General features: G+C 46.3%; 1 protein-coding gene and 1 non-coding gene across 2 annotated transcripts; one reads left to right on the top strand and one right to left on the bottom strand.

Moving 5' to 3' along the window:
- The first annotated feature begins 951 nt into the window (after window positions 1-951).
- Window positions 952-234317, top strand: Mthfd1l (methylenetetrahydrofolate dehydrogenase (NADP+ dependent) 1 like). The gene is made up of 28 exons (XM_045158475.1): window positions 952-1127; window positions 12839-12923; window positions 15221-15271; window positions 15354-15407; window positions 20433-20557; window positions 22150-22250; window positions 26067-26203; window positions 42483-42594; window positions 52458-52549; window positions 54739-54836; window positions 55753-55926; window positions 64966-65102; window positions 68768-68814; window positions 72111-72218; window positions 74590-74664; window positions 77177-77279; window positions 90573-90649; window positions 96597-96737; window positions 98452-98520; window positions 108269-108380; window positions 147534-147673; window positions 149130-149171; window positions 150559-150659; window positions 151169-151346; window positions 168615-168722; window positions 171648-171800; window positions 223984-224106; window positions 234017-234317. Exons 1-27 carry the CDS (start codon window positions 952-954, stop codon window positions 224071-224073), a joined length of 2886 nt encoding a protein of 961 aa, XP_045014410.1. The 3' UTR covers window positions 224074-224106; window positions 234017-234317.
- LOC123463895 lies at window positions 75320-75425 on the bottom strand. Its single transcript, XR_006639264.1, has one exon. It is a non-coding gene; the product is annotated as a small nucleolar RNA U13 (small nucleolar RNA).
- Window positions 234318-243793: the final 9476 nt, after the last annotated feature.

Below are 243793 nucleotides of genomic sequence, written 5' to 3'. Positions count from 1 at the left end.
GTTTGTTTTTTATTTTAGAGTGAGGTAGCGTCTCTCTCTAGCTCAGGCTGATCTGGAATTAGCTCTGTACTCTCAGGGTGGCCTCGAACTCATGGCGATCCTCCTACCTCTGCCTCCCAAGTGCTGGGATCAGAGGCGTGTGCGCCACCAAGACTCAATTTTTAAAGTGTGTGTTGGGCTTAAATGGGGCACACCCTCCCATAAGCCTCCCAGCGCAGCGTTAGCACACAGAAAAACTGTCTCCAGCTCGGGAGGGATTAAACTCGTACCTAGATGAGTACAAAGTTACACCAAAAAGTTACCATCTTGTTCCGATTCTATAATGGGGATTATTAACTGTAACGTTAGAATCGCAGGGTCACTTTATTTGGGCATCAGCAACCCAGTAAGGCTGTAAATTGGGCAAGGCCTGAAGAAACAGGAAGGGATAAAGAGATTAACGTGCCCGAGGCCACAAAGCCAGCTGGGCCAGTCCCAGACCCACCTCTTATACCCCGAGGCCACCTCTTGCATAATGAATACCTGTGGTCTCCGGTCTAAACTGGGAGTCACAGCCACTTGCAATGCCATTGGTAGACCGAGACAAACCACCGGGCTCAGCCGGGTGTCTACAGTCTCCGGACAGGGGTTGACTTCCCACCGCCCCCCTCCCCGCCCTGCCCCACCCCGATGCCCCGCCTCCTCTGACTTGAATGCTTCGGGTGCCAAGAGCCAGAAAGAAAGCCTACTGCCCTAGTCTTGTAGGTTCCCCGCAGGCCCCCGCCCTGCCCACGTCACGGGCCCTAGGTGCAGTGCCCTCTACGGGTCTGGGCTCCACCGAGGAGTTGGAGGAGGAGGAAGAGAGGTTGGTCATTCCAGCCTCTGGCCCGTTACCGGCCGGTGTGCATCTGGTCTGGCGCCGGCCCCCGGGAGGAAGTTGGCACCGCCGCCTCTCCGCGCCGCCGGAGCACCATGAGCGCCCGCCTGCCCGCCGCCGTGCGCCAGCTCTGCCGCCCGCGCGCGCTCTGTCGCTACGGCAGCTACCCGGGGCCACCGCGCGGCGGGCAGTGGCGGCTGCGGGCTGGCCAGGCCTTCGGCAGTCTCGGCCCGAACAGCCCGGAGCCTCCGGCGCGGGATTCCATCGTCAGGTAAGACTATCCGCGATCGCCCTGCGCGCCGCGTCCTTCCCCATCACCCCGGCCCAAGGGACCCTGGGGATGGGGTACCCGATTGCTATCTGCAGAGACCCTCCCCAATCCCTCCCCCCACCCGGGGAATCGGTCTTATTTTTATTTTATTTTAAATTTTTCTGTCGCACGGCTGGAACCGAAAGCCACGAGTGGCAACTTGCTGGAGGTCTGCGTGCAGGAGAGGGAGCGCGGCGCGCCTGGGGAGCGCGGGCATCCCCGGCCGGCGCGCGGGGCACGGACCGCACGCCCCGCTCCACGTGCGCCGCCGGCTCTGATGCAACCGCGCCGGGCGTGGCTGCGACGGGAAAGGGGCGGCGCGGCCCAGGGCGGGGACCCGGCCGGGAGGAGCCACCCTGTCCCTCCCCACTCGGCTAACGGGAAGCCCCAGGCCACTAAGGGATGCGCCCCCTGCCCCGGGAACCGGGAACGTGGAGCCCAGGCCCGGCAGAACGCCCCCAGCCTCGCCGCGGGAGCAGCTCTGTTTGAGTTCTTTTCCGAACCCCAGCGGTAAACGGTGCAGACCGGTGGCTGATGTCCCCTCCGCACACACCGGGCTGCCGGGTTCTCTGCCTTCGGCCGCAGCCTGGGAGACCTGGTTCAGGTCCCGCGTGGAGAAGTGACGCGCTCGGGACCCACCAGGAGGTGGCGGGAAAACCCTTCCTAGTCTCTTAACATCGAGTCCCAGGAGGCTGTTTGTCTGGGCACGCTGCCCCTCACCTACTGGTTTTTGTTTGGTTTTGGTTTTGGTTTTTCGAGGTAGGGTCTCACTGAAGCCCAGGCTGACCTGGAATTCACTATGGAGTCTCAGGGTGGCCTCGAACTCATGGCAATCCTCCTACCTCTACCTCCCGAGTGCTGGGATTAAAGGCGTGCGCCACCATGCCCGGCTCCTACTGTTTGTTTTTTTTTTTTTTGTTTGTTTTTGTTTTGTTGTTGTTTGTTTGAATTTTATTTAACACAGAAAGAGGGAGAGAGAATAGGCACGCCAGGGCCTCCAGCCACTCACTGCAAACGAACTCCAGACACGTGCGCCCCCTTGTGCAGCTGGCTAACGTGGGTCAGTTCCCACCACGTCTGCCTTTCAGTCTCGTTTCTTCTCTCCCCTCCACAGCGATGGTTTACCAAGCTCTTCATAAAGTGGCTATGGGCCTAAGGGACGTTCGATTTACTTTGGGTCATTCAATTAATTTTAACCATACATCCAGGTGTGCTTGTGCATGCCTTTAATCCCAGCACTCAGGAGGCAGAGCTAGGAGGATCGCTGTGAGTTCGAGGCCGGCCTAAGTCTACACAATGAATTCTACGTCAGCCTGGGCTACAGACAGACCTTACTTCAAAAAAACCAAAAGGAAAAAGAAAAAAAGATGTTTAACCATACAGCTGAATGTCAGTTTTAGTAGGTTAGGCCCTGAAGTCAGCATGGGGGGAGGGGCGGGTTCCAGCGACCCTCCCCTCACCACATCCTGTTTTATTTTCCAGATAGACTCACCATTACCTTTATTCATTTCCTGTTTGGCTTACCCTCTTGGCACAGACCTCTTAACTCAAGAGTCAGATCATGGGTTACATTTATGATGAATGAATGAATCCATATCACCTAAGGGCTTATTCTTTTTATTTATTTATTAGAGACAGAGAGAGAGAGTGAGAATGAGAATGGGCATGTCAGGGCCTCTCGCCGCTGCAAATGAACTCCAGCTGCATGTGCCACCATGTGCATCTGGCTTACATGGGACCTGGAGAATCGAACCTGAGTCCTTAAGCTTTGCAGGCAAATCCCTTAACCACTAAGCCATCTCTCCAGCCCACCTAAGGGCTTCCCTGCATGCATGTTTCATGCTTTAAATCCAGGGTGTTCTTAGACAATGACCAGTAAGAGGCTTCTAGATTCCACTGTACTGTGCGCCCCTAACTAATTCCCTCAGGAAAATGGGCACAGCAACAGTTTCTGCCTCAAGGAGCCATGGAAATAAGTAAATGAGAGAACATTAAAAAAAAAAAAAAGCCTAATCTGGGAACTGACACAGCCCTGAACAAATAATAGCTGTCATTATTATTGTATATTTTTACTAACTTATTTGTGTGTGGGGTAGAGTCATGTGGAGGCCAGAGGACAACTTAAACTTAATCTGTGTTCCACCTTCTTTGAGACAAGGTCTCTAGCCACTGCAAATGCAATGCCAGACTGCGGAATGGCAGACTGTTCTCCTGGCTCCGGATCTCATTGTCCTAGATGCGTTGGGATCTCAGGTGCACGCACCATTTTGCATCCTGCTTTATGTGGGTACCAGGGAATTGAACCTGGGCCAGCAGGCTTTGCAACCAAGTGCCTTTAGCTGCTGAGACATCTCCCCCAGCCCTAGCTATTATATTTTTGAAACAGGGTCTCAGGTACACCAGGCTGGTCTCAAACTTACTATGTAGCTCAGGTTGAATTTGAACTATTGGCCTCCACCTCCAAAGTGCTGGTATTGTATAGGCATGTGCCATTACACCATTAGGTTTAGCTAGTTTTTTTGTTTGTTTGTTTGTTTTGTTTTTACAATAGTCTGGACAGTGTCTACAAACTGTGCAGTGGGCCAGGTAAAATCATTTTAGTTCTAGTGGACCAAGAAGCAAAATATTGCATAGGTACTGTTATAACAAGAAAAAGTTATTTTTCACAATTTTTTTTCCCCTGAGGTAGGGTCTCACTCTAGCTCAGGCTGACCTGGAATTCACTATTATAGTCTCAGGGGTGGCTTTGAACTCATGGCGATCCTCCTACCTCTGCCTCTGGGATTAAAGGCATGTGCAACTACGACTGGCAATTTTTCACAATTTTTAAAAATAAAATTCAGGCTGGAGAGATGCTTAGCGGTTAAGACACTTGCCTGCAAAGCCAAAGGACCCAGGTTTGATTCCCCAGGACCCACTCCAGATGCACAAGATGACACGTGTGTGGAGTTGTTTTGCAGTGGCTGGAGGCCCTGGTGCACCCATTCACTCTCTCTCTCTCTCTGCCTCTTTCTCTCACCCAAATACATAAATGAAAATAATAAATAAATAAAATTTAACATGTCTTTATGGAATTTGAATTTCATAGCATGTGAACATGCTATGAAATACTGTTGATTTTTTCAGTTTAAAAATGTAAGGGCAAGGCCAGGTGTGGTGACACATGCCTTTAATCCCAGCACTTGGAAGGCAGAGGTAGGAGGATCGCCGAGAGTTCGAGGCCACCCCGAGACTACATAGTGAATTCCAGGTCAGCCTGGGCCAGAGTGAGACCCTACCTCAAAAAACCAAAAAAAAAAAAGAAAAAAAGTAAGGGCATTCTGAGCTCGTGGGCTGTTTCAGTTCTAAACTACAGGAAAGTGGGGTATACATGACTCCTGGCAACATGGAGTGGTGGTTAGGAGTCAGAAGCCCTCTGTTTGCCACATGAGGTCCCACTCAGGTACGAGAGCTTGGGCAGCCTCTGTGACTCAGTGTCTTCGCCTGTAAAATGGAAACACCGTGCCTGCTGGCTGGCTGTTGTGTGCCACCCTTGCAGTGGCATCTGGTAGCATCCACAAGGCATCTGCTTCAAAACCTAGGGTGTGGGTTTCATGGAAACCCACCGTCACCGTTACAGCCTGGGTGTTGAATGTTCCCTGAGATTTCATATGCTGAAGGTTTGGGGCTGAGGAGACGGCTCAGTGGCTGCAGGCACTTGCTTGCAGAGCCTGCCAGCACTGGGTTCAATTCCCCATATCCACCTGACGCCAAATGTGCAATGGGGCGCATGAGTCTGGAGTGTGTTTTCAGTCGCGAGAGGCCCTGGTGCGCCTATACTCTCGTTCTCTGTGTGCCTGTCTGTCTCTCTCCCTAAATAAGTAAATAGATAAATAAGTTTGGTCTGCAGGATGGTGGTGTTCCTGAAGGTACCCTGGGGCGTCCTGTGAAGGTCTTTGGGTCACTGGGGTCATGCTGCTTGAGTTTCATTGTCTGCTGTGCGCACACTCCCTTCTCTCCAGTTCTGCTCTGATGCGCACTCCCATGACAATGGGCTGCCTTTGCCACATGCCCAGAGCCAGATCTTGACAAGAACACCTCCGAGACTGCTAGCTAGAAGAAACCTTTTCTTTTTATAGGGTAATTATCTCAGATGCTTTGTAAGAGTAGTGGGATGGTGACTCATACACCTAGAGGCAAGAATGGCCTGAACTTTTAAAAAGAACACTGCATCCCTGACTTCCATTCTTATGACACACAGCGTGGTCATATGAAGGGAAAAAAAAACAACCCAGAAGTATTGACAGGCACTGAAAATAAAGAGACTGGGAGTTGTGGACATAGCTTAGAGGATCAGAGCACTTCCCATGCAAGTTTGAAGACCCGAGCAGGCCCAGGTTCAGTCCCCAGTACCTACATAAAAAATTGAGTGTGTGGGCTGGAGAGATGGTTTAGTAGTTAAGCCTAAGGACCTGTGAAGCCAAAGGACCCCAGTTCGAGGCTCGATTCCCAAGGACCCGCGTTAGCCAGATGCACAAAGGGGCGCACGCGTCTGGAGTTCGTTTGCAGTGGCTGGAGGACCTGGCGTGCCCATTCTCTCTGTCTCTCTCTCTCTGCCTCTTTCTCTATCACTCTCAAATAAATAAATAAATAAATAAAAATTGAGTGTGTACCTGACACTACCTACACAAGAGCATCATAATAGGAGGAAAAGATCATGACATCAAAATAAAAGAGAGACAGAGAGGGGGACGCCATATAATGGAGAATGGAGTTTCAGTGGGGAAAGTGGGGGGAGGGAGGGCGTTACCATGGAGGTTTCTATAGTCATGGAAGTTGTTAATAAAAAAAAAAAATTGGGGCTGGAGAGATGGCTTTGCGGTTAAGCGCTTGCCTGTGAAGCCTAAGGACCCTGGTTCGAGGCTCGATTCACCAGGACCCACGTTAGCCAGATGCACAAGGGGGTGCACGCGTCTGGAGTTTGTTTGCAGTGGCTGGAAGCCCTGGCGCGCCCATTCTCAATCTCACTCTCTCTATCTGCCTCTTTCTCTGTCACTCTCAAATAAGCAAATAAAAATGAACAAAAAAAATTAAAAAAAAATTGAGTGTGGACACAGACACCTGTAACCCCAGTTTTTTGGTTTGGTTTTTGTGTGTGGTTTATTATTATTTATTTATTTATTTATTTTTGTCTTTCAAGGTAGGGGTCTCACTCTAGCCCAGGCTGACCTGGAATTCACTATGGAGTCTCAGGGTGGCCTCGAAATCATGGTGATCCTCCTACCTCTGCCTCCCGAGTGCTGGGATTAAAGGCGTGCGCCCCCACACCCAGCTTGTTTGTTGTTTGTTTTTAAAGATGACATTTTATTTTATTTTATTTTTTATTTGACAGAGAAAGAGGGGAAGAGAGAGAGCGAGCACAAACGGGCGCGCCAGGGCCTCCAGCCACTGCAAACGAACTCCCCATGAGTACACCCCTTGTGCATCTGGCTAACGTGGGTCCTGGGGAATTGAACCTGGGTCCTTTGGCTTTGCAGGCAAACACCTTAACCACTAAGCCACCCTCCAAGCTGGGTTTTTTTTTCCGAGTAGGGTCTTGCTCTAGCCCAGGATGACCTGGAATGTACTATGTAGTCTCAGGGTGGCCTCGAACTCATGGCAACAAGAGAATCCCTCAAATCTCCCAGGCCAGCCTGTCTGGCAGAGTAACTATGAAGAGAGCCTACCAGAAGCCAAGGGAATGCAAGGGCCATCCTCCCCCCGCCCGCGCCCCCCCCCCCCCCCGGCTTTCCTTGACCTCCAGGTGCACACGCACCTGCGCTCACACATAAAAGAAGGCGGCCAGAGCCGTGTTCCTTTCTCGTCAGGTCACTAATCCACCTTCCTCGCCTTTATGGCTGTAAAGACAGGCCGCAGCTCTGTTTCCTCGCTACACGAACGCGCAGATGGTGCGCATCCAGGTGGTGACTGCCGAGGTGACCGGCCGGGCAGAGAGAATGAAGGTCTAGACTCAGTGCTGTGAAGCGTGCATTGAATGAGATGTGCCTCGGCGTAGGATGGTCGGTGGCAGCGCACGTGATGAGGTGTGAGCGGCCCCTGGGCTGGGCAGCAGAGGGGCCTTAGGAGCCTGGCGGAGGTTAGGGTATGTTGTGCCAGTGGCCCCTCACAGTTCCAGAGTTTAAAAAAAATTTTTTTTGGTTCAAGGCTCGATTCCCCCAGACCCACGTTAGCCAGATGCAGATGCAAGAGGGGGCGCACACGTCTGGAGTTCATTTGCAGTGTGGCTGGAGACCTTGGCACACCCATTGTCTGTCTCTCTCTCTCCTTTTTTTTTTTGGTTTTTGGAAGTTTGGTCTCATTCTAGCCCAGGCCTCCTGCTGCTACAAACAGAACTCCAGAAGCATGAACCACTTTGTGCTTCTGGCTTTCCATGGGTACTGGGAATTTGAACTAGGGCCGTCAAGTTTTGCAAAGAAGTGCTTTAATCACTGAGCCTTCCCCCCAGCCCTGTTGTTTTCCTTTTTTAAATATTTTTTGTTCATTTTTTATTTATTTGAGAGTGACAGACACAGAGAAAAAGACAGATAGAGGGAGAGAGAGAGAATGGGCACGCCAGGGCTTCCAGCCTCTGCAAACGAACTCCAGACGCGTGCGCCCCCTTGTGCATCTGGCTAACGTGGGACCTGGGGAACCGAGCCTCGAACCGGGGTCCGTAGGCTTCACAGGCAAGCGCTTAACCACTAAGCCATCTCTCCAGCCCTGTTTTCCTTTTTTAAAAAAATATTTTATTTATTTGAGAGGGAAAGAAGCAGAGGGGGAGAGAGAGAAAAAAAATGGGCACGCCAGGGCCTCCAGCCATTGTAAACGAACTCCAGATGCATGTGCCCCTTGTGCAGCTGGCTTACATGGGTCCTGGAGAGTCGAACCGGGCTTCTCTGGCTTTGCAGGCAAATGTCTTAACCGCTAAGCCATCTCTCCAGCCCCCTGTTGTTTTCCTTTGGATGGATATTTCTGAGTGACTTATGACAAGGCAACGGTAGTCTAAAGCATTCCACTATCTAAGATATGCTCCCCACAGTTCTGCTGGCTTAGAAGTCAATGCCAAGGTGCTGGCATCTTGCTGCCTCCCAACATGGCTGAAGGTAGAAGGGCAAGACGGATGTGGGTGCACACCCCTCCTTTCCATCATCGCGTTGACAGTATGAACCCATTTCACCTCTTATATATATGTTTCGCATGCGCATGTGTGCACATGTGTGTGTTCAGGGTGTACGTGTGTGCGCAGGTGTAAAACCCATGCATGTGCATGCTGAGATTGGGGTAGGACGCAGAGTGTTTGTCTCGCATCGCTAATCTGGTTGTTTCCTTGAACCTGGGTCTCCTTCACCCCTGAGTTACCATTGGTCAGCAAGTCCCGGCGATGTTTCCTGCCTCCAGCCCCCACAGACTGGGGGGTTACAGGTATGCTTTTTTTTTTTTTTTAATTTATTTATTTGAGAGCGACAGACACAGAGAGAAAGACAGATAGAGGGAGAGAGAGAGAGAGAATGGGCGCGTCAGGGCTTCCAGCCTCTGCAAACAAACTCCAGACGCGTGCGCCCCCTTGTGCATCTGGCTAACGTGGGACCTGGGGAACTGAGCCTCGAACCAGGGTCCTTAGGCTTCACAGGCAAGCGCTTAACCGCTAAGCCATCTCTCCAGCCCCAGGTATGCTTTTTTTAAACAAGGACTCTTGGCAGTCTCTAGCCCAGAGGCCCTCCTGCTCAAGTGGTAAGCATTCTCAACCACTGAGCCATCTCCCCAGCCCCCATTTCTGCTTATGCAGGTCCCATCTCTCCACACTGTTGCATCAGAGATCACCTCCAATGCACGGACGTTGAGGGGCACACACAAACCATAGCACATCCCAAAGTACAGTGGAATTACTCGATTATTCCGATCAGGGCTACTTTCCGCTCAGGCTCAGGCCTTGTCACCTCTGAGCCAGAGAAGGGGAAAGGAGGCTGGTGGCTGGTCATTTTACCTGCACACAGCCCTTGCTTTCCTTCTGCTCAAAAGGGAGTTGCGTGACCCCACCCAGCTCTAGGTAACTGAGTCTGGGAAATATTGGTGGTGGCGCACACCTTTAATCCCAGCACTTGGGAGACAGAGGTAGGAGGATCGCTGTGAGTTTGAGACGAGCTTGGGGCTAAAGAGTGAGTTCCAGGTCAGCCTGAGCTAGAGTGAGACCGTACCTGGAAAAAACAAACAAACAAACAAAAAAAAGAAAGCCCAGAATCCTCTTAGTAAAGAAGAGGAACTATGCATAGGAGGTTCCTGGCGGCGATAACTTTATTATTACCGTGTTGTTAGATCACATGTATCTATTGATTGCTTCATGCAGTGGGCATTGAACTGAAGACAGTTTCTCTGAACACCAGGGGCTGTCTTTGGAGGAGCCTTGTATGGAAACCATCACTATAGCTCTAGGAGGGGGCCTCTTTTGCCTTTGAAAGAGTGGAGAAGTTGAAATGGACCCTGTTACGTGCATGGTCCTGGCATTCAGGGTTACACTGATGTTGGCAGTTTTCAGTAACATCACCAGCTGCTTCCTCCCAGACTAGGTGCAGCCGGAGCTGAGGAGGTGGCCATGAGTATACGGGGCAGCTCTGCGCTAGCTGGCTGGCTGACCTCAGGCAGGGCGACGCCCAGGAGCTAGATGGTATTGGCAGTAGGCACATCCAGTGTAATGGTATCCCTGATGTTAGGATTAATGGGACCTCAAACTGTTATTAAATTATCTTTCATAACAGAATTCTGAGTTTTAGCTACATGCATAGCTACATAGTCCTCCCCACTGTTCCCAGCTGGAGTGGAGCTGGAAGACTATTTTTTTTTTCTCTGCCAAGGGCATGAACATTTCTCATTAGAAACATTTATGCTACTCTCTTAAAAAAATAAAATAAAAAGAAAAGAAAAGAAATGATGGGGCCTGGTGACTTTCTTTCATCAAGGTAGGGATGAGTCACCCCAAGGGATGAAACACTATGCCTGTGACAAGTTGTGGGTGTGGTTTTACAGTGCATAGCCCCTTTATCTAGCTAAATCTTTGAGTCTCCCACCCCAACAATTTTAAGTCTGAGGACTTTTTTTATTTATTTACTTTAGAGATCTAGAGAGAGGCGGTGGGGGAAGGGGGATAGAATGGGCACACCAGGGCATCCAGCTACTATAAACGACCTCCAGACACATGTGCCACCTTATGCATCTTGGCTTATGTGGGTCCTGGGGAATCGAACCTGGGTCCTTGGGCTTTGCAGGCAAGCACCTTAACTGCTAAGCCAATCTGTCCAGCCCAGGACTTTTTTTCTTAAGCCTTGTATTGACTGAAGTGTTGCTTTAATTGTATTGAGGGTGGGCTGTACAAGTTGACCTTGTCATGCTATTTATATTTGCTTTGGACACAGGGAACAATACATGTCTGGTGATAAGGAGAAGGTGAAGTGTCCCTGGCATTCACCTGTTTAATAGGAGAGGAAGTCAGGGCACTAGTCAGGGAGAGGCTCAAGTTTGCGGCCCTGCTGGCTGTCCCGTGGGTATCCCAGAATCTCCTGGACACTTGTTAAAGTTACACCCTGGCATTCTCAGACTCTGAGGCCCAGACATGCTTGGAGCCTACACTGCATGGCCTCCCCCCAGACCAAGCAAAGATATGAACTCCATCCACCAGGTGTGGTGGCGCACGCCTTTAATCCCAGATCTCGGGGGGCAGAGGTAGGAGGATCGCCGTGAGTTCGAGGCCACCCTGAGACTACATGCTGAATTCCAGGCCAGCCTGGACTAGAGTGAGACTCTACCTTGAAAAACCAGCTCTACCAGTCAGGGTGACATAGAGCATGGGGACCTTGTCACTCATCCCTGGACCACTGGATTTTAGTGCTTACCTGTAAGGCATACTTCCCCATGTGGTTTTATGTCTTCAACTCAACAATGCAATTGCTTCTGTTGGAATTAAGTGACTTTCATCTCTAGTGATCGAAATCAAAACGACGCAAGTTCTTGCCCATTGAGAACAGTCAGTCGCCTGGCTGTTGAGCGGCATGTTCTAAGCCTAAGGGTAGTGGATAGAAAGGCAGTCCCGATGTGAGTCTCGAGGCCTTTGCTCTCTCTGAACTTCCATCTCCATTCACTCGTTCACCTGCTGTGGCCTCAGCATCCTCTGAGCAGGCAGATATTTTATTCTCAGGCTTACTACTGATGGGTCTGGCATGAACTTCTCCATTGGTTTTTATTTGTTTGTTTTTATTTAGTTATTTTTTAGACAGGAAGAGAGAGAGAATGGGCACACCAAGGCCTCCAGCTACTGGAAACAAATTCCAGGTGTATGTGCCACCATATGCATCTGGCTTACATGGGTTCTGGGGAGTCAAACCTGGGTGCTTAGGCTTTGCAGGCAAACTCCTTAGCCACTAAGCCCCCTCCCTCCCTCCTGCATTCTTTGAAAGCTGCTGGTTACATGTGAGAACCTATTGGAGACTGAAAACAACTTTTAAAAAATATTTTTAAAAATATTTTTATAGCTGGGCGTGGTGGCACACGCCTTTAATCCCAGCACTCGGGAGGCAGAGGTAGGAGGATCACCGTGAGTTCAAGGCCACCCTGAGACTCCATAGTGAATTCCAGGTCAGTCTGGGCTAGACTGAGACCCTACCTCAAAAAAACCAAAAAAAAAAAAAAAAAATTATTTATTTATTTGAGACAGAAATAAGTAGAGAGAGAAAATGGGCGCAGCAGGGCTGTCAGCTGCTGCAAATGAACCCCAGACACATGAACCACTTTGTGCATCTGGCTTTCGTGAGTCCTGGGGAATCAAACCTGGGTCCTGAGGCTTCACAGGCAATCGCCTTAACTGCTAAGCCATCTGTCTAGCCCTGAAAACATTTTCTGAACATGGACTGGGGCTGGAACAGTAGCTCAGTGTGTGCCTAACTGGTGTGGGGCCGTGGGTTCAACACCCGGCCGACACTGCCAAGAAGTCTCCACACTGAAGTTGTGTACTGCCTTGGGTTAGCTTTTGGTTTCATTTGAGAGGAAAAAGCCAAAAATCAAACAGCTGACTGCTGTTTTCACTAGTATAGGACGTATATCGTGGTGACTGGCGGTGGGGAAGGTTGGTCTCCGCCTCTCACCATATCACACACACACACACACACACACACACACACACACACTTCCTTTCCCCATAAATAAATATCAACCAATTTCTTTAGTGAAAGGAGGAGAATGTGATGGAATGGAATAGAGGCCCAAACTTTTTATTACAGTAAGGTTGGAAAATAGAGGCGAAAATTTACCTCTAGGGAATGAACGTTAGCCTCTAGCTTGACATCTTACGCAGCGCTGGTATTAATGTCCCCTCCTGGCTTTCTTTTTGGTTTTCCGGTACAGGGTCTAACTCCGTGGCCCAGGTTGGCCTTGAACCGGTGACCCCCTTGCCTCCCCCTCCCTGGTGCTGGGCTCACAGGTGCTCCACGCGGCGCCTGCGTTAGCATCTGTTGGTGTCACTGTTCTGCCTCCCTCCGTGCTCTGTGCTCTGTGCTCAGATGTGACCCTCTGTGATCTAATTCGCGGGCAGTAAGGAGCTCTGTAAGGAAATGTGTGGGACTCAACCTGGCCCGTCATTCGCAAAGGAATAACTGTTTTGTTTCTTTCAGAGAAGTCATTCAGAGTTCCAAAGAAGTGCTGAGTTTATTACAAGAGAAGAACCCCACCTTTAAGCCGGTTCTTGCCATTATTCAGGTAACTTGAACATATGCAGCAGTTCTACTGTTGTTTTTTTCTGGGATTTTTTTTTAAATATTTTATTTATTTATTTGAGAGCGAGAGACACAGAGAGAAAGACAGATAGAGGGAGAGAGAGAGAATGGGTGTGCCAGGGCTTCCAGCCTCTGCAAACGAGCTCCAGACACGTGCGCCCCCTTGTGCATCTGGCTAACGTGGGACCTGGGGAACTGAGCCTTGAACCGGGGTCCTTAGGCTTCACAGGCAAGCGCTTAACCACTAAGCCATCTCTCCAGCCCTGGGATTTTTGTTGGTTTGTTTGCTTGTTTGTTTTTAGAGGGTCTCACTCTAGCTCAGGCTGACCTGGAATTCACTATGTAGTCTCAGGGTCTCAAACTCACGGCAATCCTCCTTCCTCGGCCTCCTGAGTGCTGCAATTAAAGGTGTGCGCCACCATGGCTGGCCGGTCTTATTATTATTTTTTTTTTTAAAGTTAATTTATTTAATTGCAAGGAGAGAGAGAGAACAATGAGAATGGGTACACCAGGCTCTCCGGCTGCTGCAATGAACTTCAGATGCATGTACCACTTTGTGCATCAGGCTTTACATGGGTACTGGGGATTTGAACCCAGATCCTTAGGCTTTGCAGGCAAGCGCCTTAACCACTGAGGCCTTGTCTCCAGCCCCTGGTGCTACTAGTTTAATTTAGAAAATATTCATATACATATAGGACCAGGTGCATTTCCTGTCAAGAGGAGTGGACTCAGTGGCAGGTGCTGTCCGTGTGGTTTCTGCTGTGGGGTTGCGGATTAGCTACTTCCCCAAGGTGTGGGGTCTCCCACAGGTCAGGAGGTGAGCACCCCATAAATCACATGGCACAGGGTAGATGGGAGCCCACGTGCACCTGCGAATGCTTATCGAATCTGACGTGCAGGTGACTGCAGGAGCACTCTTGTGTCTCCGCCAAGGGGACACACGGAGGCGCTTTTACCGTTTTCCTGCCGGCGTGTCAGATGTCATTGGCGCGTCTCCTTTGCAGGCCATGTACATTGTTTTTGGCTGTAGCCCCTGAGTCCTGAGCTGCCGTTGGCACTGCTTGCCATTGTTATTGGCATCCCTGTGTGATGGCAGGTGCAAGAAAATAAAAGAGTGAGCCAAGCCTCCGAGCCAACCCGGCCTAATAGTTGGCCTGATCTGTGTGCTGTTGGCGGGCCACGTACTGGAATCACAGTCTGCAGGGCCGACGGTGCAGTGGGTTGTGGGGTACAGCGTGCATGTGGCTGCTCCTCCTTGGGGAGCACACGCATCCCTTCACTGAGAAAGGCCAGTTAGAACAACTGGGGTGGGAGAAATGGCTCAGGTGCTTGGACTTCCTGGGAATCTGGTTATGTGAACTATTTAAATTCCATCTCTGGTGTTTCACATGGATAGGGATGCTGGCTATGGGATTATGATGATAATGTCTTAAGTGCATTATAATATACAGGGCACCTTTAAAAAAAACTATATTTATTTATTTGACAGAGAGAGAGAGAGAATGGGCACACCAGGGACTCCAGCCACTGCAAACGAAATCCAGACACGTGCGCCCCCTTGTGCATCTGGCTAATGTGGGTCCTGGGGAATCGAACCTGGATCCTTTGGCTTTGCAGGCAAATGCCTTAACTGCTAAGCCATCCTTCCAGCCCTAGTACACTACTTTTATTTATTTACCTATTTATTTATTTGCAAGCAGTGGGGTGTCGGGGGTGAGAGTGGGCATACCAGGACCTCCTGCCACTGCAAATTCCAGATGCACATGCCACTTCATACATCTGGCTTTACATGGGTAGTGGGGAATTGAACTCAGGTCGTTAGGCTTCGCAGGCAAGCATCTTAACTGCTGAGCCATCTCTTCAGCCCCAGTAAGTCATGTACTTTGGAAGTATAAGAAGTGACTACTGGCTGGGCGTGGTGGCGCACGCCTTTAATCCCAGCACTTGGGAGGCAGAGGAGGAGGATCGGCCGTGAGTTTGAGGCCACCCTGAGACTACATAGTGAATTCCAGGTCAGCCTGAGCTAGAGCGAGACCCTCCCTCAAAAAACAAAACAAAACAAAACAAAAAAAAACAAAGAATTGTGTACGGGCATCAACACCAGCTTCTAGTTCAGCTTTTACAAGCAGTGTCTTTTTCTGGATTTGCCTATGGCCATGTATTTACATCTTTCCATACTCGCTGCATTTGCAAACGTAGTCCCTGTGTGTTGTGTCTGGTACCTTGTCAAGATGCTTTCAGGCTGTGACATTCTTCTCCCTTTTGTTCCTCCCCGCTTAGGCAGGCAATGACAATTTGATGCAAGAAATAAATCAGAATTTGGCCGAGGAGGTAAGAACTGATTTTTCACAGTTCATTAGAATTCCCAACAGCATATTCTCTTGCAGTGACAGAACCTTGTGTTCCTTTCCAGGCTGGGCTGGACATCACTCACATCTGCCTTCCTCCTGACAGTGGAGAGGATGAGGTAATGCCAGCCAAGGACTTAACTTACCTGCTTGTCCTTCAGACCCGGTAGACATATGAGCATCTCCTAGGTTTGTCAAGAAGAGACACAAGCCTTTTCTTGTGGCTGAGTTTCCAAGGGACAGGGGCCTCTCTTTCCTGGATGTAGATGCCCCTTGACCTCTCTCTCTCTTTCTGTGGGTTTCTGCTGAAGACAGGCTACAACCTGGTAGTCGTGGCTGGTTATTCAGGCTGTTGAAGTGTCCCCAAGTGAAATTGTCAGGCGGTGGGTTTCTGGACACCACCTGTCCCTGGTCTTGTTCTGTTCTGATAGGTTCTGTGACCTTGGCCTTCCCAGAGTCACAGTAGCCCTGTTGATGTGGGATAGAAACAGGACAAGATGACTTTCAGGGTCCAGTGTATGAAGACATTCAGAGACTCCTTCAGGAGCACTTTGAGGGGTGCTGAGAGAAAAAAATCTCATGCTGTGCCATGTACCTGAGCTGTGTCTATAGCAGTCTTCCCCAGGGCCATCTCAGGTGTGGGAGAAGAAGCCCCTGTTAGGAGTGGTGGCAAGGCTGGGCCACACTGGGGTCCCAGGACCTGGGTCAGAATCTGGAGAAAAAGTTGTTTTTTACTTTCTTACTGTAGCCATTAGCCTCTCATTGCTGGAACCAAACACCCAACTGGAAGCAGCTTATCGGAGGAAAAGGTTTATTTCAGGCATATATTTTCTTTTTCTTTGTTTTTTTTTTTTTTAAGTATATTTGTATTATATATTTGAGAGAGAGAGAGGATGGGTGCGCCAGGGCCTCCAGCCACTGCAAACAAACTCCAGATGCGTGCGCCTCCTTGTGCATCTGGTTCACGTGCGTCCTGGGGAATCGAACCGGAATCCTTTGGCTCTGCAGGCAAACACTTCCCGCTAAGCCATCTCTCCAGCCCCAGGCTTATATTTTTGAGGCATCACACGGCAGAGCATAGGCATCACATCTTGCCACAGCACCTGGGGACAGCAAGAAAGAGCAGAGAAATGCTTGTCACCACACTTAGACGCAAATGACGTTCAGCAACCAGCACAACTACTTAGGAAATCATTCCAAAGTCACAGGAGGCCCAGCTCTTTCTTCCCAGCCCTCCACCATCTCTGTGGTGTGCCACTGAGTCCAAGATGGTGGAGTCGACCATCTAAAGCCAGTATCAAAAACCAAATACAGCCGGGCGTGGTGGCGCACGCCTTTAATCCCAGCACTCGGGAGGCAGAGGTAGGAGGATCTCTGAGGGTTCGAGGCCATCCTGAGACTACATAGTGAATTCCAGGTCAGCCTGAGCCAGAGTTAGACCCTACCTCAAAAAACCAAAAAAAAAAAAAAAAAAAAAACCAAATACAGGGGCTGGAGAGATGGCTTAGCGGACAAGGCGCTCACCTGCAAAGCCAAAGGACCCAGGTTCCATTCCCCAGTACCTACGTAAGTCAGATGTACAAGGTGGCACATGCTTCTGAAGTTCATTTGTAGTGGCTGAAGGCCCTGGCGTGCCCATTTTCTCCATATATTGTATGTATGAATGTATGTGTATATATATCTCCCTCCCTGTCTCTCTCTCAAAGAAAACAATAATGAAATAATTTTAGAAAAAACGAATTCAGGACTAGGGAGATGGCTCAGTGGTTAATGGCACTCGCTAGAAAAGCCTGCCGGCCTGAGTTTAATCCCAGTACCCACGTAAAGCCAGGTGCACAAAGTAGCACATGCATCTGGAGTTCATGTTAAGAGTGGCAAGAAGCCCTAGAGCCCATTCTCATTCTCTTGCTGCTCAGAAATAAATAAATAAATAAGTTTTTAAAATATATTTTATTTGTTTAGTTATTTATTTGAGAGGAAGAGAGAGAGAGAGAAAATGGGCGCTCCAGGGCCTCCAGCCACTGCAAATGAACTCCAGATGTGTGCGCCCCCTTGTGCATCTGGCTCACGTGGGACCTCGAGCATCGAACCTGGCTCCTTTGGCTTCGCAGGCAAACGCCTTAGCCGCTAAGCCATCCCTCCAGCCCATAATTTTTTTTTTTTTTTTTTGAGGTAGGGACTCACTGTGGCCCAGGCTGGCCTGGAATTCACTCTGCAGTCTCAATTGTCCGACCTCTGCCTCCCGAGTGCTGGCATTAGAGTCATGTACCACCATGCTCAGCAAAACAACAACAACAAAAATTTAAAAAAGTAAATTCAACCCAGTAAGGTACATTGTTCAAAAGAATGAGTGCTAGGTGCAGAGCACCTGTGTTCCGCACTACATGGTTCTTGACGTCACATCTGCACGGCCAGCAATGCTGTTCGTGCTTTGGGGCTGTTTGAACACAAGTGTGGGGTGCAACCGCAGCTGATCCAAGAACCGGGGTGTCTGTGAAGTGACTAAGGGGCGGGTCGCTCACACAAGCGTGGGCACGCTGGACCCAGGGATGACCCGTGTCCTGGAAAGGGAGGGATGGGAAGGCACTGGATGGTGTGCAGTTTCAATGAATTATTTATTTTTGGAACTTTCGCTCGTGTGTTTTGTGTGCTTCTGTATCATGGTGGATGAAGAGCAGCTGAAACGGTGGAAAACAAAACCGTGGACAGCCTGCAGTCCTCCGGGGTGGTGAGGAAGGGCTTTTCTTTTTCTTTTCTTTTATTTATGTATTTACTAATTTACTTATTTGAGACAGAGAGAGAGAGAATAAGGCAAAAAGAGAGAAGATGGGAGCACCAGGACCTGTGGCCACTGCAAATGAATTCCAGATGCACGCACCACCTTTTGCATCTGGCTTTACATGGGTCCTGGGAAATCGAACCAGGCACTTGAGCTTTGCAGTCAAGTACCTTTACTGCTGAGCCATGTCTCCAGCCTGAGGTTTTTCTTTTTTTTTCTTTTTTTTTTGGTTTTCTGAGGTAGGGTCTCACTCCAGCTCAGGCTGACCTGGAATCCACTCTGTAGTCTCAGGGTGGCCTTGAACTCATGGCGATCCTCTTCCCTGTGCCTCCCGAGTGCTGGGAAAGGCATGCACCACCACGCCAGGCTTCTTTCTTTCTTTTTAAAAAGAAAAGAGAAGAAAAGAAAACAATCATTAGGGCTGCGGAAATGGCTTAGCAGTTAAGGCATTTGCCTGCGAAGCCTAAAGACCCCAGTTTGATTCCCCAGGACCCGCATAAGACAGATGCACAAGGGGGCACATGCATCTGGAGTTCTTTTGCAGTGGCTGGAGGCCCTGGCGTACCCATTCTCCCCCCCCCCCCCGCCTCTTCCTGTCTCTCTCAAATAAATAAATAAAATATTTAAGATAAAAACATTTATTTATTTATTTGGGAGAGAGAATAAACTCCAGACTCATGCATCACTTTGTGCATCTTGCTTTTGTGGGTCCTGGGGAGTCAAACCTGGTTCTTTAGGCATCACAAGCAAATGCCGTAACTGCTAGCTCTCCAGCCTGGGGGTTTTCTTTTTCTTTTCTTTTCTTTTTTTTTTTTTTTTGGTTTTTCGAGTTAGGGTCTCACTCTAGCCCAGGCTGATCTGGAATTCACTATGGAGTCTCAGGGTGGCCTTGAACTCACAGCGATCCTCCTACCTCTGCCTCCCAAGTGCTGGGATTAAAGGCGTGCGCCACCACGCCCGGCTCTTTTCTTTTTTTGATATATATAATTTATTTATTTGAGATGGAGAAAGAAAGGCAGACAGAAAGAGAATGGACACGCCAGGGCCTCCAGCCAGTTCAAACAAACTCCAGACGCACGCCCCCCCCTTGTGCATCTGGCTTATGTGGAACCTGGGGAATCGACCCAGGGTCCTTGGGCTTCACATGGAAATTCCTTAACCACCAAGCCACTTCCCCAGCCCGGGGTTTTTCTTTTTGAGGAAGGAGTGCACCAGGCTGTGAGGAAGTAGAGGAAAGGGTGGTTTGATGGAGTAACCGAAGGAGAGTGTTGCAGTTGCTGAGCGGTGCTCAGCCTGAGGGAGGAAGGAAGGCGAAAACCTTGACCAGTGCTTGGTTTTTTTGTTTGTTTGTTTGTTGAGCTAAGGTCATGCTGTAACTGACCTGGAACTCACTATGTTGTCTGAAGGTGGCCTTGAACTTGTGATTCCCCCCACCTCTGCCAAGTGCTGGGAATGAAGGCGTGGGCCACCACACCCAGCCAGTGGTTGGTTTAAAAGCAGTTTATTCTGATTGGTCAGTGGAGCCAGCAGTTCAGCCAATCACTGATGAAATGGAGGGTGCTTCTGTAGCCTGTGTTGCTGTGGCTTCTGTAAACTGCGAAACTATGTAAGTCCTCAGGCTCTTGGCCCTACCCTGTGGGTGAGGGTCTTAACCTTCCTTCCTTACTTCCTCCCCAGCATCACGAGGCCCAGGTAAAGGTCACCATTGTCACTAGTGAGGAAAAGGAAAGCTCAGGATGTGGTGGTGTACATTCAGGGGCCATAAGGATGCTTACCAGAAGTCACACTTTCACCCAGCCCCATTCCATTGACAGCAAACGCACTTCCTGGCCACATTGCAAAGGGGAGGCTGGGAAATGGAGACTTCATGCCAGGGGGCTCTTAGATCATTTATTCTAATAGTTAAAAACTAAGTGTTTTCTTTTACTAAGGAACCCGGAAACTGGCTGTTGGACAAACAGTTTATGCCACAATGCCGTTTTAACATACAGCATATGAAGATGCCAGCATTAACAGAACAAGAAGGAATTTGTTGGCCACATGAAAGACACTCATTATATGCAGTTCAAGTTTTGTTTTTGGTTTTTCAAAGTAGGCTCTTACTGTAGCCCAGGCTGACCTGGAATTCACTATGGAATCTCAGAGTGGCCTCAAACTCACAGTGATCCTACCTCTGCCTCCTGAGTGCTGGGATTAGACGTGTGTCACTGCGTCTGGCTTTTTTTTGATGTTTCTGTGACAGGGTCTCACTGTGTACCCCAGACTAGCCTTGAACACACTAGGAAACCTAGGCTGACCTCAAACTCTGCATCCTAATTTAAAATTAGGTCTGAAGTTCACAAGACTATTATTTTTTTCTGTTTAGATAATACATCAGATCCTGAAGGTTAATGAAGATATCAGGGTACATGGCCTTGCCCTTCAGATCTCCGAGGACTCATTTAGCAGCAAAGTTCTCAATGCCTTGAAGCCAGAAAAAGATGTGGATGGGTAAGAAAATATAAGGGAAAATAATCAGCCTATATTGATGAAAGCCTTTCTCCTATGATATTTTTCCAATTTTAAAAAAATTATGTCAACCATACTCTTGTGATATTACATAAGACAGTCTTTATTTATTTATTATTCTTATTTATTTGAGAGAGAGAGAATAGAGAGAGAGAATGGGTGAGCCAGGGCGTCCAGCCATTATGAACGAACTCCAGCCGCACGCACCACCTTGTGCCATCCGGCTTATGTGGAACCTGGAAAATCGAACCTGAGTCCTTAGGCTTCACAGGCAAGCGCTTAACCGCTAAGCCTTTTCTCCAGCCCCGAAAACCTTTCTTGAGTGTCTTTGTTCTGGATAGAAACATTGGCTCCACAACTGGAGATTTGAATGGGGAGGGCACCCAAACCACTGGAAGTGTGTGTTCTTATGCTTTTCCCTTGGTCTCCCGAGGAGATAAGCACTCAGGTCATGCGGTGGTGGGGGGGTGGTGGTTACACCTGTGAATCTCATGTTTTCCTGAGTCACTGTAAATTGGTAGCATCAGTTCTGAAAGTGGACTATCTGGTGTTGTGGTACCAGGACATTGGAGTCCATTGAAGGTGCTTCCAGAGTGAAGTGTAGCCTGTATGCTGGCCTTAGGCTAAGCAGAGCCAGTACCTGTGGTAGGAATTACCACAATTTCCTTTTTTAAAATATATTTTATTTATTTATTTATTTTTGTTTTGTTTTTGAGGTAGGGTCTCACTGTCTAGCCCAGGCTGACCTGGAATTCACTATGTAGTCTCAGAGTGACCTCGAACGCTCAGTGATCTTCCTATCTCTGCCTCCCGAGTGCTGGGATTAAAGACATGCGCCACCACGCCCTGCTTATATGTATTCATTTATTACACACAGAGAGAGAGAGAGAGAGAGAGAGAGAGAGGGTGTGCACGCGTGCGCCAGGCCCTCTGGCCACTGCAAATGAACTCCAGATGCATGCCACACCTCATGCTTCTGGCTTACGTGGTTCCTGGGGAATTGAACCTGGGGGTTTAGGTTTTGCAGACAAGCACCTTAACCATGAAGCCATCTCTCCAGCCCCCCCCCTTTTTTTTTTCAAGATGGGGTCTGTAGCCCAGGCTGACCTACAATTCACCATGTAGTCTCAGGGTGGCCTTCAACTCACAGCAATCCTCTTACCTTCATCTTCCAAGTGCTAGGATCAAAGACCTGTGCCACCATGCCCGGCTAGCCCAAAATTTTTTTGGGTACTGTTCTAGGGACCTAACAGTTTTTTTTTTCTGCCCATTATTCTTGATGTATTTTATTTGTTTATTCATTCACATATTTATCTGTGTAATGTGTATGTATGTATGCATGTATATATGCAGGTATGCGTGTATGTATGTAGTTTAGTTAGTAGTTTTGTGAGACAGGGTCTTACTGTACAACCAAGGCTGACCTTGAACCCACAGTGAGCCTCCGCGCCTGGACGCTTAGTGTCTTATATCAAGCATCGATTGGATGCTATTTCGGATTAATGAATCTGAGTTTTCGCGGAGTGAGTTATGACTGGGTTTTCACTTAGCTGCCCCCTTGTTTTCTAATTCAGAGTGACAGATGTCAACCTAGGGCGACTGGTACGGGGCCATGCCCATGAATGTTTTGTTTCACCTGTCGCCAGAGCTGCTGTTGAACTTCTGGAAAAATCAGGTATGAGGCTCCTTCTAAAATGTTGTTTTTCTTTATTGCTATTTATTTATTATTTTTTACATAGAGTTTTCTTTGTGGATGATTCTTCCTTAAAAATATTTTTTAAGAATTTATTTTTTTATTTTTTTATTTTTATTAACATTTTCCATGATTATAAAACATATCCCACGGTAATTCCCTCCCTCCCCACCCCCACACTTTCCCATTTGAAATTCCATTCTCCATCATATTACCTCCCCATTACAATCATTGTAATTACATATATACAATATCAACCTATTAAGTATCCTCCTCCCTTCCTTTCTCCACCCTTTATGTCTCCTTTTCAACTTACTGGCCTCTGCTACTAAGTATTTTCATTCTCACGCAGAAGCCCAGTCATCTGTAGCTAGGATCCACATATGAGAGAGAACATGTGGCGCTTGGCTTTCTGGGCCTGGGTTACCTCACTTAGCATAATCCATTCCAGGTCCATCCATTTTTCTGCAAATTTCATAACTTCATTTTTCTTTACTGCTGAGTAGAACTCCATTGTATAAATGTGCCACATCTTCATTATCCACTCATCAGTTGAGGGACATCTAGGCTGGTTCCATTTCCCAGCTATTATAAATTGAGCAGCAATAAACATGGTTGAGCATGTACTTCTAAGGAAATGAGATGAGTCCTTTGGATATATGCCTAGGAGTGCTATAGCTGGGTCATATGGTAGATCAATCTTTAGCTGTCTCAGGAACCTCCACACTGTTTTCCACAATGGCTGGACCAGATTGCATTCCCACCAGCCGTGTAGAAGGGTTCCTTTTTTTCCACATCCCCGCCAACATTTATGATCATTTGTTTTCATGATGGTGGCCAATCTGACAGGAGTGAGATGGAATCTCAATGTAGTTTTAATCTGCATTTCCCTAATGACTAGTGACGTAGAACATTTTTTAGATGCTTATATGCCATTCGTATTTCTTCCTTTGAGAACTCTCTATTTAGCTCCATAGCCCATTTTTTGATTGGCTTGTTTGATTCTTTATTATTTAACTTTTTGAGTTCTTTGCATATCCTAGATATTAATCCTCTATCAGATATATAGCTGGCGAAGATTTTTTTCCCATTCTGTAGGTTGCCTCTTTGCTTTTTTCACTGTGTCCTTTGCAGTGCAAAATCTTTGTAATTTCATGAGGTCCCAGTGATTAATCTGTGGTTTTATTGCCTGAGCAATTGGGGTTGTAAAAATACATTTTTTTAAATTTAGTTGAGAGAGAGAGAGAAGCAGAGAGAATGAATGTGGGTGTGACAGGGTCTCCTACCACTGCCAACAATCTCCGTACACGTGTGCCACTTTGTGCATCTGGCTTTACATGGGTACTGGGGAATCAAACCCCAGTTCACCAGGCTTTGTAACCAAGTACCTTTAACCACTGAACCATTTCTCCAGCCCTCTTTCTAGAAGATTCTAATTGAAACACAAAAATCTTATTTAATGTTGATTTTATTTCTCTCATGTTTTTCTTTTGGGAGATACAAATGAATAACTAAAAGCACTTTCTACTGAGATTGGCTATATTACAATTTAAAAGAAACAAATAAAGGTGAATGTTGGCATGTTTTAAACATTCCATATCTATCATTACATAGGTCTTGATAACTCTTAAACAAACTTAGGATTCACATAAGGAAGTTGGTAGATGTGTAGAATGTAGACACCTAAATTGAAATATATTAGTGAGAGGTATCTTTTTCTTTTTTATTTTCTTTTTCTTTTTTATTTGAGAGAAAAAGAAGCAGATAGAAAATAGGCAGGCCAGGGCCTCCAGCCACTGCAGACAAACTCCAGATTCATGTGCCACCTTATGCATCTGGCTTACATGGGTCCTAGGGAATCGAACCTGGGTCCTTTGGCTTTTCAGGCTAGTGTGTTAACCACTAAGTCATCTCTCCAGCCGAGAAGCATCTTTGTCAGTGGCTGTTACTGCTTAAATTTCATCATTCTCCTCTCTTCTTTTTTTTTTTTTTTTTGGTTTTGTTTTTGGGTTTTGAGGTAGGGTGTCATTCTAGCCTAGGCTGACCTGGAATTCACTATGTAGTCTCAGGGTGGCCTTGAACTCATGGTGATCCTCCTAGCTCTGCCTCCTGAGTGCTGAGATTAAAGGTGTGCGCCACCACGCCCGGCTCTCCTCTCTTCTTTTTTGAAAAAGTTTTTTCAAGGTAACGTCTCACTTAACCCCAAGCTGACCTGGAACTCACTCTGTAGTCCTAGGCTGGCCTCAGATTCACAATGATCCTCCTACCCCTGCTTCCCAAATGTTGGGATTACAGATGTGTGCCATAGTGCCCAGCAGTGACAAATGTCAGGGGGCACCCAGGTTTGAACCTTTTTGATCTGCAGTCAAATGTTCCACCCTTGGGCTATATTCTGTCTCTCCCTTTGACTTTACTTTTTTTTTTTTGGTTCTTTGAGGTAGGGTCTCACTTAGCCCAGGCTTACCTGGAATTCACTCTGTAGTCTCAGGGTGGCCTTGAATTCATGGCGATCCTCCTATCTCTGCTTCCCGAGTGCCGGTATTAAAGACATGCGTCACCACGCCCGGCTCATTTCTACCCTAATTTGAACAGCAAAGATGCAGATGTCCCTTCCCTCTGCTACACATGCAACAATCAAATAAAAATTCCAAAAGCATATAGAAAGTTTTATTAAAATATTGAGACCCGGGAGATAGCCAAGTGGGTAACACACTTGCTGTGTAGGGGTGAGGACTAGAGTTCAGATCCCCCAAACCCATGTACGTGCCGGGTGGGCACTTTTATACCTGTGATCCCAGTGCTCAGGGGAGGAGACAGGCAGATCCCCAGGGCAAGCTGGCTGGCTAGACTAGCCAAATCGGTCAGCTCTGGGATCACTGGAAGAACCTGTCTTAATAAGGTAGAGAACGCGGGGCTGGAGAGATGGTTTAGTGGTTAAGTGCTTGCCTATGAAGCCTAAGAACCCCGGTTCAAGGCTCGATTCCCTAAGACTCACATTAGCCACATGCACAAGGTGGCGCATGCGTCTGGAGCTTTTTTGCAGTGGCTGGAGGCCCTGGCGCGCCCGTTCTTTCTCTCTCTCTCTGTCTGCCTCTTTCTCTGTCTGTCTGTGGCTCTCAGATAAATAAAAATAAACAAAAAATAAAATAAGGTAGAGAACAATTGAGGAAAGATACCTGACTTGAACCTGTGGTCCCTACATATGTGTGCACACACTTCACCCATACACATGCAAAAAAAAAAAAAAAAAACAGAACTTCAAGATGTACCCTCCTGTCAGTAACTAGTAAGTTAAAATCTCAGGTACCCCAGTGATCATCTATCACGTAGATTATCCTGATTTTGGACGACTTTACAAAAATATTCTCAAATGGAAAATTATAGGTAGTAAAGTGGAGTTCAACACAGTAGAAAGTCAGCAGTAAGAATCACAGACAGGGGTTAAGGTGCTTGCGTGCAAAGCCAAAATACCTAGGTTCTATTCCCCAGTATCCAAATGAAGCTGGATGGACAAGGTGGCACAAGCATCTGGAGTTCGTTTGCAACGGCTAGATGCCCTGGCGTGCCCATTCTCTCTCTGTCTCTGCTTGAAAATAAGTAAATAAATATTTTTTTTAATTATTTTTTTAAAAAAGTCACTGACAACGGAGAATTTTGGTTAATTTCCACTGCCACTTCTCCCCCAGTCAACCTGCTGAGAAGGCCAAGTTTTAGCGGATGCTCTTCCTTCCCTTGAAGGAACCTGGGCCAAAACGCTGACAGTTTGGTTCTAATGCTCAATGTCTGGTTGGTTGCTAGGGGTGAACTTGGATGGGAAGAAGACCTTGGTGTTAGGGGCTCATGGATCCTTGGAAGCAGCCTTACAATGCCTGTTCCAGAGGAAAGGGTCCCTGACCATGAGCTCCCAGTGGAAAACACCTCAGCTCCAAGGCAAGGTAAGTTTCATATGCCAAATGTACTTAAAAAAAAAAAACGCATTTATTTATTTGCATGTGCCTACACACATGAAGGCATGTTTAAGAATGTACAGAGGGGCTGGAGAGATGGCTTGGTGGTTAAGTGCTTGCCTGTGAAGCCTAAGGACTCCGGTTCGAGGCTCGATTCCCCAGGTCCCACGTTAGCCAGATGCACAAGGGGGCGCACGCGTCTGGAGTTTGTTTGCAGAGGCTGGAAGCTCTGGCGCGCCCATTCTCTCTCTCTCCCTCTATCTGTCCTTCTCTCTGTGTCTGTCGCTCTCAAATAAATAAATAAATTTAAAACAACTTAAAAAAAATTTAAAAAAAAAAGAATGTACAGAGGCTTGGGGGAATAGCTCACTGATAGAGTACTTGCCTACTGTATACAAGGCTCTACCTAGTTTTTAAATCCCCAGTTCTGGGGAGAAAACAAATAGGAAAAAGAAAGAAAAGAGAAGGAAGGGGAAGGAGAGGAGCACGTTTACAATGGGAGACATGAACGGTGCCCTGCATGTCCAACCTTTTGAGGGAATGGATAAATCAGTATAGTTTTATGGAGAGCGAATAGATGTTTCCACATGATATCTTAAAAATATTTTATTTTTATTTATTTGAGAGAACCAGAAGAGGGGAGAGGGAGAGAGAGACTGGACACATCAGGGCCTTCATCCACTGTAAATGAACTCCAGACTTAGGCTGCTCCACCTTGTGCGTCTGGCTTACATGGGTCTTAGGGAATTGAGCCTGGATCTTTTGGCTTCGCTTGCAAGCACCTTAAGCACTGAGCCAGCTCTCCAGCCCAAGAATGACATTTTTTATAACTAAAATAGACCTATAAATACCAACATGGAAGAATTTTTTTTTCTTTTTTTCTTTTTTTGATTTTACGAGGTGGGTTCTTACTCCAGTCCAGGCTGACCTGGGATTCACTGTGTAGTCTCAGGGTGGACTTGAACTCAAAGTGGTCCTCCTACCTCTGCCTCCTGAGTGCTGGATTCCAAGGCAGGCGTGACCGCATGTGGTTTGTGCCCTGCTGGAGGTTAATCGCAGGTCTCACACGTGCTAAGCAGGCACTTTCCCAACTAATTCCGACCCCAGCCCCAGCCTAGGGCTTTTGGTTTCACGAGCAAATATTGAGTGAAAAACCAAGTTACAAAAGAGTATATTTGGGGCTTGGAGAGATTGCCAAAGGACCCACGATCGACTCTCCAGGACCCACAGAAGCCAGATGCACAAGGGGGCGCATGCATCTGGAGTTTGTTAGCCATGGTTGGAGGCCCTGGCACACCCATTCTTTCTCTCCCACCCCCTGCCTATTTCTCTCTCTCGAAAAAAAAGAAAAAATATGTTTTTTAAAATGAATGTATTTCATTCAACAGCTATATTTAAATCTAAAAGCAATACAGTGGTTTGATTTTAGGGTTATGTGCATGTAGAGTAAAACAAAGAAATTATGGGAACTGGGAGACCAGAAAACAATATACTGGTATACTGGGATAAGATGTGCTGAATAAAGGAGACCCAAGGACCTTCGGAATTTTTTTTTTTCAAAATTTTACTAACAACTTCCATGATTATAAAAAATAACCTGTGGTAATATCCTCCCTACCCCACTTTCCCCTTTGAAACTCCATTCTCCATCATATCCCCTCCCCATCTCAATCAGTCTTTTATTTGGATGTCATGATCTTTTCCTCCTCTTATGATGGTCTTGTGTAGGCAGTGTCAGGCTCTGTGAGGTCATGGATATCCAGGCCATTTTGTGTCTGGGGGCTATTTTTTTAATAGTAAAATAATTTTAATTTAATTTAACTTATTTGCAAGGTGAGAGAGAGAGAGAATGGGTGCACCAGGGACTCTATCTAGCCACTGCAAACAGATGCATGCACCACTTTGTGTATCTGGCTTTACGTGGGTTCTGGGGAATTGAACCTGGGTTGTTAGGGATTGTAAGGCAAATCATCTTAACCACTGACCCATCTCTCTAACTCCTGTAAAATTATTATTATTATTATTTTATTATCATTGTGTTTCTCCATCAAAGGCTCAAACTAGAGTACTGGAGAGATGAGTGGAGCCCCAGCCAGCCTGGGATTTCGTATAACTTTGGACACGATTTGGGAGGAGTGGGAAGGACGTGACATACCTTCATCCTGGAAGGGAGGAGAGCAGGCAAGATGCTTTCCTTCCCATCCTTTGCAGTCCTTCTCTTGATCACCACCTCAGTCTCTGTCCCCAATTCTGCTTTCTTCTGGAGTCATCCTTGGGTACCATTCACTGATAAGGACCTTTGATGAGGCCTTTATTTTGCACTCCGCAGTAGTGGTCACCATAGTGCGTCTTAAATTGGTTGTGTGGAGGCCAGAAGAGGCCATCCCTGGACAGCACTGAGCTGACTGCCTGGCTTGTATTTGGGGCTTGGAGAATAAGAACACTCGATCTTATAATTCACTGTGGTCTTTCCCTCTCCTCACTTACTGGATTGTACCATGTAAATATTTAGTGTGTTGCCTATTTCTTATTTTTAAAAATATATTTATTTGAGAGAAAGGGGCAGAGAGAGAGAGAATGGGTACACCAGGACCTGCAGCCACTGCAAGCGAACTCCAGATGCGTGTGCCCCCTTGTGCATCTGGTTTACCTGAGTCCTGGGAATCCTTTAGCTTTGCAGGCAAACACCTTAACTGCTAAGCCATCTCTTTTTTTTTTATTATTATTTAATTATTTGAGAGTGACAGAAAGAGAGCGAAAGAGGCAGATAGATAGAGAATGGGCATGCCAGGGCCTCTAGCTACTGAAAAGGAACTCTAGACCTGTGCACCCTTTGTGCATCTGGCTAACGTGGGTCTTGGGGAATCGAGCCTGGAATCGTGGTCCTTAGGCTTCACAGGCAAGCGCTTAACCGCTAAGCCATCTCTCCAGCCCTAAGCCATCTCTTCAGCCCGTGTTGCCGTGTGTGTGTGTGTGTGTGTGTGTGTGTGTGTGTGTGTGTTTGCACATGTGGAGGTCAGGACAAGCTGTGATACTGGCTCCTGGTTTTCACTTTGCTTGAGACAGGATCTCTTGTTTTTGCCACTGTGACTAGCTGTGGCCCTTGAGCTTTGGAATTCTCTGGACTCTGCTTCGCATGGTTGTAGAGTGGTGAAATCACAGGCCCATGTGTACTGCCTAGCTTTCCACGGGCTCTGGAGATCTGAACTCTGGTTCCAGACTTCATAGCACGTGCTTTAGCCACTGAGCCATCTCCCTAGCCCTGTGTCTCACTCTAGCCCAGGCGGGCCTGGAATTCACTCCGTAGTCTAAGGCTGGCCTTGTTCACAGCGATCCCCTGACCTCTGCCTCCTGCGTGCTGGGGTTAAGGGCGTGCGCCACCATGTCTGGTGTGTGTTGCACTTTTTACTAAGACTTAAATTAATGGTAATAGCCAGTGTGCTGCACTTAACAGTTTTAGTAGGAGTTAACTACTTACAGTTAAGAAAGGAAGTTATTTGAGAAATCTAGGGGAAAGTCCTTAAGGAGCTAAGCCCTGCATGATGGTTCTCCTCTGTAATCCCAGAACTCAGGATTCCCAGTCAGAAAGGTGTCAAACTCAAGGCCAGCCTGACCTGAGTCATGAGTTCAAAGTTGACCTGGGCCACATAAAATGTTTGAGTTTGGAGGATTCATTTACGTACTTAATTTTTGTTGTTTGTTTTTCTCAGGTAGGGTCTTATTCTAGTTCAATCTTGTGGGTTCCTGGGTTCTTGCTCCATCATTTCCCCGGAGGCGCCCAGGCAATTGGGGTGGGTGAGCACATGAGGAGAGAAAGAATCACTCCCAGGAGATAGTGAAGAGCTCTCTCAGTTTATTGTCAGGAAAATGGGCTTATAAGCATCTGAGGGTGGGGGAGTGGGGGAAGGTCCTAAGGGAATTGGATGTACCAGGTTCATTCCTGATGCGTAATTAGCACATGGGAACATTCACTCCACACTTAGGCAATAGGGGGAGGGCAGTCAGATGATCTAGGGTCTGGGGATGGGCTGTGTAAAGGTACTGGTTGATAAGGAGTTTCCTAATCAACTGGCCACAGGTCACAGGGCTATGGGGAAAGCCTAAGTTCAGGTGTGCGGGGCGTGGAGGAGAGGAATGGCCTCCTGTGGCCCCGGGGTCCTTGGCCATGCATGGAAGTTCAGGCCCCTCTCCTGAAGGCTCCAGCTTGTGCCTGGCAGTGCCCCACACAGGCTGACCTGGAGCTCAGCCTTGAGTCAGTCCCAGGCTGACCTTGAACTCAAAGAGATCCTCCTATTTCTGCATCCCAAGTGCTGGGATCAAAGTCATGCACTAATTGCCACAGCCAGTTGCAGAGCCCTCCATTTTAACAGTGAAAGTATTTCTTGTTTTAAAATATTTTATTTTTATTTATTTGTTTGAGAGAGGGGAAGAGAGAGAGAATGGGCATACCAGAGCTTCCAACCACTGCACATGAACTCCAGATGCATCTGGATTACCTGGGTACTGGGGAATTGAACCGCGGTCCTTTGGCTTTGCAGGCTAGTACCATAACTGCTGAGCCTTCTCTCCAGCCCCTATTTCTCCTTCTTTATTTTTTTTTTATGGTTTTTCGAGGTAGGGTCTCACTGTAGTCCAGGCTGACCTGGAATTCACTGTGTTGTCTCTGGGTGGCCTTGAACTCATGATGATCCTCCTACCTCTACCTCCCAAGTGCTGGGATTAAAGGTGTGCACCACCACGCCCGGCTTATTTCTTGTTTTAATATTTATTTATTTGCCAGCATAGAGAGATGGCATACCTGCAACTACACATAAACTCCAGAGGCACATGCCACCTTGCATCTGGCTTTTCATTGGCATTGGGGAATTGAACCCCCAGGCCAATAGGCTTTGTAAACAAGCACCTTTAACCACTAACATTTAACCCCCGTCCAAATATTCTTTTTTTAAATTTATTTTTATTTATTTATTAGAGAAACTGGGGGTGAGGGGAGAGGCAGAAAGAGAGAGAGTGAAAATGGGCGCACCAAGGCCTCTAGCCACTGTAAACAAACTCCAGATGCATGTACCACCTTGTTCATGTGGCTAACGTGGAACCTGGAGAATTGAACCTGGGTCCTTAGGCTTCACAGGCATGTGCCTTAACCACTAAGCCATCTCTCCAGCCCGAGCCTATTTTCTTCATGTGGGCAATGAGTTTCCAGATGTTTTATATTATTCTTGTACATTTCCACATCCAAAATACTTCATAAAGCTTTTTTAAAAAATATTTTATTTTTATTTACTTACTTGAGAGAGAGAGAAAGAGGCAGATGAGAGAGGGGGAGGAGGGGAGGATGGGCGTGCCAGAGCTTCCAGCCACTGCAAAGGAACTCCGAATGCATGTGCCACCCTGTGCATCTGGCTTACATGGGTCCTGGGGAAATTGAACCTGAGTTCTTAGGCTTTGCAGGCAAGCGCCTTAACCACTAAACCATCCCTCCAGCTTAAAACTTTTCATTTTAGAAAGTAGCCGCGAAGCTTACACGCCTCAAGCCAGGTGGCGTAAAATGACTGCTTGAAGGACGAGTCACCGTGGCCTCCCCTTCATTGGCATTGCTATCTCACGTCATCATTTCAGCTACTTATCTGACAATATGACGTGGGAAGATCCACAATAAGCAACGTGCAAGTTTTAGATCATGTGCCATCCTGAGTGGTGTGATGGAATCTTCCCCGGGAGCTGCATCATCTGTCGGTGTAGCGGGTCTACCCACCCATTAGTCATTTGGTAGCCTTCTTGGATGTCAGATACAGGGTGGCAGTGTCACCAAACACGTGCTCATCTGACCTCTGTTTTCCTTAGTGTTGGCGCCAAACCTAAGAGTGGCAATGCCTGCAATTTGAATATGCCAGGGAAGATATAAAAGACAACAAATTCAGTATCAATCCTTTGAGCCACCCGCCACGGCTCTTATATACAGAGATGTGAAAATGCCTGTTCATCACATTGTTATGAGAGAATTGTGGGGTGTGGGGTTGGGGGGTGAGTCCTCCAGGAAGGGCGGGTGTCTCCATGGAGTGGCAGTGGGATTCTTTCTTACTGCTATTAAGGCAGCTCAGGAGTTTGGGACTGCAGAGCACGTGCCTTTCTGCTGGTCACCACATGGTGACAGCCTACTCAAGAAAATTCAACCAAAACCGTTTGCACTTTTTCCTTTCTCTTTCTTCCTGTTTTTTTTTCTTTTGTACTACTGGGGATCAAACCCAAGACCTTGTGCCTGCCTAACTTGGCTAGTGCTGAGCTCCAGCCTCTATTTTTTCACTGTAAAGCTCGGGATTTTCAACTTGGAAACACGGTACAAGAGGAAAATACAGCTTTCCCTGCGCTGAACAGCTGGGGTGGAAAGAGAAAATGCCTTCATGGGCAGTTGAATGTTTTCACAGCTGTCATAGAGACGTTTGCTAGTTGTATCTGTATTTTTGAAAAACAAAGACATTTTTCAAAGTACTTTTTTATTATGGAAATAAATCACCTGGACTCTCCTTTTGGGTACGTCTCATCCTGACTCTGAGGAGAATGAAGAGGCAAGATTTTCTAGAGAACTGATACATTGGACATTTTCACACTTAGTAGAAAGTCCTTTTTAATAATCGATGCACATTTTCTTTCCAAGTCCTTCTTGCTTATAGTGACCCCCATTGGGAATCTTAGATCCTTAATTTTAGCCAGAAGGCAGATAAGTCATACCGTGGTGAGTCTTAGGAACCGTCAGCTTTCATTCTCATTATTGTTTTGTTATTGAGGATGAAACAAAATAGAAAGTAAGGTCTGGACTCTCCGTGCTTATCCCTTGTATTGCTATTAGCCCCTCTTATTTATTTATTTATTTATTTGAGAGTGACAGACACAGAGAGAAGAACAGATAGAGGGAGAGAGAGAGAATGGGCGCGCCAGGGCTTCCAGCCTCTGCAAACGAACTCCAGACGCGTGCGCCCCCTTGTGCATCTGGCTAACGTGGGACCTGGGGAACCGAGCCTCGAACCAGGGTCCTTAGGCGTCACAGGCAAGCGCTTAACCGCTAAGCCATCTCTCCAGCCCAGCCCCTCTCTCTTAATAGAGCGTGTTCCAAGCTGCCATCTTACCACACTTTGCCTTTCTGGTTCCAGTATTGTCAACACAATACCTTATCCTCTGTCCGTCTGCTTGATGTGATAGAATAGTCACTCTTCACAAGTGAATTTTTAAAATGATTTTATTTTTTTAGTTTTTTGAGGTAGGGTCTCACTCTGGTCCAGGCTGACCTGGAATTAACTGTGTGGTCTCGGTGGCCTCGAACTCAATGGCAATCCTCCTACCTCTGCCTCCCAAGTGCTGGGATTAAAGGTGCGTGCCATCATGCCCGGTCTTTCCAAGTGATTTTGTAAGAAATTTGGAAGGATGGCTCTTGCCATGTGTTCTTGGCAGCATTCTAGCCCTCCTTGGATCCATGGTAATAGGTGAGCCACATACTCCTGGATCAGTGGACCCTGCCTTGGGGAAAAGAGCAGCACAAAGATATCCCGGGCCTAGGCTAGTGCCCTGGGGAATCTACTAGAACAGGCTCTGGCTGTGTGGGCTCTTGGAAAGGTTCGCCATGGAAAACACTGAAATATACATGTAACAACCAACTGTTCAGTTGAGTTTAGTGAAGGGGTTAGGCTGTAGCTCGGTGGTGGGACACTTGCCTAGCATACACGCAAGTCTCTAGGACCCATATAAGCCAAATGCACAAGGTGGTGCATGTGTCTGGAGTTTGTTTGCAGTGGTGGAGGCCCTGGTGCTCACTCACCCTCTTCCTCTCCCTTTCCCTCTCCCTCCCTCCCTCCCTCTCTCTCTCATATAAATAAATAAAATAAAGTCTAATCTCTAAACCCAATGGGCCTCCCAACTCATCTGTGGCACATTGGCAAAATGCGGGCCCAAGCCATTGAACTTGACTTGAGATTGCTATTGTTTTACTCTGACTGCTTATAACCCCTGGGACATCCTTATAAGAGAAACAAGCTGAAAGAGACCAAATGCTGCCCCTTTCCCAAGACGTTGGCCCTTACCAGCCCTCCAGGCTGCCTCTTCATAAGAGATGTTGTGCATCCATGGAGACGGTAGGGGTGGCATCTGATCAGGGATGCTGACATACAGGAAAGCCTTGTCACCTCGATGCCTTTTACCACCTTGTGATGGGTGGAAAGGAGAGAATGGCCCCGGGCTCATCTGGGTACCACAGTCTTATGTCAAGTAGATAGCCTGGTATGCTCAACAGTGTGTGATTCTAATGGACTGGCATGATGTTGGCCCCTGAGCTTTCTTTGGCAGGTTTTTGGATATTTATGGCCTCACAGTGATTTTTTTTTTTTTTTTTTTTTTTTTTTTTTTTTTTTTAGAGAGAGGCAGACAGAGAGAGAAAGAGGCAGATGAGGGAGAGAATGGGCTTGCCAGGGCCTCTAGCCATTGTAAACCAACTCCAGACGCAGGCACCACCTCGTGCATCTGGCTTACATGGGTCCTGGGGAATCGATTCTGGGTTCTTTGGCTTCACAGACAAGCCACCTTAACTGCTAAACCATCACTCCAGCCCTGGATGTTTGTTGTATTTTGCCTGATAATTGCACAATTTGTTAACAACCAGATTGGGAGCAAATAAAACATTGGTAAAGACCAAAACACCAGGCTATTTTGCAGTGCTAAGAATGGGATTTGTGAGAGAATATATTGCAATGAATGGGTGTGGGATTAAGTGGGACCATGTAAATTACAGGATTGATTAGCCTTGGATGGCTCAGCATGAGTAGAGAAACTGCCATTTAGGACAAATGATGTATTTATCAGATATCAGATCTGTGAGGGCAAAATGTAATGAAAATGTCATCTAGCTCCATCTTCCCTCATAGTCCCCCTCCCCCTGTGAAATGCCCTCCTTATATCCTGCAGGCAAGACATCCTCATTTCTCTCCCAGTGGGCTGTATTGCAAATGTTCAAAGGTTGGTTTGAACACGGAATGTGTTTCCCAGGCATGACATTAGAACGCTCTCTAAAGATGCAGGATGAGAAACTTTAATGGGACTCTCCAGTGCATCGTCTTTATCAGTCTTTAACAAACAGACTGTGGGCGTAGAGCTCCCGTTGCCAGACTTTCGTGTGCGTGCTGTTCACAGTATATCCCTGGATGCTAGGCGTTCTCCCCCCCGCAGAGCCTGCGTCCTGACCCGTGCTGATAAGGGAGTCTGGACCTGAATCCAGGTGGCATGACTCCACCTGTACTGTGTCTGGATTTCTTCTCTGCTCAGGGGAGCAGCTGAGGCCCGCAGAGTTCCTTCCAGAAACTGGAATGCAGAAATCTGATGGGGAAAAGTGATGTCTGAATGTGGAAAGCCGCTTCTCCCACAGCTCCTTCCATAAGTGGGAGTGTGAGCTGAGCGTGAGCTCACGGTTCACATCACGAGGACACCTGCGGGCTCTTCTGCAGAGCGGGACTGGCTTAGGGAAGCATCGCCCCTGCCGTGCTCAGCACTGGGGTCTTCGCAGGATGGAAGAGCCCTGCATCCTCCCACCCTCTCTAGAAGGGATTTTTATTATTATTTATTATCATCATTATTGTTGTTTTGTTTTGTTTTTCAAGGCAGGTCTCTAGACCAGGCTGACCTGGAATTCACTCTGTATTCTCAGGGTGGCCTTGAACTCACAGCAATCCTCCTGACTCAGCCTCCCGAGTGCTGGAATTAAAGGCGTGAGCCACCATGCCCGGCTTCCTTTAATTTTTGAGATCAAGTCTCATGCTGCCCACGCTGATCTTAGAAATTGAAGATGCCCTTGAACTCCAGGTTTCCTGCGTCCATCTCCTAAGAGCTGGGATTGCCAACATGTGCCACAAGCCTGGTTTCATTTATTCTAGGCAAGTTCTCTACCAACTGAGCTACATCCCTAGCCAGAGTCTAACTCCTGAATGCATAAAACCCGTCGTGAAGGATTCGCTGTCTTTCCGAGTGTTTTGAACACCGGTGAATATACTAGTTACTCTCTTGTACGTTCAGCAGTAGAATGAAGTAGGAGCTGAAGTTGGGAACATTTAGAAAAACTATGGTCGTTTATTATCCTTTGTGGGGAAAATTTGGTAGATAAATGATGTCATCATAGTTCTCGGTTGTCCATTTGGCTTGCGGTCATATTGATTTACAGAATAACCCTGAGGAATCTTATAATTTTAAAAGCCAATAATCTGTTTTACTGATCATAAGTGAGAATGGGGTGGGGGGAAGAAATACACTCAATTCCTGAAAGGAAAAAAAAAACATTCTCCCGGGGTGAGATCACTGGGTGGGCAGAGAGAGGGGGGGGAAATACCTTTTGCTACGACTCTCATCCTCTTATCTTGCCAAAGTATGACGGCATCTGAATGAAACCATCTGATGGCCTGACATTCTAGAGTTTGTAATGTTCCTCTTTGGGAGTATTCTGGCTGTCGCAGGGAAGTGTGTGGATATCGATTCATAGATGTGGGGCAGTCGTTTTAGGGTGGTTGTTTGGTTAACTTGCAATAAAATAGGAGACATTCTTAAGTTTGAGATTTCTATGAATAAGGAGAGCACCCTGCTAATGAAAACCCACACCTGTTTGAAACCTCCCTGTGTGGGCACACGACTCAAGTTGGAAGTATGTACCAGATGTGGTTGCGGTGGCAATGTCACCCATCAATTCCCAAATACCAGAATAGAGTTTTGGTTTCCAGCTTGCGTGACCACTGGGGGTCATTTAAACCTGTTCACATATTTCTTTGCATTAGCCTGCCCTGTCGTGCCCTTTATGAACTGCAGAGCCACGACCTGTCTCCATCCTTTGCTCTTCTCTTAGCAATTAAAATCAGTATTCTGTAGCCGGGTGTGGTGGCGCACGCCTTTAATCCCAGCCCTCGGGAGGCAGAGGTAGGGGGATCGCCATGAGTTCGAGGCCATCCTGAGAATAGAGTGAATTCCTCAGCCTGGGCTAGAGTAAGACCTTACCTCAGGGGGAAAAAAATCAGTATTCTCTAAAGATGCACTTGAACTCTTTGGTTCTCTTGGAGAATCTTGCCCAAGCTGCTGGTTTTCCATTCCATTCTATAGAGAGGTAAAAACCTGATAGCTTCTCTTCTCCCGCTCCTGGCTCATCTTGGGCCTCAAGACCCGGACAGGACACTTCCTTGGAGATCTCAGTATCACATTTTCTCCTTTACTCCATCTATCTGCCCATTCAAATCTCCAGAGAACTTTCTAAAATACATGTATGGTTTGAGGTCACGCCTACAACAGGCTGTTCTGACCACCACTGTCTGATACTTAAATATCCACACATTTGGAAATTGTGATAGCAAAGAAAAGTGATGTTTTCTAAAGCAGAAAAGCACCCCCCACATACACACACGCACCAAAAATAGGATGTTACCAAGAGGTGTTTATGCAGTTTGTATTACACAGAATTTTCAAGGGTGTTTCTGTTTCCTAAGTGCTGTGCAGGATCTGTGAATATGGACTATGGAACCTCGTAGGGGCCATAAAGGCACTGAAGCTGGCTCACATAAACCAGTGTGTCCCAATTTTCTAGAAGTTAAAAACAAGGGGCCACATGAGTGCTGTGGGTCCTCGCCCTCCCCCAGCGCCCTGTTCTCTGTGATAGCTGGTTGGCTGGCACCCAGGGGCTGAGAATGCCACTTGTTGGTCCAGCTACTAAATACTACTAGATCTTATTTTCCAAGACAGGGAAGAAAGAAAAGAAGTTGAAATCAAACAGGTGCTGTTTTCTCCTCAAATATCTGGCTTACCTTACATTTCTCCCATCTTGAAAATCCCAACTTCTAATGTAAGAGCCAAAGGAAGGGTAGGACTCCTTACAACGTGCTCTCTCCAGACACAAAATGGCCTGGATGTCCATGACCTCACAGTGCCTGACACTACCTACACAAGACCATCGTAAGAGGAGGAAAAGATCATGACATCAAAATAAAAGACTGATTGAGATGGGGAGGGGATATGATGGAGAATGGAGTTTCAAAGGGGAAAGTGGGGGGAGGGAGGATATTACCATGAGATATTTTTTATAATCATGGAAGTAGTTAATAAAAATTTGGGCAAAAGCCGGGCGTGGTGGCGCACACCTTTAATCCCAGCACTCAGGAGGCAGAGGTAGGAGGATCACCATGAGTTCAAGGCCACCCTGAGACTACATGCTGAATTCCAGTTCAGCCTGGACCAGACTGAGACCCTACCTCGAAAAACCAAAAAAAAAGGGAAAAAAAAATCCCAACTTCTAAAATCTTGAGCAGTCTGGGGCTGGATTTTTATCTTCAAACCCTCTGTTACCTCAGGAAATGTGAGGTGAATAAGGACTTTCACTAAATAAATAAATACTTGAATTTCGGTTATCATTATTTTAAAAACATCTTTCCTTGGGGTTACTTATGATTCTTTTTTTTTTTTTTAATTCTTTATTTGCAAGCAGAGAGAGATAGAGAGAATGGGATTGATTTATTTGAGAGAGAAAGAGAGAACAGGCACGCAGGGCCTCCAGCCACTGCAAAAAAACTCCAGATGCATGTGCCACCTTGTGCATCTGGATTACATGGGTCCTGTAGAATTGAACCAGGGTCCTTTGGCTTTGTTGGCAAGTGCCTTAAGCACTAAGCCATTTCTCCAGCCCCTCATGCAACTTTTTAAAACTTTTTCCGGTTTGTATGTATGTATGCATGCATGTAGGTATGTATGATTGTACGTATGTGATGTCTGTATGTATGTAAGTCTCATACCTGAGACTCCTACAGATGCCCTTTCAAATCACATTTAATGTCTCTCTTCTAGCCAAAAGGCTGGGGCTGTTCTTTCTCTACTTGAAACCTCCGTAAATGTGATACATTTGCTAAATACAATTACTTTCCACATAACAACTCTCCTCCTTTTCTTCTTCACATTCCAACTCTTGCTCCCTCCCTGTAAGAGTCATTAACTTGTAGCAGAATAGTTCTCATGTTATCTGAACCCCACAGCACCCCACATGCTCCACATTTATGTATATGTATCTGTGTCCTAACTATTGTTTTAACATTTGGTCCTCTGCCTGAGGAGTGGGTGGTTCACTTTAAGCTACTCCAGTCTCCGTAGAGAAAGCAATATTTTGTTATGAGGTAAAGTTTCAAGCCAAGCTCTGGCCAGGGCCTTTCCCATGTGGAAAGAGGGAAGCAGGAACAGCCAGTGAGACGATAATTCTCCTTGAATCTGGGCTCATTAAAGTCCTCCCTCGTCCTTGGTGGGTTATTTATTGATTTAAGCATCTTGCAGTTTTTCTTTCCAGAAAGAATTAGCATCAACCGTGTGATCATTGCTAAGGGAAGAGGAGATTGTCTCTTCTCTGTGGGGTTAATTGTCCCCCAGTTGCTTATTAGTACAGCCCACTTTAAAGATGTGTGTAGGTACATAACTGAGGGGCCGGAATGAGATCCCCAAGATTTATAGGTAATGAAAAGAACAGGTTGTATCAAAGGCACCACGTGTCAGAACCTGAGTACTCTTAGGGGACACGTGAGAACCTGTGGTCCCTGACCTTTTCCAAAATGAACATTTCACCATTGCTCTGCTCGCAGGGACCTCCTTTTTATAGGTGTTTTAACACGTTTTGGTTTTGCTGCTCTTTCTTGCCCATGAGAATCTAACAGAATGGCCATTTCTTACCTGCTGGTCTTCAGCAAGCTTGAATCATTAGCATTTCTTGTGAGGATTGCTAGGGTGGGATTAATGACGTCATTTACATATGTAAATGAGAACTGGGTTTTGGAATCAGATGTTTCAAGTCCTGTTCCCACCACAGCACTTTTGTTTCCCTAAACATAACATCACCTAAAAGGTTAGATGCTTTTTAAATCTGTCTGTAGAGGGGGTGTGCAGCCTGTTTGGGTCAGAGTGTTGGGGAGGGGAGTGGTTAGGATTGGTACAGTTTGGCCATTTTATGACCCTATAGCATTAGAAGAGTGGTTATTTAGGCAGTTGTTTCCAGCAGGGGGTTGTATATTTTTTTTATTTTATTTATTTATTTATTTACTTATTTTAATTTTTAAATTTTTATTAACATTTTCCATGATTATAAAAAAAATCCCATGGTAATTCCCTCCCTCCTCACTATATTTTATTTTTTAAGATTTATTTATTTTTTGAGAGTGACAGGCAGAGAGAAAGAGGCAGATAGAAGCCGGGTGTGGTGGCACACGCCTTTAATCCCAGCACTCAGGAGGCAAAGGTAGGAGGATCACAGTGAGTTCGAGGCTACCCTGAGACTACATAGTGAATTCCAGGTCAGCCTGGGCTAGAGTGAGACCCTACCTTGAACCCCCACCCCCAAAAATAGGCAGATAGAGAGAGAAAGAATGGTCGTGCCAGGGCCTCCAGGCACCGCAGATGAACTCCAGATGCGTGCGCCCCCTTGTGCATCTGGCTTATGTGGGTCCTGTCGAGCCTTGAACCTGGGTCCTTAGGCTTCGTAGGCAAGCATTTAACCACTAAGCCATCTCTCCAGCCCTATATTTTATTTTTTAAATTGTGTGTGTGTGTGTGTGTGTTTGTGTGCATGTGTGGAGATCAGATGACAACCGCTGGGTTAGTCCCTCGCCTGCTTGTTTTGCTGTTTGCTGGGCTTTCTTTGAGCTTCTGTGAAATTCTCCTGCTTCTGTCTCCCATCTCCCCACCACTGTTAGCATGCTAGGACTGGAAAAGTCTATCAAGGCTCACTGCTTTTTTAAAAAAGTGTTTTATGTTTATTTATTTATTTGCAAGATAGATAGAGGCAAGCAGATAAAGAGAGATAATAGGCTACAAACAAACCCCAGACACATGGGCCGCCTTGTGCATCTGGCTTACATGGGTCCTGGGGAATCGAACCTGGGTCCTTTTGCTTTGCAGTTATGTAAGTGCCTTAAGCTCTAAGCCTCAGCTCTAACCCTCCAGCCCCAAGGCTTATTACTGCTTTTCATGTGGAGTCTGTGGATTGAACTTGGGTCCTCCAGCTTGAGCTGTGAGCGGTTCATCCTCAGAGCCATCTCAAACCCTCTTTTCTCTCAAACATCGTGAGTCTGCAGATTCAGCAAGGGGCCATTGCGATGGGATCTTCTTTATCATAAACTGAGGTACTATAAGTGATTTTTTTTTTCTTCTATGGCCTAATTCATCAGAGATCTCCTAAGTTAGCCTTCAAAGTTGGCTTTTTTATGCCTCGTACTGAAAACGTAGTCAAAAGCCTGTGACTGAGGAGGTCCTAGGCCCTAACAGAGAAGTTACAGACTTCAGAGATGGCTCAGTGGTTAAGGCACTTGGCAGCAAACTCTACGGACTGGTTTGAGAATGTTACGAGGGAAGCCAGTACTGTTGTTTGGGTTAATGGATATGTCCATGCCTTTAGATTAGTGATGTTCTCACCTTTATTTATAGTTATTTATTTGTGTGCATGCACCAGAATCTCGTGTGCAATTGTGGCTTTATGTAAGTGGCTGGGGATTTGAACTCAGGCCGGCAGGTTCTGCAGGCAAGGGCCTTTAATCACTGCACTGTCTCCTCAAGCCCTCACCTTCGTTTAGAGAAGCTTCTTTTTACAGTTGGAGAATGTACGAGCTGAGTATGGTGAGAAGCGTGGTGGCCTGCTGTCCTCCAGACATGATGTGAGATGGCCAGAGCCCGCGTGATCTCACAGCCCTGGTCATTAACTGCACAAGGCCTGCACAACATTGGGCCCATTAACATTCCATCATGAATGGCGGAGGAGGGGGGAAAAGATCAAAATTGAAGGGCTAGGGCTGCAGAGATGGCTTCGTAGTTAAGGCACTTGCTTGCAAAGCCTAAGGACCCAGGTTCGATTCTCCAGTACCTACGTAAGCCAGATACACAGGGTGGTGCATGCCACCTAGAGGCCCTGGCATGCACATCCTCTCTCCCTCATAAATAAATAAAATTAAAATGAAGACAAAAATAGAAGAGCTACTTGAAAAGAAGGGGTTCGGTGGGAGGGAGAGGGGGGACAAGAGAAAGTAATATACCTTGTTATCTTTTCTCTTCAGGATGTTTGTTGTGGATGCTCGTACTAACAAACTAATTTGTACATAGCTCTGCCCATGTCTGTCTTTTGGAAGTGAACCCTACATCTTTCATTACTGTCTGTTGCTTTTGAAGTCATCAGACATGGGGCGGTCATGAGACTTCATGCTATCAGTTCATGCGTGTGGTGTCCCCTTCCCCCTTCTAGCTCCAGGAGGCTGACGTTGTGATCTTAGGCTCTCCCAAGCCTGAAGAGATTCCCGCCACTTGGATCCAACAAGACACTGTCGTTCTGAATTGCTTCCATGACTTCCTTTCAGGTAAGTAAATGCCTCCATCTCCATGGGCAGCTGCTGGCTGAGGCGGTTGGATGTTGGGGGCAACGACCACGTTGCTCACTGCGTGGAGCACAGGAGTCCCACGCTGCTGATGGGCCTGCTTTTGTGCGGACCTGATACCGGGTTCCTGTTGTGGGCATGGGGAAGCCACAAGTCTCTGCAAAGGTGATTCCCTCTCCCGTCTCATGCTCAGACGTTCCCATCTGACCTACGGTGGTGTTTGATTGTCACGTTACCTGTGACCACAAGCAGCCATTCTAGATGTGGAGAGGCGTACTAGAAATGGTGGCTTCTCCCAGAACCCTTTCTTGCAGAGGAGTCTTAGCATTTCCTCTCACAGTGACTCCTTGAAGCACTTCCTTAGGGTTACCCCCGACAGGATGAAAATCACCATTAGAAACTGAAAGAGGGGTGGGAAGTGAAGCTTGATCGGGAGAGTGCTTGCCTAGAATGCATGAAGCCATGGGTTCAACCTGATAGTACTGTATAGCCAGGCTTGGCAGTGTGTGCCTATAATCCTGGCACTTGAGAAGGGGAGGCAGGAGGATCAGGAGTTCAAGGTCCTCCTTGGCTACCTAGGGAGTGCAAGACCAGCTGGGATACCTGATAACCTGCCTGAGAAAGATGGGAAGGAAGGGAGGGGAGGGAGGAGAGGAAAGGGACAAAGGAAGAAAAAGTAGGTTTTAGGACTTCTGTTCTCAGATGGTATTTCACTAAGAGATCCAGGAATTCCTTGGACCACACCAGACCCACCTGGAGGAAAAGCCCAAGCTGTGCCCACCATAGGGGGCCAGCAGCAGCCTCTCTCTGATTCACACAGTCATTTGGAGGCTAAGAATCCCCGGGCCACACCAGCCCACGGCACGCACGGAGTGAGGGACAGTAGCTAAGGGAGGCACAGACCTTCACTCTTCAGTATGGAGAAAAGACCAAGCTGGGCCTGACTGAGGCAGTGGAGGGGGAGCAGCCTTTTGTCCCCCAAGTTGGGTGAGGACGCCCCAAAGTTGCTGGAGCCCTCTGCTGGCTCTCATTCCAACCAGCTCCACCTGAGCTGCGAGATCTTGCATGCTTCAGATGCCCCATCAGCAGTAAGCCATACACGGGGAAACAGCGGTCCCCAGGACGAAGCAGGCCAGTCATTCTCGGAACCGAAGCTTGTTTCTTGGGCTGCAGAACTCTGGGAGACTCTCTGGAGCTGGATTCCCAGTTGCTCATCCTCCGCTTGGCCTTTAAGAGCACACAGAGCCATGAACAATAGGGGTGGGGTGGGGTCAGAGAGTGGAAAGATGGTGCACAACTTCTTTAAAATAAGTGCTTAAAAAATAAAAATAAAATAAATGCTTATATAGGGACTGGAGAGGTAGGTAGCTCGATGGTGGAGCAGGTGCCTGATGCGTGAAGCTGTGGGTTCTGTTCCTTGCACTGAAAACAACAAAAAAAACACACATAAAATATCATTTCTTATATACACATATACAACTTCTATTTTTCCCGAGGAAAAAATAATGTCTAGCTCATACAAGATGGATGTAGCAGGTTGGGCTGAAATCCCAGTTGGATTAGGAAAGTTAGTCATGACATCTTTTCTTTTTTCCTTTCCAGTGATTTTATTCCCCCCCCCCTTTTTTTAGAACTTATTACAGAAAGAGAAAAGGGGAGGGGAGGAGGATGGACATGCCAGGTCCCCTAGCCAATGCACATGAACTCCAGACACATGGGCCACCATGTGCATCTACTTACGTGGTTATTGGGAACTTAAACTTGGGTCCTAAGGCTCTGCGGGCAAGCACCTAAACTGCTAAGCCATCTCTCCAGTTCTCAATGATTTCATTGTTTGTACGGATATATACATGCTGGTTTGTGTTAGTGTGCATATTTGGAACAGTTTTGACACAATGTTGATTGGAGGGAGAATCTAATTTTTGGAAAAAAAAAATTTTTTTTCCTTGAGGTATGGTCTTGACTTGCTCTAGCCCAGGCTCACCTGGAATTCACTATGTAGTCTCAGGCTGTCCTTGAACTCAGGGTGATCCTTCTACTTCTTCACATTATATATTTTATGTACTGAAGCTTCAATATTTTTAGTGTTTCATTCTAGTAGTTTTGTTTTTGTAAAAGGCAAAAAATATTAGGCTTTGGGCTGGAGAGATGACTTAGCGGTTAAGATGCTTGCCTTCAAAGCCCAATGACCTGGGTTCAATTTCCCAGTGCCCATGGAAAGCAAGTTGCACAAAGTGGCACATGCATCTGGAATTCATTTGCAAGTGGCTGGAGGACTTGGCATGCCCATTCTATCTCTTCTTTCTACCTCTGCTTGCAAATAAATTAATAAAAAAATTTAAAAAATATTTTATTTTTAATTATTTCAGAGACAGAGAAACTGTTAGAGGATTGGTGTGCCTGGGCCTCTAGCCCTGTGAATGAACTCCAGACGCATGTGCCACCTTATGCATTTGGCTTACGTGGGTCCTGGGGAATTGAACCTATGTCCCTTGGCTTTGCAGGCCAGTGCCTTCACTGCTAAGCCATCTCTCCAGCCCCCAACCATATATATATATTTTAAAACACTAGGTTTCAATGTCCTACTTCTCCTGGGGAACATAAAGACCAAAGCATTATATACCGTAATTCTATAAATAGACTATAATAGTTTACTGTAAATTTACCTGGTTCCTTTATAGTAATTTTCTTGTTGAGTGAGCACTCGTGTGTGTGCATATTACACATGTGTGCTCGTGCATGTGGAGACCAGATGTCAGGAACAGGTGTCTTCCTCAATCACTCTCCACTTTATTTTTGAAACTGGGTCTCTCAGTGAACCTAGAGCCCACTGATTGGGCTAGACTAGCTGGGCAGTAAGTCTTAGGGAACCTCCTGGCTCTGCCTCCCCAGGGCCGGGATTACAGGCTTCAGCCATTCTGCGTGGCTTCTTAAATATATATATATATATATAGAGAGAGAGAGAGAGAGAGAGAGAAAGAGAGAGAGAATTGGTGCCTTAACCACTGAAATCGAACTCCAGACGCTTGCACCACCCAGTGCTCATGTGTAACCTTGTGCTTGCGTCATCTTTGTGCATCTGGCTTACGTGGAATCCTGAGAGAGATTGAACCTGGGTCCTTAGGCTTTGCAGGCAAGGTCCTTAACCTCTAAGCCATCTCTCCAGCCCTAACAAAATATATTTTTAAATATATATTTTCAGTGTTTATTTTCAAAAACAGCAAGACAGAAGAGAAAGAGAGAGAAAGAAAGGGCATGCCAGGGTCTCCAGCTGTTGCAAATGAACTCCAGATGCATGCACCACTTCGTGCACCTGGCTTTGTGCAATCAACCCGGGGGTCACTAGGCTTTGCAGGCAAGTATTTTAGCCACTGAGCCGTCTCTCCATCTGCCAACACCATTGCTTTTCTGTCGGTGCTTGGGATCCCAACTCAACTTGTGTGTTTTGCCATCTGAGCCATCTCCGCAGCACCTCTTTTGGATTTTTGAATGTCCAGTGCCCGTAATAGCACCTGACATCATAGTAAGCGCCCGGTAAATACTGAGTTGTTCATATATATATATATTGTTTGTCTGTTTGTTTGTTTGCAAGCAGTGAGGGAGAGAATGAATGGGTATACCAGGGAGTCCAGCCACTGCAAATGAGCTCCAGATGCATGCGCCACTTTGTGCATCTGGCTTTATGTAGGTACTAGGGATTTGAACCAGGGTTGTTAGGCTTTGCAGGCAAGTGTCTTAGCTGATAAGCCTTCTCTCCAGTTCACTTCTGAGTTTTGAATGAGCGAGTAAGCGCGGTCTCTTTGTAGTGGAGACGTTCATGAGAATTGTTCCCACTCACTGGGCCGACAGGGAGGGCAGCTACAGTTATGGACGACGGGCCCTGTGCTGCTGAGATGGGTGGCCATTTCTCAAGCGCGCTTCATGATAACATTACATTTAAAGAAACAGTCAAAGTTTTCGTTAGCAACTTTGAGTGGGCTGGAGAGATGGCTTAGCGGTTAGGCGCTTGCCTGTGAAGCCTGAGGACCCCGGTTCGAGGCTCGGTTCCCCAGGTCCCACGTTAGCCAGATGCACAAGGGGGTGCACGTGTCTGGAGTTCGTTTGCAGAGGCTGGAAGCCCTGGCGCGCCCATTCTCTCTCTCTCCCTCTATCTGTCTTTCTCTCTGTGTCTGTTGCTCTCAAATAAATAAATAAATAAATTTTAAAAAAAAAAGCTTAACCTTTGAGTCAGCTGGAGAGAGGTCTCTTTTTCTTTTCCTCGTTTTGCCACCTATAACAAATGAGTAGACTTTTTCAGCCGTTCTTAAAAAGAGAGGGAACTTTTGTTTAAATTAAAGGCCAGACGTTTTAATACACATGTGGCTGGGTGAAGGCATGGTTTCATAATGAAATTTTCATTCTCCCTGCCCCCCCCCCCCCCCCCCCCCCGGTCGCCCCAACCGGGAAAGTAGATAGGGTGATTTATGATGAGATAATTCTGCAAGGCATGTTATTGAATGCTGGATCCTTGGAGGGATTCCCCCCTCTCCCCAATTGGCTGAGGGTCTAGAAGTTGTACTTGGAAAACAGATATTCCTAACATGCCGGGTTGTTCATTGTACTATTCATGAACTGAATGTGGAGATTTTAGAAGCACAATCTACATTCTGTTATGGAGCTAGAAGATCAACTACTTCTGTGTTTATTAAAAATTATTTTAAGGGCTAGAGAGGTTGCTCAGCAGTTAAGGTGCTTGCCTGCAAAGCCTAGGGACCCGAGTTTGATTCCCCAGCAACGCGTCTGGTGTTCATTTACTAAGTAGCTGGAGGCCTTGGCACACTCATTCATTCTCATTCTCTCTCATCCTCTCTTTTCTGCCTTTTTCTCTCTCACACTCAAATAAACAAACATTTTGGGGGAGGGCTGGTTTGGTTTTTCAAGGTACGGTCTCACTGTAGCCCAGGATGACCTGGAATTCACTCTGTAGTCTTGGGGTAGTCTCGAACTCATGGGGACCTTCCTACCTTTGCCTCCCCAGTTCTTGGATTAAAGGTGTGCACCACCACACCCGGATAAATAAACCTTTTTAATATATATATATATATTTTTGTAAAGAAAAATAAAAACCAAAACCAGGCTGAAGTTGGCTTTAGCGGTTCAAGGCACTTGCTTACAAAAGCTGCTGCTGGGTACACAAAGTGCCTCTAGAGTTCAGGGGTCATGTGCAGTGTCGGGAGGCCCTGGCATTGCTCTCTCCTTTTTTCTCTCACTCTCAATCACTACCTCAAATAAATAAATAAAATATTTAAAAAATATATAAAAGAAGCCGGGCGTGGTGACGCACGCCTTTAATCCCAGCACTCGGGAGGCAGAGGTAGGAGGATTGCCGTGAGTTCGAGGCCACCCTGAGACTGCATAGTGAATTCCAGGGCAGCTTGAGCTAGAGTGAGACCCTACTGTGAAAAATCAAAAAATATATATGTATGTGTACATATATATATATGTATGTATGTATGTATGTATATGTATATATATATATATATATATATATATGTGTGTATGTATGTATGTATGTGTGTATGTATATGTATAAGAGAAACATTCTGTGTGGGGGAGATAGCTCAGATGGTAAAATGTCTCACAAATATGAGGCTCTGACTTTGATTCCCCCAGGGCTCGAGTGAAAATTCAGGGCCCAGTGGAGCATGCCTGTAGTTGGCTGGGGAGGTGGAGCTCCTAGGACCTGTGGGGTTGCTGTCTGCTTTATGCATCTGGCTTTACCCAGGCACTGGGGAATCAAATCCAGCCAACAAGTACCTTTAATCTACTGAGACATCATAACAGGCTTTGTATGTATGTTGGAAAATCATGCCCAGGGGAAAAAAAGGGCCATGAATTTCTGAAAATATAATAAAAACAGCTTGAGAGACAATGGGTATGCATAACATTTCACCATCTCAAATGTGTTTGTAACAAAATAAGGCTATTTGCCTCTGATGTGTTGAACTTTAAAAAAAAAAAATAATTAAAACTTTTTTGTTTGTTTGTTTGTTTTTGTTTTCTGAGGTAGGGTCTCACTCTGGTCCAGTCTGACCTGGAACTCGCTATGGAGTCTCAGGGTGGCCTTGAACTCATGGCGATCCTCCTACCTCTGCCTCTTGAGTGCTGGAATTAATGGCGTGCTCCACCACCACCCAGTGGATTTTAAGTTTTATCTGTACTAATTTTAAGGGGTTTTATTTTATTTTTCGAGATATGATCTCTGGTCCAGGCTGTCCTAGAATTCACTATGTAGTCTCAGACTAATCTTGAACTCATGGTGATCCTTCGTCCTCTGCCTCGCAAGTGTTGGGATTAAAGGCATGCACTACCACGCCTGGCAATTTTCAGTTTTTTTTATTTTTAATTTCCTGATTTTGAAACATCACATAAATATTTTGGGAGTGACTTCCCACCCTGGAAGGGCAGAAACATTTGAGCGTGGGCTGTGGGGTTTCGTAGTGTTGTGGTAGGAAGGGTGCCCTTGGCTAGATTGCCACTGCATGTAAGCTACACCTTGTAGGTAATCACAGAGAAGGCTACAGGACTGTCTCAACCCCTCCCACATCACGTATTGTTCTGGCAAACTTCCCAGGGTGGTCTAGGAAGGAGCTGTTCTGACTCCCAGGGACAGCAGGATAATACATTAGCCTTAAATTGCAGAAAGTTTGGTTATCGTTTTAGAAAGTTACAAATGAAATGCCGTCTCTTAAGGTGATTCATTGACTTGTCCCTGGAGGAACCCTGAGTTCAATGGGAGTGTTTGGTGGGAAGTGAAGCGACCCATCCGCGGTTTGGGACTGGACCCCCGTTCCGCTCTGGCCCCTGGACGGCTCTCAGGACCAGACTGCGGACAGCCTCCAGGTGGAGTCCCTCCTTCACGCTGCAGGGGGCTGAAATAATGATTTCCTTTCTCCAATCCCTTTGGCCTTGAAATGTACTAGGAACATGCTCCTGTCTCCTTGACTTCCCAATCTTAACTGCCTCAAATTCTTTAGAGCCAGAACTTTCCGCCGAATCTCAGAATTGTGTTGATTTCAATGCAGTGCTCATCCAAAATCTGCAAAATATCTCATTATATTTTTCCATAAAAAAATTATTTTCTACGCAAGACCTACATAATAGAAGAGGAGGAAAAAAAATGATGACATTAAAATAGGAGAGAAAGCCGGGTATGGTGGTTTGATTGTTTATTTTCAAACCGAAAGATAGAGATCGAGGGAGGGCATGGGTGCCCCAAGGCCTCCAGTCCCTGCAAACAAACTCCAGAAGCAAGTGCCACTTTGTGCATCTGGCCTTACATGGTAACTGGGAAATCAAACCCAGGTCATTAGGCTTTGCAATGAGACTGTGTTTCATTCCTCCATCGCTTAAAATCAGAAAAGAAGCAAAGTATTTTTCTTCCCCGTAGTAGCTGGATAGGATTTTAAGGTCGGGTCCCTGGTGGTTAAAAACAAAACAAAACAAATCTCTCTCATCCTCTGACTCTTGTGTTTTGCCTACATGTGATTTATAAAACTGAAGTGTTGCTAATCTTTAAACAATACCTGGGGGATATGATTGTCCAACACCCTTAATGCATTTGACAACAGAACATCAGAAAACACATACTGCTAAGTGTTTTGTGCTATTTCTTGCAAAGAACTGTCAGCGAAGTGGGTAATTTACGAGTAGAGTGGGCCAAAGAAAGAAGAAAATAGTTTCTTAATTCAAAAAAGTTGCTATTATAAACTTTTCTTTCCTCCAAGGGAGGATGTAGGCTAAAAGTGCTTTGCATGTGTGCATATCTTTAATAAATTTTATAATCGATAACTAAATGGAATGTCATTCCTTCTTTTTTGGTTTTTCTCACTCTAGCCCAGGCTGACCTGGAATTTACTCTGTAGTCTCTGGGTGGGTTTGAATTTAGGGCGATCCTCCTTCCTCTGCCTCCCGAGTGCTGGGATTAAGGGTGTGCACCACCACGCCTGGCTCAAATTCCTTTTTGTATGTGTGTGGGTGGTGTGCATACATGTGTATATACATGCTTGCATATGTGGACATACATGTGTCAGGGGGTGTGTATGTGCATGTGGAGAGAGGCCAGAGGTCATAAGCTACTATTGTGTCTATATTTCTTCATGCTTTTATATATATACATTTTTTCATTTTTCTTGTGATTTTATCTTGTTTTACTTATTTTTTCTTTTCAAATTTTTCATTAACAACTTCCATTCCACAATTAGAAAAGTATCCCATGGTAACACCCTCCCTGCCCCAACTTTCCCCTTTGAAACTTCATTCTCCATCATATCCCCTCCCCCCCTCAATAAGTCTCTCTTTTATTTTTTAATATATATAATTTTTTATTAACAATAATAATACCCCATTGTAATACCCTCCCTCCCCCCACTTACCCCTTTGAAACTCCACTCTCCATCATATCTCCTCCCCATCTCAATCAGTCTCTCTTTTATTTTGATGGCATGATCTTTTCCGCCTCTTATGATGGTCTTGTGTAGGTAGTGTCAGGCACTGTGAGGTCATTTTTATCCAGGCCATTTGTGTCTGGAGGAGCACGTTATGAAGAGTCCTACCCTTTCTTTGGCTCTTACATTCTTACTGCCACCTCTTCCGCATTAGACCCTGAGCCTTGGAAGGTGTGATAGAGATATTACAGTACTGAGCATTGCTGTCACTTCTTCCCAGCACCATGATGCCTTCTGAGTCATCCCAAGGTCACTGCCATCTGAAAAGAGAAGATTCTCTACCAAAAGTGAGAGTAGCATTAATATAAGCATATGAACATTAAGAGAAGTGCTTACCAGGCAGTTTGATAAGCATAGTATATGCATTTAGCCAGACACCCCTAGGGCTCATGACTACCCCTGTTTTACGTTTTCAGTATCAGGGATGTGTTTCCCTCCCATGGAGTGAGCCTCTAGTCTAATTAAGAGGGCAATTGGTTTCCACCATGACAGATATGCCACTATTGCACCCGTTGGGTCATTTGGCCTGGCTGGCCCGTGCCTTTATATTTTATTATTTTATTTTTATTTATTCATTTATTTTGTTTGTTTGTTTGTTTGAGGTTGGGTCTCACTCTACCTCAGGCTGACCTGGAATTCACTATGTAGTCTCAGGGTGGCCTTGAACTCACGGCAACCCTCCTACCTCTGCCTCCCAAGTGCTGGGATTAAAGGCGTGCGCCACCACGCCCAGCTTTATTTTGGATTTTTGAAGTAGGGTCTTGCTCTAGCCCAGATTGACCTGGATTTCACTATGCATTCTCAGGGTGGCCTCAAATTCACGGTGATCCTTCTTCCTCTGCCTTCCCAGTGCTGGGATAAAAGGCGTGCGCCACCACGCCCGGTTTAGTTAAACCTTTCTGATATGTAAAAAAAAGGGCCAATTGAGAGCCCCAGTGTTGTGCCCACAGAGATCCACCCACAGCTGTGTCTTTGGGTGAAGAATGGCACTACCATTCAGGCTTGCCTGGCATTCCCTATGCAGTGATTAGTTATACAAGACTATATACTAGGGCTGGAGAGATGGCTTAGCGGTTAAGCGCTTGCCTGTGAAGCCTAAGGACCCCGGTTCGAGGCTCGGTTCCCCAGGTCCCACGTTAGCCAGATGCACAAGGGGGCGCACGCGTCTGGAGTTCGTTTGCAGAGGCTGGAAGCCCTGGCGCGCCCATTCTCTCTCTCTCCCTCTATCTGTCTTTCTCTCTGTGTCTGTCGCTCTCAAATAAATAAATAAATAAAATTATTAAAAAAAAAAAAAGACTATATACTACAAGTGTTTTGTTTTGTTTTGTTTTGTTGCTCACATTGTTTCTGTCCCCTCAGGGAAGCTCCGGGGTGGTTCTCCCGGCGTCCACGTGAACAGTCTCATCTCCGAAGATGACGTCAGACTCCTTGCTGCGGCTCTTCGGATCCAGGTCTGTTTGGCACAACTATTAGACAATTGTTATTTTTCAATTTCCTGTTTCCTGATTACCAGGTATAATGTTATGCCCTCCACGTATGTAGTAGCAAGCCCGTTTGAAAACTGAGTCCAGGAGGACTTCCCTAAAGAAACTGAGTTACTTGACTGTGATCACATAGCATATGTGAGGTAGGGTCCCTAATCAGCCTGTGTGTACCACATTCCCATACCCCACCCCACTTCAGGTAGGGGTTTAAAGCAGTAAGCGTGTATTGTCTCATCGTCTCTGATCAGAGATCTGGGAGCAGGTTACCTACCTGGTTGTGGCTGGGGACTTTGCAAGCAGTTGAAATGAAAACAGTCGTCAGGCTCTGGTTATCCCAAGGCCAGGGTGGAGGCCTTGCTTCTGAGATGCCGTGTCTGCGTGGTTATTGGCTACTTTGAGGTTGTTCTTGGTCCTCATTCTGTCGCCTCTGCATAGGGCTTCTCACAGTGTAGCATCTTGACTTCCCCCAGAATGAGTGTCCCAAGGGACAGAGCCAAGAGAGAGCCACAGGGAAGGTTATGATACGTAAGGATGTAGTCTCTGAAACCACACATCGCCACTTCCTGCTCGATAGAAGCAAGTCATGGAGCTTCATTCAAAGGAAGAGAGGCACGCTCGCCTCTTAAACACGGGCTAATAAACAGGGCCTCCAGCTACTGCAAATGAATTCCAGATGCATGCACTACCTTGTGCACCTGTCTTACGTAGGTCCTGGGGATTTGAACCTGGGTCCTTTGGCTTCTCAGGCCAGTGCCTTAACTTGTGGAAGCATCTTTTAAAGCCATTATCATCCATGTAACTTGAAGTTCAAGGTCCCCAGTTCTTCCCTGATAAGCTGAGTGTTACAAAGGCAGCACCTCTGCGGGTGATACCTGCTGAGGGCTTGGGGAGGGTTAAGGGGTGGCTGGGGCAATGGAGAGACCTGAATGTGGTTAGTTTGTTTCTTTTATTTATTTTGGGGGGGGAGGTCACACCAGGGCCTCCAGTCACTGCAAACGAATTCCAGATACATGTGCCACCTCGTGCATCTGGCTGACGTGGGTGCTGGGGAATTGAACTTGAGTCCCTAGGCTTTGCAAGCAAGCACCTTATTTATTGGTTGCTTAACATATAGGAAAACACTTAAAATTTTTCTTTTAAAAGCATTACAATGCATTTCAACTATGGCCAAATTTTACATTTTTAAAAAAAATTTAGTTTAGGTTTTTCGCAGCAAGGTCTCATGTAGCCCAGACTGGCTTCAAACTTTCTATGAACCAAGTATGACCTTGAACTCCTATCTCTTCACCTCCTGAGTGCTGGGATTACAGACATGGCCACCAAATCTGGCTCTACTATTCATTTTAAGTCTATTTGTTATTTATTTATACACATATGTCACAGCTGAGTAATTGAGTTTGCATGTTTGTTTCTACCAACTTTAGAAAGGTACTATTTGAAATGGCATTGCCCAGTTTGGAAGCTGAACCTCCAACCTAATAATGTTGTCTTATGAAGTCTTATATCTTCTTTATTTTTCTTCTCTAAATGAGGTGAATCCATTTAGTATCATTTTCATTATACTCCTTATATAAGTGTTGAGATTAAAGATGTGTGCCACCTTGCCTGGTCCCAAGTTGTTCTTGTTTTTTTCTTCCTGAGGTAGGGTCTCACTCTATCTCAGGCTGACCTGGAATTCACTGTGTAGTCTCAGGGTGGCCTTGAACTCATGGTGTGGCGATCCTCCTATACCTGCCCTTCGGATTGATGGGATTAAAGGCATGCGTCACCACACCTGGCTTCTTTTTTTTTACAGTGAAAGAGGCAGAGAGGGAGGTAGCAAATGGGCACGCCAGGGCATCCAACCACTGCAAAGGAACTCCAGATGCATGTACCCGCTTGCGCATATGGCTTATGTGGGTCCTGGAGAATCGAACCAGGATCCTTTCGCCTTGCAGGCACGCGCCTTAACCGCTAAGCCATCTCTCCAACCCAAATTGTTCTTTTTAAGCAAAGACCAATGACGTGTGAATGAAATCATTGACAGTCTTCTCTTGGGTGATTGTGCCACTTTGATTCTTTATTTGCGTCGCGACCCCGTGAACAGCAGCCCTGTCGTGGGCACGCGTCCCTTGTGGTGCTCATGTGTGCTGTCTGTTTTCCCCCCGCCCCTGAAGAACATGGTGAGCAGCGGCCGGAGGTGGCTTCGAGAACAGCAACACCGCCGATGGAGGCTCCACTGCCTGCAGCTGCAGCCTCTGTCCCCGGTCCCCAGGTACACCGTGCTCTGTTTATCGCCCCGCGGCTGAGTGGGTGGCCTTCTGGACCCTGCAAAGATCACTGTGCTCCGGGGACAATGGAGGGATTGCTGGCCACTCTGGAGTGACCCTCAAGGCTTTTGGAATAAGTGTGCCTGCCTTCCTCACTCTCAGATGGTCAGTGGGACAGATGGACAGCTTGGCCTCGAATTAGAGATATACCCCAGTATGTGGCCTCGGGCGACACTCTCTGGGGGGTCCCGTGGTGCCCGTCACCGGTGGCGGGAGTGCCCTGTGCTCACTGTGCAGCCGTATATCATTAAGTCAGGTGTCCGGCCACACTTAAAAGGTCTGACATTTCCTCAGTCTGGGGTTGAGCTTCAGGCGCGACATCCTTTTACCCAGCACCCAGCGTTACGTAATTAATGAAATATTTTGAGATTGGCTTTTGGACTGGAAATAGAAAAGAGAGGGAAACCATGGATGGAGATAAAACAAAATAGCATTTCCACATTTTTGAATAGCCAAGAGACACATTGGCTATCCTAGCAGAAGAGTGTTGTGTAATGACCCTTCTGAATTCCTGCTTCCATACAGAGCCTTGGGCACTATGATGGATTGACCTTTGCAGGAGGGCCTCATTCACTTTGTAATGCACAGTGCCCTCTCCGTGTGACACACGGGTTATCCTTGTGTCCTGACATAATTCTAACATCTTGCTGAATGTTGCAGAGTCCCATCTCCTAAGAGGGGGGGATGTTAGTTTCTCATGTATTTTAATTGTTAACAGTTGTGCTCAGTACTGCCTGGGAGAAAGGACCACAGAGCAATTGCGCTGATTTACCCGTTGGCATGGTGTCTGGCTGTTGTTCCCATCTAGCAGCGACCACCTAAGCCGAAGAGATTGCCTCTTCTGCATTTCTTTCCCTCCAGTGATATTGAGATCTCCAGAGGACAGACTCCAAAAGCGGTGGATGTCCTTGCCAAGGAGATAGGATTGCTTGCAGATGAAATTGAGATCTATGGCAAAAGCAAAGCCAAAGTCTGTTTGTCCCTGCTGCAGAGGCTACAGGACCAGAAAAATGGAAAATACGTCTTAGTGGCTGGGTAAGAAGTCTGCCCTTGAAATCCACTCTGAGGAGCAGACATGTTTGGAAAACTCTCTTCTGTGTTCTCTGTCTTCCTGGCCCTTCACTGCATCCTCGTCTCAAATCTGACATTTTGTTCATTTCACTAGGTGTGACTTTACCGCTCGATAAGTTTTTCCTCCAAGTAAATTTTTTATTTATTTATTTGAGACCAACAAAGAGAGAAAGAAAGGCAGAGAGAGAGAGAATGGGTGTACCAGGGCCTGCAGCAACTGCAGACGAACTCCAGATGCGTGCGCCCCCTTGTACATCTGGATAACGTGGGTCCTGGGGAATGGAGCCTCGAACCGGTGTCCTTAGGAGTCATAGGCAAGCACTTAACCACTAAGCCATCTTTCCAGCCTGTAAATTAATTTTTAAAGAAAACAAATGCATTCACTCCCTGAACAGATGATAGAAAACTAGGGATTCGAACAGTTTATTCCTTATGCCCAGGGAGCTTCAAGGAACCTTCTGCATTCTCTTGGAGTTTCATAGCATTGACTGTTGCTAGACTATACCAGCCAAGGCTTGAGGCTCAAAAACCATTTTTTTAAAATTTTATTTATTTATTTGAGAGAGTGAGAGAAGGAAAGAGATAGAGAGAGAGAGAGAGAGAGAGAGAGAGAGAGAGAGAGAGAGAATGGGCACACCAGGGCCTCCAGCCACTGCAAATGAACTCCAGACGCATGTGCCACCTTGTGCATGTGGCTTACGTGGGTCCTGGTGAATCAAACCGAGGTCCTTTGGCTTTGCAGGCAAACACCTTAACTGCTAAGCTGTCTCTCCAGGCCTCAAAAACCTTTTTTTTTTTTTTTTTTAGGTATGGTTTCACTCTAGCCCAGGCAGACCTGGAATTCACTATGTAGTCTCAGGGCGGCCTTGAACGCACAGCAATCCTACTACCTCTGCTTCCTGAGTGGTGGGATTAAAGGCATGTACACCACACTGACTTCAAAAACCATTTTTGAGCCTCTAGAGATGCTTCTTCTATCTGGACCTGACTCATAGCTATTTTTGTTAAAACTATTCATATGAATATTGGTTATAAAACTAATGCCATCTTACCAAAGGAACATTCCAGAAGTGATAGTAAACAAATAGTCAACCACTCCAGCTGACACACATCCCGTGTTAGTCTCTTTAGGGTGATCCTGACACGAAAAAACTCTTCCATAAATGTAGTTCCTAACCACATGGGCCAAGGGGAACTCTTCCCCTCACAGTCATGTGACCCCATGTTGTGCATCATGTACTGTAAGTGAATGGGAAGTCATTGTTTTCATGACCACAGGAAAATGCCTGGGATGGGGTGTGTCTGTGCGTGCATGCATGAGTGTATGCGTGTGTAGGCCAGAGGTCAACATCAGGTACCTTCTTCAGTTGCTCCCCACCTTTGGGAGGCCAGCATAAGGTAGGGTCTCGCTGTAGCCCAGGCTGACCTGCACTTCTGTATGTAGTCTCAGGGTGGCCTCGAACTCAGTGATCATCCTACCTCTGCCTCTTGAGTGCTAGGATTAAAGGTGTGTGCCACCACACCCAGCTCAGCCTTTTTTTTTTTTTGGTTTATTTTTATTTATTTATTTGAGAACAACAGACAAGAGAAAAAGGCAGAGAGAGAGAGAGAGAGAGAATGGGCGCACCAGGGCCCCCAGCCACTGCAGATGAATTCCAGATGCGTACGCCCCCTTGTGCATCTGGCTAACATGGGTCTTGGGGAATTGAGCCTCGAACTGGGGTCCTTAGGCTTCACAGGCAAGCGCTTAACCATTAAACCATCTCTCCAGCCCTATTTTTTTTTTTTATTTTATATATTTGCACAGTGAGAAAAAGAGAGAAGAGAGACAAAGAATGGTTATGCCAGGGCCTCCAGCCCCTGCAGACAAACTCCAGACGCATGTGCCACCTTGTGCATCTGGCTTACGTGGGCCCTAGGGAATCAAATCTGGGTCCTTTGGCTTCGCAGGCAAATGCCTTAACTGTTAAGCCATCTCTCCAGCCCTCAGCCGTATTTTTTGAGCTCAGTGAATGTGGAGCTCACCAGCCAGCAGGAGGATGTCCGTCCAGCATGCTGCCGTTGTTCAGTGAGGGAAGAGCACGGTTCTCATGCTCAAGTGAACTGAGGCCAGGGCACTTCCTGTTCTTGGGCATGCAAGTTTGTGTCCAGCAAGCTCCTTGGGAAAATTTAGTATCTACCAGGGGATTGGTTCCAGGTCCCTGTGGACACCAAAATCTGCTGAAATCCAAGCCCCTTAATGTAAAATAGAATGGCATTTATGTATAACGTGCACATATCCTCATATGTTTTAGGTCACCACTGGATTATTTATAATACTAAATACAATATAAGCTGTGCGAATATCATTCATTATATAGTACTGCTTAGAGAGTAATTACAGAATCTATAATGTTCATTAATACATATTCTTTTTTTTTTTCCTTTTTGGCAAATAATTTGGCATAGAAACTCAGTAGCACGTGACTTAAACCTTCCCTTTCAGTCTCATAGCATCTGGACGCATAAGTTCCTTTATAACCCCCTAATATCCCCGTAACTAAGTTAGGGGAGAGTTGCCTCTACCTGGAGGCACCTGCTGGACCCCATCCCTGCAAGGAGACATCTACCTGGAAGGGAAGTTCAAGGTCATTCCTGGCCCCTGGGCTTAAGTTTCAAACATCTGTCTTGTCAGGGTTACTTTTTATGGTGCAAGTTTGCTAAACACATTCTTAGACAGAGATCTTTTAAAAGTGTCTTACAGCCAGGAGAGGTAGGGTACATAAATAATTTTTTTAAAAAAAGAAATAAACTGACCCCCTCAAAAAACACAGTACATGATATATTTTGAAGTGTCTACACTACTTCCAATAATTAAATAGTTGAGGTCAATTTAAACCAATCTGAAATGCAAACTAAATTTGGCATAAAAAAAAAATCACCTCCCTGTGTTTACTTTTGCTCTGATCAAAAGCTAGCAGGAAATATTTTCAGATATCTCATGCCCTGTTGCAACTTCACCAGAAATATAAATGACCCCTTCATTAAAAATATCTTTTAATTTTTATTTATATATTATTTATTTGAGAGCGAGTGAAAGAGGCAGAGAGAGAAAGAATGGGTGCCCCAGAGCCTCTGCTGCTGCAAATGAACTCCAGGCACCTCATTGCGCATGTGGCTTACGTGGGTCCTGGGGAATTGAACCTGGGTCCTTTGGCTTCACAGACAAGTACCTTAACTGCTAAGCCATCTCTCTAGCCCATGAAAATATTTTTTTTTATTCTGAAAATAATGTTGGCTCATTGTATAAACTCTCACAGTCATGAGGTAGAAAGGAGAGAACGAATGTTAAGTTTATCTACTTCCTACATGATTTCTGTATGCATTTTTTAAAAACACGTTAAAGTCATGCTGTAAATACTACTTTGTGTCCAGCCTTTTTCTCGGAATTCTACTTGTTAACATAAATCTTCCTATGCTTTTTCCCAAGAAATGTTTCAGTAAACTTAAAATCACAATACATCCATTCCCGTATATTTTGAATTGCATGCTAATATAATTTAGGTATATCAACAATGGAATTAAAATATTAAAGAGTGGAATTAAAAAAAAACCTATATTGTTAATAACCCAAATGCAGAACAGATTAATTCTTTTCTTTAAAGAGCTCTTCATGCTGTGGGAGTCTTTGTTCAGTCAGGGTCGTCTGTATTTCATCAGCTTCACATCGCATGGCATTTACACCTACACAGCACATGATTGGCTTTGCCTGACAAAATGAAAAGTACTGGGAATTGCTCAGGGAAATGGGCCAAAAGAATCTTCAGGGCTCTTGAGTTTTACATATTTTCCCAGTTACACTAATGAAAAGGAATTTTGAGTGGCGACTTGACACGCAGCTGTAGGAAATCTGAATGTGCGCTCTGTCTCTATTGGGCCAGCACCGACTTCCATGTAGAAGATTCTAGAATTTTTGAGTTGCTTGCACACAGCAAGTTTGTCCCCCCACCACCACCAAATCCCAGGCTATTTTTTTTTAATTTTTTATTTATTTGAGAGCGACAGACACAGAGAGAAAGACAGAGGGAGAGAGAGAGAATGGGCGTGTCAGGGCTTCCAGCCTCTGCAAACGAACTCCAGACGCGTGCGCCCCCTTGTGCATCTGGCTAACGTGGGACCTGGGGAACCGAGCCTCGAACCGGGGTCCTTAGGCTTCACAGGCAAGCGCTTAACAGCTAAGCCATCTCTCCAGCCCCCATGCTGTTTTTTGAGAAGACTAAATTTCACAGTGAAGAAAAATGAGGATCATTCATGTCAACTCTTTTCTTTTTTCTGCAAAATGCCAAATACCTGATGTGACTTTTTTTTTTAACATGTTGCAGCCTATTCTTTTTTGGTGCAATATAAAAATAACCTTATGGACCTCTCTAAGCTTTTGCTTTCTACCTTAAGTAACTATGTAAACATTTGTGAGTTTTTCTTTTGTTTTTGTTTCTGTTTCTGCAAGGTGGGGCCTAGCTGTATCTCAGGCTGATTTGGAATTCCCTGTGTTGTCTCAGGGTGGCCTCGAACTCTCGGCGATCCTCCTACCTCTGCCTCCCAAGTGCTGGGATTAAAGGCGTGCGCCACCACGTGTAGTGTTTTTCTTTTATTCATACAGACAGACTAGAACAACAGTCTTTAGAAGAAATCAGTACCAACAGAGTCTTTGAACTATTTACCTTTGCCAGCTGTAATGGGAAACACAACCCAATGGACTTCAGTTTATTGTCAGATAGTAAAGAGCTTTTCAGAACCTTCCAAATCATAAAGCTGCGTACGGTATTCGAGCACGGTGTGCCGGAGTTCATGGTCCGGCCATGCACGTCTGAGCCAATAACACTGCACTTAGAGAATGATTCAAAGTTGTCTTTGCAAAAGAAATTTCTTTGACCTTTGTGTAAATGACAAGCTTCTTTCAGATTGAGTCCAAATTGTCATAGATTACGCTGATGGGATTATTTATTTATTTATTTATTTATTTATTGCTTTCCGTATTTTGATAGTAAATAATCTTTTTTTTGTTTGTTTGTGTTTTGTTTTTCGAGGTAGGGTTTCACTCTTGTCCAGGCTGACCTGGAATTAACTATGTAGTATCAGGGTGGCCTTGAACTCACAGTGTTCCTCCTACCTCTGCCTCCCGAGTGCTGTGATTAAAGAAAGGCATGCGCCTCCACGCCCGGCGTGTAAATAATATCTACCTGAGACAAAAACATTGCATTGGCAGACGTTTTTTATTCATCTGTATCATGGGCAGATGACAAACTCAGGAAGAATGAGTTCTACCCTTCATTCAGCAAGCTCATGGACATGTCAAACCCTTATTATGTCATCTGAAGACTTATAAAAATCATGTATTAAATGCCGTGGGGTCGATATCCGGAAGAAAACACACGTAAGTGTGTCTGGAGACTTTGAGGACCCTAAGCAGAAATGACAGTTCCCTCTTCATAGAACTAGAAAACGAAATTAGATTAACTCAGTGCCTGTCCTTTTGGAAATCAGCTCAATTTGGAATCTGAGCTAAGGATATGGGGAAAGAATTAAACCAAATTTTGATATCAAATGCAGGAATGGGGTGAAATAAAAAATTTTTATTGTAGCTCTCCTTTTATGGCTCCCAGTAAATACTTCCTACTCTCTTGATTTTTCTGAATTGTGTTCCTTGGCAGCAAGCTGAGTGGTCCTGTGTTTCCAATTAAGAGCTGGCTGGCTGGAGGGAAGCTTGGAGGTCATCACTGGGCGTGTCTGTCTTTGGCTGTCTCCTTCAGCTCTTCCAGCATTTCTTTGGGAGAGAAAATGGGATCCTTTTGTGTCGCACAGTTAACGTAAAGCGCTGAGCTGTGCAAACAATAGATTGTATATTTTTATAGGCCTTTATGAGATCTTGATGTTAGTGAGCTTTTAACTGCTTTTTATTTGTGCTATTTCTACAGAAGTAGAAAGCTGGGCCTTCAAGATGACCCTGTGTCATGCTGTGGTTTGGAAAGATAGCGAAAGAACTGATAAGCCGTCTTCATGTGACTCGCGAGTTTGAGGCTGAATTAGGTGGCGTTACAACTGGCTCACCAGCAGCTCCTAATATAGTGGTCACCAGCAACCTCCTTGTCACTGAACTCACTGGCCTGTCCTTTTTTGTTTGTTTGTTTTTGTTTTTGTTTTTTCGAGGTTGGGTCTCACTCTAGCTCAGGCTGACCTGGAATTCACTGTGGAGTCTCAGGGTGGCCTTGAACTCACGGCGATCCTCCTACCTCTGCCTCCCGAGTGCTGGGATTAAAGGCGTGCGCCACCACGCCCGGCACCACTGGCCTTTCTTGATCCTCGCGCATGCAAAACCCTTCTCTGAACCTGTCCTGCCTTCCTCCCCTTCTGAGAGGCTTGTATCATGCAGGGCTGCCTTCTCCAGGTTCGCTCCCGTTAGATTGTTTCTTCTTAGATTCCTTGTGTCTCGCAGTAGTCAGGGTTCTCAAGAGAAACAGAGCTGACAGAATGAACATATATATTATAAAATGAATTTATTATATTGGCTTAGATGAGATGAGCTGGGCAGTCCCAACACTGCCCATGCATGGACTGGAAAGTCGTAGCTACTAAGTCCACGAGACTTGATGCCTCCATAGTCCCAATCTGGTGCTGAAGGCCTGGAAGATTCCTGGAGAGCTGCTGGTCTTTCTCCCACAATGGGAGGCTGAAGAACATGGGCTCTGATGTCTGCGAAGCAACAGGGCAGATGGCCTCACCAGCAGGGAGCTGAGGGCGGCCAGGCAAAGGGGCTGCTGCTTCCTGGGAACTCGGTGCCAGAAGGACTGTGGGGTGGGTCTTCACCCCTCAGCTGCTCCTTCCTGGAAGTGCCCTGCAGACCTGCCGGAGAGCTGTGCCTCTGCACTTGATGATTCCTCATCCAGTCAAGTTCACGATAGAAATTAGGCATCACAGGTCTCGTCTGACTGTGACTTAAAGAAGTTGCTTAAAGGGTCTGTTCTTCCTTTCTTACCCTGATCTTTCTCTTTGAACTTGACCCATGCTTTCAGTTGTTGACTGCAGGACCGAGGAGATGACTCAGTGGTTACAGCTGCTTGCTTGCAAAGCCTGTAGCCCGGGTTTGATTCCCAAGCACCCCTGTAAAGCCAGATTTGCCAGGTAGTGGGGGCATGCATCTGAAGTTCATTTGCAGTGGTAAGAGACCCTGGCATACCAATGCTTGTTCTCTCTCTCTCTCTCTGCCTGTCTGTCTCTCTTTCACACACACACAGTTAATTAAATTAACCGCACTGGCTATAACCTTCATGCATAGGAATAACCCGGTGATGTCAGAGGAAAGCATAAAGCACAGTGTCTTGCCTTTTTCCTACTCTCCGTCTTTTGAGGTGACGTTGCACCCATATTTCAGGTCTCAGAAGCTTCCCTGATAGTCCACGTGCACATGCAGCCCTCCTTGCCTGTGCCCTCTTCATGTGGTGTGACTATGCTGTTTCCCCATGGTGGTAATTAGTGCGTGTCGTAATTGCTGAGTTGCCTGTACCCCATATCTCTCCTCACCTACACACCCTGGAGGGTGGGGGCAGAGATGGCATCTGATGTGGTCATCACTGAGTCCCAGGGTCTAGTGCACTGCTGAGCCATGGTGTCCCTGAATAAACATGTGCTGCAGGAGTGACTCAGGGTATCACAGGGTGTTTGGGGTACCTGGGGCGGAGAGGTCGCTGAAGGCATTTCTTCCTCTTTCTAGTTACCTGACCACATCTTGTAGGTCAGAAAACTTAATTGTGGCTGAGTATCCCAGATGCCCTGACTCATACCCAATTCATAGAAGATCACGTTGTAAGCACAGAAGAGAGGATTTTTAAAAATGGTAATAATGGCCGGGCGTGGTGGCGCACGCCTTCAATGCCGGCACTCGGGAGGCAGAGGTAGGAGGATCGCTGTGAGTTCGAGGCCGCCTTGAGACTATAGAGTGAATTCCAGGTCAGCCTGGGCTAGAGTGAGACCTTACCTCAACGATAAAAGAAATTAATAATGGTTAATACTAGGCTTCAGAACAGTGTTGTGAAACCGTACTGGAGAATATAATGTAACCTAATGTTAGGAATGTGCAGATGGGATCTGGGCTTTCTCTTGGAGCATGTGAAGAGCCGTGGTATGGGAAGGAAATAGGCTTGAGCGTGTGGGGCTCCGAGACATAGGAAGTAACAAGGATTCTATGTCCTTTAGAACAAAAAGCTTACTAACTACAAAAGCTGCCTACTGGGCTAGGGAGATGGTTCAGCTGGTAAAGTGCTTGCCTACCGAGATTGAGGGCCTGAGCTTATCCCCAGTGCCCATGGAAAGATGCCAAGCATGGTGGCACATGACTTGTCCCCTCAGCACTGGGCAGCAGACTAGAGGAGGAGCCCTGAGGCTTGCTGGCTAGCTAGTCTTGCCTTACTGTTGAGCTCTAGGTCTATGAGGGACCCTGTTTCAAAGGAGGTTGGTGACGTGACTGAGGAATGATATCCGAGGTTGTTCCCTGGCTTCCACATGCGTGTGTGCACACACATACACGCGTGCTCCCACACATTCGTGAACACACATGTACACACGCATACAGAGGAGAAAGATACGCTGCCTGGAAATGAGTGGTCACCTTAGAGGCAATGAGCTCCTGTCCACTAACATGAGAGATTAGTCCTGGGTAGGAACGTCTAGAAGGATGTAGATTTGTAGAGACTTTAGGATTCTTCCCAATCCTAAGAGTCTGGCCCTGCCACCGCCCAGTGACTTTTCTCCTTTGATCTCTTTGTCCCTTTCCTGTCTGTTGTGTTAGCTTCAGAGTGACCTGTGTGGTGTACGTGGTCCAAGAAACTGCACTGTCACGTGGGTTTGAGGGTGCTGTGACCAGCACTGATATCCTCTGAGCTGATTTTTGAACCATGGGTTGGGTTGCATATACTGCATTGGAAATACAATTAACTCACTTCTCTTCTGCTCCCCGCACCACGCCATCAGGATCACACCCACGCCCCTTGGAGAAGGGAAAAGCACCGTCACCGTTGGGCTGGTGCAGGCACTGACCGCCCACCTGAAGGTCAACTCCTTTGCCTGTCTGAGGCAGCCTTCCCAAGGACCCACTTTTGGAGTGAAAGGTACATTCCGGTGGGGGGGGGGGCAATTTTTTTTTTAACTGTGGAAAGAAAAGTTTCAAGTGCAAATCTCCCACAGTGATGGAATTGAAAACTTTGCTCAAGAGTCAGCACGTCTCATACTCAGGACATGCCACTCACCCCAGGATGGATGAACCTCTTGGGCACAGAGACATGCAGAGAGAGCAGAGGAAGCCAGTCTCTTGGCTTTGTTGCTCTAGCTTCCTGCCTCCAGCAGTGTCTTAAGTATCACTCCTGCCTCCGGAGCCAAACAATGTTGAAATCTTGCCCATCTTATCAGCCTTTAGCCATCCCAGGAACAGTGAGAGGTCATTTCCCATAAACACTTGAGGATCTTTAGGTTGGGCCCCAAATCTCAGCTCATGAGCGTTGCTGTGGGAGGCCCGAGGAGCTCCAGAGGCAACTGGCTGTGTGCAAAGATGTGAGGAAATGCCTCTGGCTCGGCTTGGGCTGATGTCTGGCACCTTCCCATTCATTACCTAGTTCATTTATTTATCATGAAGTCACTCCTTAGCTCTGTGCAATGGCTCTTGTGGCTGCAATTACTGCTTGTTCTTGGCAGTTCGTGGTTTTAAACTGTATTGTGTTTATATTACTGTTAACAAATATTAATAAATCCTAACCCATTAAGTACTGATATCTTATGAAGGGTCATATATTATGTAGCAGGATGAATATTAGACTTGGAACGAAAAGGCCTGGGTTTTACTTACTTATTTGTTTTTTCAAGGTAGGGTCTCACTCTAGCCAAGGCTTACCTGGAACTCACTCTATAACTCCTATCTGGTCTTGAACTCACAGCAATCCTCCTTAGCTCTGCCTCTCAGCTGCTGGGATTAAAGGCGTGAGCCGCTACACCTGACCAGACCTAGGTTTTTCTTTTTCTTTTTTTTAAGTGCCTGGTGCCTGGGAGGTATTTATTAATTTATTTATTCATTTTGAGTTTTTGATTTACTTATTTGAGAGAGAGAGAGAGATAAAGAGGATGGCCACTCCAGGACCTCCAGACACTGCAAACTCCAAATGTACGTACTACCTTGTGCATCTGGCTTTCTTCAGTCCCAGAGAATTGAACAAGGATCCTTTGGCTTTGCAGGCAAGTGCCCTAACTGCTAAGTGCTGCCTTCAGCCAAGGCCTAGTTTTTATTCACAGTTGTGTCTCTTTCCCAACTGTGTGACCTGTTGCCCAGTCATCACATCTTTGAGCCATGTCTGTTAAAAGATAAAAAAAAGTGGGCTGGACAGATGGCTTAGTAGTTAAGGCGCTTGCCTGCAAAGCCAAAGGACCTAGGTTTGACTCCCCAGGATCCACATAAACCAGATGCACAAGGGGGCACGTGCATTTGGAGTTTGTTTGCAGTGGCTGGAGGCCCTGGTGCGCCCATTCTCTCTTCTCTCTCTGCTTGCCTATTTCTGTATTTCTCTCTTTCCCTCTCAAATAAATAAATAAATATAAAGTATTTTTTAAAAACATAAAAAATGGCTTATGGTACTGGGCCCACTGTTGTGAGATTCAAATGAGGTACAGGCAGGAACAGGGTAAATTATAAAATAATTTTCTTCAATAACTTATATTTGAGGGTAAACAACATGCCTGTCCTTTTCTTAGTCCAGTCTAAAATATATTGTCTGAAATTTGCAATTTGTATCATTGAGGTGTTCATATGTGGATTTTTTTTGGGGGGGGGGGCTGCTGGGAATCAAACCCAGAACCGTAGGCATATGCTCGGCAGCTTCTCTACCACTGAGTTGCCTACATCCAGCCTTGTAGGTAGTTGATTATTTTGTTTTTTGGTTTGGGTTAGATGTTTTAGTTTTGTTTCAAGGTAGGGTCTTCGCCCTAGCCCATGCTGACCTGGAATTCACTATGGAGTCTCAGGGTGGCCTTGGACTCATGGTGATCCTCCTACCTCTGCCTCCACAGCACTGGAATTAAAGGTGTGCACCACCATGCCTGGCATGGGTTAGTATATTTGAGGCAGAATCTCACTACTTAGCTTTGGCTGTCCTAGAACTTTTGACAGTCCTCCTGTTTCTCCCTCTCTGAGTATGCCAACCATGCCAGCATGTGTTTTTTTTTCTGTTTTCACTTTTTTAATATATATTCCCATGTATGATTTAGATGGAACATGACCACATACACACTAAAATAAGTTAAATGTTCTCATATTCTGAGGTATGTTTGGGTTTTTTTTTTTGTTTTTTGTTTTTTTTGAGGTAGGGTCTCACTCTAAACCTGAGGTAGGTTTTATAGTAATTGGATTTGCTACATTGTTGTTATCTTTGTTTGGGGCTTGCTTGCTTCTTGTTTCTGTAATACTGGGAACTGGACCTGGGACTCGTTCATGCTAGACAAATACACTACCATGGCATGACATTCTATTTATTTATTTATTTATTTATTTATTTATTTAATTTATTTATTTCAGAGACACCGAGAAAGAGGCAGAGAGAAAGAGAGAATGGGCACACCAGGGCTTCTAGCCACTGCAAACAAACTCCAGATGCATGTGCCCCCTTGTGCATCTGGCCTACTTGGGTCCTGGGGAATCAAACCAGGGTCCTTAGGCTTCGCAGTCAAAAGCCTTAACCACTAAGCCATTTCCCCAGCCCTGCACTACATTCTTAACCCTGTCTTTACTTAGTGTTTTTAAAAATATTTTACTTTTCTTTACATATTTGAGAGAGAGAAATGGGCAGGGAGAGAGAATGGGCTTACCAGGGCCTCCAGCTGCTGCAAACAAACTCCAGATGTGTGTGCCCCCTTGTGCATCTGGCTTTCTTGGGTCCTAGGGAATTGAACCTGGGTCCTTGGGCTTTGCGGGCAAGCATCTTAACCACCAAGCCATTTCTCCAGCCCTTTACTTACTATTTTGAGATAAGAATCTTGCTGTGTTGCTCTCATGAACCTTACACTCATTATGTAAACCAGGCAAGCTTTGCTCTCATGGATCATTTTTTTAAAATATTTATTTTTATATTTTATTTATTTGAGAGAGCGAGAGGCAGACATAGAGGGAGAGAGAATGGGTACACCAGGGCCTCCACCCACTACAAACAAATTCCACACACACACGCGCCACCTTGTGCATCTGGCTTACGTGGGTCCCAGGGAATCAAACCAGTTTTAGCAGTTAAGTGCCTTAACGGCTAAGCCGTCTCTCCAGCCCTGAACCTGTGATGTTGTTGCCTCAACCTTCCAAGTACCTAGGATTACAGGCCTGCAACAGCAGGCACAGCTCTTGACCTCGGTTTATTATTATTATTTATTGATTTACGGGGGGAGAGAGATAGTGGATAGAAATGCCAGGGCCACTTTGCCAGTGCAAACAAACTCCCGATTCATGAACCAGATGTCGTGATGTGGTTACTGAGGAACTGTGATGGGGCCAGCAGTCTTGGCAAGCAAGTGCCTTTAGCCACTAAGCCACCTCATGCCCTTTTGTTTTCTAAACAAAGTAGTTCTAAACTCTCCTAGACATGCTGCAAAACTTCTGTGTGCTTTGCTTCTGTTTGGCACGGATGTAGCAGTTAATCCCTCTTTGTTTCACCCTCATAAGAACCTTCCCGTGGTGTGGGGGAAGCTGTGTCCCTAGGCCTTGTAGCTGACTTGGTGACTCACTTACCGTTCTGCCTCTGTCCTGTAGGAGGCGCTGCAGGTGGCGGATATGCCCAGGTCATCCCCATGGAGGAGGTAAGGTCAAGAGGTGCACGTCATGGGTATCTGTGTCCCTCTTGACATCTTTGCCTGTGTTCCCATTAACAGGAAGGGAGGGAGGGAGGGAAGAAGGAACAAAGGAAGGAAGGGAAAATATGTGTTTAACCATTAATAGTTATCAAAAGAATACAAGTTAAGACAAAGCATCTTTTTTTTTTTGCTACTATTCTTTTTGGTCTGACAGTAAATTTATGATATAACAGAGGTATATTTTATGCAAATGTGAATTCATCTCTTTCAAAAAGCAATGTGTAGATTGGAGACATAGTAATACTTGTAAATGTGAGGCTTTGAATTTAATCCCCAGATCTCACATTTAAAAAGCCAGGCATGGTGTTGTGTGTTTGTAATCCCAGCACTAGAGAGGTGTAGACAGACTGATTGCTGGTCAGCCAGTCTACCTACATGTTGGGTTCTAGGCCAGTGAAAAATTATCTGTCCAAAACAAGGGGGGTGGGCTGGAGAGATGGCTTAGCGGTTAAGTGCTTGCCTGTGAAGCCTAAGGATGCCGGTTCAAGGCTCGGTTCCCCAGGTCCCACATTAGCCAGATGCACAAGGGGGCGCATGCGTCTGGAGTTCGTTTGCAGAGGCTGGAAGCCCTGGCGCGCGCATTCTCTCTCTCTCCCTCTATCTGTCTTTCTCTCTGTGTCTGTCGCTCTCAAATAAATAAATACATAAATAAATTTTTTAAAAAAACAAGGGGGGGTGTCTGGGAGGCTTAGCGGTTAAGCATTTGCCTGTGAAGCCTAAGGATCCCGGTTCGAGGCTCAATTCCCCAGGTCCCACGTTAGCCAGATGCACAAGGGGGCGCACACGTCTGGAGTTCGTTTGCAGACGCTGGAAGCCCTGGCGCGCCCATTCTCTCTATATATATATCTGCCTTTCTCTCTGTGTCTATCGTTCTAAAATGAATAAATAAATAAATGAATTTTTTAAAAAGGGATGGCATCTGAAGAATAATACACGAGATTGTCCTCTGACACACACACACGTGTACAAACGTGCTGCCTGCTTGTGCACATGAGCACCTGAATGGGCAAAGGGAAATTTGGTTGTTTTCTAGATCATATTTTTAATTTTATTTTTTTGTTGACTATTTCCATAATTATAGACAATAAACCATGGTAATCCCCCCCAACTTTCCCCTTTGCAACTCCACTCTCCATCATACCCCCTCTCCCTCTCAATCATTGTTTTCTTTATTTTAATGTCATCATCTTTTCCTCCTATTATGGTGGTCTTGTGTAGGTAGTGTCAGGCACTGTGAGATCATGGATATCCAGGCCATTTTATGTCTGGAAGAGTGCATTGTAAGGAATCCTACCCTTCCTTTGGCTCTTAAATTCTTTCTACTACCTCTTCAGTAATGGACCCTAAGCCTTGGAAGATGTGATAGAGATGTTTCAGTGCTAAGCACTCCTGTGCCGCCTTTTTAAAAAATTTATCATGTTTTTGCACAAGGTGGTGCATGCATCTAGAGTTTGTTTGCAGTGGCTGGAGGCCCTGGTGCACCCATTCTCACTCTCTTTCCCTCTCTTAAATAAATAAATAAAAATAAAATATGACATCAAAATAAAAGAGAGACTGAGAGGGAGAGAGGATATGATGCAGAGTGGAGTTTCAAAGGGGAAAGTGGGGGAGGGGAGGAATTACACAGGATATTGCTTACAATTATGGGAATTGTCAATAAAAAATTTTGACACATGTGCTACCTCGTACATCTGGCTTACATCAGTACTGGGGAATCAACCTGGGTCCTCAGGGTTTTCAGGCTAACTGCTAAGCCATCTCTCCAGTCCTCTGTCACTTCTCAGCACCATGGTGCCTTCTGAGTCATCCCAAGGTCACCGCCATCTGAAAAGCTTCTTTAACCCAAAGTGAAAGTAGTGTTAATACATATGTGTGAACATTTAAGAGAAGTGCTTACTGGGCAGTTTGGTGAGCATAGTACATACATTTAGCCAGAAACCAGCCAATGTTACACCCCTAGGGCTCATGACTACCCCTGTTGTAGGTTTTCTGTATCAGGGGTATATTCCCTCCCATGGAGTGGGCCTCCAGTCCATGTCAAATTAGAGGCTGCTTGGTTTCCCCCATAACACACGTGCCACTATTGCACCCGTTGGCTCATTTGGCCTGGCTGGCAAAATATAAGGCTTGCAGTGTTCACTGTGGTTTATCTCCACTGGTAGTTTCTCTCTCTCCCATGGAACTGCATGCCATGTAGTATTTTCACGATCTCTTAGCTCCTAGAAATTTATTGCCTAGCAGCAATTTTAGATTTTGAAATGTTTACCTATGCATGATGGGATGTCATGGGGACAGGTTCCCAGTCTAAACCACACTTAGCCTGAGCATTAGTTTATAATATTTTCAATTATTTCATTTATGAAACAAAGTTTTTTTTCTTGATTTTAGAGCTCTTTGACATTCAGGGTTTGGGATGAAAGACGTTCAACCTGTAGGAAAGTTTTATTTATTTATTTATTTATTTGTTTGTTTGTTTGTTTACTTCTATATTTAAGAGAGGGAGGCAGATAGAGACAGTCAGACAGAGAGAGAGGAAGAGAATGGGTACACCAGGGCCTCTAGGTGCTGCAAACAAACTCGAGATGCATGTGCCACCTTGTACTTCTGGCTAACGTGGGTTCTGGGGAATTGAACCTAGGTCCTTTGGCTTTGCAGGCAAGAGCCTTAACCTCTAAGCCATCCCTCCAGCCCTAACTTTTTTGATGTTGTTGTTAAGCTTCCAAGTTATGGGTATGTTGATTATACAAATAGTAATCATGTCTGACTATGAAGTTAGGTTTCAGTAATATTTTATATTGTTTCTTTTTCTTTTTTGGGGTGTGGGGGCTTTGATGTGTGGTCTCACTCTAGTCCATGCTGACCTGAAATTCATTATGTGGTCTCAGGATGGCTTTTAACTCACGGTGATCCTACTACCTCTGCCTCTGCGGGGATTAAAGGCGTGTGCCACTGTACCCAGCTAAAGTCTTGTTATTTAAATAATGAAGCAATGAATATAAGGACGCCGGTCATTAAGGCCATCAGAATGTTTTGTCCTTTAACCTGAGGATGGAGGAAATGTATTCTGAGAGGGACTGTCTATGCATCAGAGTTCATCGTTGTCAAGTGGAAGACTTTGTCTTTTCTCTGGGTCCCCTTGTATACTCAGCTCATTCTAAAGACATAATTATCATGTTGTTTTGTCAATTCAGGCAGTCCTTGAAAGCTGTTTGAAATAGAAAGATGTTGTGTCTCATTTATAGTTTAATCTTCACTTGACCGGGGACATCCACGCCATTACTGCGGCCAACAACTTGCTGGCCGCGGCCATCGATACGCGGATTTTTCACGAAAACACCCAGACAGACAAGGTGAGGAGATGCCTTGTTACCCATGCTGGGGTCTTATCCATGGATTTGGGTTTTTAAATGAATTGTTGAATTTCATTAGGGGAGAAACCATCATTCATGAGTTCATTGAGGAAATTGCTATCTAGAAAAAAGGCGGGGGTAGTTCCACATACACCCGTGGGAGATGGGAAACAGAAGCCCCTTCAAATATCTGACCATGCAGATTAAGACGTAGTGAAGGTACAGCGTGCTCCCCCCAGACACAAAGTGGCCCAGATATCCACGACGTCACAGTGCCTGACACCACCTACACAAGACCATCATAAAAAGAGGAAAAGATGATGACATCAAAATAAAAGAGACTGATTTAGAGGGGGAGGGGATATGATGGAGAATGGAGTTTCAAAGGGGAAAGTGGGGGGAGGGAGGGTATTACCATAGGAGATTTTTTATAAATATGGAAGTTGTTAATAAATAATTTTTTAAAAAAAAGTAGTAGTCAAGGACTCAGAGATCAAAGATAAATCTCACATACAATCAAAGTGAGAGGGTACCCCCAAAGCATGACACAGGTAGAAGGCAGGAAGAAAAATACCCAAGCTAAGGTAAATAGTTCCCCCCATTCCCATCCAGTCTAGGAACAAGGGACAAACTTACGTGGATGTTCAGGCCAGGTCACAGGGCAAAAAGAAGAGACGAGAGAGCACCGGCGAGACCAGGAAGGAGAAGCCAGCTATCCGGGGATTGTTCAGTCCTCGAGATTATGACTTTGGAAACTGTAAGCTCTCTGAAACTTGATACCAAATTTGGTGGCATTTATCCATATGCTTAATGAGAAGAGCCACCCGGAGGTCCTGTTCTCACATGAGTGTTTTTGTCTGTTTGTTTGTTTTGGGCTTTTTTCGAGGTAGGGTCTCGCTGTAGCTCAGGCTGACCTAGAATTCACTATGCAGTCTCAGGGTGGCCTTGAACTCACGGTGATCCTCCTACCTCTGCCTCCTGAGTGCTGGGATTAAAGACGTGCACCACCACGCCCAGCTTTCACATGGGTTTTTGATCACTGCCGAGTTGTTGGGAGAATGACACTTTTAGTTATGACAGATATACCTAAAAGATCGGACAGGTAGGTATCTCCTCCCAGGGCAGATGATTGATCCCAGAACCTTGCATTGCTAGGTAAGCACTCTAACATTGAGCTACAGCCCCAGCAGGACAGGTGTGTTTGATGTTGTTGTTGGTTTGGTTTTTGGAAGTAATGTCTCCCTCTGGCTCAGGCTGACCTAGAATTCACTATGTAGTCTCAGGGAGGCCTCGAACTCACAGCGATCCTCCTACCTCTGCCTCCTGAGTGCTGGGATTAAAGGTGTGTGCCACCACGCCTGGCAGATATGTTTTTCTCCCTTTTGGTTTTTTTGAGGTAGGGTCTCACCTTAGCTCAGGCTGACCTGACGCTCATTCTGTAGTCCCAGGCTGGCCTCAAACTCATAGGGATCCTCCTGCCATTGCCTCCTGAGTGCTGGGACTAACGGCATGAGCCACCGTGCCTGGCTTGGATCGGTGTGTTTGTAAGTGACACGCAGTGATCTTTGACATGCTGTGAAAGAGCTCAGCGTCGTGCTGGCTTCACAGGCATGTTACCCAAGAACCGCCTCACACGGGAACGCTCGAGAGCAACAGTCCCCGTTCCTCGCGGGCGTGGGACGTAGATGCGAGGGGCACTTTCACGCACGTGTGCCGTAAGCTACCTGCCTTTGCAATTACAGAAACCTCATGAGTCTTTATTGCGGAATTTAAGCCAAGTGTTAATTTTTTTTGTTTTTGTTTTTCGAGGTAGGGTCTCACTCTAACCCAGGCTGACCTGGAATTCACTATGGAGTCTCAGGGTGGCCTCGAACTCTCGGCGATCCTCCTACCTCTGCCACCCTAGTGCCGGGATTAAAGGTGTGCGCCACCACGCCCGGCAACAAGTGTTAATTTTTAAACCTTTATTTATTGGCAAGCAAAGAGAAAGAGAAAGAAGAGAGACAAAGAGCGAGGAGATGGGCACGCTAGGGTCTCTAGCTGCTGCAAATGAACTCTTGATGGATGGGACACTTTGTTCATCTGGCTTTATGTGGGTACTGAGGTATCAAACCCAGGTCATTAGGCTTTGCAGGCAGGTTCCTTAACCACTGAGTCATCTCTCCGGCCTTAAGATGTTACTTTGATAAGTTGTACAGCTGTGGATGAAGAAAACTAACTTGTGCACATTTTTTGCAGTGTTTACTATTTCAGCTTTACTTACTTTTATCAAAAAGACAACATTTAAGACAAAACCGTTTATCTTAGCCCCCAAATATATACTAGAGTCTGTGAATTGTCCAAGTACATGTTTTGCGTTTCATTTTCTTAGGCTCTTTATAATCGACTGGTTCCCTCAGTGAATGGTGTCAGAAAGTTTTCAGAAATTCAACTTTCTCGGCTGAAAGTAAGTTTCCAGTCACTGGTTCTGTTTCGTTGTTAATGAGTGTGTGGGTGGTGCAGTGTGTGGTGTGTGTACATGCCTGTGGAGGCCCGAGGAGAACTTGGGGTGCCTCATCACTCAACAGCGTACTTCCTTGAAATGGGGTCTCTCCCTCAACCTAAAGCTGCCATTGATCAATGAGAACCAGCTATTCTCTGCTCTCTGCCCCTGTGTACTGGGGTTGTTTTTTGTTTTTTTTGTTTGTTTGTTTGTTTGTTTTTTGTTGTTGTTGTTGTTTTGGTTTTTCGAGGTAGGGTCTCACTCTGGCTCAGGCTGACCTGGAATTCACTATGTAGTCTCAGGGTGGCCTCGAACTCACAGCAATCCTCCTAACTCTGCCTCCCGAGTGCTGGGTTTAAAGGCATGCGCCACCACGCCTGGCCGATTTTTGTTTTTCGAGGTGGGGTCTTGCCATATATATATATATATATATATATATATATATATATATATATATATATATATATATATATATATATATATAGTCCAGGCTGACCTGGCGCTCACTCTGTAGTCTCCAGGTGGCCTCAAACTCACAGTGATCCTCCTACCTTGGCCTCCCAAGAGCTGGGATTAAAGGTGTGCACCACCGTGCCCGGTCTTAGCTTTTTTTTCCCCATGTCAGATGGGTAATGTGCCAGTGTCATAGCAAGGTTTCTGGGAGGCACATGCCACTCCAATGCGTGGATACCCAGTCCCCATATATGTGAACCAACAAAAAGGATCCTAGCTTTTTTTTTTTTTTTTTTTAATATACATGGGTTGTGGGAAGTGGAAAGCAATGGTTTCCAGGTCACGCGGCCTCATGCTTAAGCAGCAAGCGCTCCTAACCACTGAGGTTCCCAGGCCTACAGCGGTGGTTTAGAAAATCTCCGAGAAACACTAAAATTGCCAGAGCCAAGATTTGTTCATATTAGTTCCATTTCTAAAATACAGTAAAGTAGTCTATCGATCTCAGTTTTTGTTTCAGGGTGATACAGCACTTTTCCTTCAGAAATCCATCTTAATTCCTACCCATGTGTGTTCTGGTACTATTGCTGTTTCTGTCCTCCTAATCACTAAAAAATAACCTTTCCTGATGAAATTTATAAATATATGTATATATTATATATAATATATATAATATATAAATATATAAAATTTATGACTAGGGCTTTTTTTGTTTTGCTTATTTTTATTTATTTATTTGAAAGTGACAGACAGTGAGAGAAAGAGGGAGTGAGAGAAAGAGAGAGAGAGAGACAGAGGGAGAGAGATTGGCCTCCAGCCTCTGCAAATGAACTCCATATGTGTGCGCCCCCTTGTGCATCTGGCTTAAAGCATCGAATCAGGGTCCTTAGGCTTCACAGTCAAGCACTTAACTGTTAAGCCATCTCTCCAACCCTATAATGACTAGTTTGTATTACATTTTTTTCTTGGTATTTCGAGATAAGGTCTCACTCTAACTGAGGCTGACCTGGAATTCACTTTGTATTCCCAGGGTGGCCTCTAACTCACAGCAATCCTCCTCCCTCTGCCTCTGCTGGGATTATAGGCGTGCAATACCACGTCCGGTTTAAATGGTTTTAAAATATCACCTTGCTTGTTCCTGTGCCCAGTTCAGTTTGTTGAGAACAATGAGTAATTCCATCCTGACATGCAAAACTGCTATTTCCTGGACCTGTTTGTTGTTGTTTTGAAACAGGATCTTTCTGTGTAGCCCAGGCTGACTTTGAACTTGAGATCCTCCTGCCTCAGCCTTCTAAATGCTAGGATTACATGTGTGAGTTACCAGAATGGGCTAAAAAAATTTTTTTTTGCTAAACCGGGCGTGGTGGAGGACCACTGTGAGTTGGAGGCCACCTTGAGATTACACAGTAAATCAAAAGTCCGTCTGGAATAGAGGAAGATGCTACCTTGAGAAAACACGCAAAAAATAATTTTGTTTTCAGGATTCTTTTCTTCATAGAATTAACTGCGCTTGAAATTTTGTGGCTTGTTTGTTTTTGTTATAAGGTCTTGTGTAGTGCTAATTAGCCTCAAACTTACCTTTTTTGTTTTTTTGAGGTAGGGTTTCATTTTAGCCCAGGCTAACCTGGAATTCACTATGTAGTCTTTGGGTGGCCTCAGACTCATGGTGATTCTCCTACCTCTGCCTCCCCAGTGCCATCACACCCAGTTTAAAATTTTCAATTCATTTTTCTTGGTAGATTACAAATTTATTTCCTTGCAACTTAAGCATAGGCTTTATTTGCATTGTTGGTATTTATACTTGAAAAGAACTAATGAGGAAAAACAGCAGTTATATAGACCACTGTTAGAGCTCTTCTGAGTGTGGTGTGGACCGGCCACACGAAGCAAGGTCAGTCCTCACTGGAGGTTGCCAGCCTGATCCCCGTGTGCAAATTGTCACTTTAAGAGCCTATTACAGATTTCCGTTGTGTTACCTTTTCTTGCTATCCCTTCTCATTCTTTCTGCGTTTTCATTAATTCTTAGAAACTTGGAATAGACAAGACCGACCCGAGCGCACTGACCGAAGAGGAAGTGACGAGGTTCGCCCGTCTCAACATCGACCCCGCCACCATCACCTGGCAGAGAGGTAGGTGCTGGCAGACCTCAGTGTGTAGACCTGCCTGGGGGAAGGTGTTTCAGACAAAGCTCTTAGATTTATTATTTTTTTAAATATTTTTATTGGGCTGGAGAGATGGCTTAGCGGTTAAGCGCTTGCCTGTGAAGCCTAAGGACCCCGGTTCGAGGCTCGGTTCCCCAGGTCCCACGTTAGCCAGATGCACAAGGGGGTGCACGCGTCTGGAGTTCGTTTGCAGAGGCTGGAAGCCCTGGCGCGCCCATTCTCTCTCTCTCCCTCTATCTGTCTTTCTCTCTGTGTCTGTTGATCTCAAATAAATAAATTTAAAAAAATATATTAAAAATAAATATTTTTATTTATTTATTTGAGAAAGAAAGAGGCAGAGAGAGAGAATGGGCACGCCAGTGCTTCCATCCACTGCAAACGAACTCCAGATGTGTGCACCCCCTTGTGCATCTGGCTAACGTGGGTCCTGGAGAATCAAACCAGGATCCTTTGGTTTTGCAGGCAAACACCTTAACTGCTAAGCCATCTTTCCAGCCCTCTTGGATTTATTTCACATAAGTAAAGGATTTTTTTGAGGTAGGGTCTAACTCGGGCTCCAGCTGACCTGCAAGTCACTATGTAGCCTTAGGGTGGCCTCGTTCTTATGGCAATCCTCCTACCTCTACCTCCCAAGTGCTGGGATTAAAGGCATGCGCCACCACGCCCGGCTTTCACATAAGTAAAGTTTTATGTCTTCCCAGCCTGGGCTTCATAATTCCACCATCTAAAGTTGTTTTCCCAGCCCTCCCGCCTTTCCTCCTGTTTTAATCCACTGTTCTGTCTTCAGCTCAATCACACATGCTCCCTCCTCTTGGGAATGTCTAAGGGGTTGAAGCTCAGTGGTGGAGTGTTTGCCGTGTGTGTGTGTCTCTGTGTGTGTGTGTGTGTGTGTGTGTGTGTGTGTGTGCGCGCGCTCTATTCCCAGCAACACACACACACACACACACACACACACACACACTCTGCAATCGAAACAAATGTGGAAGCTAGGGAGCTGGCTCAGTGGCTAAAGCAATTGCTATACAAGTCTGAGTGCCTGAGTTTGGATCTCCTGGTGACACACAGAAGCCAGAAGCCATGGTAGTCCCAGTGTGCCTATGGCAAGAAGGGAGGTGAAGACAGAATCTTCTGGAAGCTCACAGACAGGGAAGTAAATGATAATGAGATAAAACCAAGGCAAAGGGGAGAAGTGACCTGAAGGTTGCACTCTGACCTCCCCATGCATGTCCTCATTCACACACACACACCACACTTGATTAATTAATTAATTTTCTCTTCCTGGATTCTTGTCTTTGCATTAAAAATAAATAAAGGGGGCTGGAGAGGTGGCTTAGCGGTTAAGCGCTTGCCTGTGAAGCCTAAGGTCCCCGGTTCGAGGCTCGATTCTCCAGGACCCACATTAGCCAGATGCACGAGGGGCGCATGCGTCTGGAGTTCGTCTGCAGTGGCTGGAGGCCCTGGTGCGCCCATTCTCTCTATATATGTATCTGCCTCTTTCTCTCTCTGTCACTCTCAAATAAATAAGTTTAAATAAAAAAAAAATAAATAAAGGGCTAAAGAGATGGCTCAGCCGTTAAGGTACTTGCCTGCAAAGTCTAATGACCTGGCTTCAGTTCCCCCGTACCCATGTAAAGCCAGATGCGCAAAGTGGCGCATGTATCTGGAGCTCGTTTCGAGGAGCTGGAGGCCCTGCTGCACCCATTCTCTGTCTCTCTCTGCATGCAAACAAATAAATAATATATATTTTCTTAAGTGAGGTAAGGTGGGGGAATAGCTTAGTAAAGTGCTTTATTTTGTTTGTTTGTTTGCTTGTTTGTTTTTCAAGGTAGGGTTTCACTCTGGTCCAGGCTAACCGGAATTCACTATGTAGTCTCAGGGTGGCCTTGAACTCACAGCGATCCTCCTACCTCTGCCTCCAAAATGCTGGGATTAAAGGCATGCACACCCGCCTTAAAGTGCTTTTTTTTTTTTTTTTTTTTTTTTGCGCATGCATGTGTATCTGAATTTGACTGCCAGACCTCCTAGGAAGGATCCTCCTACCTCTGCCTCCCCAGTGCTGGGATTAAAGGCGTGCGCCCCCATGCCCAGCTCTCCTAGGAGATTTTTTTGTTTTGTTTTAAATTTTTATTTTTTTAATTTTTTTTCTGTTTTCTTTCTTTTTTCTTTTCTCTTTCAATCTTTTTTTTTAATTTTTATTAACATTTTCCATGATTATAAAATATATCCCATGGTAATCCCCTCCCTCCCCACCCCCACACTCTCCCCTTTGAAATTCCATTCTCCATCATATTACCTCCCCATTACAATCATTGTACTTACATATATACAATATCAGCCTATTAAGTATCCTAGGAGATTCTTGACAACAACAAGACAATCGAAGTGATCACAGGTGCCAGGCAGGGTGGCGCACACCTTTAATCCCAGCATTTGGGAGACAGAGATAGGAGGAGTGCCATGACTTCAAGACAACCCTGAGACCACATAGTGAATTCCCGCAGCCTGAGCTAGAGTGAGACCCTACCTTGGGGAAAAAAGAAGAAAAAACAAAGACCTTCATAGGCCAGGTATTCCTGGTCCTTCTTGTATTGTCCTTCTCAGAGCTGTCCCCATTCTCCCCATTTCCTCCCTCTTTTGGAACGTATTTATCTGAAGCCTAATAGTTATCTTTGGTACTTTTTCCTATTTCCATTTCTTTTTTTAATTTTTATTTATTCATTTGAGAGAGAGAAAGAGAGATACAGAAATAGGCAGGTAGAGCGAGAGAGAGAATGGGTGTGCCAGGCCCTTCAGCCACTACAAATGAACTCCAGATGCATGTGCCCCCTTGTGCATGTGCCTTAAGTGGATCCTGGGGAATCGAATGTTGGTCCTTTGGCTTTGCAGGCAAACGCCTTAACCGCTAAGCCATCTCTTCAGCCCCCTGTATCCATTTCCTTCTCCTAGTTCAGTAGGTTCCTACTCCAGTGATACTGGCCTGTCATTTCCTCCCATCACTTTCTTTGTGGCTTGCCCATCCTGGGTGATAAATCACCATTAAACATCCGGGCATTTGACACTGCAGGAGCCTGGTTTCTGACTCTTCTGTACCCGGGACCTTGCTTGTCCTGCTGGCACCCCTTGCCTGGCCATCTCCATCTAGGAGTCTGCCTCCCAGATCCAGCCCGGCCCCGCTCTTGTGTGAGCTGACCTTCCCGGAACTCACTCAGCCAGGCCACTAAGAATTCAGTGTCTTCCCACAAACGGCGCAGGCGCAGCGCTAGCTCTGCCGGGCATGAGCCGCACCACGTGGTCACCCACGTACTCCGTTCCCCTCGTCTTTACACAGAACCTGTCGTCCCAAGTGCCTGGGACCCGCACTGTTTCAGATGTCACAAGTCTGGAGATTTTGGAAGCTTTACATGTACATAGTGAGATCCTTTGAGAATGTTGAGCAGATTTCAGTACAGAGTTCAGACTGCGGGGATGGCTTGGTGGTTAAGGCGTTTTGCCTGCAAAGCCAAAGGACCCAGGTTCGATTCCCCAGGACCCACGTTAGCCAGATGCACAAGGGGGCCCACGCATCTGGAGTTCGTTTGCAGTGGCTGGAGGCCCTGGCGCGCCCATTGTGTCCCTCTCTCTCTCTCTCTCTCTCTCTCTCTCTCTCTCTCTCTCTGTCAAATAAATAAATAAAATATTTAAATACAGAGTTCATTAATACGTTATTTACATGTTATACACATAGCCTGAAAGACATTTTGTAGAATATTTTAAATAATTTTGTGTAGGAGGACAGTTTCAGGCTGTGGGATTTCCCACTTACAGTATCATATCAACACTCAAAAAGTTTCAGATTTTGGACACTGAACTTGTAATTCAGCCTGCCTCGTGGGAGACGCCACTGCCACATAGCACACTTTGCAAACTCAGAAGTGCCCCCCACATGATCCTCCCGTGCACTGGGGTGACAGATATAATGTGCGGTTTTTCTGTGATCTCCGTCTGTTAGACTAGGTTAAAATCTCCCTGGACACTCGTAAGCATTTATTTCACATTGAAAAATAAGTTATAACATTACAGAGCTTGTGTGAAAATTTGTCCAAAAGCATAAGAAACATCTCACCAAGTGAATCACACTGCTGTTCATGGTTTGTGGTGCATCTGGTTTTTGTCTATAGCTCCATTATAATTTAGCTGTATGGATCTCTGTGTCCTACCAGATTCAATTATTCATCACTTATTTGCAAGTGGAGAGAGAGAAAGAGAATGAGAGAACACACCAGGGCCTCTTGCCTGAGGAGTCGAACTCCTTTGTGTATCGGGCTTACATGGGTACTGGGGATTGAACCCAGGCCATCAAGCCAGCAAGCACCTTTAACCTCTGAGCCATCTCTTCAGCCCCCAAATCATTTATAAGTATTTTCTATTCTGTTAGTTCTATATTGTAATGGTCATTTTATTTATTTATTTTATATGATGCTAGAAACTGAACCTATGGTCTTGGGCATGCAAAGTGCATTTTGTCTCACTGAGCTCTATCCTCAGCCCCTGTGTGTCTCCAGAATTTTCCTTTGTAGATGAGCCACAGCTTATACCTTCCCCTTTAAAAAAGAACCTTAAAAAAATTATTTGTTTGTAAGCACAGAGATGAGAGAGAATATGTGTGCTGTTGCCTCTAGCCACTGAAAATGGACTTCAGACGCATGTGCCACTTGGTGCATATATTATGTGGATGCTGGGGAATCCAACCCAGGTTGTTAGGCTTTGAAGGCAAGTGCCTTACACCACTGAACCATCTTCCTAACCCCATACCTCTAAAATTGACCTTCAATATTTTGAATAACTGACATGAATATTTTCAGCAACTTTTCCAGGGAGCCTGCTTGTTTTTGTTTTGTTTTTTTTTTCTTCAGGATTTTTTATAACTAGAAAGATTCATTATTAAAATGCCATTGTATCCAGCATGTGCAGTCAGCCTTTTCGAGGCATTTCTGAGTTTGTGTTGTTACTTTTAAAACTTGTTTTGAGGTTTACTGGTCCAAAAAAACAAATACAGTGGAAATGAGTTTATTTTAAAACATACATATGGCTATACTGAGAGAGAAATTTTCAGACCCAATGGCATTCTTTTTTTTTTCCAATTTTTTTTTAAATTTTTTATTCATTTATTTGAGAGCGACAGACACAGAGAGAAAGACAGATAGAGGGAGAGAGAGAGAATGGGCGTGCCAGGGCTTCCAGCCTCTGCAAACGAACTCCAGATGCGTGCGCCCCCTTGTGCATCTGGCTAACGTGGGACCTGGGGAACCGAGCCTCGAACCGGGGTCCTTAGGCTTCACAGGCAAGCGCTTAACCGCTAAGCCATCTCTCCAGCCCTTTTTCCAATTTTTATTAACAACTTCCATAATTATGAAAAATATCCCATGGTAATACCCTCCGTCCCCCCACTTTCCCCTTTGAAATTCCATTCTCTGTCATATCCCCTCCCCATCTCAAACAGTCTCTCTTTTATTTATTTATTTTTTAAATATATTTTAAAATCTTTATTTTAGAGAGAGACAGAGACAGAACTGGCATGACAGGACCTCGGCCATTGCAATCAGACTCCAGATGCTTGGGCCACCTAGTGGTCATGTGCAACCTTGAGCTTGCCTCACCTTTGGAAAGTAGAGCTTGGGTCTTTAGGCTTTGTAGGCAAACACCTTAACCACTAAGCAATCTCTCCAGCCCTTATCCAAACTTTGTTTCTAAATAGTACATGTTATTCACCATGGAAAACCATTGAGATACTTCAGCAATGAAGTTGGCTTTAGTGGCCCATTATCCATGGGGGACATCATAGTGAAAAATTATGTCCATCTTATGTATTTTCCTAAAGCTGAGATGACAGTGCTGACTGAGGTGATAATGGTATTAGAAACATTCTAACACCATAAAGGGAGTCAGGAGCTAGCTCACTCATTGTGTCTCACCATAGGATGCCCTCAGCTGTATCATGCTATGGCAAGAAGATATTTCTTTTTTTTTTCTTAATTTTTTTTTAAATTTTTATTTATTTGAGAGCGACAGACACAGAGAGAAAGACAGATAGAGGGAGAGAGAGAGAGAATGGGCCCGCCAGGGCTTCCAGCCTCTGCAAACGAACTCCAGACGCGTGCGCCCCCTTGTGCATCTGGCTAACGTGGGACCTGGGGAACCGAGCCTCGAACCGGGGTCCCTAGGCTTCACAGGCAAGCGCTTAACCGCTATGCCATCTCTCCAGCCCTAATTTTTTATTTATTTATTTGAGAGCGACAGACACAGAGAGAAAGACAGGTAGAGGGAGAGAGAGAGAATGGGCGTGCCAGGGCTTCCAGCCTCTGCAAACGAACTCCAGACGCGTGCGCCCCCTTGTGCATCTGGCTAACGTGGGACCTGGGGAACCGAGCCTCGAACCGGGGTCCCTAGGCTTCACAGGCAAGCGCTTAACCGCTATGCCATCTCTCCAGCCCTAATTTTTTATTTATTTATTTGAGAGCGACAGACACAGAGAGACAGACAGATAGAGGGAGAGAGAGAGAATGGGCGCGCCAGGGCTTCCAGCCTCTGCAAACGAACTCCAGACGCGTGCGCCCCCTTGTGCATCTGGCTAACGTGGGACCTGGGGAACCGAGCCTCGAACCGGGGTCCCTAGGCTTCACAGGCAAGCGCTTAACCGCTATGCCATCTCTCCAGCCCTAATTTTTTATTTATTTATTTGAGAGCGACAGACACAGAGAGAAAGACAGATAGAGGGAGAGAGAGAGAGAATGGGCCCGCCAGGGCTTCCAGCCTCTGCAAACGAACTCCAGACGCGTGCGCCCCCTTGTGCATCTGGCTAACGTGGGACCTGGGGAACCGAGCCTCGAACCGGGGTCCCTAGGCTTCACAGGCAAGCGCTTAACCGCTATGCCATCTCTCCAGCCCTAATTTTTTATTTATTTATTTGAGAGCGACAGACACAGAGAGAAAGACAGGTAGAGGGAGAGAGAGAGAATGGGCGTGCCAGGGCTTCCAGCCTCTGCAAACGAACTCCAGACGCGTGCGCCCCCTTGTGCATCTGGCTAACGTGGGACCTGGGGAACCGAGCCTCGAACCGGGGTCCCTAGGCTTCACAGGCAAGCGCTTAACCGCTATGCCATCTCTCCAGCCCTAATTTTTTATTTATTTATTTGAGAGCGACAGACACAGAGAGACAGACAGATAGAGGGAGAGAGAGAGAATGGGCGCGCCAGGGCTTCCAGCCTCTGCAAACGAACTCCAGACGCGTGCGCCCCCTTGTGCATCTGGCTAACGTGGGACCTGGGGAACCGAGCCTCAAACCAGGGTCCTTAGGCTTCACAGGCAAGTGCTTAACCGCTAAGCCATCTCTCCAGCCCAAGAAGATATTTCTAAATGTTTGGATTTCCTGATCTCCAAGGCTGTGAAACAAATCATTGTATTATAGAATTTTGGTGAGAGGACCCATTTCCTAGTTCAAAACAAACAATGAATAAATGGCAGTCATTATTACCATTAAGTATTTCTTATAAGAATTTATTCTTTTTTTCAGGGAAACAATTTAATTGCTGGCTAGGAAACAGGCTAGTTTTTTTTTTTTTTTCAAGTTTGCCTCATAATTTAAGATTTTCAGGACTTTTGGCCTTTCCGACCTTAACTTTGTAATATGGCCATGAAACAGCAATGCTTAAAGCATAAATTACTGGCAAAAATTAGAATAATGCCTGACTCATCCTTTCAAGGCCACAGTGAGGTAGCCAAACAAGGGGATGTGTCTTTTTCATGATGCCAAAGTTGGCTGGATACCAGAGACACTACTCTCTTTTATTTTGATGTCATCATCTTTTCCTCCTTTTATGATGGTCTTATGCAGGTAGTGTCAGGCACTGTGAGGTCATGGATATCCAGGCCATTTTGTGTTTGGAGGGAGCACGTTGTAAGGAGTCCTACCCTTCCTTTGGTTCTTACATTCTTTCTTCCACCTCTTCTGCATTAGACACTGAGCCCAACAGCATTCTTTTTTTTTTTTTTTTTTTTTTTTTAATTTGAGAGTGACAGACACAGAGAGAAAGACAGAGAGAGGGAGAGAGAGAGAATGGGCACGCCAGGGCTTCCAGCCTCTGCAAACGAACTCCAGACGTGTGCGCCCCCTTGTGCATCTGGCTAACGTGGGACCTGGGGAACTGAGCCTCGAACCGGGGTCCTTAGGCTTCACAGGCAAGCGCTTAACCGCTAAGCCATCTCTCCAGCCCCCAACAGCATTCTTAACCCACATGCTCTTGGGCTCCTGCCTCAGAGACGATGGCCTTGTCACCTCATGCCAAGGCTCTGCATGCGATTGGATTCTTCCTGAGAAAATGGGAAGGACTGGGGCCTGCTGTGGTTCCAGGTCAGTATTAGTGGAACTGACAACTTCAAAAGATTGCCCCAGGATAACCGTAGGATCACATGACCATTGAGGATGCTAAAATAAAAAATGACCAGGACCCACATCCCACATTATCCAGATGCACAAGGGGCGCACGTGTCTGGAGTTCGTTTGCAGTGGCTGGAAGCCCTGGCGCGCCCATTCTCTCTCTCTCTCTCTCTCTCTCTCTCTCTGGCTTTCTCGCTCTGTCTGTCATGCTCAAATAAATAAATAAATGAACGAAAATGAAGAAAACTTTATTGTTCATGACAAGCCATGGGTTAATAGGAGAGTGAGCACACTGTAGATGAACTAAGGAGGTCACTGGTGGGCTTTCTGGATTAGTCCGAGAACGAGTATAATTTTGTAATGAGCTTAGATTAGAGCTTCTAATAATAGACTGTTCTGTAAACGCTTAACACAGGCAGGAGATAAAGAACACACCCAGCCGTGGCTTGTTCCGCAGAAGCTCATAGACTTGTCTTCAGCCTCACACTGTCATCTCCCAGCCATAGACTATGGACACACCAGCCCTAGCCCTCCTTAGTGGGGTGGCATTAAGCTTCTGGTTCCCAGCCATGCCCCAGTGACACCGGGGAATCAGCAGCATGTCTTTTGTGGAAGTCAAATGGCGGGACTGCCCTGGTGCAGCACTGGTACCCTCCTTGGGGCTCTTGGCTGGTACTGGTTACAGAAAGAGTTGGACACATGTTAGATGTCTCCTCTGGGCACAGCATTGTTGCCTAGTGGGACTGTTGGCATTTACTTCTCTCTTTTTTATTTTTATTTTTATTTATTTATTTGAGAGTGACAGAGAGAGAAAGAGGCGGATAGATAGAGAATGGGCACGCCAGGGCCTCCAGCCACTGCAAACGAACTCCAGACGCATGCGCCCCCTTGTGCATCTGGCTAACTTGGGTCCTGGGGAACCGAGCCTCAAACCGGGGTCCTTAGGCTTCACAGGCAAGCGCTTAACCACTGAGCCATCTCTCCAGCCCATGGCATTTACTTCTTTTTGCTGAGACAGAACACCCAACCAGAAGCAGTGTTAAGAAGGAAAAGTTTATTTTGGTTTACCATTTCAAGAAGTTGAAACATGGCATGAATAGGCAGCAAATGGGGCCTCACATCTTGTCACATCAGCTGGGAGGAAGCAGCAAGAGTGAGCTGAGGGGCTGGAGATATGGCTCAGCAGTTAAGGTGCTTGCCTGCAAAGCCAAAGGGCCCAGGTTCGATTCCCTGGGACTCATGTAATACCAGATGCACAAGGTGGACATCTCACTCTAGCTCAGGCTAACTAGGAACTCACTGTGTAGTCTCAGGGTGGTCCCGAAGTCACAGAGATGCTCCTACCTCTGCCTCCTGAGTGCTGGGATTAAAGGCATGTGTCATCACGCCCAGAGTGTCTTTGGCATGCTTGGGGTTCCTGGCCACGCCCGTTTCTCATGGGTTAGAATTGAGCCTGCACATCTCTTCCCGTGGGTATCACTGATGCTGAGTTCACCCAGCTCTTTCCCTATAGCTCAGGATCCTGGCTCATTACAAGGCATTCTACCCAGGCTGGAGAGATTTCCCAGTGGTTAAAGCATTTGCCTGCTATGCCTAACAACCCAGGTTTGATTATCCACTACCCATATAAAGCCAGATGCACAATGTAGTGTATGATTTGAAGTTTATTTGCAGTGGCTAGAAGCCCTGGCACACCCATATATTCTCTCCCTCTCTCTCTCATTGCAAATAAGTAAATCTCACTTGCAAATAAATAGTTTTGTTTTGTTGGTTTTTCAAGTTAGGGTCTCACTCTAGCCCAGGCTGACCTGGAATTCACTCTTGTTTCAGGGTGGCCTCGAACTTACAGAGATCCTTCTACCTCTGCCTCCCGAGTGCTGGGATTAAAGGCGTGAGCCACCACACCCAGCTTGAAACCTTTTTTTGTTTTTCCTGGCTAAATAAAAAGCAGCTGAACAGCTCATTGTTAACTATAAATTTGATAAGGAGATCACTTTAGTCTAGTCATAAAGTCTGTTTCTATTACACAGCAGAAAAGAAGGTGTTGTTTACTTTCTGTTGCATCTTGGGAGTAAAGGAGTATCAGGTAGTGATACTGAGAAACAATCTCTTCATCTTCCAGATGCTCTGTGTGTGTGCATGTGCGTGTGTGTGTGCGTAGATGTGTGTGTGTGCGCATGGAGGTCAGAGGAAACTTTGGATGTTGATCTGCAGCGTCCATCTTGTTTGAGGCTGAGTCTCTTGTTTATCTTTTTATTCTCTCTTAGAAATTATATTTATTTATTTAGAAGCAGAGAGAGAGAGAAAGAGAGCATGGGCCACCAAGGCCTCTCGCTACAGCAAATGTGCCACTTTGTGCATGTGGCTTGTGTGTGGGAGCAACAGAGAGAAGGAGGCAGAGAGAGAGAGAGAGAGGGAGAGAGAGAGAATGGGCACACCAGGGCCTCCAGCCATTGCAAACGAACTCCAGACGCGTGCGCCCCCTTGTGCATCTGGCTAACGTGGGACCTGGGGAACCGAGCCTCGAACCGGGGTCCTTAGGCTTCACAGGCGAGCGCTTAACTGCTAAGCCATCTCTCCAGTCCCCCCACCCCCGCTCTTTTCCTGTTGAACGTCACGAGGGAGGTTGACCCGTGTTGGTGAGTGTGCTCGTGTGTCTGAGGGTGGAGCTGTGTGAGGGAAGGGCAGGGAGAGGTCCGTGCTGGGTTGGCGGGGAGCTGAGCATTCTCCGTCCCACAGATGCTCGTGGCCCCCCGGGACCCCTTTCAGTTGTCATTTTCATTGGTGGCACATTATGCGTTGGGTCAGTTAGATCTCACTTGTCACTGTGAGCAGCTTGTGATTGGAAGTGACACCGTTGAGTGAAGTCTCTGTCCTTCTGGCTTTGTTTCCTGGCATTGTAAATTTCCTTTTCTTTCCTCAGCCAAAACTACTTTTCACCCGCAAAATCTCAACCAATGCAACTCAGACAGGCAAAAATTGGTGCCTGCTCTAATCAGCAGATCTCCCGTACTATACTTCCTATTTTGTTTATTTTGGGAAAAAGATATACATAACCTGATAAGTCATCATGTTAGCCGTCTATCAATGTACGACTGAGGAGATTAAATACGTCCACAGTGCCAGCGCCATTGTCCTTACATATATCCCAAACCTCGTCATCCCCAACTGAAAGTACCCAAGAAATAACTTCTCATGTCTGTAATCCCCACAGTCAGGAGAGCGGATCGCTGTGAGTTTCAGGCCAGAAGGAATGCTAGGTGAGGCCCTACCTTGGCCAAAACAAAAGTAATAATAAAAAAAATATGGCGCTGGAGAGATGGCTTAGCGGTTAAGCACTTGCCTGTGAAGCCTAAGGATCCTGGTTCGAGACTTGTTTCCCCAGGACCCACGTTAGCCAGATGCACAAGGGGGCGCACGTGTCTGGAGTTCATTTGCAGTGGCTGGAGGCCCTGGCATGCCCATTCTCTCTCTCTCTCTCACTCTCAAATAAATAAATAAAAATTAAAAAAAAATGTTAACTTTTCCCTGGCCTCTGGCAACTATTATTCTGTTTTTCTGTCTCTGTGGAATTTTTGCCTATTTAAGGTACCTCCTTCAGGTGGGCTCATACAGTATTTGCTTTTCTATGTCTGTCTTTAACATATTTCCAAGGTTCACGTATGTTTCAGCATAAGCAAAATGTCCGTTTTCTGGCCAGGTAATACTGCCTTTGTGTATAATTGCCACATTTATTTTTGTTCATTTGTCTGTTGATGGATATTTTGTTTTCTTCCACTTTTTTTTGCCTTTGTGAGTAGAGTTGCTGTGAACATGTGTATGTATACCCGTGTAACTCTCTGCTGTTAAATATTTATGTATTTGAAAGCAAACAGAGACATAGAGAGAGAGAGAGACAGAGAATGGGTGCCCCAGGGCCTCCAGCCACTGCAAACAAACTCCAGGTGCATGCACCACTTTCTGCCTCTGGCTATACGTGGATCCTGGGGTTCAAACTGTAGTGGTTGGGCTTTAACTGCAGAGCCATGTCTTCAGCCCTCAATCCTTTTTTTAAAAAGAATTATGTTATTTATTTATTTGTAAGCAGAGAGTGGAGAGAGAGAATGGTCACTCTAAGATCTCCAGCCTGTACCTATGAACTTAGGATGCATGGGTCACTTTGTGCATCAGCTCCACGTGGGTATTGTGAAATGAAACCCAGGTTGTTAGGCGTTGAAGGCAAGTTCCTTATCCACTAAGCCATCTCTCCAGCCCTGCTTTCAATTCTTTTGGTTAATACATGGGAGCGGGATTGCTGGGTCCTATAGCGGTTATGTTTAATTGTTTGGAAAGTTGGACTGACTTCATGTGACTTAGTGGTCAGTGGAAAATGTTTTCAGAAATACCCTTCCTTGCTGCCTAGTTAACAAGTGCACCCTGCCAAGCCCATCACCTGATACACTTGTCACATCACATTTTTTTAGCTTGTTAGGGCACTTCTCACTGGCAGGTATTTTCATGTTTATTGGATTCTTAACAGGAAGCTAGAAAACAACTTATCTGTTCTTTTTGGCCCCCAATTGAAAATATTTATTTGAGAGAGAGAGAGAGCAAGAGGCAGATGGAGAGAATGGGTGCACCAGGGCCTCTAGCCTCTGCAAATGAACTCCAGATGCATGCACCATCTTGCGCATCTGGCTTTTACGTGGGTTCTGGGGAATCGAACTTGTGTCCTTAAGCTTCACGGGCAAGCCCCTTAACTGCTAAGCCATCTCTCCAGCCCTTTCACTCCTCCATCCCGCTAGCATTCCCCTAGAGGGCCAGGCCGTATTTGTTGATTGAATATATCATCATCCATTCTCTTTCAGTATTGGACACCAACGACCGATTTCTGCGAAAAATAACCATTGGGCAGGGAAGTGCGGAGAAAGGATGTTCCCGGCAGGTAGGCGGCACGTTCTCCCAGGAAGTGGCTCTGTCTTTTGTCACCTTGCTTCCCCCATCCGCTTTTCTCTTCTCGTCACCCTGCTCCAGTGGCGATGGCTTCCGCTGGGTCTCCCGTCCCCCGGGTTGGAAGCAGCAGGGCCCAGTGTCCTCTTACTGACCCCTCACTGCATGTGTTCACCTGTGTTTCTAGAAAGAACCGTTTAGGGTGTTCTCTCAATATAATTCTTGTATATTTTATTTTTATGTAAAAGGTCCTTAATACAACATCTGCATAATAATAGAAAAATGAAAACCTTAGGTTCCTTCCTCCAATTTCATAAAGCACAATGCAAACACCTAGTTATTAGGTTGAATATTGTGAGGGGATTTTTCATGGAATAATGGCTTATTATCCAAAAAAAAAAACAGAGAATGAGGTCTGCCTTCCTTTTAATGTTTTGCTGATGTGAGAGACACATAGGGAATATAAGTTCATTCCATAGATTTTTGTTTTTTTTTTTAAGCCAGGCACAACAGCCCTCTAATTTTTTTTTTATAATAAACTATTTTTAGACAGTTTTAAATTTGTAGACTTTATATTAAATTTTTATTAGTGGAACTGAGTCATTCCTCATACAAAATCAACCTTGGGCTTTCGAAATATCTGAAGGTAAAAGGTGAATTTGGGGGCCTGGAGAGATGGCTTAGCGGTTAAGGCACTTGCAAAGCAAAAGGACCCAAGTTCGATTCTGCCGTCCCCACTTAAGCCAGATGCACAAGGCGGCAACAGTGGCACATGCATCTGGAGTTCGTTTGCAGTGCCTGGAGGCTCTGCTGTGCCCATTCTCCCCGTCACCAACCTCTCTCTCAAATAAATAAAAAGACAATAATGTTTTAAAAAGTCTCCCTTCCTGCCCAAACCCTGGAATTTACACAAACAGCTCTCATACAGCCCAAATCATACTCAAAAATACAGTTACTGGTGGAACTTTTCAGGGGTGGGGGGTCACTGATTGGTGGCAAAAAGAATGGCCCAGAATATGGTAGGCGTGTTGGAAGGGCTTTGAGATGCAGAGACAAGAAGACTCCTAGCTCTCAGACAGGACACACCAGCCACCTCTTGGGGCCAGTTTTTCCGGATGACTCTGAGAAGCTGGTGGGTGGGGATGTTCCTGTAGCACGTGGCTGTGTTATAGCCTATATGCATGTATATTTCTGCCAGGGGCCTAAGACCGGGAACATTGTCACCACCTGTGGTGGTTTGATTTAGGTGTCCCTGATAAATGTAAGTGTTCTGATTGCCAGGTTCTCAGCTGGTGACCATTTGGGAATTAGTGCCTCCTGGAGGTGATGTATTGTTGGGGGCAGGCTTATGGGTGTTAGAGCCAGCGTCCCCTGGCCAGTGTTTGGCACACTGTCTTGCCGCCATTGTCCATCTGATGTTGGCCAGGAGGTGATGTTCACCCTCTGGTCATGCCATCATTTTCCCCCTTGCCATCATGGAGCTTCCCCTTGAGTCTGTAAGGCAAAGTAAACCCTTTCCTCCTGCAAGCTACTCTTGGTTGGGTGATTCCTACCAGCAACGCGAGGCTGACTGCAGGACCACCCGACCCAAAGAAAGCTATTCATATCAAAGTCACAAATCACGCTCCTTGTATGACAGGTGTCATTCAAATATCATCTCGTCCAGAGTCCATGTGCATGTTGCGTGCTTGCATCACTACATCTGGCTACACGGGACCTGGAGATTTGAACATGAGTTCTTAGGCTTCACAGGCAATCGCCTTAACCACGAAGCCATCTCTCCAGCCCGATAAAATATATTTTTTAAAGTTGTAGGGGGCTGGAGAGATGGCTTAGCTGTTAAGGTCCTTGCTTGTGAAGCCTAAGGACTAAGATTCAATTCCCCAGTACCCACGTAAGCCAGGTGAATAGATGTTACATGTGTCTGGAGTTTCTTTCCATGTCTGGAGGCCCTGGTGTGCCCATTCGCCCATTCTCTCTGTCTCGTATAAATAAAGAAAATGTTAAAAAAAAAAATTTTAGCATGCGTGTTATAAACACTGCAGAAGAATCAAAGGGAAATCTATTCCAAGAAGTGATGGGAAGGGAATTTCTACCTAAGAAAACAGTTCCCATGTTCAAGGACAAGCACAGGAGAGGAAAAATTCTCACGCCCAGATACATCGGGCTGAAATTTCAGAACATGAAGGAATAAAGAAAAAATTCTTCAGTGCTGCCAAAGAGAGAACTTGATTACTCACAGAGGACCATGGATTCTCAACACCACTACATACCAGGTGGCCTTGGGGAAATTCATTCAGGGCTCTCAAGGAGAATTATGTCTGAACCTGGAATCCTTCACAGAAAGGAAAAAAACGAGTAAAAAGAGAAAAAGAGCACAAGCATAATGTACATTAGACCTGAAAATAAGAAAATAGAAAAGAAGTTGCCTAGAGTTAGTTAAACATTAGTAGTTACTTTTGATATGAACTGCAGCTGACAAAATGCAGAAACTGGGCATGATAATTTTGATATGCTTAAAAATACATCTTGAGGGCTGGAGAGATGGCTTAGCAGTTAAGGCATTTGTCTGCAAAGCCTAAGGAGCCAGGTTCAATTCCCCAGAACCCATGTAACCAGATACACATGGTGGCCCATGTATCTGGAGTTCATTTGCAGTGGCTGGGGCCCCTGGCACACCCATTGTCTCTGTCTCTTCTCCCCCCTCTCTCTCTCCTTGCAAATAACTAAATAAAAATATTAAAATATACATACATACATGTGTGTGTGTGTATGTGTGTGTAATGGGCCAGGTATGCTATACTGGTACACTTCTTTAATCCAGTTTAAGTTTCTTAGCAGACATGCAAGGCGTCCATCAAATTAGCCTGTGCTGACTAGGCTGTGGTGAACATATGTGCTTGTTTGGGTTGTCTGATAATATCTTTGGTTCACATTTCCACAGGTATAATTGCAGAATCCATAGAGTATACAGCTTTCACATGTCTACATGGCTTTCCACAAAAGTTAAATCGACTTACACACTTGACTGCATTGCACATTATCCCTTGTTTAAATTTGTTATTCTCTGATAAACAGTGAAAATCTCATTTGTCCCACTATATGATTTTGAACTACAGCAGTTCTGCTATGCATATGTTCAGTTAATAAAGTGAAAAATAATAATCCTTAAGTCACCTTTGTACAGTCAGGTTTGCATTGCTGGCAGAAAACCCCTGGCCAAGAGCAGCTTGTTGGGGGAGAAAAAAGGTTTATTTTGGCTTACAGACTCGATGGAAAGCTCCATGATGGCAGGGGAAACCCATGTCATGAGCAGAGGATGGACATCAACCTTCTGGCCGATATCAGATGGACGGCAGCAAACACTGGCAAGAGGAAGCTGGCTATATCACCCATAAGCCTGCCCTAACAATGCACCGCCTCCAGGAGGCATTAATTTTCAAATCTCCATCAGCTGTGAACATAGCATTTAGAATACCTAAGTTTATGGGGGATACCCAAATCAAACCACCACACACTTCAATTTCTTTTCTTTCTTCCTTTTTTTTTATTTTTTATTTTTGTTTATTTTTATTTATTTATTTGAAAGTGACAGAGAGAAAGAGGTAGAGAGAGAGAGAGAAAGATAGAATGGGCGCGTCAGGGCCTCCAGCCACTGCAAACGAACTCCAGACGTGTGCGCCCCCTTGTGCATCTGGCTAACGTGGGTCCTGGGGAATTGAGCCTCGAACCGGGATCCTCAAGTTTCACAGGCAAGCACTTAGACGCTAAGCCATCTCTCCAGCCCATCTTTCTTCCTTTTTTAAAGAAATACAGCTCATCAAGCTAAAAAGTGCTTGTTTCACATAGGGTCTTACTATGTGATTCAAGCTGGCCTGGAACTTGCTAAGGTAACCCCAAACTCATAATCTTCCTGCCTCAGTCTTCCCAATGCTGGGCTTACTGGCATGCACCATAATGTCAGCCTCACGAAATATTGAAACTGAAACAAATGAAGAACTTGTGTATATGCATTATCGGTTAATTTTGCAAAAAATATACCCAGGTTCGTGTTGTAGAATAGAAACTCCTCATTTTCTCTCACCGTTTTGCACGTATGTGTCTGTGTGCTGTATGCACATGCACGTACCACTTGTGTGCAGCTCTGTGCACACTAAGACTAAGGCCAGAGGTGTTCATCAGCAGGTTTTCCTTCTTTTTATTTTGTAAGCTTTTAAAAAGTATTTTAAATATTTTATTTATTTATTTATTTGAGGGTGGGGACAGAGAGAATGGGCCTGGCAAGCCACCCTGTGCATCTGGCTTTACATGGGGCACTAGGGAATCGAACCCGGGTTCTTTGGCTTTGCAGGCAAGCATGTTTTCTTGGGAAAGAGTTTCTCACTGAACCCAGAGCTGCCATTTTCACTCGGACTAGCTGACCAGCAAGCCCCAGCAATTCCATCTCTACTCCCCGGAGGACTGGAGTTTTAGGCGTGCTGGGGAATTGAACTGAGAACAAGCCAGGCTCTCGGGCTTGTGCAGACAGTGCCCCTGCCCACCGAGCCACCAGTCCAGCCCCTGTTCTTCCTCGCTGTTACATCCCTGTTTGTAATGTAATCGTGTTGTAGAATTCCAGACTTCATACCATGAAAAATCACTGAGTGATTCTAAGAACGTAATCGTCGGCTATAGGTGTGATGGACTTGCAGGCAGTATTTTTCCAGGGAATCAATGACTTAAGGCAATCTTGGCCAGGAAGGAGCCAGAAAGCTTTTTTTGTTTCCTTCATTCCCTCGTTTGTCAGCCACGGATGTGGGTCATAAAACGTCTCATAAGGTGATTCCACCGGGGCACAACCATTTTCTCTCTGTGTGACCTCGAACTTGTGTGGCTCACACTGTCCTTGGGACAGAGAGCATGAAGCCGGAGCTTAACCAAGTGACTGTATCCAGAGAAAATTTCCCAGTAGCTGAAATAGGAGCCTGAGGAAGTGCATAGTGCCCTGCGTCGCTCTGGACTTTGTGCAGCTGGGAGCGGGCGCCAACAGAGCGTCGTAGTCAGTTCTGGGGACTTCGTGCGGAAAGTCGCGGTCGCCGGGAGTCTTAAGATCGGATATAACCACACCATCACGGACAACCGCTCATTGACTGCACAGCCCCCTTTAGCTGCCATGCTGCTCCTGAACTGACATCTAAGCCAGAGACCAGCAAGACCCTCTCTGTCCACTCTTCCTCATCTGTGCTGGACAGACACACTTAGAATACAGACACAGGGCCGGGCTGTAGCTTGCTGGTAGAATATTTGCCTAGCATAGGTAAGGCCCTGGGCTTAGTCCCAAGCATAGCAAAAGTCGGGGGGAGTGGGGGAGAGAAGAAAGAACTGTAGCTTCCTCCGCAGAACATCTGCTGGGAGCAGAGGCAGCCAGTGGACTGTGTCCTGGTTTGGTTGATATGCACCCATGGGCTACCACGCACAATCCTCCCTGCTGGGGATCCGGAGAGAATCTTCCTTTGTGATCGCTGTCTTCCTGACATGGCATTCTGGGGCCAGAGAAGTTCAGTTAGTAGATAAGTCATGATAGTAATTTTTTATTTTCCTTGCGGTGCTGCTGCGGATTAAAACCCAGGGCGCTCTGCCCCTGCGTCACACCCCAGCCTGAGTTAGTGACTAATTACCAATCTGAGACGGGCTATGTAATAAGTAGCAACGACACGGTGCTACGGGCATGTTTAATGGGCCTCGCCCAGATGGCTACTTGCAGCTCGGCAGGGCACCCTAGGGAAGCCACCCTAGATGGTACTCAGCATAAGACCCCCGAAACGCTCTGTACCCCGAGTGACCCGCCGGCCCTGTGGAGGGCCACCAGCCAGTGGCTACTTGATTGCTATGATCCAGCTCACTGCAGAGATGGCTTTCCTACAGCAAAGCAGCCTATCATTGTTTCTGCTTTGCCGGCTCAGGCGCAGTTTGACATCACGGTGGCCAGCGAGATCATGGCCGTGCTGGCCCTCACCGACAGCCTCGGCGACATGAAGGAACGCCTGGGAAGGATGGTGGTGGCCAGTGACAAAGACGGGCAGCCTGTGACGGCCGAGGACTTGGTGAGTTATTGCTCAGAGGCCCCAAAGAGCTTGCTGTCAGCCAGGAGAAGGGAGATTTGCTTCCTTATATGCTGGTACTTAATGGAAATTGCAAGAATTTCTACGCACCCATCATTTTCCTCATAAGCCTGCTTGCCTTTACAGCTTCCAGGCCTTGTATGTTTGCTAGGCAAGAACTCTACCAAAACACGTGAAGTTTGTGTCAGAAGCATTTTACTGTTCTTACGTATCCTGATCCCTGCTTTGGCCTGGCCTGGGCGCGGCAGGCATGGGATAGGCCAGGCCTCTGAATTTGCTGGCTTTATAAGAAGGGGTATTCTGCACCTGGCTGAACTCAAGGACAGATCACCTCTCCAAAAACAGAAGGAAGTGGTGCTAGTATTTGAAAGGAGAAGCTGGCACATTTCCATGCCAGTCTGCTTCCCTGGCACCGTGACCTGTTAATGTACTACCTTAGGTTTGGGTTTCATGCCATGCACAATGGCACACACTTAGGAGTTGAAACAGGAGGATCGTGAATTCGAAGCCAGCCAGGCTTACATGAGTTCAAGACCAGCCTGGGTCACATACTAAATAAAAGGAAAACTTCGACGGTCAGCCTGTGCTTTCAGTTCCTGTGTTGAACAGAGTGGTTTTTTATGTGCAACGTTCATGGGGGTCAAGGGTCACTGTTGCTTTTTTTTTATTTTTTTTTATTTTGGTTTTTCGAAGTAGGGTCTCAATCTGGCTCAGGCTGACCTGGAATTCACTATGTAGTCTCAGGGTGGCCTCGCACTTTTGGCGGATCCTCCTACCTCTGCCTCCAGAGTGCTGGGATTAAAGGCGTGCGCCACCATGGCCGGCCAGCGTTGCTTTTTTGAGTTCATAATCTTTTCCCTTTGGGGTGGGGGGAGGCAGGTTGTGCTATTGATGTAACTATCAGGGCACACACTTTATCTGAGGTATACTGAGCTACACCCCAAACTCCGTCTATTAATTGCAACCCTTACTGTGCCATAGTTATTTCACCTGCTTTTGGGGTCTCCAAGGACGTCAGTATGACATGGGCGTCTATTGGATAGCCATGACTCTAGATTTAACTTCCTTTCCAACATATTGAGACACAGGAACGAACTTAAAGATTCAATCTGAAGAGGTGGGTCAGCCGGTAGAAGAGCTTGCTATGCACGCATGAGCACCTGATAGGGCCTGATGTACGCTGGGTTCCCAAGAACCCATGTAAACAGCTGGGCATGTCATAGATGCCTACAACCCAGTCCTCTGGGGAGTGGAGACCAGAGAACTGCTGGGGTCATAGGTCAGCCAGTCTGACTGAAAATGGTAATTCCAAGTTCAGTGGGAGACTCCACTTTTTATTTATTTATTTTTTTTCCGAGGTAGGGTCTCGCTCTAGCCCAGGCTGACCTGGAATTCACTATGGAGTCCCAGGGTGGCCTCGAACTCACAGCGATCCTCCTACCTCTGCCTCCCGAGTGCTGGGATTAAAGGCGTGCGCCACCATGTCCGGCGAGACTCCACTTTTATGGAAGAACACACTTTACATTTTAAGTGAGCTGACAGCCACTCTAGCCTGGTGGGGGAGGGTAGAGAGAGGCAACAGTCCATGGGACAAGCAGGCTGGGGATCTAAGATGCAGGCTGTGGGGAAAAGACCCAATCAGCCATAGTCCCGCCTGCCCTTGCCACTGTCCTAAATGTGCTCTTCCCTCCTGCAGGGGGTGACAGGCGCTTTGACAGTCTTGATGAAAGATGCCATCAAGCCGAATCTCATGCAGACCCTGGAAGTAAGTAATTTTCTTTTTAAAGCAATTGTGTATGACCTTGTATGTATTTACCTTAATTGGATTAATTAATTGTGGGTCACCGAGGAATGTGAATATTTCCCACCAATATAAGGCCAGCAGAGAGAATGGGAATAACTTAGTCATCTTAAAAAAAAAAAAAAGTTAAAAATGAATTTGTAGATTCTTGGATAGTTACCTTCATTGACCAGAGCAGAAACTTATATTATCAATATCTGTCTAATATTTCAATAGATTGTAAAGCCACCATTATACAGTGTTTCATATTTTGCTTTTCTTGGTATTTTTCTATGAGCAAGAGAGAGAGAGAGAAAGAGAGAAAATTGGTGCTCCAGAGCCTCCAGCCACTGTAATTGAACTCCAAATGTGTGCACCATCTTATGCACATGTGTGGCCTTACATGCTTGTATCACCTTGTGTGTCTGGCTTATGTGGGACCTGGAGAGTCAAACATGAGTATTTAACCATCTCAGGCAAGTGCCTTAAGCCAGACCATCTCTCCAGCCCTATTTTGCTTTTTAAATATAATCTATCATGTTTGTTAAATTTGGAATCTTACAGCCAGGCATGATGGCACATGCCTTTAATCTCAGCACTCAAGCGACAGAGGTAGAGGATCACTATGAGTTCAAGGCCATCCTGAGACTACAGAGTGAATTCCAGGTCAGCCTGGTCGAGAGTGACACTCTACCTCGAAAACAAAGAAAGAAAAAACAATACCTACAGTTAGGCATGGTGTCACACGCCTTTAATCCCAGCACTCTGGAGGCAGAGGTAGGAGGATCATTGTGAGTTCGAGGCTAGCCTGGGATTACATAGTGAATTCCAGTCTGTCTGGGCTAGCACAAGACCCTACCTTAAAAAGAAAAAAAAAAGGAATTTTGTTTGTTTTTTCTAGGTAAAATACAATAAAAGCTAAGAATTTTTTTCTAGGAAAGTATGCTATACTTTTATGATGATAATGTTTCATTCTCTTGTATACAAACATTGAACTTATTTTTTTGTTTTCTTTAAGTCGAAATTTTCTCATTAATATGCTTATATTTTAATGTAGTTTTTGAGTCACTAGGCATACTTATTTGAGTAATTGTCTCATTCCCTACTCTTAAGCTAATGAGATTTCAGGATTTGGACCAATCATGTAGGCAGTATCTGGCTTGGGCACTGCAAATGAACTCTAGATGCATGTGCCACCATGTACGTCTGGCTTAGGTGGGTTTTGGGGAATTGAACTTAGGTCCTTAAGCTTTGCAGGCAAGTGCTTTAACTGCTAAGCCATTTCTCCAGCCCAAGACTATCAGTTCTTTATTCTGGCTGCTCTTTGGAAGCTTATAGAAATTTCAGGGTATTCATTGATGCCAGCCTCACCACAGACCAAGGGAAGCAGCCATCTGAGGGTGGGGAAAAGACCTACGTATCTTAGGCAAGTGTCACACTGAGGCAGGTTAAGAGTCTATAGAAGGCAACATTAAAAAGAAATAGCTGAGGCCAGGCGTGGTGGCGCACGCCTTTAATCCCAGCATTCGGGAGGCAGAGGTTGGAGGATCGCCACGAGTTTGAGGCCACCCTGAGACTCCATAGTGAATTCTAGGTCAGCCTGGGCTAGAGTGAGACCCTACCTCGAAAAAAAAGAAAGAAAGAAAGAGCTCAGAGTGTTCCCATGAGTGAGCCACATGCAGTGTTAATGAGTCACTGACAGGCTGGAACATGCTGTCCAATGCAGTTGCCATAGGATTTATGTGCTTATTTTAGTCTAAATCAGGATTAATAAAGTTAAAAATGTACTTCCTGGGTTCAATTCCCTAGTTCTCTTTCTCTTCTTGCAAATAAATAAATAAAAATATTTTTTTTATTTATTTGAGAGCAACAGACACAGAGAGAAAGACAGATAGAGGGAGAGAGAGAGAATGGGCACACCAGGGCTTCCAGCCTCTGCAAACGAACTCCAGACGCGTGCACCCCCTTGTGCATCTGGCTAACATGGCATCTGAGGAACCGAGCCTCGAACTGGGGTCCTTAGGCTTCACAGGCAAGCGCTTAACCACTAAGCCATCTCTCCAGCCCTGAAAATATTTTTAATGCAGTTCTTCATTCATTTTTGCCATGTTTCTGTTTGTGCATTTAAGATAAGAAATATATATATATATATATATATATATATATATATGGCCACATTTTCAGTGCTCGGCAATCACAAAGGGCTGATGGCTGTAGTACTGGACAGTGTGGAGAGTATTTCCAACACTGAGGAAAGCTCTTTTGACAATGCTCTGTTGGAGCTTGGGTGAGCAACCGACTAATTGAAGTATTAATCTTACAAAGTTTCTGGAAAGCCCATTATGGAAACTATTCATCATGAGATGCTAAGAGCGTTCCCAAGCATTCTGCATTTCAAGTAAAGTACTGAGCTCAAGATAAATATTTTTATACCTTTGAATTCATCATAGACATTTTTAGACAATGTATTAACTCACAGGATCATAGTTTATAACAAACATCCATCATTGATGTGTGCGTCTGAGTTTGAATGTCTAATGATGTTTTAATCATTTTTCCACTCCAAGTCCATACTGGGAGTTTCAGAACCATCACTCTAATCTTGGTTTTGTTATTCATCTGCTGGGTGGCCTTGGAGAATTCCCTGGCCTCCCTGGGCTTTGGGGTTCTCCAGTCTACAAGAGGTTAACCTCTTTTTTGCTCTCACATTATCTGCTTCTGTCTAGTTTCCAGATAAAATTACACTTATACTCAGTTATAAAATACGTAGAAAGGAGATTAATAGAGGCTCAAGGTGCATGGAGTGGAGAGAAGTTGACCAAACAGTACAAGTTCTAGTTAGATAGGAAAAATAAGTGTGCAAGGCTTGTGGCCCGTAATTAACAGTAGCATGTCGTAGGGTTAAGGAAATAGCTCGGTCGGTATGATGTTCATCCTCCAGAACTCATGCAGGTTTACCAGTCATGGTGGCGCATGCTTATACTTCCAACTGTGGGTAAGCGGATATAGGAGGATCTGTGGGGCTTCCTATCTAGCCAGTCTAGCCCTAACTGGTGAGCGTCATGCCACTGAGCGACTCTTATCTCCAGAAGAGGTGAACAGAGGCTGGGAAAGATGGCTCATTGGATAAAGTGTTGGCCACGCAAGCGTGTGTACCTGAATCTGAATCCTCCATACCCTACATAAAAGCTGGAAGCTGTGTCAGTTTACATGGGAGACAAGAGAATTTCCCAGCAGCTAGCCTCGCAGATGGAATAGTGAAGGATGAGGGTACTTGAAGTGGAAAGAGGAGCATGCCCAAAAGTTGTCCTCAAATGTTCACACGCACACACGTACACAAAGCTGGACAGCACTTTTTTAAAAAATATTTTTTATTTTTATTTATTTATTTGAGAGAGAGAGAATGGGCGCACCAAGGCCTCCAGTGGCTGCAAATGAACTCCAGACACGTGTGCCCCCTTGTGCATCTGGCTAACGTGGGTCCTGGGGAACCAAGCCTCGAACCGGGGTCCTTAGGCCACCACAAACAGACTCCAGACTCACGCACTACCATGTGCATCTGGCTTACGTGGAACCTGGAGAATCGAACCTTGGTTCTTCAGCTTTGTAGGCACGTGCCTGAGTTGCTAAGCCATCTCTGCAGCCCCTAAATAATGTCATATGTTTCAAAATGGTCTAAAGAATAGTTTTTAATTTTTATTTTATTTCGAGGTAAGGTCTCAGTCTAGCTCAGACTGATTCCAGTGCACTATGTAGTGGCAGGGTGGCCTTGAACTCACAGTGATCCTCCTACTTCTGCCTCCTGAGTGCTAAGATTAAAGGCATGCACCACCACGCCCAGCTTTTAAAGAATAGTTTTTTTTTTTTTTTAGAATGGTAAAATAATTTAATTCAACTGTTTTAATGGTCAATTAAAATCAAGGGTCCAAATATATTTTTTCAATATATTAATTTCTTTAAAGTCACGTTCTGGCAAGGTGCTGTTGAAAAATTAATATTAGCTTTGTCCACAGTTGTTAAATTATCAAAAGTTACCTAAGAGGTAATGTTGACATTGTAGCTTTTTTTTTTCAACACCAAAATACATTTTATTTGAGATTACTAAAGCCAACCTAGAATACATCAATCAAATCTAACACATAACCTGCCCTGACATGGAGGGTGAGATCAGTAATGCCAGTGCAGACCTAAGTACCTGGCTTTGTGTAAGCAGGCCCTTGCTACCTTTTGAGATGGCTTCCAATCTCCTCTATGCTGAGTGGCCACCTCCATCCCTCTGTTGCACTGTGCACTCAAGCTGATTGGGTTGCTGGATCTGGTGTTCTGATTGGCTGTGGTGGATGCAGTGTGGCTGGGCGGGGGTGGGGGGATGAGTTCTCAGGTGGTTCGTTTTTGTTTTTGTTATTGGGTTTTCACTCTAGTCCAGGCTGACCTGGAACTCACTATGTAGTCTGACGGTGGCCTCAAACTCATGGCAATCCACCTACCTCTGCCTCCAAAGTACTGGGATTAAAGACATACGCCACCACGCCCGGTGCAAATAAATATTTTAAAAGTATTCTTGCTGGGCGTGGTGGCACACGCCTTTAATCCCAGCACTTGGAAGGCAGAGGTAGGAGGATTGCTGTGAGTTCGAGGCCTCCCTGAGACTATATAGTGAGTTCCAGGTCAGCCTGAGCTAGAGTGAGACCCTACCTCAATAAAAAAGAAAAAATTATTTGCTTATTTATTTATTTGCAAGCAGAGACCGAGAGAGAATGAATTAATAAATAAGTATGAAAATTGGTGCACCAGGGTCTCCAGCCACTGCACACGAACTCCAGATACATGTGCCACTTCATGTATCTGGCTTTTAACATGGGTACTAGAGAACTGAATCCAGGTCACCTGAACTATTGAGCCACCTCTCCAGCCCAAGCCTAGTCTTTATATGTTCTCACTGCTAGACAGAAGGATACATATATGAGGCGGTAGATATCCTACTTGGCTTGACAATGCCAATTAGTGTTCCATTTCTATAACAACTACATGAGATAACCAACTTATAAAGACAAGAGGTTCATCTTGTCTCACTGTTTGGGAGTTTTCCATGCATGTCCAGTCGGCCTTGTTGTTTTGGGGTCTGTGGTGAGGCAGCCCACCATGGCCACACAGCACGTCTAGCTAGGACAAGAAGAGAAAAAGAGACCCGGGTCCCCCAGTCATCTTCAAGGAGATAGCCCGCCACCCTCTTGTGACCTTAAAACGTCCCACTAAGCCCTACCTCCCAAAGGTTTTACCACCTTCAATGGGGTCAAACTGGGGACAAAGCCTTTACCATACAGGCCTATAAGGGACATCCCAGACCCAAACTACAACAGAATCACTCCATGACACATTTGTATATCAGAAATAGCACCTTGTGCACCTTAAGATATATATGCCAAATAAAAAGTTAAATTAAGCCGAGCTAGATCATAGCCCTACCTTGAAACACCAAAAAAAAGTAATAAATAAATAGATAAATAAAATAAAGTGAAAGATTTAAACTACAAAGTGCTTTTTAAAAATATTTTTATAGCCGGGCCTTTAATCCCAGCCCTCGGGAAGCAGAGGTGGGAGGATTGCCGTGAGTTCGAGGCCAGCCTGAGACTCCATAGTGAATTCTACGTCAGCCTGGGCTAGAGTGAGACTCTACCTCAAAAAAAACAAAAAAAAAATTTTTTTTAATTTTTATTTGAGAGAGAGAGAAAGCTAGATATATAGAGAAAGAGATTGGGCATGCCAGGGCCTGTAGCTGCTGCAGACGTATTCCAGACACGTGTGCCACCTTGTGCATCTGGCTTATGTGGGAATCGAGCCTGGGTCCTTTAGCTTTGCAAGCAAGCACCTTAGGCCATCTCTCCAGCCCACACAGTGCTTTTATTAGGAATAGGGTGGTGAGTCAGAGGGTAAAGCACTTGTCACGTAAGCATGAGGACCTTGGTTCAGATCCCCAGCACCCCGATAAAAACTGTACACTGTAGTGGGCAGCTGTAATCCCAGTGAACCTACAGTGTGGGTGGGTGGGGGGAGAAGGGTGAAAAGCAGAGATAAGAACCTACAAGAAGTTCACCAGGCAGACAGCCTGACAAAGGCAGGGAACAAGAGACCCTGGCTCAAATGAGGCGGGAGACACCCTTGTACTGACATGCACAGGCACACACATCAGCTACCCTCAGCCGAATGAAAGTGCTTTTGCTGATAGAGCACTCGTATAGCCTAGATCATAAGACTCTTCTCTCCTTTCTAACTAAAAGGTTGCTCAACCAGCAAAGTCGAATGGTTATCTCTGGAATCAGGATGCCTTGCTATGTTAGCTACACACTGTCACCTGTGTACCCTGGAGACCAGGGCCCTGTGCCTCTCTGACAGATTGGCAGCATTGAGGGTTGCAGTCTGTAGGGGAAGAAAGCCAGTTTCCATCCACGGATGGAGCTTGTGACCTTGTCCTCAACCCATCTAGCCTGACCCAACGGTAGCATGCTCACAACAGCAGGGATGAAGGTCAGTGGAGACGAGAAGTTTTGTTTTTTTATTTTTATTTTTTTATTTGAGAGAGAATTTGGTGCACCAGGGCCTCTAATCTCTGCAAACGAACTCCAGACATGTGCCACATGGTGCATTTGGCTTACATGGGTACTGGGGAATCGAACCTGTGTCCTTTGGCTTTGCAGGCAAGAGCCTTAACTGCTAAGCCATGCACCCTCCTCCCCCGCCCCCCAGCTGGTGAATCTTTGTACAAATGTTTTCCTCGGAGCACTAGAAAAGTTTAGATAGAGGGCTTTGGGGGAGAAAAATAAATAGCAAACTCATGTGGTCGTTTTGAGAAAGCGCTTTTATTCTCAGAGGCGAGTTTTCTTTCACTAGTTTTCTTCCTGCTTGTGTTTGGCATTCTCATCTTTGAACCATGGTCAGCTAAGAGCCCATCATGGTTCATGGGAATTTTCCATGATTCCCAGCCCCCCACGTCGCTTCCTGTCTTCCCTGTGTCAGCGAAGGGCAGCTTGTATTTTCACAGGTGGGGCCAAGTCTCCTTTCACACAGACCTGGACGGCCTTGGCGAGGCTTGTGATAAAACCTGAACGATTTAATGCAAGAGGGTAAATCCTTTGTTGATGGGGCTAAAGTCATCAATAAAGGAAAAAGGACAGGGGTAGAAGCAGTATTAAAATGACTTTATTAAATAAAGTTGTATTTGTTAATGCAGTGTAGAATTTGGAAGTCTAAAATTCTTAATGATCCACTTATATTGGTTTCTTATATTATACACTTGACAAGATTTTTGTTCGAAAAAATCTAGTACAGGTGATCCAGGTGTGGTGGTTAATGTCTGTGATCTCAGCTCTCTGAGTTGATGAGAGCAGAGTAGCTTGGTTCAGGGTCATGCTCAGCTGCATAGCAAGTTCAAGGCCAGCTAAACTGCACCCTGTCTCAAGAAAAGTAAGCTTGTTTCTGTTATTAAAAAAAAAAGAATTATTCTAACATTTTACTGTCAGTAAAATTGTTATTTACTTATTTTTTAGCCTTTAACATGTAACATGTTAAACAGAACTTTTTTCAAAAACAGAACTTTTAAAAACTAGAAAATAACTTATTTTTTTTATTTTTGGTTTTTTGTTTGTTTATTTGTTTTTATTTGTTGATTTGAGAGCGACAGACAGAGAGAGAAAGAGGCAGATAGAGAGAGAGAGAGAATGGGTGCACCAGGGCCTCCAGCCACTGCACACGAACTCCAGATGCGTGTGCCCCCTTGTGCATCTGGCTAACGTGGGTCCTGGGGAATCGAGCCTCGAACCGGGGTCCTTAGGCTTCACAGGCAAGAGCTTAACCGCTAAGCCATCTCTCCAGCCCGAAAATGACTTCTTATGAAACAAAAATAGCCTAAACTTAATCTTTCCATCATTGGCCTGCCTGCTTTTTATAATGTATTAATTATATTGATTTTGTAGTCGTTTTGGTTTTTTTGAAGTAGGATCTTGCTGTAGGTCAGGCTGCCCTGGAATTCACTATGTAGTCTCATGCTGGCATCGAACTCACAGCAATCCTCCTACCTGTGCCTTCCAACTGCTGGGATTAAAGGTGTGCGTTACCATTCTCTATACTGATTTTTACGCTTTCTTTAGATTCTTGTTCTGTTTTTATTTATTTATTTGTTTGTTTGTTTGTTTGTTTGTTTTTGGTTTTTCAAGGTAGGGTCTCACTCTAGCCCAGGCTGACCTGGAATTCACTATGGAGTCTCAGGGTGGCCTCGAACTCACAGCGATCCTCCTACCTCTGCCTCCCGAGTCCTGGGATTAAAGGCATGCGCCACCATGCCCGGCTTATTATTTTTTTTTTAAGCAGGCTCTCATGTGGTCCATTCTGACCTTAAACTCCTGGTCCTTCTGCCTTTTACTCCTGAGTGCCAGGACTATATGTGTGCTTAATTTTTCTTGAATTAATTCTAAATAGAAAAAAAAAATTTAACTCTCAAGATCTAATTCCATTCTTTAAAAATATAGATAATAAAATAGAAGAGGAAAAAATATAAAGCAGAGCCATGTGAGGCAACATAGAGCAGCTTATCAGAGTTACGATAAAAGAGGACTGTATTCTTAGAGCTTCTGTCTCCAGTTCAGCATCAAATGTAGAATAATTCTGTCCAAGAGGACTTAAGAGTTGAGGGCTGGAGGGATGGCTTAGCGGTTGAGGCGTTGGCCTGCAAAGCCAAAGGACCCAGGTTCGATTCCCCGGACCCACGTTAGCCAGGTGCACAAGGGGGTACAATCATCTGGAGGTCATTTGCAGTGGCTGGAGGCCCTGGCATGCCAATTCTCTCTCACTCTGTCTTTCCTTCTTTCTCTGCCAAATAAATAAATAATAATTTTTTTTAAAAGTTGAGTCTTCTGAGTGAATCAGGGTTTTTTTGGGTGGTGGGGAGCCATGTTTGTTTTGTTTTGTTTGGTTTTGGTATTTTGAGACAGGGTCTAATATAGCATAGGCTGGTCTTGATCTCCCTATATACTAAGGATGACCTTGAACTCCTGAGCCTCCCGCTTCTCTGTATCACTTGCTAAGATTGAGCCAGCCATATGTGGCTCAATGTATTTTAACTCTTTTTGAGAGACAGTCTGTATTCAGTACACAGTATAGACACAGAGTGACTTCAGTAAGTCTTTAAAATGCCCGGCAGTCTATCCCTACCCCAAATGCCGAGTTGACCTGGGTTTCCATTTCTCCTTTGTCTTTATTTTTTAAATTTTTTTTAAATTATTTATTTATTTTTTTATTTGAGAGCGACAGACACAGAGAGAAAGACAGATAGAGGCAGAGAGAGAGAATGGGCGCGCCAGGGCTTCCAGCCTCTGCAAACGAACTCCAGACGCGTGCGCCCCCTCGTGCATCTGGCTAACGTGGGACCTGGGGAACCGAGCCTCGAACCGGGGTCCTTAGGCTTCACAGGCAAGCGCTTAACCACTAAGCCATCTCTCCAGCCCAATATTTTTTTTTTTCATTTGATAGAAGAAAAGCAGATACAGAGAATGGTTGTGCCTTCAGCTACTGCAAACAGACTCTGGATGCATGTGCCACTTTGTGGTATCTGACTTTTGTGTGTACTGGGGAATTGAACTTGGGTCGTTAGGCTCTGTAGGCAAGTGCGCTAACTGCTGAGCAACCACTCCAACCCCCTCCTTGGTCTCTGAGGTTTGGATCTGTTCTTGTGCTTTTACAGGGCACGCCTGTGTTTGTGCATGCTGGCCCCTTTGCTAACATCGCGCATGGCAATTCTTCGGTCTTAGCTGATAAAATTGCCTTGAAGCTTGTTGGTGAAGAAGGATTTGTGGGTAAGTAATTTCTTTTAACTGTAGTGGCTATAGAATGGATGTGAAATCGAAAAGATAATGACTGGGATAGAGTACCAATGTGAAATAGATTGCTGTGGCCTATTGTTCATGGATGATCTTTGTACTGAAAAAGCCTTCAAGTCTTGTCTGCTCTAGTAAAATCCTGCTGTGGTTGAGCAAGAAATTTTGATGATGTCAATATAAGCTGTTAACACTTGTCAAGTGAATGACCTTGGACACATTTCAATTAATATCGAGCCTTCATTATCTCTTCTGTAAAATGGTGCTAACAGTATTCTATTAATATTTTATTATGAAAGCTAAATGAGTTTAGTCATCCAGGAAATATTTATTCAGAATGCAAAACCTATTACTCAGAGGCTGGGCTAACAAAAGAGACCTTGCGATTAGCAAAACAGACCTAATTCCTGCCCTTTTGTATTGTTTTGTAAATTGGTGTAAGTAGTTTAGAACTGTGAGCTATTGTAGCAGTGACCTTTTTTTTTTTTAATAACTTATTTCTTTATTTACTTCATCAACCTGTATGAAAATCAGAAATCCGCCGGGCGTGGTGGCGCATGCCTTTAATCCCAGCACTCGGGAGGCAGAGGTAGGAGGATTGCCATGAGTTCAAGGCCATCCTGAGATGACAGAGTTAATTCCAGGTCAGCCTGGACCAGAGTGAGACTCTACCTCGAAAAAAGAAAAAAAAAAAAACAAACAAACAAAAAACAGAAATGCATTTTGTTTTTTCCTAGCAAAACTTCCACTAGACAGAAGAACCTAGCCATGCACTTTTGCTATTGTGTGTCCTCACCAGGTTCATTCAGGGTTCTTGAACTGTTTTAAGAGTTGAGGATTTATGTAATCCCATTCCTCAGAGGTCTGTATAATAGAGCAGTCGGCTCCAGTCTGCTGCTGGAGTGGCCAGACGCGCTGTCTGAGTGGATGCGCTCTGTTGAGCACGCATAATTGTAGAGCTAATGGACAAGGAGGCTGGGGAAGGAAGGACAGGCATTGAAACGATGGTTCCAGTGCATCCGCCCTGCAAGTAAAAGAGCTTCTTTAATAAAGCACTTTGCTTAATGCTGACAGAGCTCTCTGCCTCCGTATCCACCCTTCCTTTGTCAAGCACGTTTTTATAGACTGTGCCTCGCCGTGACAAAACGCCATCTTTAAGCGCACACGCTGATGATGGATGAAATCCGTACTCGTTCTCCTGTGGCTTAGTCAAGCCAGCCGCCTCTGGGCTTGTCCCTTCTAGATGGTTCCATTTGAAAGAAGAGTTTGGACCACATGAGGAGCTGGCATGGATGGGTGGCAGGAGCCCCGGGTTAGGAGCCGTGGGATCGAAGGCCTCCCTGGTAGTGTGTCCCGAAGAGGGTACTGTCCTGGGACTTGGTTTTGCCTTTGGATAAAAGGAAACCCCCATTAAGCCATCTCTCCAGCTCCAGTTTAGTTTTTGAGACAAGGCATCTCACTGAACCTGAGGTTCACCGACTCAGCTAGAAATAGCACGCCCTAGGGGGCTCCAGCTGCATTTTCCCAGTGTTGGGGTTCCGTGTGCGCCGCCATGCCTGGCTTCCATGCGGGTGCCAGAGCTCACTCTCTGGTCCTCATGTTGACCCAGCAAGCACTTTACCAACTGAGCCTAAAGTGCGCCCCACCCCCGAAAGTAGGGCTTTTAGGAGTTTTCCTCATCTGTTTGAAATGAGGGTTCAATGACACCATGCGGGCCAAGTTTTGACACAGCACCTGCCAGTCCTTAGCCGTTCCTCATCACTAGTTCCTAATGTTGACGTGGGCCTAATGGAGGCCCAGTTCCCTTGATTTATTTTGGAGGGATCAGGATTTTGTTTTTAAAAGACAGTTCACATAAAACTTGCTATCTTGGGGATGGAGAGATGGCTTAGTGCTTGGCTCTGAAGCTTAAGCCAGATGCACAAGGGGGCACATGCATCTGGAGTTCGTTTGCAGTGTATTTTTAAAAAATTCCCCTCTTGGGCTGTGGACATGGCTTAGTGGTTAAGGTGCTTGCCTGCAAAGCCAAAGGGCCCTGGTTTGATTCCCCAGGACCCACGTAAGCCAGATGCACAAAGTGGCAATTGCATCTGGAGTTCGTTTGCAGTGGCTGGACACCTGGCGTGCCCATTCCCTCTTTCTATCTGCCTCTTCTCTCTAATAAATAAGTAATTAAAATATTTTAAAAAATTGTTTAATTCCCATCTTGATCCCCTGCTTGCAAGGGTGCCAGTGGAGTGAGTAGACCAGAGATCCAGGTTCCTTCCTCACCCCCCAGCGCCCTGGCCCCTGCAGGCACGCTGCTAAAGCAGGCCTCGTGCTCCGCCTTCCTGACTGACCTGCCCTTGGGCCCCCAACTCCTGGATCCCCTACTTTGGAGGATACTTGCACAGCGGTGGGGGCAGTGAGACCCTCCCCTCGCATCTCAGTCAAGGCCACAGCGAACCACAGATGGTGTGGGGAGATGAGCGCTGCTTCCATGGTGAGCCTGACAGTCAGCACCTGGGCGAAGGAGACAGACCCCAAGGACACTCAGCACCCACCAAAGCAGAGATCCAGAGGCTCCTAAGAGCCCATCACTGAAGTAGACTTACAACTCACCCACCACGGCTCAGGGAATTTTGCAGACGAGGGGGCACAAAGATCGTAACTGTCACAGGTTGGGACATCATGCCCAGAGGCCCTGCCTCTGCCCCATCGCTGACGGCTGCTCCCACACGCATAGCCCACAACCCCGTGGGGAATTCCAGCCAGCCCACCGAGGAGGGTCCCCCACAGAATAAGGGCAGGGAAGAAGGAGAAGATGGTAACAACACATGATGTGTCCATACAAAATACGTTCTTAACGATAAAAAGGAAAAGAAAGAGAAAAGATTGCCATCTTAACCTTTTCTTCAGGGAGGGGCACATGTGTGTCGTGGTGTGTGGTACGTGTGCCTATCTGTGTGCAGATGGACGTGCCCCGTGAGCACACGTGTGGAGGCCAGAGGTGTCATTCTCGGTCACTCTTCCCCATGGTTTCTGGAGAAATGCAGAGCTGTCACTTTGACTGACCATCAAGCCTGAGCGACCCTCTCGTCTCCACTCCCTGACCCCAACAGAACTTCACTTAGGCATTGCCACACCCAGCATAGTTTATTTATTTACTTAAGAGAGAGGGCAAATGAACTCCAGACACCTGAGCACCTTGTGTATCTGGCTTTACATGGGTCCTGGGGAATCGAACCCGGGTCCTTAGGCTTCGTAGGCAAGTGTCTTTAACCACTGAGCCATCTCTGCAGCCCTAACTTTTTTTTTTTTTCATATAGATGAGCTCAGGGACTAGCCCTCAAGCTTTTACAGCAACTGCTCTCACCCACTCGACCATCTCCCCAGCCCCTTTCCCCATTGTTCAGTAGGCAGCTCCCCCGTGAAGTGCATTTATTCAGACACTGGCAGTCCATCCCCAGGGCTCTGCATCTCGCCAAAACCAGATTCCAGGCCCATCAAACATTCTGCATTCATCTGGCGTCCTGCTTGCTTTCTCTGCATTTGGTATCTCCTAAGTACCCAGTCCTTCCATGTCTCCCTTCTTTCACTCAGCAACACGTCCTCGAGGTTCGTCCTTGCTGTAGCCTTTCTGAGACTTCCCTGCATACAGGGAGAATAATACGCCACTGTGTTATTTTCCCCACTGGCCACCTGTGCGTCCACCAATGGGCATTTTAGTCGCTTCGGCCTCTTGGCTGTTGTAAATAATGTTGTCATGAAACTGGGTGTATAGTATCTCTTTTTCTATAGTTTTCAATGTCTAAGAAAATCATACTTGGGCTGGAGGGATGGCTTAGTGGTTAAGGCGTTTGCCTGCAAAGCCAAAGCCAAAGAACCCAGGTTCGATTCCCCAGGACCCACGTTAGCCAGGTGCACAAGGGGGCGCATGCGTCTGGAGTTTGTTTGCTGTGGCTGGAGGCCCTGGCGCGCCCATTCTCTCCCTCCCTCTCTCTCCCTCTTTCTCTGTCAAATAAATTTAAAAAGTTTGAAAATCATGCTCTGTCATGTGTAAGTATGTGACTTACATAAATGCACAGAGAACGTCACCGTCTAGCCTGTTAGTGCTGACCTCCCCTGAAGGTGGTGTGTCCACGCCACACTCCACTGGCGTGTGGGCAGCAATGCCTGCGGGTTGAATAGTGGGAAAGTGAGGTGTTGTACCACACGCTGCCTGGTGAAGCCTGCTGGGGGCTGGTTCATCCCCTAGACTTCAGTGAAGTTCATGGTCGCTCCTTCACATACCTTTTTTTTTTTTTTTTTTTAATTTTATTCTTAGAGTCACAAGAATAGTGTTACCTTCTTAAGCAATGTGCGTCCAGGCTTACAGAAAAAAACATCCCAAGCTCTGGGTCTGGGGGGATGGCTCTGTGGTGAAGAGTGCTTGCCACGTAAGAATGGGGCCTGAGATGGTATGTAGTTCGATTCCCAAGCACTCATATAAACAGCTGGACATTGGGCTAAAGAGAAGGTTCCGCAGTTAAGGCACTTGCCCGCAGTGCCTAAGGACCCGTGTTCAAGTCTTCAGGACCCACTAAAGCCAGATGCACAAGGGGGTGCATGCCACTCTCTCAGTTTTCAGACAAAGCCCTGTCTTTCCAGGAGAGTGTGGGCTTACACGTGTGCATTGTGAGAGCCAGGGTTCCTTACAGCCAAGGGTTCTTAGGGTCTGATTGGATAGACATAGGGGTCGACTGCCCCCTCCGGCATGTAAGTACCGGCTTGTACACACAGGAGTGTAGCCTTGTCTATCTCTCTCTCTCTCATAAATAAATAAATAGAAATAAATTTTTTTTAATTTTTTGGTCATTTTTTATTTATTTATTTGAGAGCGACAGACACAGAGAGAAAGACAGATAGAGGGAAAGAGAGAGAGAATGGGCGCGCCAGGGCTTCCAGCCTCTGCAAACGAACTCCAGACGCGTGCGCCCCCTTGTGCATCTGGCTAACGTGGGACCTGGGGAACCGAGCCTCGAACCGGGGTCCTTAGGCTTCACAGGCAAGCACTTAATCGCTAAGCCATCTCTCCAGCCCAGAAATAATTTTTTTAATGATAATTTGTGGCCTAGGAATGTGGTCCAATGGTAGAGGGCTTTCCCACAGTGTGCAAGGTCCCAGGTTCTATCCCCAGCACCAGAAAAGGAGAGAAAACAAAAGTGTGTTTGGTACAAACATACAAGGTTTAAAGGCAGTTAAGTTGAGAAGTTGCGTTGAGAAGCTAGGGAATCCCAGACTAATATCAAATGCTGTGCGTGTGTTACAGGTTCTCCTGTCGCCCGGGTTGGCCTTAATCTGTAGGCAAAGACGAATTCCTGATCCTTCTGCCTCTGCCTCCCAAGTGCTGGGATTACAGGCTCGCATCACCACACCTGACCTGGAGGCACCTTTGTGTGTGTGTGTAAATCACCGTGTGGTACAAGAACAAAACCAGTGGACGCTCACAAGTGTCACAGTGGACTTGGGGAGTGAATGCCATGGGCAGCGGACCTGGAGAGGCCATGGGCGTCTCTCAGATGCAGTTTTCTGCTCACGGCTTTCGCTGAGGGGCACTGAGTCCAATTTCTAGTTCTGTCTAGATATACAAGGAAGGAATCGCGTAGTCTCCTCAGGATTCCAGGATAATGGAATCAACAGTCCATTTAGCCTGACAACAAGAGTGGTGATTATTTAATTAACTGCATGAATTTGTCAAACTACAGCAAAAATGCTTTGGGGGAATTTGGGGGGAAGTGTTGTGGTCACTGTAATGGTACTTCTCATGAGTCACTGGTCCCCAGGGGACTGCTCCATCCACTGCTGTAAAAACAAACCTTTCCTATGCAAGAAAGAAAAGAGAGAGAAGGAAGAAAAATAATATGACCCCAGCTTTTAAATATGATGGTCTTGCTTATTTATAAAAATTTCAAAATAAAGCCAGCCATGGTAGCTCACACCTTTAATCCCAGAATTTAGGAGACTGAGGTAGGCAGATCACCATAAATTGGAGGTCAGCCTGGTGGTTTATCAACCCCATCTCAAAAAAAAGGAAAGAGGAAGAGGAGGGGAGGGAGCGGCGGAAGGAAGGAATTTCCAAATTATACACAATTCATTTTTTTTTCCCTCTCAATCACTTAATTGTTTTTATCTCAGTTTTCAGACAAAGCCCTGTCTTTCCAGGAGAGTGTGGGCTTATACGTGTGCATTGTGAGAGCCAGGGTTCCTTACAGCCAAGGGTTCTTAGGGTCTGATTGGATAGACATAGGGCTCGACTGCCCTCTCCGGCATGTAAGTACCGGCTTATACACACAGGAGTGTAGCCTTGTCTATCTATCTATCACTGTCCTCTGAGCCTACCGGAAGTTGTCTTTATTCCCCGTCCCACGATCTGTGCTCCGGGGACCTTTGCTGTCATGCCTGTTTGGTCCCCATCGCCACCTTCCACTTGCTGGACCGTAGCTCCTCCGCAGCTGCATAGGGACCCAGGCTGTGTAGCCCAGAGCAGTTCCCACACAGGGACAAAGGATGTCCTGAGAGACGCCCATTCTCTATGCCATTCCTGACCACCAGGGCTGTGCTTAGGCCGTCACATACGTTCCCACTCGAGTAATCCTGAGTCCTGTGGAGTCAGTTTCTCCCATCATGCAAATGCTCACTGGAAGCTTAGTTTAGCAAGATTATGCCAACATCCACCATATATTCACCTCCCCCTCAGCAGCGAAGGATGTGAGCTTGGGCTGTCTGGCCAAATCCTTTGCATGCAACCATCCATTCTTCTACCTTCTATGATTTCCTCATCTCTCCTTTCCTAATTCCTAACCACTCTCATTAAAAATAATTAGTGGGCACTGGGCATCGTGGCGCACGCCTTAAATCCCAGCACTCGGGAGGCAGAGGTAGGAGGATCGCCGTGAGTTCGAGGCCACCCTGAGACTCCACAGTGAATTCCATGTCAGCCTGGGCTAGAGTGAGACCCTACCTTGAAAAACCAAAACAAAACAACAACAACAACAACAAAAATGGGCTGGAGAGATGGCTTAGTTAAGGCAACTTGCCTGCAATACCAAAAGACCTAGGTTCAATTCCCCAGGACCCATGTAAACCAGATGCACAAGGTGGCACATGTTTCTTGAGTTTGTTTACAGTGGCTGAAGGCCCTGGCATATTCTCTCTCTCTCTCTCTTGCAAATAAATAAATAAGAAAATTATAAAATATTTTTAGCATGAGTGACCTATCTAAAATAAACACGGCATTTCTGAAGAGCATCAATATAGTGGACGAGGTGTGGTGGGCTATGCTAGTAACCTAGCACTTGGGCGGCTGAGGCCATGGTGCCCACACTCCAGAGCGAGACCCAGTCTGAAGAAAATCAGCCTTCTTTCAAATAAATCAATGAATAAACCAACGTAATTGTGAGGTAATTATGCTGCGCTGGTATATCATACTATGTCCCTACAGTAGAGAGATATTTGTGATTTTTGTCTTTTCTCTCATCTGCATTATGGTTTTTTTTATTTTACTGGGAACCTTAATATACGAACACATTGCAGATTGTTTGACTGTTTTCTGCTGCTATAAAACAATACTACAAACTGGGTACATTTTAAAGAAAAGAGCTTTTCTTTGTTTTCACGTTCTAGCTCAGGGCTAAGGGCCCACATCGGGTGATGGGCAGAAAGAGAGAAAGAATGATTTCTGTCTCCTTGCTTCCTCTTCTTTTTCCTTCTTTCTTATACTTTTGGTTGGCTTGTAGGTTTCTGAGGGAGGATTGTCATTTGCTTTTGTTTTGCTTTTTGAGATGATGTCAACTCTATAGTCATTGTTGGCCTGGAAAACTTCGTAGACCAGGCTAGCCTTGAACTGGCAGCAATCCTCCTGTCGCTGCCTCTGGGTACTGGGACAATAGGTGTGAGTCACCATGTCTAGCTGATTGTTCCGTCTTGTGGAAATGCCACCAATATTCAATCACGGGGTCCCCACCTTGATGTCGTTATCTAATCCCGGCGCCTCTGAACACCATGGTCCTAACGGCCTCCTCCCACACCTCACTGTGCCCTCACGGTTAAATTCCAACATGAGTTTGTGGAAGACAAACCATATTCAACCAAATATTTTTTTTTTTTTAAATGCTTTTTCCTCAATAGATTGCATATGAAGGGCTTCAAACATCTTGCTTCTGCCTAGGCTTTTGGGGTGCCTATAAATCTTCCTGAACATCAGAGGACTCTGCTGGGCACCTCTACCCAGCTATTGGCTTTTCTCTCGTTCTCTTTTTGTTGCTATGAGTTTTTAAATGCTCCGTTCATTTTGGTAGAAGAAAATTAGCCCAAACTAAACATTCCTATAATTCCTTAAAAAAAAAAGAAAAAGAATTTGAATTTGAATTGAAGCACTCATCCAGCTTTCTAAGCTTCAAGATTCCTGGTCCTTACCCTGTTGACATGGGATAAAAACACTTGTCACAGGGACTGGATAGATGGCTTAGCAATTAAGGCACTTGGCATGCAAAGCCAAAGGACCTAAGTTCGATTCCCCTGGACCCACATAAGCCAAATGCACAAGATGGCGCATGTGTCTGGAGTTCGCCCATTCCCTCTCCCTCCCTCCCTCCCTCTCTCTCTCTCTCTCGCTGACTCTCTCAAATAAATAAATAATATAAAATACTAAACAAACAAAACACTTGTCTCAGGTTGGAGATAGCTCAGTGAGTAAAGGCGCTTGCCTGCAAAGCCTGGTGACCCTGGTTCAATTCCCCAGTACCCATGTAAACCCAGATACACAAATTGGCACGTGTGTCTGGAGGGTTCATTTGCAGCAGCAGGAGGCCCTGGGGTGCCCATACTCACTTTCTCTCTTTTTCTTTGTCTCTCTCTTAGTAAGTAAATAAAAATATTAAGAGAAATACCAAAAAATCCAAAAGGGTCTCAGGCTGGGGAAATGACTCTGGTCAAAGACGCTTGCACAGCCCTCCGACCCCGGTTCAGTTCCCCAGAACCCATGTAAAGTGGTGCCAGCATCTGCGATCCTAACGTGCCTACTGCCATGGGAGGTGGAGCCACGGGAGCCCCAGGCTCCTGAGCCTACTAGTCTGACTTGTTTGAAGTCATGGAGCTCATTTGCAGCAATAAGAGACCCTGTCTCTCAGAAGGTAGAGCCCAGAAACCCCAAAATTGTCCTCTGACTTCCATAGCTCATACAGACCCACAAATTTAAAAAGAAAAAAATAAAACTCAAAAAAAATTAGGGTGGGAGAGATGGTTCAGTGGTGAAGGCACCTGCAAAGCCTAAACAGCCTGGGTTCGATTTTCCTGTCCCTGCATAAAGCCAGATGCAGAAAGGGACTCAGGATGTGCCTGGAGTTCATTTGCAGCAGTTAGAGGGAGGCCCTGGTGCGCCCATTCCTTCTCTGTCTGACTTCTATCTCTCTCTGTTTGCAAATAAAATAACAAAATATTTTTTAGAAATGACAGTAGTCAGGCTAGAGGGATTGCTTAGCAGTTAAGGCGTTTGCCTGCAAAGCCAAAGGACCCAGGTTCAATTCCCCAGGACTCAGCCATATGCACAAGGGGCACACGTGTCTGAAGTTTATCTGAGAGTGGCTGGAGGCCCTGGCGCGCCCATTTTCTCCCCCCTCCCCGTCAAATGAATAAATAAATAAAAATTTTAAAAAAGAAATGACATTAGTCGCAGACAGGTCTTTATTTTGTTAGGATACTTTCTTTTCTTCTTGAGAAATCCTATCCACAATTAACTCGAGGATGAGTACAGCGCTGACTGGAGGTCATGTGCTCACGCAGCCAGCTGCTAATCCAGGGGGCATTTTTCAACCCTGAATTCAGAAAATTCTAACTCTGCAGGAAAATTGTTTCACGTTCTCCATGGGTGTGTGCTTCTCTTTGTAACTTGTTGCCAAATCTTATTTCTCCCACCTTCTCTGCGCTGGCCTCCACTACCTAGCAAGGAAGAGGAGCCCTCTCTTCTCTTTTAACAGTGGTCCTGAGCCCTTCAAATGATAATAATAGGGCTGGAGAGATGGCTTTGCAGTTGAGGCACTTGCCTGCAAAGCCTAAGGACCCAGGTTCGGTTCTCCAGGACCCACATAAGCCACCATGCACAAGGTAGTACATGTGTCTGGAATTTGTTTGCAGTGGCTAGAGGCTCAAAGAAGTGCTAAAATAATAATAATAACAATAGTAGGGCTGGAGAGATGGCTTAGTGGTTAAGCGCTTGCCTGTGAAGCCTAAGGACCCCGGTTCAAGGCTCGGTTCCCCAGGTCCCACGTTAGCCAAATGCACAAGGGGGCGCACGTGTCTGGAGTTCGTTTGCAGAGGCTGGAAGCCCTGGCGCGCCCATTCTCTCTCTGTCCCTCTATCTGTTTTTCTCTCTGTGTCTGTTGCTCACAAATAAATAAATAAAAATTAAAAAAAAATAACAATAGTGAAATTGATGCTGGTAATAAAGCTTATTGGTAGAGTGTTTGCCTAGCATGCTCAAGATCTTAGATTCTGTCTGTACCACTGCAGAATGAAGAGTGAATGCGTGAGTGATGAAATCTCACATTCCCACCACTCAGTCTCATCTACGACTTAACGTGTCGCTGCCATACGTGCTTTGGGATCTGTTTTGTGTTTGGATGTGAGACCAGCGGGGTGAAGCCCTGTGACCCCCCCTCTGCTGTGACTTGAATGAGCTTTGTCTCCAGGAGAAGCCATCCAGGTTGCCTTTCTAACTCCTCCATGCTGCCCTGCTAGGAGGTGGGCCTCTCGGGAGGTGTTGGGTCATGTGGCTGGAGCCCCAGGAATGGCTCAATGCCATCTCTTTGAACTGGAGCTCCCAAGCTGCCCAGGACTGAATGAGTTGCCCCAAGCTCACCCTTCATCACTGGCCTCTTTTGTGAGCACCTGCTGGCTGCTGGGCCCCCTGTGAACCCCACAGGAAGTGGAGCCCCTGCTGCTGCCGTGCCCTTTGCCCTCAACAACTGTGAGCCAAAAGAAGCCTTGCTTTTATTTGGGGTTTATTTTTTGTGTGTGGGTGTAGTGTGCGTGTGTCTGCGTGTATTGCGGGGGGGGGGGTTACCCATGTGCCAGTGCTTGCAAAGGTCAGAGGTTGATGTCAGATGGCTTTCTGGATCACTCTCCACTTTATTCACTGATGTAAGCTCTCTCCCATGAACCCATAGTTTGCCAATTTGACTAAGTCTAGTTAGTAGCCAGCTTGCCCGAGGGATCTCCTACCTCTGCCTCCCAAGTGCTGGGATTAAAGGCGTGCGCCACCGCAGCCGGCTTCACTTGGCCGGAGGGCTCTGGGTGGATGTAATCATAGGCCATACCTTGTGAATTGTGGCGGAAACTTCTTGAGACTGCAAGATAGGCCCACGTACAAGTATGCTGAACTCTTCTCCATCGAGGAGATCACCGTTTGTTTTCCCAGGGATGGTACCCTCTCCACAGACATCCATCTGGCCATCCTCCTGTGTCCCTGTCTTCTCATCTGTAAAGCTGCAATCTGAGTTTACATACACAAGGTTGTGATGGTGGCAGAATTGATGCCGTTAGGTACCAGGGCAATTGCTGGTGTGGACGGTGCTTGGCTTAGAGGAACAAGGGTTTGCTCTTCTCTGGTTGTGGTGGCACATGCCAATAGGAAATTGCTGAAGAGGCAGAGGCACAAGGGTCAGGAGTTCAAGGCCAGCCTAGGCTAAAAAAAAATTACTTTTCCGTCTTTGAAGACCTGCTCTGGGCAAGGCACTTGCTTAAAGATTTTTGGGTTTTGACTCGTTTGTTATAAAATCCCTTTGAAGAATTGGCCTCATCTTCCAGGTGAGGAAACTGCACATTACAATGAGTGAGTTTGCTTCAAGGTGACCAGCTAGGGCTGGAGAAGCAGAGACCTGAATCCAAATGTCGGCCCGAAAGTCTGCTTTTACTCCCTGTAAATGTTTGCTTTGGGGCTGGAGAGGTGGCTCAGAGATTAAAGGTACTTGCTTGCAAAGCCTGCCAGCCTGGATTTGAGTCTCGTTACCCACGTAAAGTCAGATGCTCCAAATGACATGTGTGTCTAGAGTTTGTTTGCAAAGCATCAAGTGGGCTTTCCTGCCTATACTTGCACACTCTCAAATAAATAAATATTATTTATTTGATTTAATTTATTGATAACTGCCATAATTATAGACAATATCTCATGGCAATTTCCTCCCTCTCCCCACTTTCCCCTTTGCAACTCCACTCTCCATCATACCCCTTCCCTCTCTCAATCAGTCTCTCTTTTATTTTAATGTCATCATCTTTTCCTCCTATTATGATGGTCTTGTGTAAGTAATGTCAGGCACTGCGAGGTCATGGATATCCAGGCCATTTTGTGTTGTAAGGAGTCCTACCCTTCTTTTGGCTCTTACATTCTTTCCACCACCACTTCCACAATGAGCCCTGATCCTTGGGAAGGTGTGATAAAGATTTCAGTGCTGAGCACTCCTCTGTCACTTTTTCTCAGCACCGTGGTGCCTTCTGAGTCATTCCAAGGTCCCCACCATCTGAAAAGAGAATGTTCTCTAACTAAAAGTCTGAGTAGCATTAAGATACAGGTATGAACATTAAGAGAAATGCATACTGGGCAATTTGGTGAGCATAGTATATACATTTAGCCAGGTACCAGCAGACGTTACACCCCTAAGGCTCAAGACTACCCTGTCATAGGTTTTCAGTATCAGGGGGTGTTCTCCTTCCCATGGAGTTGGCCTCCACTCCAATTAGAGAGCAGTTGGTTTCCCCCATAACAGACATGCCACTATTGTACCCATTGGCTTATTTGGCCTGGCTGGCTAGATTTAAGGCTTGCAGTGTCCACTGCTGATTACTTCCACTGGTGATGCCACTTCCATTGAACTGCATGCAGCATGGTTTTTTCCAGCTTTCTGTCAACTGATCTACACAGAGCAGGTTTTCAGCTCAGCTCCAGCAGGGTTTCTCAGTGGCCTTGCAGCCCAAATATGTTAGTCTTCAGCAGTAGGGTCTTACCATCTATTCCTGGTTGAAAACCAAGGGCCTGGGCAATGGCCTGTAATGTTTTGGGGACACCAGAGACCTCCCTGGCCAACAATTCAATGGAAGGTATCCCATCCCTGGCACTGAAAATCTAGTAACAATCTATGGCTCCTGAGTGTTCCATTGTCCAAAAAAGTAGGTTTACTTATGACTTACTTATATCCTCTTAGATTTTTATTAGCCCTCCCCCCCACCTTTCCCTTACTCAATCTCTTCCCCTGACCTCACTTAGGCCTTTGCACCCCCATTAATCTTATTAAGTCCCTCCCTTTCTATTCCCTTTATATCCCTTTTCTAGCTTACCGGCCTCTGCTCCTGAGTTTTATTCCAACTCACATAGATGTCCAATCATTTGTTGTTGGATACACTTATGAGAGAGAACATGCGACGCTTGGTTTTCTGGGCCTGGGTTACCTCACTAAGTATAATCCTTTCCAGATCCCTGCATTTTCCTGCAAATTTCATAGCCTCATTTTTCTTTACCACTGGGTAGAACTCTAATGTATAAATGTGCCATGTCTCCATTATCCACTCATCAGTTGAGGGACATCTAGGCTGGTTCTGTTTCCTAGCTATTGTGAATGGAGGGCCAGTAAGCATGGTTGAGCAAGTATCTCTAAGGTAGTGAGAAGAGTCCTTAGGATATATGCCTAGCAGTGCTATAGCTGGGTCATATGGTAGATCTATTTTTAACTCTCAGGAACCTCCACACTGATTTCCACCATGGCTGGACCAGATTGCATTCCTACCAACAGTGTAGAAGGGTTCCTCTTTTTCCTCATCCTCACCAGCATTTATGGTCATTTGTTTTCATAAGGGTAGTCATTCTGACTGGAGTGAGATGGAATCTCAATGTAGTTTTAATTTGCATTTCATTGATGGCTGGCTGATAAGTAATTTTTTTTTAATTGGAAGGGCTTCTCACCTGGTTTGTCTAAATTGCCATTGAGGTTTCTATTTTATTTTATTTTATTAATTTTACTTATTTATTTATATTTGGTTTTTCGAGGTAGGGTCTTACTCTAGCTCAGACTGGCCTGGAATTCACTATGGAGTCTGAGGGTGGCCTCGAACTCATGGCATTCCTACCTCTGCCTCCCAAGTGCTGGGATTAAAGGTATGTGCCACCACGCCTGGCGGTTTTTTTTTGTTGTTGTTGTTGTTTGTGTGTTTTTTGTTGTTTTTGCTTTTGTTTTGAGGTAGGGTTTCACTCTAGCCCAAACTGACCTGGAATTCACTGTGTAGTCTCAGAGTGGCCTTGAATTTAACAGCAATCCTTCTACCTCTGCCTCTTCTGGATTAAAAGTGTGCACCATCACATCTGTTTTTTTTTTTTTTTAATTATTTATTTATTTGAGAGCGACAGAGACAGAGAGAAAGACAGATAGAGGGAGAGAGAGAGAATGGGTGCGCCAGGGCTTCCAGCCTCTGCAAACGAACTCCAGACGCGTGCGCCCCCTTGTGCATCTGGCTAACGTGGGACCTGGGGAACCGAGCCTCGAACCGGGGTCCTTAGGCTTCACAGGCAAGCGCTTAACCGCTAAGCCATCTCTCCAGCCCTTTTTTTTTTTTTTTAATGGTCAACAGAAACATGTCGTACACTGGTTTGTTGTGCAAACATGAGGACCTGATTTTACATTCCCAGCATCCACATAAATGCCAGATGGGCGTGGCAACCTGCCACTTAGGAGATGGAGTGAAAGGATACTTAAAGCAAGCTGGCTGGTTCAATGGAGAAGCCCTGCCTGCTTCAGTAAACTTAGTGGAGAACAATCAAGGAAGATACCTATGTTAACCTCTGGCCAGCACATGCACACACAAATGCACAAATGTGTGAACATGCATGCACACAAGTATGTACCATGCACACGCACACACATACACACACCAAAGAGAAAAGAAAATAAGTTAAATTTGGAAAAGGAGAATGTTTTGAAGGCATTTCGAACTTCAAGGATGCCTAACCTGACCTTGACTGTTTCTTCATGTCCTATAAAATGCAAATTTATTTTCAGTGAGATATTCAGCCCATCCTGTTTGTGATTCATATATATTCTAGACAGTACTTAGAATGTGGTTATGCTTAGCATCATAAAATGTCAGGTTCAGATACAATTCTTGTCAAAACATTGTCACACCAAGATTAGTGCTGGGAGAGTTAACATAAAATGATTAAGATGTGATCCAGAGGTTAAAGTTGAGCTTTGAAATCCACCAGTGCATACGCTCATTAGGGAATTCTTTTAACATCCACTCTGCAGTGAGTTTTAAGACCACACTGTGTGACTGCCGTCACGCCTCATCTAGGCCAAGCACATTTAGCCGAAGCATGCTGAAAAGGAGCCAATTGCATTTTCCTATAGAAACTGTAGTTTTAAAGCCGGGCGTGGTGGCACACACCTTTAATCCCAGCACTGGGGAGGCAGAGGTAGGAGGATCACCGTGAGTTCGAGGCCACCCTGAGACTACATAGTCAATTCCAGGCCAGCCTGGATTAGAATGAGACCCTACCTCAAAATAATTATAATAAAAAGGTTGGAATTTTAGGGTTGGAGAGCTGGCTCACTGGTGAAAGGAGCTTGCTTGCAAAGCCTGATGGCCTTGGTTCAGTCCCCCAGGACCCACTTAGAGCCAGATGCATAAAGTGATGCATGTGTTTGGAGTTCCTATGCAGTGGCAGGAAGCCCTGGTGTGCCCATTCTCTATCAGTTTTTTTCTCTCTCTCAAATAAATAAATAAACAAGAATTTTGTGAGGTTATTTTTAAGGTTTTTTTAAATTTTTAAAAATTATTTATTTGAGCATGGCAGACAGAGAGAGGAAGAGGCAGAGAGAAAGAGTGTGAGAGAGAATGGGCACGCCAGGGCCTCCAGCCACTGCAAACAAACTCCAGATGTGTGCACCCCCTTGTGCATCTGGCTAACGTGGGTCCTGGGGAATCGAGCCTTGAACCACGGTCCTTATGCTTCATGGGCAAGTGCGTAACTGCTAAGCCATCTCTCCAGCCCTATTTTTAAGTTTTTAACAATGCTTGTATAATTGTAATACTGCAATGTTCTGATACAAAAAACATAGAACTTTCCTCAAGGAATACGAGAAAATTGGCCATTCTTTTTGGTTTGGTTTTTCGAGGTAGAGTCTCACTCTAGCCCAGGCTTTCCTGGAATTCAGTATGGATTCTCAGGGTGGCCTCGAACTCACAGCAATCCTCCTACGTCTGCCTCCTGAGTGCTGGGATTAAAGGCGTGCGCCACCATGCCTGGCGCAAAATTGGCCATTCTTAAAGGAGCATAATTTAGAGGCTGGAGAGATGGCTCAGTGGTTAAAGGTGCTTGTTTACAAATACACAAAGTGATGTTACGTCTGGAGCCTGTTTATAATAGAAGAGGCTCTGGTGTGATCATTCTCAATCTTCCCCCACCTCTCTGAAAAATAAATAAAAATAAAATATTTTTATTTGAAGGTAAGGTCTCACTGTAGCCCAGGCTGTATAGTCTCAGGCTGGCTTCCAACTCATGGTGATCCTCCTACCTCTGCCTCCCAAGTGCGGGGATTAAAGGCGTGCGCCACCATACCCAGCTGGATAAAAATGTCTTTTAAAGGAGCATAATTTAGTGCTTCTTTTCATAGACTTTGTTGCATCTTTGGGGGAGGAAATAAAGGGAGGACAGATTATTAGGGCTTCTTGCTATCTGTAACTATAAATGTCCTTGTCACCACTAATATGCTTCAATACAAGGACTGTTAACAAAAAGCTACATAAGAGTTAAAAGTACTGTGGACTGCTTAGCTAAGTCACTCTAAAGCAGAATTAAAAATGAAAATGATAGCTGGGCGAATTCCAGGTCAGCCTGGGCTAGAATGAGACCCTACCTCAAAAAATAAATAAATAACATAAAAATTATAGAGACAGATGAGCTATTTGAATTCCATACTGAAGGACAGACCTTTGTTAATAGAAGAATTTGAAATAAATTGGAAGTAAGAAGCAGAGTAAATCATCTAACCCTCGGGGCACACCTAATATCATTGGGGACATGGCAGGAAGGCCTATCAGCACCACCAATACACATCTTACTCTGGGAATCCTAGCCAATGGGATGAAATAGGAACGCTAAGTAATAAATATTGGAGAAAGATAAAATTACACACACACATATAAATGATAGGTTAGTAGTAAAATTCAGAAAGTCAAGAGAAACATTTTTTTAAGTAATAAAAGTTTTAACTTGCCAGTTGGATTTCGAATGAATTTGTAGACGTCAACAGTTTTGCTTTATATCAGCAATGGCTACTGTAGCACAGAAAATTCCATTATACCTATCTTCCAAACTCTAAAATGCTTAGGAATAAATTTTGCATGACATGAACATCTCAGAAGAAAATTTCAGAAGTGTATAATACTAAAGCTTTTTTGAAAGACAGACACGGGAAGACCTGAAGAGAGTTTTCTGTTCTTGGATGGGAATAATTGGCATTAAGCAGTAAGCATTCCCTTTGTCAGACTTACATAAATTACCGTGCTTTACTGTATTTGTTGCAAAAGCAGTGAAGGACTATGAGCCAGTTAAGGTAACAGGTAGCGTTTAGTTTAGAGTCCTTTTGCTTTGCTTGTGCATGCACATGTAATCTGGTGTGTGTGTGTGAGTTGTATATAGTTTGTGGCATGTGTGTATTGTGTGCATATGTATGTGTCCATGGTACACTGCGTGAATGTGCACCTGTAGCAGGATGCATCTAAAATTGCCTGCAATGGTTAGAGTGGAATGTCTGCTTCCCTCTTCATTGCCTCTCTGTCTGGTTTTGTTGTTGTTGTTTGTTTTTGTTTTTTAAGAATGGGTGTGCCAGGGCCTCCAGCCACTGCAAATGGAACTCCAAACACATGTGCCGCCTCATACATCTGGCTTACGTGGATACTGGGAATTGAACCTGTGTCCTTTTGACTTAAATCTAGGCCATCTCCTCAGCCCCCTCTGCCTGTTCTGCTTTTGAGCTGGAGTCTCTCATTGATCCAGGAGCTTGCTGCTTTTTCACGAGTCCCCATGATTCTCAGGTTCCTGTAGGGTGTGCCCGTGCCTAGCATGATTGGTCATTTTCACGCAGCATCTCCTGTCACAGTTGTCAGCACGATACGGGCAGAACATCTGCGAGCTGACTTCCTCATAGAATCAGCCAGATATCTCGCTGTCGCTGTCGGCAGCATGTGTTCTCTACAATACTAGGGTCTTACCTTTCCCTTCAGTTGGGTAATCAAATGCTTTGACAGAAGTCTGTCTTGTTTGGGGAACATCATAGCACTCTCCAATCAGTAGTTGAACATGGATTGTAACCCATTCCTGGTACTGGGATTTACCAGCTAGAGCCAAATGTTTTAGGGTTAGGCTTCATCCCATCCTCTCCAGGACCCGTCTTTCCTGACCCATCCCTCTATGCTTCAGTTAATTGGCATCTGGATTTATTCTAGTTCTTAGTGATTGTGAATTGAGCAGTTGTGAACATGGTTGAGCAAACATCTCTGCAGTGAAGAGTGGAGCCTTTAGGGTAGACACCCTGTAAAGGAAGGGCTGCGTCAGTTCATCTTTTTCAGGAATGTCCATGTAGATTTCCATCAGCAGCCTCAATGCCCCAACCAAAAGACACAGGTTTGCAGACTGGGTTAAAAAGCAGGATCCTGAGCCGGGCATGGTGGTGCACACCTTTAATCCCAGCATTTGGGAGGCAGAGGTAGAAGGGTCGCTGTGAGTTCAAGGCCAACCTGAGACTATATAGTGAATTCCAGATTAGCCTGGGCTAGAGTGAGACCCTACCTCGAAAAACAAAAAAATAAAAAAGTGGGATCCTTCTATTTGTTGCCTCCAAGAAACTCTCCACAAAAGACGTATACTGTCTTAGGGTAAATAGTTGGAAAATGGTGTTTTAAGCAACAAGTCTAGAAAACAAGCAGGTGTTGCTATTGTAATATTCTAATGTGTCAGGGTAGACTTCAAACCAACATTACTTAGGAAAGATTTTTTTTTAAAAATCACTTTATATTGATTTAAGGAACATTCAACAGGAGGACATTACAATTCTAAACATATATGCACCTAACATGGGGGCTCCCATTTTATCAAACAAACATTATTAGAATTAAGGTCACAGATAACACCAAACAGTTGTTTTGGGTGACTTCAGTATCCCACTCTCATCAATTAACAGGTCATTCTGCCAAAAAATAAACAGAGAAGCATCTGGATTAAATGAGGTCATAGAACAAATAGACCTAACATATCTAAAGAACATTCCATCCAAATACTGCAGAATACGCATTCTTTTAACATGGAACATTCTCTAAAATAGGCCATATTTTAGGACACAAAGCAAATCTTAACAAATACAGGAAAATTGAAATAAAACTTATCTGACCACAATGGGATTAAACTACAAATCAACAACAAGAAAAAAACTTTATTACAGACACAAAATCATGGACACTAAATATTATAGTAATGAATGATGTACTAGTCATTGAAGAAATCAAGAAGGAAACCAAAAACTTCATAGAATCAAATAAATGATAATACAACATACCAAAGCCTATGGGACACAATGACAGCAGTCCTAAGAGGGAAATGTATAGCTTTAAGTGCCTATATTAAAAAATTAGAAAGGTCACAAGTAAACAGCTTAATGTTTTACCTTAAGGCCTTGGAAAGAGAAGAACAAGGCAAACAAAAAATCAGTAGACGGGAAGAAATGATAAAGATTGGGCAGAGATTAATGAAATAAGAACCCCTCAAAAATGCAAAGAATCGATAAAACAAAGAGTTGGTTCTTGAGCGAAATTTTTTAAAAGTATGAAACATAGTCATGATATACTCCCTGGCCCTAAAGAGTTGTAATGTGGGGAGAGGGAGGGACCCAGGCTAGGATAAGTGCCCAGGAGACCTTCCACTACTGTAGCGGAATGTTACGGTCTGTTAGTTGTCCATGGGGGTGGGAGGAGCAAAGGGGGGAAATCAGGACTTTGAAGTTGTAGCCAGGATTGGCCACCGTGGTCAACACGTAGTAGAATGTGGTTAGTGTTTCACAGAGCCAAATGTGAATGGTGGCGTCTAAGTGGGCTGCAGACTTCACACTGCCTTCTTAACAGTACTGCTGAGCTTTGTGGATCGCTGTCCAGGCTCTTGTTCTTCCCTTGGGACGACAGGTAGTGATGTTGGCAGTGGAGGATCACCAATCCAGGCTTGCATGGGCAGCGGTAAGATGTTCTCTCTGTAATTGTAAACAGGAATGACCTAGGCTGTGAGGTTTCTCACTGGTTTCCCCATGGAGCCCGTTTTCCCAGACAATAAGAGTGGCTGATTCATCCCCTTGAAAAGTTGTGTTTGAATGAGTTCCTATATGTTTGGGTGTTTATGTACACAAGCATTCTGAATTTCAAACATCATCATATATACCTATATAACTTCTTTTGTGGTTTTCTCTCCTTGCTTAGCCTCTTGTTTGTTCTATAAAAATGTTTATGACAAACTTCAGTCTCAGCTTCCTCTGGGTTAGAGGGAGGGTGGAGATGGGGAGATACAAACAAGAGGTTTATTCCCAATTCTTCATTACCTTTTGCCCATGAGAACTATTACCAGGACATTTCGAAAGTGTTGTCTCTCTGTTAATAGCAAAGGAATATCCAGGAGCTGGGTGTGGTAGCACAGGTCTATAATCCCAGCACTCAGGAAATTGTACAGTTTAGGCTATAAAGTACAATCCTTTGGGGATGGGGAAAAACAGAAAGAGAGAGAGAATAACCTTAAGAACATAGACAGCAGAAAAAAAAATGGCAAGAATGGGGCTGGACAGATGGTTTAATGGTTAAGGCACTTGCCTGCAAAGCCTAATTCGCAGGTTTAGTTCCCTAGGACCCATGTAAAGCCAGATGCACAAAGTGGCTCATGCATCTGGAGTTTGTTTGCAGTGGCTAGAGGCCCTGGTACACCCATGTTCTCTCTCTCGCTGTCTGTCCTTGCAAATGAATAAAAAATTATTTCAAAGATTGTAAGAATGTATGATTTGCTTATAATTTTTCAACAACATACCATTTTTATATTTATTTCCAATTATATGTTAATGTTGTAAACCTTAGTTATTGTATCAATTACTGTCTCATTTCTGGGCAGAATACCCAGCCAGACACAGCTTATGAAAGGGAAAGGCTTGTTTTGGCTTTTTTTTTTGGTGGGGATGGGAGCTCAGTTTCGAGTACAAGTCTCTTGTGGCGAGGAAAGCATAGCAAGAGCAGACAGCCGGTGTCGCCCCTTCACGTCGGCTGGGAGGAGGTAGAGAAGGAAAGCATGGCAGGAGCAGACAGCCGGTGTCGCCCCTTCATGTCGACTGGGAGGAGGTAGAGAAGAAAGCATGGCAGGAGCAGACAGCCAGTGTCGCCCCTTCACGTCGGCTGGGAGGAGGTAGAGAGGGAAAGCATGGCAGGAGCAGACAGCCGGTGTCGCCCCTTCACGTCAGCAGGGAGGAGGTAGAGAGGGGAAAGCATGGCAGGAGCAGACAGCCGGTGTCGCCCCTTCATGTCAGCAGGGAGGAGGTAAAGAGGGAAAGCATGGCAGGAGCAGACAGCCGGTGTCGCCCCTTCACATTGGCAGGGAGGAGGTAGAGAAGGAAAGCATGGCAGGAGCAGACAGCCAGTGTCACCCCTTCACGTCGGCTGGGAGGAGGTAGAGAAGGAAAGCATGGCAGGAACAGACAGCCGGTGTCGCCCCTTCACGTTGGCAGGGAGGAAGTAGAGAGGGGAAAGCATGGCTGGAGCAGACAGCCGGTGCCGCCCCTTCACGTCGGCAGGGAGGAGGTAGAGAGGGAAAGCATGGCAGGAGCAGACAGCCGGTGTCGCCCCTTCACGTCGGCAGGGAGGAGGTAGAGAGGGAAAGCATGGCAGGAGCAGACAGCCGGTGCCGCCCCTTCACGTCAGCAGGGAGGAAGTAGAGAAGGAAAGCATGGCAGGAGCAGACAGCCAGTGTCGCCCCTTCACGTCGGCAGGGAGGAGATCAAGAACGCAAGCAACGCTGAACTATAACACGTCAAGATCCTCGGAAAGTCAGCATAAGGGAGTGCTGTCTTCTGATTGCAGAGGCCAGCCTGGCAGTCAGAGTGGGAGACTGAGGTCAGGGTCCTTGAGACCACCAGTGACCCATTCGTCTATGCGGGTCCTGCACAGTGTGTCTCTTGTCTGCTCCCTGCCTCATTCAAATGCTTTCCTGGTACAAGAGCTGAGCAGTGAGCCCTTTCAGCTCCCAACAGGCACTGCAGGGGTCGAACCACTGTCCCAGCAGGCTCACCAAGGAGCTGTGTTGGCTCTGGCGGGGATCCAGCCTTCTTGCTTAGCCCAATTCCCCATCCGCTGGCACTGACCTAAGCTGAGCTTCTGGGGCCAAGGCCATTCAGGGTTCATTTCTAATCCAGAACCCAGACCCAGTGTCAAGACAGTGAGTTTTGTAAGGGCAGGTATGTTGCTCCTAGAATGATTGGCCTCTGGCAAGACTTCATAGATAGAAAGAACGACCCCCTCCAGTATGTCCCACAAAGTGAAGGAGATGGCCAGATTGAACCGAGCTTGGCTGAGGGATCGCTTCACCTGGTACATTTCTTTTCGTGTCACACATTTCCTGTCCAGCTTCAGGTCAACAGAAATGAATGGGTCAGAGAGGGAGTGGGAACAGCATTGCAGCAGCCCTTAGAGGTAAGAACATTTTTCTTCCTCGCGCTGGAATTGGTCTCTGTGACCATAAACATGCAGAGCTCCATGGCTGCTAATGCTGGAATCAGTGGTGAGCCTGGGGCTTCCTGCAGCTGGATCCCAATGCTGAGCAAAATGACAAGAGGGTTAAATCATGGTTACTGGTGTCTGCTCATAAGAAACAGGCAAGCCCAGCTGTTCCCCTTCTAGATAAATGAGAGCCCAGGGGTAAAGCCTGTGCCAGAAACTTTCAAATATCTGCTTGAAATCCAGAGATGGAAGTACATTGTACATCATAGCCACGTGTGCGCACGAACCATGCCCAAAACAGATGAACCAATCTACTTTTCCTTAGGATGCGATATGTCCCAATATTTCCTATCCTGTAGTTTTTTGTTGTTGTTGTTTGTGTTTTTTCTTATTAATACCATTTGCCATTCAGTACATCGATGGACTGCCACAATGGGGTCTCTTCCTTTGGTCCAAAAGTCCGTGTTCTGCCAAGTTGTTTGAGCCAAAACGTTGTGTGCCCTTACAACTTTCAAGCTTAAAATATTTCCCTCCATCTTCATTTCTTCTATAATCAAAATTGCAGGAAAAATGCGAGGAAAGCCATGCTGTTTGCTTTGTGTTCACAGTCAGCAGTCAAGAGTTTCTCCTGCTGAGCTGCATTAATGGTCCTAGAAAAAGTTACTGCTGTATTTTGATACTGTTCTTCACACAGAAGCTTTAAGATAAAATGTATTTACCTCTTGACATTCACACATTTGTCTTCCTTGAGTGTGTTATTATAAACTGCTTAATTTTTTAAAAGCTCTATTTTATCTTCTCATTCTGTTAGGTTAAGGCGAGAGAGAGAGAGAGAGAGAGAGAGAGAGAGTAGTTTTCACTGCCTAGCTCAGACTATATAGACCTCTGCACCAGCACACCTAACTTTATAATTCTTTCTTTCTTCCTTCCTTCCTTCCTTTCTTTTGTTTGTTCTTTGAGAGGGAGGAAGATGCAGAGAGAAAGAGAGAGAATGGGCGCACCAGGCCTCTAGCCACTGCAAACGAACTCCAGATGCGTGCGCCCCCTTGTGCATCTGGCTTATGTGAACCCTGGGGAATCAAACCTGGATCCTTAGGATTCACAGGCAAGCACGTTAACCACTAAGCCATCTGTCCAGCCCCAAATTCACTTCTGTATGAAGATAACGTTCCAGTGTCTACTTATCAAGACAGCTCTGCCCCATGCCATCATCTAGAACACAGGATTTCTCAAGCCCAAGCCTAGGTCAGTGCTGTTTGCTAAAAGCTGAGGAGGGGTTAAAACCCTGCTGCTTAGTCATAGCATTGTGCAAATAAATGCTCATGCATCCTCCAAGATAGGAAGTATTTGGATAATAGATCTCGAACTTAATTCAGTTAGATTTTTATATGGGACATAAAAATAACATGTATAACTTAATTTCCCTCTAAACATATTTTTTTTTCCAAAATTAAATTTCACATTGGCCAAAATCACTTTACAAAACAAGACAATTAGTGATGGTCTGAAATCATGCGAGCCAGTGTCTGCAACTAACTAGCTCTCTGGAGGAATGAAATTCTAGCACACTAAATTAACATTATGGGTGTTTTCAAAGCTTTTATGACTGTATTCCCAAAAAAGATGTCTAAGTGTCCCTTTGTCTTGTTTGTTGTTTTTTTGTTTGTTTGTTTGTTTGTTTGGAAATAGGGTCACACTCTGCAGCTCAGGCTGGCTTGGAATCACTATGTATACCGGGCAAGCAGTGATCTTCCTGCCTCTGGCCCCTAGTGCAAGGGAACAAGCTTGTACCATCACTTCCTACCCCATATCTTCATTGCACATTGCTAATGTTCTCTTTCCCTTCCCCAGAATATGCTCCAATAACTCTCTCATGCCCCACACCACGGCCAACCTTCGCCCAGTGTGTGTGAACCTCCGGAGCATAAGAACGAAGAGAGTACTGTGTTAACATTCATCTGGGGCTTAACTGATTTCTGCAGTGTTCATTAATTCTGTGTCCTCAACGGATGGCCAAGCTTAACACATTTAGTGAAAATCAAGTGATCATAGATTACCTCAGCAAAACCTACAGGGCAGAAAGTGTTTTGTTTTTAGGAAAATTTCATCGCCGTAAGAGGAGTTGGATGGTATTTAGCGATGACTCAAAAGTTAAAGGTGCTTGTTTGCAAAGCCTGCTGGTCCTGGTTCAGTTCCCCAGCACCCATGTAAAGCCAGATGCACAAAGCGGCAAATGCATCTGGAGTTTGTTTGCAGAAACAGGAAGCTCTGCCGTATATGCCCATTCATTCTCTCTCTCTTTCCCCACTGTCTATCTCAAATAAATAAATGAATTTTTTATTTTTTATTTATTAATATTTTGGTTTTTTGAGGTAGAGTCTTGCTCTAGACCAGGCTGACCTGGGATTCACTACAAAGTCTCAGGGTGGCCTCAAACAGTGATCCTTCTACCTCTGCCTCCCGAGTGCTGGGATTAAAGATGTGCACCATCACACCCATAAATGAATATTTTTAAATGGTTTTAATTTATTTGAGAGAGAGGAAGAGTGTGTACATGTTCAACAGGACCTCCAGCCACTGCAAACAAACTCCAGACGCATGTGCCACACTGTACATCTGGCTCTCCGTAAGTACCGGGGAATTGAACCCTGGCCGGCACGCGTCACAAGCAAACACCTTTAACCACTGAGCCATCTCTCCAGCCCATTAAATGAATATTATATTTTTTTTAACTTTTAATTTATTTTTATTTATTAGAGAGAGAGAATGGGCACACCAAGGCCTCCAGCCATTACAAACAAACTCCAGACGCATGCCGCCCCCTTGTGCATCTGGCTTACGTGAGACCTGAAGGATCAAACTGAGGTCATTAGGCTTTGCAGGCAAACACCTTAACTGCTAAGCCATCTCTCCAGCCCCCGAATATTTTTTTTAAGTGAGTTAGAGCCTCAAAATCAATGTGTCCTAAATCTAGTTCCTCGCTTTAAGCCGTAACGATAATGCTGAGCTTCCCTTGGGAACGCACCCTTGGGGAGCATTTAATGACTCATCCTAGTTTGCTTTGTCCCTTGCCAGTCACTGAAAAACAAAATTAACAAGACCTCAAAGGCCCAGCCCGCCTTGAGCTCAAGTTCAGGATTCCTGTATTTCTGTGACTTTGAACTCAACTCTTCCTGAGTTCATCTGTGGGCAGCTGCAGCTGGATGGATGTGTTTACACAGGCCAGAGGGGACAGTGTGAAGTGCCCTTGCCAGTTCCATCAGCTCTGCCCAGGACCTTCAGGTTGAAGACGAGCCCCATCTGCTTTGCTCCTTCCTATATGACCTTTCGCTATTATTTCTGATTTGCAGTGAGAAAGTAACATGTGGACTGGGTGAAAGCTAGTTTTTATTTCCCATTGTTTATAAAAATTCTTTTTTGAGGTTTGGCTAAATCTGTTCTGTATTTCTTATCTCAGCCCTTTCTGAGCTGAGTTCTAGGAGACCTCTAACAGTTCATAAATTCAAGTTTATGTCCTACAGTAATGGAGAACTCAATATATTGTGTATTTGATATACATACGTGTGTGTGTGTGTGTGTGTGTAGACATATATCAAAAAGATACTTTTCACTATTATAAAGTGCCTGTGAAATCTAACAGTTCTAATTTCTTTCATCTTCTGAGTACTTACAAAATGAAGGACCTCATCATGACATGACAAGGTGGAAATTCAATTTGTCATTCTGGTGTCAATTTGGGGGTATTGCGAGGAGTGAGAAACTCAAGGAAAACCCATCTCAGTGCCTCAGTTAATAATCAGAGTCCAGGGAAGTTTTCCCCAGTGGGAAAGCAAAAATGAGAAGTTCAGACTGAAGCAGTTACTGCCTTGTCCTTCTAGGGTGCAGCAGTTAACTTTCTCATTGCTGGGACAAAATGCTCTACAAAGCAATTTATGGAATTTATGGAGAGGGTCTATTTCAGAGTCTCAAGGGGAAGCTTCACCGTGGCGGGGAAGCACGGCAGAGCAGAGGCTGGGCATCACGTCTCGCCACAGCAGCTGGGAGGTAGGAGCAAGGGTGAGCTGGCCCATGAGCACACAGTAGGGCTAGGCTGATAAACACCAAGGCCCGCCTCCAGTGACACACCTCTTCCAGCAAGGCTCCACCTTCCAAAGGGTCCACCAGCTGGGGTATAAGCATGGAGAGTTGATCATAAACTCATGAGGCCACAGGGGACATTGCTCATTTAAGCCACCACACACAGGGTGTGCCCCAGCTGATAACAAAATGTGCCATGAGAGAAACAAGCTAAGCTAGAAGACTGGAGTCACATTTCTCTAACCAGCGACAGGAGAGGAACTGGTGCCTCACTTGGGGCCAGGAGGCACCTCCTGGGGGAATGAGGGCTCAATGAGGAGCTAACAGAAGAGCTTGGAGGCCCTGGGAGACCACTTGGTTCCTTGGAGTTTGCACTGAGGACCACTGCTTGTGTGGCTGTGTGTGCTTGGTGGTGAGTACCAGATCCAGGTGGTCCTGGTCCCTGGGGCTTCTGCGCAGAGACGTTTCCCTTCATCAGACTCTTCCGTTCCGTTGCTGGGATTCATCTCTGTTGACACGAGGACCAGCAACTTAGGAGAGGAAGCAACGAACAGTCCCCAAGAGAATTGCTCTAAGAGAAAACCAATTTCAGAATCAGTAAAAGAAGAAAGGGAGAGAGGAAGGAAGGAGCATTACAAAGACCCGAACGCATGCTGCCTGGTACCACCGCAGAGTCACGTCGCAGTTAGAATGCAAGTCTGAACACACTCACCTCTGAGTCCAAGAAAATAAGGCAGGGTTTTCTTTATACACTGAAACGCTACTGGAGGGCAGGGTATGAAGTCTTCTCACCGCAGGCAAAGCAAGCCTTAACTGCTGAGAAATGCTTTGTGGCTGCCTGGTGCTTACACAAGACTGTAATTACGGACACCGGCAGAGGTGACAGTCATGCAGGCCCTATTTCAGTCCATCTTAATAACAGTGGTTTTTTTTAATATTCTATTTTTTATTTATCTGAGAGAGAAAGGGGGAGAGAGAGAGGCCTCCAGCTACTGCAAATTAATTCCAGACTGCAAATGAACTCCAGATGTATGCACCACCTTGTGCATCTGGCTGGCTTATGTGGGTCCTGGGGATTCAAACCTGGGTCCTTTGGCTTTGCAGACAAGCGCCTTAACCACTCCCCTGTCCTTGTGCCTCAGTTTCCCCTTTCCTCACCCTGTATGCTTAGAGCAGTAAGGTTGACTGGTGTCATCACTTGTACTGTCCCCTACGGAGACTATGCCCTCTGGCCCCTCCTTCCTTCATGTGGAGTCAATCCAGGGTCACGACTTGCTATGGTTATTATCTATTTGTGTATGTATATGCATGAGTGGGCACTGTCAGTCCTCCCCACCTCCCAAGAGACCCTGGTTGGGATTACAGATGAGTGCCCCACTTTGTATCTGGCTTTACATGAGTGCTGGGAATCGATCTCTGGTCAGCAGGCTTGTGGAGCAAGCGCCTTTAACCACCGAGCCACCTCCCCCCAGGTCCATTTTCATTGGCCCAAACTGCCAAGTTGCAGTGACTCCACTAGTGACCCAGCGTATCAAAGCTATACTGAGCGGGATTTTTGCCGGGATAATTCAAGACTCCCGGATCGCAAAGTTACAGTGTCTCACACAGTAGGCCTGTGTAGCCTTCTAGGCTAACAACAGCTGGTGGACTTGTAACCTTCTCAGAGGCACTGCTTAGAAAGTACAGGCTCCTTTCTTTTTGTTTGACCCGTAGCCGGTTGCCACAGCCTTGACCTTAGCACTGTTGACTCATGGTTGGCTCAACGTTCTTTGCTTTTCTGGAAGGGGCTATGGTGGCAGTCTTGTGCATGATAGAATGTTTAGCAGCATCGCCTAGTACAGTCCAGTGACAGCCAAAAATATCCCCAGACATTGCTAAAAGGACGCAGGTTCCAAGTGGCCTCCATCAAGAACAACTGAACTACATACATGTCTTTTCATGCAGTAGAAATAAGAAATACAGGGCTGGAGAGATGGCTCAGCGGTTAAGGTGCTTACCTGTGAAGGCTTTGGACCCAGGTTCAATTCCCCAGTACCCACATAAGCCAGATGAACAAGGTGGCACATGAGTCTGAAGTTCATCTGCACCCTGGCCTGTATCTCTTTTAAAAGTTCTTTTTTTTTTTTTCACCCTCTAATCAATAAATAAAATATTTAAAAAGAAAGAAAGAAGCAATAGAATGCTAGAGAGATGGCTCAGCAGTTAAGTGCTTTTTATTTTAATATTTGTTTATTTTTTATTTATCTATTTGAGAGTGACAGACCAAGAGGGAGAGAGGGAGGGAGGGAGAGGGAGAGAATGGGCGCGCCAGGGCCTCCAGCCACTGCAAACGAACTCCAGACGTGCGCGCCCCCTTGTGCATCTGGCTAACATGGGTCCTGGGGAATCGAGCCTGGAACCGTGGTCTTTAGGCTTCACAGGCAAGTGCTTAACTGCTGAGCCATCTCCCCAGCCCTAAGGTGCTTTTTTACAAAGCCAAGGTTCAACTCTCCAGTACCCACATAAAGTCAGATATATAAAGGGGTACATGCATCTGGAATTTGTTTGTAGTAGTAAAAGGCTCTGGTGTCTCCATTCTGTCTCTCTATGTCTCTCTCTCTTTGGCAATAAATACATTAAAAATTTTAAAGAAAAAAACAATAAGCAGTAGGCTGAAGCTTGGGACGAGTCAGAGGCAATTCTGAAGCAATAGAATCCAAATGGACCTGCATACAAGTAAGTAAACAGACATGAAAGTGTTGAAGGCGCTGAAAATGATGGCTCAGTGTGGGAAGCACTTGCTTGGCGAGCGTGAGTCCCCTGCTTCATGTCCCCAGGACCCACACAAAACTGGACTCGATAGTGCACGCGTCTAGAATCCCAGTGTCTTACAGCAAGATGGGAGGGAGGCACAGACGGGAGAATCCCTCGAAGCTCCCGGGCCAGCTTGTCTGGCAGAGTAACAATGAAGAGCGCCTACCTCAAGCCAAGGGAATGCAAGGGCCATTCCCCCCCCCCCCCCAGCTTTCCTTGACCTCCAGGGGCACACGCACCTGTGCTCACACATAAAAGAAGGCGGCCAGAGCCATGTTCCTTTCTCGTCAGGTCATTAATCCACCTTCCTCACCTTTTTGGCTGTAAAGACAGGCCGCAGCTCTGTTTCCTCGCTACACGAACGCGCAGATGGCGCGCATCCAGGTGGTGACTGCCGAGGTGACCGGCCGGGCAGAGAGAATGAAGGTCTAGACTCAGTGCTGCGAAGCGTGCATTGAATGAGATGTGCCTCGGCGTAGGATGGTTGGTGGCAGCGCATGTGATGAGGTGTGAGCAGCCCCTGGGCTGGGCAGCAGAGGGGCCTTAGGAGCCTGGCGGAGGTTAGGGTATGTTGTGCCAGTGGCCCCTCACAGTTCCAGAATTTTGATGAGCCCACATGTTATAGGACCTCTGTAAAAAAGAGATAAAAGTCTGGTGGGTTTCTATTTTTTTATTTATTTGTTTATTTATGAGAGACAGGAAGAAGCAGATAGAGAATGGGTATGCCAGGGCCTCTAGCCACTGCAAACACTCTGCATGCGCCACCTTGGGCATCTAGCTTATGTGAGTCCTGAGGAATCGAACTTGGGTCATTTGGCTTTGCAGACATATACCTTAACCTCTAAGCTATCTCTCCAGTGCTCCCTGATGGTGTTGATGGTGTGGTTGTAATGTTCTTGAGGCCGCCGCTGTCACTGTTGCTTTCTGACTTGCACCCCAGAACGCTGGGTGCACTGACAGCTCCCCATGGACAGCTAGCTGTCTGTTCTTCACTCTCCACTTCTGCACTCAGACTTCTGTTTCCGGTGCGGGTTGCTAACAGTTCCTGCTAGCTCACAGATCCCCTCCCCCCTTTTTTTGTATTCTGAGCTGATTCTGGGTTTTGAAGCTTGAATGAAGTCAAGCTGCTTGCCCAGTAAGACTGTTCGTCAGCATTTCCTGTTTTCATTCATGTTGTAAGTTGCATAGCTGTAACACAAAGAGAAAGGATTGCCAAGACAAAGAGTGATTGCGGCTTGTGCAAACACACGATTGCAGGTCTTATAAAATACCCAACTTTCCAAGGTTGACGTTGCATGCTTTTCAGGAAAAGTAAGCAGTATGATGTGAGCTTGCTTCGTGGTACAAGAACACACACACACACATACACATATCTCCACATTTTTTTTACTTAAACATTTAGCCTGTATCTCTTTTAAAAAGTTCTTTTTAAGGCTAGAGAGATGGCTTAGTAGTTAAAGCACTTGCTTGTGAAGCCTAAGGACCCAGCTTTGATTCCCCAGGACCCACATATAAGCCAGACGCACAACGCGGCACATGCATCTGGAATTCATTTGCAGTGGCCAGAGACCCTGACATGCACTATTTCTCTCTATCTGCCCTCTCTCAAATAACTAATTTCTTAATTTTTCTTTTAATTTTAATTTTGCAAGGAATAGAGAGAATATGAGCATACCAGGTTCTCTTGCCACTACAGGTGAACTCCAGATGCGTGCATCTGGCTTTATGTGGGTACTGGGGAGTTCAATGCAGGCCGCTAGGCTTTGCACACAAGTGCCTTTTGTCGCTAAGCTATCTCCCCTGCCCTCTAAACATTTCAGTTCTTTTTTCTTTTCTTTTTTTTGGGGGGAGGGGGTTACTAGGTAGGGTCTCAGGCTGGCCTGGAATTCATTATGTAGCCTCAGGGTGGCCTTGAACTCCCTGTGATCCTCGTACCTCTGCCCTGAGGTTACCCTGAGGCTACACAGTGAATTTTAGGTCAGCCTGAGCTAGAGTGAGGCCCTACCTCAGAAAACCAAAAAAAAAAAAAAAAAAAAAAGGAAAAAAGAAAGTGCTTCTCACATTTGCAAATTCTGAGTACCCACCAGCCCATCTTTCCTGTGCTGTTTTTCTTAGCGGCCCAACCCTTGAAAACAAACAAGACCAGATGAGAGACGATCGCACGCCCTGTTTCAGGCCAGCTTCTAGGGTCTGGGAACGTTGCACTCTCCTCTGCTTTCCGCAGCACCTTTTGCCCCTGTATCTCCTTTGTGTTTGGCAGCCAAAAAATCCCTGGACCTTTGCAACCACATCCTGTTTCCTTCCCCTCTCTCAGGTTTCTTTATTGACGCTTCCCTTCATTTGTTTCCAATTTGTGTCTTAAAATACGGAATGAAACTCAGCCAACCCTATGTCAAGATGGCCACATTGTTGTCAGTGGTGGTATTTTATACCTCTTCTCAAAACTGAATATGGGGGCTGGAAAGGTGGCTGGGCGGTTAACGCTCTTGCCTGCAAAGCCTAAGGACCCATGTTCAACTCCAGATCCCCCGTAAGCCAGACGCACAGATGAGGCAATTGCAAGGTTGCACATGCCCACTAGGTGGCGCAAGTGTCTGGCATTTGAGTTCAGTGGCTGAGGCCCCAGTGTGCCAATTCTCTCCCAAATGTAATTAAAAAAAAAAAACTGAATATGGTAAGAAAAAGGAGGACCAGTATAGGGAAGACTAAGGACTTTTTTTTTGTTTTGTTTGGTTTTCTGAGATAGGGTCTCGCTAGCTCAGGCTGACCTGGAATTCTCTAGTCTCAGGGTGGCTGTGAACTTTCAGTGATCCTCCTACCTCTGCATGCCAAGTGCTGGGATAAAAGGCATGCACCACCATGCCTGGCCCCTTTTTTTTTTAATTTTTAAAATTTTTATTAGCATTTTCCATGATTATAAAAAAAATATCCCGTGGTAATTCCCTCCCTCACCCCCCAACACTTTCCCCTTTAAAATTCCATTCTCCATCATATTACCTCCCCATCTCAATCATTGTACTTACATATATACAATATCAACCTATTAAGTACCCTCCTCCCTTCCTTTCTCTTCCCTTTATGTCTCCTTTTTACCTTACTGGCCTCTACTACCAAGTATTTTCATTCTCACGCAGAAGCCCAGTCATCTGTAGCTAAGATCCACATATGAGAGAGAACATGTGGCGCTTTGCTTTCTGGGCCTGGGTTACCTCACTTAGTATAATCCTTTCCAGGTCCATCCATTTTTCTGCAATTTTTTTTTTTTTTTTTTTTTTTTTTGAGGTAGGGTTTTGCTCCAGCCCAAGCTGACCTGGAATTTACTCTGTAGTCTCAGGATGCCCTTGAACTCACAGTGGTCCTCCTACCTCAGCCTCCCAAGTGCTGGGATCGTAGGCGTGCACCACCACACCATGCTAAAGTGCTCAGATTTTCAAGGAGACTCCGTGGCTGCGAAGAAGAAGAAGGTTCATTCTCGGACACCGTCCCTGCCCTGCAGAGCTCACAAGCTGACGGAGCTGCTTCCGTCAACACCCACCCCGCTGGGAAGCACCCACAGCAACACATCCTGCCAGTGGCTCGTATGAAAAGTGGGCACACGGGAGCTGGAAGGCAACGGGGAGCAGGTTTTCAAAATGTTACACGTTGAAACCTGCATCAAGTTCTAGGTCCTTGAACCCTACGCTGCAGTTCCAGTCGGCCAGAAAGCTCGTCCTAATGGTGGAAACAGTGGCTCCTCCAGTCCTGGTGGATCCTTCCGCTTCTTTCTGCCAAGCTGATTCTGCTCTTGCTGTCACCTTCCCCCCACGTCCGTTGTTTCCTCCCCCATCTTCCAGCCCCCAGCCTCCATCCCCTTACTTCTCTCTGGGGAAAAGTCCTGTGTGTTCCTTAAAACCCTTTCTCCTCCCCGCCCCCAACTCCAAGACAGCCCACCCGCATGCTATGCCCCACAATTTTTAAATTAGTTTTTATTTTATATTAATTATAACAGGTCATTCTCTTTTATCCCCCTCGCCCCAGCTCCCTTTACCCTGGAGGCCCTCCTCAGTGAGGTTATAGCAATCACTATGACGTCATGAAGAATGCATTCGGTCCCTGCCGGTAGACACCCCACGGTTAGTTGAACAAGAGTGTCTCCCCACCGTCCCACAAGTTCTAGAGCACGGTACCCCTAAAGCCCCCCTCTACCATTGAGAAAAATACCCAGGCATTGCAGAACTCAACCAGTGCTTAAGGTTTAATGCAAGTGGGAGAACTGTGCTTTTTGTCAGTATGGCCCATTTGTTTTAGTGAACTCACCAGAAAACATTAGCTAGATATTTCGCCGTGCTGATAAGGTCATGTAATCCTCCCCCAGGTCATAGGAGAACACAGAACTGGGGGAGGGGGGTCAATAATTCACCTGGGCTGTGATTCCTAACCTTTAGGATGGTCTCACATCATCCAAAGGTTGTCAACACATTCATGTTTCCTGCTTTGATGGCCACTCTATAATGACCCGAGACAGAAGCTGGCTGAAGGGCTTCTCTGGAGTCCACTGTGCCACCAATGTCGTAAAGTTTGCATTTGCTCTCCTGGGGGAAGGCAGGAAATATTAAGTAATCACCTCCAGGTTTTTTTCTTTTTTCTTTTTTTTTTTTAATTTTGGTTTTTCGAGTTAGGGTCTCACTCTAGCTCAAGCTGACCTGGAATTCACTATGTAGTCTCAGGGTGGCCTCAAACTCATGGTGATTGATCCTCCTACCTCTGCCTCCCGAGTGCTGGGATTAAAGGCGTGCACCACCACACCCAACTATCACCTCCAGTTTTAACCAATAGTAACATATTCCTAAAAAATTGGATCAGTGATTAAAGTTGCTTGCTTGTAAAGCCTACTAGCCCAGGTTCCATTCCCCAGTACCCAGGTAAAGCCAGACGCACAAAGTGGCTCATGCATCTAGAGTTCGTTTGCAGTTGCAGGAAGCCCTGGTACACCCATACACACATTCTCTCTTCCAAATGAATCGATAAAAATATTTTTAAAACGTGGAGGGCTAGTGGTTAAGGTTATGGTGGTCAGTCATTAAGGTACTTGCTTGCAGCACCTAAGGACCCAGGTTTGATTTCCATGTAAGCCAGATGTACATGCATCTGGGGTTCGTTTGCAGTGGATAGAGGTCCTAGTGTGCCCATTTTCCCTCTCCCTTCCTTTCTCTCTCTGTCTCCCTTTCTCTTTCTCTCTCAAATTTTATATAGGGGCTGGAGAGATGGCTTAGCGGTTAAGCGCTTGCCTGTGAAGCCTAAGGACCCCGGTTCGAGGCTCGGTTCCCCAGGTCCCATGTTAGCCAGATGCACAGGGGGCGCACGTGTCTGGAGTTCGTTTGCAGAGGCTGGAAGCCCTGGCGCGCCCATTCTCTCTCTCTCTCTCCCTCTATCTGTCTTTCTCTCTGTGTCTGTCGCTCTCAAATAAATAAATAAAAAATGAACAAAACAAATTAAAAAAATTTTTGATATAGATATATCACAAAATTGTCCCACTACTGTGAAAAAAGGAATGTCCTTTAAAATTGTCCTGCCATAAATTTCTACAAAGAAAATCTGATAAAATACAGAGTGTGTCGGGGGGGCGGGAATGACTAGAAACAAACTATGACACAGATTTATGAAGATGTCATGATGAGTGAAGCCTGTTATTTTGTATATTAACCTAGACATTTTATGATAAAGACTACTTAATAAAATAACTTGCAGCTATATTCATTCCAAAGTGAATATTTTTAAAGAGATGTTTCATAATTTGTCAAAAGCATATCAGTGCTCATAAAAACTTTTTTTTTTAATTCTCTGACTCCATAACCTCAGCCTTGGGAATTTCTTCCAAGAACATAATTTGAAAGAAGCAAAGCTCATGTGTACAGATGTTTTCTGTATAGCATTATATGTATTGGAAATGGCCCAAGTGCTCAATAATATGGGAACAATTGTATAAATTTTGGTGCATCATCTTAACAGAATTGTAAGCTGCCACATATAATCGTAAATTTTGAAAGTTTGTAATCCAGCAAGAAATAATCATGGCAAAGGAGGAACCAAATGCCGTGTATTCTAGAAAAAATAGGCACAAGAAGTACTGTAAGGGGAAAGTAAGAATTTGATGTAATTAAAGTTAGAGATTGCATGTGAACTTTTTTATGACCTTTAATTCATGGTAAAATCTATATTTAGTCAATACTAGGGATAAGCATCTTCATTTGTTTCCTATTTTTAAAAAATTGGGTGGAGTTGAAAATTTGAGCCTAGGGAAGGACCTCACTCATGCTGGGCAAGCGTTTCGCTATGGAGCTACAGCCTCGTCCCAAATACCGCGGGTGTGCTCTCGTGTGCCCCAGCGATTGTCAAGATGCCAGTCCTAGCCAGGCGTGGTGGTGCACGCCTTTAATCCCAGCATTCCGGAGGCAGAGGTAGGAGGATCGCTGTGAGCTCAAGGCCACCCTGAGACTACATAGTGAATTCCAGGTCAGCCTGGGCTAGAGTGAGACCCTACTTAAAAAAAAAAAAAAAGATGTCAGCCGTCACTTTCTACCTTGTTTGGCAGAGTATGTCTGCTGCTTCTCGAGACTCACCTGACTCTGCCCCCCATTGCCATGGGCATGTTGGGATTACGTGTGCATATGTGTGTGTGTGTACGTGCGCTTTCACACACTACTGGTGTCTGTGGAAATAAGATCTTTTTAATTTTTTTATTTTTTTTATTTTTATTTTTTTGGTTTTTCAAAGTAGGGTCTCACTCTGGACCAGGCTGACCTTGTATTTACTCTGTATTCTCAGGGTGGCCTCGAACTCACGGCGCTCCTCCTACCTCTGCCTCCCAAGTGCTGGGATTAAAGGCGTGTGCCACCACACCCGGCTGCAAATACTATCTTTAAATGGTGCATATTCCAAAAACACTATTTTTTCACATCAGTATTCCCTGGCTAAAGTGCATGCCTTTAATCCCAGCACATGGGAGGCAGAGGTAGTTGGATCGTTGTGAGTTCAAGGCTAGCCTGGGACTACCGAATGAGTTCCAGGTCAGTCTGGGCTGGAGAGAGACCCCTACCTCAAACAAACAAACAAAATAAGCAGTGTGTGTCCCAAATTATAATGAAGTCATTTTCATTTTGCATGCGGAGTCTTATTAAAATGCTTGTTCTGAGCCGGGCTTGGTGGCACACGCCTTTAATCCCAGCACTCGGGAGGCAGAGGTAGGAGGATCGCCAAGAGTTCGAGGCCACCCTGAGATTACATAGTAAATTCCAGGTCAGCCTGAGCCAGAGTGAGACCCTACCTCGAAAAACCGAAAAAAAAAAAAAAAAATGCTTGTTCTAATTGAGTCGGTCTCATGGGACCCAAGACGCCACCTTTCTGTCACCCCCCGGGGATCGGTGCTGCTGTGGGTCTGTAGGTTGGGCACCGAGGAGCGAGGCCTGAAGCACTCCCTTGGGGAAAACGTGCTGCTGCTGACCCCACTGACCGGCGTGGTTATGGAAGGCAGTGCTGATCTTCTGTCTGCTCTCCTCCCCCCCCCCGCCCCCCTCTCGTGCCATGGTCACATTGCCGCCAGATGGGAGAGGGGTCCATAGAAACAAGACTCAGGGCTGGAAAGGTGGCTGGGCGGTTATGGCGCTTGCCTGCAATGCCCAAGACCCAGGTTCAATTCCCCGGTACCCATGTTCACAAAGTGATGCATGCATCCGGAGTTCATTTGCAGTGGCTATGGGCCCCTGGTGCATTCTTTCTCTCCCACGCTCTCTGTATCCTTCTCCTTTTTTCCTTGCAAACAAGTTTTTAAAAATTAGGGGGGGGGGTAAGGATCTCAGAGCAGAGGAAATACCTTAGTTGGTAAAGTGCCTGTCACATGATTGTGAGGGCCTATGTTTGGATGTCCAGCATCCACACAAACCTGGGTGTGGCGACTGGCCTCTAACCCAAGTGGGTGGAGGTGAAGACAAAGAGGATCCTCAGAGCTCACTGGCTAGCATGTTTGGCTGAATCAATGAGCTCTGGGGGTCAACAAGAGACCCTGTCTTAAAGAACAGAGTGGAGGGCTGGAGAGATGGCTTAGCGGTTAAGCGCTTGCCTGTGAAGCCTAAGGACCCCGGTTCGAGGCTCGGTTCCCCAGGTCCCACGTTAGCCAGATACACAAGGGGGCGCATGCGTCTGGAGTTCGTTTGCAGAGGCTGGCTGCCCTGGCGTGCCCATTCTCTCTCTCTCCCTCTATCTGTCTTTCTCTCTGTGTCTGTCGCTCTCAAATAAATAAATAAATAAATAAAAATTAAAAAAAAAAAAAAGAACAGAGTGGAGAGCGGTCAAAGAAAACAGCCAATATCAACATCCAGCCTCCAAATGCATGCTCACACCCCTGCACATACAGGCACAGCCACTTGCACGCACATGCACACACACACACTTTAAAAAAGCAAAAATATCTCTGTAATTCTGGAATTAGGATGTTGTCTTCTGGGTCTGGAGACATGGCTTAGCTGTTAAGGCACTTGCCTGCAAAGCCAAAGGACTTAGGTTCGATTCCCCAGGACCCACGTAAGCCAGATGTACAAGGTGGCGCATGCATCTGGAGTTCATTTGCAGTAGCTAGAAGCCCTGGTCTGCCTAGTCTCTCTCTATCTGCCTCTTTCTCACTCTCTCTGCCTCTGTCAAATAATAAATAAATTAAAATAAACTTTTTGGGGGCTGGAGAGATGGTTTAGCAGTTAAGCGCTTGCCTGTGAAGCCTAAGGATCCCGGTTCGAGGCTTGATTCCCCAGGACCCACGTTAGCCAGATGCACAAGGGGGTGCACACATCTGGAGTTCATTTACAGTGGATGAAAGCCCTGGCATGCCCATTCTCTCTCTGCCTCTTTCTCTCTGTGTCTGTTGCTCTCAAACAAATAAATAAAAATGAAAATAAATTTTTTAAATATTTTTTTTAAAAAAGATGATGTCTTCCATCAAATCTCACAATCAGCATTCTTAAGCCATTCAACTGACTTATAGTTTATCAATAAAAATAATGACGGGCATTCCAATGTAAATAATGTAATGTAATGTGTATGATAAAAGAGTAAAAAAGGATCTTGTAGAATAAGCTGTCATTGCCCATTGATACAATTTAGAGCCTGTTTTCAAAGTTGTAAAACCCCATCTGTGTTTTGAGTTATATCATTGGAAAGAAAGATCTTGGCCTGGGCAGTAAATCCTTTCAGCCTGGTGGTGTGTAACAGGGTAGAAAGCCGCCTTTTCAGAGCATGTGCTAAGGCAGAGCCTCCTCCATGGCAGGAGAGAGGAGGTTTGCCTCTGCGTAGGTACGGGGTGCAATGATGTGTAGTGACCTCACGGTGGCCCAGAGCCCAGGCTGTCCCGCGAGCTGGAATTGCTATTAATGGTCATGGACGGTTGCCAAGACCTACTGTGATTTTCAGTAGATAACAGCGCATCTCCTCCTTGCTTCCCCACAGTGACCGAAGCTGGCTTTGGGGCTGATATTGGGATGGAGAAATTCTTCAACATCAAATGCCGAGCATCTGGCCTGGTCCCCAACGCGGTCGTGCTGGTGGCCACCGTACGAGCTCTGAAGATGCACGGAGGGGGGCCGAGTGTAAGTTCTCACGCTTTCCTTTTCCTCCTTGCTGGCTCTCACCTGTAATCCCAGCGCTCAGGACACTGAGGCAGGAGGATCACTATGAGCTCCAGACCAGCCTGGGGCTAGGGAGTTAAGAAAAAAAAAATTAAGATGAAGTAGAATTAGCATTTGAGATGTTTATGCCTTCTTAATGTCTCCCGTTTTTGGAATGTTTCCTTTCTTCACAGATCACCACCATCGGGCACTTGAGTTTATAGTTCATTCACGTGTGCAGTGATGCCACACGTCACTTGTCAGTAACATTTTGGATAGGAGAACCAGGAAACCACTCATTTTTTTGGCGGGAGGGGGGTGTCAAGGTAAGGTCTTACTCTAGTCCAGGCTGACCTGGAATTCACTATGGAGTCTCAGGGTGGCCTCAAACTCAAGTCCTCCATCCTCTGCCTCCTGAATTCTGGGATTAAAAGCGTGCACTACCATGCCCAGCTCTGAAACCACTCTTTAGTCTTAATATTTGTTTCCAGGTTCTGTGATCATGTGGAGGGGCAGGGGAGGGTAGAGGTGAGGTTTGGAGTGATGGGTTTGCCTGCTGAGGGTTTTCAGTGCACGTCCACAGATAGGTGTTTTGTTCCCTGATGTGATAGCTCATCAAGTTTCACATGAAGCTACTGTCCTTTTGAGCCATTTCCTGGTTCCTGAATTCTAATATTCGTTTTTAAAATTATTTTATTTATTTATTTGAGAGAGAGAGAGAATGGGCATACCAGCGCCTCTAGCCACTGCAAATGTACTCCAGATACATGCACCACCTGGTGCATCTGGGTACTGGGGAACTGAACCTGGTTCCCTAGGCTTCGCACACAAGTGCCTTAACCACTGAGCCATCTCTGAAGCCCTGAACTTTCATATTCTTAGTACTCTATCATTATTAACCCATCTCACCCATCTCTGTGTTGTTCCTTCTTATGTGAAACAATTCTACAGTAATGTTTTTGATCCTGTATTATTTCTTCTTCCTTATGATATCATTACATAAATAGCAACTTGACTATGTAGTCTCAGGCTGGCCTTGAACTCACAACAGTCCTCCAACCTCTGCCTCCTGAGTGCTGGGATTAAAGGCGTGTGCCACCATGCCCAGCTATAAAAATGTATTTTTTAAATGTATGTTTATTTTTATTTATTTATTTGAGAGCAACAGACAGAGAAAGAGGCAGAGAGAAAGAGAGAGGGAGAACGGGTGCACCAGGGCCTCTAACCACTGCAAATGAACCTAGACGTGTGCACCCCCTTGTACATCTGACTAACGTGGATTCTGGGGAATTCATCCTCGAACTGGGGTCCTTAGGTTTCACAGGCAAGCACTTAACTAATAAGCCATCTCTCCAGCCCTATAGAAATATTTTTAAGTGACTGATAGAGTAAGCATATCTTTGTACTGTTTCTTAATTGTTATTTATTTTTATTTCAGGTAACTGCTGGAGTCCCTCTAAAGAAAGAATATACAGAGGAGGTAAGAAAGACTGTTTAAATACTTACGTGAGGGGTCATTCAAACCAGTAGTCATTGAGTTCTGGTTAACCATCAGTAAATGTCCCTTCTGCCAAGGCCTCTTAGAAATGTGCTTCTCTAAGAATCCACATGGAAATGAATACAGTAAAGGGATTAAAACTATCCATCCAGGGCTGGAGAAGATGGCTTAGCTGTTAAGGCATTTTGCCTGCAAAGCCAAAGGATCCCGGTTTGATTCTTCAAAACCCACCACGTAAGCCATATGCACAAGGAAGCCCATGCATCTGGAGTTCGTTTGCAGTGGCTAGAGGCCCTGACCCATCCATTCTCTCCCTCTCTCTCTCTCTCTCTCTCTCTCTCTCTCTCTCTCTCCCTCTCCCTCTTTCTCTTTCTTTCTCTCTCTCTTTCTCAAATAGATAAATAAAATATACTTTAAAAAAAAAAACTAGCCACCTCTTAGATCTCAAGGAAAGATCTGTCCCTGGTTCAGCCACTAGAACTGTCAGAACCCACGGTCTCCAGGGAAGAAACAAAGGAGTGACTGCTGGGGCTGGAAAGATGCTTAGCAGTTAAGGCTTGATTTCCCAGCATGCACATAGAGTCAAATGCACATAATGGCCCATGCATCTGGAGTTCGTTTACAGTGGCTAGAGGCCCTGATCTACCCATTCTCTCTCTCTGTGTGTGTCTCTCTCTCTCTCTCCCTCTCTCTATCCCTCTGCTTGCAAATAAATACATAAAATATTTTTTAAGCGTAGTTTAGCTAGGTGTGATGGCACACGCCTTTAATCCCAGCATTTGGGAGGCAGAGGTAGAGGATCTCTGTGAGTTCAAAGGCAGCCGGAGATTAATTTCAGGTTAGCCTGAGCTAGAACGAGACCCTACCTTGAAGAAAAAGAAAAAAAACAAAACAGGGAGGGGGTGCATAGCCTATATCCCTGTCTTCTTTAGTTGTAGAAGAAAAAAAAAACAAACTGACTCTTGGAATACACACGGTACCACTTAACTCCTATAGGTGGCGCCATGGCTCTGAGCCTGAAGAGCTAGACAGGGTTCCTTGGTATCCCAGGAACTTGGGCCTCTTCCCTGCCACCCCCCATGGGATGCAGGGCATGGGCATGTTGCTTACATTTGGTAGCCAGTGCTCCCAAGAGATGGTTGCTCGCCTCATAACCCACACTTGTCACTGGACCCAAAACAGAAATTATTGTGAAAATGAACCACTTCCCTTTACAAACATCTATCTTGGAGGCAGTGACTTAGGTGTCTTTTTTGGAAGCTTCTAGGCCAATGAAGTAAGAAAAACAGAAGCACAGCGTACCAGTGTGGTGATGACAGTCTTTCTTGGGAGGTGTGGCAGGCATGACCCGGGTCCACTTTCCTTTCAGAACATCCAGCTGGTGGCCGACGGCTGCTGTAACTTGCAGAAGCAGATTCAGATCGCTCAGCTCTTCGGGGTCCCTGTTGTGGTGGCATTGAATGTGTTCAAGTGAGTCAAGACTCCTGCTGTTATGTTTGGGGGGCCACCCTGTGGGACCACATTTGTGTCCTGAGGACACTTGGTCTTTCAGAGCCTCATCTAAACATATACAGAATGACGCGGCTTTTTCTATTTGTTTGGTTTGGTTTCCTTTTTCACAAACATTTTCTTGAAATGTTATTGGGAAAATAAAACTCATATAGAAAATTACCATGACTTTGGCTTTACAAAATTTCTACTCAGCAGTTCTGTCAGAAAGGCTGAGGGATCAAAAAGAAACCTTACGTAGTTTTCTCTATTAAAAGCCCTTAACAAGTTCACATATGAGGGTTGTGTTGGAGAAGACTCTTTCTCCACACTTCTCTTCAGGTCTGACTTATTTAAACACGATGTGACCACTTTTGATGTTGAAAATACATTCAGCGTTAGGGAGTGAAGGTCTGTGTAAACGGTTGGGAGCTCTTTAAATCCATCGCTAAGTGGATACAAATGCAAAACCACCGCGTTTTCATCACCAGGACCGACACCCGCGCCGAGATTGACCTGGTGTGTGAGCTGGCGAAGCGGGCCGGGGCCTTCGATGCGGTGCCCTGCTACCACTGGTCCGCTGGGGGGAGAGGCTCGGTGGACCTGGCTCGGGCCGTGAGGGAAGCTGCCAACAAAAGAAGCCGATTCCAGTTCCTCTATGATGTCCAGGTAAGCTGTGGCTACCGTGACAACAGGGGGCGACGGCGGCTCTCATATCTCGCACAGGGCCAGCGATCAGCGCCTTATTACATAGGTCCTTGAAGCCACCCTGATCACACTATAGAAAAGGACATTCAAGACCAAGGGTGGTAAATCCCCTGCCAAGGTCGTGCCCTGCCCCCCACCCCAAAGCCTGTGCTCTTAGAGACAATGTCTGCTCCTGAATAGCTGGCCCAAGGGAGGGAGTGCGCTGGACGGTACGTGGACAGCTAATGCCTGCAGCCACAAGACGCCTGAGCAGTTTTACAGGGCTTGTGAGCCCAGGCGAGATATTTTCCCTGTCCAGTTCTGCTGGGGTTTCTTCTTTCCCATGGCTTTTAAAAAAATACTTATTTATTTGGCAGAGAAAGGGAGGGGAGAGGGCTAGAGAGATGGCTTAGTGGTTAAGCGCTTGCCCGTGAAGCCTAAGGACCCCGGTTTGAGGCTCAATTCTCCAGGACCCACGTTAGCCAGATGCGCAAGGGGGCGCACACATCTGGAGTTCATTTGCAGTGGCTGGAGGCCCTGGTGTGCCCATTCTCTCCCTCTCCCTCTCTCTCTTTCTGTCTCTCTCTCTGCCTCTTTCTCTCTCTGTCACTCTGAAAGAAAGAAAGGAAGGAAGGAAGAGAGGGAGGAAGGGAGAGAGAAACTAGACCCTCCGGGGCCTCCAGCCACTGCACATGAACTCCAGATGCGTGCGCCCCCTTGCGTGTCTGGCTAATGTGGGTCCTGGGGAATTGAACCTGGGTCCATTGGTTTACAGGCAAACAACTTAATCATTAAGCCATCCCTCCAGCCCTCTCCCATGGCTTTCTTGAGCTGTTTTTTTTTTTTCCATTGTCATAAACTACATATATCAATTACCATTTTTTGGTGCTTGTGATAGTTTGAATCTATGATCCCCAATAGACGCAGGTGTTATTAACAATTGAGTTTGCAGCTTTTGCCCCTAGCAGACTCGTGACAGATTTGGGTTCCAGCCTAAGGAATGCAGAGTGCTTGAGCTCTGCCGGGGTCCCTGCGGTCAGGTGTTTGCTGGTGGTGGCTTTGCACTCCCTTGTGGACCTGTGAAAGGGGGCCAGCTTCTTCCACCAGTACGGAACTTGCCCTGGATCTGGAGACCCGTCGCAGCGGCGTGGAGCTGGCTGTGAGGAGTGCCGAGTTCAGGGGTATGAAGCACCTTCGCGTCACTGTGAACCCGATTTCAGGAACTCCTCTCATCCTGTCAGGGAGATAGCTCAGAAGATAAAGCATTTGTCGCACAAGCAGGAGTACGTACCTGAGCTTGTAGTAAATAGAGGCCCCGTAGAATCACAGCGCAGCAACGGCGAGAAAGGAGGCAGAGATGAGAATCTCCTGGAAGCTTGCCGGGCAGCTAACCTGGCACACACAGCAAGGCATGAGAGACCCTGCCTCAATCAAGGTAGAAGGCAAGGACTGATTGATACACAAGACGGTCCTCTGGGGCTGGAGAAATGGCTTAGTGGTTAAGGCACTTGCCTACAAAGCCTAAGGACCCGGGTTTGATTCCCCAGTACCCACGTACGCCAGATGCAGAAGTTGGTGCATGCATCTGGAGTTTGTTTGCAATGGCTGGAGGTCCTGGTATACCCATTCTTTCTGTATATCTGCCACTCTCTTTCTCTCAAATAAATTAATTAATTAAATATTTTTTTAAAAAGACTGTCCTGTGACCACACTCACACATATGAAGACACACATACACACACACAAGCGGATACTAGATATATCCCATTTAACACTCATTCCCTCTCTCCACAGCTTCTGCAAGCCACCCTTATGCTTTCTGTCTCTATAACTTGACAATTTTACATATTCATATAAAGGAAGCATATAGTACTGGGTCCTTTTGTACTTAGGGCTTTCTCACTCAAAGCAGTACTCGTATGTTGTAGCATGTATCAGAATTTTCTTGTTAGAGCTGGGCATGGTGGTGCATGCCTTTAATCCCAGCACTGGGGATTAAAGGGTGAGGTAGGAGTTTCCCTGTGAGTTCAAAGCCAATTTGGGACTACAGAGTATGTTCCAGGTCAGCCTGTGCTAGAGGGAGACCTTAGCTCAAAAAATCAAAAGAGTAATTTTATTGTTCATCGGTAGGGCTAAATGTTGTTTTGCTGTAGGTATACACTATGTTTTGTTAACAAACATGGATTGCTTTTACCTTTTGACTGTTAATATATGTATGCGTTCAGAGCTGTGAGTGTATGTGTTCAGAGAAGCATGTGTGGTAACATATCTTCATGACTGCTTTGCATTCTTAAGGCTATGTAGCCAACAATGGGAATCCCGAGTTTTCTAACATCTCTCTCTCTATCTATATGGCTTTGTGTTATGTTTTTTGTTTTTTTGAGGTAGGGTTTCAATCTAGTCCAGGCTGACCTAGAATTCGCTATGTAGTCTCAGGGTGGCCTTGAACTCAAGGTGATCCTCCTACCTCTGCCTCCTGAGTGCTGGGATTAAAGGTGTGTGCCACCACGCCTGGCTATATATACTTTTTATTATTTTAGTTTTTATTTGACAGAAAGAGGGAAAGAGAGAAAGAATGGGTGCACTAGGGCCTCCAGCCACTGCAAACAAATTCCAGATGTGTGCAACCCCTTGTGCATGTGGCTAATGTAGGTCCTGGGGAATCGAACCTGGGTCCTTTGGCTTTGCAGGCAAACGCCTTAACCACTAAGCCATCCCTCTAGTATATTTTTGACTTTATTTCTTTTGTGTGTGTATGTGTGCCCGTGTGCATGTGTGAACTTGCAAGGGCCACAGCACACACGTGGAGGTCAGAGGACAAGCTTGTTTGAAGCAGCTTCTCTCACTGATCACCGCGGAGTTTGCCGGTGAGCTGGCCCACAGACTTCCAAGGGGTGAGCCCGTCTCCACCTCAGCTTGTGTCTGGCTTGCCGTGGATTTTGGAGATCCAAACTCACGTATTCATCCTTGGGTGGCTAGTTCTTAACCCACTGAGCCATCGCCGCAAGCGCCTCCCCCTACAACCGTTTTAACACATCTGGACAGTGAGCCAGGGAAATTGTATGGCTAAGAAAAAAAAAAAAAACAATAATTGTTACACTTTATTTGCTTAGAATTTCCACTTCCACACATCTTTCCAGGCGCTCCTCCTCATGCTCCCAGCTGGGATGTGGACTCAGCTCTTAATTATAGTTAATGGCTGACGCTCAGATGTCACACAGAACTGAGCTCAAATCTGGACCAAGCCTCTTACGACCCATGAAAATTGGGGCACGCTCCCTGATGCGTGTGCACCTTGGCTTCCTTGTGAACACATTAGCAAGGACCAGCTTCACAAGTTACTGGGAGGCCCACCCAGTGAGCGTCATAGTGCGGGGGCCGGTGGTGGCAGCTCTCCCTTGTGTTACGTTCCTTCCAGAAACACAGAGAATGTTCTGGAAGCTACCTTCAATCATTCTCTTGTAACTCCAGCGAACAGCATTAATAAAACTTCAAGCCAATATTAGAAGCCAGCCTTCCTAAATACACTGTGAGAAGCGATCCTCAACGCGTTTGACAAAGACTCGTGTGATATTTTTGTTTCTCGGTGAGAACCAAGAGTCACTTTTGTGCCGTGGGAGGGACGGCACTGAAGAGCTGGCCTGACATTCAGGGTCCACATCTTCTCTGAAATCGGGAGTTGGCTGAAAACGGTCTCCCTGTCCTTCTTCTATCCTTGTAAACACTCTGAAGTGTGACCTTGACAGCGAGGCAGGCTAGTGCTTATTTTTGTTAGAAGGTCTTTCCACTTGCTTGCTGGGGCCATTCTCTGGGACACAATGATGGCTGGATGGAGGAAGACCAAAGCGCACCAGAAAACTGCCCAGCACATGAGACAACCTCCCAGCTGGCCATGCTGGGTTTCAGAACTGGGACACACTCAACGCCCTAGGGTTGAGGGGTGCTGGTCTTTTTCAAGACAGGGTGGGTTTTGTTTTGTTTTAGTCAAGAAATTGTTTTGTATTTTTTTAAGATTCAAACTGGAACATATTTCAGTTGTTGGTGGGATACCCTTTAATTAAACTTAGCGACATTTGCCACCAAAACCTCAAATTTTACATAAATTAAAAGGCATGTAAACATGCATCTGTGTTTATGTCTGTATATATAAAGTGGGTTTTTAAAAAATATTTTATTTATTTATTTATTTATATATTTATTTGACAGAGAAAGAGAGAGAATGGGCATGCCAGGGCCTCCAGCCACTGCAAAGAAAGTCCAGATGCTTGTGCCCTCTTGCGCATCTGGCTAACGTGGGCCCTGGGGAATTAAACCTGGGTCCTTTGGCTTTGTAGGCAAATGCCTTAATCACTGAGCCATCTCTCCAGCCCTAAAGTGGAGGGGATTTTTTTTTTTTTTTTTTGTGACAAAACTACATATGTCACAAATCTGTCATATTTCACTGTATACTAGATACACTCACATTGTACAGTGGGGTAGAATTAGTAAAATCTTAAAACATACAGTGATATTTATTCATCTCTGCATATGTTTCATATTTCACACACGCAGGAGAAAGGACGCCTGCCTCCTCTCTCCTGTCCTCCCTGTTGCCTTGCCCGTGGTCAGGCTGTGCCTGCCGGCCTTTTCCCTTCCTCGCTGAACTCTGAACTCGTCTGTTTTTCTGCCCTGTGCATCTGACTTTACTTGGGTACTGGGGAATCGAACTCTGGTCCTTAGGCTTTTCAGGCAAGCATCTTAACTGCTGAGCCATCTCTCCAGCCCTGAACTAGACAGTTTTTGGATGCGCGAGCAGACCAGCATACTCCAGTGATCCTCCTTTCCACACACGCCTTGGTACTGGGGTTGCAGGCATGCACGGCCGCACCTGGCTTGCTGTTTTATTTTCTTTTAAAACATTAATAAAATATATTTTGTTTATTTTTACTTATTTATTTGAGAGAGAGAGAAAGGTAAATAGAGAGAGAGAATGGGCACACCAGGACCTCCAGCCATTGCAAACGAACTCCAAACATGTGTGCCACCTTGTGCATCTGGCTTACATGGGTCCTGGAGAATTGAACCTGGGTCCTTTGGCTTTATAGGCAAGCATCTTAACTGCTTAGCCTTCTCTCCAGCCCCACCTGACTCTTTTTACCTGTGTGCTGAAGATCGAACTTAGGACCTCATGCTTGCTTAGCAAGTGCTCTCGTCCACTGAGCCACCTTCCCAGCCCAAAGCAAAACATTTAATGATCATTATTTAAATGTTATTATAGGTATAAATGTTAACGGGATCAAATGTAGTAAAACATGTCTAGAGAGAAAACTGCAACTTTCCCAGCCACAGGGAAACACTTTAGTCTCCAAGAGGTTGAAAGTTCTTGTTCTTCAGTAATAACTTTTTTTCAGAAAAAATACTTTATTTTTTCCTTTTATGTAAGTAGCTTGCCCTTTGGGTTTGTCGATGTTTTTTGTTTTGTTTTGTTTATTTTTATTTACTTGAGGGCCACAGACAGAAAGAAAAAGGCAGAGAGAGAATGGGTGCGCCAGAGCCTCCAGCCGCTGTAAACGAACTCCAGATGCATGTGCCCCCTTGTGCATGTGGCTAATGTGGGTCCTGGGGAATCGAGCCTCGAACTGGGGTCCTTAGGCTTCACAGGCAAGCACTTAACCACTAAGCCATCTCTCTAGCCCAAAGTTAAACCTCTCTAGAGATGCCCTCACACAAACAGGCTGTCTGAAAGTAATCCTCGATCATCTGTGTAAGTTCCTTGTTTTTAATATGTCTTAGTGGCAGATGCAGGTTTTTGGTTGGTTGGTTGGTTGGTTACCCCCACCCCCGAGATAGTGTCTCACTCTAGCTCAGATTCAGCTGGAACTGGCTGTGTGGCTTGAGAGTAACCTTGAACTCACAGCAATCCTCCTACCTGTGCCTCCCCAGCACTCAGATTAAAGGCATGCACCACCATGCCTGGCCTTTTTATTTGTTTATTATTATTTGTTTGTCGTTTGTTTTTTGAGGTAGGGTCTCTCTCTAACTCAAGCTGACCTGGGGGACTTACTGTGTAGTCCCGGCTGATCTCAAACTCACAACAGTCCTACTCTACTACCTGTACCTCCTGCGTGCTGGGGTGAAAGGTGTGCCCCACCACACCCGGCTCAGGTGCACACTTTCCAGACCCTGGTTCTCTGCGCCGCCCACTGCAGCTGCCTAGAATAACACTCCTTCAGGGGGTCTGCAGAGCCGGTTATGGGTGTCCATAAGCAGGCTCCGGGTCAGCACGTAAGCTGTGCTGGTTTCCAGAGCAAGGTATGCTTTTATGTCAGACATCGGGGCCCTGTTGTGCTCAGGAACAACGCCAGAGCGTCTCTGCGGACACCGGGTGGCACACGCGCTGTGCCGCCCTTGTGCCCTTGTACCCGTGGGGTAACAGTGAGCGCAGGTCCACATCACATCTGTCTGAACGGCAGGAAAGGACGCGTGCCAAACCGCGCTGCTCCATCGTTTAAAATACAACCTGCGGACTGACGTGATCACTGTGTCTGGAGATTTCTGTTCAGTTGGCAAGTTTTATTAATTGATCCTTGACTTGATGTCTTTTATGAGCATCAGAATTCATTAGGTCGGTTATCACTGCACAGGGACGTTGAACCTGCACGCTCGCAGCCGCGTGACCTTGGAGAAACACGAGAACGTGATTCCGTATTCAGCATGGCCCTGTGCATATTAATGGCCTCATTAGAGGTAGGGCTGGGGAGCCGTGTTCTGTAGCATTTTCATCGCTCTTGTGCGGAATATTCAGAGCCGCTAATGTTAGCATCCCATCTCCACGTGGGCTGAACAGCCACTGCCATTCAAAGCCTTCAGGCTTCGCTGTTTGTAACCATTTCTTTCTAAACCTTAGCTCTGGGGCCGGGCGTGGTGGTGGCACGCCTTCAATCCCAGCACTGGGGAGGCAGAGGTAGGAGGATTGTCATGCATTCGAGGCCACCCTGAGACTACATAGTGAATTCCAGGTCAGCCTGGGCTAGAGCCAGACCCTACCTCCATGAACCAAAAATAAATAAATAAACCTTGGTTGTATTTCACTTTACTTGGGTTTTTTTTGTTTGTTTGTTTGTTTTTTTTTGGTGTGATGTACGTGTGGATATGCATGTTTCTATGCAGGTAAGAACTTTATATGTGGAGGGGTGTGTGTGTGTGTGTACATGTAGATCTGAGGTTGACATAGAGTTATTGAGGCAGGGTGTGGTGGTTCGTATTGATTGCCCATCTGATGGGACGTAGACTCACCTTTAAGGGATATTACATAGATTAGGTTAGCCTCCGTGCCAGTCTCTCTTGATTAGATTATCTTGATAAGGTTAATTAAGGCGGGAAGACCCACCTTGACTATTCAGTGGTAGGCAGTACCATTCCGTGGGTGGGGGTCCTTGGACCGTGCAAAGGGGAGAGAGCTGGCCTGGCAGTGGCGTTCGTCACTCCGCCTCCTCACTGTGGACCCGCGTGACCGTTTCCTGGCGCCGTGCCTTCCCCGCCGGGGTGGACTGTTACCTAAAACTAAAAGCTGAAATGAACCCTTCCCCCCGCAAATGAGAAAGTAATTAATACACGTGGTCTCACGTGAACGCCGGGCTCATAAATTCAGCTCTGGAGCTCATCAGCTCGGCTGGGAATCCTCTGTCACCACGTGACATCCCGAGTTTGATCCCCAGCACCCACGTGAAGAGAAAATAAAAAAGCTTGGTGGGGCTACACGTGCCTGTGACCCTGTGCCAAGGGGGTCAGAGACAGGAGGATCACTGACTGGGGTTGTTAGTCAGCCAGTATGCCCAGTGTGAGCAGGGAGAGAAGTTAGAAAGTTCCAGATTCAGTGTGAGACCCCGTGTGAAGGAGATACGACAGAAGAGCAACAGAGGTGGACACTGGCCATCCTCCTGTGTCCTGCACCCACACACACAGGTGTAAGCATCTGCACAAATGTGTACGCACACACACGCACACGATAAAAATAAACTACAATATAGTGATTACCAAGGTTATTTTTGTTTTGTTTTGTTCCCAAAAGCCTCAGTGCCCAGGACCACAGGTAACTCTTCAGGCTAAAATGAACTAAAATAAGTTTAATGATTCGGTTTCTTGGTCATTCTTCTTTCTTTTTTTTCTGTTTTGGTTTTTTGAGGTAAGGTCTCACTCTAGCTCAGGCTGACCTGGACTTCACTATGTAGTCCCAGAGTGGCTTTGAACTCACGGTGATCCTCCTACCTTTGCCTCCAGAGGGCTGGGATTAAAGGCATGCGCCACCACGCCCGGCTCTTGGACATTTTTCAAATGTCTTCATCCCATTACATGTGCTTCAATAGTTACATGATGTGAGTGCCTGCCGAGCTGGAAAGCACAGACATAAGCTGGGGAGATAGCTCGCCCCACAAGCAGAAAGACCTGAACCCATAGACCAGGCATGGTGGCTTGCGTTTAGAATGTCAGTGCTGGAGACACGTGGACAGACAGGTGGATCTCTGTCTGGCTGGACAGTCTAATCTAATTGGTGAGACCCTTGTCTCAACAAGCAGAGGACAGTACATCTGGGGACAGTGTATCTGGAGAATGGTCTCCGCATACACACATGCACACACCCGCACACGCACAGCCTGTGACATGCGTGCATGTTTGCATCGTAGCAAAATATTGCATTAGACAGTTCCACTCTTGAGTATTTTTGTATCCTAAATGTGAATTTCAGAGGTTTGGGAGGGAGTCAGTGTAGAATATGTTTACGGCGATCTACTTTTAGGGGGTATAAAGGTTTAACGTAGGGTGAGTTCAAAAATGATCAGAACCAGGAGTGTGTAGACGCGGGTTGGTGAAGTCACTCCGATATCACCGTGTTATCCAGTCGTACATTGTACGAGCAGGGTGTTCACTGCTTTCTGAATAAACTTTGTCGGGTGTACTTGCCCCTGGTGCCTCTGTCTTCATAAGGAATAGTAGTCGCTCTCTTCTTGGTTCATAAAGGTCTGTCCTGGCAAAGCATTACTCAAGTTAAACGTTTTCTTCTCCCTTTCCTTCCCCTCCCCACCATACCGGGGCTCCAACCCCAGGGCCTCGGGCATGCCAGGTCACAAAGTCCTCGAAATTCCCCACATGACGCCTTGGCATCGTGAAAATCCTTGCCGTGGGTGGTGATGCGTTTGTTTCTGCACGTGATCGTGGTAGGCCTACTGTGTGCAAGCCACTCTGCTAGACACAAGGTGAAAGGAGGGACGGGATAAATCAGTCAGCGCATAGCCGACGGAAAGCTAATAATGATGCAAGCACAAACACTCATAGCTTACTTGGCCATTTTGTTTGTTTGATAAAAGCTATCATTTGCCACAGAGCAGTTGAAGTGAATGTCAAGTTCAGGTCGAGATCATTAGATGGAGCTCGAGGTCTCCTCCCATGCCCTCCCCCACCAAAGATGATAATGCTCCCCACAGCCAAGCAGAGAAGGCGGGATGGCAGGGGCGCTCCTTCCCGCTAACACAACAGAAGCGCATTGCACACCGTAGAATCACCTCACTGGGCAAGTTTTTATACCAAACCCAAAAGATAAGCTCACTGAGACAGTTCTGTTTATTTACTTGTACTTGTGAGTAGAAAAGAAGCTTTGGAGAGGCTGGGGAGATGGCTCAGCAGCTAAAGGCACTTGCTTGCAAAGCCTGCTGGCCCAAGTTCAGTTCCCCAGTACCATGAAGCCAGATGCACAAACTGGCACGTGCGTCTGGAGTTCGTTTTCAGTGGCCAAGGCCCTGCGTGTCCCTTTCTCTCTCTTCCTCTCCTCCCTGCTCCCCCCTCGCAGATACATCTACTTTTAAAACATCGTGAAGCATTATAGAAATTTCTAGAGGACTTTGGCCTGGGGCTTCTTGTCAGAGAGTTGGCATTTTTCTATCCATTCAGTTCCTGGCGGCAGGACCCAGGCTGGGGTTGCAAGACACCACACTGCGCACAGAAAAGGCCGTGGGCCCACCGCCCTCTGCTTCAGGGGTGACAAGGCCGAGGCCACAGGCTCGATAAGCGTGCCGAGAAGCACCCAGCTGTGGCGGTGTAGGCAAAGCGAGGGGCGACCCAGGCTGCCACGGCTGGTCTCTTCCTGCTGCCCCCCGGTACTCTACTGCGGGGGTGGCACGATTCAGTACAGATCACGAAGCTGGCCCTGGCACTGGCTTGATATTGCCAACCAGTAAACACTGTAGCAAGGAAGAGGGTTCAGTTACTGACAAAGACACCCCTCCGGGCACTCGCCGAGTACTGGGACGGCTGCTCTCGGTGCTGGGAACCACTCTCCCCTGCTTAATGCACACAGGGTCCTGAGAGCCCCCCTCTGCCTCCCTGATAGAGTATGGGCCTTGTGCTTAACGAGGCAGGGTTTTTTGTTTGTTTTTTTTTCCCTGCTTGGAAAGACATTCTAGCACTCTGTTTTAAAAAGGTTTATGAGCCGGGCGTGGTGGCGCACACCTTTAATCCCAGCACTTGGGAGGCAGAGGTAGGAGGATCGCTGTGAGTTCGAGGCCACCCTGAGACTCCATAGTGAATTCCAGGTCAGCCTGGGCGACAGTGAGACCCTACCTCGAAAAACAAAAACAAAAACAAAAAAAATAAAAAGGTTTATGAGCCGGGCGTGGTGGCGCACGCCTTTAATCCCAGCACTCGGGAGGCAGAGGTAGGAGGATCACCGTGAGTTTGAAGCCACCCTGAGACTCCATAGTGAATTCCAGGTCAGCCTGGGCTAGAGTGAGACCCTACCTCGAAAAAACAAAAAACAAAAATAAATAAATAAAAATAAAAAGGTTTATGGGGTTTTTTTTCTTTTTTTTTTTCTTTTTTCGAGGTCTCACTCTGGCCCGGCTAAAAAGGTTTATCTTTTGTACGCTTTTGAAAATTCATTTTCATACCCATCTTTTGACATTTTAACTACTCAGGTGTTTCCTTTCCCTCAGTCTGCCTCTTCTTATCCTCTTACCTTCCAAATTTGAAACTTTTAAAAATATTTTAAAATAAAATAAATAAAAGTATGTGCAGGGAGAAAATGGGTGCACCAGGGCCTCTAGCCACTGCAAATGAACTCCAAACTCATGCATGCTTCTGGCTTACGTGGGTCCTGGGAAATCAAACCTGAGCCCTTTGACTTTGCAGGCAAGTGCCTTAACCACTAAGCCATCTCTCTAGCCCCCAAGTTTGCAATTTTGTGTAGCCAAATCCATATATTTCTGGGTATAGTGGCATACATCTGTAATCTCAGCACTTGCGAGGCTGAGACAGGAGCCTCGAAGAGGCTAAGCTACATAGACACTCCATCTCCAAAAAGTGAAAAAGTTTTTAAAAATCCACGAATTGTTTCGTTTTAGCTTATTCTTTCCTTTCAGTTTCTTTCTTTCTTTCTTTTTTTTAATCATTCTTATCTTTGGTTTTTTTTTTTTTTTATTTGTTTTAAGATAAAAATCTCATATAGCCCCTGCTGGTCTGGAATCACTATATAGTGGAGGATGGCCTTGAACTCCTGATCTTTGTTTTTATTTTTTTATTTATTTTTTTTAAATTATTTATTTATTTATTTGAGAGCGACAAACACAGAAAGAAAGACTGGTAGAGGGAGAGAGAGAGAATGGGCGCGCCAGGGCTTCCAGCCACTGCAAACAAACTCCAGATGCGTGCGCCCCCTTGTGCATCTGGCTAACGTGGGACCTGGGGAACCGAGCCTCGAACTGTGGTCCTTAGGCTTCACAGGCAAGCGCTTAACCGCTAAGCCATCTCTCCAGCCCTGTTTTTATTTTTTTGAGAGTGACGGAGAGGAGGAGGAGGAGGAAGAGAGAGAGAGAGAAAGAGAGAAAGAGAGAATGGGCGCGCCAGGGCCTCCAGCCACTGCAAATGAACTCCAGACGTGTGCGCCCCCTTGTGCATCTGGCTAACGTGGGACCTGGGGAACCGAGCCTCGAACCGGGGTCCTTAGGCTTCACAGGCAAGCGCTTAACCGCTAAGCCATCTCTCCAGCCCAAACTCCTGATCTTTCATCTGCACCTCCCACACGCAGGGACTCCAGGTGTGCACCACCATGCCGGGCTCCATGGCTTATTGTGTTGTTACCCTCTTTATGCAGTAATACTCTACTTTGTGATAAGATTGAGTTCCCCCTGTTTTCTACAAGTGTTTAGAGTTCTAATTTTTGGAGAGTCCTTTGTTCATATTGGGTTTGGGGGGCAGGGGATAGTGGGAGGTGGGTATCTTAATTTTATTTCCTGTCAAAAGCCAGCAGGCCATCAGCACTTCTGGCACCATTTCCATCATATGCTGCCACACCCCTGCGTTGTGGGGGAGGGGATGACTTTCTGAATCCATTCTTCTCATCCACTGATGACGTCATCTATTCCCATGTCGATACCAAATGGAATTACATAATTATGTGATGTAATTGACACCAGGTTAAGAAGTCGCTTATCTTTGTTTTGTGTGTGTGTGTTTAACATTTATTTATTTGAGAGGGAAAGAGAGAATATGGGTGGGCCAGGGCCTCTTCCCACTGGAAACTGCCATTTTTTTGTGACTTGGTTTATATAGATACTGGGTACTCAAACTTAGGCTGTTGCAGTGCTTTTAACTACAGAGCCTGTGCTTTTATTTGTTTGTTTGTTTATTTGAGAGGAAGAGGCAGATAGAGAGAATGATTGATTACACCAGGGTCTCCAGCCACTGCAAAGGAACTCCAAGATGCACGCAGCACCTTGCATATCTGGCCTTGTATGGGTACTTAGCCTTAACGGCTAAGCCATCTCTCCAGTCCTGGTTTTTTTTTTGTTTGTTTGTTTGTTTGTTTTGTTTTGTTTTTCAAGGTAGAGTTTCACTCTAATCCAGGCTGACCTGGAATTAACTAGGTAGTCTCATGGTGGCCTCAAACTCTCTATGATCCTCCTACCTCTGCCTCCTGAGTACTAGGATTAAAGGCAAGCGCCACCACACCTGGCTCATGTATTTTTTTAAGTATTTTATTTTTATTTATTTGACAAAGTAGGAGAGAGAGAGAGCTCCAGGGCCTCCAGCCACTGCAAATGAACTCCAGACGCGTGCCCCTTGTGCATCTGGCTAACGTGAGTCCTGGGGAAATCGAACCTGGGTCCTTTGGCTTTGCAGGCAAACACCTTAACCACGAAGCCATCCCTCCAGCCCTCATGTGTATTTTTTTTTTTTAAGTGACCTTAAGTATTTGTGTGATTTTCATTTTGAGTGTGAGAACTCACAAGAGTTGGTCACATTCTAAAATCCCTGAGCAGTCATAGGATTTTTCTTGGAACTGCCCTGAGCTGGTAGAATAGAAGACGCTTCAGAGACCTGGCTCGTCTATCTGGTATCGAATCTGTTCATGAACGTGGGATTTGTCGCCGTTGCTTCAGACCCTTTACGTGCCGTTCAGTGAGGGCTTATCAAGACCTGGTCTTTGGTTTTGTTTCCTGTTCGTTGATTAAGCTCCAAAGCACAGGACAACGTGACAGGAGTGCAAGACTCCAGCCGTGAAGAAGCACGTTTCAGAGCAGCCTGGAGTTCTGTGAGCATCGGGAGGGCAGCAACATCCAGGTTTCCTTCTCTCGTGTTAGATAACTCCCCGTCCTGCATCAGCGCTTACTCCTGCACATGCACCATGTGCCAAACAAGATCAAGCGGTCCGTTCATTAAATGCATCATGACAATATTTTCTACCCACAGGGAAATTACGATTTTGCCAAATACTTTTCTCAAAATTAAGAACTTTGAGCCAGACTTGGTGACTCATCATGCCTTTAATCCCAGCACTTGGGAGGCAGAGGTAGGAGGATCACCGTGAGCTGAAGCTAGCCTGGGCCAGACCTACATCCAAAAAAAAAACTAAATAAATAAATATCTAGGCTTGAAAGATGTCTCAACAGTGAAGGAGCTTGCCTGCAAAGCCTCAGGACCCAAATTCAATTCCCCAGTACCCGTGTAAAGCCAGATGTACAAGGTGGCTGTGTGTCTGGACTTCATTTGCAGTGGCCAGAGGCCGTGGCGTGCTTGCTGTCTCTCTCACTCAAATAAATGAATAAATAAATAAGGGCTGGAAGGATTGCTTAGTGGTTAAAAGCATTTGTCTATAAAGCCTAAGGACCCAGGTCCAATTCCACAGTGCCCACATAAGCCAGATGCACAAGATGGTGCATGTGTCTGGAGTAAAATAAATAAATGAACAAATAAAAAATATTTTTTTTTAAACTGAGAGCTTTGTCTCTGAGCTTCTCTCTTCTGCTTGAGTCAATCCTCTTCTCGTGGCCACTTTTAGTTTTGTTTTTGTTTTTTTTTTTTTTTTTACTTTTTATTTATTTATTTGAGAATGACAAAGAGAAAGAGGCAGAGAGAGAATGGGTGCTCCGGGGCCTCCAGCCACTGCAAATTAATTCCAGATGTGTGTGCCTCCTTGTGCATCTGGCTAACGTGGGTCTTGGGGAATCCAGCCTCAAACTGGGGTCCTTAGGCTTCACAGGCAAGCATTTAAACGCTAAGCCATCTCTCCAGTCCAACTCTTTGTTTGTTTGTTTTTACCAACAATAATGTATTTGGATTTCCTATCTCAAAGTATAGATACTGTCTGCCCACCACACACTTATTTGCCAATATCCTTCTGCTTTGTCACTTTTTGGTTCCTCTTGTTTGGGTATTTATATGCTTTTGTTTGGTGGTTGGGTTTTTGTTTTGTTTTTTGAGAATGTCTCACAGTGCAGTCCAAGCTGGTTCAGAGCTCATGATCCTCCTGCTTCGGCCTCCCAGGTGATGGGATTTGGGTTAGTTAGTACTCCCTTATTAGCCATTATCCAGTCTTCTCAAAATTTTTTCCTATCCTGTGTTGTATAATTTTCTCCTGTGACAGATTCATTGTCTGGTTTCAAGAAAATGTCCAATCACACCAACACTTATTAAAATATCATTCTAGGGCTGGAGAGATGGCTTAGCAGTTAAGCGCTTGCCTGTGAAGCCTAAGGACCCGGGTTCGAGGCTCAATTCCCCAGGATCCACGTTAGCCAGATGCACAAGGGGGCGCCCGCGTCTGGAGTTCGTTTGCAGAGGCTGGAAGCCCTGGCGTGCCCATTCTTTCTTTCTGCCTCTTTCTCTCTCTGTCTGTTGCACTCAAATAAATAAATAAAATAAACAAAAAAAATTAAAATATATATATGTATCGTTCCAGCTGGGTGTGGTGGTGCACGTCTTTAATCCCAGCACTGGGGAGGCAGAGGTAGGAGGATTGCCATCAGTTCAAGGCCACCCTGATACTACATAGTGAGTTCCAGGTCAGCCTGGGCTACAGTGAGACCCTACCTTAAAAAAACAAAAATAAATAAAATAAAATGAAGCCTAAAGACACTAGGGCAGCGGTCCTCTAACAAGAATGGTTTCTGGAGTTCTGAAAGGAGACCTGTTTCTTCTAGAAAGAATCTTAGAGAACAATGTGTAAACATAATAAGAGTCCTTGGGGACACCCTGTTGGGTGCTGGTTTATTGATTAAGCTTGAAGGGCCAGGCATTGCTCCTAGCACCGTCCAGAATCTACCCGAGACTAAATGCCATGGACTCTGCTCCTTGCGTTTCAGTTGGATGTTAATGCTTTGAGACTTCCCTCTGGACACAAAATAACCATACACACACACACACACACACACGCACGCACGCACACCCTTCCTACTTACTCTTTAGTAATGGCTCTTGAATAGTATAAATTATTTTTTTAAATATATATTTTTTTAATTATTTATTTATTTAAGAGCGACAGACACAGAGAGAAAGACAGAGGGAGAGAGAGAATGGGCGCGCCAGGGCTTCCAGCCACTGCTAACGAACTCCAGATGCGTGCGCCCCCTTGTGCATCTGGCTAACGTGGGACCTGGGGAACCGAGCCTCGAACCGGGGTCCTTAGCTTCACAGGCAAGCGCTTAACCATTAAGCCATCTCTCCAGCCCAGTATAAATTATTTTATAAATATTACAATGAATAAAAATGGTGAAGTAGATAAGCAGCTTCTTAAATTGGCTAAAAGTCTGAGGCTTTGGTGGTATTTGACTTTTGTTCTGAACTTCAGTGTCTTTAAGAATGTAAAAGGAGGGGCTGGAGAGATGGCTTAGCGGTTAAGTGCTTGCCTGTGAAGCCTAAGGACCCCGGTTCGAGGCTCGTATTCCCCAGGACCCACGTTAGCCAGGTGCACAAGGGGGTGCTCGCATCTGGAGTTCGTTTGCAGTGGCTGGAGGCCCTGGCGCGCCCATTCTCTCTCTCTCTCTTCTATCTGCCTCTCTCTGTGTGTCATTCTCAAATAAATAAAAATGAACAAAAAAAATTTAAAAAAAAAAGAATGTAGTAGAAGGAGGCATAGGGAGAGGGCTCAGTGGCTAAGGGTATTTGCTAACGTGGTGTACTTGTGGGAGGCAGAGCCATGAGAATCCCAAAGCTCACAGGCCTTCCCAGTGGCAAAACAAAAAAAGAGATCTTGTTTTAAGCCAGGTGGAAGGAGAGGACCAGTACTTCAAGGTTAAGGTTGTCTTTTGATCTCCTTGAGTGTCATGGTACACATTTAGCCATACACACACACTCCACACATACACATACATAAAATTTTTACTTTTTTATTTGAGAGCGACAGACAGAAAGGGGCAGATAGAGAGAGAGAGAGTGGGTGTACCAGGGCCTCCATTCACTGCAGACAAACTCCAGATGCATGTGCCCCCTTGTGCATCTGGCTTACATGGGTCCTGGCGAATCGAGCCTCGAACCGAGGTCCTTAGGCTCCATAGGCAGGCAAGCACTTAACCGCTAAGCCATCTCTCCAATCCCAAAATTTAAAATGTTTTTTTAAGAATATAGAAGGAGGGGCTGGAGAGATGGCTCAGTGGTAAGGGCACTTGCCCGTGAAGCCTGAGGACCCAGGTTCGATTCCCCAGGACCCACATAAGCCAGATGCTCAAGGCGGTTCATGCATCTGGAGTTCATCTGCAGTGGCTGGAGGCCCTGGCGCACCCACACCCATTCTTTCTCTCTCTTCCCCCATCTCTCTCTCAAATAAATAAAATAAAAAATTTAAAAAAAAAAAGAATATAGAAGGAGAAAGGGGGGTTGGTTTCAAATGCTGCACTTACTTGGGAATTTGCATCTGAAGTCTAAAATCTTCCCAAGCTTTCCCTTCATTCTTCAGTCCGATTAAAGGGTAAACGTTTGATTTTGTTGCCATTTGTGTTTCTCCAGCTTCCAATTGTGGAAAAGATAAGAACCATCGCCCAGGCTGTCTACGGGGCCAAGGACATTGAACTGTCTGCAGAGGCGCAATCCAAAATTGATCGGTACACACAACAGGTAAAGGAAAGCACTGTGATTTAGGGAGGAGACTCACCCCGTGTTTCCAAGGTGCCTTTACTTAAGGACTAGTTACTTTTCTCGCATAGCTCAACCCTGCTTAATGGGCTTTAGGATCAACAAAGATCGAAGTAACACCTGTGGGCGGTGTTGAGCTGAACCTGGATATCATGAGGAGGGACTTTTTCTGGCATAAGCATCATTACTTCTGAGGTCAGAAGTTTGTCAATCGTTTGTAGTGATGGGGGTGGAGCCCAGGACCTGGTGTGTGGCAGGCCAGCACTTTCCCAGTGATCTCCGTTCCAACCCCATCGCTGTGTCTGAGGATGGTAGCCACGTTCAAATGTGACGTGTGGTCTGGTCTCCTGCCCTCTAGGCCTGAAGCATGGCAACTACCCTCTGTTCTGCAGCTGGGAAGTCAGTCACATGATCCCCAGTTCTTCCTTGCCATCACAGGTCTCTTGCTACCTTCAAAACGCCACCACGGGGCTGGAGAGACGGCTTAGTGGTTAAGAGCTTGCCTGTGAAGCCTAAAGACACCGGTTCGAGGCTCGATTCCCCAGGTCCCACATTAGCCAGATGCACAAGGGGGCGCACGTGTCTGGAGATCGTTTGCAGTGGCTGGAGGCCCTGGCGCGCCCACTCTCTCTCTCTCTCTCTCTCTCTCTCTCCCTCTGCCTCTTTCTCTTTCTGTCTGTCGCTCTCATATAAAGAAATTAAAATGAACAAAAAATATGCCACCACGCCGGCTCTCTTTTTTCTTTTTTGTGGTGCTGAGGAGGGAACCAAGAGCCCCTCCCGTGCCCCGCTAGCGTTTCCCACTGAGTAATTCTCTGGCCTCAGCTTGTCTTTTTCCGAAAGGATTTTCTGCAGTGGTATTGTTCTGTGGTGAACCTTTCACTCATGCGAAAGAAACTGAGTAAACTAAAATCATTGTCGGGAAGTTTGGTGTGGTTTCTTGGCCACCATGAATACGTTTTTTGAGGCAAGACCCTGACTCTAGCTCAGGCTCTAGAGTGGACCCCACTGTGTAGTCCAGACTGGCCTCAAAAGCATGCCTGTCTTCCTACTGAGGCCTCCTGACTTCTAGGATTACAAATGTGAACCACCAAGTCTGGCTCCATGAACTTTTAATAATGGTAGTAAGAATTATCATTTAGCTGGGCACTTGGGAGGCAGAGGTGGGAGGATCGCTGTGAGTTCGAGGCCACCCTGAGACTACTTAGTGAATTCTAGGTCAGCCTCAGTTAGAGTGAGGACCTACCTCGAAAAACCAAACCAAAAAAAAATCATTTATGCTAATATTAAGTCCTTTTCATTGTAATACATTTTATGCAGTACTATATTAATGGCATGTTACATTTAAAAATTAAAAAAAATTTTTTTTTTTTACTTTTCTTTTTTGAAGATCATTTGAACCTGGAGCTTTTTTTTCTTTTCACAATTTTTTTTAAATTTTATTTTATTTTTTATCTTTTCACAATTTTTATTAACATTTTCCATGATTATAAAAAATATCCCATGGCAATACCCTCCCTCCCCTTTTTTAAATTTTTTTTTATTTATTTATATGAGAGCAACAGGCAGAGAAAGAGAGAGAGAATGGGTGTGCCAGGGCCTCCAGCCACTGCAGAGGAACTCCAGACACATGTGCCCCCTTGTGCATCTGGTTTACGTGGGTCCTGGGGAATTCAAGCCTCGAACAGGGGTCCTTAGGCTTCACGGGCAAGTGCTTAACCACTAAGCCATCTCTCCAGCCCCAGCATGTTACATTTTTAAATATTTAATTTTTAAAAGTAAATGAAAGTTGTTTTGTTTTTTTGAGATAGGGTCTCTAGCTCAGGCTGACCTGGAATTCATTCTCAGGGTGGCCTTGAACTCACATCGATCCTCCAACCTCTGCCTCCCGAGTGCTGAGATTAAAGGTGTGCGCCACCACAGCTGGCTCTGTTCATAATTTTTCATGGCAAATCTATATCATGCCACAGAATTATTTCAGTATTTAATCATTCTCCAAAATCCTGAAAAGCGATTGTGACTTTCCCTCAGCCTTATCAGTAGAAAAGAGTACCACTTCCAAAAAGACATTGTTCCTATGCTGAACAGTACTCTGAAATGTCACAAGTCACTTTAGGTTGAGTCACAAGCAGTCCTCCAGAGTTTACCTCTAAAGATTGCAATCCTGTCATCTGTCCGTCCACCAAGGGACTATTCCTTAAAAGTTCTGTGTCAAGGATGTGGTTGCAATTAATTAACAAAGTCTCGAAAGGAACGCTATGTGCCGCTTAATTACAGCATGCTTCGCAGACACTGTTCTCTTTGTGAGATGCCGCATGCGGACTTCCTGCCCTTTCACCTTCCGAACCCGGGGTCAGGCATGGACTTTGGTCCTTAAAAAATAAGAGGCTTAAGAAGTGACCTCATCTTCGTTCCTATAATGTAATCGCAGATCAAATAGCCATGATTCATAGGCCAGCACAAAGGGGCCTTTGCTTCCTGACAGACTCCAAGAAGGAGGCAGTGATGTGACTAAGAGCCTCATTAGGAGACGCGCTCCAGATTACCTTTCCGAATCCCGGATATTAATAGCATTAGAAAGTGGTTGCAACAGCTGCTCCCCCTACTGTGGCTAAAAATAGCCTTACACACACACACACACACACATACACACACATACACGCACGCACACACAGGAGCAAAACACAGCCAGTCCTTTTAAAGAGACCCTCCAAAGTAAACAGTCGACCCCTGCCCCAACCTGCTAAACAGTGGCCCTGTGGCGACAAGTCGGGACCCTCGGCTTCTTGTTCATTGCACAAGTGAAGAGCAGCTACTGCACGTGTTCCCGTCTGTGCCATGGAGACGTGAAGGGATGACCTCAGCAAGAGCAGGAGGTGAACATGTTCCCTTTTCTTTCTTTAACAGGGCTTTGGAAACCTGCCCATTTGCATGGCCAAGACCCACCTTTCTCTGTCTCATGAGCCAGACAAAAAAGGAGTGCCCAGGGATTTCATCCTGCCCATCAGTGATGTCCGGGCCAGCATCGGTGCTGGGTTCATTTACCCTTTGGTTGGAACGGTGAGTGACGGGGGGGACCCACGCGCCTCCCCATTCTCTGCTGCCGTCCTTGCAAATCGCGCACGAGGAAGGTATGGACAGACGGTATTTGCTATTTTTCTAAGTGGTCTTTGACCAGAATCAAAACAACACCTGTGTCATTGCAGTTCAGGCTCTTTTCTCAGACCGTGGGAGTCATTAAAATAGATAAATAAATAAAATTTCAGCCAGGCATGATGGCACACGCCTTTAATCCCAGCACTCGGGAAGCAGAGGTAAGAGGATCGCCATGAATTTGAGGCCACCCTGAGAATACATAGTGAATTCCGGGTCAGCCTGGGCTAGAGTGAAACCGTACCTCGAAAAACTAAAAATAAATAAATAAACAAAAATTCCAGCCAAGTGTGGTGGTACACACCTTTAATCCCAGCACTTGGGAGGCAGAGGTAGGAGGATTGCTGTGAACTCTTGGGCCAGCCTGGGGTAAAGCAAGACCCTACCTCGAAAAACAAAAACAAAACAAACAAACCATTTCCCTCCTACAACAGGGAAAAGAATGACCCGCGAGAATCCTGTCTACTGTTTGAACGGTAGACTGGCTTTCAGTGCTGGGCTTCTCAACGTCTTTTCACATTGTAACAACATGCCTTAGTGGGGGAAATAAAATTGGCTGTTCACAGCAGCCAGGACCAGGCCAGGCAGGCCATGAGCTGGAGGGATCAGCGTCCCTCCTCTGTCTCCTTCCTCTGCACATCAGGTGGCATCTGGCTGAGCAAATTAACAAATCACCTGGGTTCCCAATTTCCCATCACCATTGTGATAGGACCACATTACCTGAGGACGGGCATTGGTATTTCAGGCTATCTTTTGGGCAAGTGGGGGAGCGAGAGAGAAAAGTCTGCCAATCATGTAAGCTGCACAAGGGTAACCATTCCTTGGTAGGTATCAGTGCTTAGTTCGCCTTCTTGTCATGGGAGTGTTCCTGAAGCAAGGTTAGAATTTTAAAAACTCTAGCTCATTGTGATCGTCATGATGATCATCATTCTTACTGTAATGAACTGATGTGAGGCCATATGGAAAACAATATAGTGGGCTGGAAAGATGGCCTAGTGGTTAAAGTGCTTTCCTGAAAAGCTGAAGGACTCAGGTTAATTCCCCAGGACCCACGTCAGCCAAATGCACAAGGTGGCGCATGCTTCTGGAATTTGTTTTCAGTGGCTGAATGTCCTGTCATTCCCTTCTCTCTCTCTCTCTCTCTTTCTCTCTCTCTCTGTCTCTCTCTCTCTCTCTTCCCCTTTCCCTTTCTCTTTAATACATAAATAAAATTTAAAAAAGAAAGTAACCTTTTTTTTTTTTTGAGGTAGAGTCTTGCTCTAGCCCAGGCTGACCTTGAATTTACTTGGTAATCTCAGGGTGGCCTTGAACTCACAGCGATCCTCCTACATCTGCCTCCCAAGTGCTGGAATTAAAGGCATGTGCTACCATGCCTGGCTATGGTAACTTCTTGTAATAAGCCACAAGGCTCTCTTATGCAAACAAGGAATATCAAATAGGCAGGTTTTTCCTCAGTATTCAACCTTTTTATTTTTTTTGGTTTTTCAAGGTAGGGTTTCACTCTAGCCCAGGCTGACCTGGAATTCACTATGGAGTCTCAGGGTGGCCTCGAACTCACGGCGATCTTCCCACCTCTGCCTCCCGAGTGCTGGGATTAAAGGCGTGCGCCACCACACCTGGCTCAGTATTCAACCATTTTAACTGGTGTTGGCAAAATATTTTCAGTATGTTTTTGTGGTGTTGTTTTGATTTGATTTTTCAAGGTAGGGTCTCTTCCAGGCTGACCTGGAATTCACTATTTAGTCTCAGGGTGGCCTCAAACTCAAGGCGATCCTCCTACCTCTGCCTCCAGAGTGCTGGGATCCAAGGCATGCACCACCATGCCCAGCTCTGTGTGTGTGTGTTTAATTCTTTCTGCACTTGAGATGCAAAGATTCTGAAAGAAGCAGGTCTGAACAGCAGAGGAGGGACTGACGTAGAAGCGTCTAGAATGTACTGTCCTGTACTGGTGCTGCATGCCCTTAGAGCCCAAGGAAAGGCAAGCTAATTCTACTCTGGGACAGAAAGTAGAAGAGGGGATGAGCGTGTTCCTAAAGGGTGTGACCTTAAAACCAGAGAAGCAGGAATTCCAACTCAAAGGCTCAAAAGTACAGGGTGTCCCTGCCTGGGTGGTGCAATGCCTCTGGAGCTGCCAGGGTCAGAGGGGGATCAGTAGGATGGGACGGCTGAACAGGCCGTTTGTCCAGGACGCCATCGCAAGGACCTTGACTTTCATCCAGAATCCGCTAGGGAGCCACTAGAGGATAGAGTTTTCTTAATTAGAGGGAGAGAAGAATGGGGCTGATTTGCATTTTAGGAAAATATCTCTGGCACCAGCGTGGAGGGTGTTTGAACGGGAAGGCTCAGTCGGGAAGACGAGTTAACTCCGCTGGGTGCAGAGTTTCAGGTCAGCACTGCAGCCGCGCACACGGGCAGGGACAGGGGAGGCTGACGCGCACCAGAGCCGCAGGGTAGAGGCGGCTGGCACCCTCGGGGTTGCTTTTCTCGTTGACGTGACAAAATAACTGACAGAAGCAACTTGAGAAAGGATGGATTCATTTGGGCTGACGGTCTAAGAACAGATAAATCTATTATGGCCGGGAAACTGTGACAGCTAGCTCTCATGTCTGTGGTCAGGAAGCAGAGAGAGGACAGGAAGTAAAGGTGACAGAAAGCCCGCCCTCAGGCACCCACTTCCTAAAAGGCTCTGTCCACAGCCTTCCAAAACAGGGCCACCAGCTGGGAACCAGGTATTCCAGCACGTGAGCCTAGGAGGGAGAACTGGCATTCAGATCGGCACAGGGAGCCCTCCAGTTAGTGGCCCTGGGTGCCAACACCACGGTTTGTGTTCATCTCAGCACAGGCTGAAGGCACGTTCTCAGGGTCAGTAATGAGCCTGGTATGAGCAGACAACTATCGCGTTAACAGAATATCGAAAGTAACATGAAAGGGCCTACACCTGTCAGATAACTATGTAGGGGTGGAAAGGCAGCTCAGCTGTGAAAGACACTTGGCCTGCAGGGCCTGCCAGCCTTGGTTCGGTTTCCATGCCAGCCACTTAAGTTAGGCACAGAAAGCGGCACAAAGCCGGGCGTGGTGGCGCACGCCTTGGATCCCAGCATTTGGGAAGCAGAGGTAGGAGGATTGCCATTAGTTGGAGGCCACTGTGAGACTGCATAGTGAATTCTAGGTTAGCCTGAGCTAGAATGAGACCTTACCTCAAAAAGCCAAAAAAAAAAAAGAGAGAGAGAGAAAGAAAATGGGCCTGGCACCAGGCATGATGGCACACATCTATAATCACAGCACTGAGGAGATAGAGGCAGGAGGATCAAGAGGTCAGGATCATCCTAGGCTACATACGATCCTGTCTAAAGAAGGGGGAAATGTCTGACGGTGCAGTGGTGTATATCTGCAGTTCTGGGATGGGAAACTGGGGCAAGAGATGTCTCAAGTCCACAGCTTGAGGCTGGCCTGGGCAACATAGCGAGATCCTATGTTTAGAAGGGGGGAGGGGGCGCGCTGTGGAGCAATGGCTCAGCTGTTAAAGGAGCTTGCTTGCAAAGCCTAATGGCCTGGGTTCGATTTCCCAATATCCACGTAAGCCAGGTGCATCTGCAGTTCATTTGCAGTGGCAAGGGGCCCTGGTATGCCCATCCCCCCTTGCAAATAAATGAAAATATTTTTAAATTTTTTTTTTTGTTCATTTTTTATTTACTTATTTGAGAGCGACAGACATGGAGAGAAAGACAGATAGAGGGAGAGAGAGAGAATGGGCGCGCCAGGGCTTCCAGCCTCTGCAAACGAACTCCAGACGCGTGCGCCCCCTTGTGCATCTGGCTAACGTGGGACCTGGGGAACTGAGCCTCGAACCGGGGTCCTTAGGCTTCACAGGCAAGCGCTTAATCACTAAGCCATCTCTCCAGCCCTAAAATTTTTTTAATTAATTTAAAAGGGTGCTGGCGGGCTGGAGAGGTGGCTTAGCAGTTAAGCGCTTGCCTGTGAAGCCTAAGGACCCCGGTTCGAGGCTCAGTTCCCCAGGTCCCACGTTAGCCAGATGCACAAGGGGGCGCACGCGTCTGGAGTTCGTTTGCAGAGGCTGGAAGCTCTGGCGCGCCCATTCTCTCTCTCTCCCTCTATCTGTCTTTCTCTCTATGTCTGTCGCTCTCAAATAAGTAAATAAATAAATAAAATTTAAAAATAAATAAAATAAAAGGGTGCTGACACTAGCTTTATCTCCATTAAAACAGTCAATAGGAGTGGCTGCCTCACTCCTGGGCTTCAGTCAACCAAGACCTTAACTTAGAATGAGAGGAAGCCAGGCAAGGTGAACCCCGGGGAGGTGAGGCAGAGGAGAGGCGGTGATGAAGGGGCCCAGGCAGCATGACGTCAGCCCACAGGCCTCGCTGAGGGGGAATGTAGTCTTGTCTGTGGTCTGTCCTGTCCTGCACCATGCAGAAGCCAAATCCTGCTGTGGGATTCACCCAACAAATCCACTTATTCTCTATCCAGTCAGTGCCCAGAAGAACCATGCTCAGTCACAAGGGCACTGGTGTGCTGGGAATTGCAGATCTGGCCCATAGCACACCTGAGCATTGCCTCTGGTCACCAAAGGAAATACCGCCTCCACCGCCAGGCGGAGCTTGGGAATCTTCTCCTCTGGGGCCGGGGGAGGAACAGTGGGCTCCGCTGCCCGGTCTCGGCCTGGCTCTTTGATTAATGACTAGTTAGGAAATGCCAGTGTGGAAGGCCCTGGAGCAGCGGTGACAGGGTGACAGCTCACAGGGTTTCCTGACGTGAGCCATCTGCACTATAATCGCACCTCGCAGGGCTCAGGAGGCCCTTCCGCGGCCACCCGTAAGGGACACGGCCAGCGTCAGTGCAGCAGTGGCACCATTTGGAACAACCAGGCGTGCGGAGCCAGGAAGGAAGTGGAGGCTGACTAAGGAGGTCCCAGAGGTCGGGGCGCTGTCACTCGGGGCCAGTGACCTGAGAGAGAGGCTTTCTATGACAGGGCAGGAAGCAGGGACAGGGCAGAAATGCATCCGAGGTGGACAGGATCTCCTAATAAGGCTTGTGTTTACTTCTCCCTGACTCAGAGCTGGGTCCTGCCATCGGCTGGTGAAATGTTCCTGGCATCCATCAGTCCTGTGAGAAACAGCTTAGTAATTTCCTGCCTAGGTGACTGAGGAGTTGGGGAATGGGGACCGGGGATGGGGGGGGAGGGGGCTTCTGCAGGTGGGAAGATCCTAAGAGTGAATCACTGTTAGGCTCACTCAATTCATGCTCATGGCCATCTACCCCCGCCCCACAACCTCACAATCAGAAAGGCTGCCTGCTGTTTGGTACTATTCATTCATTCACTCATCCATTCTTCATTCAACAGGTCATAAATAGGTGCCTGCTGCGTGTGTGGCCATACATGTCATGAACGTGTAGATGCCATCACTCCGTCACAGGCCTTATGATAGACTGATAAATAAAACCAAAAGAATACACAGCACTGCGCTCTTTGTAACAGGGATAAATCCCCTCTTGTTACGTCCTGAGGGTGGCAGAGGGTCCTTCTGCCCCTGGATATTGCATAGATCTGAGAGGGAAGAGAACCTTGTGAGCAAGGCCCTCCTTGAATAAGCATGTCCAACGTGCTCTTGTTGCCCAGATTTTTTAATTTTTGAGGTAGGGTCTCACTCTAGCCCGGGCTGACCTGGAATTCACTGTGTAGTCTCAGGGTGGCCTCGAACTCGTGGCGATCCTTCTGCCTCTGCCTCCCGAGTGCTGGGATTAAAAGCGCGTGCCACCGCGCCCGGTTCTTGCTGCTGTCTTTAATCAGGGGTTGCACTTACTTCTTTCGGTGAACCATTGCATCACGTTCTCTCTGGGTATGGTTTTAACCCACATTGATCCACACGATGGGACACTGAGGTTACATTCCCCAGTGTGGCGTTTGCACTCATCCGTTTCATTTCAGGCTTTTCCCTAGAAGCTGGAGTGGCTGGATGACTCGGGCTTACTGACACCAGAGGCCTCTGCTGGCACTCTTGTGTGAACTTGAGTGTTTTCCATACTGCTTTAAGGTAGCTTGCGTGTGTGTGTGTGTGTGTGTGTGTGTGTGTGTGTGTGTGCGCGCGCGCGCCCGTGCATGCATGCGCATGTGTGGAACCCAAATACTAACCTCAGATGTTAGCCTCAGAAACCCCATCCACCCCTTTTTGAGGCAGGGTCTCTCACTGACCTGAAGCTCAGCGGTTAGCCTGGTGGGCTAGCCAGTGAGCTTCAGGGACCCTCCTGTCCCCGCCTTCCCCAGTGCTGGGATTTCAGGCACATGCTCCGCGCCCAGCATCTTATGCGGCCTCTGGGGATCCAAACTCAAGTCCTCAGGCTTAAACAGCAAGCATGTCACCCACTGAGCTGTCTCTCCTACCCCTGGGTTTTCCTTTCTGAAGTAACTTTTGTTCATTTCTGTGAAAGAACACATTCCTCCTTGTTCTTGCCTCTTTGGAATGGCATTGTTTTATAGTATTCTTCCCAACATAGTATTGAATTGAAATCTACAAAATATTACAAGATTCTTCACCAGTAGTACGCCTTTTTTCCACCCCTAAGAAATGGTTTATTAAATGCACATGTTTATAGTGGAAAATAAAAAAAGCTAGCTCTTGTCAAAATTTTTTTCCAACCTTATATTCTATAAGTTACTATTTCTAAAGTTCCTTCAACATTGATGGTTTGTAATATTCAGTAAGTCTGATAGCTTATAAAACTTCCCAGATAAAGGGGAAAAAAATCATAATCTTTGCTTTGTAGTCACGTCGTTTTGACACAGACTTTAATTTGTCTTCTTTCAAAGCCTGCTTCTTTATTTGACCTTAGTGTCATGGCATAAAAACTTTAATATGTAAGCAAAGTCTGTGAAGCGATATTAGGTAATAAATTCTATCCATGTAGAATGTGAACGAGGGGCACTGGCATGATGACTGCCTTTTTCTTTTTGCTTTTCAGCATATATCACTTTCATAACATGGAAATGTAATAGATGGGGAAATGATGAACCATGAGTTCTTGGGTAAATATTTAACTTGGGCCAAACACTTTGCAAGAGAATCAGAATGCATGCCCAGCACGGGAGGAGGGGGGTCTGACTCGATGTCATTACCATGCCCTGTGGGGTTCTACTGGGTCCAGACACTGAAGAAAGGATAGAGCTGGCATGGGCCTGTGAGAAATGTACTCGTGGGCCGTCTCTTCTGGCTCTGTCTGGTATGTGCACACCCCTGATTGTACAATAGACATGCAAGGTTTTTTTTTTTTTTGTCTGAAATCGTTCTTGCCTTCCATTTAGGGATAGAGAGAGAGTAAGGGACTCCTTTTGTCTCACACAGCTTTCTAAAGCAGTGGCACATTTTCAAAACAGCATGGAGAGGTATCCAACCAAGTTTGAATTCTTAGCAGATGTCCGTTTGCAGTTAGCTTTGGCTGTGACTGGCTTCCTTCGACTTGACATTGAGGTTGTGAGCCAGGGATTCTGCAAGGACGTAGGCTCTGTGATTTCCTTTTGTGTTGTCATCTTTTTGCATTGGAGGACAAGAGGGGTGTTGAGTCGGTCTCTCTCTGCAGCCCAGGCTGGCCTGGAACTCAGTCCTTCCGCCCTGGCCCTCCTGATTGCTAGGATTATAGCTGCAAGCCATAGTGAGCCGGGCCTGAATTCTTTATGAGCCGACATGGGATGTAAGTGAATCTATGGAGGTTATTTATGGCAACAGTCTGCACTGGGATCTCGGGATTAAACTGTCTCACAGTTATGACCAGCAGAGATCAAGCATTCACCGTGGTCAGTGTGTGGAGGGCATATACCAGGACCAGAGGGGGCTGTTAAATATAGAGAAATATAAATACGCTATGACCCGTCTGCCCAGACTCACGAGTTGAAACATACACAGTGGCTGGGGTGACTGTGACATCCATCCTGCCTGGTATTGTGGGTTTTTTTGTGGGTGATCACTCCTCCCAGATATGTCCCCGCCCTCGCTAGGGCAGAGGGTGAGGAGAAGGCTCTGTATTATGCACGCACCAGTTTTCTCCTGTGAGGATCAGCCCAGGCTAGACTTGTCACGATGCAGAAGTGTCCAGGAGCAAAGGACTAGAAGGCTAGCCGGAAAACGAGCAACTTATTCAACTCAGTATGACCTTTTGTGTCCGCCCTAAGTGACCTGACCCGGCCATATCTCTTCCAGGTGCACCCGTGACATCATCGCCTGGCTGGTCCCGGGCAAGCAGGAAACTGTTAGGGTGTGTTGGGTAATCAGGGCTTTCATCCCTGGCTGACACTGGACAGAGAGTCACTGGACAGGGCACAGAAGAGGGGACAGTGAAAAAAAAAAAAAAGAAAAGAAAGCTGGGGCCCCACCCCGCAGAGGCATTGCTGGTTTTCACGTTCTGTTGAGCTCGCTTTGTTTTCTCTCCCTCCTCTCCTGTCAAAGTATGTGCTGAATGTTGCGCTGCCTGCTGGGTAGGATTCAGGTCAGTGACGGAGGTCTTTCAACTCTGCAGGGGGGGGGATACCCCTTCCCCTGCATTTCAGGATGGCATGCCTGGCTTCAGGATGGCACACCCAGCTAGACACCTGCTTCACTCTGTTGGGCATTGAAGGTGAATTCATTCAGACCTTGGAAATTTCAATCAAATGCGTGACGCATCACATTTTTTCAGAGATTTATGGCCAGTTACATAGTGAGAAAATTAAACGCTCATCACCCCCCCCCCAAACTGTGCTTTCAGTGAGACTCACCAGCGGTATTGGAGTGGTTTCCCTAAATTGTAAGACCAGGCCAACCTCTGCACGCCCAGGACATCCATGGGGAGTCCCTGTTTCCTACAGAATCGCCCACTTCCCTCTCCCTCACTCTTGTGCCCCGCAAATAAAGGGAGAAGCTTGCAGTTGATTTTTACAAAAGTGCTGCAAAACACCTTCCTCTGTCTAGCCTCTCCTGGGTCCTGATTGAGTGTGATCTGTGCCCCTGGTTGGGAATGCAGCAGAGCTATGTGCTCCATCCCTGTCCCTGTACCTTACAAACTGACCTCTACAGGTCTCCTCCTCTTTCCCACCCAGAGTTCCCTTTCTCCCTTATCCTTGCATCAGAATCCCCTGCTTTCTTCCAAACATGGCCCAGGCAGCCACATTTCCCCTTAACACAGTGTACCGGCAGGAGTTGCCTGGCTGGTATACAACCACACCTTCCTCCAGGAAAAGTCACACGTGTGTGTGGCCAGAAGGAAAGGAGTCCTTCCTGTCTTTTCAGCGTGGTGTGGCCAGGGGAGAGGAAGGCCGCTGGCATGACTGTCCATTTCCAGAAAGTGTTCCTCTTATCACAAGAGAGGAAAGCTTTGTGACTCATCGGCACGGTGATCTTATCACAAGAGGGCAAAGAAAGCTTTGTGACTCATCAGGATGGTGTTTCTTCTCTCCTGCCACATGGGCTCCGGTTCAGATTTTGTGTTAAAAAGAAAAATTACTCCCCAAGTTAGTGCACATTTATTTTTAGCATAAATATAAACTTACTTTAAATGAAGTCAACCCCAGCTCAGGAAATACACTGAGCACTAATGTGAGTAGAAATTCCTCCCGTTAACTGAGTGTGGTAGTACATACCTGTATTCTCATCGCTCAGGAGGTGGAGGCAGAGAGGAGGCCAGACTGGGGCTGGAGAGATGGCTCCGCAGTTAATGCGCTTGCCTACAAAGCCTAGTGACCCAGTTTTGATTCCCCAGGACCCATGTAAACTAGATGCACAAAGTGGCACATGCATCTGGAGTTTATTTGCAATGGCTAGAGGCCCTGGTACACCCATTCTCTCTGTCTCTCTCTCTTTGAAAATTAATTAATTAATTTTAAAAACATTCACAGTCAATGACTAGGTTACATAGGGAATTTGAAGAAGAGTGGAGGAGAGAAGAGAGGGAAAGGAAAGTGAAGGAGAGGAAGAGGCTGGTGAGATGGCTCAGTGGGTAATCATGATGACCTGAGCCTGAGTTCCGATCTCCAAAAGCCACCAGTCAGATGCATTAGCAGGCTTCTGTAACCCCAGCCCTCCTACAGAGAGACAAGGGTGGAAACAGGAGAATCCCCAAAAGTTCAGCCCCCAGCCAGCCTGGCATATGTGGTGGGGCTCAGCCAGAGACCCTGCCTCGAAACCTGAGGTTGTCCTTGTCCCTCCATAGGCATGGCACGCCCGTGTATGCCCACACTCACACACCTGAGTACACACACGTACACACATCAAAGGTAGATAAGAGGCAAGGGCAGAAGCAAGAGGGAGGGAGAAAGCAGAAAACCAAACCCAGGGTCTTGCACATGCTAGGCATTGCCCGCAACCCAGCCTTGACTTGAATTTTCAATCCTTGCCCCTCCGCCCCACGAGCCATTCTTTCCTGCTGGCTGCGTACATGGATAGAGAAGAGGGGCTCGTGACACCCCCGGGTGGAGCTCCGCCGTCAGCACATCAGTGTATTTTTTCCCCTAGGAACGAAGGCAGCACTGACAGCTTTCTCATCCACTCCCATTTGTAACCCTGCTTTCTTTCTCCCACTTAAAGTGCATACACACACACACACACACACACACACACACACACACATGGCTGGAGAGTGGTTAAGCGCTTGCCTGTGAAGCCTAAGGACTCTGGTTTGAGGCTCGATTCTCCAGGACCCATGTCAGCCAGATGCACAAGGGGGCGCACGCGTCTGGAGTTCATTTGCAGAGGCTGGAGGCCCTGGTGCGCCCATTCTCTCTCTCTCCCTCATTCTCTCTCTGTCACTCAAGTATTAACAAATAAAAGTAAACAAAATATATTTTTATTTATTTATTTATTTATTTGAGAGAGAAAGAGGCAGAGAGAGGGAGAAATAGGCATGCCAGGGCATCTAGCCACTGCAAACAAACTCCAGATGCCTGTGCCACCTTGTGCATCTGGCTAATGTGGATGCTGGGGAATCGAACCTGGATCCCTGGCTTTGCAGGCAAGCGCCTTAACCGCTAAGCCATCTCTCCAGCCCCTTTCCCCCACTTTTTGTTTTGATTTGCAGCGTAGAAATGATAGCAAAAATACCTCCCGGTGTAGAGCTTCTGAAAGGTGCCCATACGTTGGATATGGTGACACACACCTTTAATTCCAGCACTCAGGAAACAGAGGTAGGAGGATCCCTGTGAGTTCAAAATCACCCTTAGACTACATAGTGAATTCCATTCCAGTTCACCCTGGGTTAGAGCAAAAAAAAGGGAGAGAGGGAGGGAGGGAGGCATCCATAACATGCCTTTGCACTCCTGAAGTGTGTCTTATGTTGCTACTCTCGGCCACCCTGGGCTTTGCCAAGAAGTTTATAATCAGAAGCAGTGAAGCAAAGTATGCAAAGAAAATAATGTTAAGCTGGGTGTGGAGGCACACGCCTTTAATCCCAGCAGAGGTGGGAGGATCACCTTGAGTTCGAGGCTATCCAGAAACTACATAGTGAATTCCAGGTCAGCCTGGGCTAGCGTGAAACGCTACCTCAAAAAAAAAAAAAAAAAGAAAAACAAAAACAAAAATTAAAAAAAAAGAAAATAATATTAACACAGACCAAAATGACAATTTTTCAAAATAAATAACCAGGCCTCCTCCAGAATGAGTTAGAGGGATTCATGGAAAGGATGAATGAGAAGAGAAACTAAACACTGAGGAAAAATGTTATCCATTAGGAGAAAGTAAACATTGAGGAAAATGTTATCCATTAGAAGTGGGACTCCGGGATAGCGTAGACTTAGTGGTTAAGGTGCTTGCCTGCAAAGCCTAAGGACCCACGTGCGACTCACAGAAGGCAGACGCACAGCGTGATGTATGCACAAGGTGACGTATGCACAAGCTGGCTCACGTGTCCAAAGTTAATTACAGTGGCTGGAGGCCCTGGTGTGTCAATTCTCTCTCTTGTTTCTCCTGCTAATCTGTTGGGCTTGCCTCAAAAAGAAAAGAAAAAAAGTGGGACTGCGCTGTGCACAAAAATTTATCTCATGTCAGTTTACAAGCTTGCTTATAAATGTATCCATTAAGTTATTCATCCGTGCGTATTGGCTTGGGTGAAATTAACTGGATTAATGTGATCCATTGCTCTTGAGAGAATTGGTTATCACTAACCTCTGGATATGTCGAAAACTCAAGAATACTTGAGCAGATCTGGCTGTACTTGGTAGAAAATCAAGGAACCAAGTCTAAAGTCGGTGTAGAAAAATAATTCCTATCAGCGAAGGAATTTTATCAAGTCCCTAGAAGACTCACAGTGACCATCCTCTGCAAGGGGATATTATGGGTATCCTTCCCTCCCTCCCTCCCTCCATCCATCCATCCTTCCCTTCTTCCCTCCTCTCCTGTCCTTCCTTCTTTTTTTTTTTTTTTTTTTTTTGCTCTAGCACAGGCTAAACTGCAGTGGAAGGCTCTAGCCCCTGTGAGAATGTGCAAGGTGTTCACATTAAGGGTAGTTTCTGGGGCACTTGTAGTAAAGGCACCAGAATCTGCCCAGGAAAAAACTGAGGCCCAGGACTGTAAGGAGCTGAATCCATCATGGACGTCAGCCTCCCCCAGAGAAGCATCCCCGTCCCAGGAATGAGCCGTGGAGAGTGAATCCCATGCTTATTGGAGCCTTCATTCGTTTCCCAAACATATCTGTTCTCTTACTGAGTTACAGAGCTCCTGCCGGCTCCCCGGGCTTCCCTGCAGTGCACTTGGAAGAGCGCCTGGTTCACACAGGGCGGAAGGTCCTCACTCATCCGCTCCTGAGCTGCCCAGTTCTCGGTTGAGCACATCTCATTCATGTCCCCAGCTCCACCCAACTGAGACATAAAAAAAGTATTTCTTTGGCTATCCTGTTCGCTTACCAAGTCACCTCACCTGCAGTCCCCTAATAACCCAGGTTCCTTCGGAGCAGGGACCATGTCATTGGTTCTGTCCACTGTCCCACAAAGGGAAGCTTGGGGAATAATGAATTCTAATTGCTGGCTGGGTGCACCGTGTTCTGGCTGGGGGAACGGGAGTCTTTTGGAGTAAGCTACCCATGTGAACCCAATAGCCCTATACTTCCAGGCTCAAAACCAGTCTAGGGGCTGGTGAAATGGCTCAGCGGTTAAGGCACTTGCCTGCAAAACCTAAGGACCCAGGTTCAATTCCTCATTACCCAAGTAAAGCCAGATGAACAAGGTGGCACATATATCTGGAGTCTCTTTGCAGTAGCTCGTGGCCCTACTGCACCCATTCTCTCTCTCTGTCTGTGCCTCTCTCTAACAAATAAATAAAGTATGTTTTAAAAGAGTCTGGAGGGCTGGAGAGCTGACTTAGTGGTTAAGCTCTTGCCTGTGAAGCCTAAGGACCCCGGTTCAAGGCTTGATTCACCAAGACCCACGTTAGCCAGATGCACAAGGTGGTGCACGCGTCTGGAGTTCGTTTGCAGTGGCTGGAGGCCCTGACATGCCCACTCTTTCTCTCTCTCGGCCTCTTTCTCTCTCTGTCTGTCACTCTCAAATAAATAAATAAACAGAAACAGTCTAGAAAGGCCTTTCATGGAGCCTTTAAGATCAGTGCTTGAGGTGCTTGAGGTCAAACCTGGTGCCTCCTGCGGGCATTCCACCATTAATCTACAGCCTGAACCCCACCCCTCTCATCTTCTAAATGTTACCCAACCAGGCTCATGTCTGCCCACCATTTAGAAAGCCAATCCCTCATGCTGCAATTTTAGAAAAGAAAAGGCTTGATTCTCAAGGAAGCCAAGAGTCAGGAGCCCCTCAAGTCAAGCTTGCCTTCTTGAGGATAGGGTACAGGAGTATGTGTGGATTTTTAAAAAAAAGCTGGGCTGGAAAGATGTCTTAGTGGATAAGGCACTTGCCTGTGAATCCTAAGGACCCAGGTTCGATTCCCCAATACCCATGTAAGCCAGATGCACAAGGTAGCACATGCGTCTGGAGTTCGTTTGCAGTGGCTGGAGACCCTGCTATGCCCATTTTTTCTCTCCAGCACCATTTTATGTAACCTGTGGATTTGAAAGTTCACAAATGGGGGCTGGGATCGGATTCCTAGACCAATCTCTGTGGAAAATTGCTGCCTGTATTTTATATTACACCATGTCCACCAGATGGGAGTGCTCAGCATTTCAGCATTTTGTGTGCATTATATGGCAATGTAGCATATTAGTCATTTTAGGCTATGTAGCCTGTTCTTAGCAAAGACCACATGTTCTCCCAACTGTTTTATGTGGACTAGCGCAGAATCCCTGGTACCAGCCTTGTTGGCACTGTCAGTGATAAGTGACAGAGGAGAGTTCTAGAATTCTTTAAACATGGGAGCTGATGTCTCCAAATAGCTTAGATTGTAGGCATCCTGATACTTCTTTGCAGTGGAGAGCTGGCATGTACTCAAAAGGCACACCTGTACAGTTAGTGTAGTTTGAGGGTCCAAAGAAGGGTATAAACAACAGGTTCAACAAGTGTTCATACAAGCCAAAGAAAGACCACAGTGAGTGAGGCGGGGAGGGGAGGCTCACCTAAGAGGGTGGGGCTTGGGTTGGTATACTAGTTCATGGGGGGTGTGGGCATGGGACTGGGGAGATGGCTCATGGGCTAAAAGCACTGGCCTGCAAGCTGGCTGACTGAGTTCATTTCCCTAACACCGTAAAGCCTGATGCAAAGTAGCAATGGGAGGTGGAGCTGGGAGAATCCAGAACCTCACAGACCAGGTCATCTGGCTCACACACAGCATCAAGCTAAGAGAGACCATGAATCAATAAGAAAGGGGAAAGGGGCCAGGTGTGGTCGTGCACGCCTTTAATCCCAGCACTCAGGAGGCAGAGGTAGGAGATCACCATGAGTTCGAGGCCACCCTGAGACTCCATAGTGAATTCCAGGTCAGCCTGGGCTAGAGTGAGATCCTACCTCAAAAAACCAAAACAAAAAGAAAAAAGAAAGGGGAAGAGGGGTTGGGAAGAATAATCAGTGGTTAAAGGTGTTTGCTTGTACAAAGAACATGGAGGGGCAGACAAACACCCAAGGCTGTTCTCTGGCTTCTGCACACATGCAGTAGTGTACGTGTGTATGTGTGTGTGCCCATACACACACGCGCACACCCACACATTTAAAAAAGACTGTGTGGGCTGGAGAGATGGCTTAGCAGTTAAGGCACTTGCCTGCAAAGCCTAAGGACCCAGATTCAATTCCCCAGGACCCACATAAGCCAGATGCACAAGGTGGTGCGTGTATCTAGAGTTCATTTGCAATAGCTGGAAGCCCTGCCATGCCCACTCTCTCTCCTATCTCTCTCTCTCTCTCTTTCTCAAATAAATAAAGAAAATACTTAAAATATATTAAAAAGAGAGCTGGAGAGATGATTTAGCAGTTAAAGCACTTGCCTGTGAAACCTAAGGACCCAGGTTCGATTCTCCAGGTTCCACATAAGCCAGATGCACAAGGTGGTGCATGCATCTGGAGTTCATTTGTAGTGGCTATATACCCTGGCTCACCCATTTTCTCTCTCTCTCTCTCTCTCTTTCTCTCTCTCTCTCTAATAAATACATACAAATTAAAAATATATATATTAAAAGAAAAAAAGGAATTCCTTTCTAGAGTTCAGTAAAGAGGTCAGGATTAAAAATTGGGGAGTTACCTATAGTGGGTAATGCATAATCTAAATTTCTAAATTTCCTTCAGTTAAGAACACTTTTGTATATGTAATGTGCAATAAAGTTCCCGTGTCTGAAAGACCCCCATCCATGTAGGCCCTGGGAGCTTCATGGAGCACTACAAGTGTCCTAAAAATAAAACAAAACCAGGCTGGACTGGGGAGGAGATGACTCAGCAGTTCAAGGTGCTTGCTTGCAAAGCCTACAGGCCAAGATTCAATTCCCCAACACCCACATAAAGTCAGATACAAAATAGTGCATGGTCTATAGTTTGTTTGCCGCAGCAAGAGACCACACAGACACACGTGTAGATAAGTAAGTGTCAAAACTAAAGCGCGGTGCTATGGCGAGCCGTGGCACCATGCTAGGGGCAGAGTACTGGGCAGGACTGAGGACGAGGTATTTTGGGGGCTGTTGCTGGGGGTGGAGCTTGACCGGGTGCACCATGACGGGATCAGACCAGCGCGCTGCTCCAGGGGTCCTATGGGGAACGCCATGTGTACTTTCTGTGCATCGTAAGGGCGACACAAATTCTAAGTGGTGAAGAGGTAGCTTGTCATAAAACTGTCAAGTCACAGCCGGGCAAGGCGGTTCAAGCCTTTTACCCCAGCACTCGGGCAGAGGCAGGAGCATCACGCCGAGCTCGAGGCCACCTGAGACTACAGAGTGAGTTCCAGGTCAGCCTGGAGACCCTACCTCGGGGGGAGGGGTTCGTCATCAAGTCACAATGAGAGGAAAGGAGCTTGTTTTTGTACGCCCTTTGGGTAGAAGTACAGCTTCCCAGCATGGTGGCTGCGGTGGGAGGATCCCAAGCCAGCCTCAGGTGTACAGTGAGACCCCATCGAAAAAGAATGCAAGCTTGCCGGGCGTGGTGGCGCACACCTTTAATCCCAGCACTTGGGAGGCAGAGGTAGGAGGATCACCGAGAGTTCGAAGCCAGCCTGAGACCCCACAGTGAATTCCCGGTCAGCCTGAGCTAGAGTGAGACCCTACCTCAAAAAAAAAAAAAAAAAAAAGAATGCAAGCTTTAGTTTGGGTCTGATTTATAATGTCACCCACAAGGACTGACCTACAAATGGTCACTTGTCCACGCTGAGGTTGGTCAGCCTCCCAAGCTCATGATGTCATTTTTTTGTTCCCTGTTGAGTTAATCAATAATGAATTGAGCAAATTACTTGTGATCCTCTATGCCATTTAAAGACAATGTAGTTAGACACCTTTCATGTAAGCTCCTTCTTGTTTAGGGTCATCATAACTCTTTTTTTCTTTTTCTCTCAAAGCTGTTTTGACAGCTGGAGTTCATTTTGATGTTTGTCATGTGGAGTGGAGGAGTGTCCTTTTATTTGGAAAAGTTTTGGCAGGAAGGAGAGGCCACCATTTCACCCAACAAATGGGGGAAGGTCCACTGAGCTCCTCTGAGCATTTCTAGTTTCCATTTGAGGCATTCAGTGGAATCTTGGGTCTTTGGAGTGGGAAGAATTTTAGGGAAAAAAAAAAAAAGAAAAGAAAAGATAACCACCACATAACAGGATAAAGAAGAGAAAGTTCTACAGGCTAAAGACCCTGATGTGCCCATTCTCTCTCTCTCTCTCTCTCTCTCTCTCTCTGTTGTGTGTGTATGTGTTTGTGTGTGCCTCTTTCTCTCTCAAATAAATAAAAATAAAAAATATAAAACTCAGTGTTGAAGAAGAGAAAGTTTTGTAGAGAATAATAAAACGAACTTGATAAACCAGAAGCTCAGACAGAATTCTTTGATTTGGGCAGTAAATAGTTAATGGCATATGCCGACCATGATGGGGAATGTTGTACCACTAAAAAAACCAGATGCCCAGGGCTGGAGAGATGGCTTAGCGGTTGAGCGCTTGCCTGTGGCGGTTGAGCGCTTGCCTGTGAAGCCTAAGGACCCTGGTTCGAGGCTCGGTTCCCCAGGTCCCACGTTAGCCAGATGCACAAGGGGGCGCACGCGTCTGGAGTTCGTTTGCAAAGGCTGGAAGCCCTGGCGCGCCCATTCTCTCTCTCTCCCTCTCTCTGTCTTTCTCTGTGTGTCTGTTGCTCTCAAATAAATAAATAATTAATTTTAAAAAAAGAAAGGAAAAAAATGCCTACAACACTTCAATAAATCCTTACAGATCACTTATTGTAATTTTTGTGCTTTTTCCTCCTATAACTTCCTTTTTTGGGGGCGGGGGGTGGTTTCGAGGTAGGGTCTCACTCTAGCCCAGGCTGACCTGGAATTCACTATGGAGTTTCAGGGTGGCCTCGAACTCACGGTGACCCTCCTACCTCTGCCTCCCGAGTGCTGGCATTAAAGGCGTGCGCCACCACGCCCAGCTTCTGAACTCCCTTATTGACCACATGTGTTGACATCTTATCTTTCTGCTCTCTAAATAATTATTTTCTCCTAAATATGATGTGTAATCATATTATATTAACAGCCAGTCTTATTTCAGGGAGGGTTAAAGATAGATGTCTGTGTAGTTTCAGATCAGGATAATTGTCTGTAAATGCATGCAGGTAATCTACCCAAAATGCTCAATGACTTGGGAAACCAGAATATATAGTGCCAGCAGTGTAGAGTGTATACCAGGGCCCAGGATGCAGCTCAGCCATGCAAGACCCTGGGTTTCATCCTCGGCACTGCCCGGTGAGGAAACGGGGACACCAGGATGCTTAAATAAATGACAGTGACAGCATTAAGGCTGAAATCAGGGCTGACATTTACTCAGCCAAGTGCGCAGAGCAGCCCGCGTGTGGGCATTAACTCACTTAGAGCTCCCGGTGCCCCTTCACATAGGCCACCTCCCCGTTCCTGTTTGCACACAAGGAAAGGACGACACAGGCAGGCTAGGTGACTGTCCCTGTCGTACAGCTAGGAAGAGGCAGATCCGGCGTCCAGCCCCCACTTTGCTTCTAAAAGCAATCATCCCATCCTTGTGCAACATGGTCTTAGTTTATTTTTCTGTCACTTTGCTTTTTACTCTTTATGATTTCATTACGCTCTGAGTTACTAGGGTTGGTCTTTGATTCTGCTAATGAGCTCATTAAAAAGGGCAGCTTCAGGGGCTGGAGAGATGACTTAGTGATTAAGGCGCTTGCCTACAAAGCCAAAGGATCCCATTTCGACTCCCCAGGACCCACGTAAGCCAGATGCACAAGGTAGTGCATGTGTCTAGAGTTCATTGGCGGTGGCTGGAGGCCCTGGAGTGCCCATTCTTTCAAATAAATAAGATGGGCGTGGTGGCACGCACCTTTAATCCCAGCACTTGAGAGACAGAGGTAGGAGGATCACCATGAATTTGAGGCTACTCTGGGACGGCATAGTGAATTCCAGGTCAGCCTGGGCTACAGTGAGACCCTACCTCAAAAAAACAAAAATAAAATAAAAAATAAATAAAAATAAATAAAATATGTTAATAAAAAGGGGGCAGCTCCAAAACAAATGACCCACTCCAGAACCCATGCCATTATATGGGCAACTGGTGTCCAAAACCTCATTGCCTGATGTCCAGTAAGTCCATATTAAAATTTTAATGTAGGAGGATCGCCGTGAGTTCAAGGCCACCCTGAGACTACATAGTGCATTCCAGCCATCTTCCTACCTCTGCTTCCTGAGTGCTAGGATTAAAGGCATGCACCACCACGCCGGCAGTTTTTTCTTTTGTTTAAGGTAGGGTCTCACTGTAGCCCAGGCTGACCTTGAAGTCACAGTGATTCTCCTTCTTCTGCTTCCCCCATGCTGGGGACTAAACGTGTGTACTACCACGCCTTGTTTGAAGTGTTTTTGTTTTTTTTATTTTTAAATACTTTTATTTGTGTGTGTATGTATGTGTGTGTACAGGGTCTCTTGCTGCTACAAATGAACACAAGTTGTTTGCACCACTTTTTGTGCTTGACATGGGTACTGCGGCATTGAAGAACCTGGGTCAGCAGCCTTTCCAACCAAAGGCCTTTAACCACTGAGACATTTCTCCAGCCTTGCATTTATTATTATTATTATTATTATTATTATTATTATTATTATTTGGTTTTTTGAGGTTGGTTCTTGCTCTAGCCCAGGCTGACCTGGAATTCACTATGTAATCTGAGGGAGGCCTCAAACTCATGATGATCCTTCTACCTCTGCCTCCCGAGTGCTGGGATTACAGGCGTGCACCCCCACGCCCGGCTCACGATTGGTGTTTTTATAATATAATAATAAGTGGAGCCAGGTGTGCCGGTGACACTGTAGGGGCAGAGGTCCAGGTCAGCCTGGGCTAAACTGAGACCCTACCTCAAAAAACAACAAGCCGGGCGTGGTGGCGCACGCCTTTAATCCCAGCACTCGGGAGGCAGGGGTAGGAGGATCACTGTGAGTTCGAGGCCACCCTGGGACTACATAGTGAATTCCAGATCAGCCTGGGCTAGAGTGAGACCCTACCTCAGGGAAAAAAAAAAAATGTTTTTTTTTTTCTTTGTTTTATATGTTGGCAGGAAGAGGGGTGCCAGGGCTTCTTGCTGCTACATATGCCAGGCTTTGCGCCACTTTTTGCATCTGGCTTATGTGAGGTCTTGGGAATTGAACCCAGGCTGGCTGGCTTTGTAAGAAAGTGCCTTGAACCTCTGAGCCATCTTCCCAGCCCCCTGACTGGGAAAATGTGGGATTGTTGTTGCTGTTTGTTTGTTAATGAGAAAGCACTGCTACTGAAGAATAAAATGCTCTAAAAGCTGCCGGATGCGTCCTAGAATTGAACCTTTGCTCATATAGTTTAGCTAGGAGTCACTCCAATAAACTCTTAGCTTTGCGAAAGTGTTGCCAACCAAGCCATGTGGGGATCGGCATGTTGCAGAGCTCTCTCACCCTCACCGCTGGGGGCAGCTGTGCGTACGGGTGTGCCCAGCTCAGCAAGGCAAGGCCTCTTCCTTGGCTTATTGCATAATTCACTACGGAATCATGCATGGTTTTTTTCGTTTGTTTGTTTTGTTTTTTTGTGGGGTTTTTTGTTTTGTTTTGTTTTGTTTTTGCAAGCAGAGAGACAGAGAGAATGGGTGCGTCAGGGCCTCTAGCCACTGCAAACGAACTCCAGATGCATGTGCCCCTTGTGCATCTGCCTTACATGGGTCCTGGGGAATCGAACCTGGGTCCTTTGGCTTTGCAGACAAATGCCTTAACTGCTAAGCCATCCCTCCAGCCCTTGTGCATGGTTTGTTTTTTGTTTTTTTTTTAATGACCAAGTCAGTGCCTTCAATGGATCTTGCTTTGCTTAATTCCAGACTGAAATCCTTCCTGCCTTGAATAGACACTTGTGGAAGGACATGGGATTGCAACTAAGACAAGTCAGGCAAGGGCTGCCAAACGAGAAGCACTGGGGTTGTGGGAAGCAGTATAGAAAATCTACAGGAAGCTGGGCAGGGTGGCGCACGCCTTTAATCACAGCACTCAGGAGGCAGAGGTAGGAGGATCGATCATCGTGAGTTTAGGGCCACCCTGAGACTACATAGTGAATTCTAGGTCAGCCTGAGCTAGAGCGAGACCCTACCTCGAAAAACAATAAATAAATAAGAAATTAAATTTTTTTAAAAAAAGAAAAAATCTACAGGAACCAGCTCAATTGAGATTGTCTACATGGATACTTCATTGCCTCTCCTTAGCATGAGATATTAACCTCAGAAATAGAACTCCTTCTAGAATTTAGTAAAGAGAGCACTAGAGATTTTGTTATTGTCACCATGAGTCCTGGCACGAGGCTAGGGATGTGGCTTTGTTGGTAAAGTGCATGCCTCACTAGCATGAGGTCATGGGTTCGATCCCCAACACCCCACGTAAGAGGCTGGGCTTGACGGCACACACTTGCTATCCCAACACCAGGAAGAAGGACACAAGTGGCTCCCGGGGACTCGCGGGCTGACCAGTCTAGTCCAATTGGCCAGTCCCACGCCACACAAGTGCCAGCATCTGGGCTTGGAACTGGTTCAGTAAGAGTGCTTGCTGTGCAAACACAAAGGCCCAATTTGCCCTGACTTGGCTCCCGGCACCCGTGTGAAAGGCTGAACTTGATCATGCACTCCTGTAACTCCAGCCCCATAGAGACCACAGAATCACTGGGGCTCACTCGTCAGATTGACTGGTGTGGGGGGGGGGGGAACAAGCAGCTCCAGGTTCAGTGAAGAGACAGAAGAGAACACTTGATACTCTCTTCTGACCCCCACACACATATGCATAGCATGCGTGCACCTGCACACACATGCATACACTGTACACACATACACTACACATGCTAAATACATATGTGTCCAAAAAATGCTGAGTTCTGATCCACTTGTTTTTTGTTTGTTTGTTTGTTACTTTTTCTTTAAATTTTATTCTTTATTTATTTGCAAGCAGAGAGAAAGAGATAGACGAGAGACAGACAGAGAGAGAATGGGTGCACCAGGGCCTCCAGCCACTGCAAACGAACTCCAGACACGTGCGTCACCATGTGCATCTGGCTTATGTGGGTCCTGGGGAATCAAACCTGGGTCCTTTGGCTTTGCAGGTAAACGCCTTAACCACTAAGCCATCCCTCTAACCTTTTCCTACCTTCCTTTCTTTATTCCTTCCTTCCTTCCTTCCTTCCTTCCTTCCTTCCTTCCTTCCTTCCTTCCTTTCATTTTTTGAGGAATGCTGACTGTTAGCGCATGAGAAAAGTGAACATCAAAGACCTAGAGCTTGCCCTTGAGGAGTCCCCGGGCTCCTTCATGCACAGACAACTGGCAGCGGAAGCTGGGGGCAGACAGAAGCCTTTGTGCTTCCAGATCCTGTAAGAATAGACACTGAACGGCCTGAAGTCTGTTAGGGAATGGGGTCACCTGAGCCAGATCGTTCAGGACAAGAACATGTTAGCCAAGTGACAGGACAAAGAGACAGCAGATGTAAAGCATCAAGGCACAAGACGAAGCTGCTAGTGTCCTTTAAGATGACTGTCACGTGTACACGGTGAGAGTCGAGAGTGTGGCACTGGGAAGGAAGGCAAGACCCAGGTTAGGTGAGGACTAGGAGGTCAAGCTTAGGAGTTGGGAGTTCATCCTGCAGGGCTGGAAATTTCATTTTAAGATTTTATTTTTATTTATTTATTAGATACAGAGAGGGAAAGAGAGAGAGAGAGAGTGAGAATGGGCGCGCCAGGGCCACTAGCCACTGCAAACGAACTCCAGACGTGTGCACCGCCATGTGCATCTGGCTTACGTGGGACCTGGGGAATTGAACCTGGGTCCTTAAGCTTCGCAGACATGCACCGTAATAACCACTAGGCCATCCCTCCTGCCTAGGGCTGGAATTTTTTTATTTTTATTTTTATTTATTTGAGAGTAACAGGCAGAGAGAGAAAGAGGGAGAGAGAGAGAGAGAATGGGCACGCCAGAGCTTCCAGCCACTGCAAATGAACTCCAGATGCGTGCGCCCCCTTGTACATCTGGCTAATATGGGTCCTGGGGAATTGAGCCTCAAACCGAGGTCCTTAGGCTTCACAGGCAAGCGCTTAACCGCTAAGCCATCTCTCCAGCCCTAGGGCTGGAAATTTTAATGGAGCAGTGTCCTACTTGTGTTGGGTTATGGAGAGATCACTCAGGCAGCAGTCGCTAGCAGGGTGGAATGGAGAGAGAACTTGGAGCCATGAAGACCCGTCAGGGGATGCAGTGGTAGGTGTGAAGGCAAGAAACACGCAAGGCTGGAGAGATGGCTTAGCGGTTAAGCGCTTGCCTGTGAAGCCTAAGGACCCTGGTTCGAGGCTCGGTTCCCCAGATCCCACGTTAGCCATATGCACAAGGGGGCGCACGTGTCTGGAGTTTGTTTGCAGAGGCTGGAGGCCCTGGCGCACCCATTCTCTCCCTCTTCCTCTGTCTTTCTCTCTGTGTCTGTCGCTCTCAAATAAATAAATAAAAAATGACCAAAAAAATATTTTAAAAAAAACAAACCAAAAAACCTTTAAAAAAAAAAAAGGGCTGGAGAGATGGCTTAGCGGTTAAGCACTTGCCTGTGAAGCCTAAGGACCCCGGTTCGAGGCTCAGTTCCCCAGGTCCCACGTTAGCCAGATGCACAAGGGGGCGCACGTGTCTGGAGTTCGTTTGCAGAGGCTGGAAGCCCTGGCGCGCCCATTCTCTCCCTCTTCCTCTGTCTTTCTCTCTGTGTCTGTCGCTCTCAAATAAATAAATAAAAAATGACCAAAAAAATATTTAAAAAAAACAAACCAAAAAACCTTAAAAAAAAAAAAAAAGGGCTGGAGAGATGGCTTAGCGGTTAAGCACTTGCCTGTGAAGCCTAAGGACCCCGGTTCGAGGCTGGGTTCCCCAGGTCCCACGTTAGCCAGATGCACAAGGGGGTGCACGCGTCTGGAGTTCATTTGCAGAGGCTGGAAGCCCTGGCGTGCCCATTCTCTCTCTCCCTCTATCTGTCTTTCTCTCTGTCTGTCGCTCTCAAATAAATAAATACATAAAAATTTAAAAAAGAAAAAAAAGAAAAAAGAAACACGCAAGGCCCAAACTGAACGCTGCGTGAACGTCTCCTAGGGAGACATGAGCAGATCACAGCCAGCTAGATGAACCAGTGAGTTTATTAGGCTTACAAAGGCCTGGGTGGCCCTCAAAAAACAGCCATATCACAAACATGTCTGACCCCAGCATGTGTGACGACTTCCCTGCGTAGATGGCATCCTGTCTTCGGTCAACCTTCCATACTCAAAATTCACTAGCACCTAAAAAAGAAACCAAGCACTAAATCCCAGCACTGGGGCGGCAGAGGTAGGAAGATCGCTGTGAATTCAAGGCCACCCTGAGATAACATGGTGAATTTCGGGTCAGCCTGGGCTAGAGTGAGAGCCTACCTCGGGGAGGGCAGAAAAAAATCACTAGCACCTGCCTAGACCGCGTGCAGTTGGGAGGGGTGTGCAAGAGGGAGTGGCTGGAATCTCAGGGGGAGACTCCGACCTTCCCCCCTCCCTCCCTCCCTGTATGAGCACGCCCAGTCACGAGGGTCTGTTATGGGGCACCACAGCTGCTCTGATGAATGTCATGGCCATTCTGTTCGGAGGACAGTTCTACACCCCTGAGGGACAGGCAGGAGCTAGGGGTGATGGGCCGAATGAAGAGGAAAGGAGAAGAGAATTTCCAGACACTCGTGCTTTCTCATTCTCCCGGCACACTGAGCCATCACCACACAGACAAGCGAGTCAAAGACGTAGAACCAGTTTTGAGGAGGGAGGTAAGTCCACCAAGACCAGCCTCCCTCCAGTTCAGGGGTTCACTAGGAAGATTCGCAAACTCAGCAGTCAGTCCCCCGGGGGTTTCTTGTAGCAGAGGAACACAAAGCAAGAGAGCCGAGAGGTCCGCCCCACGGTAAAGTGAGAGGGAGTCAGGGCAAGCTTCCAGAACCCTCTCTACCAAGGAAGCCCTTTGGAAACTCAGTCCCTGGAGCTTTGTTGCAGCTGACCACATGGACACCCTCCATCCTGTGCCAGTGTTAGCCTCTCTGAAGGAAAGCAGGTGTTCAGCCCAGACCTTACTGCTGTGACAGTGTGGGGAGAGTGAGCCGCTCTCTTAGGATCCCTCACCCCCCACCCAAGCTCTCAGACACCCACCTCACAAGTAGGGCTCCCTGAGGGCCGCACTCCTGGGCCTTATCTCTTGGTGTGCACCCTGTTCTGCATAGTAACAAGATCAGGTAGGAACTTGAACCCAAGGCACCCAAGTGAGTTCAAGAGATGAATGTAAGGGCTGGAGAGATGGCTTAGCAGTTAAGGCACTTGCCTGCAAAGCCTAAGGACCCATGTTCGATTCCTCAGGACCCACGTGAGCCGTATGCACAAGGTGGCGCGTGCATCTGGAGTTCGTTTGCAGTGACTGGAGCCCTGGTGCACCCATTCTCTCTCTCTCTTCCTTTCTCTCTCTGTCTGTTGCTCTCAAATAAAGAAAAATAAACCAAAACAAAAAAGTCATCCACCTCATTTGAGACAGCCTCTCCCTGGCCTGGAGCTCCCCAGTTAGACCAGACTAGCTAACCAGCGAGCTCCGAGGATCCCCTTCCTGTCCCCTTTAATGCCTTTAATCCCACCTCTTCCACTAGGGAGGCAGAGGCAGAAGGATCGCTGTGAGTTGTCCCCGCCTCTCTTGCGCACCAGCATGCCGGCTTTGTCCATGGGTTCTGGGGATCAAATTCAGATCATTGTTGGTGCTGTTGTATGTATGGCTATGCACCCGCCCTTAATAATAGCAGGCAGTAGCTTAGCTTACATTATTCTGAATTATCTCAAGGATATCCTGAAATATGTACCAAGTCAAATTTAATAGTAGAATGTAAATTTTAAAAACAAATTGCAGGTCATTTGCATAGTGCCTCTCTACACACACACACACACACACACACACACACACACACACACACACACAAATGTCCCTCTTGAATCTTCATTCCTGTCACAGCTTCATTTACTGCCTCATTTGTCATCCACACAGCCTTTGTTCCTTCAACTTTCAAACATGATTAATTGATGCTGTGTAGCCTAGCATTGGGAAAAGGCTGAATATTTTGTAAGATGAGTAATCTAGTTAAACGCCCATCTTTCTTCCCTTTCAACTTTACCAACAAAATCCGCTCATGCAGATGTAAGGGCAGTTTGTTTATCTCCCTGTTCCAATTTATGTGCTTTTTAGCATAACAAGTTTCCTTTCCATTACGCTAGCCAAAAATAATATTGACGAATGCATGAAGGTTTCCATCTGATAACTGTTGCAAACATATGCAAATATATAAAGGCAGTTAAGTGAAGACAATAATTAAGCATCCAAATGTCAAGGACGGGGTAGGGTTGGGTCATGCTGGCTGTCCATTTTCCTTCCTTTGGCTTCAAGTTGGAAGTTCATTGAAGTGTTTAAGGATATACCTTTAAAACCAAAGAGCAGAATTGTGTTTGGCTGGGTTCTTTTTGTTTCATTTTACTTGTTTGTTTTGGTTCTTGTTGTTGCTTTCAAGTGTTAAGCACAGTGTGTTATTGTAGAATGTCACAAGGATTTCTGGTAGTCTTGCTTTTTGCTGCACATGCTATTTAGAATTTTAATTTTTTGTTAATTTGTATTTATTTATGAATGACAGACAAAGAGAGAAAGAGGGAGAGAGAGAGAGAGAATGGGCACACCAGGGCCTCCAGCCACTGCAAACAAACTACAGATGCATGCGCCACCTTGTGCATCTAGCTTACATGGGTACTTGGGAATCGAGCCTCGAACCGGGGTCCTTAGGCTTCACAGGCAATTGCTTAACCACTAAGCCATCTCTCCAGCCCCGCTAGTTAGAATTTTAAAGGACACTCAGTACGCATGTCATGAATCGTCCACTGGGACCAGGCTACTCCTGGATGAACTCACTCAGGGTGAGAGGTTCTCACAATACAAAACCGAATTGTTTGTCTTTAAAAATATGCTATTTTAAATTCCTTTTAAAAAAAATCAAAGAATAGGCTAATACTTGGCAAAAATAGTCAATTTGAGGAGCTGTTTCTCTTGTAAAGCTTGATTCCAAAGAAATTGAGTTTGGATGCCATAAATCTAAAATTTTTTGTTTTAAATTCCTGAGAAGAGCTGGGTGTGGTGGCGCATGCCTTTAATCCCGCCTCTTCCACTAGGGAGGCAGAGGCAGAAGGATCGCTGTGAGTTGGAGGCCACCCTGAGACTACATAGTGACTTCCACACCAGCTGGGGCTAGAGTGAGACTCTACCTCAAAAAAACAAAAACAGGGCTGGAGAGATGGCTTAGCGGTTAAGCGCTTGCCTGTGAAGCCTAAGGACCCCGGTTCGAGGCTCGGTTCCCCAGGTCCCACGTTAGCCAGATGCACAAGGGGGCGCACGCGTCTGGAGTTCGTTTGCAGAGGCTGGAAGCCCTGGCACGCCCATTCTCTGTCTTTCCCTCTATCGGTCTTTCTCTCTGTGTCTGTCTCTCTCAAATAAATAAATTAAAAAAATAAATAAATAAATACATTATTTTTTATTTAGTCACTGAGAGAGAGGGACAAAGAGAATGAGCACTCCAGGGCCTCTGGCCACTGCAAACATGTGCCACCATGTGCATCTGTCTTGTGTGGGTTCTGGAGACTTGAACCTGAGTCCTTAGACTTCATAGGCAAGTTTCCTTAACTGCTGAGCTATCTCTCCAGACCAGAAATAGGATTTTCTTTTTTTTTTTTTCCAGTTTAGCAAAGGTTAGTTTACTATTCACTATTGTTCCTCAAAACCTTCTATAAGACATTAAACCAAATCACAGCCCATGGCCTTTCAGGATAACAGATATTTGCCCGTCTTGAAAGAAACACGTGCATGTGGTACAGCGGCCTCCTGCACATCTCTGCAGGTGTGGCCCTGTGTTGTCATTTGATGTGGGGGTGTCTGAGATGACAGGCTTCCGTGACTGCTGGGAACATGGTAGCAAAGGATATGCTTTGGGGATAATTGACGAGCGAGGCTGCGTGACTGTTTTTTCTATCATAATGGAAGAGCTGGTGGGGTTCAGACCTGCCCTGACTCCACCCCACGCTGCTTCCCTTCACTCTTTGATGGCCTCCTCCAGCACGGCCTCTTCTCCAGGCTGAAGGACCTGGGTGGGGGCTGTGGTAGATCCACTCCTGGCCAGCGAAGCATTATACTCAACTGTATTTTCCAGAACTTTTCCTGTGGTTGCAAATAAGAAAATCTCAACCCGGCCGGGCGTGGTGGCGCACGCCTTTACTCCCAGCACTCGGGAGGCAGAGGTAGGAGGATCGCTGTGAGTTGGAGGCCACCCTGAGACTCCATAGTGAATTCCAGGTCAGCCTCGGCTACAGTGAGACCCTAACTCAACAAAACAAAAAAAAAAAGGGCTTGAGCAGTTAATCACTTGCCTGTGAAGTCTAAGGACCACTGTTCGAGGCTCCATTCCCCAGGACCCATGTTAGCCAGATGTACAAGGGGGCGCACGCATCTGGAGTTCGTTTGTTTGGCTGGAGGCCCTGGCGCGCCCATTCGCTCTCTCTCTAGCTGCCTTTCTCTCTCTGTCTGTTGCTGTCAAATAAATAAATAAAAATGAACCAAAAATAAAGAAAGAAAATCTCAACCCAAACTTCAGCCAAAAGAGGAAAGGAATTGACCCAGATAGCACAGAAAATTCTACAGTGGGTCTAGCCTTGGCTAAAGTGCTAATGACTTCCTCAGTATAGCTCCCCATCCCATCCCATCCCCTCAGTCCCCACCACAGAGGCTCACCTCAGCTTCACGACTCACTGTCTCAGAAGGAAAGGAACCTCCATCCACTATTCTATACCAATAGTCAGGACGCCTCCCCAGTTCCCCTATTTCTTCATGGGTCCTGCCCCAAACCACTGCTGTGGCCTGCCATGGGTGACCAGATAGAGCGTCCCCTACTTACCTAATCTGTAGAGTAAATCAAAGTTTACCTGTAGGCAAAAACTACTGATGTTTAGTTATAGGTGGATATGGAAATACATAAGATATGATAAAAGTAAATTTCTTTTTTTTCTTTTCTTTTTTTTTTGGTTTTCGAGGTGGTGCCTTGCTCTAGCCCAGACTGACCTGGAATTCACTATGTCACTATGCAGTCTCAGGGTGGCCTCGAACTCACGGTGATCCTCCTACCTCTGCCTCCCGAGTGCTGGGATTAAAAGCGTGGACCACCATGCCCAGCCTTAAAACTAAATTTCTTGTACCTTCTCTTGTGAGATTCATCTTGAATGAATTCCATCCTGTCCCACGGAAATTGATTTTCTTCTTCAAACAGAAGTCTCCATTCTCACAAAGGTTACATAACCCCATAGTCTTTTAAAATCTTTTAACTAGGGCTGGAGAGATGGTTTAGTTGTTAAGGCACTTGCCTGTGAAGCCTAAAAACCCAGGTTCGGTTCCCCAGTACCCACATGAGCCAGATGCACAAGGTGGCACATACATCTGGAGTTCGTTTGCAGTGGCTGGAGGCCCTGGCATGCCCATTCTCTCTCCCTCCCCCTTCCCCCCCCCCCCCCCGGCTATATCTGGCTATCTCTCAAGTAAATGCATAAAATACATTTTTAAAGATGTTTTAGCTAAAGAAACACAGGGAAAAATGTCCTTTTCCTAATGCTGGCCCCTTCAAAGAGTTAGCAGCTCCTGGAGTACGGTCCTTCTGAGACTTGGAGCCTCTCGCAATTAAACACTGGCACATCTCAGGTCCACAAAACTCAGTGGTTTATCTTGTTGCTTTCATGCTCATACTGCAAACCCAGTGCGGTAAGCAGCATCTGTAGATCTCTGTACTCTGTATTAATGTTAAGGTGTACCACCTTGGGCTGGGGAGGTTCAGTGCCTTATAGAGCGTCTGCTGCTTTTTAAGTATGAGGACCTTTCATCCAGAGACCCAAGTTTGACTCCCCAGAACCCATGTCAAAAGCTGGATGTGGTCACACATGTGTGTAACACTAGTGGAGCAGGGGCAGAGACCAGAAGATCACTGGGGCTCACAACCCAAAAACGGTTCACTCTGCATTAAGAGAAAGAGACTTCGTTGCAGAGAAAGGTGCAGTTGAGCTATAGATGTTATCCTCTGGCTTCCATAAATATGGCACTTACATCTACACACACACACACACACACACACACACACACACACACACACACGTCAATTTGATTATTGTCAAATCAAATTATACCAGTTTGAACAGTTATCTCAGAATTCAAACATTTAAAAAATATTTTATGTATTATTTGCCAGATATGGTGGCACACGCCTTTAATCCCAACACTTGAGAGGCAGAGATAGGAGGATCGCCATGAGCTCGAGGCCACCCTGAAACTATATAGTGAGTTCCAGGTCAGCCTGGGCTACAGTGAGACCCTACCTCAAAAAACGAAAAAAAAAAAAAATATATATATATATATATATATATATATATATATGTATATATATATATATATATATATGTATATGTGTATGTATATGTATATATGTATTCTTTTATTTACTTGCAAGCAGAGATAGGGAGAAGAGAGACAGACATAGAGAATGGGCAGCGGGATCTCTAGCCTCTGCGAACAAACTGCAGATACATGTGCCGCTTTGTGCATCTGGCTTTATGTGGGTCCTGGGGAAACACACCCAGGTCATTAGGCTTTGCAGGCAAGCGCCTTCACTGTTGAACCACCTCTCCAGCCCACATGTAATCATTTTTAAAAATATTTATTTATGTGAGAGAGAGAAAGAGGGAGGGGGAGAGAGAGAGAGAATGGGCGCGCCAGGGCTTCCAGCCACTGCAAACAAACTCCAGATGTGTGTGCCTCCTTGTGCATCTGGCTAACGTGGGTCCTGGGGTGTTGAACCTGGGTCCTTTGGCTTTGCAGGCAAGCACCTTAACCGCTAAGCACCCCCTTGTGCATCTGGCTTATGTGAGCCCTAGAGAGTCAAACTGGGATCCTTTGGCTTTGCAGGCAAACGCCTTAACCGCTAAACCATATCTCCAGCCCTCATGTAATCATTTTTATAAGCAGCAGATATCAACTCCTTTTTGCCCATCAGAAACATGGTTGCAATTTGACCCTCAGTGTTGGGTTGAAGGTGTAGCTCAGTAGCAGAGTGCTTATCAAGTATACACAAGGCCCTGAGTTCAACCTTCAGCAGTGCAGGGAAGTAGATAAATTAATATATATGTATCACAAAACTTAAATGCAGTTAGGTAATTATGTTTATAAGCACCACTCCCCACATACTGACATCTCTCCAGCCAGCGCCACAGATTTGCTGTACAGTTGGAACATTGGCAGCATGACCGTAAATTCCTTTATTTTTCCCCCTGTTGATGTTGTGGAGATACCAGCCAACAAGCTTCAATGTGCCCCATGCTTTTTTTTTTTTTTTTTTTTTTTTTTGAGGTAGGGTCTCACTATAGCACAGGTTGGCCTTGAACTCATGGCAATCCTCCTACCTCTGCCTCCCGAGTGCTGGGATTAAAGGCGTGCGCCACCACGCCTGGCGGCACGAAGGGAGATCTGAGAGGACTTAAAGGCACGTTTGAATAACAAGTTTACTCTCAGGCTTGGCTACATGAAAGAGATGAGTTATGCTAAACAGATAACACAGTTCTGATTCAGGCCGCAGAGGAGGCTCCTGGATAAACAAATTCAAATGCCAACCAGGATGCAGATTCATAGCAGCACTGTGTTTTGGTTAAATCTAAAGACGACAGGGAAGTTTATTCTAATCCTCCTATCTGTAGTAACAGAGGCATGCTTGCCTGGCCACACTGGGACCTAAAAACCACACTGTGATACTATCATCAGGTCTTTTGCCTGGTGCAAAGGAACTTGAGCCAAGCTCTCACCCATCATAGAACTGGAGACACCTCAGAATTTTCCAGTGTCATTTTCACTATTTTTTCTATTCATTTTATTTTATTTGAGAGAGAAAGAAGCAAAGAAAGATAGAAAATGGGCATGCCAGGGCATCCAGCCACTGTAAACGAACTCCAAACGCATGTGCCTCCTTATGCATCTGGCTGATGTGGGTCCTGGGGAATCGAACCTGGGTTCTTAGGCTTCTCAGGCAAACGTCTTAACCACTAAGCCATCTCTCCAGCCCCTCATTTTCACTTTTTTGTCCTTGGACATGGTTGAGAACGCCGTCAGATCTCTCTGAACCTGAGGCATTTCCTCGCTGCCCCAAGTAACTGCTGTGGGTTAGATTCTTCATGAGCTGGGGGCTTAAGTTCCAACACCCCTATGCTTCCTGGCCCATTCGCTCACAGCTCCCTTCTTTTACAGGACTATTTTGGGCTTTTTTGTGTGTGTGTTCCCACCCACTAGTCTTAGACTTTAAATATTCTGAGCATATATTACAGTCAGGTTTTTTTTTTAACAAAAGCTAATTTCATAGAAATTTTTCAGCTTGTTAGTAATTGTGTGAATATTTTAACTTAGCCCCACACCCGAGGGTTGTGTTATGAAATGTAAAGTCTTTCTCAAGGAGGCGAGAGCGTAACTGCTTTGTCCAAACTTGGCGAGGTCCACAATGGAGCATTCATTGACGTGCTCTTCGGTCTCCTTAGGACAGTATTGGGCACAGCTGCATTTCTTTTGAACTCAGCTCTGTTTCTTTGAAGCATTGATCATGGTATCCAGCTCTGATTCCTTCTCTGTGGACGTTTGCCAGTTTGCCTGATTTTATTAAACTTTTGGAAAGGACTAAAACTACGGTATCATTTTATGGCAGCCCTGACATCAATCATAATTTGTTGGGGGAGGGGGAGCAGTCTTGGTGAAAGATTAGGAATTTAGACTGGGAGGCTGGGGAAGGCAGGTCCAAGGGCAGGGGCATGGAATGCACTGAGTATTTACTTCATGGGAGTTCAGCCACCTTAGCCTCATGCATTTTTAACTATTAACTTCATTCTAAAGTGATTACACTCATATGGCCCACATACAAAAAGACGTACATGTGTATATGTATGTGTGTGTGTGTGTTTTAAATATTTTATTTTCATTATTTATGAGAGAGCGATAGAGCGTATGGGCGCGCCAGGGACTGTGACCACTGCAAACGAACTCCAGACACATGTGCCACCATGTGCATGTGACTTAGCTGGGTACTGGGGAATCAAACCTGGATCCTTACGCTTCACAGGCAATCACCTTAACCACTAAACCATTTCTCCAGCCCCATGTGTTTGTGTAGAAGCAGGGTCTCGCTCTGTAACCCAAGCTGGCCTCGAACTCACGGCAATCCTCCTGCCTCAACCTCTCAAGTACTGACATTAAAAGGTGTGCTCCATCAGGCCCAGTCCATGACCAAAGCTTTTAATTAGGCCTCCCTCTGTTTTTTCTTTTCTTTTCTTTTCTTTTATTTATTTATTTATTTGAGAGTGACAGACACAGAGAGAAAGACAGATAGAGGGAGAGAGAGAGAATGGGCGCGCCAGGGCTTCCAGCCTCTGCCAACGAACTCCAGACGCATGTGCCCCCTTGTGCATCTGGCTAACGTGGGACCTGGGGAACTGAGCCTCGAACCGGGGTCCTTAGGCTTCACAGGCAAGCACTTAACCGCTAAGCCATCTCTCCAGCCCCTCCCTCTGTTTTTTTCTTCTCCCCTCATTCACTCCCTTTCTGTTCCCCTCCCCCTTGCTGGGGAGACCAGGAGACCTTTGTAAAGGAAAGCTAAATGCAGAATCCGTTCAGCTTCCCTGTGCTTTTTCCCTTTGCCACTCCTCAGCCTTGAACCAAATTCCTCATCACAGGGGCTGGAGAGATGGCTCAGCTGTTAAGGCGCTTGCCTGCAAAGCCTGAGGACCTGGGTTCAATTCCCCAGGATCCATGTTAAAGCCAGATGCACAAGGTGGCGCATACGCTTGGATTTCATCTGCAGTGGCTAGAGACCCTGGTATACCCATTCTCTCTCTCATGCGCGTGCTCTCTCTCTCTCTCTCTCTCTCTCTCTCTCTCTCTCTCTCTCTGTGTGTGTGTGTCTGCCTCTATCTCTCATAAATAAGTAATTTTTTTAATATCATCATACTATTTTCCAACGGCACTTCCTCTGCTCTCCGTTTGCCACCTTCACTTGCTCATCTTTGGACACTCCCTTCCCGTGATTTGCTGAACCACAGTGCCTCCTCCTACATGACCAGTGACCTGGTGTCGGGGACAGTAACAAGTACAAGAAAACCTGAAGCACCTTTGCAAACACCTCAGGTCATAGACGCCTCAGTTAGCCTTGTGGATACAAACACTCTGCAGACCACAGAACCCATTTTTTTTTTCTACTTTGGTCAGCAACATCCACAGTTTCCTGAACATCAGTTACTATTGATGCAGAAGACCTCACTCCGGGTTGACTCAGCAAGGAGGTCACTCTTCCTGCCTTCTTATGACAGAGCAATAGCCACGTTTGGCTCTGGCCCAACATTGCGGATGGGAGCTTAGCGGTTAAAGTGCTCACCTACAAAGCCAAAGGACTCACATTCAGTTCCTCAGACCCCACGTAAGCCAGATGCACAAGGATGCATCTGGAGTTCATTTGCAGTGGCTGGAGACCCTGGAACACCCATTCTCTCTTTCTCTCTCTGCCTCTCAATCTCTCTCTCTCTCTCTCTCCAATAAACAAATAAATAAATGCCTTTTAAAATGTAGATAAGAAAGTTTACTTGTTTTTTATTTAGTTATTTATTTGAGAGCAACAGACAGAGAGAGAAAGAGGCAGAGACAATGGGCGCGCCAGGGCTTCCAGCCACTGCAAACGAACTCCAGACACGTGCGCCCCCTTGTGCATCTGGCTAACGTGGGTCCTGGGAAATGGAGCCTTGAACCCGGGTCCTTAGGCTTCACAGGCAAGTGCTTAACTGCTAAGCCATCTCTCCAGCCCTAAATAAATATTTTTAAAATTACAAAAAAAAACCAAAATGATTGCAGATGGCTTTTGGAGCAAGAAGACAGTGTATCTCTTAAGAACTTAGTGATCTTTGCAACCTGGGAAATGAATTTCCAAGTTAAACTTCTGCTTCAGACCTATGAGTTAGATTAAATGGCCTATATCTTACAGCATTCCCCTATAATACAGAGACTGAACCAGGTTAATACCTGGGTCCTTTGCTTATGGTGGAGGTGTGCTCTGTAGAACCATTAGATCCTCTTGAACTAGTCAAGAGGACATCTGTACTTCGCTGGGCATAAGCTGGTCTTGGCATCTTTAAGGAAACATGGAATACCTACATTCTTCTCACATTCCCATGGTTTTTGGATGTTTTGTGGGGAGGAGAGGGTGTATTTTGTTTTGTTTTGTTTTTGAGGTAGGGTGTCACTCTAGCCCAGGCTGACTTGGAACTCACTTTGTAATCCCAGGCTGGCCTTGAACTCACAGTGATCCTCCTACTTCGGCCTCTTGAGTGCTAGTATTCAAGGCATGTGCCACCACGCCTGGCTCTCATGGTTTTTATTAAACTGTTTTTTCTGTAGCCCTTTTGTTGGGAGTGTGTGTGTGGGAGGGGGTGGGTGGGGATGGGCAGGGGTGGGTGTGTCTTATTTTATTTATAAGCAGAGAGAGAGAATGGGCACACTAGGCCCTCTTGCCACTATAGATGAACTTCACACACATGTGCCACTTAGTGCATCTGGCTTCACATCAGTACTGAGGCTGACATTCCCCTCCCTAGCCACTGACCTCCACTGTGGAAATATATGCACATGATTGTCTGCAGTCTAATAAATCTTTAGTTATAAAAATGTTCACCTAGCCAGATTTGGCATGCAATCTTTAGTGTCCCAACTCCTGGTTTAGAACAACAACAAAAAAAATTAAAAAATAAAAAAAGAAAGCAGAGGTAGGTGGATCACCGTGAATTCAAGGCCACCCTGAGACTACAGAGTGAATTCCAATTCCAGCTTAGCCTGAGCTAGAGTGAGATCCTACCTCAAAAAAAAAAAAAAAAAAAAAAAACCTCAGAATTCATACAGTTTTGTGTTTTAGTAATGTGATGGTCAATGTCTGGTTGTCAACCTGATCAGATTTAGAGTCACCATAGAAACAAATCTCTTGGCATGCCTGTTGGGGATATTCTAGGTTTGATTAATTGAAGTGGGAAGACCCACCCTAAATTATAGGAAGAGCCATTCCATGGGCTGGCATCATAAATCATATAGAAAGGAGAAAACTACCAAACACACACACAGCCGGTCGTGGTAGCTCACACCTTTAATCCCAGCACTCAGGAGGCAGAGGTAGAAGGATTGTCATCAGTTTGAGGCCACCCTGAGACTCCACAGTGAATTCCAGGTCAGCCTGGGCTAGAAAAAAAAGGGAAGGGAAAAGGGGAAGGGAGAGAAGAGGAGAGGAAGAAAGCTGAACAGGAGCTTTGGTTGTTGGCTGTACTTCCTCCCTACCAATGTGAAGATGTGAGTCTAATTTCCTGCCCTGACACATTTTCCCACCAGGGTAGATTCCCCTCAAAACTGGAAGCTGAAAATAAGCCCTTTTCTTTCTTTAAGCTGCTTCTGTTGGGTATTTAGTCCCAGCAATGAGAAAGTAACTGATACAAATAATAAGCATCTAATCTAAGATGGCTTTGGGAGTCCCCAATCTTTTCCTTGTTGGGATCTATCTTTACTTTCCTGTTACCCACAAGTGACGAGGAATGAAATGACAAGTGGTGAGAATGCTGTTTCCTAAAGCCACATTCCTTTCTCCCTGGAAATCCCCAGTGACTACGGGAAGGGAGGAGAAACACCCATGGCTGGGAAGTCCCCAGCCAGTTGCAGTTTACTTAAGGAATTCTAAACCCTATTCTAGGTCACTTTCCCTCAGCTCTAAAATGCAATAAGGAATGAAAAAAAAAAAAGTCATTTGTAGCCTTATCACATCTAGTGGTGAGGAAGGACACAAGAAAGTAATGGGAGGGGATTATGATAAAAATACAAACCAGGTGTTGGTGGCCTTTAAAATCTCAGCACTTGGGAGGCAGATGTAGGAGGATCAACTAGAGTTCAAGGCCACCCTGAGACTACATAGTGAATTCCAGATCAGCCCGAGCTAGAGTGAGACCCTCTCTCGAAACAAACAAACAAACAAAATACGTTATGTGCATGTATGAAAATTTTTAGTAAAAGGTTTTGTTAAATTTTTTAGCCGGGTGTGGTGGCTCACGCCTTTAATCCTCAGCACTTGGGAGGCAGATGTAGGAGGATCACTGTGTGTTCGAGGCCACATTGAGACCACATAGTGAATTCCAGGTTAGCCTGGGCTAGAGTAAAATCCAACCTTGGAAAAAAAAATTAATGATAGCTTCCATAATTATAAAATAAACTATAATTCCCACCCTTCATTTCCCCTCCACAAATCCATCCTCCATCATATCCCCTCCCCTGCTCAATTAGTCTCTTTTATTTTGGTGCCATCATCTGTTCCTCTTGCCATCATGGAGCTTCCCCTCGAGCCAAAATAAACAACCTTCCTCCCATGAGCTGCTTTTGGTCGGGTGTTTTGTGCCAGCAATATGATGGTAACTACAACAGAGTCTTTCTGTTCAGATCCAGGCTAGATCTAAAAATACATATATGTGAACAGAAATAGGTCACAGGGCTGGAAAAATGGCTTAGCGGTTAAGGCACTTGCCTGCAAAGCCAAAAGACCTTGGTTCGATTCCCCAGTACCCATATAAAGCCAGATGCATACGGTGGCGCATGCGTCTGGAGTTTGTTTGCAGTAGTTGAAGGTCCTGGCATGCCCATTCATTCCCCCCCCCCCTCTCTCTCTCTCTCTTCTGCCCTCTTTCTCTGTCAAATAAATAAGTAAATTAAATTAAATATTTTAAAAAGGGGCTGGAGAGATGCCTTAGTGGCTAAGGCGTATTCCTGCGAAGCCTAAGGACCAATGTTCAATTCTCCAGGTCCCACATAAGCCAGATGCACATGGGGGCGCATGCGTCTGAAGTTTGCTTGCAGTGGCTGGAGGCCCTGGCATGCCTATGCTCACTCGCTCTATCTCTCTCTCCCTCCCTCCCTCTATCTCCAATAAATAAAATAGATTAATTTAAAAAATTTTAAATATTAAAAAATAACAATGCTTCAGGATACAAGAATTTTCTGCAAGGAAAAACAGACCTACAAATAGTCAGAAATGTTTGAGCCCTCCTCAGAACAGACAGGCCTGAGTGAGGATGTCGAAGGTTTGAGTAACATGGTAACCCAGCTTGACCTCATTGGCAATAATAGAGCCCTCCACCCAGCGACAGCAGAGGACACATCCTTTACAAATGTACATAAAACACTTGCCAAGATGGACCATATTCTGGCCCACAATACAAACCTTAATAAATTTTAAAGGATTCAGATCACAAAAAATATACTTGGTAACCACAATGGAATTAAATTAGAAATCCACACTGAAAGACACCTGGAAAAGCTCCAAATATTTGCAAAGTAAATAAGCTTCAGTGAACGTATAGTTGCCAATCATCTGTCTAATGAGGACATGGATCCAGAATTTTACAAGGACTCTTAAAGCTCAATGAGAAAACAACATTTGAGATGGTTATCTGATGCCTTGTTGACAGTGTTTTTAAACAAGACTTAGCAAAATATTCTCTCACTAAAAAGTTGTAAAACAGTTCTCATTTATTTTTATTTATTTGAGAGAAAGAGAGAGGCAGGTAGAGAAAGAACAAGCACACCAGGGCCTTTAGCCACTGCAAACGAACTCCAGGCACATGTGCCATCTGGCTTACATAGGTCCTGGGGGATCAAACTGGGGTCCTTAGGCTTTGCAGGCATGCACCTTAACCACTAAGCCATCTTTCCAGTCCAACAACTCTTTAAAGTGGAGTGAAAGATTTGACAGCCACTTTACTCAACAAAACATATAGGGTGATAAGCACGTTAAGAAGTTTGGTTCATGTTAGTGATTACTGAAATTTAAATTAGAACCACAGATGGTACCACTGCCTGGCCATGAGATTGCCTAAAGTTAAAAAGACTGATTAGTAAGCCGGGCATAGTGGTACATACCTTTAATCCCAGCACTCAGGAGGCAGAGGTAGGAGAATCGCCATGAGTTCAAGGCCACCCTGAGACTACATAGTGAATTCCAGGTCAGCCTGAGCTAGAGTCAGACCCTACTTCAAAGAAGAAAAAAAAAAAAAAGACTGATTATTGGGTGGAAGAGATGGCTCAGCAGTTAAAGGCTCTTGCTTGCAAAGCCTGCTGGTCTGGGTTCAGTTTTCCAGTATGACACATGTGTCTTGAGTTCATTGGAGTGGCAAGAGGCCCTGGTGCATGCCCATTCTCTCACTCACTCTCTTTCTATCTGTCAATCAAATAAGTAACATTTAAAAAAAAAAAAAAGGCTGGACGTGGTGGCACATGCCTTTAATCCCAGCACTCAGGAGGCAGAAGTAGGAGGATCGCTGTGAGTTCGAGGCCACCCTGGGACTACATACTGAATTCCAGGAGAGCCTGCGCTAGAGTGAAGCCCTACCTCAAAAAAAAAAAAAAAAAAAAAAAAGGGAGGGCTAGAGAGATGGCTCAATGATGAAGGCACTTGCCTGCAAAGCCTAATGACTTGGGTTCCTACTACCTATGTAAAACCAGATGCACAAGGTGGCCCATGTGCCTGGAATTTGTTTGCAATGGCTAGTGGTCCTGGCTTGCCCATTCTTTTCTCTCTCTCTAATAAATCAATAAAATATTTTTTGTTTGTTTTTCAAGATAGGGTCTCACTGTAGCTTAGGCTGACCTGGAATTCACTCTGTAGTCTCAGGGTGGACTTAAACTCACAGCGATCCTCTTACCGCTGTCTCCCAAGTGTTGGGATTAAAGACGTGCGCCACCATACCCAGGGGAATGAATAAAATATTTTTTTTTTAAAAAAAGAATTCCTCAGTGTCAACCACATTAAAAATAAATAAATAAATAAATAAAGATTGATCATACCAAATATTGGTGAGGACGTGGACTCACTGGAACTTTCATATTTGACAAATAGGAATTTCTAGGCTTTTTTCTTTTCTGGCTTCTGTGTGTGGGGTATGAGCCATCTCCCTAGCCCTGTTAGTAGGAATTTGTAATAGTGCAAGCCCTTTGGAAGGCAATTGGGAGTTTAAGTTAAACATGTGGAGCCTAAGAGGCTGGGGAGATGGCTTAGTGGGCAAAGAGTTCATGCCACACAGGCACAAGGACCTAGTTTGGATCCCTGGAAGCCGTGTAAATACCCGACGTGGTAGCGTGCACCTGTAATCCCAGCACTGGGGAGCAGAGACGGGAGCTGTCTCTGGGGCTTGCTGACTAGGGTGGTCTAGCCGAATTGGTGAACTCTAGGTTCAATGAGAAACTCCGTTTCATAAAATAAGGTGGAAGGTAGTAATAAATGACACCCAAAGTCAGCCTAGCCACTAGGCGTATGTACGCCCACCTGTGCATGTACAGATATGCAAAGAAAAGAGAAGAAAGCCACACAGGGTGACTCTCAGCGATAGAATGCTTGTCTGGCTTATACAAGACCTCGGGTTGTGTGCCCAAAAGAAAAAACAAACACTGGCCTGGAAGAGCCGGGCGTGGTGGCCAACGCCTTTAATCCCAGCACTCAGGAGACAGAGGTATAGGAGGATTGGCCGTGAGTTCGAGGCCACTCTGAGACTACACAGTGAATTCTAGGTCAGCCTGGGCTAGAGTGAAACCCTACCTCAACAAAAAATAAATAAATAAATAAATTATTTGCTCTCTTACTGTTTTTCCTTTTTTCTCTGCCCACCCCCCATAGTGGTGAGGATTGAACCGTGGTTCTCATGCATGCGAAGTGTGAGCTGCGCCACTGACACACGCACACACACGCACACGCGCTGCTAATGTGTCTCGTGTGTGTGTGTGTATTGTATTGTATATATGGGAGGAAAAGGAGGGGTGATTTGTGACTCTGTTAAAGACACTCGGTCCACAGTTTTCTTCTACCTGTGGCATTCGCCCAGAGGAAGGTGGTCCAGCAATGCTGTGCCCAGAAGTATTGCAGATGTCAGAGAAACCAGTTAGTGTGGGAGGAAGGGTCTGAGAGGGGGTGGCAGCGGGGTGTGCATCCCCAGGCAGTAGCCAACCACCACCTCCTCCTCTGCCCTTGAAGTGGGCAAAGGGGGGGCACTGTCCACAGGCATCTTTGTGTGCGCCATAATTGGGCCCTTTCTGCCTAGAATACGGGGAAATTTAAAGGAGGTAGGAACGATGTTGTTTTGGCATTCTCGCAGTGTGGGGGAGGGGCTGGACATGCGTGCATATACCTGTAATCCCTGCACTGGGGAAGCTGAGGCAGAAGGATTTCGAGTTCAGAGCCAGCCTAGCCTCCATACCCTGTCTGAAAAGTACAGAAATACGTAAATACACCACAGAATATAAGACAGACTGTGTCTACGGCTAGTCTTATGCCCTGAGCACTCAGCTGGGGTCTGATCTACACCAGCGTGAAGAAGGCTCCAGAGCTTTGCACATCACTAATATTGACAGCAGATAAGGCCACAGGTTGCTTTGGACTCCCTGATTCAGCAAGTGTTAAGCAGCCAAGTTTCCAGTTGCTGGGCCTGGTTCTCAGCCTGCCCTTTCCTCTCCCCTCCCCTCCCCTCCCCTCCCCTCCCCTCCTCTCTCCTCCTTCCCCTCCCCTCCCCTCCCCTCCCCTCCCCTCCTCTCCTCTCTCCTCCTTTCCCCTCCCCTCCTTTCCCCTCCCCTCCTTTCCCCTCCCCTCCCCTCCTCTCCCCTCCTCTCCTCTCCCCTCCTCTCTCCTCTTCTCCTCTCCCCTCCTCTCTCCTCTCCTCAGGTTCAAAAGTCCCTCGGCCACTACCACATAGTGATGGCTGTAACTTCCTTCCACCCTCCCGTTCTGTTTGCCTGCCATCGCAGCTTTTCAGCTCCGGGGAGGAGCTCTGCAGGGGTCAGGGGACCAACCGGGGACGTGACTCTGCGGTAGAGCGCTTGCCTGGCATGCGGGGGGCATGTGTGACTCCCCGGTTCAGCGCAGCGGGGGAGCGGGAGGGCACTAAGCTCCATGACATGAACAGACCCCAGCAGCCCACCCTTCTCCCCATCTCTTCCCTCTTCTCCCTTCTCACAAGGGTCACAGGGCTTGCCGGGGTGACCTCCCTTACAGCGGGCAGCGCTCCTCAGAAGCCAGAATCTCATGACTTCAAAACAAAGAAACCCATTATTCAACCGGCTTGTCTCGCTGGGGCTCGTGGAGGGTCCGCGGGCGTGTTGCCCGCAGATGAACTGGCTGACGACGGGCGCTGTCGCAGTGGCGGGACAGGCTCCCACGCACGTCCACGCTGTGTGGCTCTGCCCAGGCTCTGTGGTGGTCTTCTCATTTCCCACCCCCGAAGCTCAGTTCAGATCGCGCCTGCTTTTAGCTTACGGTGTCGTGTCACTGCTGTGGGTTCTGTTGGCCAGGGATCTTACTCAGGGCCAGCCCTGTCTACTTGACTGTTTGGGGTCCTGTATCCAGATCAGACCACAGTAACTAAACACTAGAAAGTTCGGGGCTGGGTTTGGTTCGGATTAGTTCAGTTTGGCTTAGTTTGGGTTTTTTGGTGCCAGAGATGGTACCTAGGGCCTTCTCCTATGCTAAGCATGTCCACTACTACTGAGCTACACTCCCAGGCCTCCATGTGGGTTTTTTTTTTAAGTATTCTTTTTATTTATTTATTTAAGGGGTGGGGGGAGAATAGGCACACCAGAGCCTCCAGCCACTGCAAATGAACTCCAGGTGCATGCGCCCCCTTGTGCATCTGGCTTACATGGCTTCTGGGGAATCGAACCGGGGCCCTTCAGCTTTGCAGGCAAATGCCTGGACCACCAAGCCGTCTTCTCCAGCCCCATGTGGTTTGTCGAGATTAGGGCTCCAAATATGAGAGTGACTTTAAGAAAGATGATAGAGCTAGAAACATTTGGGGTCTGTGTCATTAAAATGAACGAACCCCTTTGATCCTTGTGAAGAAATACAGTCACAGAGCCCGATTTCCTTTTGACTTTCCTGTTCAGGTTAAGGTCACAGGTGACATTTCACACAGGTAATTCTGTGATGAAATAATGGGATGGGGAGATAGCTCCAGGAAAGAAACCATTTCAAATCCCACATCCATATCGGGAGGGTGTATGAGCTTTCTGTAATGCCAGACAGGAGAAAAGCACCTGACATCAACCTCTGACACACACACACACACATGCACACACACGCACACATGCGCACACGTGCAGGTGTACACACAGGAGAGAGAAAATACTGTGTTTATAATGATAAATGAAGGTCTTTTTTGACCTATCTCTATCTCTGCAGACATTGTTAGACCCACACTCTATTAACAGGTAAAGAACCAAGGTTGGATGAGGGTGGAATTGGGTCAGGCCGTCCTGCCCTGTCTCTGTTACTTCCAGGACAAAATACTCAACCCGAAAAGCCGGGCAGAGGAAGGCGCTGATTTGGATTTGTGGTTTTGAGGGGTGGGGAAGGCATGGCAGGAGCTGACAGCCAGCATCTCCTCTGCACAGCGCGGGAAGCTGGAAGGGCTGGCCTCTCACACCTCAAGGCCCGTCCCTAGTGACACACTTCCTCTAGCAAAGAGGTCTACCTCTTTTTTGTTTGTTCTGTTTATTTTTATTTATTTATTTGAGAGTGACAGACAGAGAGAAGGAGGGAGAGAAAGAGAAACAGAGAGAGAATGGGCACACCAGGGCCTCCAGCCACTGCAAACAAACTCCAGACGCGTGCGCCTCCTTGTGCATCTGGCTAACGTGGGTCCTGGGGAACCGAGCCTCAAACCGGGGTTCTTAGGCTTAACAGGCAAGCACTTAACCACTAAGCCATCTCTCCAGCCCAGGGTGTCTACCTCTTAAGGGTTCCACAGCCTTCCCAAACAGTGCCACCCACTGAGGATTAAGTATTGGAACACAAGTGACTCCAGGGAGAACAGCTTACATTCAAACCGCTACGCTCCCTAGGAGACATAAGCTCATCTCCCTACCTGCCCCTCAGACGTGGATCTGCCCAGAGCCGTGGCACTCACAGTTCTGTTTGGCCCCAGGAAGGCCACGCAGGTGCTCCGAGCCGTCTCAGCCTCTGTGGTTGAGAGCAGGTCCCTAACCTGCCGGGAGCTGGAGAGGTGGCGATGGTGAAATAAGGAAAGACAGCCCCTGTTCTGTTTCTCATCTATTTCCTTCCAGCCAATCACATTTTTCCAGGAAGCCAGCCCTCTAGGTTTGTACCCAGAAGCTGCACTTTGCCATTGTGGTTTCGTCTCTTCTCCCCCTTCTTTAGAACTTATCCCAGTTACACCGAGCTTAAAAAAAAATTTTTTTTTGACGTAGGGTCTCATTGTAGTCTCAGGGTGGCCTTGAACTCAAGGCAATCCTCCTACCTCTGCCTCCCAAGTGCTGGGATTAAAGGCGTGCACCACCATGCCCAGCACAAGTAAAATTTTTAATCATGAAACCAAACTTCTAGAATACCTATAGGATACTTGTTACATGTTCTCAAATAAGTGTGAGTGTAGGAAATTACCAGAGAATTTATACAAATTGTTTATAGAGGTTATGACTGGGAAGCAGTATTAAGAAAAGACAGGCCAAGCCAGGTGTGACAGCACACACCTTTAATCCGAGCACTCGGGAGGCAGAGGTGAGAGGATTGCTGTGAGTTCAAGGCCAGCCTGGATCTGCAGGGTGAATTCCAGGTCAGTTAGACCCTACTTTATAAAGAAAGAGAGAGCGATCCAGGCGTGGTGGCACATACCTTTAATCCCAGCACTTGGGAGGCAGAGGTAGGAGGATCACTGTGAGTTCGAGGCCCCTCTGAACTACAGTGAGACCCTACCTTGAAAAATCAGAGAGAGAGCAGGCCAGATGTGGTACACACCTGTAATCGCAGCACTCCAGAGGCTAAGGTCAGGAGAACTTGGGCTTCATAGTGAGTTCATGGCTTTTCAGGGCTACATTTGGAGACCTAGTCTAAAAATACCAAATGGAAGGCTGGAGAGATGGCTTAGTGGTTAAGGCGTTTGCCTGCAAAGCCAAAGGACCCAGGTTGGATTCTCTAGGAGCCACATAAGCCAGATGCAGAAGGGGGCGCACACGTCTGGAGTTCATTGCAGTGGCTGGAGGCCCTGGCACAGCCATTCTCTCCCTCTCTCTCCTCTCTCTTATAAAGTACAAAAAGAAAAAGAAAAATATGGAGGGAGAGAGGGAGGACGAAAGAAAAGAGAAAGTTCATGGCCAATTTGGTGTCCTTAGAGAGTGCCCTTAGCAGGGCTACCAAGTTGAATGAGACACTACATCCTTCCTCCATATGGTCACAAGGGATGGAGGCCTGCATTGTGGAGCTGAATTGCAAAGAGATATCATCCCACTAAATAGATCACCTTCCCCAAATGCACTATCACGTGATGTTTTACTGGACCCATGTTTCCTCAGGCATCATTTCCTGATCATTCGAACAACAATTTAATAAACAGTTCTGTCCCTCATAACCAAAGAAGGAAGAAGGAGGGATGGAAAGAGAAAACTTAATCCCTGAGAAGCTTGCTGTTTTGCTTGTTTCCTATTCTCTAATCCTTCACTGCTGCCCCCTGTTTTTAAAATATTTATTGAGAGACTAACTCTGTGAGACATTCTTCTAACTCTCCTCCCCCCACCCACCCACCCACCCCCAAAAATCTTATTTACCCAAACAATGATTCGTGAATCAGGCCAGCTCCAAACCAGAAGTGGTCAGGATGTCCACCGAGGGGACACATAAGACACTTGCTTGAGTTCAGGATATAGCCACTTGAATATTGGCTACTTCTGATTGGTTGAGCATAATTTTTATTTCTCTTTAATAAAGGCATTTATGAGAAGCATCATAATAATAAGCCTAATGTCTGTAAGTTGAGCAAGGCGCAGGAATCTATGAGGCCTCAATGGTTTCATCTGCTCAAGGAGTTTTCCACCCTCGTCTCTATTTTCATTTACACGGCTGGCATAGGCTTTCTTGGATTGTTGATTTTGGATTTTCTTTTGTTGTTGTTTTGTTTTGTTAATGTTTGTGTTTTTATTTTTTCAGGTGGGATCTTACTCTAGCCCAGGCTGACCTGGAATTCATTCTATATTCTCAGGGTGGCCTTGAACTCACAGCAATCCTCCTACCTCTGCCTCCTGAGTGCTAGGATTAAAGACATGTGCCACCATGCCCAGCTTTGATTATTTTTTTAAAGAATTTTTTAATTTATTTATTTGAGAGAGAGAATGGACACACCAGGGCCATTAGTGGCTACAAACGAACTCTAGACGTATGTGCCACCTTGTGCATCTGGCTTATGTGGGTACTGGGGAATTGAACTTGGATCCTTTGGCTTTGCAGTCAAGTGCCTTACTAACCCGTCTCTCCAGCCCAGATCGTTGATTATTCTAATCAAGGTGATTAATAGGTATTGGTAATCTATTAAGAAAGGAAAATGTTGAGGGCTTTCCTTACAGGTCAACTCGCAAGCCGTAGGAACCAAGTAGATATATGTCAAGCCCCTATTACTTTCTGAACCAAAATAAAGCTTTTATTTGGTAGGGAACAGATAGATTTAAGGAAAAGTCAGAAGCAAATAACAATAAAACAATAATGGTAACTTGATTGAAGTAGAAGTTAAAATTGTATTCGCTTTTGAGACAAAATTCTTTTTGAAGCAGAATATCACTCTAGCCTAGGCCAAACTGGAACTCTCTAATTGTGACCCAGGCTGGCCTCAAACTCACAGCATCCTCCAACCTCAGGCCTTCTGAATACTGGGATTAATGGCATGCACCATCATGCCTGGCTTAACATCTATCTTATTTTTTTCCGAGGTAGGGTCTCACTGTAGCTCAGGTTGACCTGGAACTCACTCTGTAGCCCTAGGCTGACCTCTACCTTACTGAGATCCTCCTGCCTTTGTTACTTAATGACTAAATAATGACTGAATGACCAGTTTTTAAGTACATGGATACTTTTTTTTCCTTTCTTTGTTTTTTTTTGGGGGGGGGGGTGTTGGTTGATTGGCAGTTTTGAAACAAGGTTTACTATGTAGCCCAAGCTGTTGGCTTCCAACTTGAAATCCTCCTGCCTCTGCCTCTCGTCAGATTACAGGTATAGGTCACCACACCTGACCGACCATTTCCTGTTTGCTGAGGTTTCACGAATGTTTGTAAACCTGACTTGTGAGACTCATGGTTTCAAGCCAGGCATGGTGGTGCATGCCTTTAATCCCAGCACTTGGGAGGCAGAGGTAGGAGGATTGCTGTGAGTTCAAGGCCACCCTGAGATTACATAGTAAATTCCAGGTCAGCCTGAGCTAGAGTGAAACCGTACCTCGAAAAAAAAAAAAAGTTTCCTCACAACCAGCAAAGTTTTGGAAGATCCATTCTAGTTAAAATCAAGGTCATGCAGACCTTTGCAAAATAATCCATTCATGGGCTGGAGGGATGGCTCTGCCGTTAAGGCACTTGCCTGCAAAGGCTGGCAATATGGGTTCTATTCCCCAGTACCCACACAAAGCCAGGTATACCAGGTGATGCGTGCGCCTGGAGTTCATTTGCAGTGGCTAGAGGCTCTGCAATGCCTGTTCTCATTTTCTCTCTCCCTCTCTCTTTGCAAATAAATCAATAAAAATATTAAAAGAATAGTAATCCATTAATGCTGCATGACAAGTAAGGAGATTTTGAGTTATTTTAGGCAGGAGGCCTCCTCAGAGGGCACACAGATAAAGTTAGCACCGAGCCCCACTGACCCTGGGCATGGGGCCAGCGGTCACTTCCCGGGGGGCAGAGTCCTGTCTGGGAGCTAGCCTTCGTTCGCAGCGTGCTGTCGGCGGCGAACTTGATGGGAATGTAAGAAGTCTTAGTAACATAACTCTATAGTGTCCTGGCCGTGCAGGGAGAGTTTTATTTTACAAGTAAGCTTGTTGAACACGGCTGTTTATTCACAGGTCAGGAAGTCTCTCTGCTCAGCAGATCCTGCGGTTTTGAGTCTGCTCTTGCTTAGTCCAAATAAGTAGTCCTGGTTCTCAGAAGCGGTGATTGCATCATTGGAAAGGAACGTGGGAATCTTCTGGTTACACTCATCTTTCTCCCACTTAAATAAGTTGAAAGTGGAGGGAAGACATCTCACACTTCCTGACACTTCTTTTTGGCTTTTTTTTTTTTTTTTCCTGGTTTTGTGACAGAATCAGAAGTACTAAGACACGTGTTCCGATTCATGGCCACCAGGTCTGGGGCCAACAGGGCAGAGAATGGCCAGTTAGGCCTGCAAGGGGTTAACATTGCCCCTCCCCACCTGCCGCTTGAGTGGGAAGAAAAAGTGTCACTGGGATTTCAAGCAGGTCTTGCCTTCTTTAGAGCTGGAGGAGAAGGGACAGTGAGACAGAGTGTGGACATCTGAATCTCCTGGCCACTTGCTGTGGTCCCAAGTTCTGATCCAGCAGATCTGCGATGCTGAATTTCATCCAGGCTCCTGGGCTGAGTGAGAGCAAAGCAGCAGAGGACAGGAGCTGGCTCCCCAGACCCCATCCTGGTTTTCTCAGTCTGCTGAGAACGCTGCCACCTTGCAGGCCTGTGAGGGGCAGGCGCCGCCGCTGTTTCGTCTCAGGAAGAGTGTCCGAGGGTGAAGAGGGGACAGGCAAGGGCCCTGCGTGGGGCTGGAGAGAGATCTTAGCAGTTACGGCACTTGCCCGAGAAGCCTAAGGACCCAGGTTTGATTCTCCAGTACCCATGTAAGCCAGACGCATAAGGTGGTGCAGCCATCTGGGTTCATTTACTGTGGCTAGAGGCCCTGGCGTGCCCATTCTCTCTTCTCTCTCTATGTGCCTCTCTCTCTTTTTCTATTAAGAAAAGAGGGGGGTGGCTGGATAGATGGCTTGGCAGTTAAGCGCTTGCCTGTGAAGCCTAAGGACCCCGATTCTAGGCTCAATTCCCCAGGACCCACGTTAGCCAGATACACAAGGGGCGCACGCGTCTGAGTTCATTTGCAGTGGACAGAGGCCCTGGCACGCCTATTCTCTCTCTCTCTCTCTCTCTCTCTCTCTCTCTCTGTCACTCTCAAATAAATTTTTTTAAATTATTTATTTATTTGAGAGCGACAGACAGAGAGAAAAACAGATAGAGGGAGAGAGAGAGAATGGGCGCGCCAGGGCTTCCAGCCTCTGCAAACGAACTCCAGACGCGTGCGCCCCCTTGTGCATCTGGCTAACGTGGGACCTGGGGAACCGAGCCTCGAACCGGGGTCCTTAGGCTTCACAGGCAAGCGCTTAACCACTACGCCATCTCTCCAGCCCTCAAATAAATTTTTTAAAAAAGAGTCCAGTATGACATGGCATTCAGGCAAGCAGAAGCAAGTCCTGTCTCTAGAGGAGGGAGGGAGGGAAGGATGGATGGATGGACGGACGGACGGACGGACAGATGAATGACAGACAGATGGATGGGTGGATGTGTGGATGGATGGACAGATGGATGACAGATGGACAGATGGATGACAGATGGACAGATGGATGGGTGGATGCATGGATGGATGGATGGACAGATGAATGATGGATGAGTGGGTGGGTGGATAGGTGGACAGACAAATGATGGATGGATGGATGGATGGATGGATGGATGGATGGAAGCTCACTGGGAAGAGGCATATACCCTGTTACAGCAGCACTGGGCATACTGAAATGAGAGGAGTGAGTCATCCAAGCATCACCTTGAGATCCTGGGACAGTGTTCATGAGACCGGATCCCAAGGACACTGGATGCTGTCGTGGCACACCAGGGTTGATAGGAACATGTGCTGAAGATCTCTGCTCCGGGCTCGGCACAGCGAGCAGTGAGGAGCCGGGGTCACCCTGCCTCCCACTTAGCCAGCTGTGCCCTTGAGCACTTGCTTTGTGCTTAATGTCTCTCCCCCTGCTGGTGGTCACTCACACCTGTCCACCCCGCACTCGGCCATGCAGGCAGGGCGATCGGGAGTTCAAGGTCATTCCAGGATACAGAGAGTTTGGACCCAGACTGAGATACATGAGACCATATGTAAAACTAATAGTAATAATAATAATAATAATAAATACTCCTTTATCTGAGATGGAGGAGAGATGGCTTAGCAGTTAAGGCACTTGCCTGCAAAGCCTAAGGACCTAGGTTCAATTCCCCAGAATCCACGTAAGCCACAGACCAGATGCACATGGTGGTACTTGTGTCTGGAGTTTGCAGTGGCTAGAGGCCCTAATGGACCCATATTCATTTCCCCACCCCTCTCTCGTAAATAAATAAATAAGTAAATAAATAAATAAATAAATATTTTTAACTTTTTTTTGTTCTCTTTTTATTTATTTATTTATTTTGGTCTTTCGAGGTAGGGTCTCACTCTGGCTCAGGCTGACCTGTAATTAACTATGTAGTCTCAGGGTGGCCTCGAACTCATGGCAATCCTCATAACTCTACCTTCCAAGTGCTGGGATTAAAGGAGTGCACCACCATGCCCGGGTGTTCATTTTTATTTATTTGAGAGTGACAGAGAGAGAAAGAGGCAGACAGAGAGAGAGAGAATGGGCGCGCCAGGGCCTCCAGCCACTGCAAATGAACTCCAGATGCGTGTGTTCCTTTGTGCATAAAGTAAGACCACACCTCATAAGGTGATTTGAGGAGGCTTGATGAAACCCCTAGAGTGTCAGGGGGGTGTAGGATGGGACAAGGAAGCAGTATATTAACAGCAAAGTCCAAAAGTCTGTGTGACACTTTTTACCTGTATGATCTTGGGCAAGTCACTTACCCCCTCAGTAGTTGTTGAGAGGATGAGATGGGCAAAGCCCTCAGCCTGTGCCCAGCTAAAAGCAGCTTTGTGGGCTGGAGAGATGGCTTAGTGGTTAAGGTGCTTGCCTGAAAAGCCCACAAACTCATGCTTGAATCTCCAGGTCCCATGTAAGCCAGATATACAGCAACACAAGCACACAATGTTGCATGTGCTCACAAGGGGACACACAAGTCTGGAGTTTGTTTGCAGCAGCTGAAGGCCCTGGCACACTTGTTTTTTCTCTCTCAAATAAATTTAAAATAAAAAATGCTGGGGCTGGAGAGATGGCTTAGCAGCTAAGGCACATGCCTGCAAAGCCTAAGAACCCAGGTTTGATTTTCCAGGTCCCCCGTAAGCCAGGTGCACATGGTGGCGCATGCATCTGGAGTTCGTTTGCAGTGGCTAGAGACCCTGGTGTGCTCATTCTCTCTCTCTCTGCCCTTCTTTCTGTCTAGTATCTAGGAAGTGGGCCTTTCAAACTGTGCCCCAGGGCCTATAGGTTTTAACAGAAATAATAGGTACTGCCCAGTGAGTACAAAGCCACAGTTCCAGCCATCCACACCCACCCCCGTCACCCGAGAGTTGGGTTCAGCTCTTGGCAGGGTTCAGCATGGAGATCTGACTTAGCAGAAAGGGATGGGAAAGCAACTAGTAACTGGCATGCTACCTGAATGGTATTGGGCTACATTTTCAAGGTGACATGCCTTTATTTATTATTATTATTATTATTATTATTATTATTATTATTATTATTTTATATATTTATTTGACAGAGAAAGGGGGAGAGAGAGTGTGAGAATGGGTGCACCAGGGCCTCCAGCAACTGCATACGAACTCCAGACGCATGCGCCCCTTGTGCATCTGGCTAATGTGGGTCCTGGGGAATCGAACCTTGGTCCTTTGGCTTTGCAGGCAAATGCCTTAATCGCTAAGCCATCCCCCCAGCCCCTTTTCTACTTTAATTGAATATGGATTGAAATTACAAGAGGTAAATTGAAAGAGATGCATATGTCTGTAACCTAATGTTAGGAGAAGCTGTAGTGAATTGTATGGTTGGTTGATGTCTTTGGACATTCTGTGTCTGTCACCTTGTGGCCTTTGGTAACGTGTGATGCTCTGTTTTTCTCATGTTTTCAGATGAGCACAATGCCAGGCCTGCCCACGCGGCCCTGCTTTTATGATATAGATCTTGACACGGAGACAGAACAGGTCCAGGGCTTGTTCTGATGAACCGAGAGACCTTCGTGGGACCTCGGCCAGGTACGCATCTTGCTTTTCGTTCCAGTGTTTAACTTTTTATTGACAAGTTCCATAAACATGGACAATATGCCACGATCATAATGCCCTGCTAACACTCCCCTTCACCCCCCAAATCCTCCTGCACTGAATCCCTTCTTTCCAACTAGTTTCTCTTCTCTTTCGATGATACCATTTTTTCCTCCTGTTAAGGAAGGTCTTGTGTAGGCAGTGCCAGCCACTGTGAAATCAGGAATAGCAAGGCCCCTTTGTGTCTGGAAGACAGCATTGCAAGCACTCTTCCCCTTCCTTTAGTTCTTACATCTTTCCACCACTTCTTCCGCAATGGTCCCTGAGCCTGGGAAGGTGTGATAACAACGTCTGAATGCTGAGCTTTCCCCTGTCACTTCTTCTCAGTGCTTCGGCCATTTTTGAGTCACCACAGTGGTCACTGCCATCTGAAAAAAGAGAAGCTTCTCTAATGAAAATGAGAGTTGTCTTAACATATGGGCATAAGCCTAAGTGTTTAGATGGTAGTTTAGTGGTCATAAAATAGGCATTTAGGGGCTGGAGAGATGGATTAGCTGTTATGGCACTTGCCTGTCAAGCCTAAGGACCCAGGTTCAATTCCCCCATACCCATGTAAGCCAAATGCACAAAGTGGTACGTGTGTCTGGAGTTCGTTTGCAGAGGCGACAGGCCCTGGCATTCTAGCCAGCCAACAATAGTAGTTTCCCCTCTAGGGCTTCTGACCCCCTCAGTCATAGACTTATGAGGTAGGTTTTCAGTACTAAGAATGAATTCCCTCCTGTAAAGCGGGTCTCAAATTCAATAAGAGAGCAATTGATTTCCCCAAAAACAGACATGCCACCATTGTACCAGCACATCTCGCCTACCTGGCCAGCCTTAAAGTTGGCTCTATATACATACATGCATACATACATTTTATATATATTTATATATATAGTTTTTTTTGTTTGTTTTTTTTGTTGAGGTAGGGTCTCACTCTAGCTCAGGCTGACCTGGAATTCACTCTGCATTCTCAAGGTAGCCTTGAACTCACTGCGATCCTCCTAACTCTGCCTCCCAAGTGCTGGGATTAAAGGCGTGCACCACCGCGCCCAGCTCTGGTTCCAATATTTTATGGGAGGTTATTTTCTGATATCTATGAACCTAGGTTAGTCTAGGTTCCTAGCCAATGGCTGCACTCCCAAGCCTGGATACACAATTACAGGTCCACAGGCCCTCAGTGTACCTGAACTTGAGTCCAGTGTAGGACAAATCCTGCCATCTCTAAGTATGAATTTATTAGAGACCATTTCTGGTCATTACAAAAACCAATGCTACCATCATTTAAGAGAAACTTCCTATCTTGCTACCTCATGCCCCTCAGCACAGAGATGCAGTTGTGTTAGGGAAACCATTTCTCCGGACTGTCTAAAGAGGTACCATGAACTGGGTGGCTGAAATCAACAGAACTGGGCTGGAGAAATGGCTTAGCAGTTAAGGCGTTTGCCCATGAAGCCTAAGGACCTGGTTTGCTTCCCCAGGACCCACGTTAGCCAGATACACAAGGGGGCGCATGTGTCTGGAGTTCTTTGCAGTGGCTGGAGGCCCTGGCGCGCCCATTCTCTCTTCCTCTCTGCCTCTTCCTGTCTCTCTCAAATAAATAAATAAATAATATGTTTAAAAAACAAACAGAAAAAGGAAATGACTGGGTGTGGTGGCACATGCCTTTAATCCCAGCACTCAGGATGCAGAGTTAGGAGGATCACAGATAGTTTGAGGCCAGTCTGAGACTACATACTGAATTCCACATCATCCAGGGCTAAAGTGACACTCTATAGGCTGACCTGGAACTCACTGTGGAGTCTCAGGGTGGCCTTGAACTCACGGCGATCCTCCTACCTCTGCCTCCCAAGTGCTGGGATTAAAGGCCACCACGCCCAGCCTTTTTTCCCCAAAATTTAAGAGGGTGGAGCCTGACCAAAAAAAGCTTCTTGTCCTGTAGGACTGGGGTTCAGGCCTTGTTCCTGCAGACCCCCACAATGCTGTAGCTACCCTTGCGGGTTTCTGTCCAAATGAAAACACTGGCCACATTCCCAATCCTCTTTTCTGGAATTCTCAGTCACAAGGGTTTTTTCTGTTTGTTTGGGGATTTCTTGTTTTTTTGCTTTTGTTTTTGTTTTTCATTTGGTGTGTGTTTATCTTTCTTTGGTTTGTGTGAGTACAGTGTACGTACTGTGGCGTGTGCATGTATATTATATGCACATGTGTGTGCAGATGCGTGCCCTCCACATACACGCTTGCCGAGTGCAGAGATCAGACGTCCTCCCTATTGTCCTTCTGAGATATTTCCTCCAGACAGAGTCTCTCACTGAACCTGGAGCTGCTGGTTTTTGTTTTTGTTTTTGTTTTTTTTAGTCACACTGGCCCCAGAAATAGAGCCAACAGTCCCCTGCTGCAGGACTGAGGTCGCGGGTGTCAGTGGCCACACCCAGCTTCTTTTCTTGGTTGTCTTTTTGATTTTTTTCCAGGTAGGGTTCGACTCTAGCCCAGGCTGACCTGGAATACACTATGTAGTCTCTGGGTGGCCTTGAACTCACAGCGATCCTCCTACCTCTGCCTCCTCCGGAGTGCTGGGAGTAACGGCTTGCGCCACCGCGCCCCGCTCAGAGTGCTGGGGAGTGGATCAAACTGAGGTGGTCTCAGTCAGGCCCTCATGTTTGTGGGACAAAGACTCTTCCCCTCTGAGCCATTCGTTCCCCCAGGCTCCCAATCAGGAGTTTTCAAAAGCTTTGGCCCACGCTTTCCCAACCCGTATATCAAACATAGTCTCAGGGGACGATCTTGCCCGTGTCCAGCCCTCTCCCTTCTCACTCCTGATCCTCAGCCCCGCCCCTCCCTCTGGCCATTATATTCTGCTCTGGGCGTTCCGATAAGTCTTGTCCAGCCTGAGCCCTAGGCAGGCTACAAATTGCCCCTTCCCGTGGATTTCAGCACTCACAGTTGACAAGTTTTACTTTCTGTTTTTCTTTCTTTTTTTCTTTTTCTGTAAGACTTTTGACTAAACATTAACTAGGCTTTGACAGAAAGGCAGGGGGCCACTTGGCTGGCATTACATTGAACCACAGTGTGGAATACCATTTTTGTTTCGTGCTGAGTGATAATTCGGTGATTACATGTGTGTGTTGCTAAGAAGTGGGAGCTGGGGCTGGAGAGATGGCTTAGCGGTTAAGCGCTCGCCTATGAAGCCTGAGGACCCCAGTTCAAGGCTCATTTCCCCAGGACCCACGTTAGCCAGATGCACAAGGGGGTGCACGTGTCTGGAGTTCGTTTGCAGTGGCTGGAGGCCCTGAAGCACCCATTCTCTTTCTCTGTCTGCCTCTTTCTCTGTCACTCTCAAATAAATAAATAAAAATAAAAATATTTAAAAAAAAGAAGTGGGAGCTGTTTGAACTTTTAGCCACATGTTTTCTCTGCACCATTGCCGAAAAGGAAAAACTCTAGAAGCTGAAATCGGATGACTGGTTTAACAATGAACCGCGTAAACATGAGTTTTGATAACAGTGTTATTTTGGTCTTTTGTTATGACTCTGCTGCAAATATCTTGGACTTCCCAGCTAGGCCTTGGGAAAAATAACAGTATCATTCCTTCTAAACCAAAAAATGACCCTTGTCCTAACTAATCTCTCTTTCTATGTCAACTATCCTGCATGGTACATTTCTGTCACGTGTCATTTGTCTCCAGAACAAGTGTGTACAATTCTGTGATGAATAGTATCCCCCCCCCCCCCCGCCCGGCCTTTCGGGCAGTTTTAATTTGGTCTTCAAGTAGGTCATATGAGCCCAGTCACACCTTAATTATTGCTGGGGAAACAGCTGAGTCACTCCAAGGACACTGTGCCAATAAGTACGCTTAAATACTTTGTGGCTTACAGTTTGTGTCCCTGACAAGTCTTCCTCCAGGTTTTATCTGAAGATGGGTCAAGAGTCGGAGGACTGGATGTTGACCTCCCACATACCAGGTTTAGCACTTGAAGCAGTCACAGCAGCACCTTAGGAGGACCGGTGTCCCACGAAGCCACAGTGGCTGCAGAAGGACCAGTCCTCCTGTGGTTCCGAAGAGGTGGTGGCTGAGGGCTGTCTCCACCCATGAGACAGTACAGTTCCCTCCCGGCTGCGCAGTGCACCTCTCTTTTAGAAGCTAGCAGGGGTCATTCTGTCACACCAGTCACCTAGGATGCTGCTGTGGAGCCAGTGAGATGGTGTTGTGTTTCTGAGCTGTGTCAATGTGGGCCCGGAGAGGTCAAGGGTGTGTGGTCAATGACTGCTGAGACCCGCCCAGATCTGCTCGCTTTCAGCCGTATCTACTCCCTTTGCCCCATTCTTTCCATGGCATTTGGCCCGTTCCAGAAGATACCAGCTAGGTGAATAAATTCTGGTGTGTGTGTGTGTGTGTGTGTGTGTGTGTGTGTGTGTGTGTGTGTGTTCAAATAACCAAATATAAGTATTTGAGTATTGGAAGCTATGACTTTATCAAAATTCAATGTAATGGGACTTCAGGATGGCAGGCTTCTCTCTTACTTAACTGTCTACTTAAATGGAGGTACTGATTCTCAGTTATCCACACACTCTTCATTGTCAAGTGCTAAATGCTGTCTGAGGCTCACTACTGGGCAGTGGTTCAGAGCTTTTTTTTTTTTTTTTTCGAGGTAGGGTCTCACTCAGGGTAGCCTCGAACTCACAGCGATCCTCCTGCCTCTGGCTCCCGAGTGCTGGGATTAAAGGTGCGCGCCACCACGCCCGGCCAGAGCCCATCATTTGACCCTGCTGGGACAATTGAAAACAGATCTGTTTCCTGCGCTTCCAGTATGTAGCCATCGGAGACCCCTTCTATGCATAGCCTCAAGTCTGTGGCCGTGGAAGGTGTGTAAATGAAAAATGTGACATCCTGGGCAGTGCTCTGTTTGGACTGCTCTGGGCATCAGGAAAGCACTGTCTTCGCTGCTGTGGGGTCAGTAGATTATTCTTGTCCCTTGGCTACAGGGCGGCACAGTCATGGGCCTTCGAGGACTGTGGTAGAGAATGTGTGTGCCCTTGCGGGAAGATTTCAGGGGCCGATCGATGAGTGTTTTCCTTCCTCTCGCCTTTCCGGCTTCCCTCACTCTCCCCCCTCCCCGCCCCCCGCTTGCTAGGAAACCACATGACACCAAATGCGACCGTGAGATCCAAGAAGTCACCAGAACCTGAGCTCTGGCGTCTTTGTCCTGAGACTTTCCTGTGGTACTTTCGCTATTGTTCGAGGAAGGGGCATGATTCATTCTTTTGGATGTCACTAAATAGAACTATTTCAAATAAGTTTTTGTCCCAGTGAAATCGATCTTGTTCTCCGGTCTTTTGCGGCAAGGTGATTGGATTTGGGGCTTTGAGTTTTCCCCGCTCCTCTTCTGGGTTCTCATCCTGATCCTCTATCATATTTCGGAGTGCTGGCAGGGCCCATCCGAAGGAGTTTCACGGAACAGTCTGGCAGAACTCCTGAAGATCCCAGGTCCCCTGTCACTCCATCCTGCTCTGCCAGTGCCTGGTGCGGAACCAGAGCCCCCTGTGAGCTAGGGAAGCTAGTGCTTTCATCACGGAATCCCTCGGTGCCATCTGGCTCCTCACATGGGCTCCAGGGATCCAAACTCACGTACTTATGCCTGCCAGGCAAATATTTCTTTTATTGACCCATCTCCCCAGCCCAGAAGTGAATCTTGTATGAGGGGGCGTGGTGGCGCGCGCCTTTAGTCCCAGCACTCGGGAAGCAGAGGCAGGAGGATCGCCATGAGCTTGAGGCCACCGTGAGACTACAGAATGTGTTCCAGGTAGCCTGGGCTAGAGTGAGACCCTACCTCCAAAAACCAAAAGAAAGAAAGAGAGAGAGAGAGAGAGAGAGAGAGAGAGAGAGAGAGAGAGAGAGGGAAAGAAAGAAAGAAAGAAAGAAAGAAAGAAAGAAAGAAAGAAAGAAAGAAAGAAAGAAAGAAAGATAGATCTTGAATGGGGTGGCTGCCTGCTAGCCCTTCTGTGGATAGGTGAGTTCAGCCCCCACTTCCACACCACGAGCTTCAAGGGAACCCTGAGGGTGCACCAGGGCTCCGTGATTTGGGTCTTGAAACTTTATCATTTCATAAAGCTGTTCAAAAATTAGCATTATTTTTCTTCAGAAGAGACCTCAGATTTTGACCCTGAACCATCCAGAAATAAGCCCACTCCTCTCTTCTCCCCCTGCTTACAGACAGGACCCAGTGGAAGAGTTAAATAAATAATCCTACTTGCCATTTAAAGATAGTGATAATTAAATCTTCCCTATCTCTCTTAGGTAACAAGGTGGGCATTCTTGATGCCTTTTAAACTTGGGAGGGGGAGCTGGGGAGACAGCTCAGTTGGTAAAGCATTTGACTTGAAAGCATGAGGGACTGAGTTTAACCCCCCAGAATCCACGCTGGATCGACAGACAGGAGGATCACTGGAGCTCACTAGTCTCACTAGACCACGTGGCGAGCTCCAGTGACAGACCTTGCCTCAAAAAGAGGTGGATAAGGGCTGGAGAGATGGCTTAGCGGTTAAGCGCTTGCCTGTGAAGCCTAAGGACCCCGGTTCGAGGCTCGATTCCCCAGGACCCACGTTAGCCAGATGCACAAGGGGGCGCACACATCTGTAGTTTGTTTGCAGTGGCTGGAGGCCCTGGCACGCCCATTCTCTCTCTCTCTCTCTCTCTCTCTCTCTCTCTCTGCCTCTTCCTCTGTCACTCTCAAATAAATGTATAAAAATAACCAAAAAAATTTTTTTAAAGCATATTTCATACATTCTGTCTTCCAAAACATTTTCCTTCTGAATAACTTGAGAAGCTGTTTTTCCCACAAAATAAATAGCAGACAATTCTTTTTTTTTTTTTTTTTTTTTTCTTTTCTGTTTTTACTGAGGTAGGGTCTCGCTCTAGTCCAGGCTGACCTGGAATTCACCACGAAGTGTTGGGGTGGCCTCGAACTCACGGCGATCCTCCTACCTCTGCCTCCCTAGTGCTGGGATTAAGGGCGAGCGCCCCCGCGCCTGGCTCAGACGATTCATTCACCTTAGCTGTTGCTCGTCTTATATTTTGTCATCCATGATTAAACTTTGCGTGCTTTCACCAACCCTTCAGGTCTCCTGGCAGTGTGGTACCACAACCAGGTATGGTGGTTGGAAACCTGTAATCCCAGTTCTTGGGAGGCTGACGCAGGATTGAAGACATAGCTGTCACAAAGCAAAAAAAAGAAGAAAAAAGTGTGGCGTCCAAACTATAAAGCCTTTCTGAACACAAAGCCATAAGGCCATAGGCAGTACGGCCAGCCAACAGATCCTCCATCCTTGCAGCAAGGAAAGTCTTGCCTAGCTGCCGGGAGGGGTTCATTTCCAGCCCACTGAGCCACCCTCCTCTAGCCAGAGTCCCCTTGTGTCCCACACTCATGACCCTCCTGTCTCGGGTCACTGACCACGCCCGTGACTCTGCCATGCTCCTGAGTGAAGGCACGGGGGCTGTGCCAGTCAGTCCTCCTCTTGAAAATATTTTCTTCTGGTTCATGTTTATCTTACTTGTCTTACCGCTGTTTTCTGTTTACTCCCCTGATTGGGGTTCTGATGTGAGGGGGGTGTTTGAAGTTCCCCCCCACCACTCACTCTCTAATGTTTTTAAACTGACCAGGCATCTCCCTGCCTCCGCACCTCGCAGTACCCTGTGGGAGGCCAGCTCACCCGATTTCAGTCAAGTGAACTCTTTGGACCCACAGATAAATCCTTCCATGTGCAAATTCACATGAAAGACCCCATGCTTGCATTCATATTTTTCCTGGAGTGGGAACACATTTTTTTTTCTGCGACTTACATGTTTGGATTAGTTAGGGTTTTTTGTTTTTGAAAGAGAGACAGAGACCGACAGACAGAGAGAATGGGCACACCAGGGCCTTAAGCTGCTGCAAACTCCAGACGCGTGCACCCCAGTGTGTCTGCCTTACGTGGGACCTGTAGACATGACTTCTTAGGCTTCACAGGCAAGCACCTTAACTGCTATGCCATTTCCCCAGCCCTATTTATTGTTTTTTAAACATACTGTGATCACTATTTCTTTCTAAAAGATTGCAGAGAACCTAATGCAATGCACATTCTTGTAATCCCGGCACTTGAGAGGAGGAGGATCAATAGCCCAGGACCAGCCTAGGCTAGCAAATTCAAGGGCAACGCAGGCTAACTACATGGAACTTTATTTTATTATTTTTATTATTATTTTTTTTTTTCATTTTTTTTTCAAGGTAGGGTGTCACTCTAGCTCAGGCTGACCTGGAATTCACTATGGAGTCTCAGGGTGGCCTCGAACTCACAGCAATCCTCCTACCTCTGCCTCCCAAGTGCTGGGATTAAAGGCGTGTGCCACCACGCCCGGCATTATTTTTTTTTTTGAGGTAGGGTCTCACTATAGCTCAGGTTAACCTGGAATTTACTATGTAGTCTCAGGGTGGTCTCAAACTCACGTGATCCTCTTACCTCTGCTTCCGAGTGCTGGGATTAAAGGCATGCGCCACCACACCCGGCTGCAACTTTATCTTTCAAATAATAATAATAAGTAAAAGATTGCAGGATTTGAGGTGTGCAAAGAATCATAATATTCTTTGAGAGAATGCAACAGGTCACAATAAGTCTGGGTCTCCTCACTCCTTTATTGTCCCTTATACGTCTGCTCTATGTGAACAGCCGGGCGTGGTGGCGCACGCCTTTAATCCCAGCACTTGGGAGGCAGAGGTCGGAGGATCACTGTGAGTTCTAGGGCAGCCTGAGACCACATAGTCAATTCCAGGTCAGGCTGGGCTAAAGCGAGACCCTATCTCAGAAACAAAAAAAAGAAGAGAGGAATTCTAAAATCTCAGACAGTCACAGGATCCTACAGATGCAAAATCTGAAAGACACAGAAATTCTAGGACCTGCCTTCAGTAGCCAGACTAGCTCGTGGTTATAGATCACCACGCCTTCTTCGCACCTCTCAGGGGAACTGTCCCACACAGACATCCCAGCCGCGGCTTGTGGATGGAGTTCCTTCTCTTCTCATGAGTTTTCTCCTGGCCTCAAACGTGAACTACAATGTGCACAGTTAACAGTTTAACACCAAACAGGCCTGGGGAGATGGCTCCGTGGTCACAGGCACTTGCTTGCCAGCCTACCAGCCGGAGTTTGGGTCTCCCAAGCCTCCCCACAGAGCTGGATGCGTTTGTGATGCCAGGGTGCCTTTGACAGTGGGAGGAGATGGAGCCAGGGGAATTCTGAAGCTCCGAACAGCAAAACAACAGAGACCTTGTCTCAAAGAAGGTGGAAAGAGAGGATGGACACCTTCACCTTCTCTTCTGGCCTCCACACTGGCATGCATTTATACACACACACACACAAATTAAAAAAGAAAAAAACTTTTAAGTTTAGGCAACATAGTGCTGAGAAGTGACAGAGGAGTGCTCAGCACTGAAACATCTCTATCACATCCTCCAAGGCTCTTCCATTGCGGAAGAGGTGGCAGAAAGAATGTAAGAGCCAAAGGTAGGGTAGGACTGCTTACAATGCAACTGTCCAGACACAAAATGGTCTCCACATCCATGACCTCATAGTGCCTAGCAGTACCTTCACAAGACCCTCAGAATAGGAGGAAAAGATGATGACATCAAAATAAAAGAGAGACTAACGGGGAAAGGGAAGGGATATGATGGAGACCGGAGTTGTAAAGGGGGGAAGGGAGGGAATTACCGTGGTTTATTGTCTGTAAGAATAAAAGTTGTCAATTTAAAATGTTGTTTTAATTTTTTTAAAAAGTCTTTTAAGTTTAACACCAAAGGTAAAAAGTTCTTGAACCAGAGACTTTTTCCCCCCTATTTTTCAGGCTCCTTGCCTTTTTGCTGCAGTTGGAAAAGAGAGTGAATTTGAAATATTCCTGTTATGCAATGTTGGAGAAATAGCAAAATCGGCCAAAGATCTCTTCCTCGCGCAAGATGAATTCCGTGTGCAGCAGAGTGGGGGTCAGCTGGGACCTGAACCCCGTCTGAAAGAAACTAATGTATTTTCTGCTTCTCATGAGTTGACATCATTTCCCACAGCTTGCGCTTTGGAATGTTGATTTGAAGAGGGTGAAGGGATTGTGAGAGTGTGAACTAAAAGGTGATATTTTCCACTACCGAGTTTCATCTTTGAGTCCCGTGTGCTTTGTTTTGGGTCTCCCCCCACCCCCACCCCCACCCATGGTAAGAATGAAACTCTGCGCGTCAGGCAAGCTCTCTACCGCTGAGCTACTGCCTTTATCTTTGAACTGAAAATAAGCATGTTTCTAGAAAACTACCCAGCCAGTTTCCAGCACTAGATAAAGCCCCCCTGCGAGTGTGACTGTCCCCAGGAAGCTGGTGGGATAGTTAGTTACCTGACAGGAATTTGCCTGAGAAGTGTGGCTGCAATCAGACCTCTTGAATGTAGCAGGAAAAACCACAGAGAAAAGCAAATGTGAGGGTGTTTTGTTGTTGTTTTTGTTTTGTTTTGAGGTAGGGTCTCGCTCTAGTCCAGGCTGACCTAAGCATTCACTGTGTAGTCTCAGGGGGTGGCTTTGAACTCACGGCAATCATCCTACCTCTGCCTCCCGAGTGCTGGGATTAAAGGCGTGAGTTACCGCTCTCCATACCCCCCTCCCCAGCTACTTTGAGATCTTTTTTTTTTTATTATTTTTATTTATTTGACAGAGGGAGAGGGGAGAGAGAGAATGGGCATGTCAGGGCTTCCAACCACCACAAATGAACTCCAGATGCATGCGCCCCCTTACCCCCTTGTGCATCTGGCTAACATGGGTCCTGGGGAATCAAACCTGGGTCCTTTGGCTTTGCAGGCAACCCATTCATTGAGATGTTTTGACTGTGGGAGAGTTAGCAGTTCTCTTAGAAGAAAATGTGCCCTCTATCCAGATCTATTTTTCAGTTGTCACTGAAGTTAATCACCTAAAACCTGTGGCCTTCCTTCCACCGGTGCATAAGTCTCTTAACCTTTCTGAGACCTATTGGGACAGGAATGTAGCTCTTAAAGGTCAGGTGTTTGGCAAATACTTTTCCCTTGGCCCACTCTGAATTTGTAGTAAGGAATGTTCTATGGTCTTTCCCGTCACCCCTTTCTGGAAGTTCCTGACCCTTTATTTCCTTCCCCCCCCCCACACACACAATAATATAAAATTATATAAAAGTTAACACAAAACCAAGGGTTCAGGAACAAACAAGAAGTAATTGTCCCCTGAGCAGCATAAGTCAGATTGTCACCATAAATACCCTAAGTGGCCCCTGGGCACATCCTGCAGGATCCTTCCTGTGTGCCCTTGAACTGCCCCTTCCACTGGCCTTGCTCAGCCTATAATGTGTCTTTAGGCACAATTTCGTTTGTTCCAAAGCACTGAAAGGCCACTGCCTGCCTTAAGAGTAGTCAATTCTAAAGTGTCCCTTCTTTTCTCTGCCCTTTATTTGGGAGCACACTCTGCAGTGAATCAGCTCTACAAAGAACCCGTGTTTTCACTGTCTAACCCTATTAATGATTGAGCTCACACAATACATTTATTTTCCATGGAAGGCACTCAGAGGGCTGTGTGGCTCATCATGAACCGATTTATTTTATTATTATTTGTTTTTATTTATTTAACAGACACACACAGAGAGAGAGAATGGGCATGCTAGGACCTCCAGCCGCTGCAAACAAACTCCAGACATGTGTGCCCCTTGTGCATCTGGCTAACGCGGGTCCTGGGGAATCGAACCTGGGTCCTTTGGCTTTGGAGGCAGATGCCTTAACTGCTAAGCCATCCCTGCAACCGAGTTTATTTTCTCTTCTTTGCTGTCCTACCTGAGGAGAAAAAGCCTGCTGCCAAGTGGTGCGGTCCCCACCAAGGAGAAAGATCCTTGGCAGGTGGTCAGTTTACAGCCTTGTCAACTCGTGAGGGTGACCGAACGTATCCATAGACAGCAGAAGAGGAGTCCTCCTTCCACATCCACGGGTTCAACTGACACTCATTGAAAGTATACATGGGCTGGAGAGATGGCTTAGCGGTTAAGTGCTTGCCTGTGAAGCCTAAGGACCCCGGTTCGAGGCTCGGTTCCCCAGGTCCCACGTTAGCCAGATGCACAAGGGGGCGCATGTGTCTGGAGTTCGTTTGCAGAGGCTGGAAGCCCTGGCGCGCCCATTCTCTCTCTCTCCCTCTATCTGTCTTTCTCTCTGTGTCTGTCGCTCTCAAATAAATAAATAAATAAATAAATAAATAAAAAGAAAGTATACAGAAAAGGACTGGTGAGATGGTTCAGTGAGTATACTGAGTGAGTGCTTGGCTCACAAGCATGAGTACCTGAGTTCAATCCCCAAAACCCACATAAAAATCTCAAGCACATACCTCTAATCCCAGTACTGGGGAAGTGGAGACGGGAAAGTCATCAGGCCTCACTGGCTAGCCAATCTACAGCAATGGGTGAGCTCCAAGCTGATGCTAGACCTTGTCTTAAAAAAAAAAAATAAAGTAGATGGGTGTCAGGCATGGTGGCACACGCCTTTTATCCCAGCACTTGGGAGGCAGAAGTAGGAGGATCACTGTGAGTTCAAGGCCACCCCGACACATAATGAATTCCAGGTTAGCCTGGGCTAGAATGAGACCCGACCTCAGGAAAAAAAATTTTACAAAAGCATAAAAAATTTTAAAAAGAGGGCTGGAGAGATGGCTTAGCAGTTAAGGCACTTGCCTGCAAAGCCGAAGGACCCAGGTTCAACTCCCCAGTACTCACATAAGCCAGTTGTTGCTCAAGGTGGCACATGCATCTGGAGTTAGATCTCTTTAGATTCCACGTAAGCCAGGCACACAAAGGTGACGCAAGGCCACACACGCACTCTAGGTAGTGCAAGCATCTGGAGTTTGACAGCAGTGGCTGAGGCCCCGGCATGCCAATTTCCTCTCTCTCTATCTCTTATTTCTTATAAAAACAAACAAACAAACACCGTACCCCATGTAAAACCGTATGCACTAAGTGGGGCATGGGCCTGGAGTTTGTTTGCAGTAGGAGGCCCTGGCTCACCCTTATATATATATATATATTCTCTCTCCTCCCTTTCTCAAATAAATAAAATTTTTAAAAGGCATTGCAGCCAGACATGGTGGCACACATCTTTAATCCCAGCACTCAAGTCAGAGAGAAGAGGATCGCCATGAGTTCAAGGCCACCCTGAGACTACATAGTGAATTCCAGGTCAGCCTGGGCTAGAGTGAGACCCTACCTCAAAAAAACAACAACAAAATAAAAGCATTACGCCGGTACTGAAGATGTAAAGATGTACACACATTCCCTGCATTATTCCCTAAGCAACAGAGTGGAACATTTGCAGACCACTCAAATTATACTGGGTAACTGAGAGCTGATTTAAAGTATACGGAGGATGTAAAGGGTTTATATGCAGAGGTTGCGGCATTTTATGTGAGGGAAGTGAGCATTTGAGGACTTTGATATGGGAAGGGTTCTAGAATGAGTAATCTCTTGGGGAAACCGAGGGAATGACTCTAGTATTTTAGGAAGGATTAAGAGGACCAGTTATCAGTCCATTCTGGCTAAATTACAGTGTGAAAAAAAAAAAAGAAAAAAGAATCATTGACCCAGTGATTGAAGTTAGAAATCTTCCCCAGGATTGATCCCAGTTTCGTTTTGCCTCTGTAATTGAGATTTACAGAAATGGCCAACCCCCCTCCCCCCGGCTACCCTCAAAGGCTCACGGACAAGCAGTTGCAGCTGTCCCCTGCATGATAGCCAACGGTAGTCATCCCAGACCAGAGCGCTGTTCTTCGGAACCCCACAAACAGCACCCTCGGGGGTCGGCTGACCAGGAGTGGAGATGAATGAGGTGGAGGAGCAGGTCGTCAGCCAAGCTGTTCTTCAAGACCTTCGGGCCCTGGGGATTGAGCCCACGGCCTTGCGCACGCGGAGCCTGAGCTCCACCACTGAGCGCCACCCTCCCAAAGACCAATTAATATTCTTTTTAGTTCTTTTATTAGTGCGGGGGAGGGGAGATGTGTCAGAGTCTCTTATCATAAAAAATAAAAGCTCCACGTGAGCCATTTTTTGTCTGGCTTTCCGTGGGTGCTGGGCAATCAAACCCCAGGCAGATAGCCTTTGCAAGCAAGTTCTTTTAATCACTGGGCCATTTTCCGCAACCACAGATAAGGTCCTATGTAGCCCAGGTTGGCCGTGACCTTACTGTGTGGCTGAGTTTGGCCTTGAACTCTTGATCCTCCTGCCTCCACCTTTTAAGCACTGGGCAGATATTTTTTTTTATAGTGGTTTCTTTCTTTTTTTTTTTTTTAATTTATTTTATGGATTTATTTTGGCTTTGCGAGGTAGGGTTTTGCTGTAGTGTAGTCCATTCTGACCTGGAATTCACTATGTCATCTTACAGTTAGTCATTTTATTTATTTATTTCAGAGAAGGAAATAATTCTTCTTTTTTTTTTTTAAGGTAATGTCTCACTCTAGCCCATGCTGACCTAGAATTTACTGTAGTCTCAGGGTAGCCTTGAACTCACAGCAGTCCTCCTATGCCTTCCAATTGCTGAGATTAAAGGTGTGCGCCATCATACCCGGTTAATAATCTGGTTTTTAATTTTTTAAATTTTTATTTATTTATTTATTTGAGAGCGACAGAGAAAGAGGCAGATAGGTAGAGAGAGAATGGGCTCGCCAGGGCCTCCAGCCGTTGCAAACGAAGTCCAGATGCGTGCGCCACCTTGTACATCTGGCTTACATGGGTCCTGGGGATTCGAGCCTCAAACCCGGGTCCTCAGGCTTCACAGGCAAGCACTCAACCGCTAAGCCATCTCTCCAGCCCGTGGTTTTAAAATTTTTATTAATTTATTTTAAAAAGAATTTTTTTGTTGTTTTGTTTTTTTGAGGTAGGGTCTCACTCTAGCCCAGGCTGACCTGGAATTCACTATGGAATCTCAGGGTGGCCTTGAACTCATGGCAATACTCCAACCTCTGCCTCCCAAATGCTGGAATTAAAGGCATGCACCACCACTCCCAGCCTAAATTTTATTTATTTGCAAGCAGAGAGTGAGAAAGAACGGGTGTGCCAGGGCCTCTTGCCACTGTGGAAACAAACTCCAGATGCATGTGCCTCTGTGTGCATCTCCCTTTACGTGGATACTAGGGACTCAAACTCAGACCATCAGGCTTTCCAAGCAAATGCCTTTAACCACTGAGCCCTGAGTTAATACACTTCGTCAGTCTGCCATAAAGCTTGTTTTGTTCCTACTGACTAGAATATGTTGATTCTGTTAAGGGTACAGAAGGACCAGGGAAATGGACCAGTGGTTAAAGGCATTTGCTTACAATGCCTTATGGCCTAGATTCGAGTCTCAGTACCCATGTAAAGCCAGATGCACAATGTGGGCATGTGTCTGGAGTAATTTACAGTGGCAAGAGGCCCTGGCATGTCCATACCCTTTCTTTCACCCTCCCTCTCCTCCACCCTCTTTCTCTCTGTGTCTTATATAATAAAAATATTTTTTTTAAAAAAAAGGTAAACAGTACAGGAGTATATACTTCAAAACGAGGTATTTAAAGGATTGTGGAGCCATGCATGCTGACGCACGCCTTTAATTCCAGCACTCAGGAGGCTGAGGTAGGATTGCTATGAGTTTGAGCCTGAGACTACAGAGTGAATCCTGGGTCAGCCTGGATTAGAGTAAGACCCTGCCTCAAAAACACTAAATAAATAAAGGACTGTGGGTGTGGTATGGTGTGGTGTATCAGATGGAAAGTTCCCTTCCATCTGATACTAGCCAAAGTTTAATTTTTTTCCAGTGCTGGGGATCAAACCCAGGGCCTAGTGCATGCTAAGCAAGCGCTCCACCACTGAGCCACATCCCCAGCCGTTGGGGTTTTATAAAATTTAATTAATTAATCATTTGTAAGCAGACGGGCAGATAGAGGATGGGCACACTGCAAACAAGCTTCAGATGCACGTGCCACCTCGTGCACCTGGCTTTACGTGGGTAGTGGGGAGTCAATCCTGGGTCCCTTGCCTTAACCACTGAGCAATCTCTCCAGCCCTGGATTTTTTTTTTTTTTTTGAGGTAGGGTATCACTCCAGTTCAGGCTAACCTGGAATTCACTATGTAGTCTCAGAGTGGCCTCGAACTCATGGTGATCCTCTTACCTCTGCCTCCTGAACGCTGGGATTAAGGGTGTGCACCACCACACCTGGTTTAAGACAAGTAATTTCTTTCTTTCTTTCTTTCTTTCTTTCTTTCTTTCTTTCTTTCTTTCTTTCTTTTTTTTGGGGGGGGTTTCGAGGTAGGGTTTCACTCTGGCTCAGGCTGACCTGGGATTCACTATGTAGTCTCAGGGTGGCCTCGAACTCTCAGCGATCCTCCTACCTCTGCCTCCCAAGTGCTGGGATTAAAGGCGTGCACCACGCACGGCAATTTCTTTCTTTTAAATGTATCTTATTTATTTGAGAGAGAATGGGTGAACCAGGGCCTCCAGCCACTGCAAACGAACCCCAGATGCATGTGCCCCCTTGTGCATCTGGCTTACATGGGTCCTGGAGAATCGAACCTGGATCCTTTGGTTTTGCAGGCTAATGCCTTAACCGCTGAGCCATATCTCCAGCCCTGAATTTTTTTTTTTGTTCGACACATGCATTCACTGTATAACTCAGGGTGGTCATTAAAACTCCACGTAGCGCAAGCTGTCTTCAAAATTATGATTTTTCCAACTTCACCTCCCAAGTGCTAGAATTATAGGCATTTGCCACCACAGCTAGCCTAAGCTTGGATTATTTATCCCAGAAGAGAATCCCACTAAGTATATTTATACATTGCTTTTGTGTATATCTGTATGCAGGGGGGGAGTAAACGTTTGTAAGTACATTTTACAACATCTGTGTAAATCCACATGTTCTGAAAAGGCATCAGGACAAGCCAAGTGGCGGGTGGCAGGGGCCCACGTGGTGCCTTACTAATGAGCGCAGAGGAAGGCAGATGGCTGTCCAGCAGTCTACAGACTTGCTTGGAGCGGGGAAATGACCATTCTTATTTTCATAACCTCTCACCTGAATGGAGCGTTTCCTTCCATTGTGGTCGCCAACATCAGAGCGCTGTGTATTGACAGGATGTGCTCCGGTGTGGTCCATAGGAATCTCAGCTAGTTTAATATCCTTAACAGTTTCTGCAGCTCTTCAGGACTGCATTTATACGCATCGCTAACCCCACCTTTATGTGTGTAGTTAATAGATCTGCTGCCTTTCTTGCTTCATGTCAAAATGGAATTATTCCAAGAGACATTTTATATATGTTGTCATAAAGTTTGATTATCTTCAATAATCATATTTCACTATTACTGGCTTGCTTACCTGTTTAGTGTAGACACCCAAGCATTTAGACCTTTTTTTGCATACATCCAGTTTTAGAAACATCTATTTTATTTTCACTTATTTATTTATGTGGGGGGCAGATAGAGAGAGAATGGGCGCGCCAGGGCCTCCAGCCACTGCAAACAAACTCCAGATACATGCACCACCTTGTGCATCTGCCTTACGTAGGTCCTGGGGAATCGAACGTAGGTGCTTAGGCTTCGCAGGCAAGTGCCTTTACCGCTTAGCCATCTCTCCAGCCCCTAGAAACATGTCTTTTAAAACTGGTCCCAGGACCATCTTCTTTAGAATTACCTGAGGTGCTTGATAAAAGTGAAGGCTCTCCTCTCCTTTTCATGAGTCTAGCATTGGTCCTGGGAATGTCCATTCTAACAAGTTCACTCAATTGTGACTCACTTCCACTTTTGTGTCACCACTGAGCCAAGCAACGTGCTGAACATGAGGGAGGTGCCAAACAGACGCTCTCTGAGAGGCCAGCGGCCACCTACGGCTGCTGATCTCTGGCCCAGTGCAAGGGACCTTCGTAACAGCCCTGCCGATTCCTCATTTCCTTCAGAGCCGAGTAACTCAATTGTCTGCACTGTATTCCCCCCCCATCCCCCCCTACCCCCCCCCCCCCCGCTGCCTTCCTCAGCCAAGAATCCACTAGACTTTTAAGGCCCCCACGTCTAATAGTTTAGCCGTGTGTGTGTGTGTGTGTGTGTGTGTGTGTGTGTGTGTGTGTGTTCATGATCATATTGTGTGGGTGCATGAAGAGTCCAGAAGTTGACAGTGGATTTTCCTCACTTTCCACCTTACTATTTAAAAAAAAACAAACACTTCATTTAAAAAAAAAACAAAACACTTCATTTGTTTGAGAGCTAGAGAATGAGAGAGAATGAGTATGCCAAGGCCTTCAGCCGCTGCAAGTGAACTCCAGACACATGAGCCACCATGTGGGTCCTGGGGAATCGAACCTGGGTCCCTTCGCTTTGCAGGCAAGCGCCTTAACCACTAAGCCAGCCTTTCAGCTTACTTTTTTGAGACTGGGTTTTTCACTGCACCTAGATCTAAATGATTTGACTAGACTAGCCAGTGAGCCCTTGGGATCTCCCTTCCTCTACTTCCCCAGCACTAGGATTGAAGGTACAAGCCAACAAGTCGTGCATTTTACATGGGGTGCTGGGGATCTGAACTCGGGTCCTTTCACTTGTATGGCAAGTGCTTTGCCCACTGAGCCATCACAGTCACATTAGTTTGATTCTCTCCCCCTCCCCCGAGGTAGGGTCTCGCCCTAGCCCAGGCTGACCTGGAATTCACTCTGTAGTCTCAGGGTGGCCTCGAACTCATGGCGATCCTCCTACCTCTGCCTCCCAGTGCTGGGGTTAAAGGCGTGCGCCACCACGCCCAGCATTGTTTTGTTTTTGGCACTGGGTCTCCTCCCCATGAAGCTTTGAATTCACTAAATCCAGGCTAGCCTGGAACTTGAGAGTCTCCGTCCTCTGTCTCTCCGGTGCTGAGATGACACGCGTACACCGCCAGGCCCAGCTCCGACGTGATTCGTGTGACCTCTTAGGAAGGCTCGGTGGCAGCGCCGAGTGTGAATGGAGTCGTTTGTGTCCAGCCTCTCTCCTCCAAGAACCTTGTCTAGTGATCCACTAAGAGCTGACTGCCGGCTGGAGAGATGGCACCATGTACGTGAGCAGACCTGGGTTCGGATCCCCAGAACCCACATAAAACCTGGACACAGTAGCAAGATGAAAGGAGAATTCCAGAAGCTCACCAGGCAGCCAGACTGGTATTCACGGCGGTGAATAAGAGACCCTGGGCTGGAGAGATGGCCTTGCTGTTAAGGTGTTTGCCTGCAAAGCCACAGGTAGTCGGTTCGATTCCCCAGGACCCACGTTAGCCAGATGCACAAGGGGGCGCACGTGTCTGGAGTTCGTTTGCAGTAGCTGGAGGCCCTGGTGCGCCCATTCTCTCTCTGTCTGCCTCTTTCTCTCTCTGTCTGTCACTCTCAAACAAATAAATAAAAATGAACAAAAAAAAATTTTTAATGATTTGTTGGACAGGAGGGAAAAAGAGAAAGAGAAAGGAAGGAAGGGAAGAAAGAAAGAGGGAAAGAAAGGGAAGAAGGATGAAAAGCAAGCCCATGTTCCTCCTAGCTGGGAGGCGAGCAGTATCATTGCTTCTCCCCTCCCCCTCACACACTCCAGCCTGAGGTTAGAATGTTTATGTAACAAATCAGCCCAACT

The sequence above is a fragment of the Jaculus jaculus genome, chromosome 9 (assembly GCF_020740685.1).
Source record: "Jaculus jaculus isolate mJacJac1 chromosome 9, mJacJac1.mat.Y.cur, whole genome shotgun sequence".
NCBI classification, from domain to species: Eukaryota; Metazoa; Chordata; class Mammalia; order Rodentia; family Dipodidae; genus Jaculus; species Jaculus jaculus.
Note: the sequence above shows the minus strand (reverse complement) of the source record. Positions and strands in the feature narration are given on the sequence as shown.

Coding starts and splice junctions, on each gene's coding strand:
- Mthfd1l (XM_045158475.1), top strand. CDS start 952: ATGAGCGCCCGCCTGCCCGCCGCCGTGCGCCAGCTCTGCCGCCCGCGC. Junction 1,128..12,838: donor GCGCGGGATTCCATCGTCAG/GTAAGACTATCC, acceptor TGTTTCTTTCAG/AGAAGTCATTCAGAGTTCCA. Junction 98,521..108,268: donor ATCTCATGCAGACCCTGGAA/GTAAGTAATTTT, acceptor GTGCTTTTACAG/GGCACGCCTGTGTTTGTGCA.